The 288,358-nt window shown below is 38.7% G+C and overlaps 7 protein-coding genes and 1 long non-coding RNA gene across 12 annotated transcripts in view; 4 read left to right on the top strand and 4 right to left on the bottom strand.

The window, feature by feature from the left end:
* Positions 1-5,761, bottom strand: part of LOC108714358 (extended synaptotagmin-1) — a 6,926-nt gene extending 1,165 nt beyond the window's left edge. The window contains exons 1-14 of the mRNA XM_041590527.1: positions 3,752-5,761; positions 2,874-2,915; positions 2,583-2,717; positions 2,415-2,488; positions 2,257-2,329; positions 2,078-2,167; positions 1,893-1,948; positions 1,565-1,685; positions 1,015-1,176; positions 826-923; positions 647-695; positions 466-555; positions 272-376; positions 116-187 (exon numbers count right to left, since the gene is read on the bottom strand). Of these exons, the coding sequence (XP_041446461.1) occupies positions 116-187; positions 272-376; positions 466-555; positions 647-695; positions 826-923; positions 1,015-1,176; positions 1,565-1,685; positions 1,893-1,948; positions 2,078-2,167; positions 2,257-2,329; positions 2,415-2,488; positions 2,583-2,717; positions 2,874-2,915; positions 3,752-3,988 (1,404 nt within the window). The 5' untranslated portion in view covers positions 3,989-5,761. The remainder of the gene's footprint in view (positions 1-115; positions 188-271; positions 377-465; positions 556-646; positions 696-825; positions 924-1,014; positions 1,177-1,564; positions 1,686-1,892; positions 1,949-2,077; positions 2,168-2,256; positions 2,330-2,414; positions 2,489-2,582; positions 2,718-2,873; positions 2,916-3,751) is intronic.
* Positions 5,762-5,863: 102 nt separating this feature from the next.
* Positions 5,864-11,762, bottom strand: LOC121403068 (extended synaptotagmin-1-like). The gene is made up of 17 exons (XM_041590525.1): positions 11,277-11,762; positions 10,399-10,440; positions 10,114-10,248; positions 9,946-10,019; positions 9,788-9,860; positions 9,609-9,698; positions 9,424-9,479; positions 9,096-9,216; positions 8,546-8,707; positions 8,357-8,454; positions 8,178-8,226; positions 7,997-8,086; positions 7,803-7,907; positions 7,647-7,718; positions 7,382-7,468; positions 7,131-7,277; positions 5,864-6,835 (listed from the first exon to the last, which is right to left on the bottom strand). The coding sequence occupies exons 1-17, from the start codon at positions 11,511-11,513 to the stop codon at positions 6,716-6,718; spliced, it is 1,758 nt and encodes a 585-aa protein (XP_041446459.1). The 5' UTR covers positions 11,514-11,762; the 3' UTR covers positions 5,864-6,715.
* Positions 11,763-56,916: 45,154 nt separating this feature from the next.
* cnn3.L (calponin 3, acidic L homeolog) lies at positions 56,917-78,237 on the top strand. Its single transcript, NM_001087013.1, is given in 7 exon segments — positions 56,917-57,070; positions 71,295-71,416; positions 72,283-72,349; positions 74,343-74,480; positions 76,344-76,460; positions 76,890-77,036; positions 77,659-78,237. Coding segments are annotated over 7 exon segments (996 nt in total). The 5' UTR covers positions 56,917-57,013; the 3' UTR covers positions 78,007-78,237.
* Positions 78,238-84,870: 6,633 nt separating this feature from the next.
* Positions 84,871-131,176, bottom strand: slc44a3.L (solute carrier family 44 member 3 L homeolog). The gene is made up of 15 exons (XM_018258536.2): positions 130,583-131,176; positions 115,113-115,214; positions 114,029-114,171; positions 113,081-113,217; positions 111,411-111,504; positions 107,497-107,666; positions 105,326-105,415; positions 98,735-98,859; positions 97,480-97,666; positions 96,112-96,277; positions 95,413-95,569; positions 92,772-92,855; positions 87,655-87,792; positions 87,330-87,566; positions 84,871-85,613 (listed from the first exon to the last, which is right to left on the bottom strand). The coding sequence occupies exons 1-15, from the start codon at positions 130,604-130,606 to the stop codon at positions 85,509-85,511; spliced, it is 1,959 nt and encodes a 652-aa protein (XP_018114025.1). The 5' UTR covers positions 130,607-131,176; the 3' UTR covers positions 84,871-85,508.
* Positions 131,177-173,338: 42,162 nt separating this feature from the next.
* palmd.L (palmdelphin L homeolog) lies at positions 173,339-198,781 on the top strand. Its single transcript, NM_001087189.1, is given in 8 exon segments — positions 173,339-173,476; positions 183,871-183,951; positions 185,062-185,192; positions 191,933-192,047; positions 192,440-192,464; positions 192,553-192,666; positions 194,166-195,212; positions 196,702-198,781. Coding segments are annotated over 8 exon segments (1,602 nt in total). The 5' UTR covers positions 173,339-173,431; the 3' UTR covers positions 196,746-198,781.
* Positions 198,782-202,663: 3,882 nt separating this feature from the next.
* frrs1.L (ferric-chelate reductase 1 L homeolog) lies at positions 202,664-233,895 on the bottom strand. 3 transcript variants are annotated; one of them, XM_018256658.2, is made up of 17 exons: positions 233,781-233,895; positions 229,365-229,557; positions 228,865-229,001; positions 228,139-228,233; positions 223,972-224,119; positions 217,460-217,642; positions 215,716-215,814; positions 214,210-214,357; positions 213,603-213,716; positions 212,370-212,485; positions 210,866-210,952; positions 210,604-210,701; positions 209,138-209,196; positions 207,969-208,112; positions 207,457-207,582; positions 206,503-206,561; positions 202,670-203,409 (listed from the first exon to the last, which is right to left on the bottom strand). In XM_018256658.2, exons 2-17 carry the CDS (start codon positions 229,555-229,557, stop codon positions 203,317-203,319), a joined length of 1,899 nt encoding a protein of 632 aa, XP_018112147.1. In that variant the 5' UTR covers positions 233,781-233,895; the 3' UTR covers positions 202,670-203,316.
* A 707-nt stretch (positions 233,896-234,602) lies between these two features.
* Positions 234,603-242,983, top strand: LOC108713660. Its single transcript, XR_001935197.2, has 3 exons — positions 234,603-234,854; positions 235,037-235,101; positions 241,438-242,983. It is a non-coding gene; the product is annotated as an uncharacterized LOC108713660 (long non-coding RNA).
* Positions 242,984-250,851: 7,868 nt separating this feature from the next.
* Positions 250,852-278,661, top strand: soat1.L (sterol O-acyltransferase 1 L homeolog). Of its 3 annotated transcripts, none has more exons than XM_018258533.2 (16): positions 250,852-251,030; positions 257,112-257,249; positions 262,675-262,733; positions 263,342-263,490; positions 264,642-264,701; positions 265,990-266,097; positions 266,719-267,001; positions 267,081-267,159; positions 267,911-267,992; positions 272,146-272,191; positions 272,315-272,444; positions 272,546-272,643; positions 272,944-273,042; positions 274,527-274,662; positions 276,184-276,329; positions 276,744-278,661. In XM_018258533.2, the coding sequence occupies exons 2-16, from the start codon at positions 257,123-257,125 to the stop codon at positions 276,801-276,803; spliced, it is 1,662 nt and encodes a 553-aa protein (XP_018114022.1). In that variant the 5' UTR covers positions 250,852-251,030; positions 257,112-257,122; the 3' UTR covers positions 276,804-278,661. The 3 variants fall into 3 exon arrangements, with proteins under 3 accessions (XP_018114022.1, XP_041446458.1, XP_018114024.1); XM_041590524.1 differs by lacking the exon at positions 250,852-251,030 and adding an exon at positions 256,606-256,683; XM_018258535.2 differs by lacking the exon at positions 250,852-251,030 and having other exon boundaries at positions 262,647-262,733.
* Positions 278,662-288,358: the final 9,697 nt, after the last annotated feature.

The raw sequence follows: 288,358 nt of genomic DNA, 5'->3' as shown, positions 1-288,358 counted from the left end.
TATGTTTACAGGTTACAGAAATACTAATCTGCTATTAATGCCCCCCAGTTGCCCCAATCACGTCAGGAAAAGGAGTAAACATATTTCAAATTTGAACAGTTATTTTCGTACTTACTCCAGTTTTCTTTACAGAATCTCCAACAGAAGCGTGCACCACGGCTAATGGTTTCAGTTTGTCTTTCCTAACCTATTAGACAAAAACAGATCTCTGTGAAAAACTGTGTATTATAGCAAAAGAGAGAGCTTAAGGTATCTCGATCTTCTCACTCACCTGTATCATAGGTAGACCCCTTGCTTTTTCAATAACAGCATATAGAACAGCTGTAGAAATTTCCTTATTCCACTCCAACTGGGTTTGCATATTTTCTTTTAGCACCTGCAAAACAACAAACATCTTAGATCTATCCAACAGTAAAAGATTCCAATTATTCCCCAAAGCAGCCAGGAAAAAGAAACCAACTTTACCTCTTCTAGCTTGGTTGGGTCTGATAGAAGCTTTAGGCGTTCCATCTTGATATGGAGCTGTCCAGACTTTGCACTCTCCAATTGTATCCACTGAAGGGATGAAAGAAGCAAATATATTGTCTCAGATATCTCGGAAAGTCTTGTATTATTATTTTGCATCCCTATCACTAGCTATGCTTACCTTGTCTAGGCATTTTGTCTCTGAGACTTCGTCAGTACTGATTGTACACCTACATATCAGAGGAAAGGAAAAAGATTTCAATTTAAAGAAAAGAAAAAAGAATGGCATTTAATTTAGCCATTTAATTCCATAATGCTTGCCAGATATGGAAAAAGGGCCCTAGTTGAAAACATACTCACTTGCCCAAAGACTGATCTATCTCCCTATGATGTATCGCCCTATTTTTGTGAAAGAGATGAAATTCGATCTCTTGTCCTGGAAGGTCAGAATATAATATCTAAGGATAAAACAAGAGATAAGGTTACAATACCTAAAGAGATATCTCTTATATCATGTACTGTACAGATAAATATCTGGGCGTGCAATACCTCAAATGGCTCATTCCACTGTGGGTTCAAGTTCTTATGTATAATCCTCGTTTTTTCTATCGTTTTTCCTCCGTGTATGACAACATACGGGTCCGACGACTTCATCAAAATGTCTTTGGCGATAAGGTTTTTGGCTTCTATCACATGGACACGAAGTACGTTCTAAAATAACAAGAATATTCATATTTAAAATAAAACGCATAGAGCTAAAGGTGGCCGATTCTTGGACTTTCTAATCCCAGCTCTCTAAATGCAACTTTCACTCGTCGACTCTCTACAGCAGTGATCCCCAACCATTGGCTTGTGGGCACGTTTTGGAGGCATAAACTGCCACACAGACCCACCTGTAGGCTGCCAGTCCACATAGGGGTTACTAAATAACCAACTACAGCCCTTATTGCCCCCCAGGAACTTGCTTTCATGCTTTGGTTACTCCCCAACTTTTTTTTTTTATTTAAATGTGGCTCATGGGTAAAAAAAAGTTTGGGGACCCCTGCTCTACAGGGAAGCAGAAGGGGACACCGGCTGTAAAATAAAAGCTAGGCCTTACCTTGGGCTCTATGAAGTGCAGCTCATTCACATCAAATTTGGATGTTAAAGGCTGGGACAAGTGATTCGGTGAAACCAAGAAGTGCGCAATTTTATCAACAATCTTTTTGTCTGACATTGTACTGGAGGAGAGGAAGAAGAAAATATGAATGTTATCCCACTGTTCCAAAAAGTGAGATAGAACAGGTAGAGAGATAAGAGAGGGATAAAAGGTACTAACTTTTAGACATTTACAAATGCATGGGGTAGTATAAGGTTAAGAGCAATAGCTAGAAAGGGAAGGGCAGAGGGTGAATAGATACAAATAAAGTCAAGGGGGCGCAACGTACTGAAGTCCAGGAATGTTAAGCAGGTGGGAGAGTCCTGTCCAACGTAGTTCCAATACCTGCCATGAAAATACAGTCACATTATGAAATTAGAAGAAAGAGATGGTCACAAAATATCAACGCTTTCCTAATTATATAAGTAGTTTCCCTTTAGCTGCACTAAACAGCTCCATTATTAATTGACTTACCGGTCGATGAGGGAAATAGAAGGTAAGGGATCCAACTAAGGGCACTTCTTCCATTAATGGTGCGAGAATAATTCTCAAGGTTCCCTCCAGCTGCAAAAGAAAAAGTTATATTTATTTATCATGTATGCAAGGGAAATGGGTGACTCGTGCAAGGATATAAGATTGTTTGGCTCACTTACTTTGACAGATTTCACTCCAGCTATGGCGGTTCCTTCAGTAAATCCGATATCCACCTTCACTTCTGTATTATAACTGAAAAAGTTGCAAAAGACAATTGTGTAAGAAAGCAATAGTTCACAGTTTGCAATGGAAATTTAAAAAGCTATTTAAAATGTACCTTATTTCCAGATCCAACATGATCTGCTTCTTCTCTGGGTCCGCGTGGGCTCTCAAAGCAGTGACCTGTGGGGCCTGAGTATAACATTGGGGTGTTATAATTTGTTGTTCAGAAATCTCTTTATGATATGAGGAGGGAGATAATCTAAATATAGAGAGGGATCATTACCTTCTTTCCAAAATCAACATTTATGAAGCGGAAAGAGGAGAGATATTTGCTGACGCAGCGGATTTTCGGCTGAATCTTCTGTCTAAGCGTATTTTCCAAAACTGTGGTAACATAAGGCCACATACTCTCCACAATCTGCCAGGTGAATAAAAGAAAATAAGTTTAATAGGCCATGAAGCCAGGAATAAAAGATTTAGACATATAGACGTACCCAGACATAGCCATATCACCCATGTACAATCATCCATTGACACAGTACATTTTATATATATATATATATATATCACTTACCACATTCAGGGACTTGTTTCTCTCAAAGTGTTCACGTATGGGCTGCAAAGTTAAAGAGAGGCATCATTTAGAAAGCTCCGTTATTGCACCTATAAAGTCACATTCTTAGCAACTTTTTATAATCATTTTTTAATAAAAATGTATTTCTTTTCTGCCTCTTCCAGATTTAAGGTGGGTGTCATTGACCCCAGAAGCCAAACAAATTGTTGCTCTGTGAGGCTATAATTATATTGTTATTCATCAAACAAATCGTTTCAGCAGCACTCCAAATAGGTGAAAAGAAGTCATTTATTTGCGCCATAAATCAGACATAAATCACACCTATTTAAGGCTGAAAACATGCAGGGATAAATTGGACCACAGCAACCAGATAACTACTTAAATTCTAAATACAAGAGCTACTAAAAATTTAAAATAATTAGACCAGTTGTAAAACCTCTTAAAATATCTCGTTTCCATCATACACAAATGTGAAGGTAAACTACACGTTTAAATAAAAAGTTTCAATTTATTCTTTAAAATGAGGTATGACTACCCATTGCCTATACAAGTGTGAATGACTTCCTTGATATAGACAGTGATATTCTAATTAACAACTGATCTTAATTTTTTATTGTTGAACTTTTTCTTCAGCAGCTCTTTAGTTTGGTCTAATTTACCCTATTAACCATGCAGTAGTTTGAAAGAGAGATTTAAAGATAAATAGAAAACTACAAAAAATAAAGACCAACTGAAAAGTTGTTAAGCACACTCTATATAGGGTATTCTATTACTAGATGTAACTTTAATGTCAATTACTCCATTAAGCCGAAAGCACATTTACTGCAAATGGTTTCCAGGTTAGTTAGTAGAATTTAGCACTTATTGGGAAGCCTTACTTTTTGTGGAGTTTGTTTCTGGTCCTTGGGATTATCCTCTGTTTTCATTCCAGAAGGGCACCTGCTTGTCTTCCAATACCTATAGCGCTTCCATATCAGGATTCCTATGATAACATATCCTATTTTAAAGTGAATAGATCCTAAAAAATAGCCCAATAACAGGAACAGGATATAATTTTCAGATATAAATTGGGACATAGATTGTAATCTAAATGAAGATTGATTGTGTTCAGGCATGATTGGTTAAAAAAAAGAAAGAAAAAGTTGGTTGAAAAAAAGAAAAAAAAGAAGTTTTAAAAAAATCAAGTTTTGCAGCAAGAGTATTGGGAGCAAGCTCCTTCCACCTCGGCTGCTAGACTCAAAATGACTTGAAAGCAGTGTGTAAACAACTACAGCTGGGAAAGGTTGTCATGGTGATGACATCACAATGGTAAAGGCGGCCATGGTGATGACATCACAATGGTAAAGGCGGCCATGGTGATGACATCACAATGGTAACGGTTGTCATGGTGATGACATCACAATGGTTAACGGTTGTCATGGTGATGACATCACCATGGTAACGGTTGTCATGGTGATGACATTAATATTGGTGTTACTGTTTATTTAACTGATAAAAACTCTGTATAAAATGTATTTTGTATAACACATTAAAGACCAGCAGACCTGTTAGTAACTCAGCAACTGGTATCTACACTTACTGGCTGACCAGGCATACACAAATAAAACCTATTTGTATAGCATTTTTGTAATATTTATACAAACTGACTGCAGGCAAGCAAAACACAAGGCAATACAAAGGTTCCTCGTTCATATCAACTGCATTATTAGAGGAAGAAACTATCACAAGAGGGGGCAAATCATGTAGAACATTACCCAGGGTCTTGGCCAAACGGGTTACCAGAAAGATTTGGGTGGGCCCTGGTCCAGTTAGCCCTAGGCTCATTTGTCTATTGTGTTTGCCTCATCAGTCTTTTTTTTCTTTACATAATCTAATCTATCCTATCTATTTCTCTACTTTGTTCCCATACAGAAATAGGTAATTACTATAAAACAGGCCGAATGCTTGGGAGGCTCCATTCAAAAAGTAGTTCACCATTAATTTAACTTTTAGTATGTTATAGAATGGGCAATTCCAAGCAACTGTTTAATTGGCCTTTCCATTTTTTTTTTATAGTTTTTGAATTATTTGCCGCCTTCTTCTCTTTCCAGCTTTCAAATGGGGATCACTGAAAACAAATGCTCTGTAAGGCTGCACATTTCTTGTTATTGCTGCACATGTCTATGTAACACATGTCCATTCTCGTGCCAAAATGCTCTGTCTGCACTGCAGTGCTCATCAGTGCAGAGATATACATGGGTGGAGGGGCATTTATTCGGCCTGCAATTATACAGATGCCAAGACACAGCCCAGTGTGACACTAACCAAACTAATTTATTTCGCTGCACTTTAACTCAATTATTTTGTGTTTTTTTTTTTTTTTTAGGAAACCAATAAACATAATATTGCATAATATGCATACTTGCATAAGTATTTAGTCCCCCTTTAGGTTAGTAAGATGATGACTGGGCACCCCACAAAAAGTGACCGATTTTCAATTCATATTTTCAGATTTTTCTCATTGAATTCAGATCAATACTTTGCAAGACATTACTGTTTTATTCTTAAAGCATTGCAGTGTTATCTTGGCTTGTGTTTGGATTTCTTTATACTGCTATAATATGAACTTTTGCCTTAAAGGAGAACTAAAGCATGAACTAAAGCATGACTAAAGATGTAGGCTAGAAATGTTGTACAATATGTTTTGGCAGGGTCGGACTGAGGAGCCCGGGGCCCACCGGGGCTGCTGTCTCAGGGCTTGCCTCCGACCCTCACCCATACCACAAAGCCCACTCTGGGGCCCCGGACACATGTGCGCAACCCCCCAACTCCCCCCCCCGCTCTCTCACCTGCTCCTGCGCACACCCCCTGCATGCGCTTACTCTCGTGCACACCCCCTGCGTACGCTCGCTCTTTCCTTTCAACTTTTTCCTCCAGGTACATGGCAGCGGTGACCGGGATCTGGCCCGGGCGGCCCACAAGAACAGGACCCACCAGGTTTTTTCCCAGTGTCCCGTTGGCCCAGTCCGACCCTGATCCTATCTCCTACATATTATTAGGTACAAAGGTAAAACACACTAAATATGAACACCAGGAGTCCTCTGAACCGTTTGATGAAGACACCCCACATGAGCCATTAGTTGTGCAATTCCTGCAAAATCAACACATTTACAGCATTTTATATGGAGTAAAGCTACAAAAAAAGTACTCGCCCCACAGAGCCATATATTTTTTCGTAAATACAAGAAAAACCTTAGTAAATAACCCCCTAATGCAAGACGGTGTGTGTATATAATCATATAAATATAGCCGTAAGAGGCAGTTGTCTTGCTATTTGAATGCAGAGCAGTGAAAATGTATGCACCATGTTTGCCTTATACAGGGTACAGCACATAGGAGAAGTCGTATCATGTGTTACGCAATTAGCATCACAATTATGGCCTATTTCTCAAGCAAGCTCTTATCCTCAGAATGTCAAAATCACACACAGTATTTCCCAGCTCCTCTCCTTTTGTTCTTTTTAGCACCTTGTTTGTTACATAGTTATATAGTTAAATCGGGTTGAAACAAGACAAAGTCCATCAAGTTCAACCCCTCCAAATGAAAATCCAGCATCCACACACACACCCCTCTCTACTTTAACATAAATGATATAAACCCATAGCTATACTAACTAGTTTACTATCACAATAGCCTTTGATGTTTGCGCCATATTTACCATGAGACAAGTTGAGAACCTTTCCTTAGGTCACACTTTACCAAGAAAAAAACAATCAACTACCTCAGTTCTAATGACAAGCTCAATTGGTTTATTCATTTATTTATTCAGTCAAAGAGATTCATCAACCCGTGGTTATAAATATTCACTGCTTGTTGACTTTGGTCCGGGATTTGCGCTTTCGGGACAATGAAGCCTTCGTTTTTTTCTGGGTGATAGGGGTGCTTTCTTGTTGCTCTGGCTTCATAGAGTAAGGGGTCAAAATCTGAGGTGAATAAAACAAACAGCCATAGATTAGTGTAGGTAAATATCTTAACTATGGATTTATATAATATAATGCAACCTTATGCTAACACCTTCGAATGCCTTCTTTGGTGCAGTTTCAATTAACACAGTCCCAATTAGTATTTGGTACAGTAGTTTTTCTCTACAATACCACAGATCCAAGGTAGAATGTATTAGCCGATTCCTTTTATGAAGGTGTAATTTAAAGCTATAGGCTTATTGGAAATATTCGACCATATTTAATAAATCAACACAATTAAGAGTCTTTCACTTACCCGTAGTTGAAGTTTTACCCGGATGTCACAATTCTGTTCTGTTAATTCCAGGGGCAGCCAGTCTTCCATGGTCATGTCCATAGCTGCCACTAGACGGGATAAGGGTACGGTAACACATCCAAGGGGTGCGCCGCTCTCATTTAGTACCTATAAAAATAGCGGTGATAAGTGCAAGAAGGCAGAAATACATAGCACCAGTACATGAGGCACAAAGGCAGCCACCTTTTATACTCACACACATTTATACTCACCTTAAGCTTCAGTTCCTCACTAAGTGGGTTCCTTATTAAGAATTGGAACCTCTTTTTCCACTCTGCTTCTCCATTATTCACTTTGCTCTGGAAACAGAAAAATCAGATCGATTCAGAATAAAGACTGGTATGGTCACTTAGGTTAACAGATATGTTTACAGGTTACAGAAATACTAATCTGCTATTAATGCCCCCCAGTTGCCCCAATCACGTCAGGAAAAGGAGTAAACATATTTCAAATTTGAACAGTTATTTTCGTACTTACTCCAGTTTTCTTTACAGAATCTCCAACAGAAGCGTGCACCACGGCTAATGGTTTCAGTTTGTCTTTCCTAACCTATTAGACAAAAACAGATCTCTGTGAAAAACTGTGTATTATAGCAAAAGAGAGAGCTTAAGGTATCTCGATCTTCTCACTCACCTGTATCATAGGTAGACCCCTTGCTTTTTCAATAACAGCATATAGAACAGCTGTAGAAATTTCCTTATTCCACTCCAACTGGGTTTGCATATTTTCTTTTAGCACCTGCAAAACAACAAACATCTTAGATCTATCCAACAGTAAAAGATTCCAATTATTCCCCAAAGCAGCCAGGAAAAAGAAACCAACTTTACCTCTTCTAGCTTGGTTGGGTCTGATAGAAGCTTTAGGCGTTCCATCTTGATATGGAGCTGTCCAGACTTTGCACTCTCCAATTGTATCCACTGAAGGGATGAAAGAAGCAAATATATTGTCTCAGATATCTCGGAAAGTCTTGTATTATTATTTTGCATCCCTATCACTAGCTATGCTTACCTTGTCTAGGCATTTTGTCTCTGAGACTTCGTCAGTACTGATTGTACACCTACATATCAGAGGAAAGGAAAAAGATTTCAATTTAAAGAAAAGAAAAAAGAATGGCATTTAATTTAGCCATTTAATTCCATAATGCTTGCCAGATATAGAAAAAGGGCCCTAGTTGAAAACATACTCACTTGCCCAAAGACTGATCTATCTCCCTATGATGTATCGCCCTATTTTTGTGAAAGAGATGAAATTCGATCTCTTGTCCTGGAAGGTCAGAATATAATATCTAAGGATAAAACAAGAGATAAGGTTACAATACCTAAAGAGATATCTCTTATATCATGTACTGTACAGATAAATATCTGGGCGTGCAATACCTCAAATGGCTCATTCCACTGTGGGTTCAAGTTCTTATGTATAATCCTCGTTTTTTCTATCGTTTTTCCTCCGTGTATGACAACATACGGGTCCGACGACTTCATCAAAATGTCTTTGGCGATAAGGTTTTTGGCTTCTATCACATGGACACGAAGTACGTTCTAAAATAACAAGAATATTCATATTTAAAATAAAACGCATAGAGCTAAAGGTGGCCGATTCTTGGACTTTCTAATCCCAGCTCTCTAAATGCAACTTTCACTCGTCGACTCTCTACAGCAGTGATCCCCAACCATTGGCTTGTGGGCACGTTTTGGAGGCATAAACTGCCACACAGACCCACCTGTAGGCTGCCAGTCCACATAGGGGTTACTAAATAACCAACTACAGCCCTTATTGCCCCCCAGGAACTTGCTTTCATGCTTTGGTTACTCCCCAACTTTTTTTTTTTATTTAAATGTGGCTCATGGGTAAAAAAAAGTTTGGGGACCCCTGCTCTACAGGGAAGCAGAAGGGGACACCGGCTGTAAAATAAAAGCTAGGCCTTACCTTGGGCTCTATGAAGTGCAGCTCATTCACATCAAATTTGGATGTTAAAGGCTGGGACAAGTGATTCGGTGAAACCAAGAAGTGCGCAATTTTATCAACAATCTTTTTGTCTGACATTGTACTGGAGGAGAGGAAGAAGAAAATATGAATGTTATCCCACTGTTCCAAAAAGTGAGATAGAACAGGTAGAGAGATAAGAGAGGGATAAAAGGTACTAACTTTTAGACATTTACAAATGCATGGGGTAGTATAAGGTTAAGAGCAATAGCTAGAAAGGGAAGGGCAGAGGGTGAATAGATACAAATAAAGTCAAGGGGGCGCAACGTACTGAAGTCCAGGAATGTTAAGCAGGTGGGAGAGTCCTGTCCAACGTAGTTCCAATACCTGCCATGAAAATACAGTCACATTATGAAATTAGAAGAAAGAGATGGTCACAAAATATCAACGCTTTCCTAATTATATAAGTAGTTTCCCTTTAGCTGCACTAAACAGCTCCATTATTAATTGACTTACCGGTCGATGAGGGAAATAGAAGGTAAGGGATCCAACTAAGGGCACTTCTTCCATTAATGGTGCGAGAATAATTCTCAAGGTTCCCTCCAGCTGCAAAAGAAAAAGTTATATTTATTTATCATGTATGCAAGGGAAATGGGTGACTCGTGCAAGGATATAAGATTGTTTGGCTCACTTACTTTGACAGATTTCACTCCAGCTATGGCGGTTCCTTCAGTAAATCCGATATCCACCTTCACTTCTGTATTATAACTGAAAAAGTTGCAAAAGACAATTGTGTAAGAAAGCAATAGTTCACAGTTTGCAATGGAAATTTAAAAAGCTATTTAAAATGTACCTTATTTCCAGATCCAACATGATCTGCTTCTTCTCTGGGTCCGCGTGGGCTCTCAAAGCAGTGACCTGTGGGGCCTGAGTATAACATTGGGGTGTTATAATTTGTTGTTCAGAAATCTCTTTATGATATGAGGAGGGAGATAATCTAAATATAGAGAGGGATCATTACCTTCTTTCCAAAATCAACATTTATGAAGCGGAAAGAGGAGAGATATTTGCTGACGCAGCGGATTTTCGGCTGAATCTTCTGTCTAAGCGTATTTTCCAAAACTGTGGTAACATAAGGCCACATACTCTCCACAATCTGCCAGGTGAATAAAAGAAAATAAGTTTAATAGGCCATGAAGCCAGGAATAAAAGATTTAGACATATAGACGTACCCAGACATAGCCATATCACCCATGTACAATCATCCATTGACACAGTATATTTTATATATATATATATCACTTACCACATTCAGGGACTTGTTTCTCTCAAAGTGTTCACGTATGGGCTGCAAAGTTAAAGAGAGGCATCATTTAGAAAGCTCCGTTATTGCACCTATAAAGTCACATTCTTAGCAACTTTTTATAATCATTTTTTAATAAAAATGTATTTCTTTTCTGCCTCTTCCAGATTTAAGGTGGGTGTCATTGACCCCAGAAGCCAAACAAATTGTTGCTCTGTGAGGCTATAATTATATTGTTATTCATCAAACAAATCGTTTCAGCAGCACTCCAAATAGGTGAAAAGAAGTCGTTTATTTGCGCCATAAATCAGACATAAATCACACCTATTTAAGGCTGAAAACATGCAGGGATAAATTGGACCACAGCAACCAGATAACTACTTAAATTCTAAATACAAGAGCTACTAAAAATTTAAAATAATTAGACCAGTTGTAAAACCTCTTAAAATATCTCGTTTCCATCATACACAAATGTGAAGGTAAACTACACGTTTAAATAAAAAGTTTCAATTTATTCTTTAAAATGAGGTATGACTACCCATTGCCTATACAAGTGTGAATGACTTCCTTGATATAGACAGTGATATTCTAATTAACAACTGATCTTAATTTTTTATTGTTGAACTTTTTCTTCAGCAGCTCTTTAGTTTGGTCTAATTTACCCTATTAACCATGCAGTAGTTTGAAAGAGAGATTTAAAGATAAATAGAAAACTACAAAAAATAAAGACCAACTGAAAAGTTGTTAAGCACACTCTATATAGGGTATTCTAATACTAGATGTAACTTTAATGTCAATTACTCCATTAAGTCGAAAGCACATTTACTACAAATGGTTTCCAGGTTAGTTAGTAGAATTTAGCACTTATTGGGAAGCCTTACTTTTTGTGGAGTTTGTTTCTGGTCCTTGGGATTATCCTCTGTTTTCATTCCAGAAGGGCACCTGCTTGTCTTCCAATACCTATAGCGCTTCCATATCAGGATTCCTATGATAACATATCCTATTTTAAAGTGAATAGATCCTAAAAAATAGCCCAATAACAGGAACAGGATATAATTTTCAGATATAAATTGGGACATAGATTGTAATCTAAATGAAGATTGATTGTGTTCAGGCATGATTGGTTAAAAAAAAGAAAGAAAAAGTTGGTTGAAAAAAAGAAAAAAAAGAAGTTTAAAAAAAATCAAGTTTTGCAGCAAGAGTATTGGGAGCAAGCTCCTTCCACTTCGGCTGCTAGACTCAAAATGACTTGAAAGCAGTGTGTAAACAACTACAGCTGGTAAAGGTTGTCATGGTGATGACATCACAATGGTAAAAGCGGCCATGTTGATGACATCACAATGGTAAAGGCGGCCATGCTGATGACATCACAATGGTAAAGGCGGCCATGCTGATGACATCACAATGGTAACGGTTGTCATGGTGATGACATCACAATGGTAACGGTTGTCATGGTGATGACATCACAATGGTTAATGGTTGTCATGGTGATGACATCACAATGGTAACGGTTGTCATGGTGATGCCATTAATATTGGTGTTACTGTTTATTTAACTGATAAAAACGCTGTATAAAATGTATTTTGTATAACACATTAAAGACCAGCAGACCTGTTAGTAACTCAGCAACTGGTATCTACACTTACTGGCTGACCAGGCATACACAAATAAAACCTATTTGTATAGCATTTTTGTAATATTTATACAAACTGACTGCAGGCAAGCAAAACACAAGGCAATACAAAGGTTCCTCGTTCATATCAACTGCATTATTAGAGGAAGAAACTATCACAAGAGGGGGCAAATCATGTAGAACATTACCCAGGGTCTTGGCCAAACGGGTTACCAGAAAGATTTGGGTGGGCCCTGGTCCAGTTAGCCCTAGGCTCATTTGTCTATTGTGTTTGCCTCATCAGTCTTTTTTTCTTTACATAATCTAATCTATCCTATCTATTTCTCTACTTTGTTCCCATACAGAAATAGGTAATTACTATAAAACAGGCCGAATGCTTGGGAGGCTCCATTCAAAAAGTAGTTCACCATTAATTTAACTTTTAGTATGTTATAGAATGGGCAATTCCAAGGAACTGTTTAATTGGCCTTTCCATTTTTTTTGTATAGTTTTTGAATTATTTGCCTTCTTCTTCTCTTTCCAGCTTTCAAATGGGAATCACTGAAAACAAATGCTCTGTAAGGCTGCACATTTCTTGTTATTGTTATTTTTTTTTTTTTACTCATCTCTCAATTCAGTCCCTCTCATATTGAAATTCCAGTCTCTTCTATATATCAATGTATGGCTGCTAGAGTATGCAAACCCTAGCAACCTCAAAATGTGTGTAATTTTTGAAAAATGAACTTAAACCTTCCAGTCTACAGCATCATATTTTCCACAGATAACCAATAGGTAACCAAATTAAACACATTAAATATGAATGCCTGGGGTCAGCTGAGTAGTTTTATGCCCAATATGAATAGGTTTACCTCAGTATGTGGCATATAGGGGCCCAAAAATGAAGACACCCCATTAGGAGCTATCAGTTCTGTAATTCCAGATATTGCAAAATAAACACATTTACAACATTTTATGAAGGACAATGGTACAAAAATGTATTTTCACCCCAGAAAACCATATATTTTTGGAAAATACACATTCCCCCAAATCCAAATTGGGTATGAATATCTTCCTAAGTGGCAAGTCGCAAAGCTTTCCTTAATTTAGTGGTTGCAGTGACATTGCCTAAAATCCCCAAAAAATTCTATTGTGAATCATTTTATCCAGGGTTGGACTGGGGAGCCAGGGGGCCCACTGGGGCTTCTGTCTCAGGGCCCCCTCTGAACCGTGTCCATACCACAAAGCCCACTCTAGGGCCCCTGCCATGCTTGCACCCCCCTCCGCTCACTCACTTGCACGCCCCCTGTGTGCGCTCACTCTTACCTTACAACTTTTTCCTCCAGGTTCATGGCAGCGGTGACAGGGATCAGGGCTTTTTTGGGTTTTTTTCCGGTGACCCGCCAGCCCAGTCTGACCCTGATCTTATGTCCTGCATATTATTAGGTATCAAGGTAGAACACCAGGGGGCAGATTTATCAAAGGTCGAGGTGAATTTTCTAATTAAAAAAATTCAAATTTCAAGCTATTTTTGTGTATTTCGACTAAGGAATAGTACAAATTTGATTTGAAAAAAATTCTAAAGTTCGAATATCAAAGTTTATCACTTTAAAAATTTAATTTCGACCATTCGCCATCTAAAACCTGCCGAATTGCTGTTTTAGCCTATGGGGGACCTCCTAGAACCTAGGAATCAATTGGTGGACTTTGAAAAATCTACAGGTTTTTTTAGGGGGAAAACTTTGGATCGAATTTGATCGAATGCACTATTACTTCAATTCTTACGATTCAAATTTGGCCTAATACACCAATTATGTTCTAAATAATTAAGATTAAAATGGCCTCAACCACAACTGATAACAAGCATCAAGGAAAGGCATGACGAGTGTAGACATCACTTCTCACTCACCTGTATCATAGGTAGACCCCTTGCTTTTTCAATAACAGCATATAGAACAGCTGTAGAAATTTCCTTATTCCATTCCAAATGGGTTTGCATATTTTCTTTTAGCACCTGCAAAACAACAAACATCTTAGATCTATCCAACAGTAAAAGATTCCAATTATTCCCCAAAGCAGCCAGGAAAAAGAAACCAACTTTACCTCTTCTAGCTTGGTTGGGTCTGATAGAAGCTTTAGGCGTTCCATCTTGATATGGAGCTGTCCAGACTTTGCACTCTCCAATTGTATCCACTGAAGGGATAAAAGAAGCAAGTATATAGTAGCTGTAGAAGTAATTATACAGCTATAATTGGATGATAAAAAACATTAGGAGGACAAAGGAAAAGCAGCACCGGTAACTACAGCTTCTCAACTGCTTACTTTTTATATTATAGAGCCGTGTATGGAAAAAGCAGGCCCAGAATTTGTGGAAAGGCCATCTAGGCCCGGGCCTAGGGAGGCAGGATTTTAGGGGGTACCCACATTGGTTCAAAAACCCTGGGGATGCGCTGGAGATAAAATAATTTTTTTACATTTCCTCTGCACCAATCCCCATTGCTCCTGTCACCCTGGAGGGGACAGGGGCGACGAACGGTAGTGGGCCTAGGGGTGCCCACTATGTAAATCCGGCCCTGGGAAAAAGGGCCCTAGTTGAAAACATACTCACTTGCCCAAAGACTGATCTATCTCCCTATGATGTATCGCCCTATTTTTGTGAAACAGATGAAATTCTATTTCTTGCCCTGGAAGGTCAGAATATAATATCTAAGAATAAAAGAAATAAGGTTACAATACCTAAAGAGATATTTCTTATATCATGTTGCTCATTCCACTGTGGGTTCAAGTTCTTATGTATAACCCTCGTTTTTTTCTGTCGTTTTTCCTCCGTGTTTGACAACATACGGGTCTGACGACTTCATCAAAATGTCTTTGGCGAGTTTGGCTTCTATCACATGGACACGAAGTACGTTCTGAAATAACAAGAATATTCATATTTAAAATAAAAGCATCGAGCTAAAGTTGGCCGCTTCTTGGACTTTCTAATCCCAGCTCTCTAAATGCAATTTCACTCTTCACCAATTACAGCCCTTATTGCCCTGCCTATGAACTTTTGTTCATGCTTGTGTTGCTCCCCAACTTGTTTTTTTATTTAAATGTGGCTCATGGGTAAAAAAGTTTGGGGACCCCTGCTCTATAGGGAAGCAGAAGGGGCAGGGTTTGACTGGACAATTGGGGGGGCCCACTGGGTTCCAAACCTCCGGAGCCCTACAGCGTGTGACGTGCATGCATGAACATGCTCTGTGCTACTGTCACTTACTGAGCTTAGGGACCCACTCACAATATACAATACACATAGAATAGAAATGTCACAATATAAGGCTGATTAGTAATGAATACAGATAATTACTACATGGCAACATAGAAACCAGTGCAATTAGCATGAGAATCTAATAATCAGCCTTATAGCATCATCTTATATTACAGACCCCTAAGCTTAGCTTCTTAACAGCTGCTCAGAGCCCACTGAGCATGTGAGTGTTGCAGACACTTTACAAGATGGTGACCCCCTGTGATAAGACTGAAGTTCTGGATCATTGCTGCTATTGACAAGCTTAAACTTTAGGCTGGTGCAATAAGTGATGTATATAAAATAGGACATTTTTAGCCCTATTCATTTTTAGGGTTTACTTCTCCTTTAACATTCAGGGGGTTATTTATCATAGGTCGAAAATGTTTGCTTATTTATGAAAAATTTATGAAAAAGCCTGAATGTAAAAAACCCTAATGCAATTGGGGGGAAAACTGAAATACCTTGAAAGTTTTTGTCCAAAAAAAAAAAAAAGCTTTAGTTTTTTCCTTTACTGAACTACTCTTGAAACTCTTCGGGGAAAACCCCAACTCGACCTTTGATATATAACCCTGTCATTGTCCAGCAGATAAATGAGGGCTCACACAGTGAGCAAAGTGTGATCTTAAGCGCAATCAACATTTTTGTTTTGCCCACAATTCAGTTTTTATTGCTAGGATTCCGGCATTATTGCTGATGCAGACAGGCAATTCTCTTGACACAATGGCTCTGTGCTTCATCATAAATTCATCACAAGTTGCGCCTGATTCTTAGGGGTATGTGCGCTGCACCTATTGATGCAGGGTGCAAAGCGAACCCTTGAGCTACCACCTGCTCAGGACTGATCAGCATTGTGCGCAACTACAGGTATAGGATCCCTTATCCGGAAACCCGATATCCAGAAAGCTCCGAATTAAGGAATGGCTGTCTCCCATAGACTCCATTTTATCCAAATAATCCAAATTTTTAAAAATGATTTCCTTTTTCTCTGTAATAATAAAACAGTAGCTTGTACTTGATCCCAACTAAGATATAATTAATCCTTATTGGAAGCAAAATTAGCCTATTTAATGTTTAAATGAATTTCTAGTAGACTTAAGGCATGAAGACACAAATTTCGGAAAGATCTGTTATCCGGAAACCCCCGGTCCAGAGCATTCTGGATAACAGGTCCCATACCTGTATAAGGAAGTGCGAGGAGTGGATTTTGTCTCAAATACCTTTAATGCAAATGTGTTGTGTCATTGTGGGGAAACGCAAGTTACCCTCTGGACTTGCAGAGACCCTGCTATCTTGCAGTATTTTGCACTTTACGTTTTCCTTCACTTCACTTAGATCAGTTCACTTATATCTGCTTAGAGGATTATTATGAGACACAGAGAGAAAACGAAAATATATCAGCCGTGAGCATAAACGGAAATCATGTTTCTGCCAGACTTTTTGGAATTTGCTTAAAATTAAAAAAACAAATTATGAACAAACATTAGGGGGGTTATTTATCTAAGTTTGAATTTATCTCAATATTTTCTGCTACAAACTCTGATCAAATCCGCTCGGGTTTTTTTACGCTTGTTTATTACATTTTCACGAAAATTTGCTTTGCGGGAAAAAAAAAATCAGATTTTCACATTTTTTTTATCAGATTTGTTTGGATTTTTCATCCAAAAACTCAGATTTCTTGTGCTTTTTGCCCAGAAGACTTTGGGGTATTGGACAAAACCCAGCAAGCATCAAAAAATCATTGGGACTTCTCCCACTGACCTATATGCAACCTTGACAGGTCTGAGATGCCGGATTTTCAGATTCAGACTTTTCCATCCTCGGGGTTTAATAAATTCCGAAAAATGCTTGATTTTTTTAAAGGTCCAGAATCCGGAAAAAAAAATATCCAGAATTTGTTGTGATTTTTGCATTCGGAGTTTAGTAAATAATCACCTAAGACCAAAGGCACCCTCGGTTCCCCCCAAAAAAACTGCTGCAGTCAAAATTTTTAAGGGTTTTAAAAAAATTTAGGGTTTCAAATGAAATGAAATGCCTTTCTGCATTCATAATCTACATAGACCTACAGCTTATTGTTTCACATGCTTAAAACTGTTTTTATATGGACAGTGGTTTTATATTAATGTAAGAAATACTATAACATAATCTACCCTATATAAGCAGCCTGAATTCTACTGATGCTTCCACTTTTTGAAGTGTTTCACTGGTTAATTTAGTTACATTTGAGTTATGTAATAAAGGAATATTGTCTTCTCTCTTTGCTTTCTCATGTTAATAATAGTGCAGCCCAAGAAGAAATCCTGCCAACCCTGAATTGTTTATATAGCTTTACAACCTTAATACAATAAATGTTGAAAGGATACACAATACCTGATGATTCTTATTGAATTCCTTCTCCTGTAGACTGGGGGTCATTTATCAACACTGGGCAAATTTGCCCATGGGCAGTAACCCATGGCAACCAATCAGATTGCTGCATACATTGTTCTACTTGCAGCTGGCTTTAAAAAGCTAATCACTGATTGGTTGCTATAGGTAACTGCCCATGGGCAAATTTGCCCAGTGTTGATAAATGAGCCCAGTGAATGAAAAGAGAGATCATCTTCTGAAGTTTTGGAACGTTGACTTGAAAAAGAAGCAATAGAGATGAATCTTTTATTGTAAGTGCTTATAAAATTGGGAATTTATTGCCTAAAGACAGAGACCTCGGCAGACATCATTGCAGTTGTTACAGTCCATTGTTCAAGGACATGTGTGTTTGTATTTTTTTTTCTACCTTGCAGAAAGTCTACCTTCTAAGCAGGAGAATAAAAGCAGTGTTTATATGTGTAGCTCTAGACTGCTAATGATTGAAAGGTAATCCTTAGATTTTAACTAAGGTATAGAAATTGTTCAAGGCTGGAGTTTACTTTCCAAAGCACTTGTCTATTTACTCTTGGGCCCTTAATATAACATAGATTCCAGTGTTTCCTTGCAAGGCAACTACAGAGCAGGGTTCTGTTGTGATGAAGTGGATTTCTACCCCTACCTCTGTATTAGGTCCCTGTACTGAGTATGAGATAGAATCTCTCTATCAAGAGAGTATTTCTCTAGGGTACAAGAGTGTGCGTACTAAGCCTGTGGTACTCTCCACCAGCAGAGATACACCCATGCAGCCTGTCTGTTAAATTGAATGGAAACTGAATCTGCAGACGATGGTAGCTAGATTTTGGCAGAAAATACACAAATGTGTGTTGCATTTAACTAGCTGGCAGTTTGCATGGGTGTATTTTTTAACTTATAAGTCTCTTAGAGATCACTCAACCCATAAGTACATCAGCAGGGCCTATCCCCAAAATTTTTGCTGCCCCTCCCACTGAGCTGGAAATCACCCAATGCGCCATTACCCTGAGACTTGCTGGAACCATAGTGTGAGTAATTTAATATAAAGCTGTTGGGTTTGTATTAAATTGACTGCTCTCTATCTTGCCTAGTAAATTGGTACAAGTTGTTAATAATCAATAGATCACGTTTCTGTGATTTAGCAACACATTTGATGGTGTACACCATTCCTGAATACATGCAACAGCTCACCTTTGTGTGAGGAGTCAGCAGTGTGACCTGAGATCTTTCTCAAGCCACTTTGGGTCTGCACTCCTGATCAGCTGCTAGTTGCTCAGCCTTCTGGATATTTCTAGTGATGGGCGAATTTATTCGCCAGGCACGAATTTGCAGCGAATTTGCGCATTTCGCCGCCAGCGAATAAATTCGCGAAACGGCCCCGAAAATTCGCGGCAAAAATTCGCCGGCGTCAAAAAAAAAATTTTCCGGAAAAACGGACGCCCAAAAACGGGCGCCGGCGTCAAAAAAACCGGCGCCGGCGTCAAAAACAAGACGCCAGCGCCATTTCGCGAATTTTTCGCCATTTCGCGAAATTCGCAAATTCGGCGAAGCGAAATGGCGCAAATTCGCCCATCACTAATTGTTTCAGCATTGCAGGAATAATGTACTGGGAATGAACTGTTTAACAAACTCAACTACATTCCTAAGCAGATGGGGAATGATAGGTTGCTGTTAAGTTTTTAAGTATTTCGCAGAATATTGGTCGGGTTCTGTTGAAGTGCTGTCGTGAAACAATGGGCTCGTTGTTTCATTAGCAGAGCAGCAGTTTCACAGAGTTGGCAGCGCTTCTGGTTGACTTGGTGTCTCTTTTGGTTACACCCCCCCCCCACCCTTCGTTTTTTCCAAATGCAGAGCTGAAAAAAATTGGCTCAGCTCTCCTGAAGCAGATCAGATGCTTCAAAATGCCAACATTCTGTGACTGTGAAAGCTTGCTGAATTGTTTAGCTCACGTATAATTGTGGTAACAGTTATTGGGAACACTATGGAGGGCTATTTATCAAAGTTTGGATTTTTTTTGTGTGTGGCTCCCCCATGAAAGTCTGCCTGCTGTATCTGCTTACCTTGTGTACATTACAGTATGAACTATTCATCTTACAGTGGTCCTGATAGGTTTCCCTCCTGCTGTTTTCTGCCTGCCCTATGCTCCCTGTGTGTGCCATACTCTGCCTGCCCTATGCTCCATGTGTGTGTGCCATACACTGTCTGCCCTATGCTCCATGTGTGTGCCATTTTTTGCCTGCCTTATGCTCCATGTGTGCCATAATCTCTCTGCCCTATGCTCCATGTGTGTGTGACATACTCTGCCTTGCCCAGTTGCTTATGAGTGTTGGAACATTAATATATCAGGAGGATGAGATTAAAAGAATAAAGGATGTTACAAATATCATTGTTCTATTCTATAAGGAATTACCAAGCCAGTACACAGTGTCGGACTGGGACACCAGGGCCCACCGAAAACCCTTAGACCAGGGGCCCACCCAAAAACCTTTTGACCAGGAGCCCACTCTAAGTATTATTTTCTTCCTCTCCTCACTCAACCTCTATTCTCCTATTCTCTTTTCTTTACATACTATAATCTATTATTCCATCTATTAAGCCTCTTTATTCTCATAGAAACAGGTTATGACCATGAAATAGGCCAAATGTTTAGAATCAGGAGGGCTCACTGACACCTGGGCCCACCGGGAGTTTTCCTGGTATCCCGGTGGGCCAGTCTGACACTGGCAGTACACTTGTTTCCGCATTGTTTCTAAGCATTTTAGCATATATCATTTTTAGGCATTAACCTGAACTTGCTGAATGCCTTTAAACTAAAAATATTCAGCTTTTGTCTTAAGTAAAATAAACACTGGAGCAAACTGCCACAGAGTACAATGATGTTCATTTCCTTTATTCTGGGTTAAATTCTTTTTTTGTGTTCAAGAAACAGATCTGTCAACAAACAATACAGAATAGCTGCATTGTTCCTGTGTCCGCAAAAAACAATAGGAAGTCCCACAGAAACTGAACAAGGTGTTGTAGAAATCTTCAGTCCTAGATCTGCCTTCTCTCCATAAAGAACCCACAGCTCTATGTTTAGTGCGGTTTTCATTGTCCAAGTATTATTGCCTGTGTTTGACTATTCTGCTTTCAAGGATCAATCAACAATCTGTTCTACAATAATTTTCAGTCCTCTCTCTATATAGGCGATTTCTATATAATGTACCAGGGCAATTTCAGATAATAGTAATGACCCAAAGCCTTCTTAACCAATGAGAAGCAACCTGTGCCGATGATTATGATTGCTACTGAATCATAATAGTTAAAAAGCTTCATATCCAGAGCCGTGTAGCAGGGGTAGGTGACTTATGCCTAGTTTATAAACATTTATTCGTAGAACAACTTTGGCTGTCTGTGATATAGAGAGAGGTGAAGTACAATATCTTGGTGCCTCCATTTGCTCATGCCTGCCCCACAAGTCCCTAATTAGCACCAGCATTGCCAAAACCTTATTCCAAATATCGGCATATCTTCTATTGCTTGAGGTAGGGTAGAACTCCAGGTGATAGATCAGCTGTAAAACTTAAGTTGGCCATAGATGCACAGAGAAAATGGACGAAACAAAGTTTCATTCAATATTCGGTGCATGTATGTCGGGAGACAAGCCAACAGATATCACCATAAGCCTTTGATATCGGTGGATCAGGCAGGCTTGAACATCGGCCACTGCTAAATCAGTGGCGTAACTATAGAGGAAGCTGACCCCACAGTTGCAGGAGGGTCTGGACTGCAGGGTCTGCTTCTTCTATAGCTAACAAGAAACCCCCCTCCCCAGCCACTCTCTTACCTGCGGCGGGGAAGGGGGGCTCAAAACGGCATGGGGCAGGGAGTGGGCGGAGGCAGGGCAGAGTGGGTGAGGCAGGGAGTGGGCGGGAGGATGGAGATCAGAGTACACTGACTGGGTCCCTCTGAAGATTTTTTTGCAGGGGGCAAGCGCACCGAATCATCTTTCCTGTGACAAAGTTACGTCTATGGCCACCTTTATAACTCTAGCAAATATGCACAGAGATGGAAACCAGAAAATCCTGTCATACTGAGATTTTCTTTTTCTGGACTGCAACATGGCATGAGGCAACAAAAGGGGTTGACTTTGCCCACTGCCATGTGGAGGTACAGGAAACAGAATTATACTGGGTGTTATCTATAAACACTGGGCAAATTTGCTCCTGGGCAGTAAACAATGGCAACCAATCAGATGATTGATTTCAGTGTTCAACCTGAAAAAAGCTAACCACCGATTGGTTGTTATTGATTACTGCCCAGGTGAAAAGTTGTGCCGTGTTTATAAAAGAGCCCCAGTGAGTCCATGTCCTGTATAACATATTATATAAATTTTGTGTCCTCCAATACAGGAAGATTAAGTAACTTTTATTAAGTCATAAATTGTTGACATGGGGGACTAGTGATATGTGGGCTGGCCCGAAACCTGCGGGCCAACTCCTGCACAAAATTTTCGCGACCTAGCAGTTCAGGTTTCCGGTGCCAGGATTTATAGACTTCCGTCCGCCACTTTTGTGACATCACTGTGGGGCGGGTCTATAAATAGAGGGCAGCAGCGGGCTCGGACTGGGTGCGGTTTTGGAGGAGCAGGTTAGGGTCGAGTGCGGGTTGAGAAGTTCTCGACCCGCACCTCACTAACGGGGACCATTATAAAGAGCCAACTCTTGGATCAAATCAGTGTTGTACCTTTTTACCTAGGTGCAAGTGTTTTTGACTACTTATATACATTTGGGGGCAGTTAATACCATTTACATTTCTGCTCTGGCCTTCTGTACACATTTTAGCAACAGTTTGCAGTACATAGGATGTAATGTGTCCTGTAAAATAAAATCACACACAATGATCAGGTTCATCAGAAGCCCGTTAATGTGTGGTTTGGAGCTGTAGGAAGAACCTCCTGCAAACATGGGAAGACTATACCTGATTAATTTATGTAGTGCCCTGAACCAAGAATCCAAGACAATTAATTTTAAACATCCACTAGAAGAGGGTGCAGGGATTGAATCTGTTAGGATTAATCCCATTTAGGATTTTAATTATTTAACAATCCCACATAACAACTGCTATAAATAATGCATATAATATTTATACATATATACAGAAGAATATATGTTTTAAAGGGGTAGTTCACCTTAAGTTAACTTAGTATTTTACATAATGTCCTAATCTTAGCAGCATTTTAATTGGTCTTTTTTTTAAAAAAAAAACTTTTGAACTATTTGTCTTCTTATTCTTCTGCCTCTTTTCCACTTTCAAGTGGGGATCACTGACCACAGCAGTCAAAAATTATTGCCCTCTGAGGCTACAATTATACTGTTTTTTTAATTGCTTATATTAAATGTATAATTTTATTTTTACTTATCTTTCTAATAAAGACTGTTTGCAGATTGTCTCGGATTATCACTATCTGCATCTTACTAAAAGTTAATTAAGAGGTGAACCACCTGTAATGTAAGGTATGCTAAACCCAGAACTTACTCCAAGGTTCCCGATCATGGCCCATGCTTCTGCCTCTGCTACTCAGATGCCGGCAGGCCTTAGTGTGGGAGAACCAGGGAAAGAGTTCTGGGCAAGCACAGGAACCAAACGTAGGTGTATAGGACGTGGGAGCAGTCAGCGTGGCTTGAACAGGCAGGGTCAAAACCAGACGGGCAATGCGGTACCAAATCAGATTGGGGGGAGGCAAAAGCCAGGACGGGGCTATTGAGGTCACAAGTGGGGCCTTTCACATTGCAGCCCAGTTGGGCCCAGCACACCCAAGTCCAATGCTGAGTTTAAGAAAGTGGGTGGTACAGAAATTGAGGATCTCGATATGGGGTTATCTATAGGCTGATGCAACCTATTTAATTTCAAACCACTTTATGATATTGAATCCATCCAAAGAACTAGTGATGGATCATGTTTTGTTACAGAAAGAAAGGTATTTTTCCCCTTTGAAGCAAATTGTAGAGACTTCAAATTGGGTTTTTTGCCTTCCTCTTGATCAACTAGCAGTTAGGCAGGATATATGAATATCCTGTAAATGATATCCTTATAAATGGCGACAAGTGATGTCATCAGTTATAAACGGTGAGTAGTGATGTAATATTGTCACATGACTCTTGTGTATTATATTGTGTATTATAATAAAGTACACCTAGTTGGAAAATATGAGGATATTAGAAGTAACCACTAGCTCCATGACCTGTACAAGGTCATGGCACTCCTCTGTGACTTATAATAGCCTTATATTTTGCAATAGGGGTACTTTATTCACTATATATATATATATATATATATATATATATATATATATATATATATATATATATATATATATATATATATATATATATATATATATATATATATACTTAAAAGTTTGCACTTGGTGAACGTGTGTCTTTTTCTATGTAGAACATGCCTGAGTATTTTCTTATGTATCCCCTTGATAAATGGTTCTACCCCAGGAAAGCCATTAGCTTTTGGGGGTTATGTAATAAAAGGCACTAAGCAGTAACCCATAGCAACCAATCAGTGGGTAGAATTTATTGGTCAGATGTTTAATAGCAAGCGTCTTATTGGTTGCTATGGGATACTGCCCTTGGGCAAACTTAGTGCCATTTATTACATATAGGAGTATATATGATAATTTAAGACATGCAAACTCCAGGCCACCACACTGCATGCTCTGTACAACAGTTGTGTATAAAATGGCCATGATTGTATATACCTATAAGCCTATATGCACCAATTCACATAAATCTCTCCTGCACAATACAAGCTAGAAGTCAACTCGTTCCTAGCTAGAATTGTCCCTTTCAGGCTGGGCAGCTGCAATGTGTCTTCTGTATCACATATCTTTATTATAATTATCCAGGTCTCAAACAGTATTTAACGTCCAACGTCTGAACATTTGTTCTGGTTTACTGGACAAACTAGTAATTGCTTATATCAATGCTGCAGAGCACTGAGAGCAAAATGAACAATATTAAGGACCATATGTCCCTTTTTATCCTCAAACTACGAAAGGACAACAGATGTCAGTTTAGAAAAAAAAATATAAGAAAAAATGTTTGTCAAGAAAAAGAACTGACAATCCCTGGAGAGCTCTGAGGGTGGTTCCTGACTGATCTCTGTTAGAATCCACATTTCATGCTGTTTATTTAGTAAAATTTATGAGTTTGTGCATGTTACATGTGGTTCTACAAGCTCAGCAGTAAGTGGGATCTTTAGGTACTTCACACAGACTACTGAAAAAGAATATCATGTCTTTGGAATCCATCATAAATCAACATGAAGAGACTAGCACTTTACAGCTTGTTGTTACTTTGTTATAGTCTAGTCTTTTTAGTAACAGCTGGCGGATTTAAAAGGATTCTCTACCCAAAACTGTATTTAAAAAAAACAAAAAAACTTTCAAAATAACTTTCCAATATACATTCATTAGAAAATGTCAATGGCTTTAATGTTATTTGTAAATTTAATTCCAACGGAAAGCAGTAATTGTGTATCCCTTTCTGTTCTCTGTGTTGGACTCTTCAAACAATGTAGAAGTAACTTATATTTTAGACCAGGCATCCCCAACATTTTTTAACTGTGAGCCACACTTAAATATAAAAAAAAGTTGGGGGGGCTACACATGCATGAAAAAAAGTTCCTGGGGGTGCCCATTAAGGGCTGTAATTGGTTATTTGGGAGCCAATGGACTGGCAGACTACAGGTGGGTCTGTTTGGCAGTACACAAAGTCTTTATGCCTCCAAGTCAGAAATCCAAAAATGAGCATCTGCTTTGACGCCAATGGGAGCAACTTCAAAAGGCTTGGTGAGCAACATGTTTCAGGAGTCATAGCTAGAAGTGTGAAGAATGTAAGCAGCCAGAGAAATAGAGCTTTTAATAGTAACCATGGCTGTTCACAGAAAACTTTCCAGGGTGTGGGCAAGATTCTCTGTGAATGAAATATGGCATGCTTGATATACTGATATAGAACTCCACAAGCTACAGATGTGTAGTCTCCTAGAGGATAAACTCAAAACCTGAGCATGTCTTTAGCTCTCCTCCAACAACTGGACCTCCAAAACCACCACCCACTTGTCCACCCGTTGTGGTCTATGTACAACATGCAGTGTGTAGTGTTGTCTACTCAAAACTATTGCAACAAAAAGCAACCCAGCAAGTTCTTTCCTCCTAACTTAACTTAACATGTGCTTCCTTTTGTGCATTTAGTTAGCTACCTACGCCATTGCTTGGCTACTCCATCCATCCATGTATTTAAACTAAAGTTCCCCCTTATAAGTGCATGTAGAAGCTGCTCAGGCCTCTTATTATGTCCATGTGCAGTTGCCTACTCCATGCATGTAGCTGGCTGTCAGGTCTCCGTGGCAGCCACTTATATAGAGTAGGCTCTAGTAGGCAGCTATATTGGGGACTGAATATAAGGCAATGTGTGACTTGGGTGAGTTATGTCATGATGACATGATGACTGAGGCAAGGCAGCTGTGCTGTCTACAAATATGTTCTTGGATGCGCAATAGGAGGAGCTGAGCAAGTAAGGACAGGCAGCCATCTATATACATGGAGCAGTTAAGCTCAGGTGCATTTGTGTTTTGCATTTTGGTATTTTGACGATATATCCCCCCGAGACCCCTGATGGTAATAAGAAACACTTACATAAGCATTAAAAGCACTGGTGATTTTGCATTAATATATTGGAAATTTGCTTAGAATTATATTTCCTTTCATTATGACAAATTATCTTTGGGCAGAAGAACCAGTGAGAGCAGTATCATTACAGTTCCCACCTCAGCAATCATAAAGGCCAAAGGCAGATGGAGCATTGGCGCCACTGCTCTCAGACTGCGTTTTTTTCCAGCTGAGAGAAGCAGATCTGCTCCATGCCCCATCTACATTCATGATTGGGGGTGGGGTCAATTATATCTTTATAAAATATTTAGGCTAATGGCTAATAAAGGCACAGTAAGGCAGAAAAGGATCAATTAAGCTGGCCATAAAGCTAAAGATCTGCTTGTTTGGTGAGGTCACCAAAAGAGCGGAAGTTCACCTGAAAATAGATATTTTGCCAATTTTCAGACAGATATCCTAGCGGGCCCATACAGGAGCAGATAAGCTGCTGACTTGGTCTGAAGGGCTGAATTGGCAGCTTATATCTGCACGTGTATGGCATGCTTTACAATGGCAATATGTACCTAAATTTCCAAGTAGCAAACCAAACCTAGTCAAAGGCAAGAGAAAGACACAACTGCACACAATTACACAGCTGAAACAGAGGAGGCTGCATTTACAGACAGTAGCCATGCATATAGATATATATATATATATATATATATATATATATATATATATATATATAGATATACACAGTCCAAAATTTCTTGACGCACACCGTAATACATTAATCTTGGCCAATACCTGGGTGCTATCTTTACTGGCAAAATTATCCAAATAACAAAAAGGAAAAAGATGCACACCAGGATTTGTATACAAAAAGTTGAAATTCCATATTTATTAATTTACATAAAAAATTTGGCCGAATTTTTAATGTAAATTAATAAATATGGAATTTTAACTTTTTGTATACAAATCCTGGTGTGCATCTTTTTCCTTTTTGTTATATATATATATATATATATATATATATATATATTCCACCAAAAAAGGTGCACACCGGGATTTTCTTGTTTATTAAATAGATTAAAAAAGGAAGTTTTAATTGAAAAATCCTGGTGTGCACCTTTTTTTGTGGAATATGGATAATGCAGCTTTTTTAAGGTAGCAGCCAGGTGAAGTTACTAATGGATGGTGTGCGCTAGGACTTTGAATATATATATATATATATATATATATATATATATATATATATATATATATATACTGTATATATATATATATATATATATATATATATATATATATATACACACACACACACACACATACATACATATATACAGTATGTTGCCTTATGCATAGGGGAGAAAACAGTGGATGCCGCAAGTTTTGTTGCTGGTTATTTATAGTATAGTTATAGAGAAACAGTGCTGACAGAATAAGTGACATCTATGTCATTTTTATGATATAGTTACATAGTTAAATCGGATTGAAAAAAGACAAAGTCCATCAAGTTCATACCCATAGTTATACTAACTATAGAGTTTAGTATCACAATAGCCAGATATTATGTCCAGATATTCTGTCTGTCCAAGAAATCATCCAAGCCATTCTTAAAAGCATTAACAGAATCAGCCATCACATCATCACCCGGCAGTGCATTCCACAACCTCACTGTCCCTACGTTGCTTCAAGTGAAAGTTCTTTTCTTCTAGTCTAAAGGGGTGGCCTCTGGTACGGTGATCCACTTTATGGGTAAAAAGGTCCCCTGCTATTTGTCTATAATGTCCTCTAATGTACTTGTAAAAATGATCTATATTGTATTGCATGTTATCTTATGTCATTTATAGCTGAGTTCCAGTTGACTTGTATGTTTTTCTTACAGCAAAACAATTACATTTGCCTGAAGAAGTAATAGACATATATATAGCCATCTATATTGGTATCCAGCCTACTAGTTACTGATATTTACATGAAACATGGTCTGCGAGACCACACCCAGGTAAAGACTACATACCCTTATAAATGTAATTTCACCATGAGCCTCATCAAATTTCTGAAATGTTTGAAAGTATTAAGAACAGCATTAGCAATATAATTGTGGCAGCCCCTTGGGCCTAATACAATTTTATGCCACCTTCTTCAGATTTTCCAAATGCCGAAGGAAATTACATCCGATCTGCAGCTGTTATGTCTTGCCCACACGCCTCATTTTTGTATTTGCATTCCAAATTTAGCCCATTAACTTACTACTAAGGCCTGGTACATGTCTCCAATTTATAAACCAGTGCAGTCAAAGTGACTTACAGGGCACATCCATATCTTACAGGGCAGACTGGGGGCACGCCACTTTCACAACAACAAATGTGCAACATACCACAATCAAGCACAGCCATAATTGCATCTGGTTTTGATATAAATCAATGAAAGTGGTTTATGAGTGCCTTGTAAGTCCACAGTGACTGCACTTGGATATAAATCAGAGATGTGCCCACACCAAACGTATTTTTTGAATTATGTAGCTTTTTGGTCAGCGGCTCTCCAGTATGAAATTCTAGAAACACTCACTGCTAGGGTCCAATTTACCTATGCAGCCATGGACTGGTTTGACTGAAAGACTCAACGATAAATAGTCAAGGTCCTTGAACAGAAAGATATTGAAAGCTGTAGCCTCAAAGAACAATAGATTTGTGGTTGCAGGTGTCACTGACCCCCATTTCAAAGCTAAAAAGAGGCAAAAGAGGAAGGTCAGCAGATACCGCAGGTGTGAGGTTTAATAGCGGAAGCCATGTATTGTGTAACAAGGTCATTTAATGATAGCAATGATAAATAAACAGCAATGCAAAACAAGATCTAATGGAAGAATCAAGCCCAGTATAAAAGTTGGGGACAGGCTGAGGTCAGAAACTGCATTGGGGTTAAAATAAATTTGCATTTTGCACACTGCATCTAGTGGGTCTTCATTGTATTCATGTAGGAAGGGTTTTAGTGTTGATTCACACATGCACTTTACAATTCATTAGGCACAATTAACACACAGTTAATTGCTTTGTTGTTGAAATGTCACAACAGACATTCATCAACAAGTTACACCAGATCTTTGTCTGAGATGAAACACTCTTGGGTGCCCCATCTCTATCCGTGAGCCATGCATTTTAGTCCCTATGCTGGTGAAGATGTCTAGGCTACTAACCCTTCTGCTCACCTTGCTGAGCTTCTGGCTGCTCTGCCAAATATCTTAATCCTTCTACTACAGTAACTCAATTAAGCTAGCCCTCATTCACTGGCTCAGTCACTGAATAGTGTCCTTACCTCAGGATATAACCAGACAAATAGTTGTTAGCTGAGACATTAACACCTGCATGCTACTGCTAGCATATTATTACTCATACTAGTCTGTAGTTGCATCCCTAACCTGCAGGGCTTACTAAAGCTTCAGACTGGTTAGGTGGGTGATAGATTTCAAATTCTTCTTGTAGCCTTTCAGCAGTTACAACCTGGCCTGGACTGGCAGTCTGGAAACTGGCAAATGCTTTTAAGAAGAAAAGAATCCGTATTGCTGAGAATTTATTTAAACAGAGTGTTTCACTACTGGGAATATATTGGGTAAAACACACTTTATTTATTCCAAATTTAAAATACACATACATACATATTAAAAAATCTGGCAGCAATGTGTTAGGTGTGGCATCAATTCATTTGTTTCACTAAAGGTAAAGATAATAACACATTTAATTGAGTACTTGGTACTGTTAGGGATTCAAAAAAGATTCCCATACAAATAATGCTAGTAGGTGATAAGTATTGTTCAAGCAGAAATGAATGCCCAATGCCCTAGTTGCCCACCGGCATAAGCAAAAAGAAATCATTTCACAAAATTGAGAGCCTACAATGAAGGCAACCACTTGGCACTGCACAATCTTTAGTCCTCACCGTAAAGGGGAACTCTGTCTTCCAAACCAAAATTTGATAAAGAGGCCGGCATAACACAGAAATATATCCATAACAGTTACCTGTTTCTTCAAAAAGTATGAATAAATGCCGTTTTCTATGCTGCAGTCGAGCTGTTCTTTTCTATCTGCATCATTTGAAATCCTGGCAGGGAAGGAGGGACTAAACACTGATGTTACAAATTGTAACTACTCCACAGCTTACAGACAGCATGCAGGAACTACATAACCCACAATGCATTGCACTGTGATGTTCCATTCCTTGTTGAAATCATGTGTGCAGGGAATTGTGGGGTTTGGAGGCTGCAGGCCGAGGACAGCTGGCTGTTGATACAAAGGGCAAAAATCCATCAGTGACAGCATCACTTATTTACTAAAATGCGAAGTTTCGTCCCGGGCAACGGACGCTGGCGAATTTTTGCTATCATTACTTCGCCAATGCGAGCAAATCAAAGCAAAGATGCCCTCGTGTTCAATTCTGCCTAGTGCAAATTCTTTAGAGATCTTGCGCTCAGGCCAATTTGCATACAGCTATTACATGTTGCATCCAATACATTACATTTACACTGATAAGTAGACATGTCCAGGGAAACTTAATAAAGTCAATAGGGTTGTTTTAATGCCCTACACATGAGCCCACTGTAAAATAATGTTCTATATGTTAGAAAATGTATGGGGGAAAAGTTACACAGAAAAAAAATTTTTAGAACTTTGACAGCCTATCAGCCTGAAAAAAGGAAAAGACGACAGTGTTTTTGGAGTGGAAGTTTTTCCACTTACAAAATATGATGTAAATAACTGAAGATTGAGGACTTGTATTTACTCTATTGCACTTCGCCTGGTCTGAGCTGGTGAAGGCAAGTCTGGCGAAAGAGGTTGTGTTCAGTAAAATCTGCATTTTAGTGAATTTGCGGAGTAATGTCCATTCGCCAGAGCAAAAAGTCGCATGGCGATAGAGTGTAAATCCCCACTAGCGAAGTGACACCTGTGACTGTTAGTAAATCGATGAAGTCTCTGCAGGAGGTAACGCTGGCGTATTGTCGCCAGCGTTTGCCACTTCGCCCTTAAGTAAATCTGCCCCATAGTAACCGTAGTCAGCCAACTCAGTCAGAGAGATCAGCAGGAGAGCAGGGGACTAGGCTTAGGGAACTAGGCTTAGGGAACTGTCAGAAACCATCAAAAATCATAAAAAGTCTGCATATTTTTTAATTGGGGTATATTGCAAAGTTGTTTGAATTTAGTTTATTTTTCAAAAAGCTTGTTATGTTTTTGTGGTGTTCCCCTTTAAAAATAGCAGTAACTATATAAATGTTGCACCTCTAGCTGCAGCTTTGGGATATTTCTTTCTTAACATTGGCAAATGCCCTGTGTAAAAATGATCTGATTGAATGTTCCCTCTGACCCAACTGACATGCCTAGCTTTTACTTGTATGTCGCTTTATCACACTGGGTCACTAAATTCACTTTTACACATACTATACATCTGCAAATGTTACTAATTATATTTTCATATTAAAAGAAAGCAATAATCTGTTAATAATAATCATTCTATCTGTATAACCAATAAAAATAATTAAGAGTAAACCTCTTGTCCTTCTTTAAAGGCTCGTTTAACTTGAATTTCATGAATAGCGTTTGTGTTGAACAAACTTTTTTGTTTTGATTAAGCAATATCTTATTTTTATTTGCCTATGGCAGGAAGGTGGGTAGGGTTTAACTTGGGGCAAACTCCACTGACCCCCCAATCAATTAAAAAACACTTCAGTTAAATTTTACTGCTCACAATAAACTGACTGACTTGTTAGCAAATTCATTAATTATTTTTATTATCTATATGAACTATTACTGACTAGTTATTGGGCCCACAGCAAAATCAAACTTTGAGAACATGTTCCATGAACATATATTGTAGCTGCTTATCATGCCCACTGGGCCCCTTATAGTTTCTGGGCCCCCAGCAAGTTCAACCTTTTGTCCTAGCAAAATCTTTCTGCTTGTTGGTCATTTGATCTCGATACACAAAAGGGGTGGCCAAAAATGTTGGTACTGTGTGCATGGGGGCCCCCACATAAATAACGTGTACAGGGTCCCAAGGTTTTTGATGGTGGCCTTGCTTTTAAAGTAGATAATTAGATTACTGGTATACAACCCTGGTGAAAGATTGACAACCCACTACTTATTTAATGGTTTCCTCTTTCATCCTATTAACTTCTTATTGTTTGCGTTAAGCCAGATAGGGTAGAGTCCTGCGAGGGTCCATTTTTTGGAACCCGTACCCGCATTCTTACTCGCTTGGATCCACTACCCGACCCACAAGTACATTATACGCAACCCAGACCTGCGACCTGCTGATCATCAAGAATCAGGAAGTGCTGTCCTTGTAAACTGGAAGTGACATCATCACCCGACCCGCTGCAGGACTCTAACATAGGGTGGTCCTTAATGCTCTAACGCTTCTTAAGGAATACATTTAGAACAATAATAATATAAAATATAGTATAATATTAAAATACAACCATTTTTGTTCTGTGTTTGTACGCTGAAAACCTTGTGTTCCAATTTACCTGTTCCTAAGGTGCTAAAGTTTGCTTTCCTGCTTTGTTGGCCCAGCGTATATTTGTTTTTGCAACAAACATTAAATGAGATATTACAGTGACTATTACATATTAGTTGGAGGGAGGTGATGCCCAAACAAATTCTAAAAATTATGAAATCCAGCCTGACTTCTCATTTAACCTGTTGTTAATAAAAATATCTGGAAAAATATAAGAAAGAAAAGTCAAATGCACAGTATGGTTTAAAGAAAATTTATGTAATACAAGATATCACAGGAGTATGTAAGAGTGTACTGTTTGCCTAATGAAACGTGTTTGATAATATCAGTCAACAGAAAGGATTTTCTATTATTTCCTCCAGGACAGGAGGTGAATAGAGTCAATGACTAGAGAGCTTAGCAGTTGTAGAAATTCTCTTTGACCATTCCTAATAGAAGCCTTCCATCTTCACCTTCTTTTTTTCCACCTTTATTGGACACTGTGTTTGTTTAGTTTATTACTGGGACAATGATGACACAGGTATCATAAGAAACTGTCAGAATAGATCTTACATAAGGCTTCTGGATGCAGCAGGTGCAAAACTATATTTAATGCATTAGGCTATATCGTGACTGCTGCATTGTCCTGTCATTATGATTGGAAGAGCTCACCTGGTACAGCCCTAGTTATTTGATTTTATCTATATATGTATGTCCTGCACAAACAATGATGTTACCATATCCAAATCATAGGCCAGACCATTATATCTGCTTATACAGTTTAAAAAAAATCAAGTGCAATTCTTATAGTTTAACATGCCAAAATGATTCATATTTAAAGCGTGTTAAATACAAAAAATGTGTCTAATGAAAAAAATTTGTAATTTTAATCAACTTTAAGATGTGTAATATAAATATGCATGCATAATTGGTACAGATAACTATATTTCTTCTCTGCCCTGGTGGGTCTGCCTATTGAAACAATGCAGGAGAAGCCAGCTGATTAAAAGACTTGTGAACAAGCCTGCAAGTCTGACTTCTGCTACACTTTTTTATAAGCCAGAACCATTGGTCCAGAAAGAGGCAGACAATCTCTGCTTTTAGTTGTAGTTACATTTACATATACTTTTTAAGCCACTGAAAATATATGCCTATCTCTTTTTAATGCAGTTTATATTTAATCAGAGTATGCCGTGACTGTGTAGCAGAATTGTTCCTATTGGCTAAGTGAAAGGTGAGTAACAATTACAGAAGGAAATTGTTATATAGCACAATAACATCAGCTATTAAACATATTAGCTAACTGTTTTTTCCAATATATGTTTTCCCTGTTGGTTTAGTCTCCAATAAATTAAACCAATAATATTAAAAGGAAAAAGTGAAATGCATTATATATGTTAATAGATATTATCTATAAATAAGATAATAAGGACGGGGGGCCCATGGGGGTGGGTTCCCTAATGCGGCAGCCTGGTGCACCCAGACCACCCCCGCCCCCAGTCCTAGGCTGTGTAATATCCTCTTATCCTGTCCCTGATCCACCCCAATTTCGGTTTAAGCTCTATTCCTCTGTCCCAACTGTCCTGAATCCAACGCTACCATCCACCCCTTCAAGTCATCACCCCATCCCCTTTACATCATTACCCACCCCCATCTAAAATCACCTTTAAGGGCCATGGGTGACAGGGAGATTTGTCACCCATAATAAATTCGAGCTAATTGAGGGCGACAAAACTCCCGAAAATACTTCTCTGCCAGCAATAATTGAAATCATCAGTGGCAACACCTACACGTCGCAAAGTCATCCGAAGTTTCTTCGTGAGCAGGCCCGGACTGGCAATCTGTGGGTTCTGGCAAGTGCCAGAAGGGCTGCTATAAGGTCCCAAAGAAAGTCAGTATTTAGTGGGCTGGTGGGGGCTGTTTGGGCCTCTATACGGTTTGATTGGGCCTCTGTGTACCTGAAATGCCAGGGCCTATTTTAATTCTCAGTCCGGACCTGCTCGTGAGGCAACTTCGGGTGACTTTGGAAAAACAAATTGGCGCATAGGTTTAACCACAGGAAGATTTGTCGCCAGCAGTAGTACAAATCTATCACGGGCAACAAAACTCCCCTCGCCCATTACCCTTTAAAGCTTTAACCAATAGTTAAACATATACTGGCATCATATGAGTTAAGTGATTATACTTTTTCCTTATCATCCCACTCTATTATATTACCATTTAAATTTCTACACATAATTTGTTTTTGCTAGAGGTTTATACTACTTATATTACATACATAGTTCATAAGTTCAATGCCTCTTTTTGCTTTGACTATGATTTGAGCTATGATTTCTTAGGCGTTTGCAGGGCTGGAAGCAATGTGCAAAAAGATAGGCACAAACATGTACACAATTGCCCTGCCATGCACTTAGCACCAGGGGCAGACTAAAGAGCAAAGACCTGCACTCACATTGAATACATTGCTGCTTAACAGTAGTCATGAGGGACAGGTTCTGAGAGGTATATAGGTATAAGTATGGCCCACATTTTCTTATTCTATAATGACTATAAGTTTTCTTTGTATGAAAGGAAAATGTTTTCTTTTAAGCTTATGCTTTCTTTAGGCTCTGTGTATGTCTTATAAGCTAGTGTTAATCATTTATGCCCTGTAAAATAGCAACATAGTTATTGCTTGTAAACTAGTGTTAATTATTTATCGATTCACTTCTGCCCTCAAACCATTCACTGAAGTTGATAAAAAAACATGTTCTGCAGGTTCAGCCTTTCCCCAGTGCAGTGCCAATGTATAGACAGAAAGCATTTGATACATCCACTTCCATTACAAAATAGTGTTTCTAAGGATATCTATTTATATTACAGGTATGGGAGCTGTTATCCAAAATGCTCGGGACCTGGGGCTTTTCAGATAATGGATCTTTTCTTTTTTTTCAGAACATGGATCTACATACCTTAAGTCTACTAGAAAACCATGTAAACATTAAATAAACCCAATAGGCTGGTTTTGCTTTCAATAAGGATTAATTATATCTTAGTTGGGATCAAGTACAAGGTCTGTTTTATTATCACAGAGAAAAATCTGGATTATTTAAATAAAATGAAGTCTGTAGGAGACTGCCTTTCCATAATTTGGAGCTTTCTGGATAATGGGTTTCCAAACTACGGATTCCATACCTGTTCATGAGTTATACCTGTGAAACTGTCATCCTAGAGTAGGTATAGAAATGCTTTTAGAACAGTGATACTGGCTATTGTACGTAGTGCTTGGGTTGGTCCTGTGCACATTTTTTTGTAAGAAATTGAGACTGCATTATGATTCCCTTGCAGATCCTGATCAAGCAACATTTTTTCTGTCTAGAGCATTTGCCGCCTGAGACACAATATAATTATGCAATAAATTTAAAAATGCCCTTCATATGACGTGTTGACATTTACAAGAAGCCACTCAATTTCTGGGGAAGTAAATTACCCTTGACTAACTTGTGGCTCATTTGTGCAGACATTTCTATCTGTCTCAGGAGCTGAGATTATTCCTCTTCATTAAATGTTGTAAATTGATTACAGCAAATAAGACAAGGTCCACAAAATACTACATAGGTGTTACACTCTGGAATGAATGTTGATGTTTTTTTCAGGCCACTAAATAATGTTCATTTATAATGTTATATATGTATTACTGTGTATCTACATTGTGTGTGTGTGTGTGTGTGTATATATATATATATATATACGTTTGATAAAAAGACATGCAATATATGAGAAATTCTACCAAATGCATAGTAAACGTTGGACAGCATTAATCTATAGGAATGCCTAGAACAGTGTGGGCATATGAGGACTTGCTGTCATAAGAAAACATGCTGTAGCTTCAAACAAAGTTCCTCATATTCTGTATAGTGCATGGGGTTGATCTGCTTCTCTCCACCTTCCTACAATGCAGTGTGCCCTTGGCCTTAAGGAATGGGAACAAGCATGGGAATTAAGGACAGCATCCTTTAACATGATTAAGGGACTAATTCAATCAAGTAACAAGATTATGTTTCCATAATGAATAAACTGCTTGAGCGCTTAGTATATGACCAACCAACATGGCTTGACCATCTACAATTTGGGTTTCAGCCACAGAAACTTGATAACCAATGTCCACTTCTCTTTGTTAATGTTCCTAGATCTCTCAGCAGCTCTTTAAACCACTGATCATCCTCTCCTCCTCCAACCTCTGAAATTCTCTTGACGCTACTCTGTCCTGGTTTTCCTCTTACCTTTCAATTGGCTCTTCCAGCGTCACCTAGAATAAAGTACCATCATCTCATTACATTTCATTCTGGTAGGGTTTCTCAAGGCTCTATCCTAGGCCCCAATTTATTACATTGGTTTATTCTTCCTCCCTTGGCCAACTAATCAATTCATATGGATTTGATACCACCTATATACTGCCAATACTAAAATGTATCTTTCCTCTTCAACTCTCAACTAAGAACTCCTCCATCCAGTCAAGTAAAGCATGTCACTTTTCACCAAAGTATTATTTCTAAAAGATGACCGTACATCACACAATTTTCTACCAAGATTGTAATTCACTCTCATTATGTCACATATTGACTACTGCAGCTTTCTAGTGATTGGCCTTCCCCTTCAGGGACTGTCACTGTCTTACCTCACCAACCATTCTTCCCCTGACATGGCACTCTAATGTCCCTAACATTCAAAGTAGTTGACAACTCTGCTCAAGCCAACATCTCTGAACTTCTAGCACTCACCAAACCACTTGTAATGTTCTTTTACTGATGCCTAGCATTCCTTTAATATAAACTGTGTACTACTACCACCTGCAAATTGCATTTCTCAATGACATCTCTCACTTTGCTGACTTGTCTCCCCACACCTAGGGGCAAATTCACTAACCTGCGGAGTTGCGCTAGCGCAGGCTTCGCCACACTTCGCCAGGCGAAGTTTCACCAGGGCGCCGCTAATTCACTAAAATCCTACTAAAACGTTGCGCTCAGGGAGGCGAACGGTAGCGAAGTTGCTCTAGCATTAATTCGTCAAGCAAAGCGAAGTTACGCTAGTGATGCCTAATTTGCATACGGCGCCAAGTTAAAGTACAATGGACTTATATGTAGCAGCAAATACATTACACTACACAAGCCTGGGAAAGCTTCATAAGATAAAATAGAGTTGCTATTTTGCCCTATACATGTGCCCACTGTATAGTTTAGGTGCCACATGTTAGGAAATGTAGGGGGGAAGGAGGGTACCCCCAAAAAAATGTATGATCTTTTTCAGCCTATCACCCTTAAAAAAGGAAAAGACGCCAGCGTTTTTTGGGACTTAGAAAAACTTTTTTTGAAGCAATCCCTATCTACTCTATTGCACTTCGCCTGGTCTGAGGTGGCGAAGGCAAGTCTGGCGCAAGAGGTAATGTTCAGTAAAATGCGCAACTTAGTGAATTACCGTAGTTACGTCCCATTCACCATAGCGCAACTTCGCCTGGCGTAAGGGTGTGAAGTAGCGCTAGAGTAGGTCCACTTCGCTAGCGAATTTACGCCAAGCGCCCGTTAGTAAATCGGCAAAGTAACGAAAAACAGCACACTGCGCTAGCGTTAGCCACTTCGCACTTTAGTGAATTTGCCCCCTAATGTCTTATACCCCCTTCTCGGTTTAGATTGTAAGCTCTGTTGAGCAGGGACCTCTTTACCCCATGCACTGATCAGTATTTATATGTAATTGTTATGTTTGATGTATACACCTGTCTATTGTACAGCACTGTGGAGTGTGTTACTGATTTATAAATAATATTTAAGTAATAAAAAAGGAAATGTTACTCCATGCACAAGAAGTGTCCCTTTGGGTTTCAAATATGTGTAATCTCTTTGCTAGCTATTTTAGGCACAAAACACATGAAGCCTGTGTGTCTGATATGTCTTCCATCTGCTAAATATGTTTCATGTAAAACTGAGGAGATTTAATTATAGCCTTTCCATTACAGAAGAGGGAGAGGGGAAAAAGACGGGGGTGTCCAGTGGTCAGTGCTTATCTTGCTGGGAAATATTAAGCACACAGACAGGAACTGTGGGACTGTGAATCCCTTATGTTCCCTTGAGATTTCTTCTGGGTTTCAGTGAATCCAGCAAAGCCAGATGTTCTATAACAAATCACCAGAAAATGACACATGTCCCAAACAGTGTGTAGTATTGCCAGGACTGGGTATGTGGTATGTATGGAAAATTACTCACATCAGACCTGCGGATATTCAGAACCTGTTTTTTTTTTTGACTATGTGAAGAATGTAAACATAAGTAATGATATATTTACCATTGTGTGATTTGTTGATCCTTTTGCTGAGTGAGAACGTTTCCATCACTAAGAGGTTTAATGTACAATAACCCTGAAAATAACATTTAGTCTTACATTCAGTGTCACGTATGCTTTGTTTAGGTGAATAAATCAGTTGTAGGTGCCAGGGTTTATTACTTTTAGGACTGTCTTGTCCTTTTCCCTGTTTTTCCCTGTCTTACAGAGAAGAAAACCTAGTTATTAAATTGCTGAAGCCATATAACAGCACATTGATATCCTAACCCTGCTATCACTATGGGCTAGGCTACATGGGACAGAACAACATGATGTCATATGGCAGAGCGATGTCATGCATCATGACTAGAAAAAAAAATGAATGTTTCACACACACTAATGTTTCTTTTCTCTGTTTCTTTTCTGCATTATGACTTGAATCAGTATCCAGAGGAATATTAGTAGACTCATCCTGATGAGACCTTTGGTTGACCTGCTGGAAAGTTGGGTTTCCCCCGGAAGTGTAAAACGTCAAGCAGCTTGCACATATTGTGCTCTTGGTCCCATGCCATGATATCCTGGACTCCAGGTTTCACTGAATCAACAATACAGTTCTTGGATGGCAGCATAGTTCAAGAGGAATATAGGAATGGTGAAAAACCAGGGAGGCTGGAGCTGCAACACATTTTGCACCCAGGCCACTAGGGCTTTAGGTAAGTTACTGAAAAAAACACATGATGTGATGTATCAATATTTAATTTATTTGTCCAAGGAGGGCATGTTTCTCCCAAACACACAAGGCTGCCTGGCATTTACTGCTTGGTGTCGCAAATAGCTAGAAATTTGCAAATATATCACAAAAATATTTTGAAAGAATATTTTAGTTGGAAAGATACAACATTATTATTTAGCCAAATAACGCAAGAAAACAATTGCACAAGTTTTAATGAACATGAAAATAGAATTGAGATTGAAAAATGTTTTAAGATAACGAGAAATCAAATTTGGGCTTTAATAAAGCTGGCTATATGTATCTCAAGTAAAATATATTATACAACATTTAAAGGACCTAGTCAGACATTCTATGATTTTGCAACTGTAGTAAAAAAATGAAATAAAACTGCTACATTGTAGAGTGATAGGAACCTCAACTGTGTTTCTCACTCCATTGGGTTTTAATAATTTCGGCAGCAATGTTTCTCCTGCTCTCACACTAATCTCCCCTTCCCTCTCTAAACACAGTTGTTGTTTCTAAAGAAGATATGGCGCCAACATCTGGTGAAATGCTTCTGTTCTGACATTTCTACACTGTCTGGACACAAGTGTTAAACTTCAAATAGCTGATGAAAGAAATGAACAAATCCTGCACATATATGTACTGTAATGTCTGGTATGCAGCTGGATTATCCAGTTTTGAAATATCTCAGAGGTAACCAGACCTTTACTAGATTTTGCTAAAGAATGTTATGTTGCGTACTAACAAATGGTTTTCACCGTAAGTATCCTGATCCTGTGCCAACCTGTCACTATAGTAGTTGGTGAACACACAGTATATAACAATCAGACCCTAAAAACATTGGGGGTGGGCCCAAAGCATTGGGGGGACCAGAAAGGACTGTAGTCAGTAAATAAAGACAACTTCTGGATATGCCATTGGTTACGTGAGAAAAGCAAAGAATATATCTGTTAATACTTAAGTGAAATGTCTTTATTTACTAAGAACTGCAGTTGACAATAACTCTCCATTTGTATTGATTTTTGGAATACACCCCTCCAAATCTTGTTTTTAAAAAAATATTAACATCCTTTACTGTACATTGTACTAGGAGATAATCTTATAAAACCACACAGACTTCAACCCCTTGTCCTAAATAAGATTTGATGTCAATTAGGACAGGATGTCCTGCTACATCCAACTGGTCATTATAGCAGGGGCGACATCAATTATACTAGTAATTCTACAATTGCAAAAACAGACGGCATAGATGCATTAAGTATTCTATATAAAATATGATGACTGCATTATCTGCAGTCAGGGTATCAAAGGGTATGTTTACATCACCTCAAATTAATTTTTAAAGGTGTCGTATACCCTCTTGTTCAACATGAGTTAAATGAATAGGGCTTGTTCTAACCATATATTTTGACTGTTGTTTTAATGACAAAAACAAAAAATCTATGATTTTTTAAATATCTCTTGAGATCAACAGGGCAAACAGGGAGGATGAAGCTACTCCATATTTGAGGTAGATAATTAGATAACTGAAAAGCAAACCTACTCTTTTTACCCTTTTTATGACTGTTTTGTTAGCAGGTGCACATTATGCAGGGGATTTATTGTGACTAAAACAATAGGCAGAAAGTGGGGCTATTTGCAAAGCTGAACATACTGTGTGAAGTGCAGTAACCTGTGTTTTTCCCTATGTATACAGTTCTGACTCTGTTATTCAATACTGTATTAGTGAAGGGCATGGGATAGGTACATTGGGGTCCTCTCTCATCTTCTACCTGGCAGGAGGCACAGTTTGCAATGGGCCTGTATTTACCACCTGCCCTGTGGTACTAGCACCCCTGGGTGAATGACCCCTGCTATGTTTAGCACAAGCTATTCATTAAACTCTTGTTGAACAAGGGGAATACTGCCCCTTTAATATCTTTAGGACAAAAGGACTCTAAATAACTTAGCTTGATTAATGTTTAATTGTAGAGTTTAGTTGACCTTTCATTAGATACTACAAGCAAAGCTATTAAAGAAAAAAGCTATATAACTGAAATACCACTGTAAATGCTTCCAAAAGCTGCTCCAATGAATTTTTATTATGCAACACATTAAGCACAGACTTCCTGTCATATTAGACTGAGGCCATCTGACAAGAGCATTCAGAAAGCCTGGCTAATCCCTAGAGTATAAATCACCACTGAGAGCAGAAATAAACCGCTTTGTGCAAATCAGATTGAATATGGCTTAGTGTAAGCATTCCTAATTAATACAGTGCTTCACTAATTCCAGCCTACTCACCCAAATGGGTATGAGGAAACTACAACTCACAAAATCAAAGAGAGATATGTGAGGAAGGAAGGAATCTGAACCTTTACTATTTATTCGATTATTAGATACAGAGCAAGCGTTTTGCCACTAAATGTTTCAAGTGTATCTTGCTAGATGTGGTGCCACCAAATCCAGGTTCAAAAAAGCGATGTATTGTATAGTTATATAATGTAGTATTTCCGAACCAGTGGCTCATGAGCAACATGTTGCTCACCAACCCCCCTGGATGTTCCCAGTGGCCTCAAAGCAGGTGCTTATTTTTGGATTCCTGGCTTGGAGGCAAGTTTTGATTGCCTAAAAACCAGGTGTACTGCCAGTCCACAGAGGGGCTACAAAATAGCCAATTACAGCACTTATTTCACCATATTTTTTTTTCACATTTTCCCATAGGCCACGGTGCAACCTGGAAATGTATAATCTAAGTCCCAACTAGGGTTGCCAGCTTTTTTGGAAAAAAATACCAGCCTTCCTATATATTTATCTTTTTTCCCTATTAATAACATTGGAATCCACAGGCCCAGATTTGTGGAAAGGCCACCTAGGCCCAGGCCTAGGGCAGCAGGATTTTAGGGAGGCGGCATGCTTCCCAACCTCACCCACATTGGTTCAAAAACAGTGGGGATGTGCTGGAGATAAAATCATTTTTTAAATTTCCTGTGCACCAATCCCCATTGCTCCAGTCTAGATGATGAAAATTTGCACGAGGGGAGGGGACATGGGTGAAGAAAGGCAGTGGGCCTAGGGGTGCCCACTATGTAAATCCGGCCCTGGGGATCAACCATCAATTTTACCAGTCAGGCCGGTAAAATGCTGGCCAGGTGGCAACCCTAGTCCCAAGGTAGTCAGTGGCAGAGCTTCTACAGTCCATGTCAGGTAAGTATATTAACACACTACAACAGAAGTGCATGTGCTTAGTGCATGGGCTCCAAAAGGTGCCATTTTATCGGGCAAGCAACTGTGCTATTTGGCCTCCCTTGAATATGGCTGAGTCATCCCATGTGTAAGGCAGCTTAATACACATACAGTAGCAATTTTACTACAGCTGCTCTCTCCTGCAGTAAGTGTCAGCCTTTAGTCAACATGTCATTCCCGCTTTCTCCTTACAGCCTGACAGTCACCAGAAAGGAGCAATTGCAAACATCCACACTTTCAAAATGTGTGTACTTTAAAAATAAAACGTGACCACAGTGTGATCCCAATTACCATGGATGTCATTGATGTAGTCAGATAAGAAAACTCTTAAAATACCAGAAGCCAGGATCTGACTTTTAAGGGGTGGTTCACCTTTTAGTATGTTATAGAATGCCCAATTCTAAGCAACATTTCAATTGGTCTTCATTATATTTTTTTTATATTGTTTTAGAATTATTAGCCTTTTTCTTCTGACTCTTTCTAGATTTCAAGTGCGGGTCACTGATCCCATCTAAAAAACAAATGCTCAGTAATGCAACACATGTATTGTTATTGCTACTTTTTTGTCTCATTTTTCTGGTCAGGCCCTCTCCTATTCATATTCCAGTCTTTTATTTAAATCAATGCATGGTTGCTAGGGGAATTTGAACCCTAGCAACCAGATTGCTGAAACTGCAGACTGGAGAGCTGCTGAATAAAAAGCTAAATAACTCCAAAACCACACATAATACAAAATGAAACCAAATGTAAATTGTCTCTGAATATCACCCTTTACATTTTACTAAAAGTCACTTTAAAATTGAACAACTCCTAAGTCAATATTGGAGCATAATGCACCAGTTGGACAGAACTTAGCATGCACCCGTGATTATATTGAAATTCTGAGAAGGCTGTAATCTGTTTAAAAACATTCCAATTTGTGTCCATGAATTGCACTTTGTACTGTGTTCATAAATGAATTTTAAAGTACACTAAAAGAAAAACAACATTCCAGAAAAGACATACACTTAGTTTTTCTGTAGTGAGGTGAAAGTATTATGCATAAGGAGTACATACCTCCCAACTGTCCCTTTTTCGGAGGGACAGTCCCTCTTTTGACAGCTCAACCCGCAGTCCCTCATTTGTACTGGAAAGTCCCTCTTTTCTCTGCACTGAACAGCCAGAAAAAGAAACAAAGTTTCTCACTTTATTGGCTTTTAGCAGAGAGCCCAGAACATCTAACAGGTGCAAATAAGATACTTTGTAACAATTTTGAGACACAAAAACACAGTTTAGATAAGGAGAAATATTTTCAAACTTTCATAACCTGCCAAATTTTGTAAAACAAACATGGTAATTAGGGGGTGTGGCCACAGAAAGGGGTGTGGTCCCAAAAATTGCTGCGCTACGTGCAAAAAAAAATTTTTTGTCCCTCTTTTTACTTCCAAAATGTTGGGAGGTATGGGAGTATCAGACTAGGACTAGATTGAGTATTCAGATAAATATTTTGTGTTTAGTATACGGGGCACATCATTTAAATGAAGCAGGAGTGTTATACATTCATGACGCACATATATGTTTGTCATTGGCTTAAAGAGACTCAAAAGGGTAAGAGGAAATGAAAACATTTCTGCACTTAAACCTCTTCTTCTGTAGCGTTCAAATATCATTACAAGGAAGTCTTTTCAGGCATTAATTATCTATTCCAAAGGCTATATATTAACTATTAAGAAGGATTCTGTATACTTTACCCTCAGCCCCACTCCAATGTCACGGCACTGTTGCAAGGACATGGCACTTGCAGTAAGTTACATTGTGAAAACTTCAGTTTTTTTACTTCTGAGCCAAGCACAGTGCTGTGTCAGTGTAAGAGGGATGCACAGTAGGCACCATGCTTCTGACTGAAGAGCTCTTCTGCATAATACATTAACCCCATGCCCACCAACTGTCCTCACATTTAAGGCCTCTTTTTCTTAAAAGAAATTGCTCATTTGAAAAAAAAAAAAAAAAAAAAGAAATAGCAGATGTGCTCGTGAAAGCCCTTTCTACATATTTACTGCAGTTTTCCTGAGACAAATTTTTCCTGAGACTAAATGGCTCATTTATTAAGGGAGGTAAAATGCAAAAGAAAGGAGGACCAGGAGGTCATGCAAATTGCACAACATTTCAGGGTCTGCAGACCCCATAATTACTTGCATTGCATTAACCTATGTGGGTAGGGTCACCACCTTTTCTAGAAAAAAATACCCTTTCTATATTTTTACCCTTTTTTCCTATTAATAACATTGGCACCAAGCATCATTTTTACCGGCCAGGCCAGTAAAATACCGGCCAGGTGGCAACCCTAGTGGCATGGCAGGAGGAGACTTTATATGGATAGAGAAGAAATTCTGGTTAAGAAACAGAAATTTATGGGGACGGCTTTTGGCTACCCCTGAAGCATAGCTTTCACCTTGCCTCATGGCGGAAACAGCATTGGAAACATTATTTTTCTGAAGAAGAGCAGTTGTGGAGAAAACATGCGTATAACTTTAGTAAAATATGTCTACACAATCTGGAACTACCTGCAGGGCTTTCCCAAGCACCGTGGAGCAGTGGTATGACTTGTTTTACAATAGATTTATCAAAGTATAATGCATTATTCAGACCTGCAGCCACAGGAGGTTAACTGATGATGTATAGTTATATTCCTGCTTACGCTGTGTCTTTCTCATCTCTCCTTCTTTGCTTTGACTGGACCATTCTCTGTCTAGAGAAAAGATGTGCTAGGAAAGACGGCTGAATACAAAGAAATCATATATTTTACACCACTGCACTATTTTACCGAACATAATAAATATTCAGAAGAAACAGCTGTGTAATATTCAGCAGCAGCATCTCCTGATAAAATACAGAATTTATGGAAAAAACTAGTAACTAAACACTTAAATGATGCAATATTTGGTTTGCACTAGCCGTTTGTGGGAACAGTGTTGGAAAAACAAATATGATACATATATATTGTCACCAACAAAGGGAGGTCAGCTCTTTCATCAGTAGGTACAGTATGGTTTTAATAGTCATAACTATTTTTATCCAATAGCTCCCTGAGTGGGAATATTTTTGAGACAACATAGTTGTATAAAATATACACGTATGGGGCTTGTTATCCAGAATGCTCAGGACCTGGGATTTTCCGGATAAGGGATCTTTCTATAATAAGGATTAATGATATCTTAGTTTGGATCAAGTATAAGATACTGTTTTATTATTACAGAGAAATATGTTTTAGAATGGAAACTATGGGAGACGGCCTTTACGTAATTTGAAGCTTTCTAGACAATGGGTTTCTGGATAATGGATTCCATACCTGTACAACTATACAACATGCTTTGATCCTGGCAATGAAAACATGGCAAATATAACAGGCAGTTATGCCACAGCCTCTTTTTAGCATGAAGCGAGGTCACCATCAGAAATATTGCCAACCAAACAGGGCCCTAATATAAAAAATGCGGTTGCCTAAATTCCATGCCTGGCTCCACAGTGGAACTATTGTAATTAACATATAAAGTGCCAATATATTCAACAATGCTGTACAATAGGTGAGTGTTAACATCAAACACACTGATTACATACAAAAATTGATACGAGAGGTAAAGGTCCTGCTCAAAAAAAAAGCTTATCTACTAATAAAAAATATTTTGTGTTTCCCCAAAAGGTTTTGTTTATGAATATAACACATGTAATAAATGCAATGCTTTAGATGAAGGGAGTGATAAGAAATCAGCCCCATGACTCACAAAATACTCTTAATAAAGTACAATAGTGTCATTGCCTAACACTGTGTTAGGAAACAAAGAAAATTCTACATACATATTCATACAGGCTAGAATAATTCAAGAAATATGATTCCACTCCCCAATCTGTTTTCAACATGTTTTATCATTAGATACGCACTCTTAGGACTTGTAGGAACTTGGTGAACTTTAGTCTTTGCATAAAAAAGTTCACCATGTTCAGCTTAGAAAATAGGTTTCAGTTTCTAACGAGTACCAGTTTTTCTTTTTATTTATGCCCTCTGTCTAATGGGACTCTGTATGTCAATATACATTTTAATTAGGAGTAAATTATTTATTATGCATCAATGATGACATAACTAAGTTTGCCTTAAGGAGCCATACACCAAAACATAGTGCTGAGTTTTTTTTTTTTTGTTTTTTTTTTACCATGAACACCATCCTGCCATTTTCGATCCATACTAATCTTTGCTGTGAATTTGCACGGTTTCATTTGCCAGTCATAAATCATTGCAAATGGCTGCCACAGCAATCACTGTGATTAGATATCTAATTGCAGTGATCCAATAACGGTCAAAAACTGAAGCTGTCAGCAAGCTCCTCAGCAATGCTCAATAAGCTTGTTCAGCAGAAAAACAGAATGTACAAAAACGTTTGTAGACTGTAGCAGCGAGCAATATCACGTCCTCCTAAAATTCAGATTCCCAATGTTGAGCTGCTAATTAATGTAGGAATGTTCAAAACACATAGGTAAAGCACTTTTGAAAATCACATCTACCCCATTCCCACACAGTCTGTATTGGTGGCAGGGGTGTAACTACAGAGGAAGCAGACCCTGCGGTTGCTAGGGCACCCAGGAGTTTAGGGGTCCAGTGAGGCCCTAATTAATGAGCAATTTCAATATATCTTATCAATGTTACTGTAAGGCGTCCTCGGCGCGTCCAAGATGGCGGCGCCCAGAAGAGGCCAGGCGGCCGTCAGACGCCAGCGTGACGCTGGCGTTTTCACGCAGCGTATTAACGCTGGCGCATCCTTTAGACGCTGGCGTCCAAAATGTGCAGACGCTGGCGCATATTCTGGCGCACGTCCTGTGACGTCATCTAGCGGGTTTTGTCGCGAAAATCCACCTATTTAAAGTCGCCAGAAGGTTCTCTCAGTGCCCGAGTATAGGTTCTTCTATCCTGAGTTCCTGGGTGCTTACTATTATTGATTCCTTGATCTTTGACCTTTGCCTGAAACCTCGACTTTGATATCTTGCTGCCTGGACCGACCTCTGCCTGAAATATCAACCACGTTATCTTGCTGCCTGGACCGACCTTTGCCTGAACTGACGATTCTTCTGCCTAAACCCTTTGTACCACGAACTGTGTTTGCCTAGTTGCTTCCTCCTTGGTCCGCACTCCAAACTGCGCCTTCGGCCCCTGACAGTTTTGGAGCCCGCAATTGAATTTGCTGTGAGGCCCAGTAACATCTAGTTACGCCACTGAGTGATGGCTCTTCCTCTAGGGTACCAACTGCACTAGCAATCCTTGATGCAGCTTAGGACCTCCACCCTGACTTAAACTGATCCTCGAGTCAGCCTAAACCTAAGGTTGATTTAATATCAAACCACTTCTAGACAGGTGCTACATCACTAATGGGAATATCCTAAACTCTGCCTCCTAAACAGCCATCCTACAGAGAAGTACAACTCCCCTGTACTCACTAGTGGTGTACTTAATAGGGAAGATGCTTTAGTGGGAACTAGTTTGGAGACCAATGGTGTTGGTTTTAAAGATCTCTTCCCTGTATGAAGCTATAGCTGAGCAGGATCAGCCTGTGGCACCAATACATTGGACAGACAATAATATTCTCTAGATAATGCAACCAGGCAGGGAGGTGTGAACCTATTAAAAATAGTTATGTATTTAATTGCACTCTATGGGGTTTACCTTGGTAAACCCCCTACAGTAATTAAACTTGTAATTTAAAAAAATATTTTTGAAAAGGTATGCACTTCCAGAGAATTAATTATAAGAAAAACACTCTCTCTCTATATTATACTTTATTTAGACTCTCCCAAAGCCCTCCTTTTATTGTAGGTTTGGCCTTACTGACTGAACAAAAGTAAGTGATCAGTGGTACTCCACTGACCTAGGGTCAATGTCCCTTTTTAGATCACCCTGAAGACCGTCCTGAGGCTACTTAGCTGGCTCCCAGCAAACTGCCATCATTGTATTCCTGGCCTTTGGACATTATATGAAGGGGTTACAGTGCTATAGCACTCTCTCCCTCTATATATATATATATATATATATATATATATATATAAATATATATGTAACGCTAATCTGAGCTATCCAGACCACAGATAGTTAATGTACAGCTAAAGGTAATGAGCATGGGTTACACTGGAAGTCTCCCAAATAGATGTAGTGTAACTATAACACACAGGCTACTGTATAGCAGAAATAGGATTAAAATGGGCGCCAGGAGGTTCTTGCCATATAACAAAATTACTTTTATTTGTCCAAGACAAATGATCCACAGGTTTACTTACAGTGGTACAGAGGCATTGGCTCACACAGAGCTGACAGAGGTAGATGTCAGGGACTTTCCTCCAGAGACAGCACAGTGACCTGGATGCTCACACTGAGAAATCACTAGACCTAATTCCCTATTAGGCTGTGCCCCTATACTACAGGCCAGTCTTGCCTGAGAGGAGAGCTACCTCCTTGCTATCCCTCCTAATTGGAGCCAAGCTGCAATTAAAAAAAAATAAAAAGGGCACAGACACAATGTAATAATAAAGAAATTGGCTTTTACAACAGGGAGTGCTGGTCTCAGAATAATTGGCGTATACATAATTACCGCGCACCCCTCCCTTTGCTGAAACTATTTGCCTTGGAGTGCGGATACTCACTTGGAAGGATATATATATACATATATATATATTCCGTGTGTGGCACTACTCGTATAGCAGGTGTACAGTGCCTGGGTGCTAACAGCAAAAAAAGAATAAGTATCCACAGAAGGCGAGCACTCACAGGTCTTAAAGATGAAAAAAAGTGAAACAGAAGTAACTTTTTATATATATATATTTATTTATATTCTGTGTATGTATATATATATATATATATATATATATATATATATATATATATATATATATATATAAACACATATACACTAGATATAAACTTATGCTACGCTTCTTTGAAAAATGTTAGATTAACCTTTCCCAAATAAACACTTCCAATTATAAATGGAATGAATCTCTTGAGAATCTTAATTCTGAGAACTGAGTGGTTTATGTAAGCATGTGATTTTATTTGCAGTCAACAAGAGATTTGGCCGGTTGTTTGCATTGCTGAGAGGATCTGACCCTCAAACAAGCCAGAGAGTCTCCATGAACTTGTATTAAGCATGCAACACATCACAACCCTGCTCTTAAATCATTTTGAATTGTAGGGATCTGTCTTTTAAAAATATGAATTTGTGTGAATGGAATAGGGTCGCTTGGGCAGGGACTGTTGTAAATGATGAACATATACAAAAGGCACTACTAATTATATAGTAGTACAGGAAGTTCACCTCATCCTTATACATCTTGCAAATGCTCAAATGTACAGCTGAATATACTATTGTGCCGGGGCTGCTTTAAAAGGGAATTGTATGTGTAAAACATTAGGGTAAGGCCACACTGGGCATTTTTGGGAGATTTAGTCGCCTAGCGACTAATTGCCTCGTCTTTGCGGCGACCAATCTCCCCAAATGCCTTCTCTCACTCTGTACTGGCTAAAATGAAAAATCGCCGGCGCTAATCACACGCGGCGATTCGTTTTCCGAAGTCGCCTCGTTAGGAAACTTCGGGCGACTTTGGAAAACGAATCGCCGCAAAGACGAGGCGATTAGTCGCCAGGCGACTAAATCTCCCCAAAACACCCATTGTGGCCTTACCCTTAAACTGACTTTCTCATAGACTTGTGTACAGATATATTTAATCTTATAATAGTGAGCTCCATTATCCTAATACTTTTTTTTTCCTGCTGCAAACAAATTAAGGTGGCCATACATGGATAGATCCGCTCGTTTGGCGATGTCGCCAAACGAGCGGATCTCCCTCCGATATGCCCACCTTGAGGTGGGCAATATCGGGCAGATCCGATCGTGGGCCCTAGGGCCCAACGATCGGATCCTAGCATTCGCAAACGGGCGGTCGGATCGCGGGACCGCATCAGCGAACAGATGCGCCCGCGATCCGACAGGATTTTTAATCCCATCCAATCGAGATCTGGCCGACTTTCGGCCAGATCTCGATCAGGGAAGCCCGTCGGGGGCCCCCATACACGGGCCAATAAGCTGCCGACTTGGTCTGTCGGCAGCTTTTATCGGCCCGTGTATGGCCACCTTTAGTTGTGAGTCCCAGATCGACAACATGGGTAATGACTGTACCGGCTAAAAATGCATATCCACAAAAATGTAATCCTACCTAGATCTAGAGAATCTGAAGTCATCTTTAATATGCCTCAGAAGCCACCCCACTATCTACCCCACTACCTATCTTTGCCTGATCTTAAGTTAAGCAACTAAATCTGAGTGCCTGTTTTTTTTATATAATAAATAATTGTTTTATTCTTCTCCCCAGAATACAGAGAGATAGAAATGAAAAGACTTGAAATGCATTTCAATAACCTATAAAAGATGATATATACTCAGTAATTCGCTTTGTCATTTTCCACTTCACATATGATTGATTGCTGTTAAACATCACTTCCCTTCTTAAGCTGGCTAGACAGATCACAAGCAAATAATGTGAAGATAAAAAGTTTGCCGGGTTTTCGACAGCAAGGTATGGTGGTGTAAGGGGGACAATTTATTTTTTCTTAAAAATAAAATAATTTTTTATATAGGCATCCAAGGGCACCCCTTTAAAAATACCTCCCTAGGCTCAGGCCCTCCGTTGCCTGTATATAAATACAGCCCTGTCTCAAACAGCAATCGTTTTTTGGCTGTCTGTGTCAGTGACTCCCATCTGAAAGATGAAAATAGGCACAATAAATAAAAAAAACTATAAAAAAAATAGATCCATTGAAAAGTTTCTAAGAATAAGGCATATTCTATAACATTACTGTGTCCGAACGGAATGTGAGGGTCTCCAAAAATACGAAAACAAATGTAAAAAAGTAGAAAATTTATTAGGACATGATACAAACTTATGTATATTCTATAACATACTACGGCAAACTACCCCTTTAAATCTTGCATTAGAGGGGCTGGATATGGATATGTAACTCATATGTAGCTCATGTAACATTACTTAAGAATCAGTAAGGTTTAGCAGAAAAATAAAAAGAATATATTTTTATAGTTAATTATTAACCTGCATAGCCAGCTAATGTAGTTCAGACACACTAAAAAGCATATTGGCAAATAAATGTATCAGTCTGACCATAAGTGAAAGTGCACAGCTCACCTACTAATGTGCCCATGAATCTTGCTTTTGAAATTCAGTAATCGAACTACACACGTAGCTGGCTTATACCTAACAAATGGCATGCTGATGCTTCTTCTGGAAGCCCAGGCTTGTGCTGATGCTTCTTCTGGAAGCCCAGGCATTAGTAAGCCAGAATTACCACCATTCCAATCCACAATGTCTAAGTATAAATGGCACAGCAACTTGCTAGTAAGATCTTTGTAACTCACACACAAGTTGTAGGAAGGCGTTCAATTGGGGGTAAAAACCAAGGCAAGTAGACAATCTCTTTGCATTTAGAACTTGGCACTTGTTTGAAAGGGGTTGTTCACCTTTAAATCATCTTTTAGTATGATGATAGAGAGTTATATTCTGAGACAATTTGCAATTGGTTTTCATTTTCTATTATTTGTGGTTTTTGAGTTATTTAGCTTTTTATCCAGCAGCTCTCCGGTTTGCAATGTTAGCAATCTGGTTGCTAGGGTCCAAATTACCCTAGCAACCATGTACTGATTTTAATAAGAGACTGGAATATGAATAGGAGAAGGCCTGAATAGAAAGACCAGTCATAACAAGTATCAATAACAATACATTTATAGCCTTACAGAATTTGTTTTTTTTTCAATGGGGTCACTGGTTGCTAGGGTCCAAATTACCTTAGCATCCATGTGCTGATTTTAAAAAGAGATTGGAATATGAATAGGAGAAGGCCTGAATATAAAGACCAGTCATAAAAAGTATCAATAACAATACATTTATACCTTACAGAGCATTTGTTTTTTTAGATGGGGTCACTGGTTGCTAGGGTCCAAATTACCCTAGCAACCATTTACAGGTTTTAATAAGAGACTGGAATATGTATAGGAGAAGGCCTGAATAGAAAGACCAGTCATAAAAAGTATCAATAACAATACATTTATAGCCTAACAGAGCATTTGTTTTTTTAGATGGGTCACTGGTTGCCAGGGTCCAAATTACCCTAGCAACCATGTACTGATTTTAATAAGAGACTGGAATATAAATAGGAGAAGGCCTTAATAGAAAGACCAGTCATAAAAAGTATCAATAACAATACATTTATAGCCTAACAGAGCATTTGTTTTTTTAGATGGGGACACTGACCCCCATTTGAAAGCTGGAAAGAGGGATAAGAAAAAGGCAAATAATTTAAAAACTATAAAAAATAAATAATGAAGACCAACTGAAAAATTGGACTTAGAATTGGCCATTTTATAGTATACTAAATGTAAACGCAATCCCAATTATCTCTAAATGATTGTGAAAAACTGTAGAATGCTAGTTCGGCTCTAACTGATGCAACAATGTTCTACTGAAAAAGACATGTGAAACATTTAATGTATACTAGAACTAGATGGGGAGGAGGAGGGGCTGTTTGTTACCTGGAGATCTTACTATGTAACATTAAGAACATGTGATGTACAGAAACTATGAGAAAACGTTAGTCAGTATTTCCACTGAAAGTATATTATTTGACTAAGGTATGAATTACTAAATAAATGCCAGCATCAAAGAGGAGCACACTGGGTGATTTAAATTAGCTAAACCAACATTATCCTCCACCCCTCCCCAACCCTGCTCAGTTGCACACAAACTAGTACCATATGTTGGGTTGTATCTTACTCCAGTGCCCCTCTATGCTCAAGACTGGATCATTCCCCTAGTCTCGAGTCCACAGGTGCCTATATATAAGTTCAGCCCTGGCAATAGGACAGGCGCCTGTCAATAGCAATAGAAAGAGAAGAAGTGATGGAAAGCCCTAAAGAAGTGATGGAAAGCTTTAGATTAAAGGGGTTGTTCACCTTTAAATTAACTTTTAGTATGGAGTGTGATATTCGCAGACACTTTGCAATTCATTTTTTATTATTTGTGGTTTTCAAGTTATTTAGCTTTTTAATCAGCAACTCTGCTGTTTGCAAGTTCACCATTCTAAAAACAAATGCCCGGTAAGGCTACATATTGTTATTGCTACTTTTTATTACTCATCTTTCTTTTCGGGCCCTCTCCTATTCATATTGCAGTCTCCTTTTAATTCAGTGCATGGTTGCTAGAGTAATTCAGACCCTAAAAAGTAGCAATAACAATAGGTAACCTTTGTAGCCTTACCGGGCATTTGTTTTTAGATGGGGTCAGTGACCCCATTTGAAAGCTGGAAAAGGCAGAAAAAGAAGGCAAATAATTAAAAATCTATAAAAAAAATGAAGGCCAGTGGAAAAGCAAGAAGCAAGAAAGGTAATTATATCCCATACACAGCTAGATGATCTGCCAGTTAATTCAAGAAACACCAAATTGGCAGCCAGCATCTGTCCTTGGAACCTCGTTGGACTGCCTGGCACAGGCACATGACCACTAAGTCTTTGATCAGTCATCTTTCCGGTTCTAATTTGTGAAATTCTGTAATCAACTTATGCTGCCAAATATAATATCCAATGGCAGCATAAAGGTCATTTATGCTTAAGATCCGGCCAATCAATTTACAGGGGCTGATAGTGACTTGGCTAATCTTGATTGAGTTGGCAGTGTATAGGCCCATATGTGGCTGAGCTTCAAATACTGATTTAGCTAGCTGGAAAATCTTTAATGAATGAGATTATTTGTACATCAGACTGCAAAACACTTGAGTAAAAGTATACGCACTTAGCAGTTGTAAATGGCCCATTTTAGGGCTCTTACACATGGGCTTTTTTAGTAGTTTGATGCTTGTTTGAGACGCAGGTTTGAGCATGCCTAAATGCATTAGCTAATTGATTCCATTATATTTTGTGTGGTTGTACTCACAACACAATATTCTGATTTGCATTGCATTCATAATTTTAAAAAAATGTTGTTCACTCCCATGTGCCATAAGCATGATTCCCATAGGGAACAATGGGAAGTATCTTTAAGTGGTTCCAAATACTTATATATTTTCTCTGATTCTTAGATGTAACAGAGGGTGTGTAGCAATTGGTCCCAGGTAGTAAAAAGGTAGTACAGCAGGCTTAATGAAGGAGTTCTTATCTATAAAGCCTCTGGTAACCTCCTTGTTGTTACACTAGAGCAGGGATCCACAGAGCACCTTGCTCTGAAACTAAATACTAAGGATTTGGTGACTCCAAACTAATATGGGCTGAAGTTTGGCAAAATCACAAACAGAATTCTGGATCTGGTGTATCCCTAATAATATAACTCAGTTCTAGCTCATGTGCATGCTGCCTTAGGGCAATGACACTCAGGGTGAAAATAGGCATTTGCATGCTGCCTTTGTAGACACTTGCTAGAGTCGACTCAAGAGTTTCAACTACTGCTAGCACTTTCAAGTCATTCCAATAGAGGACTTTCAGGTAATGATTATTTTGGGTGGTTTAGCCCAGTGTGTTTGGGCCACTAAAAAAAAATTCTTCAGGCAAAATGGCCAGAATATTTGCATGTGCCATTAAAGGAATGATTTAGTAACTTACTGTACGACAGCTAGCTGATAACTCCGGCTGTACCAACGCCTCTCCTTACTGACATGTTATGAATAGGCAATATATTATAGTGAGAGATCTGGGGAGTAGTTGTTTATGTATGACAGTGGCTAGTGGTTTACCTGATTGCTAATTAAATGGCTACTGCTATGGCATAATTATCTCCTTTTTATTATTACATTTATTTGTGTACAAATATTTAGTAGTGCTATTTTCTGACATGTTAAAGGTCAGATTTGATTTTTTATGTCTTTTAAAAGGTCATTGGATTATCTGTTCCACTTCAAGTCAGAGCTCTCATCTCCTCCACTGTTTTATAGTTAAATTAAACTAAAGACCACCCTAGACAGCAGTGTAGTAAATCTAAATCGAAGAGTCTTTCAAATAAAGCAATTTAGATAGTAATCCAGGGTGTAAAGCTAAAAAAATACCAGCCTTCCTATATTCTTGCCATTTTTTTCCTATTAATAACATTGGAATGAAGCATAAATTTTAGCAGCCAGGTGGCAACCCTAGGCCTAGGGGCGGCTGAAACAGAAATCCGGCCCTGACAGCTAATATTTTACAGGTGCTGCTGAAAAATGGATCAACTAATGTAGAAAAGTGTAACAGTTCAGAATCTGCTCCTGGATTACTCAGCTGCCAGGAAAAAAAAATGGAAAGCAATTGAAAAAAAGTCTATTTCTGGCAAACACAAAAACAAATTTCTGGCACTTTTTGCTCCGTCCATGACAGACTTATAAAGCAAATCGTTGATATGAGTGACGTCAGTCTGTCCTGCAGCAGAGGTCACACACGCTGAAGGGCATTGACTTCACTGAAGTGATATTTGTACCTCACACAAACAGCGCGTGATACTCAGGGCGCAAGTACATTATATGCGCAGTTCTATAAGCGAGGCTATTAAATACCGAGCAAAAGCTGCTCCTGACTAACAATCTCAGTGCACGGCTGGGGTTAACGGAAACGAAAAAACTATCCCATTCCCTCAAATCGGCGATTCATGCGTGGCCGGGCGAGCCACTTAGCGGGGCGGGGGCTGGCAGTCAACTGGAGGGACAATTTTCCCATTCCCGCCTCTAGCAGTTTCACCCAAAGTGCAACATTGCGCACGTCACCCTTTCGTCGCCGCCCATTATTTCCATAGGGACACGCCCACTGTATTCCTTTGTGGAGAGCGGGTACTAGAAGCTTCTGTTAACGCCGGGCTGGTGGAGTGCGGGATTGGGCATTGACTGGCTTTGCGTGTTTCGGGTGGAAAGACATCCGTGTGATAATGGCAAACTTCAACAAGGGACCAGCCTACGGCCTCTCCGCTGAGGTGAAAAACAAGGTGAGTGGTCGCGTCGCACATATCTCGTGTTACTTTGTATGGAATGTACCACTCCTCCATACCCCCTCCCCATCTTCGGGTACCCGGGGATCTAGACAGCAGCCTCTCCCATCTGGTTCTGTTAGCGGGGCGCCCAGTGTGTGGCGGCGCAGATGCTAAAGTATAATTTCCTGAAGCTCCCGGGATTCTCAAGTCCACTAACTTAGAAAAAGTTGGTGCGTGAGGGGATTTTCTGTATGTAAATGTCTCCCCATTGCGCTCGCACTGTGCAGGGAGGAGTGGGGGCTCTGCTGGAGACAATAAGGAGCTGCTGGTGCAGTATCCCAGTCGGAGCAATCTGCAGAGGCTCATTCAATAAACTCATACGGATTGTTCATGCTGCATTAAAGGGGTACAGAAATACTGTAAACCAATTCAGGAAGCTCCTATGAGCACTCTTACAGTTTAATTTTTTTTTGCATTTTCAGTAATTTCTGAAATATTTGTATAACAAAGAAATCCATTTCTCAAAAGAGCAAACAGATTTTTTTCTGAGTTTCCCAGCTGCCCCAGTCATGTGACTTGTGCCTGCACTTTAAGATGGAACTACTTTTTGGCAGGCTGTTATTTCTCCTACTTAATGTAACTGAATCAGTCTCAGTGCGACTTGGCTTTTAGTATTAAGTGCTGTTCTTAGATCTACCAGGGAGCTGTTATCTGGTTACCTTCCCATTGTTCTGTTGTTTGGCTGCTGGGGGGGGGGGGGAAGGGGGTGATATCACTCCAACTTGCAGTACAGCAGTAAAGAGTTATTGAAGTTTATCAGAGCACAAGTCACATGACTGGGGGCAGCTGGGAAATTGACAAAATGTCTAGCCCCATGTCCAATATCAAAATTGAATATAAAAAAAATCTGTTTGCTCTTTTGAGAAATGGATTTCAATGCAGAAATCTGCTGGAGCAGCACTATTAACTGATTCATTTTGAAAAAAACACGTTTTCCCATGACAGTATCCCTTTAATGTTAGTTGCAAAACTGCTCAGTGGAGCAGCGGGGACAGGTGTATCTTGGTTTTCTATTTTACTGTATATACCCTTTAAAGCCCCCACTCCATGGACAGCTTTTATTTCCTTATGAAAAGAATCATCAACGAATTCCATTAGAGAACCTTTTGTGTTGCCTTAGGCATTGTATCTGTTCCAGTTTTGCTTTGAGAAATGCAGTGAGAGGAGAGAGCCAAGTGAAACTATATAAAACTGTGTTGGATTAAGCAAAGAAAGAAATAATAAATCTGTGTAGTTGCAGGGACAATAAATCCTTATGCCATAAATATCCTTATTGTACTGTGTACTAATACTCACTGGGCTGTAAATCTAATAGCCATATGCCAGGGGCACTCAACACCATTGGATTGTCTTATATTTACCTCTTGCTTTTAAACATGAACAGAAACACGCTTATAATGTAGATATGATTTTAATGTAGGAGGCTTTGCTCTCCAACGATTATCTTATATTCCCAGCTGCTTAGCAAAGCAGTTCCCTAAAACCTCCCTTACACTGTCTGTTACCCCACAATTGCCTGATTTATGGCTAGCATGGTGGGCATCAGGGCTAGTGAGGGATGCGCTGCACTGCTGAGGGCATTCGTGGTGGTTTCTTTGAAAAAATGAAAGTATGTGGTAACAGTTAAATACTATAAGGCTCTTTGTGCCTATGGCCATTAGTGGTTGGATTATCTATAGCAGTGATGCCAACCAGTAGCTTGTGAGCAACATTTTGCTCTCCATCCCCTTGGATGTTGCTCCCAGTATCCTCAAATAGATGCTTATTTTTGAATTCCAGTCTTGGAAACAAGTTTTAATTGTATAAAAGTATAGTGCCAAGAAGAGCCTCCTGTAGGCTGCCAGTCCACATAGGGGCTATCAAATCGCAGCAGTTACTTGTTACCTCAAGGGACTTTTTCATGCTTGTATTGCTCCCCAAATCTTTTTACATTTGAATGTGGCTCATGGGTAAAAAAAGGTTGGGGAACCCTGGTCTATAGGAAGACCGTATTGCGTTAGCAACATTCTCGGAAAGACACATGCTTATTGGATAAGGGCCAAAATATAATCCTCCTGTTTTCTAAGAACCTTGACTGTTTGTAGTGGTTTTACCACCATAACCTGCCTTGCTAGATGCCTATAACAATCAAGCTTTATAATTGACACAGTCCCATTGTTAATAATAGTATATAGGTACCTCACATATGCTTTTTCCACTTATCTAATTCATCAAAACAATTTATAGCATTTTTTTCTTCTTTCATGCTTTTTGTGTCAATGTATGGTTTTCAAAGAACCTGCTTTCCATCACACACCTACATCGATGCATCTGTTGTCCTGGAACAAATTTGCTTTCTCTGTTTGACTAGGTATGCTAGTTCCTATAGCCTTGTTACAGGGTAAGTTACCTAACTGTTGGTGCTGTTCTACATGCTGCCATCCAGATGGGTGAAGAGGGAAAAGACGATGCAGAGAGCTTTAGTTCACCGTCAGGTGGATGGGGTGTTAGTTGGGCATTCCTTTTAAACTGTCATGTTGCTACTTTGAAAAGGATTCAGCTGTTAATCAAGTGGCGTAACATAGTGTTGGGGTTGTTTTTGTGCAACTAGCCTATGAATAAGTGCCCACCTCAGGCATGAAACGCGTCAGGCCTACACATGTCCTAATAAAGATTTTTTTACTTTTATAAAAATACCTTGGCTACTGCTTTACTACTGGATGGACTCTCACTACATCTGAATGCTTTGTTTTTGTGCATATCAACAATTATTATTTTTTTGTAATAAAACTCTTAACGCTTGATGAGTTGAGCCCATACCATGGAATTATAGGACGTAAGTACATAGTGTGTAAGTGAGATGGGAACAACTATAGAATGATAAGTAACATAAGAACTATTTTTTTCCTTTTCACCATTCTTGTTGCAGTCCTACATTTATTAGCTGAGTCCTTCCAGACCGGCAACTAGAGTTCTTATAAATAGACCTAAATTCCTACCTCAGAGACTGTGCAGAGGAAGCCATTTCCTGGCTAATCCAATACAAGTAATAGTGTTACAAGAGAAAGGCTTTGCATTATCAGCTATTAGCATCTTCAAAGGGACTTTAACCTTCTGGTGGTCAGTGCCTAAAAGAAATATAATGCTTTATATATAAAAGTAGATGGAAAAAGTAAAGCTAAATATGCCAGTTGTATGTTATAGTTAATATACATTTCAGCTATTGTTAGAGGTCCATGCTTTGACATAATGTAACTTTTATTGTACAGGAAATGTTGCCAGGGGCAGTCAGGTGACTTCCTTGTATTTTTAAATACAGGAAGAAACGATTTGCGAGTGCCAGGATGGGCTGCCTCTATTGCTGCTGCCATTTTGCAAATACACAAGTTACTAACAGACATCAACATTGTCATTTTTATAGCAGCAATAGCTTAAACTGTTTTTACAATAATACTAGTATTTATATCGCATTCACATATTAAACAGATTGTTCCTCATCCGTGTCAGTCGCTGCCACACTGAAGTTTCCAGTGTACAGTCCCTATCACATTCTTACTACACATTAGGGCCAGCTTCTTCGGGAAGTGTGGATAGAATGAGATGTTCAGACTCCTTGTTGATCGAGCTCAAGCTGGAATCTGTCATGACCCAGTGCTGCAAAGTGGTTAACAAAGTCATTAACATGAAGCTTCAGTTGGCCACACACACACACACACGCAATTGTGCAAAACAAATGGGTGTGGAAGCCCAAAATTCCATCCTGACTGATATCCATGTACTATCAATATCTGTTGTTTTGAGATTGTTCCTGCCAAAGCACCATATTGGCTAGCGTGCGTTGCATCGACAGATGAGGAAATGAAGAGAAGTCACAGCTCCACTTCACTTCCTACTTTAGGATCTGTCTGTCCAAACAGTGGGAAGGTAGCCACTCCATGTATGGCCCATCCTACCGTATACATCCATACAGCAAGACTTGCAGAGTTAAACACCCTCATAGCAAGAACATACCAACTGAAGGACTATTCTGTATATTATTATTATACATTTGTTGACAATTAAGCTGGCCATAGACGCAAAGATCCGATAGTATAAATCAATGTACGATCGGACTTTCCCATCTCCCGACCCTCCACTATCCATTCAGATCAAAGTCTTACCATTCCGATCAAATAAAGTAGTAAAAGAACAGATAAGCCAATGTTCTACCTGTGACGGCAATCGTAGGATAGTTATGTCTGACAAAGCTAGTCACAGTCTCCCACTGAAAATCGTACGATCGGCAATACACGCATAGATATTATTGGCAGGCGACAGAAATTGTCTAACCTGTCCGATAGACCAAACGACCGATCTCCGCCGGACGAAAAATGACGGGACTCTCCACACACGGTCCATAAATCGGACGAATCCTCGATTGCGTCTATGGCCAGCTTTAGACGGTGACAGGATGACCAACTTTAGTCTTCCTTTTAACGCTATGTAGACACATGGGTGTTCTAGGGCACTTGCTTTAAGGCTGTGCTGCACTTCAGCAGCTTCTGTACTTAGGATAGATCTCAGGATTATTGTAGAAGCAGTCAAAAATTGCTTGTATTGTGCAACATTTAAATGCGTTTTAATCATGTGAAGTATTTTGCATGCGTCTAAAATGCCCCCACCCCACTATAATTATAGTCTGAAATGTAGTACACCTCAAATGCATTTTCCAAGTACACTTAATGTGCACATAGTGTCAGTGTTCTTTTTATGAACAGAAGTTTTGAATGTATTAAAAGAAGGAACCAGGGGCACTTCTGGAGGATACAGTGTTGGCATTTTTTGCTTACAGAGATATGCTGGTGCCTTTCACTAGCCTCTGCCACTGCACTGGGGGTTGTCGACTCTAAATGAAAGTTTCAGGTTGAACTTTGCTCCATGTGAACTAATATTACTACTGGCAGTGGATGTGATGTGTGTGCCATTAGTTTTAAAGGGGCAGTGTACCCTCCTTTTTGACATTGGTTACATGAATAGTGCTTCTGCTGACTGTATCTGGCGGAAGGGAAAGGTTTGTGTTTTCTCATTGGATTTGTTTTTACCTTGTTCAGCAGGACATTCAGTTTCAGATTTTGCCTTCTTTAGTGCAAGAAATAACAAAAATCATGCATATTCCTTATTAAAACAATAGGCAAAAGGCACAAACCCTGTGCTGCTTATTGTGCTCACAAGCAATGATTCCTAGTGTTGTCTGGCCATGTGTCCTCTGCAAGATAGAGTGTAGAGGCATGCAATACTTGCGCCATTCCCTTACTTGTCATTTTAGGATGATTTGATAAGATGTAAAAGCTCTTCTTTCCCCAATGTTGCAATCTGCAAATCTCTCACACCTTTTACTTCCGCCTTGCACTTAAAGTCTGCAAAGGAAACTGAAGAGGATGAAGGAGTTGTCTGTCTGCTCAATGTTAATTAGCCTCTCCTTCAAAGTCTGGGAAAATTCAGGGGAAAAAAGTCAACTCATCCTACTCCCACCCCTTCCCCCATCACATTCCTGGGGCATTACCTCACAGTTTATGGGCAGAGGAAGCATCCAATAGTGTAGGCTCTGCATACAGAATACTCATTGTCTGCTACCAGGGGCTGCAGCCAAGCAGCAGAGCACAAAGGCTTGCTGCTGTTTTTCCCATTTCAATAACCCCTTCAGCACTGTATTTCTTCTTCTCACCTAGTGTTGTGCTTGGGCATTGTCATTCTAATTCTTTCCTGCTTTTAGAAGTGTTTTGTTTGTACGGCACTACCAGCCTTCTGTTCTGTGTTGGTTTTAAAAGGAACTAAAGCGGTTATTGATATCTAACCGGCTATTTGACCAGATATGCCTTTTGCTATTGCAGCAGGAGCAGCGCTGTATCTGTCTGTACAGGGTGACCAGCACTTGTAGAAAAACAAGTGAACACATACACGGCTTCAATAAATGACTTGACCGCACACTGTGGTTTTTGATGCAAAATGAATTCTGTTAGTCTGCAGCTGAGTGTAGGCCTCTAGAGCAAAACAAATGGAAAAGCTGTTCCAAAGTAATGTTGCAGCTCCTTCATTATCACTAATTGCTCTGTACAGGACTAATGGAAGGAAATTCAATTATTAGTTTTGTTTTTTATTTTATTTTTAATTCTTTTTATTTTAATAAAGAAACAAGTTGCAAAATACAGGAAAAAGCGGTTACTGGACATCCCAGTCCGCAATGCATATTCAGTTGTAAATAAACAAGTATTCCTGAGTATAACATGAAATCCGGAAAAGATTTCTTTCCATTGCAGCCAAACACATTGACAATTAGTTTTGTTTTTTTTATGGGTGTACACATCTAATATCTAGATTATTTTATATATTAATACAAACACTGAGCAGTACTTAAAGATGTCCATTCTCATTAGGAACATCTGGTTAGGAACTTGCATTTTAATAGGAGAATTGGGGGTGAAAGAATGAATGTCTTATGATAGTGGGAATAGTAGATCTTAAAATGAATGTGCAGCAGCTGTGCTAGTAGGCAACGTGGTTTAATTGTAGTGTTTCATTCTTGTATTTGCTTCTGGCCACATGCAGTGACTAGGTAATTTATTTATTTTAGGATTAAATCATATGCTCTTTGGTCAGTGTATGGAGCTTTAAAAGAAGCATTTTTACTAATAGCATCAGAGTGGATTTGCAATAGCCTGGCCCCACAATAATATACTATGGAGATCAGTTGGCTTGGGATTCATTCAGGCAGGTTTAAATACCCCATGTGGGGATGGAAAACATTGGCCAGTGCACTTAGATCAGGAAGTGAAGAGGAGCCGCTGCTCTTTATACAAACTATTGTACTGTGGGAAGGCAGCCACACTGGGTGGCCTATGTATGGCCCACTTCAGCCCTGAGTACTCTCAGCAAAGCCCCCCTCCCCTCCACCTAACTCCATCCCATGCAGGATTTCTGGTTAATGCATTCCTCTGCATAAGGAATGTTGCAGAGTGTTAGTGCTGACTCACCGCCTGCTTTTCAGGTGTTTCCAAGCATTTACACTATGCTTTGAATCCTTGCATAGGAAGCAGGCCCCTAAATATAAATCGACAGATCACATCCTACAAGTCAGATGAAGTTGCATGGGTCAAAATATAATTAAACTGATACAAAAATCTGATGACAAACGACATGCCATCCGATGCGACAAGCCTGTCAGAAGGGAACGCTCAGTGTCGGACTGGGACACCAGGGGCCCACCAAAAACCCTTAGACCAGGGGCCCACCCAAAAACCTATTATTCCATCTATTTAGCCTCTTTATTCTAATAGAAATAGGCAATGACCATGAAATAGGCCAAATGTTTAGAAGCAGGAGGGCCCACCGGGAGTTTTCCTGGTATCCCAGTGGGCCAGTCCGACACTTGGAATGCTGCGTCTTCATCCGACCAGATAGAATCTGATGGCGTCTGCCTGGCTTTTTTGTCATTGAAATACATCGAATGTCGAACGTAGATGCTTAGACAAAATACACCATATGACTTTATTTGATCCGACTTAACATGACAGCTATGGGGATCAAGTTTTGTAGAATGCTACAAAATCCTGTGCTGTTGCATGACAAGATTCAGCTAAAATCAAACCCACAAAATCTGATTTATTTCTCCACTGTAGTAAATGCTATATTGAGAGCAATTCTGAAACCATATTGTTAGATGTACTGATTGGGTAAAAATAAATATACGCAAATTTCGCATGACTGATCCTCTTTAAGCACATGAATATGACTTTATTGGTCAGCTATAAAGAAGAATTCTAGTTTATGTCATAGTCATATAAATCGGGGTTGTTCCTGTGCCATAGCCATAAAGATTGTATTCCACTTGACATGTCCTTTAGGGAAATCATAAATATTAATTAAACGGTTAGTCTAAATAAATAATTTAGCTAGACATTTCTTCCGTCCCTATCATCTTACTCCTCTTACAATCCTACAACTTGCACTTCTGATCTCCTCCAGAATTGTCTAGGCTGTTGTTTTGGCAGGTACATTTCCATTCTTTACTGGCACCCTCCAGTGTGGCTCAAGGAACAGTCAATTTTCTAGCTATCTACTAGAAGGATTAAACCGGATTGTCGGTAACAGTGATATTGCAATATCCATGCTGAAAATGAATCATTTTACTTTTGACAGCTAATTAATGAATACGATTATTGGAATAGTTGCAATTTCACCTTTACAATGTCCATGAGCAGTTGTTTTCTTCAGTTCTGTATAATTTCCCTTGTTTTCTTCCCATCAGATAACATTCAAATTGCCAGTGGTGAAACAGATGCAGTCTTTCCGAAGGCGACTTAAGTTTTCTTGTAAGGAAACTTCGGGCAACTTTGTGCCATTTATGTTTCACCACCAGCTATTTAAATGTTAGCCAATGGGAAGAAATGAATGGACGTTTTGTTGCCCACTGCAGAGAAAAGTTATTGCGGACAACAAAACGTCCCGTGCACCTTTACCTTAAGTGTGGATACCCATGGTCATTTAAACATGCATTCTACCTTATGACATAGTTACATAGTTAAATTGGGTTGAAAAAAGACAAAGTCCATCAAGTTCAACCCCTCCAAATGAAAACCCAGCATCCATACACACACCCCTCCCTACTTTTAATTAAATTCTATATACCCATACCTATACTAACTATAGAGCTTAGTATCACAATAGCCTTTGACAACACTAAAAAGACTTTTAATTTAGAACTAAGCAGAAGATAACCATGCTCACAAGTGCTGATTCTGGTTGACTTTATGTCTTACCTGAGAAGTTTTACCATAGTCAATGAATGGTTCTGTGTGCCGTCATTCTTTTAAGGCACTGAGCTAAGCACAGAAAGCAAGTGAGATGCTTATTGAAGCCCATTCTTTTCAGTTGTCAATGTACCCACAGTACCATGCTGAACTGCAAAACACAGGAATGAGACTACAGGAATGATTTCAAGTTTAGAACTTCTGTTAATCGCTTTGAGATTCATTAGATGACAGACTTCAAGTCGTTGCATACACTCGTTTCACATTTTTTTCCCTGCCACTCCCTTTATTATTTTCTTCCCCACTGCACACCACTATTCTTTTCATCTGTATGTATCACATTTCTTTTTCTAGACATTTACTTTAGCCAGCATTCCATAGCAATCATCTACCAACATATAATTTTACTTATCCATGTGCAGTTTGGCTCCATCTGCTGGCTAGTCTAGGTGTGTACCATATACAGTATTTATACAGTGTCATATCATTGCATACATTAGATGCCTGATTTATTAAAGCACAATGAAAACAAGAATACCTGGCCAATATTACATAAAAATATATATAACAAAAAAACATTCATAGCAAGGATTTCTTTAAAGATACAATAAGGATGAAACTTCTTGCTGTAATTGGATTAGTAACCAACTTCCATCAAAATCACAGTGGTGGAGCTTCTGCCTATAGGGTATTTTATAAAAATGAATATTTTAGGAGCAAAACTCTGTCTTCTTGCTTCTGTTTTGCATACAAATGAGGAAATGGTGTCCTCGCTCCAATAGTGATGAAAGTGACAGTAACACTTTTAATGAAAGCCTGGAAACCCCAAGGCTTTATGGTCAGCCAGTAAAGATACCACCACATTTGCCAATCACACTGGTCACCATAATGAATGTCTATGGCATGTATCGATATTTGCCAGATTGCTAGTCTAGACATGCATTAGTTGATACATTTCTCAGAAACAGCTTTAACTTCAGCCCCAACTGATGTAACTGCTGCTCAGATCAGCAACCCAGATTATAGAGTTTATAAGAAACTAATTGGTCTATAAAAATCGACATTTTCTAACAGAAAACATTTGAAAAAATATAATTATTTCTGGTATTAGAAAATGTATTGTTTTGTAAAGTTTTACTCACCATTCAAGTGTACATGCTCGCCAGTGCAAATAATGGGCAGTTATTTGTGCATTACTTACTGCACCAAAGAGCATTGTGCAGCTGTTTCCTCTGTGGAGCACATTGCTTAAAGGAAAACTATACCCCCCAAACAATGTGGTTCTCTATAAAAAGATATTGCATAAAACAGCTCATATGTAAAACTCTGCTTCATGTAAATAAACCATTTTCATAATAATATACTTTTCTAGTAGTATGTGCCATTGGGTAATCATAAATAGAAAACTGCCATTAAAAAATAAAAAAGGGCCGCCCCCTGGGATCGTATGATTGTGCACTCAAACAAACTACTTCTTAGGTCACATGAGCCAATTAACAGACAGAGTTGTGTCTTTTGCTTCCACACTTGTTACAGTTAGTTGTATTTCTGGTCAGGGGATCTCTGAGGCAGCACACAGACCATCACAAAATGGTGGCTCAAGGCAAGAGATGTAAAAGGGATGTAAAATGTACTTAAATATATACCAGTTTGATAAGATTCTTTTAATATGTCACTTATTATGATACAATCTGTTGATGTTTCAATTTAGGGGTATAGTTTTCCCTTAAAGGTGTAAAGTCAGATCTGTTTAACCCTGTAATTTATGCCTGTCATATGGAAGGGACGAGCCCTATCTATGCACAGTTTGGTAGCCTGATTAGCCCACAGTTTGCTTAAAGGGATACTGTCATGGGAAAAAAAAAATTTTTTCAAAATGAATCAGTTAATAGTGCTGATCCAGCAGAATTCTGCACTGAAATCCATTTCTCAAAAGAGCAAACAGATTTTTTTATATTCAATTTTGAAATCTGACATGGGGCTAGACATATTGTCAATTTCCCAGCTGCCCCAAGTCATGTGACTTGTGCTCTGATAAACTTCAATCACTCTTTACTGCTGTACTGCAAGTTGGACTGATATCACCCCCCTCCCTTTCCCCCCCAGCAGCGAAACAAAAGAACAATGGGAAGGTAACCAGATAGCAGCTCCCTAACACAAGATAACAGCTGCCTGGTAGGTCTAAGAACAACACTCAATAGTAAAAACCCATGTCCCACTGAGACACATTCAGTTACATTGAGAAGGAAAAACAGCAGCCTGCCAGAAAGCATTTCTCTCCTAAAGTGTAGGCACAAGTCAGATTTCATTGAATTGAATATAAAAAAATCTGTTTGCTCTTTTGAGAAATGGCTTTCAGTGCAGAATTCTGCTGGAACAGCACTATTAACTGATTCATTTTGAAAAAAAAATTTTTCCCATGACAGTATCCCTTTAATATGCCCACATTATGTGCTAGTTTGAAGGGACATAAAATGTATTTTCAAAAAGGTCAAATTGCTCTCTGAACCTTTTCGCTATTCAGTTGTTATTTTTTTCACACCTTTTTCGTCCCTCCAGGGCTTACCCCTACTAGGCTGCCCCGGCTAGCTATTTTGATATTTTCCCCCCCTTTTTAACTTGGTACATAGAGCAATGAAAGTGCTATTGTATGCCATGTTTGCACACTGCAGGGATGCTATTCTGGATATTTCACCATACGTTTTTTTCAAGTAGATTCTGATTCCAGCAATTTGTTTTAAAATTCTAAAGGCATTGTTTGTCGAGCTTGCCGCTTTTGCAAGAATTCTCTCATGCTGGCAGGCCAACCTTCACCACTAACTCACATATCATATTCTGTTGTGCTCCCAACTGATAGCCAGAGGCACCTGCAACCCCCACAGGGACAGCAAATGAGTTATTGCCTGTACAGAGAGCTGCCATATAGTTTATACACTGTGCTGAGCAAAAAATACAAGCAAATTGTTTAGTGCTCCTTTAAAAGGGAATGTCAACCCAAAAAATACTTTTTGCCTAATAAAAGAAAACATAATTCTAAGCAACTTTGCATTTTATATTCATTACACATTTTCTATGGTTTTTTAAGTTATTTGTATATGTATTGTTATTGAAAGCAGTGATTATCAGACCTGTCTTTGCTCCTTTTACTAGTGAAATAAAAGCTTAACATTTGATGCACATGGTGCAAAAAAAATCCCCAGAATATTATCAGATAAATAAAATAAATGTATAAGAAAGGCTTTTAACGTCTGCTGTTTTGGGACTAGGAATGCCTTCAAATGGACATGGAGACAATATGTATCTGTCACATCCTTTTAAGGAAAACTTCCAAAATTCCCACTCATGGCTTCAAGCAGAAAAAGTTTATAGCATTTGTCAGAAAGCCAGGGCTTGTGGGGAAATTTGAAACAGATTTTTCACTTGTTAGGTCATGTGAAACTTTTTTTTGCTGCAATGCAGAAACTTAAAAGATAAATATTATAGTTAACGAACTGGGGAAGAACTCTGCTTTTGTCTTGTATGTTTTATAGTTGCAGTAATCCATCCCTCATTTATTTAAAAATATGGCATAACGAAAAAAAAATTGGTAATTGATCCTGCATATTAAATAACATATAAAGCATAACATTATAAGATTTATTAAGAGGGCCATACACAGGCTGTTCTTTGCTGTAAGCCACTTTTGTGCCTCTGATGTCTGACAAGGGTTAAGCTATTAATTGGGAAGGCTGGTAAATGGCATCTTATCATGACGGCATTAGGCTGTAAATGGGACCTTCTCCTGGCATTAGTCGCCCAGTGAGAAATCTTCTCTTCTTCGGGCGACTAATCTCCCCAAAATGCCTTCCTGCCAGCAAGAATATGAATTGCTAGCGGGATGGCATATGAATCGCTTCGGATTTCCGAAGTTTGCTCTTGAGGCGACTTCGGGAAATGTATGCCATCCCACCGGCGATTTGTGTTCTTGCCGGTGGGAAGGCATTTGGGGAGGTTAGTAGCCTGAAGTAGAGCAGATTTGTCACTGGGTGACTAATCTCCCTTCTGCCTCCACCCAAAAAGCATTTCATGCAGACTGATCGTTAGCCATGGGCAGTATCATAGCCTGCTTGGGCCTAATATTTGCAAACATTTCCTTGGGGTCCCTAAAAAATGAGCAGTGCTGTATGACTCACTTTACTCATAAAGGTGGCCATAGACGCACAGAGAATATTGTAATATTGTACGAAACAAATTTTCCTACAATATTTGGTGTGTGTATGGTGGGAAAAGAGCCGACTGATATTGGCAGAAGACTTGAATATCGGTCAGCTAGTAGATCGGACTGGACGGAAAATTTTGATCAGGTGCCTTTGAAGGTACCCATACATCGGCCATTGTTAGTTCTGAATCATTAGATACAGGTAGAATTCTATTGTTTCTACCTGTATGTCTGACGATTCAGCTCTACACGTGTGTATTGAAACGAACGATCTTTCTTGGAAAGATCTTTTCAAAGAAAGATCGTAATTGTTACGTCTATGGCCACCTTTACATATGGTTTGGTGCAATGATAATTGCATAGAGGAGAGAGGAAAAAAAGGCATTGTATTGAAAAAGGTGTCCATCTCTGGTCCCCTCCCAAATCACAGTAACAATAGCCCCAATAACTGCCCTGCTCCATTGTAGCAATGGAGAAAATGCAGACTTCAGCGGGATTGACTACTGCCATAACTGCTTGACTTCTACTTCTTTCTGTATGGTGGCCATCAAGCATGATCACTCACTGTCAAATATGTCGCTGGCTGGCAACTGCTCCAGAAATTCATTGTAGCCACCCACCTACCCCACTGCTTAACTCACTCACTACTCATCGGGGGGTGTCTTACCTGGAGGAAGATGGAAGGAGCAAGTGCTTATTATATGATTGTCCCTTGGAAGTGTGGCAGTTTGTTTCCAAGTGACCTAAAATGTTCTACAAGTGGTTTTCAAGTGATTGCTATATCAGACAATGAAAATCATTTCTTTGTATGCCAATGAGAAGTTTTCTGTTTTTCACTCCCTAACTCCGCTTTTGTGAGTAATAAACTCCTGACTGCACTGTGGTGTCACAGGGATTGTTTCTTTATGCTCTTTCTTCTTCCACACAATGTGGCACAGCACAGAATAATCCACAATCTGTGCAATTGGCATACTGGTACTGTTGGAAGCATATAGTTTACTATACCTGGTACATCTGTGCTGTACTGCTCTAGTTACACCACCTCCTGTCTCCTCTGTATTTATTTTCTGCTGCTCTGAAAACAATTCTATGTCGCTGTTGTCCTTTGATACTTTGGGCTCTTCACCGAATGTCTTTTTGCTTTATGGCTACTTGACATGTTAAAAGGTAAGAACTGATGTGGTGTATGAACTTTTTTTTTTCATTTTAATTACAGATTGCACAGAAATATGACCCTCAAGTGGAAGAGGATCTGCGTCTTTGGATAGAAGAAGTGACTGGCATGATAATTGGCGAAAACTTCCAACAAGGTTTGCGGGATGGCGTCATTCTCTGCAAGTAAGGATTTGTTCTGAACTCCTGTTTTGCACAATGTAACAAAGAATGTAGCGTTTAAAGGAAATATAAAATGCACAGCTCTGGTTAAGACTTGTGTTTTCCTAGACTTCCCATTCAGTTACACCTATGTATTGTCTTCCGTAGTGTAGATCTGACTAACAGCCATAACTTTTAATGTAGTATTTGTAGAGTCTTCCTGCTATGTGGGAGGGGACAAAATGCTAGATCATTCCCCCCCCCCCCATTCAATCATTGGGAACCACCACAAGACTTGTCTAGTAGAGAGGGAATTTCCAAGTGTTTTCCCACCTGCATGCTGGGCTGGAAATCATGTGGGATTACAGATATTTTTGCCACCCAAGTGCCATTGCCGTTACAGCTGACAGCTGTAGCCCCTTCGGGAAGAACCATTACTGTCAAAATTCATCTGTAATGTGCTTCCCATTTATTAGACTATGGCAGGCAATAGATCTGTCTTCCTGGAAGCAGCTGCTGTGAGGGATTACATCAGTAGAACACTCTGTAAACTATAGCTCTAGAGCAGAGGTCCCCAACCTTTTTTACCTGTGAGCCACATTCAAATGTAAAAAGAGTTGGGGAGCAACAGGAGCATGAAAACATCCCTTGGGGTAACAAATAAGAGCTGTGATTGGCTATTTGGTAGCCCCTATGTGGACTGGAGGCTCTACTTGGCACTATACTTAGTTTTTATGAAATTAAAACTTGCTTCCAAGCCTAGAATTAAAAAATAAGCACCTGCTTTGCGGATGTGAGAGCAACATCCAATTGTTTAGTATCATTAAAACTAGGCAAATTGCATTTTTTTTTGTCAAATATCTGACTTAGCATCTTTTTTTATATTCTAGTCTCATAAATAAACTGCAGCCTGGATCAATCAGGAAGATAAATGAAGCAAAATTAAACTGGCATAAGGTAAGTACTGTAAGATAAGTTGTGTTCCTGGCTCCCCCTTTTTTACTTGTTTTGTTTGAGACCAAATGACAAATTGTATGTACATAACATTTTATACTTTATACTTTTAATATTTAATGGACCATATCCACTTTTTAACAAGCATTTGTTCACATATACAGTCTAATATTATTTCTTAATACAATAACATTTTTATTCATATCAGTGTTAGGTGCTCTATGGCTTGCATTGGCTCAATTATTCTCATTGGCACGCTGTACAAGAACAGCTCCATTTTTAAAGGAGAACTAAACCCTAAAAATTAATAGGGCTAAAAATGCAATGTTTTATATACTGAACTTGCACCAGCCTAAAGTTTCAGCTTCTAAATAGCAGCAATGATCCGGGACTTCAAACTTGTCACAGGGGGTCACCATCTTGGAAAGTGTCTGCGACACTCACATGCTCAGTGGGCTCTGAGCAGCTGTTGAGAAGCTAAGCTTAGGGGTTGTTGCAAATTATCAAGCAGAAAATGAGGTTGGTCTGTAACATAAGCTGATGCTATGAGGCTGATTATTAAATTCTGATGATAGTTGCCTTGGTTTTTGTGCTGCCATGTACCAATAATCTGTATTAATTACTAATCCGCCTTGTATTGTGAAATTTATATTGCATGTGTACTGTACAGTATATTGTGAGTGGGTCCCTAAACTCAGTAAGTGACAGCAGCACAGAGCATGTGCAGTGAATCAGTATAAAACAAGATGGGGAGCTACTGGGGCATCTTTGCAGGCACAGATCTTAACTGTTAAAGGGCTGTGGTTGCCCTGGGCTGGTACAGAAGCTTAAAACATAATGTACAACATTTCTAGCTACTTCTTTAGTTTAACTTTCCTTGTCCTTTAAAAACCATGAGGAGTGCTGTTATTATTATTATTAACATGTATTTTTAGAGAACCAACATATTATGCAGCGCTGATCTGGTCATTCCTTAATAATTATTATCAAGCACCAAAGTTTTCTGTAGCTCTGTACAATAAATAGAATATGCAGTTCCTAACTGTATAGACAAAAGTCTGTGCATCTTTGTTCTATTATTAAAGTTTTAAACAAAACATGGCAATCAGACACTTTTAAAGGAGTCATCTGCCCAAAAATGTGAGCAACTCTCCAGTGTACACTAATTAAATTTGCAAGGGACATGTAGGTTACTTTAGTTTTGTAGAGAGTTCATGTGAAGCAAGCCGACAGCACTTCTTTTCTCCTGCTCAGGCAATAAAACAAGAATGGCTGATTACAATCAAGTTTTTGCTGACATCTAAGAAACTGCTGGCACTGTACAATGACACAAACAGACATGGAGGCTACTGATTTATTCCTTGAGCAGGAGAGCAGAGAAATGCCGGCAGCTTTAGGCACTGCATAATATTCATTTAAGTCAGATAATGATTTTGGTACAAATTTGGTTATAATGTTCTATGGAAAAGTTGTTTCATTTTAACTTTAGAAGCTAATATAGATAAAATAGAGCTGCAAATCCCGTTAAAGAAATTGCAATTGAAAGCAGCGTTGTCTTTTTACGTTCTCTGCACTCCTAGCTCTGACTGCTGAAAAAATGCTGCAAGCCAGCTGATTAACTGATTGTAAATAACTGAATTGCTATATCAAATGTTTAATTAGTCTTTAAAGGGGTTGTTCACCTTCCAAACACTTTTTTATTTTTTCAGATCAGGTGTTTTAGATAATTCCCCAGAAATAGAGTTTTTTCAATTACTTTCCATAATTTATTCTTTACTGTTTTTCCAAAATCTAAGTTTAAAGTTGAATATTTGTGTCTGTGGTGTTTGTCTGGCAGCTCAGTAAACGGTCACACACAGAAAATGGAAAGTAATTGCAAAAAGTCGTTATTTCTGGTGATCTATCCAAAAACAATTGGTTTTATAAAGGTGAACAAACCCCTTTTGTGTTTTATACTGGAAATGTAAATGACTAATTATATGTATGGTTTCTATAGCTGGAGAACATTGGAAACTTCATTAAGTCAATGCAAGAGTATGGTATGAAGCCTCATGATATTTTTGAAGCCAATGACCTGTTTGAGAATGGAAACATGACCCAAGTTCAGACCTCTTTGGTGTCTTTGGCTGGTTTGGTAAGCACTTGAATTGTTATTCCTGAACCAAGTCTAATACATATTATAGGCGATGTATAGTTTCATGAAAATAAAATTGCCATTATGTTATACACCATTAAACATTCCATTAAAGGAGTTTAGTAAGATTCGAGTTGTGTTTTCCACAAAAGTTTGAGTTTTCGAGTTTGTTAAAAAAAAAAACAACTAATTTTTCGAGATTTATTATACCCAAAAAATACACCATCTAAAACCTGTCAAGATCATGTACGAGTCAATGGCAGAAGTCCCATGAACCATTTGTTAGCAGCCTGCATGATGTTTGCAGGGTTTCGCCAAAAACTTCATTCGAATTTTCGGGTTTCGCAACTCAAACTCGCAGAATCTAATTATTTCCATTCAAGTGTTTTCTTAAATAAGATACCATTCAAGTTGTGAGTTCATTTGAAGTTTGAGCCCTGGGCATTAAATGTAAGAAATGTGCAGTATAAAGAGGCCAGTGTGCAGTTTAGTGTGTATGGATGAGGAGCATATGGGCCGCTTCTCTCTGTCTGCGTTTTTTATGCGGGGGGGGGGGGGGGGGGAGAAGTGGATCTGCTCCTGTCTGTAGCTGTACTGAGATATTGGCACAAAAAGGCATACTTTTCCCTATAGCAGCAGATCCATGTGCCCTTTGCCTTTGCGGAAAAGAGGGAGTAAGAATTGGTTGGTCACTGGTGTTGTTGGAGTTGGGAGTAGCAAGTCGGGGCAGGGGGGTTTAAAGCAAAAGACAGGATTTAGCAGCAAAGTCTATGGGGGGAGCACAAAACCAAATAATCAAAGATCTTTTTATTGCAATGTGCCACAGTAGCATAGGGAAAACCTAGTGTAAAAGTGTTCTTTATACTGGGTACTATTACAAGAACATTAGTCTAGCTTTCTTTTATTTGTAATTCTGCTTTAAAGGGGACCCGTCACCCAAAAAAATTATTCAAAATCCTATTTTATCACATTATTTAAGCAAAATGAACTTTAATTACACTATATAAATTATTTGAATCTTGTTTCCTTCGCTCTGGGAATTCATAATTATAGCAAGCAGGCAGGAGCCATTTTGTGGACACTGTTATAAAGACAAGTCTTGCATCATCTCAAAATCTTGTTTGTGCACCAGAACGGGGGACCAGATGTCCATTCCCATGCACTGGCTATACAATTAAATGGTGAAGAGAACTGGAGAATGAGGGGGGCAGTGACCTCTAGGAAGTGCTGAATAGAAAGTGAAAGTATTTTCTGCCCCGCCTCTGTGCCTAAGGCTTACAATATTTGATTGACAGCTGAGATTTTGTAAATTAGTTTACAACAGCTATGAATGCTTTAATAAAAAATAGAAATTGGGTTTCATGTTTAATTTGAAAATAACTTTTATTATACAGATTTTTTTGTCTGGGTGACAGGTCCACTTTAAACTGAGCTGCTGGTTTCTCTAATCATATTATGCACTCAAGATCGAGGCTCTCCTATACCATATTCATTTATTTTTCTCCTTTCAATATAGCGTAAAAAGCTAAAAAGCCCATTCAGACTAATTTGGCTATTGTAACGGATAAAGAGCTAATTGGTTAACTGGTATATCCTCTCCAATGTTGAGGGTAGCTGATATAGTATCTATAGAACAACAACTGCATTGGCCTGTTCATTTGATCATTGCTTGCTGGATCTCTGTTAACCCATTATATAATCCAGTGGTTAAATCAGATCAGTTTGCCAGTCTGTAAGAGGTGGGCTATGCCCCATGGATTAATCTGCCACTTTGCTTCTATAGCATTTCCAAAACATCTGGCTTGATGAGTCATTAATCTAATGTCAATTCCAGGGAGAATAAAATGTTCTTTCACACACTAGGCAAAGACAAAAGGATTTCATACATCAGTGGACATTGGGGTCAAATATGCTGAAAAGCAGAGAAGACAGTTTGGAGACGAAAAGATGAAAGCTGGCCAAAGTGTCATAGGCCTACAGGTAACATGATTATTGTTAGATATTTCTTTCCCAGTGTTCTTGCTCTCTCATCTGTATTCATTTTTTATTGGCTAAATAGAAGGACATGTACCAATATAACCAACAAAGAACGGCACTCGGGTTAAAAGGCAGGTTTATTGCAGAATCCTTTGTTGGTTCTGTGACACATATTGGCAGTGGGGACGCTGGGAACAGTTTGGGGTGGTGGGTTGGAGCGGTCCCTTCTGTGTGAGTGGCATGTACCAATATAGTTAAATGAATGCACGCCATGAAGTAATTAATGCAATCAAGGAAACATTATGTAACTTCTGGGTAGGACATGAACTGTTGAAATTCCAACCTAAAATGTTGGTGGGAGGGGGGAATAACCTTTTCTGTGGGGTAAAAGTTTAAACATGTAGTTAACTGTCCGTTAATTGTTATTTCTAGATGGGAACAAACAAATGTGCAAGTCAAGCTGGTATGACGGCCTATGGGACCCGAAGGCACCTTTATGACCCTAAAATGCGAACAGATAAGCCATTTGACCAGACTACAATAAGCCTACAGATGGGAACAAACAAAGGAGCCAGCCAGGTAAGCCTTTTGTAAGCCCGACACCAGTAGGCACGTGGTATAATGTTTAAGTTTAGGAATATTTTTTCTTTAACCCATGCATTTCATTAAACTGTGACACTGATTGCCATCTTGCAGTCAGAAAGCAAATTGGAGAGGCTTTAAATGGGGTTTTTGCCTTCCTCTGGATCAACTAGCAGTTAGGCAGTACATATATATTTACTTACTTAAAGGTTTGAACTTGATGGTTGTGTGGCTTTTTCAACCTAACTTACTATATTAATAGTATAGTGAATAAAGTACCCCCTATTGTAAAATATAAGGATATTACAAGTTACCACGGAGTTCCATGACCATATAAAAGCATGAGGCCGAAGGTCATGGAACTCCGAGGTGACTTCTATTATCCTCATATTTTGCAACAGGTGGTACTTTATTTATTATAATACACAAGTTTCAGTGAGTCGTGATCGAAATTACATTACTAAGCTCCAATTATGACATCCAATGACATCAGAACTCACCGTTTATAAAGATATAATTTACAGGATATTCATGGCTCTTGTGTATTATAAAGGAAATGAATGACTTCACATTTGGTAAACCTCAATGAAGACTTTTTTGAACCTTTTTTATCTTTCAGGCTGGCATGCCTGCTCCAGGAACAAGAAGAGATATTTACGATCAGAAAGCAGTATCACAACCAGCGGACAACTCTACTATTTCACTGCAAATGGGAACCAATAAAGTCGCCTCCCAGAAAGGAATGAGCGTCTATGGCCTTGGGCGGCAAGTGTATGATCCAAAGTATTGCGCTGCCCCCACAGAACCCATCATTCACAATGGAAGCCAAGGAACCGGAACGAATGGATCTGAAATCAGTGATAGTGATTACCAGGCTGAGTATCCCGATGAATATCAGGGAGAATACCCCGATGACTATCCTAGGGATTACCACGGCCAGTACAGTGACCAGGGAATAGATTATTAGATGTATACAATGTATTCAGTATTAGTTCCTTTTATTTTATTCAATGAAAGCCAAGCTAGCCTTGTGTAATTTACTTGTCTTCCTTAAACACTACTATGCTTTAATAATGAAACAATTTGCCTTATTTACATTCCTTTTCCACCTTTTATCTCTAGTTGCCTTTTAGTGCTGAGACGGATCTTAATCTACAGCATTACCAGTAATTTCATATGAAGTAAAAAAAAAAAAAAAGGAATACTGTGAATAATGAAGGGAGCGTGTGTGTACAGTCAGTTCTTCTTTTCCAGGACGGTGCATCTATGCTATACATATCATGCAGTGCATAATAGGACCACAGCTGATTCATTGCCCCTGTTTTTATAATGTGCATCAATAGTAACTGATAATAACGGTATAGCAATAGAACTTGTAGCTGTGTAAGGCTTTGATTCCATCTTTTACATCTTCATTTGTGATTTAGATCTGTCTGCAGAATGACTTGCAACAAGCAGGACTAAGATCTAGATGTCTAGGAAATAGTTTGTTGGTATTGGATATTGACATCCTTTAACCCACCTTTGGCAGAACTGGGACAATAAATCTTTGCTTCTCTTAAAGGGCACCTATCACAGATTTCCCTATCTTGTCCCCTGCTGGTGATGTGATTATGCAAATGAAGGGCACGCACTAAGGGCAGAGGCACATTCGGGAAGAATTAGTCGCCTGGCGACTAATTGCCTCTTCTGCGGGGCGACAATCTCCCCAAACTGCCTTCCGCCTGCTATAACTAGAAAACAGCAGCACAATGGCACTCACGGCGCTTCGATTTCTGAAGTTGCCTCACAAGGAAACTTGGGGCGACCTCGGAAATCGAAGTGCCGCGAGTGCATTGGCGCAGGTGATTTTTCATTTTAGCAGTTGGAAGGCAGTTCAGGGAGATTGTCACCCTGAAGAAGAGTCGATTAGTCGCCAGGCGACTAAATCTTCCCAAATCTGCCCGTGTGTCCCTGCCCTTACTTCCAGACAGGTGGCAGCACTACTGAACAGCAGCTAACACAGAGGTTTGCTGATTTGAAAATAGCTTAGAAGGGTTGCTAAGCAACCAAGGAATTTCAACTGAGCATGTGCGAGATTTCAGAGCTGCAGTTGGCTGAGAAGATATGGGTAGGAGGAGCAAGTGAAATCCAAGATGGCTGCCTCAGTTAGAACTGCAGTGGAGATAGGGGAGATCTTGCAGAAGGAATAGTGAGCTGATCATTTACATTATACAAACAATTCTAACTGTTTTAAAAATCAGTTTTCTTGAACTTTCACATAGTGTATTTACTTAGTTAATGATTCAGTTATGATTGGTGCCCTTTAACCCTTACCCCTTCTCTTAACCCTTACCCCACACAACTGGAAATTGTTTTAGCAACCAAAACATTTCCCAGTAGTTTTTTTTTTTTTGGTGACCAGATATAGATTGAGATAGAGGAGCCTAATCGACATCATTAACTCTTAGATTGAAATAAATTGAAAGCAGGTACAAAGGGCGCTGGTTGCTGTCCATCTCATTGTGGCATCATTTGTAATTGTGAGTTCTTTTATCATAAGGAGAATGAGGCCATTTCCATCACCTCTATAACAAAACTCTAGTCCTTTTATGCCTAAACTTGAAGTGACTCCAGACAGTTTTAAAGGGTGACTACAATAACTTTCCCAGTTTAGTCTTAATGTACTTCTGACTTTACCATAGTGATAACCTTCATAATATGGAACGGTTAATTTGGGTCAGATTATAGATTTTACTTCTTCCCTTCACGTGTTGCTGCCGGAAAGGGATTATTAGAACACAAATGTGCTCCGAATGCGAATATTACGTTAAAGGGACCACATAGATGTCTTAACTTGTGCTATCATTGGGATTGAAACATTATGTTGCAGCTTCAACAGGATTTGTTTTTTTTTAAAGGATATCGCATTTACATTTTTATTGTCTTGTGCCATATTGTACCCACGTAGATGTGCTTCCGTTCTTTTTATGTGTATTTATTGCCACATTCTCAGCATAAACTGATCCCAGTGTATTTTTTTATAAATAAATTGTGATATTTTGTTTTCTTGACAGCTGCACATTTGTCCTAGTGCTTTTCTTTATGAGCAATTCTTTCATATAATGGCACGAAAGCAGAGCACAAGAGTTGGGCGAGACTGTGTGGTGTACATGAGAACTACAGCACAAATACAAGCAGATTTTCATATACTAAGGAATTGGTTTTTGTTTTGTTTTAAAGTCAGCACATGCTCAGGAAAGTGTTTGTGCATGCAACTGTCACATAGGACATACATATATATATACACACACACACACACACACACACACACACACACACACACACACACACACACACCCCCCCCCCCCCAGGACAACCCCTCCCAAAGCATTCCCCTCAGATGCCTATATAAAAAAAATATGGGCCTGATTAGAAGGTGCAGGAAATATTCTTGTATTAGAAGATTTCCCTGTCATGTAGTGTGTACGTCTCTTTGCATGAAATTGGTGAAAAGGGGTGGTTCACCTTTTTTAACTTTTAGTATGTTATAGAATTACTAATTCTAAGCAACTTTTCAATTTAATCTATTTTGTTTATAGTTTTTGAATTGTTTGACTTTTTCTTCTGACTTTTTCCAGCTTTCGAATGGGGTTCAGTGACCCCCATGAAAAACAAATACTCTGTAAGGCTACACATTTGTTATTTCTACTTTTTATTACTCCTCTTTCTATCCAGTCGCTCTCCTATTCATATGAGAAGACTTCAAAAGGGTCTCCATAGAGTAGAAATATTACACCAGGTGCACTGCCCTGAGCCCTCAGCATAGGGAGCGAAAAACCATAAATAAGTGTGGAGCAGGCACTCAAATGAAGGCAATCTTCCATCAAACAGTTAAAGCAAAGTAAAAAGATTTATTTTCTCCTTGGCCTTACGCGTTTTGTGTTACAAACACTTAATCATAGGCCTATCACAGCCTATGATTAAGGGGCATACTTATCAAGGGTCGAATTGAAAAAAACTTCGAAATTCGCAAAGACCAACCAAAATTAAGTCAAAGATTAATTTTTTTTGGGCGAATAGGTCAGTTTTCGATTCAATAGGTCTGTATTCGGATTGTACGAATCGAATAATAGTGCATTCAATCGAATTCGATTCAACATTTTTCCCAGAAAAAACTTTGATTTTTCAAAGTCCACCAATGGACTCTAAATAGTTTCTAGGAGGTGCCACATAGGCTAAAACAGGAATTCGGCAGGTTTTAGATGGCGAATGGTCAAAGAGACAGTAGAGGGCAGATTTATCAAAGGTCAAGGTTAGGGATTGGCGAATTTGACCCGTTTCGTTTCTCCCAATAAAGTCTATGGGCGTCAAAAAAAATTTGTTGCGCAGCAACAAATTTCTTTTTTTTACGCACGCCACCATACAAGTCTATGGGCGTCATTTTTGCGGCAAAACAAGGCGAAAAAATTCGCCCATCCCTAGTTGAAGTGAATTTTCGAATGAAATTTTTTTTAATCTCAAGCTATTTTGGATTTGAAAAAAAATCAAAAATTCATAAAAAAAATCTAAGAAAAACTTCAAATCAAATTCGATCAAATACGCTATTTCTTCGATTCATACGATTCAAATTCAGCCAAATACGGACCTATTCGATTGAAATCGGACCTATACGACCCCCAAAAAAAAACACTTTTAGACTTAATTTGAGTCACTCTTTTTGAATTCGAATTTCTGAGTTTTTTTCAATTTGATAAAACTTGATAAATATGCCCCTAAGTGTTTGTAACGCGAAACGCGTAACGCTGAGGACACAATCAGTCTTTTTACTTTGCTTCAACTATTTGATGGAAGATTGCCTGCTCCACACTTATTTTCAGTTTTCCGCTCTCCTATTCATATCCCAGTCTATTATTCAAAACAATGCATGGTTGCTAGGGTAATTGGACCCTAACAGCCAGATCACCGACATTGCAACCTAGAGAGCTGCCAAGTAAAAAGTTAACTAACTAAAACCAGAAATAATCGGAAATGAAAACCAACTGCAAATTGCCTCAGAATATGACTGTACATCGTACTAAAAGTTGATTTAAAGGTGACTACCCCTGCAATGGCTTTCCTGCTGTAAATCCTTCTAGCATGCCCACAAATAAATGTTTCACTAGTGAAATGAAATGTAATCCTGAACCATATCCAACATGCATTCATTTTGAATTTGTAGTGTTTTCAAGGTACTTGAAAATGTATTTGCTAATAAAAGCAGTGTTTGTTTTATCCATTTCTATTCTCTGCTCTGGTGGTTCTGCCTTTGCCAACAATGAAGATTTTATTGTCAGTCTGAAAGCTGGAGTGCAGGAATGCTACTGTTATATGACCAGTCAAGTATTAATCATGTATGGACTGTGCAGTAGAAGCAACAAAGAAACCCTGTACTCTTTGACTTGGCTGACAAAAATGAAAGCAGAAAGAGTCCCTATTTGCTATTTCTTGCACTAAATAGGCCTGAAACTGGATCATGCAGACGTCCTGCTCTTACAAGCTGGTTAAAACAAATGAGCAGCCCACTGAGACGGCCTCTGTACAATGATAAGCAAAAAACATTATTCCCCTACTACAATGTCCTCTCGCTATTGCCCTGCTTGCTTGGACTGTTTATGTTGCAGTGTGATGTACAGCTCCCATGAATCTGCTCATGAAGAATGTTCACTCACTTTCATGAATCCCTATTCCCATTAGAGAGTGCACAGAATATGCTAGTGATGAAGAATGCTCTGTTGCCTGGACTCAAGCTATGAATCTGTATGGCTGGCTGTGCAACTTTTGAACTTCTATGGAATTCTTTGTCTTATCTGCAGTCACATTTCGAAACACGTTAACGGGCAGATTTATCAAGGCTCCAATTAGAATTTTGTTATGGTCAAAACTGCCAATTTCAACTAGGTTCAACCAGATTCGATTCGAGATTTCAATTTTCGAGATTTATCATACTCTGGCCCTTAAAGGGGTGGTTCACCTATCAGGTAACTTTTAGTATGTTATAAAATGGCTAATCCCAAGCAACTTTTCAATTGGATTTCATTTTTTTAATTTTGATAGTTATTGAATTATTTGCTTTCTTTTGTTTCTTTCCAGCTTTCAATTGGGGGTCACTGACCCCATATAAAAATCAAATGCTCAGTAAGGCTACAAATGTATTGTTATTGCTACTTTTTATTACTCATCTTTCTATTCAGGCCTCTCCTATTCATATTCCAGTCTCTTATTCAAATCAATGCATGGCTGCTAGGGGAATGCAAACTGAAGAGCTGCTGAATAAAAAGCTAAATAACTCCAAAGCCACAAATGATATAAAAATAAAACCAATTGCAAACTATCTCTATCACTCTCTACATCATAGAACCCCTTTAAGAACTTGAATTTGACTATTCTCCACCTAAAACCTGCCAAATTGCTGTTTAAGTCAATGGGAGACGTCCAGGGATCAGTTTGAAGTTGTCTGCAGCCTTCCTAACGTCAATTTTTTTCGGAGAGAAAACTTGAATCAAATTCAATTCAAGTTTCGTGTCGATTTAATTCCCCCAAGTTTAAAAAATTCTAATTTTTTAATAAATCTTGATTGGTTGAAGTTATGGGAGTTTAGGGGCGTTTTTAAAAACTTTTTTACATTGCATTTTCTTTTCTGTTTTTACATTTCGTGTAACTGAGCATAAGGCTGTGTTATCTATGGGTTTGGCAGCTGGTGCTGCTGAAGTTGCAGGTGACACTTGGGTGCAGGTCTGGATTTTGAGGATGACATTTTCTAACCTGCCTGAAACAGCCAATCTGTATGGAGCATGAATATCTGTTTGGCAGCCCCCATACTATATTATTGGTATGTGTATGGCCAGCTGAAGCCTGTGCTGGGTCAGAGCAGAAAGTGACAAGCTACAAGGGTCATATTCAGCATGATGCTTTTACATTGGAAAATCCAGTGCTGAGCCAAGTGGGCCTGTCTATTTGATATCTGATCGAAAGTGGCTCAAATATCTTTTGTACACAATTAAAGACCCTGTTTGACATGGAAGACAACAGAAAAAAGATCCTCATCTAACAATTCTTTGTAGTCCCACAGTATGATCTGGCCATGGGCCTCCTGGCTAACAATAGCATTAGCCCCATATCCCAGTTTGAGCCAGTGTGTGTAGGTGGCCACATTAGGTAGAGAGCTTACCTTGCCAAACTAGCAGATGTGTAAGCAGGACTGTATTTAGGTTCCCTGGACATCAGACCTCCACCAATCAGTTCTCCGCCATCAGATTTGCCTGCATGAGTCCACTACCCCCTTAGGGTCCAGCCACACGTGGGAGATTAGTAGCCAGGTGACAAATCTCCTCTTCTTTGCGGCGACTAATCTTCCAGATCTGCCTTCTGCCGGCTAAAATGAAAATTGCATGGGGGCGGGCACTCGGAGAGCTTCGTAATTGCCTCATGAGGAAACTTTGGGCGACTTCGGAAAAGAAGTGTTCCAAGTGCCATCTGGCCGGTTCTAGATTGTAGCTGGCGGGAGGCAGTTTGGGGAGATTAGTCGCGCGAAGAAGAAGAGATTTGACTCCTGGCGACTAATCTCCCTGAATCTGCACGTGTGCCCCGACCCTAAAACTGCCACCCTAAGCACTGACCCTTAGCTGCCTAAAGAAAATCTGTCCCTGGGTATGAGGCCAGCTTAGTCCTTCTTACTAAGGGAACATAGAGGATGCAAGGATTCTGGAAAACCTTGACAGAAATTACAAGAAATCATTTCACAATCTGTTGCTGTGTTTTTGAAAAAGAAAGGGTTAAATTAGCAGTGTGGATTATCACTCGCCAGACTATATAAAATATGTATTTTTAATCTATTCAATTCGTATACTCGTTCATCTGAAAGTATGTTCGCAGTGAATGAATGGGTTACAGTTCCAGACAAAAGCTAGCAAATATTCCTTTCACTCAGCCTCATTTAGATAAACTGAATAAATATACAATTTCCCTGGCCGTGTAAAACACCATGCACATATAACACATTACTGTACTCAATGGGAACCTTGTAGAAATACTACTTGAGGGCCAGCAAACAACAATAGTAAAAAGCACTCACAGGGATCAGCTTTGAGATAGAAAGGGTTAAACTTGCTGGATGTGTGTCTTTTTTCCCCCCAACATCTGCTATGTCACAACAACATAGAGTTTTACTGTTTTTGTCACACAGGTGAAATTCCTCAGGAGAAATCAAACCAGTCCAAGCGAAAGGTCATATTATGTGATGCACATGTTGTACTTATAGACCACATACACTGCGGACTATTTGGGCAGCTTTCAAGGTGGATTTATCCCAGTTGCAATAGCTCGCAGGTCTTGCTCTAAAGAATCAAACGTTGGCCAATCAATCTCAGCAGCCGATGCCTTTGGGCATATCCTCTTCACTTGTAGGACAGCAGTAAATATGTAAAAGTACAAGTTTCCAGTAAAAGCAAGTTAGTCTGCCCTTGATAAGGCCTGTAGTTCAATCCCATCGTCCCCATTCTGTTGTGACCTGTTCTTCAGTTTGTCTGCTTCTGTGTTGGTCTGATGAATTAATGCCTGCAAAGACACAGTAGTTACTGGACATTTCCATATAAGCAGTCTGAGACATGGGGAAGGATGCAGAATGTGGCAGCTGAAAAGATGAACATTCAGGGTATGGTTACCAGCGACCTGTTTATAAAGGTATAGTATCCATTATACAGTACAGTTGCCAGTTGAGTATAAAAATGTAAAAAAACAACAGAACAAGTGCATTGCTTATTAATAATGAAAGTAGGGATGCACCAAATCCAGGATTCGGTTCGGGATTTGGCCTTTTTCAGCAGGATTTGGATCTGGCCGAATCCGAATTTACATATGCAAATTAGGGTGGGGAGGGAAATCACATGACTTCTTGTCACAAAACAAGGAAGTAAACAAAGTTTTCCCTTTCCCACCACTAATTTGCATATGCAAATTAGGATTCGGGTTTAGTATTAGGCTGAATATTTCACAAAGGATTCGGGGGTTCGGCCAAATCCAAAATAGTGGATTGAGTGCATCCATAAATGAAAGGATGAAGCTGGAATAAAATTGTCTAGGCCAATGCCGTCCAATGGTGAGTGCAGCTCTTCATCTCTGTATTGGCACTATAAATGACACAATCCTATCACAATACAATTCTGCTCCATTTGAACCAATACATGGAAGACGTTGAACAGCACTGGCACAATAATTCCCTGCATTGATATTAGTGCCAGCAAACAACAGAAATATTCATACCTTAGCTAACCTGGCCATACACCTCAAGATCCAAATCAATGGATATCTGTCCAATTCATCCACCCACACATGGGGCCAGATCAGGCTGATGCAATTGCTGGCCGGAGGGTCGGTAGACGGATCCTATTACAAACCTACAGACACTTCTCTATCAACGTGCCAATGACATCCTTGCCCAATGGATAGTATAAATCTGCCCAATAGATATTATACAGTCACCTTTACATAAGGTGAAAGAAGGGTGAATATTGACCTGCAAGCTACTGTAGTTTATTTCTTGATGTCATCAATTTCACAGTTGTAAAAACCAACACACTACACCCTATCACAAGAACTGGACTTCTGGCACCATATATTTACAATATACAATTTCTTGTATATCTTCTTTTCCTAGCAGATGTATTAGACCTCACTCAAATAACTGATTCCAGTACAAACAAAATCTAACAAAATAACTGCACAAAATCTGCATGTAGAGATACAGGATGTCTCGTGCTTTTAATAGAGTGAGCTCTAATACATCTTCTAAGCAGAAAGAGTCCCCCTACAAGATCATTTATTTGACACCCGACTGCTGAATGAAAACAGAATGAAGAGAAACAGATGCTGAGAGAGGGATAGTGAAGATAAATTGATTATTTCAGAAACAGTACAGCATTTTTAATTGATTGTATTTAGAAAGTTTCTTATTTCAGTATGCTGAAGCTAATATTACAATTTAATTTTTGCAATAGTTCCCCATTAAAGGCTCTGGCAAGCAAGGGGTTAAAACACCCTGCCACATCTATTCATCTTTGCAAACACACCATTGGATGCAAATTAATAACATCCGCTCCTCCGTCTCTTGAGCTGTCACTTAGGTGTAACCCCCAGGGAAGACTTGATGGGCCCTTGGAGAGACAAATAAGGGAAGTATGGGTAGCCGGAAGTGGCCAATATTAATGTTCATGTGGGTGGGTGACATTTACAGAGCATATCATAGAACAGATAGAACAAGCTTACTGTACATACCATTAGGTCCTGTTCCATAAAATAGGGCTTTTCTGAAGACCCATCATTTGTCTCAATGTCCACAGCATAACAAAGGAACAAACTGTGTATTACGGTTTCAAATAGAGACAAAAAGCAATGGGCAACCAAATAAGCGAAGAAAGCAACCAACAGCAAAGGGATGGCCCAAACATGAAGCTCCCGATGGTAGTTAAATGCCATTAGTCCTCCAAATACTGTAAAGCAAACAACGAATACCTGCAAAACAACAGCAAAAAAAATGAAACACAGTTTTAGTAGCATTTTCTAGTAAACATTCAGACCCTTCCCCAAAGCAGGTCCTTACCTTGCCCAACAACATAAGGAAAACACCGGAGAAGTTCAGAGATGAGACACGAGGAGGATTTTTTGCCATGATACTATAGGCATCACTTGCTGATGTACAGAACGGAGTTCCATTTATTATTGATGCGGTGTAGGCATTCTACATATGGGCAAATAATTAGACATTTCATTAGCTGAATACAGGTAGGGGACCTGTTATTCAAAATGCTTGGGACCTGGAGTTTTCTGTAATTTGGATCTCTGCTAAAACATCATTTAAACATGAATTAAACCCAATAGAATTGTTTTGGCTCCAATAAGGATTAATCGTATCTTACATGGGATCAAGTACTATGTACTGTCTTCTTATTATGGTAATATTTTTTTAAAAATTAGAATTATTAGATTAAAACGGAGGCTATGGGAGATGGCCTTCCCGTAATTCGGAGCTTTCTGAATAACGGGTTTCCGGATAACAGATCCTTGACCTGTATTATTAAAATAGCCAATAATCAATGCCAGAGATAGAAAACACAAGCAGCATGGCATAAGCATTGTTTGGTTTTGTTTGCCATAAAGCAATTTATTCTTGTCACAAATGTCGGAGGAATATTTCCTAAAGTTCTGGATATTTTACAGGCTGCTCCCAGTACAAAGTATGTTTTTTTCCAGCTTTCAAATGGGGGTCACTGACCCCATCTAAAAAAATACTCTGTAAAGCTACAAATGTATTGTTATTGCTACTTTTTATTACTCATCCTTCTATTCAGGTACTCTCCTGTTCATATTCTAGCCTCTAGAATTCAATGCATGGTTTCTAGGGTAATTTGGACCCTAGCAACCTGATTGCTAAATTTGCAAACTGGAGAGCTGCTAAATAAAAAGCTAAATAACTCAAAAACCATAAATAATAAAAAATGAAAACCAACTGCAAATGGTCTCAGAAAATCACACTCGACATCATACTAAAAGTTAACTCAAAGGTGAACAACCCCTTTAAGTAGAAAACTAGAAACAGGCTTCTATGGAGAAGATAGTTTAAAAGTAAAAGTAGTTTAAAAGTAAAAGTTGGATCTGTCCCATATTTTAAGAAATTATAATATTGGGTTTCACCCTATATGAGGAGAGAAAGTTTAGACCATAATAAATTCCACCTTTTAAAGAACCACCTTTTAAAGAATTTCAATCCACATTGGAGCCTCATAACCTTTATGTCAATCTGCTAATTGTCTTAAATGTGCTGCTATGAATTCATGTTGTAAATTAAGTATGACAAGACCACCTGTATCTCTGATTCCTGGAAGCTGTAGAAAAATTGAGATGGGTTTCTTACCATTCCACACTAATTTGTTACAGGCTTTTTGTAAATGTTTTGGTGGGGTAAAAGGGAGAAACATAAATAAGTATAATAAACTGGAGATAGCAGACACTTACTTAAAGCATTAACAATGCCCAAGCAAGATAAATAGATTGTACTCCATCATGTCACTCAAGTGCTTCTGGGATATACTTTTTTGCCTTGTGCTAAAGCACTATAATCAGGGCATTTCAAGGTATTGAATACTTTTACATTGCCATTTAAAGTGGACGTTAATTTCCAACAATTTCACAGTATGTGCAGGGAGATTAATGTTAAAAAACTCAATTTGGATTAACCTTCAGGCAAAATCAGTACCATCTGCTTACAATGTGCAGCGGTAATCAGAGGACCAGTGATCGTGTCATGATTGTATGGCAATGGCAAGTGGTTCTATGGCAAGGGTAAACAGCAGCTGTGACAATGGACATCCATGCTGTGCGCCCCAGCCTACAGAAAAGTCTGACGATACAAAACTCATGTGGTGTACCTGCTCCCTAGGAGATTCATACAGAGCCAATATAAGGAATGGGGAAGAATAGCCATATTTTTATAGAGCCCCTAAGAAATACTTTCATGGTATTGTTTCAAAAGCTTTTTCTAGATTAAATAAAACATGAAGCTATTTACTGTTGTGACTTTCCTTCTTCAGAGACATTAAAAAATACAATAAAGACATTATAAAAGACAACAATAGGACAAAGTTAGGATACTAGGAGAAAGCCAAAAGTATATATACAAACAGAAGGAGAGCATGAGAGAGAGAGAAAAAGAAGATCTATGAAATATTTTTATAAGACACAGGGCAGAAGTTCATTTGCTGCTTGAAAGTCTCATTTTGTGTGTCCCCCCCCCCCGAGTCACTAAGTCTGCTGCATAATGTTTCCCTAGGAATAAAGGGTACAACACAGAAAAGAATAAATAAGAAAGTGATAGCAAATGCAAAGTGAATATATATAGGAAAAAGTAGACAGGAATAGTAGCGATGATAGTAACACTGAAATGGAAAAGTGACAGGAAATAATGATGGGTATAAAAACCATAAAGAACCATGAAGCCGAGATTATGAAAACAAAAACAACAAAACCATTTCACAAACTGTCACATTTGTGTGAATTATCATATGAAAAGGTGTATGCAAAACCAATCATATCTAACATCCCGACAATTATTGTGCTCTCCTTCATCTAATTTTCTCAATGTCTATTTTCTACTAACTACCATCATTTTCTTTTGTTCATCTCTCAATGATTTTTCCTGCTTTCACGTGATCCCTTCCCTCCAGTTCCTGCGGCAAAAATACTGCCCAATAGAATGCCAATCTGAAATATTCAGGAGTCTGATAGCATGCCCATAAGAGCTTTCAATCTAAAGGGTAAATTCCATCAATTTCTTAGTTCAATAGTAAGTTAAAGCTATGAATGCGGTCACACTTGTGGAACTGCCTCACAACTGTCCAGTTCAGGTACAGTGTCATCTGAAACTTTAGGAGAAAAATAGTGTATTGCTGAGATTCAGTTTTTTACAGTCCAAACCATGAGTATTTTTCAGGATGCCCTATAAAAAACCCTCCATGCACCTGTTATAGGTTAGCTCCTTGTTGAACACTAAACTGTGCCTTATGTAGTTTAAATATGAAATGGAATTATAAAAAAGTGGGGTAATTATGTAACGGAATTGCTCTTCAAAAAATGTACAGACTTTCTTTCCCAAATCATTTAACACATGCCCTTCAGTTCTCCACCAGTTTGACCCTTGGTATTTAATCACTGATCCCATAATTATAAAATGTAGCAACCTGATGCTTTTTTTTAACACCTTTCTCTGTTCTAACGTAGCCAAGAGTTTGTTGGGGTGGCTATCCCTGTGTAAAATACAAATAGCTCTACATGTATTTATCATTGTGGGGGAAATGAAAAAAAAACATTCCAGAGGTCTATAAAGGCCTTCTCACAGTAAGCTTAGAATATATGTCGGGCTTTAGGGATATGCTTAAGTCCCAGAGGCAATAAGCCAAATCGTTCCGAGTGGAGCTTTTTTTGTTTTTAGGACAAGCTTGCTGGCCCACAATAATGACTGCTTTGTGCAACAGCTGAATTCACCCCTCAGTTTAGGGATCCACTGTAACAATATGACTCACATGAAAGTGATAACCATAGCAACGCAGACTTGCTAACCAACCCATGGCTTTTCTGGGATTGAGACTTTGCTGCTGGAGGAGCCTCTTGCCATGAAGTGCCAGCCCACAGTCTTTAACCCTCTTGTATTAATGAAAACTCTTCCAGCAAAAAAGAAAAAAACATATAACTGCAAAGAGATCTTAAACCATTAAAAAAACCCAGTGGATTCAGAAAGGTTCTTATGTAAGAGAACTAGTAGCACCAGAATAATCTGAATTTTGCAGGCTCAAATCCACAGGGCAGTACATGGTGAGCCATGGACAAATATACACTATACTTCCAGCTTTGTTTTCTTTTCTCCTGGGTTTGGAACATTTTTTTAATCAAATTTTTAATTGATACATTAAGAGGCACATTTATCAAAGGTTCCTCGAAAAAAACTCAAGGAAGGCTGCAAACCTCCCTCCCATTGACTTACAGTAAACACCAATTCGGCAGGTTTTAGGTGGCGAATAGTCGAATCTGTTCTTAAAGGGCCAGAGTATGATAAATCTTTTGAAAACGAATTACAATTTTTTAAATAACTCGAATAGAATTTGAATAACTCCCTAGTCGAATTTGAGAGTTTTAACCATAAAAAAAAAAATCGAAAATTTGAATTCGAATTTTCAATTCGACCCTTGATAAATCTGCCCCTTAGAAAAATCATCCTAGCACCTGCAAATGGAAGGCCAGAAATATAACCCGTTTTAACACAAGGGGGGGTTATTTATCAAGGTCCGAATATCCGAACCTCGAATAATTTGTGGTTTTCGGAGGAAAATCCGAAACCCCGACATCTAAAAGCTCTCAAGGTCCTGTATAAGTCAATGGGGAAGGTCCCAGTGTCTGCGCTGATGTCCATACAGATATCTGATGAGTTTGTGGTTTCTGCGCAAAAAACTCTGCTCTACGATAGTTTTGTATCTACTATACACACACACCATAGACTTCTCAGCTATATCAAACTGGTCTGGTATCAGCAGAGCAACTGCATGAGAGACTTATGTAGACTGATCTGTACTATCCACCCACTGGAAGAGCTGATGGAATACAATGTTAAATAGCAGGCCAATGAAAATCTTGATTGGCAGATGTCCCCACAAACATACAGTACTTAACATGGTTATCACTCAGAGAGAACCTTGCCTCAGGGGTGGCAAAAAGCAGTGCCTGGTAGCTTTAAGTGATTAATTTCCAGTTCTTAAATGTATTTCTTCTAGTGCAGAGACTGTAACTGTGATGCACCCCCAGACCTCCTCCAGCACTGGAAAGGGGTAAGTGTGGGGGGTGAGATGGGGCAGCATTGAAGAAGCCACCACAGTGCAGTATGCCCCCTGTATAACACCCATATTTTACAGTGAGGGTGCATTATTCACTATATAACTTTATATATTTTGCAAGGACTTGTCTCCAGAAAGTTTATATTTTAGTCTACTAAATGTGCCCTTAACATATGAATTCCTTCGTTTTCACAAACACCACTGACTTTATATATGCCTATACATTTACCATACATTGGCCCATAGGTCCAGTAGTCTGAAAAAAAAGTCTGTGCATGTTTCCTCATCATTAAATAATAAGGAACGCCCCTTTATTCACAATGAAGTCTCACAACTATACCTGATCTAAGTATTTCAAAAACTTCTCAAAGCAGAAGGAACAGCTGGCACAGCACTTGAGACTCCATCTGGTACACACATTGTCCTGTAAAAAAAATACATATTTTAAACAGGATTTGTTTTAATACAAATACAATACACATACTGCTAGTAAGGACAGACCATTTTAATCACACACTTTCCTGTGATAGTAGGTTTGCTACTACACAAAGATTGATGAACAGAATGTCTTTTCCCACAAGAGAAAATATGTTGCTCTGGAATAAAACCAACTTGTTTACCAGCTGCAAGAATCTGCAGAGCAATAACCTCAGTTACACTGCCAAACAGGAAACCACATTAGCAGTGACATTTATGAACCGACACAAAAGAAAATTAAATTTTTATACAAAAACAAATCACTGACAAATCCCCAATGTCATGCTGAGAATAACACAGCATAGTTTCACTGCAGTTTAGTGCATGTCGTAACAGAGGCAAAGACTGACATGTCTAGTAACCCATGGCAACCAATTACGGGTCTATAACTGCTTGGATATTGAAAGCAAACATCTGCTCCCTGTGGATTATTAACCCCTCCTCAAACTGTGACCCTGTAACTTTATAACCCCCTATTAGAGAGAAGAGATAATAATGAATAAAGGTAAAACTCCATGTGAAACATCAAGGACAAATCAAACATAAAATAACTTGCCTAAATACCTAATCATCACTGTCTAATTGAGACTTTTCATGGGTCAACTTCCTATGATACGCCCAGAAGTGAAAGTACTTTCTCCTGGGTGATTCCCATAGGTGATGGGGGTTGTCAAAACGATCTGAAACTATTCAATTTACAGCCAACTTAAAGATGAAATTAACCTTATTCATTATATAATCATATAGATTTATGATGTTCTTACACTGTTTATTATTATTATAATGTTGTTTTTTTAAAAAACTTGTATATTTACACCAGTAATGCCCTATCATTCCTGATCTTAATACAACTGAGAATATGCGGCACTATTAGAAATCAAAGGTGCACAAGCATCTAAATAACTGGAAGCAAATCTGCCTGTAAGAATTGGTCAAAATCACCCCCGAACAGTGTGAAATGGTGGTATATATTTAGCACAATATGTACTAAAACAAAACATGTATTATTGCTGCAGTAGAGACTGCATACTTATGCAAACAGAATTTTATTTTCTTATTTTGTTCCAACTTAGAATAATGTCTCAGTGGACAGTGTTACTAATGTTTCAGTATTTTGAAATAAATTTATCATAAAATTCAAGTAAGAAAACTGAGGGGTGCTGTGTTTGTCACTAAACACTGGATATTTTATCTGGTGCTTATTGCAGAGTACAGGGGGAGCAAGAGCCTTACTGGATGAGTACTAAGGGGAATACTTTTGTGCCCCTTAATGATCTTGCACTTGCGTTCCCAGGGTCATACATTTCTAGATAACTTATTTAAATGCTACAATATTTTTTCAATTGAGAACATATATTTTTGTTTGCTTAAAGAGGATGTCCAGTTTTTAGCAAAATAAAATATCTTCCAAAGTAAAACCAAAAACAGCTTGTTTTTAAGTTATTAACAATGCAGGTATGCTCTTACCCTCATCATCAGAGGAGAGAAAGACTCACACAGAGGACAGCGGATTCCAGTTCTACTGCACATTCCCTTGCTGTCCACATTCATTTGCACTTCATTAATCCTTCTGGATTGAAATACCAATGAATGAACAGCAGTGCTGAATGTGCTACTTAACCTGCCCTCTTTCAATCTCTGGATCTGAGTAGTGGAAGGGATGCTTGGCAAACCCCTGCTTCAATGGGGAGAGTCAAAAGGACGAAATGGTATTTGATTTCAATATTATTATCTTATAAAGGAACCATTTTTGGGATGCCCCATTGGGAAAATGTTTATTTTGCAAACTTTGGTAGGACTCTGCAAAAAATGAGCATCCCTTTTAAGTATTACATATCAAACTAGTCACCTTCACCAAACTAGTTATAGCAACCCTACCATATGAATAGAAATTCTCTAGACATAAAGTTAGCAATACATATTAAAGTATTCATGGTCCTGCAGCAAACATACCTGTAGTGCAGTGATCCCCACCCAATGGCTAGCAAGCAACATGTTGCTCACCAGTGCCTTTGATGTTGCTCCTAGTGGCCTAAAAACAGGAGCTTATTTTGGAATTCCAGGATTGGAGGCAAGCTTAGTTGCATAAAAAACCAAGTATACTGCCAAACAAAACCTCCTGTAGGCTGTCAGTCCACACAGGGGCTACAAAATAGCCAATCACAGCCCTTATATGGCACCTCCAGGATCTTTAGTCATGCTTGTGTTGCTCCCAAACTCTTTTTACATTTGAATATGGCTCATATAAAATGTTGGGGACCCCCCACTGTAGTACATAGACTGCTTGGACATCTGTTCATCTGGTTCATAGGCCAAAGGAAAATGCTTCTGCTAGGGACTCAACAAACATGCTAACTGCTGTCCTCAAACACCATACCCTGTTTATTATTACCAGTTGCTTTGGCCATATACTACCAAAAGGCAGACCAGCTTTACAAATTTTAATATCTGACTTCTCTCTTATACTGTATTGCCATGTGGAATTCTATAAATGATAGACTTACTTGCTTGTTGCTTAGCAGTTGAAAAGTGTAGAGTAAAACCATTCTTGGGATTCTCAGTAGTGTTATTAGAAAGGATCCAATAATTGCTGTCCCAAGATGATACCAAAACACAAGTGATAATGAAGACAAGATTGGGTGCCGAATTTTGTTCTTATCTCTGAAAAAAACATTGCATTTTACATAAAAAAAAACACAAGATTTCTGGAATTTGCACGAGTTGGACCAGCCAAATTCCTTACCCAAAGTAAGCCTTCAGGATTTCATATTTTATCATATTGCCATTTTTTTTGTGCTAAATTCTGCTGCTAGATGGTGCTAGAGTGCAATTCTTTCAGTACATTGCTACAAGGTTATTGCACTCTAGCATTGTGAGTTAAAAACAGGGTGGCATATTTGCACTTTTCCTTTTTGTTAATAAATAAGCCCTATAGTATCCGGTAAACCTTTTCCTGCCAGAGACACAGGCTTTTAAAAGGTGCTTTGTAAAAACCGTGTTGCTAGACAACACACCTTTCCCGTAGTGCCACATTAAACCCAAAAATTGTGGTGCTACTTGTTGGCAGGCTGTCACCATGCTTGCATTGATATCATTGGCAGGCAAAGGGTTAAATATCTATTCAGTGGGAAAACAAATGGACAATATACTGATCTCAGTGCAATTTCCTTTATTATTAGAAAGCAGGACTGCTGTAAACATACCTATGTAAATACCAAGACACTGTTGCTCCTGAAATAATCATTTGCTGGCACGCAAGAAAAAACTCGCTAGTCCAAATAAATCCAATTAAATGATACCACCACATGTAGCGGATCCCAGCAAGTGGTTTATATTCTACTTGTCCCTCTGAGGAGACTTGTGCATTACCTAAATTAAAAGTAAATCATAAAGAGATTGTCATCAATGTTGAATATTATGCAGAAAATAAACTATAATCAAAAGATAAACATGCACAAAAAAGTCCAACTCCTACCAACCAACCACTACTAATTGTATATCAACCATTAACAATGAAACATTTGGCAATAAGAATGTAGGATGTTCCCAAATGCCCCACTCAAGACTATGTGTGTTTGTATCCATTTTGTAATAAAACAAAATGTTTGCCTCCCTGAAAGTGAACATTGCACCTGCAGTTCCATCCTAAAATTCTGGTTCTTTCTGAAAGCACATGACCAGGCAAAATGACCTGAGATGGCTGCCTACACACCTATATTACAACTAAAAAAAATATACTTGCTGGTTCAGGAATTAAATTTTATGTTGTACAGTGAATTATTTGCAGTGTAAACAGTGTCATTTAGAAATAAAAACTACATCATAAAAATCATGACAGAATCCCTTTAAGACTAAATCAACTCAGTGGGTTAGTATGTCAGGGTTGACATCTGAAATGCATGACACATTGGATAATCCTATCACAGTAACTACACAGAATCAACACCTCTGTGAATTTCAGATGTCACCTCTCTGAAGAGGTACAATGTGCCGTTGTGATTGGACTAGTGGAAGAGTTTATATGCTGAGAACTTCCCACACCAGACAGTTGAACTGAAGAAGCTGCTCGGATGAGTAGTGAAACGTCTTCAATAATTACTCAGCAAGTTCAGTTGTTTTTTTAATTACTTATATTAGATATTAAGCATAAGGTATTTTCCCATGAAGAAATAGATAATGACCATGAAATATGCCAAATGGTTAGAAGCAAGAGGTCCCACTGACACCTGGGCCCACCGGGAGTATACCTGGTATCCCACTTGGCCAGTCTGACACTGTGTGTATTGATTGTATAATTAGCCTATGATTAAGTGTCTGTAGAGATATGAAACACATGACTTGGGGCAGCTGGGAAATTGACAATATGTCTAGCCCCATGTCAGATTTCAAAATTCAATATAAACAAATCTGTTTGCTCTTTTGAGAAATGGATTTCAGTGCAGAATTCTGCTGGATCAGTACTATTAACTGATTCATTTTGGGAAAAAATAAATTTCCCATGACGGTATCCCTTTAACAAAAGGTCATTTTTATTTTATAGCAGAGAATGAAAATGTAACTTTTTAGCATACCTGATGTGCCTAAACTAAGAAGCACAGCCACCCATAGCACCCAGTAGAAAATAAGAAGTATAAATGTCCAAACTGGTTGCAGCAGTAACAAAGGCATACATCTGATAAACTTGCTGGTAACTAGAAAGAGCTGAATGGTCATCTGGATACTTTTTCTCAGTACAAAAATTAATGTCAAAAGGACAATCTGTAAAAGAGAACATTGTTAAATATAAACCTTGGTGGTACAATGTACTGCAGGTTTATTTAACTAGTAAGTAGCATCAACAAATGGACACTGCATATATTACAGGTATGGGACCTGTTATCCAGAATACTTGGGACCTGGGGTTTTCCAGATAACAAATCTTTCCATAATTTGGATCCTCATACTTTAATTCTACTAGAAAACCATCTAAACATTAAATAAACCCAATAGGATGTTTTTGCTTCAAATAAGGATTAATTATATCTTAGTTTGAATCAAGTAAAAGGTACTATTTTTTTTATTACATAGAAAAAGAAAATAACTTTTAATCATTTGGATTATTTGGATAAAATGGAGTCAATGGGAGAAGGCCCCTTCTGTAAATTCTGAGCTTTCTGGATAACGGGTTTCTGGTTAATGGATCCCATACCTGTTTCTGCAATCTGCTTGAAAAAGGAAATGCTTATAATCTTAGTTAAACCATGAAGGTGTCACCTTTACATTAATGTTGTCATTTTCATATTTTACTATACCTTGTTTATGCACACAAACACATAAAAGTACAGATACTATCATTCAAGTCTATCAAGGAATTTCTTTATAAAAATCCACACTTCTAAATCAGTCTGGCCCTGACATTATATTGCCTTCTTCATATATCAGTTGGAATGACATGCACACACAAACACCCGACAAGTCTTACAATGAAAACACAGTGGCTTGACAATAGGCCATTAATATAAATGGACCAGTATGGGATCTAACTCATCCACAATCTTAAAATTAATATTTCTGTATCATGAAGCATTGCCCAGTGCCCACTGATTTCTAGTTATGCAACTGTAGAGATACACCTACTGCAACTGTAGATGGAATATGTAGTCCCTTCAGAATGCACCATAAAGATTTAGCAATAAGCATTTTTAGATGCTTGCCAACGGAGCTTCTCAATGCTCAAGAGATAAAACAACCAGAATAGCTTCATGTGCCATTGTGCAGTAAGTACAATACTAGATTGTTATTTGGTAATATGCATCTAGAATTATAACGAAAACATTCAATACTTACAGTCACTAATGTTGCAATTATAGCAAATCCAAGTAAAAATTTAGCATTTTCCTTTTCAGTTTCCAATTCATAACTTGGATCATTGACATGATCATAATACAGCCACCACAGCACTCCCGAGACAACTAAAACAACAGATAATCATGTTAAACACATGCCGTCCAATTTTATTGCCAGCAACACCTGGACCCACTCTAGTTCAATAAAGTCCCATATCCAGTGCTTAAACGAACATTATTGAACTAGAGTGGGTCCAGAGAAGGGAAACTAAGCTGCTAAAAGGAATGAAAAATATGAGGAAAAATTGGCCAAGTTGTGGTTGTTCACGCTGGAGAAGAGGAGCTTAATGGGGTTGTTCACCTTTGAGTTAACTTTTAGTATGATGTAGAGAGTGATATTCTGAGACAATTTGCAATTATTTTTCATTTTGTATTATTTGTGGTTTTTGAGTTATTTATGTTCTTATTCAGCAGCACTCCGGTTTGCAGTTACAGCTATCTGGTTGCTAGAATACAAATTACCTTAGCAACCATGCATTGTTTTGAATAAGAGACTGTAATATGAATAGGAGAGGCCTGAATAGAAAGACGAGTAATAAAAAGTAGCAATAACAATATACAGTATTTGTAGCCGTACAGAGCATTTGTTTTTAGATAGGATCACTGAAGAAGAAGGCAAATCATTCAAAAACTATAAAAAATAAATAATTAAGACCAATTGAAAAGTTGTTTAGAACTGGAAATTCTAAAACATACTAAAAGTTAACTGAAAGGTGAACCACCCCTTTAAGGGGTAATAAGTAAATTTATACTTACCGTAATTTACTTTTCCCTTAGTCCCTTAGGCAGCACCATGAGATTTATTTTGCTTTCCCTTACATGTAGGACAAGTGAGAAAAAAAGAGTTAATTCTCCCCACCCATAAATACCAGCTACTCAAAACCCCCTCTAGTGTTTTTTTTTTTTTTTTAATAAGACACACAGACCGATGCTTAAGTATTTTATTAGGGCGGGTAATTTATTGCTGCCTAAGGGACTAAGGGAAAAGTAAATTACGGTAAGTATAAATTTACTTATTCCCTTACGTCCCCTACGGCAGCACCATGAGAGTTAACGAGTAACAAGGGAGGGTATCTTCATATCGCCTTCTGTAGTATGCTACTGCCATAGGAAGCTTCCTGTGAAGCCGAGATGTCTACCCTGTAGTGCTGGATGAAAGTATTTGGATTACTCCAGGTTGCCGCTCTACATATCTGATCCAAGGATACATTGGCTGCCTCTGCCCATGAAGCAGAAATTTTCCTAGTAGAGTGTGCCTTGACAGGAAATGGAGGATTGAGATTATCCTTAATGTAGGCCGTCTGGATAGTCTCTCTAATCCAACGTGCTAATGACGGTTTCGAGCTCTTTAGCCCCTTATTTCTTCCGCAAAAACTGATGAATAGACTTTCAGATAATCTAAATTCTTCTGTACTCCTTAGGTAGGCTTTCAGAATTCTGCCTACATCCAAAAGGACTAGTTGAGAGCTGTGGCCTTGGGCTTCCTGAACGTTTGGTAGAACAATCTCCTGATTGATATTATATGTATTGACAACCTTAGGTCTGAAATTAGGAAGGGTTCTCAAGACAACACGGTCTGGAAGGAATGTCAAGTAAGGCTCCTTTATTGATAAAGCCTGGATTTCGCCAACTCTTCTAGCTGAAGTAATGGCTACTAAAAATAAAGTCTTGAAAGATAGACACTTAATGGAGATATTTTCCAGAGGTTCATAAGGTGCTTCACATAATTTCTTCAACACCCGAGGTAGGTCCCAAGTAGGAGAGGATTGAATGAGTCTAGGCCTGATCTTTGAAATAGCCTTGACAAATCTTTTAAGAAGCGGTAGAGTGGACAAAGATCTATTTTGGAGAGCAGATAAAGCCGAGATCTGCGCTTTGATAGTATTTACCGATAACCCTTTATCAAAACCTTCTTGAAGAAATTTTAACAACACCGGCACAGAAGGTTGAGTCTCTGAAATCTGTTTCCTCTTGCACCAGTCTCTGAATCTTTTCCAGACTCTAGAATAGGACTTGATAGTAGAAGCTTTTCTGGATTGAATCAGTATGTCTACTACTTCTTTAGAGACTCCCTCCGACTCTAAAATGGACCTGTCAGTCTCCAAGCTGTCATCTTCAATCTCGCAAGATGCTGATATGCCAGAGGCCCCTGGGTCAATAGCTTCGGAAAGTGCGGGAGAATCCAATACTGTCCTCTGGACATTCTCATTAACAGAGAGAACCAACTCCTCCGAGGCCAAAATGGGGTTAAGAGAATTGTCTGCACTCTCTCCAATCTGATCTTCTGTAAAACCTTGGGAATCATAGGTATTGGGGGAAAGATGTAAACTAGTTGGAATTTCCACCTGATTGACATGGCGTCTATATAATCCGGACGATCTAGTCTGTTTAAGGAGCAAAACCTCTGTGTTTTGCGATTCTTCCTGTTGGCCATGAGATCTATCTCTGGCATTCCCCATCGATCTGTAATTCTCCAGAATATGTGTTGATCTAGGGACCATTCCCCTGGAGCAATCTTTTTCCGGCTGAGATGATCCGCTATGAAATTCTCCTTTCCTTTTATATGCACCGCCATCAGACGAGGACTGTGTCTCTCTGACCAATTCAAGATCTTGAATAGCTCCTGATTCAACAAGGGAACTCTGGTCCCCCCCTGCTTGTTCAAGTAAGCCACTGTGGTGGAATTGTCTGAAAGAATCTTTATGCTTTTGCCTTTTAGTTGTCTTTGGAAACTCATAATGGCTTTGTAGACCGCTCTCAATTCCCTGAAATTTGAGGACATGGAGCTTTCCATTGGATCCCAAATGCCCTGTGCCGTTAGATGGCTCAGATGGGCTCCCCATCCCCATTGAGAGGCATCCGTAGTTAGCACTATCCATTCCGGCTGTTGAAAAGATAGACCCTGTACTAGGTGATTCTCCTGAAGCCACCATTCCAACCTGGATCGTGTCTCTGCGCTGAGACATATCTTCATATCTATGGAGGAAACTTTCCGATTCCAACTCATAAGTATCTCTGTTTGTAAAGGTCTCATGTGTAACTTCGCCCAAGCGACAGCCTCTATTGATGCCGTCATGAGACCTAGGACTCTCATTAAGCCTCTGATTGTCGAAAGAGGGTTTCTGATTATCTCTTGAACAGCTTCCCTCAAACTGTAAATCTTGTCCTGGGGAAGATATAACTTCATTTCCGCAGATTTGATGATGAGTCCCAAAAATTTTATTGCTCTGGATGGTTCTAGGGTTGATTTGTCCCAATTTATTATCCATCCTAGATACTGAAGCAGCTCGATGGTTCTGTTTAAATGTTTCTTTAACAGCGCTGCTGACACTGCTGTAATCAGCCAGTCGTCTAGATAAGGTATAAGAGTTATCCCTTCTTCTCTTAGAACCGCTGCTATCGAGGTCACAACCTTGGTGAACACCCGAGGTGCCGTTGTTATCCCAAAAGGAAGAACTCTGAACTGATAATGGTGCAGAACTCCTTTGATGAACACAGCAATCCGAAGAAATTTCTTGTGAGCATGAAAAATTGGAATATGCAGATAAGCATCTTTGAGATCCAAAGAAGCCATATAGTCGCCTCTGTCTAGTATGTTTATCACCGACCTGATGGTTTCCATACGAAAAGTCTTCTTGTGGATGAACTGATTTACTTGTCTTAAGTCTACAATCGTTCTGAAAGTCCCATTTGGCTTGGGGACTAAAAAGACCTTTGAATAGGTTCCTCGATGAATCTCCAGTGGAGGCACTGGTTCGAGAACTCTGGCTGAAACAAATTCTGTGATGGCCTGCTCGAGAGCCAGCTGTTTGTTTGGAGAATTTAAGGGAGTAAGAATAAACCTCTGAGGAGGTAGACTCAGAAATTCTATTCTGTAGCCTTCTGCAATTAATTGGAGTATCCATGCGTCTGCAATGGTTTCTTTCCATTCTGGAAAGAAAAAAATTAATCTGCCCCCTACCGGCAGTAAACTTCTGGCGTCAGAAGGATGGCCTTTTCTTTGGTGGGAAGGTTTTCCCAAATCCTCTCTCACCTCTGGAAGAATTGAATGCTCTATTGGGCCGAAAGGAATTTGTATCGTTCCTTCTTCTGTCTCTTTGAAAGTAGTTATCTCTTTTAGGTGATGTTCTTCTATTCCGGAAAAAGGAATTTTTGCTCCTATTTGATTGGTTTTCCTGAGGAAGACGCTTATTCTTAGAGCCTGACAAAGATTCCAAAAGTTTATCCAGCTCTGATCCAAAGAGACGACCTGGTTCAAATGCCATGGCACATAAGCTGTTTTTGGATACTGAATCAGCTGACCAGGTTCTTAGCCATAAAGCTCTTCTGGATGCTGTAGATAAAGCCATAGTTTTCGCAGCTAGCTTAATACTTTCAATGGATGAGTCACACAAGAACTCAACTGCCATATTGACCTTTTCCAGGGATTCCAGAAGCTCCACACGGGATATGTTGTTGTTGATATCCTCCGTGAATTGTTTGAGACAATGCCTGGTTGATCTAGCCACTGCCGAGGCAGCCAAGGCTGGCTTACAAATAGCTGTACCCGTATTATAAACTCTTTTAAGTAAGGACTCCATCTTGCGATCCATAGGATCCTTTAATCCTGAACCATCTTCCACAGGAATGAGTGTTTTATTAGACAGTCTGGCAATGGCTACATCTACTTTCGGAGGAGTCCCCCAGGACTGTATCTCCTCTTCCTGAATGGGAAACAAAAGCTTTTGTCTTTTTGTTATAGACGGAGGCTTTTCAGGATTTTTCCACTCTCTAGTCATTAAATCTTTCATGACTGGGTGAACCGGAAAATTTTTAGATTTCTTAGCTACCTGAGAAGTGGTTGCCTGCGAATCCTCGCTTTCCAGAGATTCCATCGTTAACCTTACTCTCCTGATCAATTTCGCAGTGCTTTCCACCGGAAACAAGGCTAAGATTTCTTCCTCATCCGAGGATGAATCCTGAGTTGATCCGTCTAAAGATATAGGATTAACTATTGTAGGAGAATTCACAATATCATCCGCAATAGGGACTGGGCCAGGTTGCAACTGGTTAAACATATCCTTCATAGTTGATTTTATAAACTCCTTAATCCACGAAGAAGAAGCTTCAGGAAGTGCTTCAACATCCTTGTGAGCCAGATAGGACAGACAGTCCTTACAAAACCTTTTCCCATAGTCATCTGGGAGAAGTGTGTCACATGCTCTACACTGCAGATGCTTTGACTTCCTGTGTCTTTTGACAGGTGGTGGCTCTAGGGTAGACATCTTAGTGCTGAATAAGGAGGCTGCAACCCAGGCAGCAACGTCTAAGCAGCAGGCTGATCACACTCCTATACAAGGGGAGCGTCTGAACACAGCGTGATTAGCTTTAAAGATCCTCTGGTGCGAACTTCAGCACACCTGATCCGCATCATCAGTGTAAACATCTCTTAACCAATCACGTCAACTCTAAGTTGCGTGTCATAGGTTATCGTCGCCATCTTGTTTATGGGCAACCCTCGGCTGCACAGTCTATTGCGGCGACGGCAAAACCTAAGAGGCCACTCGCACCTCCGACTGAAAGACCCCTTGGGTAATGCAGTCTGCGGTCTTCAAGTCCCCTAGGGACCTGGCATCTTTAATCTAGGAAAAAACCAGAAAGAACGTTAATATGGCATCCACCTTTACGCGGATAATACACTCACCTGCCTACGAAGGTAGGACAAAAAAACACTAGAGGGGGTTTTGAGTAGCTGGTATTTATGGGTGGGGAGAATTAACTCTTTTTTTCTCACTTGTCCTACATGTAAGGGAAAGCAAAATAAATCTCATGGTGCTGCCGTAGGGGACGTAAGGGAATATGATAACTATGTATAAATATATAAGGGGATCGTATAATAATCTCTCTAATGCGTTATTTACCAGTAGGTCTTTCCAGCTGACGCAAGGTCACCCATTCTGATTTTTTTACAGTGAGAGCTGTGAGATGTGGAATTCTCTCCCTGAATCAGTTGTACAGGCTGATACATTAGATAGCTTTAAGAAGGGGTTGGACGGCTGTTTAGCCAGTGAGGGAATACAGGGCTATGGAAGATAGCTCAAGTTGATCCAGGGACTGCCATCTGGAATCAGTAGTTAGGCAGGTTATATATATATAAAAAGGTTGAACTTGATGGACTTGTGTCTTTTTTCAACCTAACTTACTATGTTTATTGTTATAAGCACCTCTTCTTTGCTTATATCTAGCATTGAATATTCCCATTTATCAGAAATAAACAAGTACATATAACGTGAAATGAATTATATTGCCTGTTTTATTGTGGTTCCTTGTAGATTCTAAAGAAAATATTGTTACATCAATAAATTACATGATAAATAGTGGACAGTGATGTAACAATACCAATCATTTAACTGCTTCAACCAAAATTACAGTATATATAACTTCAAGAGCTATTGGTCCCATCTGTTTAAGAATATGTCTTCGTCATAGCAAAATGAGGTTCATTATTGTTTCAGTTTTTTCTTAACATCCAACTCAAAATTCATATACTTACACAGCAAGCCGAAAATAAGAAGGGTTAGGAAAATGTGAACCAGAAGCGTGCTGATGAATAGGAATGTTATGACCATGATTACTGACAAACCTGTTGAAAGAAGGAAAAAGACAGTGTATTTGTTCCTTAAAAGTATGTATTATTTAAAGGAGAACTACTGGTATGATAACTGAGGGGTTTCACAATGTTAAGCACCGCCCAGTGATTATAATCGCTGATACCCTCAGTGCTCCTGTTTGCTAAAAACTGCACCGGCCCAGGGTACGTCTGTAGAAGCTCATTGCCTCCATCTTGTTCGGCTTCTCCCATCTTCTCATTGGTTCACACACATGCACAGAAGATTGAAGAGCTAAACTCACGCATGTGCCTGAGTTTCATACAACACATGGTCAATTTTCAATTGGCAGCTTGTTCGAGCAGATAGCCTGAATAATCAGAACATGAGGAAGTAAAGAGGAGCTGCATCTCCTCTTCTGATGCGCCATACATGATTTTCCTATATCTCCAATCACCAAACCGACTTATACCCAGAGTACATGAAAATAAATTGGGATTGGTGGGACACAATACCCATACCAAATATTATACAAATATCAGTTTATTGTTTGCAGCTAGCAAATAATGCTAAGTTGAGCATCTCGTATAACCCAAGCTAGTTTTCCCTTCATTTATAGGAATAGGGAATTGAGAATGAAAGTAAGAGCTTTCTGTGTAGTGTGTTCTGTTCATTCTTCAACAGCAAATACCTCTCCATGCCCATGTGGCACATTAAACGATTCTTGTCTTCATATTAGTATGTTCAGCTCCAACACTTAAAACTAAGCATTTCCTAGATACCAGTCTCTGAACATGTATATTATTCACAATAATATATTCTTGGGCTGGTGTACAAAGGAGATATTTTCTGAAATAATATACTATATATAGTTACTTGTTTACCCTCTTAAACCCTGCTTTGAGTAAAATGCACAATATTTATTACAGAATCCAGGCAGCTGGTCTAAACAAGTTCATAGATGAATAATACAGGGAGTTGGTAGATGCAAAGGTAAGGGAGTCCAACAGTCCAACAGTCACTCAACATAAAGTCCAGAACTTTAGACTGGGCAATTTGTGACACTACTGCCCCATAAGGGCAACCTCTGATGCATCCTAAAGTCTGTAGGCAAAAGACTTTCTACAATATTAATCGTTTTAAAACTTGCAACAAATAAGTAATTGCAACTTGGCCTACTATTTCGGTAGAGGTGAAACAATAGGTGCCGGAGCAGGTGAGACATATCTCTACGGAGTGTGTGTGTGGTCAGACCACAATTGCTGCACACACAAGTTTTTTTCCTAGTGGTCATGCCCTGTTAACTATTACTTGGTGTTACAGTAATCCAAGTGGTTAGATTCAATCTAAACATTGGTAGATACACTGGTTTAGGATTATGAAGACGGGGTACAGAATAGTGCACAGGAAAAAAATCAATGGATAATAAATGGAATAACATATCTTCCATGCTGTTGTAGTTGTGCATATTTCCTAGTGCTGCTAAAGTTTCTAGGGGAAATAAACATTCACAGATGTCTTAGCATGAGATTTTGGTAGCTGTTGGACCATAGGTTACAGTATATAAGAAGAATATCACCATTAGGATAAAGGTTATTATATTCACAGATCACTCCAGTCACCAGAGATCTAAGTAATGAACGTGACAATTTAGGGGTCTGTTCCATTATATATATTTTTGTAAACAACTTCTTCCATTTCAAAGTGCCTCTAGTTTTCTGTTATATCCTGTTTTTAAAAAAATATGTGTTTTAAAACTGCTGTGGAGCAATTTCAAAAACCCTACAGTAATGCAAACATTGGTTTACAGAATGGATCTCAGACCACCATGGCCTTAACACTTTGTGAGAGAAAGATAGACTTAAACATTTCATGACACTTCATTATACGTTACTAAACATTGGTTTCTGGAAGAAATACAAACTTCTGACTACAGTGCCCCTTTTGGAGCTGAATTAATAATTTTCTTCCTTTTTTATTTGATCTGCCTGGCAGTAAAGAATGCCTTTAAAATAATGTTTAAGTGAAGTGAGTGATTCAATTTTACTTAATATTTAATATAGCAGATAAGTACTTTTCATATGAGTATTAGTATTAATAAGCATTATTTTCTTACCTACAGCAAGAATGCTCAGTCCTATTACATTGTCTCTACCAGCCATGATTCCACTTAGAATACGATGAAAAAAGTCAACCTCGTTGACAACATTTATGAGAACAGATGCAAAACGAGAGTAACAATCAGGGTTCTCAGGAACACACCGATTGAACAGCGGAAATGACTTGCTATGAAACAAAAAAAAAAGGAAATGCACATTATACGTGCTTTTTACATTTTCATTGCTTCATAATACTCTCAGTTTATAATAAAAAATAATCTTTACTAGTCACATGATTATAATTGTTACTCTGTATTGAGGTGCAACTGGAAACTATTGCAGTTAATTGCAGTGAGACATCATTCATTTAAAGGGGTCGTTTACCTTCAAACAACTAGTTGTTTTCCGATAGATCATAGAAATAATAAAAATAACTTTTTCCAATTACTTTCTATTTTCTACGTGTCACCGTTTTTCTAATATTTTTGTTTTTTCAATTTGCAGGTTTATTGTGCAATAAAGGTATATATAACATTAATACGTTGCTTTTAAGGAGCTTACAAAAAAAACCCCACATATCAACATCGTAAGTTATACAGATTGAGGTAACTCAAGAAAAATAAAAGATAAGAGTAGCAAAACCAAAGTAAAAAAAAAAAGAAAAAGAATACACGGCAGTACATGGCAAAAACTCAACTATGCATGAAATCACAATAGGACAGGGTTTTTATCAGATCATGGGAAGCCCTAGAAACAGAGTCATTCAGATACAATGTTTCAATCAGCTGTGATGGGGTGCCACGGATCCCATATCTGAGCACATTTAAGCTTATCCTCTATGGATCCTGCTGCCAAGCGTTCCATAACTTCCCTTGAGTCCAGTTGTTGCATTAAACAGGATATGGTAGGGGTCACATTAAGCTTCCAAGTCCTCGCAATCAGAGTGACCGCAGTATTGAACACTTGAAATAGCAACTTTGGGTTATCATAAGAACAGTTATCAGGATAAATCTGCAATAATCCTATTTGGGGTTGGAAAGGAAGGTCGCATTTCAGTCTATCCTTAATCAATGCAAACACACCAGTCCAGAACGGTTGAACCGTGGGACACAGCCACCACATGTGCAAAAGGGAGCCAATCTCACCACAGTTTCTCCAGCAGAACGGAGAATGGTGGGGTGCTATTTTAGCTATTCGTTGTGGAGTGAGGTACCAACGGTGTGTTACTTTCGTATGCGTTTCCACGTGATTAGTGCAACATGAGGCACCCTTCGAAGCTGTGAGGCATTGTTGCCATTGATGTGACGTAAATTGGGTCTGCAAATCCTCCTCCCATTTTAGCATATAAGGGAATTTGAAGTCCTCTGGCAAGTGAAGTTGTTGCTGGTAGCAGTCCGAGATAATCGCTCTACCATTCCATGCTACGTTACAAAGATATTCAATTCTGGTACGAGGTCTCATGGTTTTAACATTGGGAATGTGAGATTGCAGCAGATGAATAATTTGAAGATATGCATAATATTGATTTTGAGGAAGCTGATATTTGTTAACAAGATCATCAAAACTCAACAAAGAGGAAGCAAAATATAACTGGCCAATAGTGGAGACACCCTTAGAATCCCAAAGATGCAAGTTAACATTCGCAATAAAGTATTTCAATGCTACTATAGGGGTCAGCGGGGATGGAAAGGTGGTGAGCCCCCAATTTTTATTTAAGACATCCCAAATATGTAGGAGAACTTTGGTCGTTGGCAATAACCCTACGTTGGGGGGTCTAGACCGTTGGGGAAGCCAGAACAGCTGTGTCAACCTGCCATCTTCAGCACAGTCAGCCTCCAGATCAACCCAATCCCGTAAAGCAGGTGGGGCCGTTTTTCTAATATTGAAGTGTAAAGTGTTATTTTTCACCTTATAAAGTAGCTCTGGAAGGGGGGGTCGCCGACCCTGTAAACTGTTCTAAATTGATACATTTAGTTGATACATTTCTTATCTTTGTCCCTGCTGAGTAGAATCTCTGGGTATCATTACAGGCAGCTGTTAGAATTGATACAATAGTTGCTAATTCTCCAGAGATGCTGCTGAGAAATGTATCAACTAAATGTTGCAAAATTGTAACAGTTCAGAATCTGCACCTGAAATACTGAGCTGCCAGACTCAAACACCAAAGACACAAACATTCAACTTTAAACTTAGATTTTGGGAAAAACGGTAAAAAACAAATAATGGAAAGTAATAGAAAAAAGTCTTTATTTCTGGGTAACAATATGAAAACAACTGAACTGAAGAAAGTGTTTGGAAGGTGAACACCCCTTTTAAGGAAAGGAAAAATTAATTCATATAATCACCACTAGGTGTCTCCAATTAGTGCTGTAGTAACTAAAGGCAGAACACTTATATATACAGAATATTAAAACAGTTATGGGAAAAATACCCTGAATAATAAGAGTGATTTAAAAAAAAAAAAAAAAAGCCTAAGGGACTTAAGGTAAAAGCCAAAGGGACTTAAGAGCAGTGGTATACTTTTGTAGGAAGCAGTGATGTATTTACACCATCAAGATATCATACATGAATCACATATTTAACAGCATTTATTACATAAAACTAATGAACTTGCTTCTGCAGCTTTCAGATACTGGTAAAGAGAAACAAAAAAAAGGATTCCTAGTCACTAAATACTGTAAATGCAGCACAATGTACAAAGTGCAATATTCACACAAACCATTCTGCACCAGAAATTAGCATCATTTTTTGTAAATATCATGCAAGTTGTAGGGCACACTTTTCCTGTTGCACTGGTGTTGGGATGGTGTCACTTCTGCACATTAGTAAAGGAGAAGGAAAGGCTAAGACTAAGTAAGCTTTATCAGAAAGGTCTGTATAAATACACCAGTAAACCCTCAAAGTAATGCTGCTCTGAGTCCTCTGTCAAAAGAAACACAGCATTACTTTCCTTCTATTGTGTACACATGGGCTTCTGTATCAGACCTCCTGTTTTCAGCTTAAACCTCCAGGGCTTGGCATGAGCATGCTCAGTTTAATCCTCTCCTTCCTCCCCTCCCTTAAGTAATCTGAGCTCAGAGTTATGAGTGAGCAGGGAGTGACTCGGGCAGGACGTAATGTCACAACAAGCTCATATGGCAGCTGCTATCCTAAACAAACAGAATGAGTTTCTAGAGCTGTTTACTCAGGTATGGTAAAGCATTCTACAGGATAAATATAGCGTTCTAGCTTGCATTATTGCGGCTAAACTATTGGTAATAATCTGCCTCAGCAGCTTTCCTTCTTCTTTAATGTAATTACTAATTTGATGCAAGTCAGTTGCAGTAACTAATACAACTGCTAAGGAAACCCAGGAATTAGAAGGTCCTGGTTGCTGGTAATTCTAGGTTCCCTTGAATCAACGTGCACACTTGCGTGTATTTCATCACAGTAAGCTGAAGGTGCACTGGCCTTCAATGCAAGTTGCAAAGGAGCATGTATAGACACAAGTTACTTTACAAATAGTGTGACTATGCACTCAATTTTGCATTCAAACTAGCACTTGCACTTGCATTCATAAATGAGGCTTAATACCCTCTGACATGTCTCCTTCACATTATTAGGCACAGTGTCTCTTCCACCATATTGTGTACCCAAACTTTTGTTTTGAAACAAAAAACAGGGTGTGCATGCAATTCTGGAGTTATACTTGCTTCTCCTAGACCACTAGATAATTATCTCAATGGGCATCATATTGTACTGCAAGACATCTTCTACTTGATTTTATATGACCCAATTTGCAACTGCTATTCACCTATAACATCAGTAACTTCAATAAAGTCCTCCATTTTTGTACGTAGGGATTAAGCATAGTGTTCTTCATCATTAGCTACATCAAGGATGCACACATCCTGTAACTGGAACATTAATGCTATATTTTGTTAATCCATACCTTGAAGGGACTGGGAGAACAGGACACCACTCCAAAGCGTTTGTCTGTGTTGTATATTCGGTGTAGTTCAATGTATACACACATAGATATGAACCTGCATAATAATATACATCTCTCTGAGTAGGGTTTAAAAGGTTTTTTTAAAGGAAAATGTTGCTAACAGTTATATGCCTCATCTATTTGGCATTGTAAAATGAATCACACATGTAGTATATAGCAATATACATTATTAAACTAATATTTAATGCAGTTTGAGTCATTCTCAAGAACAGGGGAGACCCTTGGCAAACAATCAAACGGTAAAATGCATTAAGACTAATGAATGCAGTATTCTGACTAATAGCGATGGGTTACAATTCTGAAAGAATTCTAAAAGAATCGCCTGACCCCTGTTCAGTGTGACCAAAGCAAGAGTGGCTACTGCCTTCTGTCCCAATCATCTAATAGACAACCACAGCTTTTATTTTGCATCCTCAATGAAATATTTTCATTGTATAAAGTACTGGTTCCAAGTATGCCTTATTCGTACCTAAGGCTCTGCGTTTGTCCATACAAGGCTGAAGCATCAAAGTATAAAGTAGTAGAGCCAGGCACTAGCCGGATAACTGCAAAACATTTATTGACATAAAATGTTTTGGCCCAAGCCCTTTTTCAAGTGATAACACTTGAAAAAGGGCTTTGCCCGAAACATGTCGTGTCAATAAATGTTTTGCAGTTAATCTGCTAGTGCCTGGCTCTACTACTTTATACTTTGAAGGATTTTCATTCTTATGTGGCTTGCCAACACTTTTTACATCTCAGTACAACTCTAGAAAAAAAATGTTGAGACCCCTGATCTAACAAGTACCTCTGAGCTGAGGCAGCTTCAGAGGAACTTTTCTAGGTAAAAAATTTACTGCATGTTGTTTTCTAGCAATGCTGATACGTAACTATGGATTTTAAGAAGCTCTACTATTTTTTATACTATAAACTCTGATATATGATTCAAACATAATATTTAGATCATATTTAGAATGAGGAAACTCTTTGCTGTTCCTTGAAATATACAGTGGACTTTGGTCACTCAAAAGGGGTTGTGTTTTCCCAAAAAATTCGAGTTTTTCTAGGGTAGTTTCAGTAAAAACTCAAATTTTTCAGGGTTAAAAAAAACCTCTAACTTTTCGAGATTTATTATGCCCGAAGCTGCAAATCTAAAAATACTCCCGCTAAAATCAGTCAAGGTTATGTAGAAGTCAATGGCAGAGTCCCCTTGAACCATTTGAAGAAGTTTTAGCCTTTATGATTTTCTGGGTTTTTTTTTGGTAATTTGCGTTTGAGTTTTTTACATTCTGTTTTATTCATAAATAAGCAACCATTCAAGTTGTGAGTTTATACAAGGTAGAAAATTTGATAAATAACCCCCAAAGTGTTGTTCTGTTAAAGTGGACTGTAAAACAGTACTACAGGTATACAGGTGTGTGTGTGTGTGTTCTAAGCAGTGGAACATAGTGGAACTTCAGAAGCATATTGGTGAGATTAATCGGCATTTTAATTACGTTTTTGTTTAGTGTTATTGCAAAGACAGACATGTAAGTAGCACCTTTACTAATTTGGCATGGGGCTGCAACCTGATGCCTCAGCATGCACATTTAACTGTTTTGCGCAACTCAAGAAAACTGCATGTAACTCACCATTGTTCTTAGCAAATAACTGCACATCATGTAGCGTGTTTAGCTGTTCCTGAGGACAATTTGACACACACAATGCAACTGAATTGATCTTTAAGTTTCTGATCTCCAAATTGCAAGAATCCAAAAAGAAAACGTGTCTGTCAGAAATAATAATCATCCTTTTAATATTCATATTTACTAGAGTAAGTACTGCTGAAAGAATTAAAATACCTCAGAACATATTTTGGCTGCTGAAAGAATTAAAATGTCTAAAACATATTCTGACAATCTGATGTCCTACTTGTATACGTCTAAAATTTGGGACATTTTATGCACAGATCACTTATGTTTTTGCATAGTGACATATTTTTTCTTACTGTCCCTCTAACATTGGAGAACATTTATAATATTACTCTATTTATTCTAAAACAAGATTTTATTTTAGAGATTGAACAACAATAGTTCTTCATGGTTTATTAGAAACATTCAACATTGTGCTCATTTTAAAGTAGAAGGAAAGGGTGCCAAATGATATTCACACATCAGTGATTTTAATAGTTTACCTGATACCCCAGATTGGAGCTCCTGTTAGCAGGAAACTGCACCAACCTGGTGCACTTATGTGTGAGCACCACTGAGCGATCGTCTTCTTCCACTTCTTTCTTCTGTTGCCCCTAGCCATTGCACATGCAGTAGAGTGAAAGAGTTGTGTTTTTGCTAATAATTTGGCTCTTCACACTATTGTACATGCACACCCAGCATGAAGAAAGAAGCAGCAGAAGATCTCTCCATGGTGGTCTCACAAAAGTACCCCAGGCTTGTGCAATGTTCTGCTAACAGAAGACCTGGCCTGGGGTATCAGGTAATTGATTTTAATCACTGGGGGGGAGGCCCTTGTTCTTTAATATGGAAGGAGAAAAAGCATATCAAATAAATTATTTTACAGATTATTTTGACAAATGCACTTACTTCCGGTATGTCATGTCTTGTCCAGAAAAGGGGGCATTTTGAATAGGAGTGTTTCTTCTCCCACAGACGTTTCCATAGCTATCATAGCCAAACACAAGTCTCTCTGCAGCTCCAGCCACCAAAGCATATCCTGCTATGAACACCTGTACAAACAGAACTCAATCCTGTAAAGCAGCCCAAGTGTGGAAGGGCTCAAGAAATAAATAACTTAAGGAAGTATGGTGAGTAAGGTCTACTATATGAAAAGCAGAGTACAAGAAAAGAGAAGAATGTTCAGTTTTATGGTCCAGAGAGGCAGTTATTGGGGATTACATTGGGCAAATTGTCCCTAGTACATGGCAACCAATATGATTTTTTTGCTATGGGTTACTCCTTAAAACACAGTTACTCCTTTAAACACATCAGTTGTATGTATGTATGTATGTATATTTTTATTTGTAAAGCGCTCCTGGAGGGCAAAGCACTATACAACAGAAAGTGTCAGAGTTGTACAGAAAGTAGAGTCAGTACAAGCAGTAATCATTATTGACACAAAACTAGGTCAAGCAGCCTGGTTTATACAGTAAAAAAAAACAAAAAACATCTGTTATATTTAAGCAGCCATAGGACAAAGCAAAGTAATCCCGTTTTTTGTTTTTTTTTGGAGCATTTAAACTAAGATGTGCTGTTTTTACACAGAAACATGTTTTTTTTAATTTGCCAAGAAATCATAGCGATTTCTTAAAAAAAATCGAAATTTTCATTGAAATGAAATTAGCACAAGCAAAAGATGCCTGCATGTTACAGGGTTAAGGGGATACAGAGCTTTATGTTAAATTTTACACAAGTATGTTGAATTTACATTTCCTAGCTATTTCTCATCATTAAGTGAAATGTGAACTACTTGACAACAATCTGTCATGAAAGCCAGTAGTTCATTGGCCAGCAATGTTATAGTCTGCTCACACTAAATTCATGTTCAGTTAGAATTTAATGAAACATTGCTTAACAATGTATCGTGTTGTTTTAAACTTTTATATTCAGTTTGGTACAGAATAATACAAAAAGTAAAACATGGATTTTAAACTATAAACATGATACTTACCAAACCAGACCAGAAAACAAAAAATAGAACCAACCATGGGATATCTGTACATTTCCGATAAATCAAAGGCCTCCATTGTCTCTGTCTGGAAACTTCAGACACCTGAAAGAAGGATTTTCCATTTTTAGTCATTTTATATAAACTTTTACCATTGCATTGTTATCTAAAGTGGAAAAAATATGTTGTCTGATTTCAGTTTGAGTATTTCAGTACTGAGAAAAGTCTAGGTTTCCTATATAATATAACATTTACCAGGCCACATATTCTTATGCCTCATTTGAGCTTAAAGGACAAGGAAAGTTAAACTAAAGAAGTAGCTAAAAATATTGTACATTATGTTTTGTTCTTCTGTACCAGCCCAAGGCAACCACAGCCCTTTAGCAGTTAAGATCTGTGTCTCCAAAGATGCCCCAGTAGCTCTCCATCTTCTTCTACATAGAATAGAAATGTCACAATATAAAGCTGATTAGTAATTAATACAGATAATTACTACATGGCAGTACAGAAACCAGTGCAATTAGCATCAGAATTTAATAATCAACCCTGTAGCATCATCTTTTTCTGCTGGATAATTAGTGACGACCCCTAAGCTTAGATTCTCAACAGCTGCTCAGAGCCCACTGAGCATGTGAGTGTCACAGACACTTTTCAAGATGGTGACCCCCTGTGACTAGGGTTGCCACCTTTTCTGGAAAAAAATACCGGCCTTCCTTTATATTTATCTATTTTCCTAATTAATAACATTGGGATCAACCATCATTTTTAACGGCCAGGCCAGTAAAATGCCGGCCAGGTGACAACCCTACCTGTGACAAGTTTGAAGTCATGGATCATTGCTGCTATTGAGATGCTGAAACTTTAGGCTGGTGCAATAAGTGCAGTATATAAAGCATGTCATTTTTAGCCCTATTCATTTTTAGGGTTTAGTTCTCCTTTAAGGTTAATGGCACACCAGGCTGTTTCTTTGTCTGTGTAGAAACATCCTAATCTGCTCCCATAATCTCTTTGCTGTAAATCCACTAAAAGACACAGAATTAGCCTGTATGCACACGCACACACAAAGGGGATTTCAACACTAAAATCCATACTTTTGCATTTCTGCGCTAAAATACACTACGGGGCACATTTACAAAGCTCGAGTGAAGGATTCGAATAAAAAAAACGTCGAATTTCGAAGTGTTTTTTGGCTACTTCGACCATCGAATGGGCTAGTTCGACCTTCGACTACTACTTCGACTTCGAATCGAACGATTCGAACTAAAAATCGTTCGACTATTCGACCATCGAAGTACTGTCTCTTTAAGAAAAACTTCGACCCCCTAGTTCGGCAGCTAAAAGCTACCGAACTCAATGTTAGCCTATGGGGAAGGTCCCCATAGGCTTGCCTATGTTTTTTTGATCGAAGGATATTCCTTCGATCGTTGGATTAAAATCCTTCGAATCGTTCGATTCGAAGGATTTAATCGTTCGATCGAACGAATAATCCTTCGAATCGAACGATCGAAGTATTAGTGCTAAATCGTTCGACTTCGATATTCGAAGTCGAACGATTTTACTTCGATGGTCGAATATCGAGGGTTAATTAACCCTCGATATTCGACCCTTAGTAAATGTGCCCCTACATGTGTATTCACACACAGTGTCGGACTGGCCCACCGGGATACCAGTATAACTCCCGGTGGGCCCAGGTGTCAATGGGCCATCATACTGCTAAACATTTAGCCTATTTCATGCCCATTCCCTATTTCTATGAGAACAAAGAGGCCAAATAGACAGAATAATAGATTATAGTATGTAAAGAAAAGATACTAGGAGAATAGAGGTTGAGTGAGGAGAGGAAGAATAATAGATTTTGACCAGTTCTGGTGCAGGCCAAGCAGTAATATATTTGAATTAAATATTGAGCCATGCAGCATGTAGGTTTTATAAGCAGAGTAAGGATGAAAAAAGCCATTTAAACATATAAAAACCACAAAGCCACATATAAAAACATGTTTTTTAAATTGGCCCCACCCATCGTCTGTCTATAAATGCTCTGTAAGCCTACAAATGTATTTTGTTTTACTTGTCTTTATATTTAGACCCTCTCCTATTCATAGTCCAGTCTTTTATTCAAACGGGAGAGCTGCTGAAAAAAGCTAAATAACTGAAAAAACACAAATAATAATCAATTGCAAATTGTCTCAGAATATCACTTTCTACATCATACTAAAAGTTAACTCAAAGGTTAACCCTTTAATCAGTGGTCCCAATGGTCCCGTTCCCTTGCAACAAATAAACAACAATGTTGCAAGACGGCTCATGAACTGGCCTCGAAAAGACCCCACTCCTGTTACAATGTTTTGAGTCAGACCCAGACAACAAAAAAAGACATACAAATAATGCTTATTGCTTTCAATTACTTGACATTCAGGATTGACTTCCTATTGGACAGCTCATCTTATATTGTTCTATGATCACATGTTGTGATTTATCAATGCACATTCCCTGGCACCTTATTTTATTAATAATTTAGTCTGTGCAAATGCATACATTTTCCAAAACACAGGTTTTTTGTTACAACTGTATGATACAATTGTCAAGTCAATTGTCATTCAGTTCAGTTTTGGGCTATAAATGAGCTGAAGAGAGTGCAGAGACTAAGTGCAACTAAACTGGTTAGAGGGATGGAAGACTTAAATTATGAGGGTAGACTGTCAAGGTTGGGGTTGTTTTCTCTGGTAAAAAGGCACTTGCGAGGGGACATGATTACACTTTACAAATACATTAGAGGACATTATAGACTAATGGCAGGGGACCTTTTTACCCATAAAGAGATCACCGTACCAGAGGCCACCCCTTCAGACTAGAAGAAAAGAACTTTCATTTGAAGCAACGTAGGAGGTTCTTCACAGTCAGGACAGTGAGGTTGTGGAATGCACTGCCGGGTGATGTTGTGATGGCTGATTCTGTTAATGCCTTTAAGAATGGCTTGGATGATTTATTGGACAGACATGATATCAAAGGCTACTGTGATACTAAACTCTATTGTTAGCATAGGTATGGGTATATAGAATTTATGTGATGGATGCTGGGTTTTCATTTGGAGGGGTTGAACTTGATGGACTTTGTCTTTTTTCAACCTGATTTAACTATGTAACTATGTAAGCCATTATACCACATCAAGTCACACCCCATATAGTTGTTTTAATTAATCTACCTCTGGTCACATTTTTCATAGGCTGACACCTCCCTGCATGGTTGCAATTCTTGGGAAAAGTGCATATAAACTTTATAATTTTGCTGGATTTAATGGTGCTTATTTAGGGCCATAGTGTGGTTACACAAGCAAAGTTGCCAATAGAAACCAATTAGAAATTAGTTTTTAACAGTCTACTACACTTTGGAAAGTGAAAGTAAAAGACCTGATTGGTTGCTATTGGCAACTGCACTTGAGCAGTTATACAAAGCTGTAATTTACCTATACAAAAAGCCTGTGTCTGCTTTGTTGCATACGTGCATGTTGCAAGGTACAAGGTGCATGGATTCAAGGGATCCTTGGGATTAACCTCTGCCTTTGAGGAGGTTTCAATTCACAATGAGGAAATTAAAAAACTTGTACAAAACTTAGTGCTGGTAATATGCACGCATGCAAATTACATTGCACCCTACTTTTCTGGTGTCGCAATAACACTGGAATTCTGATAAATCCTGCACAGTGTGTAAAGAAAGCAGACTGCATATAAACTTTGCACAACACAGACTAAATCAAATAATGTCAGCATGTTCGATAGTCCTACAATGTATTCCATATTAAACAATATGTCAGAATGTTTCTTTAACGCAGAACACTTGGCAGTCTGTCGAGAGCAGATTAACAAATTGTTTGCTTGCCAAAACTAAATACATTTGAGCCAAAATGATGTTTGGCCTGTGCTGGTTCTGTCCTTGTTGACAGATTAGAAGCATACACAAAAAGATATGTGGCCTCCCTGTAACACCAATATTTATTTGCAGCACACATAATAAAAATGATGTAGCTGGTCTATATGGTTTATCTGTAAATATATACATTATTTGTTCCCATTTGCAAATTCCTTGCTGCACTCACATTTAGAAACTTTTAGAACTGGCTTTATTCCTAAGAAATAATTGACATATTTGTATAACAGTGGGTTGCTGGCTCTGCAAAGGGTCCCATTTGAATACTTTAGCTTGACTTGTGTAGAGATGTATATTCCCTCTAATTTTCTAATGTACTATGTGTTTGCATTGCCAGGGCCATTGATAGCTCTGCTCCTTTTCCTTCTGCTGTGTAAATAAATCTCTGCTATGTACCGACCAATAATAAATATCTTAAGTAACCCTTGTGCTCAGTTATACAAAAATCAGTCCACTAATATCTCCCAAACGTCAACATTTGACTAGCAAGAGACTGTGGAATCTTTTCTCTCATTAGTCATCCGCATCAGAGGTTGACATGTCTTTTATAAAACTGAAAGTCTCTCTACTGCACTTTCAACTGAATGTACCAGGTTTACTCTACTTTAAAAAAAAAAAACAGCTATTAATTTAAAGGGTTGGTTCACCTTTAAGTTAAAGGGGTTGTTCGCCTTGGGGTTAACTTTTAATATGATGTAGAGAGTGATATTCTGAGACAATTCGCAATTCGTTCTCATTTTTTATTATTTGTGGTTTTTGAGTTATTTAGCTTTTTATTCAGCAGCTCTCCAGTTTGCAGTTTTAGCAATCTGGTCGCTAGGGTCCAAATAAACATAGCAACTATGCATTGATTTGAATAAGAGACTAGAATAATAATAAGAGGGCTTTATCAGAAAGGTGAGCAATAAAAAGTAGCAATAACAATACATAGGTAGCCTTATAGAGCATTTGTTTTTAGATGGAGTCAGTGACCCCCATTTGAAAAGCTGCAAAGAGTCAGCAGAAAAAGGCAAATAATTAAAAAGCTATACAAAATAAATAATTAAGACCAAAAGAAAAGTAGCTAACAATGGGCTATTCTATAACTAAAAGGTAACATAAAGGTGAACCACACCTTTAACTTTTAGTTATAGAATGGCCAATTCTTAGCAACTTTTCAATAGGTCCTGATTTTTTATTTGTCATGGTTTTTAAGCTATATGCCTTCTTCTTCTAACTCTTTCCAGCTTTCAAACCAGGGTCGCTGATCCTAGCAGCTTAACCCTTTAAGTGCCAGCAGAATTTCACATTTTGGTTACACAAAATGCCAGCCGTTTTTGAAACATTTTGTTCTCTCTCACTTTAGGGGCATTTTCTGAGGGGAAACCTATAGTTTACCTAGGAAAACTATACATTGTTTTTTTCGGTAGAAACTGAGCTTTCTAAATCTGCCTGAGTTTTCATGTATTTCCACCTGTGCAAAAAAATTTATAGTGCTAAATACCAAAAAAAAATGAAAAATTACCATTTTTCATCGTATATCAATTTATACCAGAAAAATATTTCATTTTACGGATGAAAATCCAACTGATTTGGAAAGCCTTATGTCTCTCGAACGTGCCAATACCAGATATGTATAGTTTTAGGGAGATTTAGGACTTCTGTATCTCAAAAACTCCCGGCAGTATATTACCGAATTTTGAAAGCACTAAGGCAGAAAACGGCATGCTTTAGATTCCAAGGCAAAAACTCCTGAAACCGTAGGTTTACCCCAGAAAACCATACATTTTTGAAAAGTACACATTCTGCCGATTACAAAATGGGTAACTATGTCTCTCTACTCCCAACTACCAAACATAAAAGCTTGTCTGAACATAGCGGTTTTTCAAAAAAAAATTCAAAATTCTGAAAAATCATTTCAAAGGTTTTATTTTGCTGCTCCGCATATCCCAAATTATATTAGGTACCAAGAAAAAGCCCCTGAAATATGATTGCCAGGGGTCCACTGAACAGTTTGATACCCATTATGCATAGGTTTACCAAAGTATCTGGCATTTAGAGACACCAATATGAAGTTAGCACATCCAAATTGATCAGGACTTTACTTCAGCTACTGAGAAATCAACACATTGACTGCATTTTTTGTGGGGTAAAAACACAGAAATATATGTTTACCCCCCAAACCCATATATTTTTGGAAAGTACACATTCTACAGAATCTAAAATGGGTACCCATGCCTTTCTGCTCCAAACTACTGAGTCGCAAGGCTTTCCCACAATTGTCGGTTTTGGTGAAATATGTGAAAATTGCCTCAAACCTTCAACTTCTCAGCACCATATCACCCATGTATCGTTACGCACCAAGAAAAAGCACCCTAAATATGATTGCCAGGGTTCCTCCAAACAGTTTGGTGGCCATTGTTCATAGGTTTACCAAAGTATCTGGCATTTAGAGGCCCCAAAATGAAGTTAGCGCATACAAACAGTCCCGGGGTAACTTCAGCTAATGAAAAATCAACACATTGACTGCATTTTTGTGGGGTAAAAACACAGAAATATATGTTTACCCCCAAAACCCATATATTTTTGGAAAGTACACATTCTACCGAATCTAAAATGGGTACCCATGCCTTTCTGCTCCAAACTACTGAGTCGCAAGGCTTTCCCACAATTGTCGGTTTTGGTGAAATATCTGAAAATTGCCTCAAAGCTTCAACTTCTCAGCACCATATCACCCATGCATCGTTACGCACCAAGAAAAAGCACCCTAAATATGATTGCCAGGGTTCCTCCAAACAGTTTGGTGGCCATTGTTCATAGGTTTACCAAAGTATCTGGCATTTAGAGGCCCCAAAATGAAGTTAGCGCATACAAACAGTTCCGTGGGTAACTTCAGCTTATGAAAAATCAACACATTGACTGCATTTTTGTGGGGTAAAAACACAGAAATATATGTTTACCCCCCAAACCCATATATTTTTGGAAAGTACACATTCTACAGAATCTAAAATGGGTACCCATGCCTTATTGCTCCAAACTACTGAGTCGCAAGGCTTTCCCAAAGTTGTCGGTTTTGGTGAAATATCTGAAAATTGCCTCAATGCTTCAACTATCCAGCATCATATCGCCCATGTATCAATACGTATCACAAAAAAGCACCCAAATTGTGATTGCCAGGGGTCCTCCAAACAGTTTGGTGCCCACTGTGCATAGGTTTACCAAAGTATATGGCATTTAGAGGCCCCAAAATGAAGTTAGCACATACAAATTGTCCTGTGGGTAACTTCAGCTAATGAAAAATCAGCACATTGTCTGCATTTTTGTGGGGTAAAAACACAGAAATATATGTTTACCCCCCAAACCCATACATTTTTGGAAAGTACACATTCTACAGAATCTAAAATGGGTACCCATGCCTTTCTGCTCCAAACTACTGAGTCGCAAGGCTTTGCCAAATTTGGCGGTTTTGGTGAAATATCTGAAAATTGCCTCAAAGCTTCAACTTTCCAGCATCGTATTGTCCATGTATCATTACCAGCATAAAGCATCCTAAATATAAACATAGGGGTCTACTAAATAGTTTGATGCCCAATGTGCATAGATATACCAAACTATGTGGCGCACAGAGACCCCCAAATGACAATATGTATAGACATTTTCACGGCTGACGCGCTGGCTGCTGCAACATAACCACCCGGTGTGTGTATTATGCGACATTAGACCACCTAACAGTACAGAGACCCCAGAAAACCATATATTTTCAGAAAGTACACATTCTGACGAATCCAATATGGGTAAATAAGTGTTTCTACTACAAACTGCCAAACTGTAAAGCAATGCTGAACATAACGTTTTTTATCAAATTTCTGAAAATCGTCACAAAGCTTGAATTTTACCCCATTATATGCCCCACATTTCGTAACTTATCAGCATAAAACATCCTAAATATGAACGCCAGGGGTCTACTGAACACTTTGATGCCCAATATGCATAGATATACCAAACTATGTGGCGCACAGAGACCCCCAAATGACAATATGTATAGACATTTTCACGGCTGACGCGCTGGCTGCTGCAACATAACCACCCGGTGTGTGTATTATGCGACATTAGACCACCTAACAGTACAGAGACCCCAGAAAACCATATATTTTCAGAAAGTACACATTCTGACGAATCCAATATGGGTAAATAAGTGTTTCTACTACAAACTGCCAAACTGCAAAGCAATGCTGAACATAACGTTTTTTATCAAATTTCTGAAAATCGTCACAAAGCTTGAATTTTACCCCATTATATGCTCCACGTTTCGTAACGTATCAGCATAAAACATCCTAAATATGAACGCCAGGGGTTTACTGAACACTTTGATGCCCAATATGCATAGATATACCAAACTATGTGGCGCACAGAGACCCCCAAATGACAATAGTGTATATACATTTTCACGGCTGACGCGCTGGCTGCTGCAATATAAGCGCCTGGTGTGTGTATTATGCGACATTAGACCCCCCTAACAGTACAGAGACCCCAGAAAACCAGATATTTTCAGAAAGTACACATTCTGATGAATCCAATATGGGTAAATAAGTGTTTCTACTACAAACTGCCAAACTGCAAAGCAATGCTGAACATAACGGTTTTTATCAAATTTCTGAAAATCGTCACAAAGCTTGAATTTTACCCCATTATATGCTCCACGTTTCGTAACGTATCAGCATAAAACATCCTAAATATGAACGCCAGGGGTCTACTGAACACTTTGATGCCCAATATGCATAGATATACCAAACTATGTGGCGCACAGAGACCCCCAAATGACAATATGTATAGACATTTTCACGGCTGACGCGCTGGCTGCTGCAACATAACCACCCGGTGTGTGTATTATGCGACATTAGACCACCTAACAGTACAGAGACCCCAGAAAACCATATATTTTCAGAAAGTACACATTCTGACGAATCCAATATGGGTAAATAAGTGTTTCTACTACAAACTGCCAAACTGCAAAGCAATGCTGAACATAACGTTTTTTTATCAAATTTCTGAAAATCGTCACAAAGCTTGAATTTTACCCCATTATATGCCCCACATTTCGTAACGTATCAGCATAAAACATCCTAAATATGAACGCCAGGGGTCTACTGAACACTTTGATGCTCAATATGCATAGATATACCAAACTATGTGGCGCACAGAGACCCCCAAATGGATATATAGTAGATAAAATTTACAAGGCAAAACAAAATAAGGCAGTAAAGAGTGAAATGAAAAAAAATCCAATAAAACCACAAAAATCAATGTTTTTTTTCCAGAATAGTGTTATCGGCCGTCAGAATCACAGTTTGAATATTTTAGCTGGGCCAAACAGGTTATACGGCTAGAAACAAGTGAACATAACATATGCAGAGCTGAAAATGCAATAAAATGGCTAAAAATTCAATAAAATGGCTAAAAATGCACCAAAATACCCAAAATTGCAATATAATCACCGAAATAACATACAAAAGATATTGCACAGTACGGTTAGCGAATACGCTATTCGTAATGGCAATAAAACATTTTTTTCAGCCAAAAAAAGAGACGATGCGATAAGAAAAAAAAAAAAAAGCCACAATGCCATGTATGTGCGTGTGCGTGTGTACAAATGGTAAATTACATGTTATGTGCGCGTGTGCGTGTGCACATGTGTGTAAGTGCAGTGAGTGTAAGTGACCCCCCCAATCCCCAAAAATGTATGTGTAAGTGTGTGTAAGTGTGAATTTAAGTGTGTATTACTGTAATAAGTGTGTGTTGGTGTGTTTGTGTGTGTAATTGTTGCACTAACCTGAAAAAGTCGCTGAAGACTGTTGCACACGATGTGGAGGGGTCCCAGGAAGAAATCTGCGATGATCTGCGTGTTCCTGTGCTGTGGGGGCGGAGATCAACGGCGCAGTGCAGGCTGCAGCAGCAGGACACGTAAGTAACACGTGCCTGCTGCTGCTTTTGGGCCCCTGGGCGATCGCGCCCACTCGATCCCCTGCTCTGCTCGTTGCCTAGGGGCAGGGGATCGAAGCGGAACGGAGCGAGCGGCTCTAACAGCCGCTCCTCCGCTCCACAACCCGGAAGTGCTGCAGAACGTAGAATCTACGTTCTGTGGCATTTCAAGTTACTTTTCCACAGAACGTAGATTCTACGTTCTGTGGCACTTAAAGGGTTAAATCTATTCTGTGAGACTATAATGTTATTGTTATTGTAACTTTTTATTACTTATCTTTCTATTCAGGCCTCTCCTATTCATCTTCCAGTCTCTCATTCATGCCACTGCCTGGTTGCTAGGGCAATTTGGACATTAGCAATCAGATAGCTGCTGAAATTCCAAATTGGAGAGCTGACGAACAACAACAAATACTATAAAATGAAAAAAAATTGCAAATTGTTTAGAATAACTCTACACTATACTAACATTTAATTTTAAGATGAACAACCCCTTCAAACATGAGAAGCATAAAATATGAGATTCCACTTCAGCATATAAATGGTTAAATGGTTAAATGATTTTTACTTTACCTAAGGAGGCAATTTCACATGGAGCAAATTTCCAAACTTCATACCCTATCCTACTTCTCAAATGTTCTGTTTTTCGCGGGACAGTCCAGATTTTGACAGCTCAACCCGCAGTCCCGGATTGTTACTGAAATGCCCCAACTTTATCTCTTTGATCTCCTGCACTGAACAGCCAGAAAGAGATACAATTGTTTCTAAAATGTAATTAAATAAGAGGCTTTTGGCATAGAGCCCAGAATACTCGGCAGCTGCACTTAGATACATTTGTAACAATTTCAGATGAGCAAAGATACAATTGTAACTGTTTAAGATAAGCAGGAATCTTGGGGAAACTGTGACTTGCAAAGAGCAAATCACTTTCACTAGTAAAACTGTAAAAACACATAAACCCCAGAAATGTGTTCAAACTTTCCATAACCAGCCAAATTTTGTAAAATGGGTGTGGTATTTAGGGAGTATGACCATAAAATGGGTGTGGTCAAACAAAAATTGCAGATCTTTTTGTCCCTCTTTCTATTTTTCAAATGTTGGGAGGTATGCACCCTATTAAATACATATTAAAGGTGTTCTAAAGACAAAAAACTCATAATGATACATAAGTAAAAAGTGTTCATATTCCACATCTCCTGCAAAACCTACTGCCTTCTGCTCTGCATGCATCCCCACTAATTTTAAGTGACTGTCTCTGTTTCCAGACAGTGCTGGATACTAAAGGAATTATCCATAAGAGAAAACTTGCTAAAATAATTCAATTTTATATGATGTATCATTTCCTTGGTGAATTATTTTAGCAGGTTTTATCTGAACTTCAAAGACACTTTGCCTTGACAGCAACACAATCACATGATTACTGCTTTATTATTACTACAGATATTAGAGTTATCCAGACATATCCCAGCCCTATCAGCTTCCCACAACTAATGGAGGTATATGTCTGTGGAACATATAGATATGGGTGCTCATAACCAGGTTTTCTATGCAATGAGTAGCTTTAGCGTTCCCTGTCTGATAGCCTGGCTCTGAATGCTTGGAACAGAAACCTGCCTGGGGTCTATTTGGATGGACCTGCAATCCCCCATGCCCCCCACTGCCACCATAAAACTGGAAATTGCTTCATCCTAAACCCAGACATGATATCATGCAAGGGCTGGGGGCTGGCAGCAGGCAGACTTTAACTGGGGGTTCACTTCTAATGGTTGATGGCATACACAAACTATGTGATATAATTTTACTGTATGTAAAGATTACAATTTTTGAGTTTGGTGCCAGCAGACTATTTGTATAAACACTCAGACAAAGCTGATCCACAAGGTAATTTGTGCACAATTTGCTTTAAGGGATTCTGCATTTCCCCAGAATGCATCAGTTAATAGCGCTGCTCAAAAAGAATTCTGCACTGAAATCCATTTTTCAAAAGAGCAAACATGTTTTTCTTTTTTTTCAATTCAGTTTTGCTTTTATTGAAAAATATATGCACAAAGTATACACATAAAATCATAAACAACAATAAGAATAGGTAAAAGAATAAAAAAGAAAATAAATAATAATAAGGTAATAAGGTACAAGGTTACCGTGAAATCACCAATATTTACCGGCTAGAACCAGAGATAGCAAACATGTTTTTCTATATTTAATTATGAAATCTGACATGGGGCTAGACATGTTTTTAGTTTCTCAGCCATGTAACTTGTGCTCTGATAAACTTTAGCCACTCTTTACTCCTGTGCTGCAAGTTGGAGTGGTATCACTACCTCCCTTCCCCGTCCAGCAGCCCATCTGCAGAACAATGGGAAGGTAACAGAATAACAGCTCCCTGGTTGATATGAGAATAGCAGTCAAAAGTAAAAATCCAACTCTACAAGTAGGAAAAGCAATAGCTTAGCTGAAAGCAGTTCCATTGTAAAGTGCTAGCGCTTTCTGTGAGTACAAAATCAGGCACAATGACCTGAGGCGACTGCTTACACACCAATAAGTTTTGTATGGTAGAGTGAATTATTTGTAATGCAAACAGTGTAATTTAGAAATAAAAACTGCACAGTAAAAAATCATGACAGAATCCATTTTAGTAGTCCGCATGCACATGTGGGAGTATTTAAAGAGCACCTTACATTGTTTTGTATCTCTACAATAAAGGAAGAGTGCCTTTAAAAGTTAAGAATTGGCACTGGTTTTATTAAGCAATACCCCAAAAACATTAATAGCATCACCCACCTATCCATTCCACTTTATTCCATTTGCAGATGCTCAGGAGAGCCAATGGCATCCTTGTGGGATACCGGTCAGTCTTCTCACAGGATCAAGATGCCTGGCAGACCTGACTGGTGTATACAATAGAGTATATATATATATCTTATCTATGTGTACATGCTCCAACTAGCTTACTACATAGAGCTCCCTTTTTTTATTAAAAAACATAAAAAACAGCCTTCCTAAATTTCTCACTTTCTGATTAATAACATTGGCATCAAACAGCACTGTTACTAGCCAGGGGGCAACCCAATATCCATCTCCTACTGTGCTTCAAAATAATGAGAGTTAGGACTGCCCAACACCTGCACCTTACCTGCTAATCTAATCAAGATTCTAGGTTATAGATATCTAAATTATAAAATATCTAGATTACAAGAGGACTCAGTGCCAACAAAAGTCCACTGCTAAAGGACAAACTAGTTATGCAGCATTGTGATTTTGAAGGCTTACTGTTCATAATTAAAGGCATAATCTGGAGATATTATTTTTTTTACCCTTAAAGGAGAAGGAAACCCCCAGGGCGCTAAACCCCTCCCCCCCTCCCCTGTGCTGCCCCCCCTCCCTCCTCCCCCCTGGCCTACCTGTCCCCCTGGGGAAATGCCCCTAACTTTTTACTCACCCCTCTGCGCAGGTCCTGTCCACGGAGTACGCAGTCGCCATCTTCTCCCACGCGCGTCTTCTTCCTGCTCTGATCGGCGTTTTCTGGCGCATGCGCAGTAGGAACAGGTACCGGTACGGCTCTACTGCGCATGCGCCGAATGTCACGAAGTGAAATCGGAAAACTTCGTGACATTCGGCGCATGCGCAGTAGAGCCGTACCGGTACCTGTTCCTACTGCGCATGCGCCAGAAAACGCCGATCAGAGCAGGAAGAAGACGCGCGTGGGAGAAGATGGCGACTGCGTACTCCGTGGACAGGACCTGCGCAGAGGGGTGAGTAAAAAGTTAGGGGCATTTGCCCAGGGGACAGGTAGGCCAGGGGGGAGGAGGGAGGGGGGGCAGCACAGGGGAGGGGGGGAGGGGTTTAGCGCCCTGGGGGTTTCCTTCTCCTTTAAAGGAGAAGAAAAGTCGTTTAGCACTTGGGTTGCCAAATGTTAGGCACCCCCATGTGAATGTATTTACTTACCTGAAACCCTGGGCCGTTGCTCCTATCAGCAGAAAACTGCACCGGCCTGGGGTTATTACAGAAGTGAACACCACGGAGCGCTTCTCTTCCGGCTTCTTCTTCCCAGGCCGGGGCAGTTTTCTGCTGATAGGAGCACCGGCCCAGGGTTTCAGGTAAGAGAATACATTCACTTGGGGATGTCTAACATTTGGCACCCAAGTGCTAAACGACTTTCCTTCTCCTTTAAGACCCTGGCCCTTATGATCGGTTGGGGTTAGGGATCAGTTAAAGCAGGGGTCCCCATCCTATTGGTATTATATCAGTTTTTTTATTTCAAAAAAACTTGTCTCCAAGTCAGGAATTCAAATGTATGTGCCTGCTTTGAGGTCACTCAGAGCAACATCCAAGGGATGTTTCTCATGAGCCACAGGTTAGGGATCATTGAGTTAAAGGATGCTGGCACACTGATATAAATAGCATACCCAGGATATGGCTAATGTAAGACCAAGTGTTTTCTCTGCCAACATCTGGCAAATAGAATTGGCCTGTCACTGCACACACTGGTGGATTTCAGCCATTAGCCTAGAAAACTCTTCATGCAGCCTTTATGCTACACACCATATAGTAAATGGTAAAGTTCATTCCTATGGCTCTGTACAGACAAGGCAGATGAAAAAAGCTGAAATAAACTGAAATGAGAAAATATATATTCATATTCAGGGTTTGTTACTGTTCCTACGGGAATAAGTCGGTACCTTTATTGTGCAGGGTGCCAAGCTAAGTACCCACCGATGTTAAGGAGTGGCACAAGCCTGTGGTGTAGTTGTGTGGTGTTGTAGTGAGGTGTAATAGTGTGGTGTAGTAGTGTGGTGTAGTAGTGTGGTGTAATAGTGTGGTGTAGTAGTGTGGTGTAATAGTGTGGTGTAATAGTGTGGTGTAATAGTGTGATGTAGTAGTGTGGTGTAATAGTGTGGTGTAATAGTGTGGTGTAGTAGTGTGGTGTAGAAGTGTGGTGTAATAGTTTGGTGTAATAGTGTGGTGTAATAGTGTGGTGTAGTAGTGTGGTGTAAGTGTGGTGTAGTAGTGTGGTGTAATAGTGTAGTGTAATAGTGTGCTGTTGTAGAGTGGTGTAGTAGTGTGGTGTAAGTGTGGTGTAGTAGTGTGGTGTAATAGTGTGGTGTAATAGTGTAGTGTAATAGTGTGGTGTAGTAGAGTGGTGTAGCAGTGTGGTGTAGCAGTGTGGTGTAGTATAAGTGTGGTGTAGTAGTGTGGTGTAATAGTGTAGTGTAGTAGAGTGGTGTAGTAGTGTGGTGTAAGTGTGGTGTAGTAGTGTGCAGACTCTCTTGCCACGATTATTTGGTTAACCATTTCTCTAAAGCTGAATGTTTCTCTAATGTTTACTGCACGTGAGTAGAGAGCCATATAAAGCAGCCACACACACTGCTATGCCCCAGGGCAAAAGCTTCGCGCCCACATTATGTTCAGCCCCGGGTACAGACAAACTTTCATTCTCCAGGCGCAAACTTCAGCGCCTGACGAGAAAACGCTGCCATTGTAGTTCTGCAACTACAGAAGAGGCCGTTAAAGAAGACACCAACTTTAGTCCATGAATTATCTGTGGGCAATAGAGAGACAATGTGCATGTGTTACAGTTACTGTGCCATTACCTGGTACTCCCCGCAGCAGCGCATCGTCAGTCAGGCCTCTGGAATTGTCTCAGACGGTGGCTCCAGCCCACAGGTACAACATGTTCGTGCGCAACACGGCGGTATATTCCCAGGAGTCAGAATATTCCCAGGAGTCAGAATATTCCCACAGCGAAGTGGCCGCGCTGCCAGTTAATGAGTAACTCGAGGCCAATGGAAAAGTGATGGGAGTGTGTTTGTGATTTCCTGTATCGCCCGAGTGACTCCAACAGCACCTCGCCCGGCGCGCCCACACACAGGTACCAGAGCGGCTGTAGGCGCCTCTTTAGTTCTATTACCCCTCCGGGCTGTTGCTACTGACAGGCGTGAAGTACATTTATGCTCCAAGCGGAAAAGCAACAAGTCCCGGTGTGATAGTGACGAGCGAATCTCTGTCCCGCCAGGTGAATAGTTCCTGCCCGGACTCTGAGTTCGGCCAAGGCGCGTGCCCGTCTCCCCCACCCTATGACTGGCTGCTGGGCCTCACACTCAGCCACATGGGAGGCGCGACCTCCTGGCACACAGGCACACAAGCTCACAGGCACACCGAGCAGCAATTGCTAAATATACACTCGCACTGAGGTAGTGTCACAGCCCGGCCACAAGCCTCTAATAATATACAGGGGCTCCTCACAGGATTGTCTTACTGATGTACTGCAACTAACCAATAGTGACACCAACTCACACACAACTTACAAACGGTCTCAAATCATTCAATGCAAGACTTGTTTTCCCACAGAAAATAGATATTTCCATATTTATCTTGATTTGCAAATGTACACTCAGGTCCGGTTTGTTTGCCAAATATTTGTTTTCAGATTTATTACTGGAAACAGCAAGTTGGTGTGTTACACTGGCCAATGGATTGTTCACCACAACCTGAGGAAAACTGCACATTTTCTGTTCATTTGTATAGAACTTTGGGCTTTTCGTTCTGCCAAAAATGTGGGAAAACCTCTGCCCCCCCCCTTCATAAATGTGTGTGTGTGTAATTGTATATATGTGTGTGTGTGTGTGTATATGTGTGTGTATATGTGTGTGTGTGTGTGTGTATGTGTGTGTATATGTGTAAAGTGTGACCTTGACACATGTTGGAAATAGAGCATCAATAAGTATTTTGCTATCTTTATATATTGAAAAAAGTGCATTTTAAAACATACCTTTCGTTATATGTTACACACATGTTTATACCTGTGTTTGCACATGATTATTCACTGCTTTAATAACAGTTAGGATTTGACCCTACTGTATGTATTATGAGGATATTTATTCCACACCTTATAACCCTATTCTATACACAAGAAAGCCCAGGACAAATTTACCAAAAGTGCCTCCTCCCCACATAATTAAACCCCTGAACCTTCTTTAACATACATATGAGCACATCAGTTCAAGGCAATGTTAGAAGAAGCCAAACCTTAGGTCTGTCTGATTCAAAGCACTTTGAAGTATCATTTCTGCTTCACTTTGTTAGGGAGTTTACTATGAGGAGCACCAGTCTGGAAAAAATTAAGATTTATTCAGAAGGGGTATATAACATATAGAAACCTGCCCACCGGTAACTTATCATTTCCTTTAGGGATGCACCGAATACCGAACCGAATCCGAACCCTAATTTGCATATGCAAATTAGGGTTGGGACGGGGAAAAATGTTTTACTTCTTTGTTTTGTGACAAAAAGTCACGCGATTTCCCTCCCCACGATTTGGATTCGGTTCAGCCAGGCAGAAGGATTCGGCCGAATCCGAATCCTGCTCGAATGCCGACCGAATCCTGGATTTGGTGCATCCCCTAATTTCCTTGTCTTTAAGCCTGATGGAATAATATAGAATGTGGTTGACCCACATTTGTGAGACAACATCATTGGCATCTGATTCACTAGATGGAAGTCTGGTCTGCCTGCTGTGGAAATCCTGGAGTTACCATCAGGTGCAGGGTGGTGGGTAGCTTCATGATCCCTAGCATCAATAGGCACAGTTGCATTTAACATCCATATTGGAGCACCCACACTTGTGGGGGTGTTCATAGATGACACCTAAAGGCTGAAGCTGGGTGAAGGGAGGGGGTTGTTTATTCAGAGGGCTTCACATTTGACTGGCTATTGGTTTTGGTTGTACTCAAAAAAAGGAAGAGTAATGTGACATTATTTCACTAACGGTAGACCACAGATCAGTAAACTCTTTTCACTCCCAATTCAAGGCAGCTATGAATTTTTATAGTTCATTGCTATGCCCAAAGTCAAAGTTTGTAAAAGAAACCAGCTTAGGCATGTTAATGCTTATAGATTTCTGCCTGTTGCATGGACATATGGAACCATCCTCCTCCTGGATTTCTTCATAGCAAGGCAATGTATAGCCTATGTATTGTAATACAGAAGTTTATGGCAGAGACCTCCACCCAATGGGCTTTTTATTTGTTATAATATTCCCATGCCCCAATCACACACCCCAATCTATTCAATGCTTTTAATTGTACAGTTTAAATGAATTAGAATGAAAATTTATATCAAGTGGGAGACTGGGCTGATGTTGGAGGAAACTGGGTGTGGGGTAGATTCCTGTGCAGAACCAATTTGTTAAACCAAAGTTCGACCCGGGACCCGTAATCCAGACCTGCATTCTTACCTGCTTGAACCCGCTACCCGACCCGCAAGTACCCGATCCATGACCCGTTGACCATCAAGAATCAGGAAGTGCTGTCATTGTAAACTGAAAGTGACATCATCAAAAGTAGGCGAGATCAGTAAAAAGGAGTAAAACTCGCTATTGAGAAGACCAGCGGCCCGACCCGCAGAACCGCGTCTATACCCGCACATGAAACTTCTATCCGCAACCAGCAGGTTGCCCGCTTTTTTGCGTGCGACCTGCGGGTACCAGACCCGCTGCAGGACTCTAGTGTGGGGTCAAAACAGGTGGACAATTGAAAAATTTGACAGGTCTGTTTTTTGATGAATTTACAACAACCAACCAAGCATGTCTTTATGCATAGCTACTATTACTACTCAGTAAGAGATAATTAATTCTGTATCCTAGGGAAAAACCTCCAATTACACCAGCACACAGGCTGGTATGACACTGGATAAAGCAGCTTTGGAAAGCATTTGTGCTGGTACAGCTACATAATTGCTATTTACATTATTTCCATTTTTGTACCAGTCACTGCAGATTGTCAGTAGGATATGCTTTTGCCTCACTGATCCTATCCATTCTTTAGTTGTGACGGTTAACTAGCTGTTGTTATTTTTCTTAAATAACTCTTGCTATTTTCATTTATTGGCAGGATGACAAAGATAATACTAAGCAAGAACACAATAGTGTCTGGAATGTGCAATATAAGCTTCTTCTATAGTTCTTCTTCAACTACATAGCATGGATACTAAGTGGGTGGGTACTGTAGGAATGGTTTGGGTGCAGTGCATAACCTATCCTTGTGGCTGTTGACCTTGTAATAATGTAAGAGATAAGGATCAAAGATCACATTATAATTCACATACTTATGTACACGTAACCTCCCCTTGACAATAGATGGAGTGTGACATGTCCCAAATCTTATGAAGGATGATAGGAGAAATTGCAAGAGTCTCAGGTTGAATATTTCAGACATAAAGATTCTATATAATATGGCTCATCCACTGTAAGGATTACTTTTTTATTTTACATAATGTAAGAATAGAGTTCAACTATTTCCAACTTTTTTCAATATGCAGGCGTATGTCAAGCAGCAGTGTACTGCATACAAGAGCCTATATTGTGAATGCAACTGTTGCCAATGTGTAAATGCACAGAAATTAAGGATGCACTGAATCTGCTATTGGAAATTTGGCCGAATTGATTCAGAGAAATGGGGAACCGAATATGAATCCTAATTTGCATATGTGAGTTAGGGACGGAGAGGGAAAATGTCGAAAAAAATTTTTACTTCCTTGTTTTGTGACAAAAAGCTTTGTGATTTCCCTTCCTGCCCCTAATTTGCATATGTAAATTAGGATTTGAATTTGGTTCAGCCAGGCATAAGGATTTGGCCGAATACTAATCCTGTTGAAAAAGTCCAAATCCTGTCCGAATCTTGAGCTGAATCTTGAATTCGGTGCATACCTAACAGTACCTAATAGGGCCTATTTTAGCTCCCAGTCCAGACCTGGCTCCGAATTACAGAATGCCCATCTCCCATAGACTCCTTTTTTATTCAAATAATCCAAATTTTTAAAAATGATTTCCTTTTTCTCTGTACTTGATCCCAGCTAAGATATAATTAATTCTTATTGAAAGCAAAACCAGCTTATTGGATTTATTTAATGTTTACATGATTTTATAGTAGACTTTAGATATGAAGATCCAATTACAGCAAAATCCCTTATCCAGCAAACCCCCGGTCCCAAGCATTCTGGATAACAGGTCACATACCTGTACAACAATCTGCCTCCCCACATTTTTTTTTTTGAGGACATTTTCATAGAACAATAGCATAAATGTGACCTTGAAAGGAATATGCCTTCTATTCTTTCTAGAAATGCTTGAAGGGGTTATTCACTCCCAAACACTTTTTTCAGTCCAGTTATTTTCAGATTGTTCACCAGAAATAAACACTTTTTACTTTTTTTATTTTTTTTACTATTTTTCCAAAATTGAAGTTTGATGTTCCTGTCTCTGGTGTTTCAATCTGGCAGCTCAGTAATTCAGGTGCAGCATCTGAACTGTTATAATTTGCTACATTAGTTGATACATGTATCAGCAGCATCTTTGGAATATTAGCAACTATTGTTTCAATTATAACAGCTGCCTTTCATGAAACTCAGGTATTTTGCTCAGCAGGGCAATGAGAAGAATGTATCAACCAATGTATCAATTTAGAATAGTTTTAAGGGTTGGTGACCCCCTTTCTCCTGGAGCTGCCTTCGAAAGACATAACAGCAGTGGTACCTAACCAGTTTCTGGCGAGCAACATGTTGCTCACCAACCCCTTGGATGTTGCCCCCAGTGGCTTATTTGTGAATTCCTGGCTTAGAAGCAAGTTTTGGTTGCATAAAAACCAGTACTGCCAAACAGAGCCTCCTGTAAACTGCTAGTCCACAAAGGGGCAGCCAATAGCCAATCACAGCCCATAATTGGCACCCCAGGAACTTTTTGGGGATCCCTGACGTAGAGAGTGATATTCTGAGACAATTTGCAATTGGAGGGAAAAGTAGTAACCTCCTCTGTTAGCTGGCAAACATGGAGTCAGGTAAAATGAGAGAGCTAGAGTTAATTGCATGAGCTAAAAACTTTGATATAATTGGTCTTACTGAGACCTGGTGGGATGAAACCTGTGACTGGGCTGTCAATTTAAATGGCTACACCCTTTTTAAGATGGACAGAGGGGTTAAAAAGGGTGGAGGACTTTGTCTTCATGTAAAACCTGAATTAAAGTGGTGCTCTAAAGAAATAACTATGGATGACACTGGAGAGGGTGTGGAATCCCTTGGGTTGAGATTTCAACTGGGCAAAAAACTATGAAGAAAATTTCCATTGGTGTATGCTAAAAACCACCTAATAAGTGAAGAGATTGAGTCTCAACTACTATTACAAATGGGGGCTGCTTCACAACTAGGTTAAGTTATTATTATGGGTGGCTTCAATTATCCAGACATTGGCTGGGGTAATGGGGTTGCCAAGTCGGAAAAAGCTAATAGGTTTGTAAATATGCTGAATGACAAGAGAGCCTGGGACGCAATGGTGCAGCTCACTAAGGCTAACGCCACACTATCTCCAGATGCACCTTTATGGGGTAACAGTAATTACTCACACTTAGCTGCATTCTTAGAAGTGGGAATTTGGACTAAGTTAGGGCTAAAGAGGTTGTCCCAAGTATACACTGATTGGAGTCTTCACACACTGGCTACATTTCGTCAGACCCTCTCTCTGCCTGATTTATCCGAGAGATACAACCAAATCAGCCATCTTTGCTCAACACAATTTCCAACTCCTCCTCTGCAACTACAATACACGGGGTTAGAAGAATTAGTTTCTCAGCCCACCAAGACGAAACTCCTCTCCAATACCTACAAACACTTAATTTCCAATAGATATGATCCCCGACCCAGAGTGAAATATAAGTGGGAGAGCAGCGGGGTTATTGTGGACCCAGATGATTGGGAAGAAATCATAGACAATCTTTATATTCCTTTGGTGAGTGTTAGAGACAAACTTATACAATTCCGGATCATACACCAAACATACCTCACTCCGCAGAAACTGTATACTATGGGGAGGGTGGCTTCACCCGGCTGTCCAAGATGTGGTGCTTCTGTTGCCAATTTTATGCATTTAATGTGGGAGTGTCCAGTGATACTCAGATATTGGAGGGCAATTGTGAGCTTTATGGCTACGGAACTGGAACTTCCCCAAATACTTAGCCCTGCTACCTGTCTTCTGGGTCTCCTGGACTCCGTGATACCCAGAGTAAATAATAGATGTCTGATGAGGCTGCTCCTCTTCTACGCAAAAAAAGTGGTTGTCCTGCACTGGATGGGCCGAATGCCACCGACATTGAGTAGATGGATTGGACTAATCAATTGGAACTGTACAAACTCACGTATTTAGCCCGAGGATGCCCAAAGAAATTTGAAAGTATATGGAAACCTTGGCTCGAGTCGCCAGCCACATCAACTAACCAATGAACATCAATTTACAGCCATACTTCCCCCCCTTCCCCCTTCTTTTCCTTTTCTATCTAGCTTCTCTTCCCTCTATCTTCTTTAAGTTGTAAAATTCAATAAAAATTAATCTTTAAAAAAAAAGAAAATATGCTGAATGACAACTTTTTATTTCAGCTAGATCAAGAACCTACTAGGAATGACTCTCTTTTGGACCTAATAACTAATAATACTGAACTCATCTCTAGCATTTGTGTGGATGAGCATTTAGGGAATAGTGATCATAACGTGGTCTCCTTTGAGATTAAGTTGCAAAAACAACTCTATAAGCGGGAAACTAAAACACTAAACTTTAGGCGGCCAAACTTTGCCTGCAACATATTAACTGGGAAAGGCTTTTCACAGGGTTAAATACAGAAGAAAAATGGAATGTCTTTAAATGCTTCTTAATAAATGCTTCTTGTAAGCAAGGAATGTTGTTGCAAAGCAAAACCATTGTGGTTTGAAATAATTGTTGGTGTCGAGGTTGGTAAGAAAACGTGCTTTTAAAGCTTTCAAGTTAGCCAAGACAGCTGAAACAGTTGTCAGGAATAAGGAGACAAGTTAAAATTGATATGGAAAGCGGCATTGCAGCAAGGGTAAAATTAACCTAAAATTATTTTTTAAGTATGTAAATAATAAAAAAATTAAGCAGGAGGGGGTGGGATCATTGTTGTCATTGTTAAAAAACGATACAAAGTAAATAATGTAGACAAATTTAAAAGTTGCTTAGAATTGCCCATTCTATAACATACTAAACGTTAACTTCAAGGCGGACCACCCCTATAAACGTTAGTATTAGAAAAACAGTCACAAATAGGAAATGGAAAGTAGTTGAAAAAAGTCTTTATTTTTAGTGAACTAACTGAAAACAACTGAAGTGAAAAAAGTTTTGGAAGACCCATTTAACAACCCCTTTACTAAATGTAATAGCTATTGAAAGCCGTATTTATGTATCTCTTTCTGTCCTCTGGATAAAACAATGTAACAGGAGTCAGGCTTTCAACATTGTTTTAGGAGTCACAGCTAGAAGTGCACTGAATCTAAAATAGTCAGTTACCACTTTTTAATAGCGACTACATTTTCAAATCTTTAAAACCAATGGAATTGTATAGTGAATGATTATTTGCTTAGAATTTTGTTTTTAATCACTGTGGGAAAAAGTAATTTTTGGTGGAGAACCCCTTTAAAAACCTTTTCGGTGCTAAAATATGAATATCTCAAAAAATTTGAGATTTTCAGACAATTACTAATGAAAAAAAATCTGAAAACCTCTCAAAGACTAAAAGAAGTCCAATAATATCAGCCCAGCATCCATTGACTTCTATGGGACCTTGACAGCTTTTACTTAGCACAGTTTTGTATTAGTGTTTTTGGTGGTTTATACACTAAATCTGAAAACCTCTTAAAGTCTTAAAGACCAAAAGAAGTCCAATAGTATCAGCGCAGCATCCATTGACTTCTATGGGACCTCAACAGGTTTTACTTGGCACAGTTTTGTATTAGAGTTTTTTCGTGGTTTATACACTTGATAAATCTTGAATTTTTAATGTTTTAGAGAAATTAAAAAAACACATTTTTAGAGAAAAAATAAAATTTGTGAAATAAATAGAAATCAGAATGTTTCTAAATAGCCTCCCCAGTGTATACCAGTAAACTATTTCATTAACTAATTAGTCAACCTATAAGGAGAAGAGAGTAAATAAGGTTATGGCTACTAATGCTGTATTTTATATACAGAACTTCCTGTACCAGCCCAGAAATGCAGCAGCCCCATAATAATAGTATAATTTTATCTGGATAGGCCATTTTTTGCAAGTCAGTGGCTCAACCTCATTGTTCCTTGAGATACTACTGAGAAACTTATGTCAAAACTTATGAAGAATTAAGAAAACATCAGCATTAAAGTTAGTTTATATCATGTCATAGAAGCTTATTAATCAATTCTGATGCTGAATACACTGGTTTATAAGCTGCCATACAATTTTAATTGAAATTAATTACTAAACAGGTGTATATCTTGACTTTTACATTATATTTATACAGTCTATTGTAAGTCGATCCCCAGGCCTGGATTTGTGGCAATGCATAGACCTAGGGCTGTACAAATTAAAGGATGGCATGCCTGAAGGTTGCTTACATCTGGAGCACTGGGGACTTGGCAGGTAGCAGATTTGCCAGTGTCTGTGCTTCCTTGTTCTCCAGATGGATGCGCATGATCGTGAGTAGGGATGCACCGAATCCAGGATTTGGTTCGGGATTCTGCCTTTTTCAGTAGGATTCGGATTCCGCCGATTCCTTCTGCCCGGCTGAACCGAATCCGAATCCTAATTTGCATATGCAAATTAGGGGTGGGGAGGGAAACCGCATGACTTTTGGTCACAAAACAAGGAAGTACATTTTTTCCCCCTTCCCTGCAAATTAGGGAGTTTGGATTCTTTCACAAAGGATTCAGGGGTTCGGCCAAATCCAAAATAGTGGATTCAGTGCATTCTTAATCGTGAGGGAGGAGGGGAGCAATAGGGAATGCTGGCCTCTGGGTGCCTACACTAGAAATCCCTAAGCTCAGGTAACTAAAAGCAGCCTACAGCATATGCTGTCAATCAGCAGAAAAAGATGGGGAGCTACTGGGGGGGCATTTGTGGAGGCACAGATCTTCCATGCTAAAGAAGTGTAGAGGCCTTGAGCTGGTACAAAAGCCAAAAACATATCAGGCCTCATTTGGGAACATAAATAGACGCATGCCTCTGTTCACCATTTTAAGTTACTTGAAAATGCCCTCCCAAAACACAGGGATTGTTTGTCCATATATTACAATTTATTCAAGCTGGCCAACTAAGTCAAAGTCATCCCTGGTCTGTCCAGTCCTACACTCACTTTCATCTGACCACTGATTATTAACCACAAAAGATTATGAAAAAAGTACATGCAGATGCATGTAGGTGCAGAGTTGTGCAGCAGTTGTCGTTCTTCCCGGGAGTCTTCCCTGAGCTGAAGCATACACAGTGGAAACCAATTTGCTTTTTTTGCACTTTGCCCTCTGCTTAGGGCATTGTGCAAATATCCACAGATCCATTTCAGATAGCAGACCTTTGTTAGGCAGTGTTCCATTCAAGAGTGGCGGGCAGGGTGGACACGAAGGCATCACCCCTCCTGCTCCCTACCCACCTTTAACTTGCACAGAGGAGCACAACAGAGCATTCATATTTATGTTGGTATCCAATGACAAGTGTGAGATACAACCCTGTAAAATAGAAGCTTAAGGGTACAACTACATGGGCAATTTCCCCGCCGATTGTGCTGGATCCGACGCTCTGCACCAAAACGCAGGCGTCAAATCGGATGCGACGGAAAACAAGGTAGGAAATACAAATGTCGGATGGTGTTGCAGAGTTCATCCAATGCGACACGAATTTTGGATGCAGACGTGGCATGCAGCGTCTGCATCCGACAGTCGTGTCACGTCAGATGAACTCTGCGACACCATCCGTCATTTGTATTTCCTACCTTGTTTTCCATCGCATCCGACTTGACTCCTGCGTTTTGGTGCAGACCGTCGGATCCAGCACAATCGCGGAGAAATTGCCCATATAGTTGTACCCTTACAGTGATTTTTTATAACTGTCAGGTACACTTTTTTACAAACAATTTTAGATTTATGAATAGCCGTGCACTCACCCGCTTCAACATAATTTCACCCTTGCTGGTAAAAAAACGGCAGTGCGTGAGATAACTTTAGACACTAGAATAATTTAATTGTAAAGTATCTCCAATCGCACTCAATGGATTGAATTGTTCCAATAAATATCTATAAATTATGAGCTTCCAAATTAATTCAACCAATTAATATAAACCAGCATTTTATTACATCATTTTTAAAAAATCAATTTATGTAACACATCAAATAAATCAATCAATTTGTATAACACATTAAATAATTCATTAATTATACACAAAAAAATCATCCATTTAGTGGCCAGCTCATGTTAGATCCTATGTTGCTTTGTAAGAAAAAACTTGATGAAGTTTAAAGTGTACGAGTGCTGTTAAAAAAAATTCATTATAAGCAAAAGAGCGAGAGGGTGCGCATATAATTAGCATGTAAGTTCCTCAATTCCATGTATTGACACTCTAAAACGCCCATAAAAATTCATTAGCTTATAAGTGTAAAAGTGAAAGGGAGGGTAAGTGTAGCCATCTAGTGGTCAATATAGTAGTCAGTATTAAAAAGATAGAAAATGATGTCTTTAATGGTTTCCAGAACCCCCACAGTCTGAGAGACATTTTGTATCCACCAGAAATTGTACCCCCTAATCAAGCACAAATACTTTTGTGTGCTCTAGTAATATCACCCACGGGTAGTGTTTTAGCCTCCAACCCTGGTTGCAGAAATGGCAGACATCCACTTATCACTGTACACACAGGCAGATTGTGTCCAGAAAAACCCACACTGGAGCTGGTAGAAAAAACACCATGTAGCACATAACCCTAAATGTTTGCTCGCAAGGGCATTGTTTTACACTTGACAAAGAGAACCAAGGCATGACACATTTAGTAGTGTGTGTGCAAATAAGGCAAGGTGCTTGCATATAGTTTTGCCAATGCCTCTTTTCTTATAACCTTTTGTTGTATATTGTAAAATATAATTACCTTGAACTTCGGTGCTGGTGCACATAATAATAGAAGTGGCACAGCAATAAATTGCTTAATGTTTGGTTACCAACTTAACCCATGTCTATTACCATTTAAAGGGATACTGTCATGGGAAAACATGATTTTTTCAAAATGCATCAGTTAATAGTGCTGCTCCAGCAGAATTCTGCACTGAAATCCATTTCACAAAAGAGCAAACAGATTTTTTTATATTTAAAATCTGATATGGGGCTAGACATATCGTCAGTTTCCAAGCTGACCTCAGTCATATGACTTGTGCTCTGATAAACTTTAGTCACTCTTTACTGCTGTACTGCAAATTGGAGTGATATCCCACCTCCCTTTCCCCCCAGCAGCTTAACAACAGAACAATGGGAAGGTAACCAGATAGCAGTTCCCTAACACAAGATAACAGCTGCCTGGTAGATCTAAGAACAGCAATCAATAGTAAAAAGCCAAGTCCCACTGAGACTCATTCAGTTACATTGAGTAGGAGAAACAACAGCCTGCCAGAAAGCAGTTCCGTCCTAAAGTGCTGGCTCTTTCTGAAAGCACACGACCAGGCAAAATGACCTTAGATGGCTGCCTACACACCAATATTACAACCATAATAAAAATACACTTGCTGGTTCAGGAATGAAATTTTATATTGTAGAGTGAATTATTTGCAGTGTAAACAGTGTAATTTAGAAATAAAAACTACACCATAAAAATCATTACAGAATCCCTTTAAGTACTAACCCATTGTATTCTAAAGGGGGAATATAATAAAAGTTAAAAAAGAATAAAAAATCATATTTAAGTTGTTTCTCCATTAGACAGTTATATTGTAAAATGAACAAGACATTTTTCTGAGCATGAATAATGTCTTTCTCTTTCTGGCAGAGGAAAAATTGCTTTACTGACTTTTAGGATATTGTCACCATAAATATACTTTCTATTTCCTTTTTAGGTTTTTTTTTCTATTTTCGTTTTTTTTTTTTTTACATTTTTGACCAGATGGTGCATAATCCTTTTCTTGCCACTAGATGGGGATAAGAGCTTAATTTCATGTTCCCCATAATTGCACTGCTCTTCAGATTTATCCCAGAATGACAGAATATGATGAATGTAATGTAGTATAGACTAAACCTAGTAATTCCTAAGAAACTAAACATCTGTGAATTGATTTGACTTCCGATCAGAAAAAATGTACCATGAAAGTCTGTTGAATAAAACCTTGCCTGGATTTTTGTTTTATGGAAGAAACAAAACCAATTTTCGTAAAAGGGAAAGTAAACTGACTCTGCGAATATTTTGTTTTAGCTCAAGAACACTGGCCCCCTCTCAACTGCATTGCACCCACTTCCTTTGCCCCTGTAGCTTCTCCTCAACTGCAGAGCAGCCTCTAAGCTTCAGACCTCACTCACAGTTTTTGGAATCGATTACCTTTGCCTGCTGCTGACCAGATATTGAAAGAAAAAAAATGTTTTCACGAGTTTGAGAAAAATAAAAAAAAATTAGGCAGATTTGATGTCAAGAACTCAAGAATCCTCCAGCGATTTATATAAATGATTGCTCAAGGAGGCTCGAGCAATAGTAACAGTGCCCCTTAGTATGTTATAGAATATCATATTTTAAAGAATATTTCAGTTAGTCTTTTTTTTTATAATTTTCTAATTATTTTCACTCTTCTGCCTCCATTGACCCTGGCAGCCAAAAGCTGACTGCCATGTGAGGCTATACATTCAATCTATTATGGTTGCTATGGAAAATTGAATAGCTGCTGAAAATCCAAATTCGAGAGCTGCTAAACAAAAAGCTAAATGTCTAAAAACAAAAAATCAGTTGGCCTTATCTTAGAATATCCCTGTCCACGATATACTAAAAATGAATTTAAATTAATTTAAAGGTGAACTACCTTTTAAGTGGTTGCTGTTAGTCTTGGATTGGCTCCTGTGACAACTCCTTGCAGCAATGGGCAAAGAATCAGGAATCAAAAGCAACTGATATAATTCTGGCATGTGTATGTGGTGCAAGATTTCTGCCCTGAGCATTTTATATTTACCTTTACAGTTTTGTTTACATCAATGGTGTGCAGGCTAACAGGTAAACTGAAAAAGGGCAGCCGTTTTTTTTTCTGAGACAGATACGTTACTAAATATCTTTATGCTATTGTGCAAAGGAATTATTGTTTGCATTGCAACAATTGTTTCCATGAATTACATTTTTACTTCCCTCATTAATTTCCCTGTATAAAAGCATAGGCATTCGGTGATGACTGTTGGGTCATGTAAAAGCTAAGAGGATCATAGTTTGCAAGATCTGATATTTTTCTTTCATAAACGATCCTATTTGCCGTTTTCTTCATTTGCAATATGTAGTTACATATAGGTTGATAGCAAACCAAGATGCATGTCTGGTAAAACAATATTGTGCATAAAAAGCAGAGATCCAGTGAATGCAAACCATAACAGGGGCAATAGGGTTTAGATGTTCAACCAGGCCTGGACTGGCAATATATGGGTTCTGGCAAATGCCAAATGCCTGCTGTAAGATGCCATAGAAAGTCACTATATAGTGGACTTGTGGGGGCTGTTTGGGCCTCTGTGTAATGCCAGGGCTTATTTTGACCTGTGTTTAGTGCAACATACAAGCATCATTTATTCACATTATTACAACATACTAGTATAATTTATACACATTAAGCCATGTTTTTCAACATATTAGTGTTTATTAATAATAAGTAATTAAAAGGATTGCTCTGAGGGAAAGCTAATCCACCCACACATATGAAAAAGTTCCCCTGAAGGGCTCAAATTATCAGGAAAACATTGTGTTCTTGTTTGGAGTTACCAAGCAAAACTTTTGAACAAAGTATCTGTTAGACTTAGGAGTGTCATTGTTTCACCTAACAAGGACATACTTGAAAAACATATAATGCCCCTTTAGAACATCAAAGGATGATATCTACCATCATAATTGTAGGACTGGTACTACATAGGTACAACTATGAGGGAACATGTAGCAGTGTATTTGTCCAATTACATATATTAGGACAATTAGGCTACACATCACTGGTCAGATTACATCAATCCAACCTGCAGACTAACAATGAAGTCACTTAGTGGAAGTGCTGGGCTGTGTACTTATGAGTACTTATGAGTACACACTTACCATAAATTATACAGTTTGATCAGAAATCAAACTGTATGAAAAAAATCAATGTGTGTCAATCAAACATGAACTAGTAAATCATGTGTCCACCAGATATAATGTCTTACTGGAGCTGGTGATTGATAATGTCAGAACCTGCTTGGAGATAAAGGAAAATAGTGGAGCAGGTGACTTTTTATTTCTCACCAAGAGAGCCCTTTGCTGCCTCTGAAACAGGGTGGGTCAGAAGCACTGCAGAAGGTCAAGTAGTCTAATCTTGCAATAGCACAGTATTTTAAGTGGCTGAATGTAAACTTCTCAATATGTGTAGACTTTAGGTACAAAGATAAGCAGGGTGTTTAGTAATAGTATCACCTCCCTTTAAAATGTTATTATCCATTTGTATTTGTCTTGTTGAAATATAAAAAGGTGAATGGGTAATTGTTTTCCTTCTTTCATTTTCCTCTGATTCAGACATAATATTATTCAGTCTGTTTCAAATGTTTGTTGCAATTACAGCAGGTCATGAGCTATGTCCTGTGTTTTCTATTGAAGTATTGCAGCAGTGAACAGTGGTTACTTAGACTGTAAGCTCTACGGGGCAGGGACCTCCTTCCTACTATGTCATTTACCACATAGCTCTGTGTCCTTATATGAGCTCTGTATACTGTGTATTTATGGTATTTATTGTCCAACTTGTCCTCCCTGTGTGTACTTTTACTTTTATTTATATTGTACTTTTATGAATTGTATGGCACTGTGGCTCCTCAACAGCACTTTTCAAATAAAGTAGTAGAATAAGTAGATAAGCATAGCTATTTTTAAGCTCAATAAAAATGTCAGCCTTAGGGTATATTTATAATTTTTAGAGAAATTGATTCATTGATTGATGCCCCTAAAAATCCCATACAAGTGAATAGAGAAGCTGCGGCTTTTCAGCCTCTGGTGAACTGTGGAAAACTCTATTATTACCCTTTGATAAACTATCTTTGGACACCAGAGCTGGATGAAATTTCAATGGTGTTTATATAATGGACTTCTTAGTTACTGTGCAAATAAAAAAACAAGAGTTTGTGTTTTGTAATGACCTTAAGTCCTTGACTCTAAGTACACTGAATTGTTTTAACAATACTTCCTCTAAAACTAGTTAACCATTACCAAATGCATTTTACATGATTAACTCTGGGGAAAGAATTGTGGAAGTCATTTGCAGGCAGAGACTCCAGCATCTTGTCTTTGCATGGAAATAGAAGGATAAATAGGGTACAAATGGCTTTCATACCCTAAATGCCTGTCTGTTTCAAGCACTAATCTTCGGCTTTAAGCTTAGACCACCCTTCTGCTACTCTGTTGACTTTAAGCTACAAATACATAAGAATCCCAACAAGCTGACAGTAGTACCAAACTCAAAGTTTAAACAAAGCTGGTATAAAAAAAAGCCAGACAGTGTCAGAAACCTGTTTGAGAATAAGGCTTACGGCAAAACTCCAAAAAAAACCTGGTGGCCCCAGCCCTTGTGGGCCCCACTGACTTGCTCCCTGCCTGACACTATAGGCGCCCCCCTCTGATCCTGGATGCAAGGGAAAAGTACAAGATACATGCAGGGGGTGTAGGGGGGTTGTGGCTTTGACATGTGCCGACCCTCATGACAGGTAGGGGACACTGCAGGAGGTGGCAGCCCTGGAAGACCCCAGACCCCCCAGTCAGACACTGTTTAAACCTTATATTTAGTGATATTTCCTGGTACAAAGAAATGACCAACACAACTAAATTTGAAATATGAAAAAAAGATTAAAAAAGGCAGAAAAATCAGTAAAGAAAGAAAAGGAAGGGGGTCAGTTAATGTGTCAAGTCTCAACCGTGATATATGGAACCTTCATGATTCCATTTCTTCTTTTTAGAATAAGAGGGCTGGAACACACAGAAACCCTATGTCTCTAAATTTGTCCTGAAAGCCTTGTGATATGGCAGTGCGTTATTTACTGACTCTTTCCATTCCTCAGATGTAGGTGGATTGGGCCTATTTGATTTAATGGTTACATTATTATTTTTCATAGCACAGTAGTAACTGAAGTAAAGTTCTGCTGCCTTTGGCTGAGTATGGTTCTATTGGAAGCACCATGATTTTATGAAAAATTGGGTCCAGTTGTGATTTGTCCAAGCAGTCCTTAACCTGGGACACTTTTTGGTCTCTACTAAATTCATGTACTTCCAAGTTTTAAGGCAATCTTTATATGAATGGAAGAAATAGAGTAATTTGGCACATGCTTGCAGTGGATATTACAACTGCCATGCTTACCCATATAATACCATATCCCACCACAGTGTCTGGGACAAAACACAACACATTAACCCACCGAGCCTGGATGTCCAGTGTTGTTGAAATTTGATTTATTTTACCAGATACAAATAACTAATTTAATCTCTCCAAGCAATGGAAACATTTTATTTTATGACCTCAATCTGTGTTAAATTCCATTACATTATATACTTCAGCCATACTTATATTCTGGTGGGTGCATACTTAAATGCAATTATACATACTGTAGGTTCTGCAGGATTCCTACATATCTTTCTTGCAATAACCATATGTATTGCTGTAAGACTCACTGTGAATAAAAACATATCTGTTATACTGGCAGCAATGATTTTGTAATGTGACACACTGCAGAATTCTCTTACTATAGACATGCTCTTGTAAGAATGAATTAAATCTATATCTGGCTTGTATCTGGCTCATGCAGTGAGAGGTCGTGTGTGCAAGGGCAGCCTGGCTGTAGCAGCAGTCAATGATTTCCATATATATCCATTGTATGGAATGTCTGGCATTCCTTGCTCCTATCAGTAACTGGCCACAACCTTCTATTAGTGTATTTAGTTTTACTGATATGCTAAGGTAAAGATTAAAACAAAGTGTCTTTGATGCTAAACTGATAATAGTTTTGCCTTGTCAATACAATGGTATTTTACAAGGCTGGAATAAGAGAAGAGTCAACCGTGGGACAATACAGAACAGCTGTTACTCCAACGTATATAAATAATTCAAACAATTAACCAGGACTGTCTAAACTTTGGCCTCTTTTTCTCAACTACAACTCCTAACAATCAATATAGTCAAAGGCAATTGTGATGGAATTCATGGAGTTAGTTAGGCCTATGGTATACAGGACATATTCTCTGGTGGTGTAATCAATAATTCAAAAGTAAAAAAGGGAAAAGGCCAATTTAATTGCATGATTTCCTGGGGGGGTCGATTGTTCAGATAAACCCAATTTGGTCAGCAATGTTGATTGCTGAACTGCTACTGGGAAACAAAGACAGGGGCAAAATAATCATTTATGGGGGACTATCGGAAAATGATTTGTGAAGGAATGTGAACTGTCCCTTTAAGTTATCTACATGTAAGCAAATGAGGGCTTCTATTTAACCAACCAGATTGTGGGGGAAAATTGAGCTGATTCAATCATTCTTCCTTGAGGCAATGATCAAATCTCATAGAAGACTTGTGCAGGGCAATCATTCACAGACAGCTTTTATAATTATGGGTTCATACGGGTTTCAAAAGGATGACTACTAGGGTTGCCACCTGGCTGGTAAAAATGTTGCTTGATGTCAATGTTATTTATAGAGAAAAACCATGAAAATATAAGAAGGCTGGTATTTATTTCCAGAAAAGGTGGCAACCCTAGTGACTACTCAAGGGAACTCAGGTTGGCAGTAAATGTTTTTTCATTAATGTAGGGGACAAGGGGAATCCTTCCCCTGTTTTTCTGCCTGTGACATCATCCAGCCCAGTTACAGGCTGGAGAGCGATCTGATTGGCTGGGCACCCCAGTGTATCCTTGGGAGAGAGAGTGTGCCTGACTTTGGAGCCAAATGTACGGGGTCTCCCAGAGAGCTGAACAGAGCCATCACGAGTTGCTGTAAGGTTACTATCTGTCAAGTACAGAGAAGCTGTGGAATCTGTAGAGGTACAGATTGAGCCCAGCCTGTCCCCTGCCAAGCTGCTAGAAACTCAGAAGGAGAAAGATGCCACTGTTGAGATTGATCCTGTTGCAGAGCTGCCTATAGTCTCCAGTGTGATTGCCTCTGAGAGCACCCCGGTGAGGGCCCCAAAGTGAAGACAAGTCTTGTGTATTTACCTGCCATGTGGGAGCTGCTGCTAAATTCCAAAGGGAGAGGTACTTTTGGGAAATGGTAGTGCTACCTGGGAAATAAGAGCTCTGGGGAAGGGACATTTCATTTGAACTGTGTGGCTAATAACCCCTTTCCGAGAATTGGGACTTTGATATTAAAAAGCACTGTTTTGGAGTGATTTAGGTAGTGTCCCATGTGTCCCCAGTGTAGGAGTGCATGGTGTATTCGTTTGCCCAAGTTTTACTGCAGTTTATATAAAGTTTATATTTGTTTCATTTGCAAACTGTGTGTGTTTTATTATTCCTAGTGGAATCCCCCTGAGGTGTGTTTCTCAGTGTTCCCTAGGTGGAGGCACTGCGCTGTAATTCCCAGTTCCCGGTACTTTTCATACTCAAAAGGGACTCAGGGCACCTGGATTGCCAAGGTAAGTTGCTATTTAAAGAGACAGTAACCACATTAGGGTTATATTAGCTTTATTCATTGAATGAAATGACTGTGCCAAACTCCAAACTGTGCCCTTATTTGTCACAAATAATCCAGAAAATAAATTCTACATTATTTTAAAAGCAATTTGTACTTTCTCTCATATGTTATTGTTTGTAAACCTCAAACACAAAAATGTATATATTTTTCCATTTCAGAAAGCTTTGAGGATATAGCTTAACTGCATAACATACAGTATTTTCACAGGTGCCCAGCATTTGTCTGCTACGCCAGGAACTTGGCTCGTTGCTTTGTATTTTATCATGTAAGTGATATGTGCAGTAATTATCCATCTGCCCAGTCGTCAGGGTACTTTGTATCTCTTTTAGTTATACTTGTTTTAGCTTGTGCATGTTGAGTAGCAGCATAAATGGATTGGCATGCTGACAGCCAGTTCTTCTACTGCCGTGAAGTATGAATAATAGGAAATATTTTGGGCAGATCGTAGCTTAGCATCTAATTGCTCAGCCTTTCTAAACTTGTTTGCTTTGATTGTTTGTTTGATTGCTTGGTTGGTGGTGGTGTTGTGGGAATTAGTAGTAGTTAAGCCATATTTATAGAACACAGATCCCTTGCTTTGTTTTATGAAAACTTTTTTTTCAGGTATTTCTTGTTAACAGAGTAGAAGGATGATATTTCTTATTGGGAAGGCTACCATTAGATAGCTTACACTATAAACTCTTGTACAAATGTTATGGGTATGTGTAGACTAGACTATAAGATTCAGTCGATACACATATCAGTGCAGTGTAATAAGCCTTCTGGCTTTCATTAGGAGAGCTACACACCCTGTTCTTATAGGGGTTCTCTGTAATAGTTACTGCACTCCTATTTACTGCTAAAGCAAATGCCAGAAATTGGTTTGAGACTCTGTGCTCTTTTTTTTATGAGCTGGTAGTGGCAGTGGTACGTGGTGGAGGTAACTGAACTGATTAAGAACTGTTAGTAAGGAAAATTGATTTTTACAATTGTCAGATGATTATGGTAGAGGCCAGATTTTAAGATGGTTATTAGTCTGTTATTTTGGTTCTGCTACCCTTTCAGCTCATTGTAATTCATGAACCTACAAAATATTTTATAAATTAAAATGGCATTTAGATCAAATCTTTGTGTAATCTCCTTTAAACCAGTTTGATATAACATACAACTTAGCGCACAGAATTCCTACATTGTGTGACCATAAATTCAGTTGTGAAATAAACAACGACCCATGAACCTGCTCAAATATAGCCCCTAGCATGGAAAATTCATATAGCTTGCAGAAATGTTTATACATTTCTGCGTCATGCACTTTGCCTAATATTTCATTTGTGGATTATGAACAGGTACATTGGGGTATAAAAATGTGTGCTATGTCACTGCACATCAAACGATTATTGCAGAAACAAAAGTACTTGCAGTTCTGTTCTGTCACACTGACAAAGTAGCAGAAATAGCAGAGCCCGTATTTGCTCTCTAAAGAGAACATAATGTTTGAAAGGAGAATTTGGCTGTGGAACTGTGGGAGGGTGTACATTCTCAGCAGACATAGAAAGTTGTTGATCCTTCCTGCTCTTTCAGCCTACTGACATATTTGCAATATTCCACGCATTGACTTCCTCCTCCAGCTGTATGACCAAAAATGACACATTCTGAGTGCCTACAGAGCTCTCAAAACTTAAAGGGGAACTGACACTTATATAAAAAAAGAACAACATTGTTGTATTGGATGCTGAATATTTTTCCCCCAATGGGCTTAATTATTTTTTTCCTTTAGTCTTGAGACAAATAATTTATCAGCATGCTTCCTCAACCCAACTGCCTTATCTGCTGAAAACCACTCAACCGTTCTGTTTGTCTGTAATATTATACACACTTCTGACTTATGCTGGAATCAGCCAGTTGGAGTAGGTGATATATCTGTTAGTGACTCTGCATCAATATCTTGGTTGAAACTGCAAAAAAAGAAAAAGTTTGAGGAACCCAGAAATAGATAATTAAATTAAAAAATAAAAACAACCATAAGAAAAAAAAATAAAATAATTTTTTGAGACAGGTGTATTAAATATTCATTATAATTTTTTGCATTTCTGTAATAAGGACAATTACCTTTTAATGTTACATGCACTTTTTTGGAGAGCATATATACTTCTTCTGAGGGTATAATTTGCCACTCCTGCAGGAGGACTCTCAGTGGTTTTCACCACCTCTCACCTCAAGCCCCCTATGTTTCATAGAGTTGTGAAGGTCACTGTAGGATGCACTTTAAAGGTCACTACAAGAGCTACAGTTTTTATTTGTCAGATAGGGACTTTTCTAACTGTTGTTGTGTATGAATCTTTTCACCCCAAAAATGCATTTATTTTGCATTATGAAAAGCAACTTTCCATTATAAATTAAATAACAATGTTTGGTGGGTGGGTTTAAACATATTTATAAATGTTGTTTCAGGTGAAAGCAATGTTTGTTTATACCTTTCTGTTAGTTGGGTCTGATTCTTTAAACAATATAACAAGAGTCAGGTCCCCTCCAGGCCTGTTAATCAACTGGCTTGCAACATTGTTTCAGGAGTCAGAGCTTTCATTTGCAATAACATTTAGGTCAAAGTCATACCTGGCGTATTATCTGCCTCTCGCCTCCTGTGTTTTGTAGGCAGACGTAAAGAAGTGCATCCCCTCTCATTTGCAGCTCTATGTAGCTGTACTGACAGACAGAGTTTTGGCCTGGGTGCAGCTACACAGAGGTGAGCTGGAATTGCTATGAAAATGCCTGCTTTTACATTTTTTAGGCTTAAGGTGGCCAAAGACACACAGATCCTATCGTACGAATCAAGGATTCGTACGATTTTCGGATCGTGTGTGGCGTGTTTCGAAATCTTTTGTCCGGCGGAGATCGGTTATTTGGTCGATCAATCAGGGTTGATTTTGACCCGACCGATCCCGCCGGAGCCCATTGCGCATCGTAATCAGATCGTTCGGCCATACGGCTGAACAATCAGATTACCCCCGATATAGCCATGCTCGTTAATGGCATATCGGGGAAAGATCCGCTTGTTTGGCGATGTTGCCAAACGAGCGGATCTTTGCATCTATGGCCACCTTTACATTTTTCATGTAATTGCATTCCGGTTGAAGCTGAGTCTGTAGGTACATGGAGCTGCAGATGTGAGTAGATCTGCTTCTCTACATCTGCCTACAAAACGCTTAGAAATAACTTTCAAACCACTGACATTGTTTAATGAATGTATGTTGGGAAATTGTTTAGAATGATCATTTCTTTCATTATGCAAAAGTCTGTTACATTGTGGAAGACAAAAAATGCCCTCCTCAAGCTGAACTGAGTTGGTCCCAGTAACAGTTAATTACCGCAGGGTGTTCAGATATTTCACAAATTTGCTTTGAGAAAATGCATTAAAGATTTGAAGTGTCAACAAAAGTTAAAGATATTGGGGACAGATGGCAATTTGGTAAGCACTCCCAAGTGACCAAATTCACATAAATCTTTTATTTTGCTGGGGAGCATGGAAGCCCCATTCTTCTCTGCTTGCAGGTTTCTCTTGTGGTTATAATGTAAGAATCAAACATGTATGCACAGTCTCATAGACAGACTATGAACTCTATGACATATGAATAGGCTCAGAGTCACTGCCTGATCCCCACCAATACCAGATATGCCATTTACCACTGGTGAGTCAGCTCTGGACTATTGTGGGTCAGTTTTAGACTTTCAGAGCAGTAAAGTGAACCTAGGCTTGATCTTAATGTGATAATTTAATGCAGAATTGTATCCTGGTTTGTATATATTTTGATTATACCTTTCACCTAAGAAGAGTGGAAGAACAAAATCAGACACCAATATTCATGGCCCAGACTTGGACTAAAACTTAGCTCTAGCAAGCAAACAAGCCTTTCTATTTTTGGTACCATTTAATTATTTTCCTTTGCGCTCTATCTTTCTCCAACCTAGAAAATGCTTTGAGAGCCACAGAAAAGAATTAAACAAAATTCACATGAAATATATTCCCTTTGAGCAATATGAAAGGAGCGCTATGACTTTTTCAAAATAAACATAAATCAATATTTTTTTGCATTAATTCACTAAACATTAAACATTGTTTTCAGGTATACATGAAACCGTTTTTTTATGATATTGTCATTTATGGTGGTTGTAAAATCGAAAACTCTGCAGAGTGTATTTTTTACTTAGCCCATTCCTGGAGATGTATGGCTATTAGCTTCTTACATTCCCTTTGCATGACAAATTCTACCCACAGATACTACTTACAGCCTAATGAAAAATATGTGAGCCAGGGGCTGATATTAATCAGTAGTAGAAATGTCCTCCAGAGAAAAGAAGGACCATGCTATAGTGTAATGTCATTAGACTTTTGTTACCATACTGTATATTTACAAAGAAGAATATCGTAGAAGTATTCTTCATTATAAAGCCAGATTAGGACCTATAAAAATACTTTGCAGGGTGCGTGAAGCTTACGACCTCCAATTGGCCAGACGTATGGTCGTAGAATTGTCAAGGAAGAAAGTGTGGTTTTTAATCTATTGATTGCAAAAATCATTATTTCAATGCGCAGGTAATATATTGTTATTGTTTTCCCACTTTGTTCCAAAAATTACAGCATGCATTCTTGTCATGACAGGGAATCAGCCAGTCATCACCATGCTATTTTATCTCACAGGTGCCACATTTTATAGCTAGGTGACATATGACTATATAAAGCATACAACAATATGAAGTGAGGGGATGACTTCACTTCTGAGCAATTTGCTTCTTAAAAAGCCTTGCAGAAAGGCTATAGTATTTTCAGCTGAGAATTAAAGTCCATACATTTGGCAGCTTCCAACTTGATTTAAAAACTAAGCAAAATATGTGACTTTTAACTTATTTTTCTGTAGCAAATACAGTTACCAAATTTTGTAAAAAGGAAATCTACACCATTGTATGACATGTTATTTCTTGAATATGTGACAGATATTTTAACCCCCTGTGTAGTCAGCATGAGTGTTCACAGAAATTCTCTCATTTTTTTATTGCTTACGTAAGAGAAAAGCTTTCAGAGCTTGTACTGTTGTACTGTGCAGTTTACTGTGGAAGTATAATCTCTTCTGTGTTGGTTATGGAGCTCCAATGGGAGTCCTTATTTCCTTATATTTTACAGTAAGCACAATAATTCTTATAATACACAAATTTCAGTTGACACAGTGATATCACTGAGCACCAATTATAAAAGCTTACTAAGCAGAGTTTATAAATCTCCTGTACGATTGGTAAAGGAGTTATGTGAGTGTGGTTATATGAAGGAACAAGGAGACAGGACCAATGATATTCTACAGGTCATGGAACACCATGATGACTTCTGATATCTCATTGTTTACAGTGGGGGCTATGAGTAATATGCAAGTGGCAGTGGATCATAGTTACATAGTTAAATCGGGTTGAAAAAAGACAAAGTTTATCAAGTTCAACCCCTCCACATGAAACCAGCTGTGAAGAACCACCTACTTTTCTTATAGTCTGAAGGGGTGGCCTCTGGTACGGTGATCCACTTTATGGGAAGAAGGTCCCCTGCTATTTGTCTATAATGTCCTCTAATGTACTTGCAAGGTGTAATCATGTCCCCTCGCAAGCACCTTTTTTCCAGAGAAAACAACCCCAACCTGATCACCCCTGACAACTACATAGGCTTAGTTATAGATCTATAGATTTAGATTTGAACAGTATCCTCATTCATGTTGGCAGTAACAGGCTTGGATGGTCAATAAGGTAGTGCATCAGCTTACTAGCCGGTAGTTCTTTCATTTGTTCCCAAAAGCAGACACCATCTTCATATAGCTTTTAACTTTGCAGTTTTGAAATGCCATTTATGTTGTTTTCAACATGGAAAATACATTAGTATATTAAAAACAGGGTCAGAGTTCGAGTTTGAGGTACCATAAACTGAGGAGTCAAAGGATTTATGTACTGACTCCATAACCCAGTTTATAACCCCTACACCTTCCTTAAATCAGAAGTAAATCCCATATTAAAAAAACCCCTACCCTACATAGACCCCCCTTCCCGGGCAAATGCTCCTAACTTTTTACTTAGCCCTCAGTGCAGATCTTCTTCTTCTTCTTTGGTCTCCATCAGGTCTTCTTCTGGCGCTTTGGCAATTTTCGTGACTTTCGGCGCATGTGCAGTTGACAAAAACCTGAAGACTGCTCCAACTGCACATGCGCCAATACGGAATTTACTTCCCAATGAAGACCGAAGAGAAGAAGATGCCCCAAGGGCTAAGTAAAAAGTTAGGGGCATTTGATGGGGGTAGCAGCTAGGCTGGTGGGGAGGAGGGAGGGGGTCTATGTAGGGTAGGGGGTTGGGTTTTTTCTTAATAAGGGGTTTACTACTCCTTTAAGGGCAGTGTATGTCCTACCTGATGGGGGGATTATGATGCTGAAATTGCGCTCTTTGCTCACACAGAGACATCTTACTTATACATAAAACAGAGACTAGGGAGAGGGAAGGACAATTAATTCATTTTGTATGGGGGATAGATTGAACATTTAGTGGAGAGGGAGAATTGATAGGAACTGTGTGGGGGAAAAAAATAGTATTTGAAACAGGGGAAGAAGAATTTTTAAAGTTTTAAGTTTGTCCTTTTTAGGGATTAGAGGAACACCTCAAATTGTTTGATTTCGAACAAGCTACAGAGCAAAACATATCTGGGAACAAGGCATCTAGAATTAACAGAGACTAGCACGTATATGAATTTGCTTGTATGGAGTAGTGAGCACAGCATAGGAGGACAAGCAAACCAAAGGAGCTCAGGCCTGAAAGGCTCTATCACTAGGTCAGATGCAATGTTAATAGGCATGAATGTTATTGTATATATGTGAATACAGCTACATGTATATCTTACATGCCAGGATTTTATAACAGGGAGGTGACTGTAAACTGCAGAGGAAATAACAAATTATAAGGGCTCATTTACCAATTCTAAATGCGCAAATGCTGGAATATTGTGTTTCCCCTAGAATTTACATTTTCTGGAAAAGATGCATTCTATATGAGCAGTCGATGATTTGCTCATTGTCTGTTTTTTCATTAGGTTTGCAGTCAAGCCCTGGGAAAGTTGATCTTTTGTGCTCCACCTGTAAGATAACTACAGGTCATGACTTGCCTAGCTTGATAAACGTCCTTATTTCTGGTGTCTGAAAAACTCAACTGAAAAATGTTTTTGGAAGGTAAAAAAACCCTTAAACGGTCTAGCCACACGGGCAGATTCGGGGAGATTATTTGCCGGGCGACAAATCTCCTCTTCTTCACGGCGACTAATCTCCCCGATATGCCTTCTCCTGCCTTCCGCCAGCTAAAATGAAAATCGCCAGGGGGCAAAGGCAGATCGGGGAAATTAGTCACCGCGAAGAAGAGGAAATTTGTCGCCCGGTGACTAATCTCCCCGAATCTGCCCGTGTGGCCAGACCCTAAAATGAAATGTTTTGAAAGTGACAGTGCCCAGAGAACATAAAACACATCTGTTACATAAGGTCAGACTGTCTGAGATCAGGCATTTAGCCCTGTGCTGCACTGAGCCTTCCAGCTTATTAGTAATATAATGCCACTTTCACATTAACTTCTCAGTAGAAGTATAGCACTACTCCTTGGGGCAAATTCTCTAAGCGGCGCAAATTCGCTAGCGACCGATTCAGGAATTTGCAACACTTCGCCAGGTGTAAATTCGCCAGGACAGCGCAAATTCCATAAAATTCAAAGTCCCGTCCAGGGTGCCAAATGCTGGCAAAGTTGCGCTAGTGTTACTTCGCCAAGCAATGCGAGGTTGTGCTAGCGTTAGCTAATTTGTAAAGTTGAATGGACGTATATATTGCAGCAAATACATTACATTACACAAGTCCAGGGAACCTTTATAAAATAAACAAGAGTTGTTAGAATGCCCTACACATGAGCCCAGTGTATAGTTTGTGTGCCATATGTTAGGAAATGTAGGGGGGAACCTGGGTACCCAAAAAATATTTTACGATCTTTTGCAGCTTATCACCCTGAAAAAAGGAGAAAGACACCAGCATGTTTTGGGACTTAGAGAAGTTTTCAACAAAAAATTGAGGAAGTCTTATCCACTCCATTGCACTTTGCCTGGTCTGAGGTGGCGAAGGCAAGTTTGGTGCAAGAGGTTCAGTAAAATCTGCATCTTACTGAATTTGCAGAGTTACGTCCGTTCGCCAGAGTGAAAATTCGCCTGACGTTAGAGTGCGAAGCAACGCTAGTGTCAATCTCCTTCGCAAGCGAAGAGACACCTGTGCCTGTTAGGGAATCAGTGTAGTTACAAAATGACGTCATGCTGGCGAATATTCACTAGCATTAGTCACTTTGCCCTTTAGGGAATCTGCCCAAATATTTCCCAGTAACTGTATCTAACACTTTTTAAATGGTTTTAAAAGCCCTTGGTAAAAATACTGCTTACAGCCTAGAACCCCATTCTATCCCTATAGTATTATACCAACTCCACATCATTCCCTGTAAACTATGTCTACTCATCCCTGAAAGCCAGAATCATTTGTTTTTAAAGCTACTCCTCCAATACTGCCAGTGATGCTTAACAACAACACTCCACAACCCACCCCTGTGCCCTCACAAACATTTTTACTGCCACTCCCCTGACACGGCTGTTATTATAGCTGGTAGATCATTGGAACATGTAAGATTACCTAATTGTACATATTTGTATTATTGCCAGCAATTAGTTTGTGATTTCACCTGGATCAGCTAAAAGAATGAATAATAAGCAAGCTTGTAGGTGAAGGTGGGAAGCTGGAACATAGCCAGCGATGTTTTGTATTATAATGTGCCATAGAGAGAGAGAATGGCATGTAATTTCAGCCCACACACACTCTGACAGCTGCATATTCAGGGGGTGGGAACACGTGTACGACTAAGGCACATGTAATGATTATGGCTTCTTAGAGGAGGATTGGGAAGGCAATGTTCTGTCTCTCGTTAGGTCTATTGTGCCCTATACACATGTTTCTAGAGTTTATAACAATGACTGTGGTTTCCATTTGCTCTGGCTCATAAAATGGCATTTCTAAGCCAAGAACTTGATTCCCAGAGGGATTATTTGTGTACCAAAACAATACTAATTAGTGGAAAAATTTATTGGGCTAACTCAGAAACTGTTGATGTAAAGACAATGAAAATTCAGGGAAAACTGTATAGCAAATAAGGTATCATGGCAAGAGTCTCCTGGGCTGTGTGAAACTTTCCAGAGGCAAACCCTAAAAATACTTTGGGTACAGTAGCAGGAAAAAACATTGAATTTGACACTTATCTGAATTTGTTCAAATTACAAAAAGCCTTAGATCAAACATTTTCTGTTTCTCAAATATACGTTTTACTTAGTGACATTGAAGCAGAAGGCAATATACAGGAAGAAACTGTTCCTTCTGCTTCCTGAAAAATAACACAGACAATGCAGTATCTTAATAAAGCTGATGCCCTGGGCACAGTCTCCAAAAACACTAACCTGAAAACAGTGTGAAAGGATGTTGTTGCAGATGGGAGACACCCAGAGAGTAAAGAAAAGGGGTAGGACCCTTAATAAAGGCAAAGTAAGTTTTATTTCTATGCTTGCATAGAGCGTTATGTAGAAAATCACAGCTAGGATAGGCAATCTTTGGTTCTCCAGAAACTATGTTATGGTCTGATGTTGTAGATCTGCTAGAGCTGCGGAGTAGATAAATGTGTGCTGGGATTAAAAGATTTTTTTACATATTTTGCAGAGATGTATACAGGGGTACTGGACAACAATAGCCATACAGGCAAACTAAGACAAGAGTTAAAAGGACCAAACCCATAACCAATACAATAGCTGAAGAGGGTCCTGCCCAAAAGAACTTACGATCTAGAAATTGTAACATATAGCCAAGTTCCCAGAAAGAGAAGATTGTGAGCTGTTGGGTTGCCTAACTGGATTGTGCTAAACTAATTGGATGTGAATCCCATTATTGATGCTACATGCATTGGCATGCTAGAAGTAACTGCACCCACCATGAAGCAACTTCCACCTGTATTGGTGCATCATGCATAAATTGGGGTTATGCTGGAATTTTGGGAGGCAAGCTCTGCATTATGAATAACAACATGGTGGTTTTTGTCCGATTAGTGCAACAGTTTGCTAAAATGTTTGTCTTGTTGCATTATCAACTACATTTATTGACAAGCCATTCTACATTATTGCTATATAGGTAGTATTGCACTAAAGACTGGATATGAATATCTCAAAACGTTGTGGTCCAAAATCATACAGCTCTCTTTGTGCTGCATTGTTATTAAGATGGTTGACCACACCTGCGACCATCGCCTATAATATGGCAAAGTAGTCTACCCTGAGAGCTGATCATACATTCATATTGGTATACAGGGATACAGACCTTCACAGAATACTCAGGCATGACAAAGTCATACAACCAAAGACCATACAATGATTTATATATATTTACAATGCAGTTTTGGATATGAATCCATAAACTATAATGTTAAACTATGAGTTGAGATGGGCTCAGTAAGGCAATAAACTCTTACAAATTGACATTTTTATATTGTACTATCATAACTGCAGGATTTTGTGCCATGACTATAAACTGCTATGTGTAGATGTTACTGTATCTTGCAGAAATGTACAGTATGTTGCTGATCACTATATACATTATTTCAATTGGCCGAGTTTGCATATTTGTTCCCCTTAATGAAGAGACCACCAATAGTGCTCTTGGCATAAGTGGTCTTAGCTATTAAACATTAGATTTATGTATTTATTTGTATTCATGTAGAAGTTCTGTGGTTCAGCAACAATTTTGTTTCCACATAATGTAGAAATAGATCCAAAAATTAGTTAATTGTCATTAATTTTAGGAAGCCCTCTATGGTTTATTAACCCATTGTCTGACAGGGGCCCCTGGAGTATAGGCTATGCCAACTAAATATAAAGTTGCTCCGACAAATATCAAAACTCGTCGACAGCCACTGGCACTCTATATAAAAGCCAAAAATACCCCAAGCCCTCCCATTTCCATTAATGTTACATGAAACTTTTATGCCATCCTTTTTATCAATTGTTCTTTCTATGCAGTAGATCCCTGATTTATTTGCCCATGGCTTTAAATTTTTCTGGAACTGATGCCATTTTTTCCTGGTTCCACAAAAGCAAACTGCAACTTTCTAAAGAATTTTATTAACCCTTTGCAAACCTAAAATTGGGGGATTTCTATTTTTTTAACAGTTTTGATTTATCGTTTCATTGGGGAGGGGGTACAGAAATAAAGGGGGAGGGGATAATTCGATACAACAGAACAGCATTATCGGTATTATCTAGTGCAGAGTTAATTAGTCAATACAGTCAATCAACAATACAAGGTTACATGGAACATGCCATAAGGGAAAACCATTTCACATCAGTCCCCCTTGTGGTCCTACAGATATTCTACTTAGGAGATAGCCGAGTTCCAATTCTCCCAAATGTATTATTTATCAGGGCAGCCCCATGCCATATAAGTTAGTTGTATCAGTGGCTGGTTCTTGTGGACAACAGCTAGCCAGTATTTTGTAGAGGGGGGGGGTTGAGCATTCAGCCATTTAATAAGGAGTGCTTTCCTCACATAGAACAACATTGATTGCCAAAGGTCACACTTGGCATTTTATGGTACAAGATCATCTATTACATTACACATAAGAGACAAACTGCTGGGTTCATTATTTTTGAAAAGGTAGCTTTGTCATGTATATAGGACATTTCAAATTCCAGTATAAATTTGTGACCATCTTTTTGGGAGTCAGGTTGTACAGAGTCTCAACAAAGGCCGGTTGAACAAATTTTATTTGGGTGCTGAGAATTGCAACACAAAAGCATCCCCCTTCTTCAATTGGGGCCTTCAGCTTGGTCCTCTTGAATCTGGGGGACTTCTTCCCCCATTTAAATAACCTTGAATCTGCTCAATTTGTGTAAACATTATTTTTGGTATGTGGATAGTAGAGTTGTGCAATACAGTATATACAGGTACTTGGGCAGAAAGATCATCTTTAGGTGGTTAATCCTGCCCCAAACTGTCAGGGGGAGCATTTTCCAGGTTTTCAGCTTCTGTGACATAGTGATTGGCCTAAGATTCAAGTCGATATATCTTTCTTTATATCTTTCTTTATTCCTGTCTACCATGATCTCTAGATATTTTAATGCCTCTTCCCAAGCAAGCGGCGTGGGAGGGAAGTGTTGGGGGCTCATACCAGTATCTAAAGGGAAGATGCTAGATTTTTTTCCCAGTTGCCTGTGAGCCCTGAGTATATTCTGAAACTTTCGACTCGTGTAAGTACTGTCTGCAGTGATGGGCCTGGGTCATTTAGATACAATAGTACATCATCCGCATACAGAGATATTTGTTCTTCTACATTCCCCAATCACAGACCTTTGAGACTGGAGGAGATGTGGATTAGAATGACAGGAGTTTCTATCGCCAGTGCAAAGAGGAATGGCTGTGGAAGCTGTGTGAGAAGGTGTCGTTGACGTGTAGACGGGCTGCTGGAGATTGGTACAGAAGTTGTATCCTCTTATTAAAGTTAAGGATTATCATATGTCAGTAAATATTCTGATCTGCATTTCTCTCCCAATGTAAGTTGCAGAGAAGTGCACATTGGATGAAAAATATCCCCTTTCTTTCAACAATAATAAGAGTCCTTAGAACTTGGAAGCTGATTTGTCAATAATGGCAAATGTAAAAATGAAAATACAGTTGTTTAGAATTAAAATTTCTTTCATTATGCATAAAACTATTTTTGAACAGAGGAACTCTTTAAGAACACTTTTAACATTTTAAATCTGAAAAAAACAAAGCAACATTTGAGTAGTAGTTCTCTGAAGTCCATGTTCTTGTGTGTTGTGGTTAATGTACAGAGTCTGAGCAGAGATACAGAATAGTCTGGGGTCCATGAAAGGCTTTGGGAATAGAGTTTATGTGTGACTTGCACATTGTCATAAATCTTTCTATAAAGAAAAACCTTTTACCCTTTGCATAACTTTGCCATCAGTAATCATTTAGACACACCGTTTCATGTAAAGCTCAATGCATTAAATGTGCAAATATTTGGGTTCCACACTAGTTCAGCTTCATAAATGTTTTATTGTCTGCAAAACAAAAGGCCAAGCATCTGTTTTAACCACAACCTGCTAGACTGCAGCTGCATGTCAGAAAGCCTTTAATCCATTTTACTTACTACACATTCCTTATGTAGCAATATAATATGCTTTGGCACACCAATAACTTGTAGTTACCAGTCTCAATATAACATTGCTATAAGCACATCTAACTAGAGGAGATTGGCTTATTGATTTACATTATTTGGTGTTTCTATAGGAGAGATGGACAGACTTGGCCCTCGGTCTATGCCAAGGTGTATAATGAAAGTTCTTGATCTCTGGAGCCCTTCCTTTAGAACTGTGCCCACATGATCTGAATGTTTACAGTGAGAAAGGCACCATGGGAGGGTGTCCTAATGCTACACCCCCTTAAAGGGTGCTAAGGCCGCATTCCTGGAATTAAAGTGTTCTTTTCGGTAAATGATCTTGGTGGCAAGGTATAAAAAGCCTACATAATATATTGATTCCAATTAGAATACTTAATCTAGTTCCATTTCTATAGACAGCATAAGAAAGAATGAGCAGATTCTACTGCAAATGAATGTAAAAATATGTTCCCTAGCTGATGTAAACTAGGCATGCAAGTGTTAAAATGGTAAGCATAGTCCAGATGCCTCTCTAAAAAGAAGCATGCCGACTGTTAGCAGCAATGTAACCTGTTAGCCAGAACAATAGTTCAGTGAAAAGGAAACTGATGCAATCATAAACTATTTTTGTACTAAAAGAATGAAAGGATATGAACAGGGGTGGGGTGAAGAGAGACCATGCCAACACTGGATGTTTTCTGAACCTTAATCCAGTCCCAGACTACTAATATATTTCATGTTGTATTTGTTTATAAGCATGTATTGTTTATAAGGCTAGCACAAATGTAATTTTAATGGAGATATATATACCTATTTTCTAGATGGAGTAGATCTCATCTTCCATGTGCTTCACTCTAAATGGGGCATCATAAGCAAAATAAATATTTGTGGCTTTCAGTGTTTCTTGATTTTTAATAAAAAAAAGCAAATGTATTATGACAGCCTGTTAGGATTTAGTTGTGGTGTAACTAAAGTCCCATGGGCCCGGGTTCCGGATTTGCACCCATGTCCCTGGAACCCCTGCCCCTAACATGCATGCCCGCACATGTGAAGATCAGTGTTAGATGTTTAAGCCATTTATGTTTCTGGTGGACCCCATGGTGGTGCAGGACTGGGTGCAATCTCACTGCCGGTATTTACTCCACTGACTGACATTCAAAGGCTTTTAGAGGGTGCTTAGAGATGTAGCCAGGCCTGGACTGGCAAATTATGGGTTCTGGCAAATGCAAGAGGGGCTACCATAGACAGTGACTATTTATTGGGCTGGTGGGGGCTTTTTGGGTTCCTGTGTACTTGAAATGCCAGGGCCTATTTTGAATCCAAGTCCAGACCTGGATGTAGCTGAACAATCTCTGGGGGATATACTTTCCCCATCCTTTAATTAAATTCCCCCTCATATAATGGAAAGATTGTTAGGGTATCCACCTGAACTGTATTTTCTCATATTTTCTGGCTGTGAGATAATGACCATTAGCCCCAGGCCCGGATTTGCAGCAAGGCCGCAAAGGCCCAGACCTAAGGCACCAAAAATGAAGGTGCTAAATTGGAGTAATATTATAATGTAGCACAGATCTTGTAGAAATTCTTTAGGAACCCTTAGGATGATAGAAATGTGCACTCTCTCAAGTGACAATGACCCTGAAAAAAATCTTCCCGTTGTGCAGCATGTAAAACACTTCACATGCTGCAGCATCCTGACATTGTCAGGTGAAAATGTATAAGGAGCCATTTTGAAGCACTCACTTGGGTATAAAAAGTGCATATGTGCAAAAGAGCAGCTTTATGTAACTGTCAGGATGTATCCGTGATGTACTAATCCATCTCAGTCCAGACAATGCAATGAGCTCACCCAGACAAGTGCTGAGATGGTATTTAAGAGGAATTCTTTCTGTAAGAGTGCACTTCACCTACTTCTCACTGTTTTTCTATTCAGTAGGAAGAGAAGTGAAAATTGTTCCAAGCTAATATTGGTCAAGACACTGGTGCCCCGATTGTGCCATGGTTAATTCAGCAGTCACAAAGCATCAACACTTTTCTGGCAGGTGGAATAACAAAAGTATTCATAATCAAAAAGCTAAAATATTTCACTTTGGTTGCATCCCAATTTTTTTTAACGATTACAGCCAAGAAGTAAAACTTTAAGCACGAATCAATACTATTATGATTTAGATTTTGAGAATTGGAAGAGATACAGTAAGAAACATCAGCTGAGGCAGAACAAACACATCACTGACGTTTTACATAAAGGTTTTCAGTTTAGATCTCTACCCTGATTGAACAAAATGCAGCACTATGTGTAAAAATGAAATGGAATCTATTAAAAGGTGTAGCTTTTATATTTTACCTTTTATATCTCATCAACATACACTAGAATCAACATTGTCCTGGTTGTGTTTGGTTTAAAAGGGACCTGTCATCCAGACAGAAAAAGCCTTTTCATGTCCTTTTTAAATTAAACATGAAACCCAAATTCTTTTTTTTGTTAAAGCATCCATATATATTTGCCTTCCCTTCCCGTGTAGCCTGTGCATGGGCATCAGGTCCCTGTTTTTGTCCTATATTTGAGATTTTGGGATGATGCAAAACTTGGCTTGATAACAGTTTACACAAAATAGCATATACCGCTTGCAGTGATTGTGGATTCCAAAATTATGGAAACAAGATTTCAACAATTTATATGGTGTAAGTAAATTTCAGTTTGCTAGACTCACACAATAAAATAGAATTTGCAATTATTTCTTAGGATGACAGGTCCCCTTTAAAGCTGGACATAATAATATGGTCCAAAAGTTTGATGAATTTGTCTCTCTAGATTATACAGTTTTGTTTCAAGTTGCAATTGAGATTCTCCCCGTAAGTTCCGAATTTTACGTGCTAAAGAAATAAGTTCTCCCCGAAGAACCGCCTTATGAGCTAGCCACACTACTTGCGGTCCTATTTCGCCATTGGTATTAAAAGAGAAGTACTGGAGGATGACCTGTTCAATCAAAAGCTTATTGTCTTCTCGTAGGAGCAAACTATCGTTTAATCTCCATGGCAACTTGTCACATAGGGAATTGCTATCTGGGAGTTCAAGTCCTACAGGAGCATGGTCAGACCACGTCCTAAACCCTATCCACGCTTTTGTAACCTGAGCAGTGGTCTGAGGGTCTGAAAAGTATGTATCTATTCTGGTATGGGTGTGGAAGCGAGGGGAAAAATAGGTATACTCCCTAGCCATCTGGTTTTTCGCTCGCCATACATCAATCATCCCATGAGAATGCATTAGGTCCCTAAATCGGCTAATATGTTGTCTTTGTGGACTAGCCACTGAGCCCCCCGTACCCTTTAGAATATCCACATCTGGATCCGAAATCATATTGAAGTCCCCAACCAATATTGTTTTACCAGTTTTATATTGTAGTAGCTTAGGGAGAACTTTTCCAAAAAAAACGATTCTGATGTTCATTAGGAGCATAAACATTAATAAGAGAATATGTCACATTACCAAGCGAGCATACCAACATTAAGTATCTACCGGCAGGGTCAACGTGCACACCCTTAAACTGAAATGGAAGTCTAGAAGAGATAAGGATCGATACACCTTTGGATTTATTTATACTATAGGAATGGTAGTGGTGTGGAAATTTTCTATTAAAAATTTTTTGGGGGGGCCGATTTGCAAAAATGAGTTTCTTGGCAGAACAATATATCGACTTTAGCTTTATATGCGTCATTAAGTACCTGATTGCGCTTATTCGGGGAGTTGAGACCCCTACAATTTATCGAGTAAAACCGTACCATTGTGATAAAAGGTGTGCACGCTCACCCTAGCCATAGAAACAAAGACATGTACAACCTGAAATAAACAGTGCCATGTACTACCGTGTAAAATAAACATCATAACTAAATTATCAACATGAAAATCAACCCTGTATTGCATAGTAAAACAAGGTAAGAATTGTGGTTATCTGCTGGAAACCACCAATCGGCTCAACTGTAGATCTCGTGGAGCCTCGGGGGGAGGAGAAAGATCGACCGTGGACTGTCGGTCAAGGAGAACTAAATAGCAAATATACTTAGCCATCATAGGAGGGAAGTAGAATATGTAGAAATAGAGAAGAGGTATCAAACTTTCTGCCACTCTTTTTGTATTTTCTTAGGCGAATGCGAGGGAGAGTGCCTTTGCAGCAACTCATCGTTGGCTGGAAGTGAGGGTATATCCCATCTTGCCAGAACTTTTTTAGCTTCCGTCACTGTGGACAGAGTCGTAGGTGTCCCATTTCGTAGGACAATCAACTTGACTGGAAATCCCCAGCGATACGGGATATTGTTGTTCCGTTTTAGTAACGTCGGCGAAGGCTTTCCTTTTGCGTAAGGTAGCTGGAGCCAAGTCCATATAAACCTCAATCTGCTGGAATTGTTGCGGCCATTTATCTTTTTTCCGGGCCAGAGACAAGAGTTTATCTTTAGTTTGATAAAAAACAAATCTTGCAAGGACATCTCTGGGGACATTGTCTGGGGCCGTCCTGGGTTTCGGGACCCGATGTATGCGGTCAATTGCCAGTTCGAGAGCATGCAAATCCGGCAATATTATTTTGAGCAAGTCAGTGAGATAGTTTTCCAGATCTTTAGGCAGAATAGACTCAGGGATTCCCCGAAAACGTAGGTTGTTCCTACGAGATCTGTCTTCTAAGTCTATGACATTACTTGATAGACGATCAAGTTCAGTTTGATGTTTATTTTGGCAGTCAGTTAGATCATTATGGGCCTCAGCCAACTCACCCAGCTTTTCTTCCAGATGCGCCGTGCGGTCTCCCAGGTCAGCGATGTCTTTTTTAAGATCATCAGAAAGCTGTTTAAGGTCCTCACGGATTGCCTGCTTTACATCGAGAAGCATCTCTCTGATTTCGGCTGCCGTAGCAGGAGTTTGGGCCGCTGAACTAGCTTCCATCATGAGCGGAGCAGCGTTAAGTGAACTGCGCAACGGCTCCAAGATGGCCGCCGCAGTAGTACTGGTTGGCGGCGAAGAAGTCTTGGCCGGGTTAAAGAAGGCTGTGACCCTTTTCTGTTGCTTCGATTGCGTCCTCTTGCTTCTCCTCATTTACGCGAATCAAGGCTGTAAATTGTTTGCAGCTAGAGGAGCAAGAACGCACCTACTTCCCTCAAAGCATACTCCTCACAGATGGAGCGCAGCGTTCACGCGTCCATCTTGGATAGCCAGCAAGCCCCGCCCCCCATATGGTTCAAAAGTTTCATACAATTATTGGTATGTGGATAGTGATCTGCAAACCACTACAGATTTCCATATCAGTCAATTTGGAATTGAGCAGGTTAGAACATTTTATTTGCCAATGCCCCATGTTGTCTAGTTCATTTGCACATGAGGTGATTTTTGTGCAGTTCTGCTTAATCATGTCATTTGCATGAACAATTAGAACAATAGTAGGAGCCCATATAGTGTGCTGCCCTTCAATGAAGCAATCAGTCAGAGAGTGCCCCCAATCAAGACTTTTGGGACACCTAAATCAGAGACCATTACAGAAACCACCAACTACAGCTATAGCTTGTACCCTGTTGTTGCTGGTCATTGAAAACAAAATGAGATAGCTCCCAGTATACAGAAAATGAATGCTGATACAAAAATCAGGCACATTTCATCACTTGGACAACAGTTATTATCTCAGCGCATCATCAGAATAATTTTACAACACAGTACACATAATTCTGCTGTATATTCAACTATATATTAACTGTACTCTCCTCTTATCTTTTCATGTGATGAACTTTCATCTGATGATCATGTTACAGAAAAAAATTATAAAGATCAGGAGTAGACAAGTAGAGTTGGGTGTCATCAGCATAAAGGTGAACTGAAGTCCAATCGACTGAATACGTTTTCCTAGCGAAGTTGTATAAACCAAGAACAGCAGAGGGCCTAGAACAGAGCCTTGAGGAACTCCGACAGAGAGATGGAACATAGTAGAAGTAGAGTTAGAGAAGGCAACTTTAAAGGAACGGTCAGACAGATAAGATATAAACCATGAAAGAGCAGTGTCACAAATGCCAGCACTTGTTTATGGTATGCTAGAATATAATAGGGAAATGTACTTTATTGTTGCTGTTGGCATGGATCCCATCAGAAATCCCAGGCAATTAAATGGCTGGGGACCCACTGTGCCCTAGATATCAAGTCAATGGGTCCTATTTTAATCTCCACATGGACCATATATTGCTTTGCCTGGAAGTGGCAAGAGGCTGGAGGGGCCCTGCTAAGAAACAAAAAGCATTTCTCCTTACTTAAAATTTAATGGAACACCGTCCCAGCTGGTCATGGGGAGATTTTACTTCAGTTTCTTTAAAGCTAATCCTTAAAATAGTTGTAAGAAGTAAAACTCAGTGAAGCGCCCCGTGAGCTACAAAGAAATAATATGAAAGTTAGTGAGAAAATTTGAAAGCAATAGTACATCGTGGGCTTATAGTAAATGATCTTATCCTCTATACCACCAGAGGCAGCTGAGTCTCATCTCCCACTGGGCCCCAGAACTTGCACCTTATAACCCTGTCACACCTTTCTTCAATATTCCAGTTGATCATTGGGCAAGTTGTACGTACTCTCTTAGTTTCAAAAACCTCCTGTATGAAGTACATGTGATTTCTTCTCAGGTGGGGCTTTTGTCACATGGTGAGAGCTTCATACCTCAAAGCTGAAACAGCCCTGTAAATGAAGGACTCTACCTCCTGCTACCTACACTTGCAGTGCAAAAAAAAAAAAAAAACAGCTGTGAAAGTAAAAACTGTGGCATATCATTTAAAATGAATAAACTAAGAGCCTAAAATTAGTCTACTTTTAGCTCTCCATAAAGAAACAATCCAAAGCTTCAGCAGCTAATTACACAGCAGATCAACAGCTCTACAGTAAATGAACTGTTTGTTACTGTAATGATCAATAAACCCAGGGCCAACCATTGGGCACATTTAGTACTCTGTTCTACTTCTACACTATGATTATCTACATATAATTGTGAGCTGGTTAGGAGCTATTTTTCCAATCTGTAGAGCACAATTGCTTCTGGTCCTTCCAGACACACAGCTAGCAGCTGTTAGGAGTCTGACATGTGAGTTTGAACTCTATGTATGATCTAACTTTCTGCTTTGTCATTGGCAGGACAGCATTAAGGGCAGACTGAATGACAGCTGGTCCATTTCTTTCCCGATTACGTAAACCTAATTCATAAAGGGATTAACATATCTTCTACAGAGCCCTGTGGGACTGTGCCATGAATCTCGTTCCGTAACGCATTACGTTACACTGTGAATATGCATTGAAAAATTGAAACACATGGATAAATGAAATAAATGTTTTATATTAGAAAATGTATGCTGTACTGATTATAACAGAACCATGAATTCCATGATAGCAGTAATTGCATTGTTTGCTTCCAGTTACGAGTGACGACAGTTAAATCATTTTGTAGAAGGACATATGAGAATTTTGACCTGCACCAGCCTCCATCGCTGCTTTATAATGGACCACATAAAGATGACATATTCCCTGAACCAGCATCCCACCAACAGCACACAATTCACCCATTCAACCAATTGAGGATCCAGTCTCCCCTAAAATTAGCACAACCACTATTTCATGACGTTTGCATCCTGTATTGAGTTGTTAAATCTTTTGGGGAGCTGAACTATGTTCTAGAACAAAATCAGTGTCATTTTCTCAAATAGAAAATATATCAGGGTGTATTTTACCCTAATTAAGAAGTAAAGAGTTTATACCCCTCCATAAAACAATGGTGAAATGTATCAGAATGTGTCACAAAATGGTGTATATGCAAATAGCATGGTTTGATATAAGGATATCATCAAAAATCTCAGGACCAGCTACTAAGAGTTGTTTTTACAGCACAAGCATTTCCATTCACTCCAAAAGATTGGGGGATGTTATAGACCAGTGATTTCCAACCAGTATCTTGCGAGCAACATGTTGCTCTCCAACCCCTTGGATGTTGCTCTCAGAGTCCTCAAAGAAGGTGCTTATTTTTGAATTCCAAGCTTGAAAGCAAGTTTTAATTGAATAAAAACCCAAGTATAGTGCCAAGTAATGTCAGTCCACATAGGGGCTATCAAATAGTCAATCACAGCCCTTATTTGGCACCTCAATGGACTTTTTCGTGTTTGTGTTGCTCCCCAACTCTTTCTACATTAGTATGTGGCTCACAGGTAAAAAAAAAGGATGGGGATCCCTGTTATAGACTATCCTGAAGGGCCAGTAATTCTCTCAACCACATTAGTATTTATAGGTGCATGGTCAGCTTATGAGTATAATTCTCTGTATTCTCAACCCAAATGTATGTGCACATATGCATGAGCTTTACACACTATTTTAACAAAATATACCCCAAAATATTAGGCCCACTTGAAACATTCTTGGAAAGAGAGGAAATGAGAGTGAATCTCTGTTTGGCATTATCATTATGCAGGGGATAGCGCCTGCCAATCGTATCCTGTTACTAGTCTTGTAAAGTCCTGTTAATAATCATCCTTCTCTCAAACTGACTCGTTCAAGGGATAGCAGTCTAAATATTACCATCACATGTCCCTGGCCGAGTTACGTTATTCATTTGGCACCTGCTATGTACACAACATGTGTGACTTTCAGCTCTTGCATAACCTTTACAAATAAAAAGTATATAGGCATTATAGAGTTTTTTTTTATTTTGTTTTCAATCCTTCTTGGTGTAGCTTTTTTACAATAGGGTAACAGACAACTAAGTCTACAGGGTAGGACTGTGGTGGCAAGCGGTGACAAGCTGAGAATTATCTCTCATGCAGAGGCAGAAATTTCATCCTTGTAATTACCCCTTATTATAATGCTTGGCATTAAAGGTTTGTTGATCTGAGACATGGTTGACTAGGTGAAGAAGGCATAAGAGAGACCTATACTGTAGTTCTGTTTCCTGATATCACTGAGATAAGAGCCAATGCAATTGGGTGTGCAAGAAACATTTACGCAAGGAGCTAATCGGTATGTGAGCCGTGAAAGCTGAGGTAATGTAAAAAGTAGTCATGCCAAATTTCTACAGGTGCTGCTTTAACTGATTGATAGCTTAGTCGCTTGAACTTTAAGATATCTCTATTTCTACAAGCGTTTACCAAGCAATCTCCGTGGTTCGGGTGCCACTGCCTGGGGAGAATACTTCACTTCGCAAATCTGCCTTTAGCACGCACTCCAGCAACTCCTCAGACGCAGTGTAAGATCAAAAAGAAGTCTTTATCTGACAACAGGTAACACCTTACGCATTTCATGTGTCTCCACACGTAGTCATAGGTAAAAACATTTTGTAACCACCCCCTTTAAAAAGAAGTCCAATGTAAAAGGTAGTGAAACAACAATGTTGCTGGGGTGTCAGGTGGCCCCAGAAGCTTTTGGATAAATCTATCCACATACAATGTAGGTCACATTCTGACCATGAGATTCTGTTGATATTTACGAATACATTCTGCCATGACTTCAGTACCCTACCCCCTCCTATTTCTAAGGTCACCCTGGCACAGTATTAAATGTACATCAATGTGCTGGACAAAACCAATATCAGGATGGCCCTTGTCATCCAGCTCACTAAATGGAATGAACACTATGCCCTGCTTTGAAGATGCAGTTATTGCTCTGTCTTCTGATGTCTCTTGCACTAAGCTCTGTAACCTCAAACCATACACAGTATAAAGCCATTGTCACCCCTGTTTCATTTTCTAAATATGATTCCCCTCCAATGTCCCCTCACCCCACCACACTCCATTCACTCTGCCTCTCTCATTTAGGACTGCTGAGCTGACACTCTATACCAAAATCATTTACTGTATCTCCCCTCCCCTCAAACAAAAACGGGAAAAGGAGGTGGCCGTGTTAAAGAAACAAAAATAATTACCATTAATGATGCCGGATTCAACAAATCACCTTTAATGTTCTTGCCCTTTGTGCACTCTGCAATTTCTGCTTTTTTTCACTAAGAACAGTAATACATATGTAACAGTGGTAACTAGCACTATGAAGGGGGTTCTTTGGTTTCTGGTTAATCCTTTTGTTTATTCTGATGTGCAAATATTTATTTTTCAAATCCTCTGCTGTATTCATGAAACAATCAGCGTTGTGCTAAGAGAAATGTGCATAGATTAGGGAAGGTTTATGGCTATTTCTATGAGGGATTGCATTGGTAATGTGATACCTGTGTACTTTAACAGCACAGTGCTGGCAGCCTGCTAACATATAGAAGCCTGTCAGATGCCAGCATTCTGAGTTTCTGCCTCTAGAGCACACCCTTATTACTGTACATGTGCCTGCCTGGGCTGATCCATTAGAGTTGCTTCAGCCCATTAAGAAACTCTCCACTCCTCTCTACATTAGTTTGGGATCTGTCCCAGAACCTGCAGCAACATTCCTGCCCTCCTCTGTACAGCGATTTCTCATCTCCTGTTTAACCCTGAATGCTTTAATTTAACCCTGTAACATGGAAGAAGCTGAGCTGCTGAAGGAGAGACTCCAGGCTATAACTGTAAGTGTTTTTGTTTTTTTCTAATTCGCTTATTCATTTCAGATATTTATAGGCTACAGGCACACATACAAATATATATATATTCTTTTTGTAAATTATATTGTGTCGATTTTGTTAATTGCTTTAAAGATATAAAGGAGTGCAGATGTGGGAATAAAGAGCTCATAGGAACTGAGTACATGCAGTAGAATCCAGCGCATGGTTGTCAGTCTATAGAGAGGTGATTAGGCTTCCCAAGCTGCCGGATAAATCCAGGAATACACCAGCTCACATGAAGCTCTGGGAGAGCCATACAACAGAAAATATAGATATGTTAAAGGTTCAATGTGTCAATTTAAAGGGCACAAGGTCATTCTCTGCTTAAGTGCCAAAGTGCAGAGTTCTGTTCACCTATAGAAACAAACAAAAAACAAGAGTAACAAATAAAAAAGGCATTTTCTGCCAAAAAGTTTTCTTCCCTAGTCCGAGCATTTTATCCTTTTTCTGTTGTTATAATTTTAAAAGCAACACGATTGTGTTATTGAATTACAAAGTATTGCTAGATTTATTAGAGTTGGGTACATTAGTACTGTTATATACTATTATATGCACAGATACAGTCCAGGTGTTACTTTGGACTCTGAAGTACGGAATGTGATGCAAAAGCAGAGATTAATGAGCTGCTGGGGGATGCTGGGAGTTGTATTTCTGAAGCAGCTGAAGTGTCAAAGTCTGCCTTAGTTATATTGTTAGTTATATTGTTAGAACAATAAATCTTCAGTTATGGATGTGACATTTATCACGTGTGTGTGTCATTAGTGCTTGTTAGTAACAGCAGGCCTGTGAATGGGGCTATTTTGTTTTGTATAAAATAATTTAGAATTGTGCCCATGCTACTGGGCAAATAACAGCTGGGCACAAAGACTTATGTGGGATGTGACAGGACGGAGATGCTCAAAAGGGCCCTTTATATACTTCAGCAATGGACTTCAGCAATGGCCTCCTAGCTAACACACACATTGCAGCAGCAACTGCTCTGTATTTGCTGGGTTCTGCTGAATTTTGTTGGAAAGTTATTAGAGCAGTGAGCCCCAACCGGTGGATTGTGGGCAAAATGATGCTCACTGACCCCTTGGATGTTACTCCCAGTGGCTTCAAAGCAGGTCCTTATTTTTTAATTCCTGTCTTGGAGGCAAGTTTTAGTTGCCTAAAAACAAGGTGTACAGCCAAACAGAGCCTCCTGAAGTCCACATTGTTGCTACCAAATGGCTAATCACAGCCCTTATTTTGATTTTTGATTTTTCATGCTTGTGTTGCTCCCCAACAAATGTGGCTCTCGGGTGGGGACCCCTGCATTAGAGGCTTTGCCGCCAAAACATATAGGGATCATATAGGGATCCAAAACACAGAATAAGGATGTGGGGGCATAAAGTGCTAAACTGATGTTTATTTGAAATAACCATGTTTTTACCTAAGGGTGTTATACAAATGTTGGCTTCATTCAAAACCTGCAGAAGCTTGCTAAAAATTACTATAAGTAACATATATATATATATATATATATATATATATATATATATATATATATATATATATATATATATATATATATAAACCTAGATGTAAAAGCTTCTGTGTCTTTAAAGAACTTAAGCACTTAAGCTATATGTTGTTCACAACAGGCTTGGATTATATCCCTTTGGCAAGTTTCATTTGCAGACTTGACTTGCTTGTCAGAAGACTGTAATCTTCTTGGCAGACAGGCAGTGACATAACCGGGTTAAATAGGTTCTTCCTCTTAGTCTGTTCCTTAACCAGGTACCTTTATTTAAATAGTCTTTTGTAGACTTAAACAGAGACTCCTATTTTTGGGACAACTATTTAAAAACTTTAGATATTTTGCAACAGAAATCAAAAGTGGTGCTGTTATTCAGATGTCGCTAATCGGGAATGTTTGCCTTCTGGCAAAACAGGTGAGAAAAAGGAAGTGCAGGGGACACATTGATTAGTGCTATTATATAGCTTTTCCCACAAATTTCATGTTTTAATGAGCTGGAAGAGCTCCAAAACATGTCTTTGTGTGTTGGGCCTATAATGCTGCTGAAGAACTTTTTTTCCTGCAGAAAACAGTAACAATCAAAATGCCTATTATTCACATATGCTAATGTTACTTAATGAAAAGAGTACAACTCAACAAAATCCAATGGCACACAGGACTAAAGGAATTCTTCCAAATTTTATTTCAAAGCAGAATGCGAATGCAACGTTTCGGGGAATAAAACCCCTTTGTCAAGCATCTGTCGTTCTACAGGGTGTGCGAGGTCCTGCACTGCTTTGAAACTTAATTAAAAGAGCCATGGGTGAGCCCAAGCACCCAGAGGAACTCCACCCAAAATATGATGGCTTGAGTGTTTCTTAGCTGAGGGTTGTCACTGTTTCATGTACTCAACACACAGTTATTTGTCAGTAGCAAATTGCAATAGCAGCGGTGATAGGTGGACATTGGCTATTGATGGCTACTGTTCTCTGTCGGAGGGCAGCATTGGCCCAAAAGCCTGTGTGCAGCAGACATTATCATTGGGTGCATAAATACCCCTCCACCGCTGATATCATTTGCTTACTCTTCCTAGTGGAACAATAAAACACTTCTGGAGTTTCCATTCATTACACATTAACTTAGATTCCTAACTTTGTATTGTAGCAGATTTCAAATAGCTAAAATCTTGGCTGCTGGATTTAAGATTTATTTAAACAGTCTCACATGGACATTAGGCCCTCCACAGATGAAAAGTTCACAAATATGAGCTCATGGTTACATGGGATATTGTTTTTTACTAGCAGTTATGGCACCTAAAACAGTCAACATAGTCATTATTTAAATAATGATCCACTTCTATATGAATATGATCAAAGGAGTGATATTCATACCTGGGAAATTTAAATAGGACATTCACCTTTACATTAGAGGGGCGGGAACTCCTACATGCTTTCAATGAACAGAGCTTGTGTTTTTGTTAAATAAATAACTGTTTTTTTTTTTGTTATTTCTTGCACTAAACAGAGCAAAATTGGAAAACGTTGAAACAAAAGTCACATTCTGCTTCCTGGTTCATATGAGCACAATCAAAACAAATGACTTGAATGAATTTAGAAGCCACTGTATAATAAGCTGCTCTATATCTCACAGTCTAACAGGTTGCAGCTGGGGGAATGGGTGTATTTATACTTCAGGAAGTAGAATTTAACTTTACTTTCTATTTGAGCTTTTGCCCTGTCTAGTGCAATAAATAACAAAAAACATACACATTTTATAGCTAAAATAATAGCCAAAAAGTGTGTTCTGCACAAGCCCTATTCATTTAATTAATGTTGAAATAAGAGGTATCCTGCCACTTTGACTCTGCCATTGATTGACCTGTTCTAAGCTATATTTTAACTGGTCTTCCTTATTTACTTTTTGTTTTAACATTTTTGTTTTGCATATTTTCGCTTGTGCCATCATTGCAAATGAGCCCTCTGGATTAGAATAAATGACTGTGCACTGCATAAATCTGTCTTCATGGGACATCTGGTTTATACAGATTTTAAGTAGTTATGCCTCAGTTGTTTGGGTGGTTCTGATGAGTATATAATTTAACCTGCACAACCTATACTCACTTTCTTGTCCACCGTGTGAAAAATACCAGGGTCAGACTGGGACAGCAGAACACTGGGAAAAAACCTGGTGGGTACTGCATGGACCCCAGAGACCCAGACCTAATCCCCAGCTGCCCTCTGCTGTCGCTGTCAGTATGTGAGTGGATGGGGCCCCTGAGGGGGTGTGGGAGGTCCTGGGGAAGGGGTGGCCTTGCACACCACAGTCTGACCCTGGGGATGTGTGTCACCCACATGGTAATCTGAGTGTTTTTTCCATTTACAGAAGGGTCTCAAAATGATACATTGCGGTCTCTATAAGCAGATCTAATTGTTACAGAAGCTTCTCATATATAAACGAGCTATTAGTCGAGCATCAAGTTGAGGCCTCATGCCAAGAATCCATGAGGGCAAGTTCACTCCTATCCACCTACTGAAAGTGGCTTTTGCACTTACATGTTCCCTTTTGTAATTTACAGGGGAAAAAGTGTTTTTTCTTTTTTTCTGTAAATTAAAAAGAGAACACGTAAGTGCAAAAGCCACGTTCAGCATTCAAGTGTTCATTATTCAGTCACTACATGTAGAAAGCATTGCTTTATCTGCCTCCTAGAGATAATCACGCACCAAATGTAGGTGGTTAATAATAGGTTTTCTAAGAACATGCCCACCTTCATTATATAAAGAGTGTGCTTATTAAAAAGACAGCAATACTGAAATGGATGTTTCCTATTCCTTATAGACATGTTTAGAGCATTTTGCTCAATGTGTGAAGACTTAAAGATGTGAAGACACTTGATGCTGCGTAAAATTCTTTTCTTGTAGATAGTTTTACTTTGTATTGCCATGGCTGGTAACAGGCTACTGACAAGGAAGTGTGTGTGTGGGGGGGAGTAGGAAGTGCATTTTCACTCATTTCCTCACTAAAGTACACTTAAGGGCGAATTTTTACCTGCAAAGACTTTGTCAGACGCAAATTCGCTACCACTACGCTAATTCACTAAAAAGTTAAGTTGCATTTCTACAGCCGAATGCTGGTGAATTCGTAACTTTGTTAATTAGGTTAATTTGAATAGGGCGGGTACATATAGGTTATATAGGATTTTTATTAGAGATGTTGGAGAAATTGCTTGAAGTGGCCACTTATTTTTAAAAATGTTCAAGGAAACAAAGTACTGTAAAGGCAAAAGAGATCCTCTAATGCCCATCCTAAAACAAATGTGGCATGCTCTTCAAATGGCTAAAAACATGGAAAAACGCCACCGTTATTTATCGTTTTTATAACTTTTTGGCATACAGGATATGATGTCACTGACATAAGATTGAGAAGGAGGATGTAGCTTCATCTTATCAGTTCGCCAGGTCTGAGCTGTCAAAGGAAACTCTGGCGAAAGAGGTAACATAATGGAAAATTTAGTGAATTTAGGGAGTAACGATCGTTGGCCTGAGCGAAAATGTGCCTGGTGATAGCACGCAAAACTGTCTGTTTTGCTAGCGAATTGTCCTCTACGCCAGTAAATTGCCGATGTCCCTGCGGATTGAATTTCTGGCTAATTTTCGCTAGCGACAGCCACTTCGCCCTTTAGTAGCTCTGCTCTATTGAGTACAGACACAAGACCGGGCAGAGGCCAGTGGATCGTCTGATTCTCAACCTGCACATATACTGTACTGTATGCAGGCCAAGAATCAGCATGTGTGGCACTAGCCAAAGAAGTGGGGAGCTTACAGTGTCTGCATCAATTAAAGATTGTTTAGGGAGCTAGCACACGGGCAGATTTGGGGAGATTCTGCGACAGGGCGACAATCTCCCCTAACTGCCTTCCCCCTGCTATAATGAGAAAACGCCAGCGCCAATGCACTCACGGCACTTCGATTTCCGAAGTCACCCAACGTTGCCTCACGAGGAAACTTCGGGCGACTTCGGAAATCGAAGCACCGCGAGTGCATTGGCGCTGGCGTTTTCTCATTATAGCAGGCAGAAGGCAGGGGGCAGGCAGTTCGGGGAGATTGTCGTCCCCGCAGAAGAGACGATTAGTCGACAGGCGGCTAAATCTCCGCGAATCTGCCGTGTGATTGAACCCTTAAGGCTGGTGCCCAATCAGGCCACCTTCTTGCACGGTACTGTTATGTATATGTGCTGGTTTATATTTACATTAATTGTTAAAGTAATTGGTCAAGCTGTAGAGTCCTTGGTTAAAGAGGCGCAGATGAAGTGGCTTGAAAAGTATCTTTCCATTATAACTTATTATATCATTTCTGAGTTGATTATATAATTAAGTATCAGATCCACCAGAGGTTTGTATGCCCACAAGTGATCTTATTAATGGGATCTAAACTAAATACATTTATTGATGCAAGCTTATTTCAAGTGGTCCTTTGTCCAACTGAGATATTAGCAGTTTTAGACACTTTTATACTGCTTGGTAGGGTTCATCTCAAAAGCTCTCTTTGAAGGCCACACGTATCAATGCACTACTTGGATTCACTTAACGCTTGTGTTTCTGATTCTCAATTAAGCCAAAAGCCTGCTATTAGCAGTGTAAAACTGCAAATATTTCAGAAACTGCTTAAAATAGAAAAGTAACTACTGAATAAAATCCCTCTGCTACTGTTTATATGCCAATGTAGGTGAAACATCATATGATTACTGAAGTAGATAAAAAATATCAGTCCAGCAGTTTAAAGATCCTACAAATATTAACTATAAATTACCATCTGACTGTTATTTTTTTTTACATTTAATAGAGAAGTCCTTAAAAATGTACATTTTGAAAGATTTGGATGCCAGCAATAAAAGGGCAACTTTTCATTGACCCAAACACTTGTGGGTGCTCACTAATTGTTTTTTTCTAATAGGTTTTATTATATATTTTTTTTACAGGTATTGATAGTTAAATTGTTTTTTTATCATGGTCTCTGAACCCGACATTCATTTTACTCAACCATACTGCTGCATTGTAAATTGCTGACTCATGCTGGATATGCTGGAATCAGCCAATTAGAGAAGGTAAAATCTGTCATTGACTCATAGCACCATTGTGTTGCTCCTAGTAAGAAAATAATGTTAGGTTGAGCATCTCACAACTAAATTGTGGAAAATATGAAGAAAACAAAATGAATAAGTGTGAAACAGATTACTCATCCACCACAGTGTGTTTATATATATTATAATAGTGACATTTTCAATTTAAATTACCTTAACCTTCTTCAGAGAAATTTGCAAGTAAACACTTTTATTCTCCCAAGTCCCCAACTGTACTTTGTAGTTAAAAAACCTATATGTACGTAAAGCCTTTCAGCAGTGGCTTACTCACAAAGGAAAGGAGCCTTTAGATGAGGTTTAATTCCTTGATCTTGCAGGATTAATACAATAAATTATAATTCAAAGGATATTTTTGACGGGTAAACACAGAATAAGCATACACCCTAGGCTAAACAAAGTGGAACGCAGCCCACCATTAGCTGGAATGCAAAAGTCCCACTTATACAAGGGTCACATGGGTGATTAGTCATCAGTGACATCAGTCTGCTGTCAGCTTAACAAGTAAACATGTTGCACTAAAGAAATACAACACAAGACAATTGTCAAGTAAGAAAAACCCAATCAGTGATTAGAATATAAATGATTACATCTAAAAGACTATACATGCCCATTGGGCCACCACAACTCTTGGGCTTTGGTCAAATGCACAGATCATTATGGGCAGCCTTTTTGGTTGGTCATTGAGTACACATGTCAGTGCAGTCATTGGCTAAGCAGATTGACAGACATGTCAAAACTTGAATCTTGTTGATTCCGAGCGGGCTGTTCCTGCACATGGGCAGGTGTTGGCGCAGTTTGCTTTCATTGAAACCCAGTCTGGGTGACATTAACTAACCGTGTGTGCAGCTTTAGAGTATTTACATGAGAGTTGAATATGCATATTGTAAATCCAGAAATAGCAACAATTGAGCATGGAAAGCATTTGTACCAGATGGAAAGAATTAGATTCCCAGCATCTGTAAAATAATCCCATCCATTTTCCATCAACCTTTCACACCATGTTGTTCCAGTCATTTCTCACCCTAACAAACCATATGATTTCCATTCCTATGCTGGAATTGGCTGGTTATCCCAAGGAAAGGACATCACACCTCCTACACCTCACCTAATATGTTTCCCCACAGGCTTTTAGGATGGTTCCAGTGGTTTTTTTGTTAGTGATAATTATGTGTTAGATTTTAGGTTTCTGTATTTTGGGTTAGTGAGTTTTGTTTAATAACTGGCATGGTGTAAGAGCAGTGCCCAGGGCAATAGTAACTCTAATAATTTGTCTTTGTCATCTTAGTCTTTTAACATTTTTGCTTTTCTGTGTTTTTTTTTTTTTTTGCAAACCTGCCACTGAAACTATTTGTTAGGGTCAGTAGACTTATTAATGAGAAGGAAATGATGTTTGATCTGATTGTTTTCTATAGAGTTGTTATAGGAGGTTTTATATAGTTCCTGCTTCCTGTTTTTCTCCTGTTCTCCCATTCATCTCTTTAATATGTAAAAGAATATCTAATATCTAGGCCTTGTAGGTATGTAATGAATTATCACAAATGCCTTACATGCAGCTGCTGCCTTGAAAGCAGATAAGGCATATGGTATTAGCATATAGAAATATTCCGTGTCTTCAGGCAGCTGCTGTCTGGGAAGTATACTGTGTGCCCCTTTCTACCTCAGTTGGCATATGCTGATGGAATTCATGTAGTAGGTGTAAATATGCTGCATTCTAGTTTATGATCTGTTAACTACTCCTACAAATTCTTAACTCACTGAAAATCTATGACATTCCTTGTCCTGAATAAAAGCTAAAACATGAATATTCTTTATTGTTTGTCTCTCTGACAGCTGCTGGTGTAGCCCCAAAGACTTCAAATCCTTCTTTACTCTAAGTTAGGGAACACTGTTGTAGAGAGTGATGTTCTGAAACAATTTTCAGTTGCTTTTCATTTTGTATTATATGTGGTTTTTGAGTTATTTAGCTTTTTATTCAGCAGCTCCCCCAAATTTGTAACAATTTGGTTGCTATGGGCCAAATTACCTTAGCAACTAGGCACTGATTTGAATAAGAGACTGAAATATGAATAGGAGGGGCTATGAATAGAAAGAGGAGTAATAAAAAGTAGCAATAACAATAAATGTATAGCCTTACAGAGCATTTTTTTTTTAGACCGGGATGATGACCCCTTTTTGAAAGCTGGAAAGATTCAGGAGAAAAAAAGCAATTCATTCTAAAACTATACAAAATAAATAGTGTAGACCAACTGAAAAGTTGCTTAGAATTGGCCATTCAATAACATACAAGAAGATAACTAAATGGTGAACCACTCCTTTAAAAGCCAACTGAGACCACCATATTTAATTTACTTTCATTTACTAAGGGAGACTGTGTTGGGATTCACTTGTAGTTTGTTTGGAGGGTGTTAGGCTAATATATTATACCTATTTTGTTGTTTGTAACTGAGGAATGGAGGTTTTATCCTCCCTAAAAGCAGTAAATTAAATCCGTAAAGCTTTATGTAAGAATTCAATGATTTTTTTTATTAAATACATCAACAACAAAAAAATCTAGGTTATTTATATTAGAACTGTAACGAGAAAGGAAATAAAATGAGAATTCAGAGAGGGTACAACATATCTCTGCATCTGTGCGTACTTGAAATGTGGTTGCCATGGTTTTATGTACTGTTCTCATGAAGCAGGTTACAGAACAGCATTCTCCACTTACATCATATGGGTTTATAGATGAGGCACTGGAAAATTGACTTGTTGGCCTTGGCATTGCTCAGAACAGCTGTTACCAGTATTAACTTGACTACCAGTTGCTTAATATCCAATGTTAAGTCAGATTTTTTCTACTTTATTTAATGCTTTGCTGGGCAGTATAATTCCTTTGATGGAAAGGCACCAGTTTCCCGCTCTACACAACATTGTGGCCTGAGTTTCTGCTCTGCTGAAAACAATGACTTCCACCTTAAATGTTTAATGGTGAAATATATCAAAAAAAGCTTGTCTTTGGAATGGGGCCACACTTAGTACTGGGAACCCATATACTCTGAAGCCATAAAGCTACGGAAAGCACTCCAGGCAATGGCATAATTACATTTGACAACTGAACACATTTTATTTGTTGCTAAATCATAGACTCACAAATATGACTGATACCGCCTCATCCGCCAATTAATCCAGCTTTTGCTGACTACTTCACTTTACAACAATCACTGAATGAATAGATATGCAGGGATTATGACTAAGCCCAGATTCCTGCTAATTTCATGTTAATTGTTACACACACAAAAAAACTGATTTATAGGAACAGTGTGACAAATGTGTGCTCAAGCAATTACTATATAATACCTACATGCAATGTTCCCTTTAATTCCTTCTCAGCTATGTGCATAAAAAAATCTTTTGTATGCATATTTTAAACTTACGGTACTGTTTGTGCGTATTTTTAAAGACTTTGTGCACAGGTCAAAGGAAATGCTAAATGTTGTGTTTTCACACAAACTTCTTCCCACATATTATTGTGTGCACTGGCCATAACATTTGTTTTCACAAGCTCATGGCTTAGAGGGAACATTGCCTACATGGCCGGAGCATTCTGTTGTGGCCACTTATGGATGTGGCACTAGAATTTGAATGTAGGTTAAAGAAAAATAAAGTCTTGAAGAAAGTATTCTACCAAATTGCTGCAGTGCAGGCGAATGCTCACCCTCAAATTCACTCTAAATGAATATCTGCATTTTCTGTTTTCCAGAATAAAAGAAAAATACAAGAAGATATTGCACAGAGGAGGATACAAATTGAGGAAGAGAAATTAAAGCTACATCATTTAAAGGTAACTGAGCACTGGCCAGTGGCCAGGGATACACAATATGTCCCAAATCCCAATTATCTACTGTAGGGGGAGAAAACTTGATTAGTGTACACCAGGGATCCCCAACATTTTTTACCTGAGTTCCAAATAGGGCTGTGATTGGCTATTTGTTAGCCCCTATTTGAACTGGCAGCCTACAGGAGGCTCTGTGCAACCTAAACTTGCCTCCAAGCCAGGAATTCAAAAATAAGCCCCTGCTTTGATGCCAATGGGAGCAACATCCAAAAGGTTTGTGAGCAACATGTTGCACATGAGCCACTGGTTGGGGATCACTGGTGTACACAGTAGGAGTGGGGTTTCCTTGTGTGATCTGGTACAGAAAAAAGGGGAGTGGCCTTATACTTCCTGTATTCCATTTGTATTTGTCTCGATTTGGGCTGAATTTACTATGGTATCCAGAGTGGAATTATGTACACTAGCATACCACCCTATGATCCACATTATTAAGCAAGACAGTCCTGAATCTACATCCCTAGTTCATAATCGTGGCAGTCAGGGGTGTAACTACAGAGGAAGGCTGCAGGGGGCCACAGGAGGTATAGGGGCACCATGAGGCCCCAAAAAAGAGCAATTTCAACATATATTGTTAAAACAGATCAACCTCTGGATATGTTGGGGGCCCTAAAATGAATTTGCTGTGGGGTCCAGTAACATCTAGTTACACCACTGACGCAGTCTTGTAACCTGAATCAACTCTAAGATATCTGATGTCTGTACCAAAGTTGGTGCATCCTGTTACTTTTGCTCAGCTTTCTTTGGTCTGGCTACATGAATGAAAATACTACTGTCATTCACGTGAGGGGGTCATGTCCACAAACAGAGGTGTATATAAATATATAGAAGATATATACTTCATCCCACATAAAACCTCTTCAAATCTACCAAAAGTTAAGTAACAGAATCACAGAAACAAAGCAGAATTCTAGTTGTGCCAAAAATGCTTTTCATGGGCACAATAAAACTCCATAATATATATATATACTCAAATGGATTTGTTTACCATCCGTGGCATTTGGAAAAGTACTTTGGGTAATGCTTCTTTTATTATTAATATGGCTTTCTATCCTTTAGAAAAAAGCTCTTAGGGAAAAATGGCTCTTAGATGGATTAAGTACCCTGTCGTCAGAGGAACAAGAAGATATGCTAAGACAGACTCAAGCAGATCAGCAACAAATCAAACACCTCGAGAGCAGCACTGACAGGTAAAATCCTCTAAAAGGATTAGAAGAGGCTCCTGCACCATCACTGAACCCTTGTAGCAAATCTTTCTATTGCACCTGTGACAAAAATAAGCACAACAAAACTTACTAGGGCTGATATACTTACCCAGGTACTAGGGGGCAAATTCACTAACCTCCGAAAATTCGCCAGCGACGGCTTCGCTCACATCGCAACACTTCACCAGGCGTAGATTCGCCAGGACAACGCTAATCCACTAAAATCCAAAAGTTGCGTCCAGGGCGCCGAACGCTGGTGAAGTAGCGCTATCGTTACTGCGGCAGTGAAGCAAAGTTGCACTAGCGTTGACTAATTTGCATACGGCGGGAAGTTAAAGTTGAATAGACGTATATGTTGCAGCCAATACATTACACTACACAAGCCGAGGAAACCTTAATAAAATAAAATAGAGTTGTTATATTTCCCTACACATGAGCCCAGTGTATAGTTTATGTGCCATATGTTAGGAAATGTAGGGGGGAAGCCAGGTACCCCAGAAAAAAATTACGATCTTTTGTAGCCTATCACCATGAAAAATGAAAAGTCGCCAGCGTTTGTTGGGACTTAGAAAAAAATTTTAACTATTTTTTGAGGAAGTCCTATCTACTCTATTGCACTTCGCTTGGTCTGAGGTGGCGAAGTCTGGCGCATGAGGTTCAGTAAAATTCGCATATTAGCGAATTTGCATAGTGCAACTTGGCCAGGCGTAAGGGAGCGAATTACCGCTAGAGTCTATCTCCTTCACTAGCGGTTACGCCAGCGACGGTTAGTAATGAAATGACGTCACACTGTCGAATTTTCGCTTACGTTAGTCACTTCGCCCTTTAGTAAATCTGCCCCTAGGTTCTATTATTATTAGAACCCTAGTAGTAGACTGTTATACTGTGTTTGCCATGTTTCAGAAAAAAAATGTTGTGGTAACATGATGCTGTTTATTGGCTCATTATAAAAAAGTACGGGTGCAATCTCATGAGAAAAAATAGAAAATTAAAAACTACTTCTCTTCATCCTAGCCTTATAGTGTTGGATCTGACTAAATTCAGACTAAATTGAAAAAAGCATGGAAACTAAGTTGTACACACAAAAACAAAGTGTGTAGTGTGACAATGGAACATTGTGTTTATTAATGCAGATGCTCAAAGGGAAACTTGGGGTGATTCTGTATCCCACATTTCACGAATATCCCGATAACTGGTCATATGAAACTACAATTTAGCAATTTCCACCCATCTTTCCAGCCTGCTAGGGTGGCCTAAACAATGAAACAACAATCTCACTGTAACTAGGCTGGAAGAATCACTTACACAGGAAAATGTGAATCTTTTCTGTTTTTAGTTCTATAAGAGTGACTCATGTGGCTTTGTGTATTAAAGCATTAATTACCATATTATTTGATATACACAAAGAACGCTCATTTAGCTCTGTTTTGTTTGTGGGCATGTTCTGTTGCTAGAAAAATAATACACCTTAGATGGCAGAAAGACTTGTCAGAGCCTGCAGGAAAGAGAAAGATTTTTTATTTCTCAGTGAGGAGTGAGTAGCCTTGTATTCCATCAAGCCAGCAGTCTGCGGAATAGGGGTTCATTATTTAGGGACAGATTTTTTATTCTCATCCCAGAATGAGTTTGATTCAAAACATTAGTTGTGGACACAGGGAGGCCCATTTATCAAAGGTTTAATTTCGAATTCATGTGATTTTTTTTAATTCAAATATACTCACAATTCAACTGGGATTTTATTTAAGAAAACATAATGTAATGTCTAATATTTGAGCGAATGGTTCCAAGCTGAAAATTCGAATCATATTTGTTTCGTATTTGATTCGTACGAATCGCGATTTTCTCCCGAAAAGGCTATTGACATTTCCAAATGGCTCAATGGACCTCTGCCATTGTCTTGTACATGAACTCGGCATGTTTTAGGTGGCGAATATCTGAATTAGGACGTGTGATAAATCTTACATTCAAATTTGGCACTCGAAAATTCAAATTCTAATTCAAATTTACTATTCGACCCTTTATAAATCGGCCCATTAAAGTGCAGGAGGGTAAAATATTATGTTTAGGCATGCCACCAATAGAAAGCATTCTAGTGGATAATTTATAATTGTACATAGACTGTAGAGAACAGAATCCTATGTAAATACTGCCACTAACCCACTGATCTCAGCTGCTAGGTAAAGCATCCCCATGTACCAACCACATGCTCAATGTGCAAACTGTACTGTTAATGAACCACCACAACGTTGTGTCGGTTTGCATTATCAACATCCTTAGAATAATAATAAAGATTGAGTTATACCATTAAATATGGGTAAACCAACTACATTTCCCAAACAGGGACCCTGGGCCTCCTGTACGGGACAGAAACATTGACTCTTTTGAAAAATAATTTCCTTGAGTGTCCCACTGGATTTATGTGGTTTCACGTGAATTTGTAGCTACGGGAAGTGCTCTGCTTCTCATTCTCTGATGTATTTTTGTTTGAGTCATATTTGATTGATAATGAACGAGCCCGGTGCCTTAATACTGCTACTGTTTATTCAAACTATTACTTTCTGTCAGGACTGGATGCCAGTGTGCAGGCCCTCAGCAGGGCTTGATATAAATTATCCAGTGATAATTCTAAACAGCCACTAAAATCTGCCCTTTTCGTTCTGTGTTTTTGCACCAGCAAAGGTCACCTTTATTATGCGCTATCCTTGTTGATGAATTGTCTGATAGAGAATTTGTTACGTAAAGTTATCATTCTTGGCTACTGTACCAAAAGGATTTTCACTTGTTCAAATTTCTGTTGATGTGGGATTTATTAGATTAAAGCTGAGGAAAGTAGACGTCTGCGTTAAAAACAAATAACAATATCTGTATAATTGTAAGATAAAGTTCAATTATTTTCCATGTTGTTAACTATGCCCTTTATTATTCCATTCTATACAACTACATCTTTCCACTGACTGAGCAATGCACCAACCCCTGCCAGCCACAGCCAAGCCCTTTGGCCTTTATTATACAAACTACAAATGGCAAAGCAGGTTGTCACAGGGTAAAGTGTACAGTTAAGATGTTTTCATTGGTTCCCGAGATAAACTCATTTTAACCATGGCATAGGAAGTATTATTATCTTTTTAACGTTTAGAAACCTGGTCTATCTGTATTCTTTTTTAATACTTTATGTACATAGATATTTTATAAGGAAGGTGCTGTTTACTTTGCTGCATACTGGATGCATTAATTCTAAAGGATCAAATTGTAGCCATTTAGAAAGATTTCCATCTGGCTTAGTGAGTTGTATCTGAGAAACAAAAGATGGAAAGATTTTTTAAAAATACAAAATAAAAAACAGGAAAAAATGTCATACCTTCTGATGTCCTGTTTAAAAATGTTATTTATTTTAAAGGTGAACTACCCTTATAACTGGTGTGCAATAGTGATATCTTCCAGCCGAATAATAATCAGTGGTCTTAAAATGCTCCATTTAAAGGTTTTTGATAATACAGTTGCCAAGTGCCAACTGTCTCATGTATTCTGTGGGTGTCCCAGATTTATGCACTGGATTTGGCAAAGCAGGAGGCATGGATAAGTCATGTCTGGGTGTAATGGGGATATGGCCACATTCTGCCAGAGGTTGAAGTCTACTAGAAAATCATATAAAACATTAAACATTCATATATCATTAAAAATATCATATAAACATTAAATGTGCAGATGAAAGGGCTGATGTTATTAGAGGCTTTGATATAATGGCGCCTCTGCCTGGCGTGTTTAATAATGGTTTTATCATGAAGGCTTTCCCATCTAAAAGCAAGGATGTCCAGATAGACAACATGAGAAGAACTCACAAAAGGAAATCATTTCAATTGTGACAAATTCTACATCTCCTTTGGGCCGCACACCCAGGCCACAACCCCCCTTCACCTCTGGGCCCACAAGCTGCAAACCTCCCATCCACCTCTGGACCCTCTGCCCCAGAAGCAACCGCCACTCCCCCGTGCACCTTATTTTATCTTGTTGTGGTCACAAGCAGCCATTGTGGAGGTACTGTAAGTGTGCAGTGCTCGGGAGGATTCACCAAGTTTTTTCCTGGTGTCCCACCAGCACAGTGCAACCCTGCATTGGCAGACCGAAAAGTGACCAACCACTTACCTTGGAAAAGGCACTTACCCAAAGTAAGTGACTGAGCTTATTGGGTCCATGTCAGATCAGTGAAAAACCCCAAGCTATAGTGAGTAGTGCACTAGGCTTGGACTGGGCCAGCAGGACACTGTGAGAAACCTTAGCCATATATATATGTTTTCCTAATTAGAGTGAAAATTGTGTTACATAGTTTAAGACCTGCCCAGTAACACTCGCTTTAGACCTACACAATGTGGGGTGTTTAAAGACTAGAACTGAATACACATGTGGAGTAGGCAGCACATATTATTGTTTGTTCCTTTTTCTATACCTTTATATTAGGACAGATCCTTTGTTGACTCTGAGATGTTCTTTTTCCAGAGCAAACTGGTTGAAACTTTGTTATTTAAGACACGCTGGGACAGAAAAATTGTGTGTTATGGGCAAGAAAAACCTGACGTCTTCTGTTATTAGTGCTTAAGGAAGATAATAATTTGTGCTATATTTAATAAATGAATTAGCCGCAGGCAATCGACATTGTTGTCTCAACTATAACAACATAATTGTGGTTGTCTCATGAAATGGATAGTAGGCTTTATGAAAAACCTAGTCATGCTATGTCTGGTCTTGTCTGCAGATTACAATCCTTCTTCCCAAAAGCATAATATTTTCATACTAAAGTTAGAATATATTGCTTTACAAAAGCTTCGGATTTCCGCTGTTATCTGATATCAAAGCAGCAGACGCAATGTAGTAGAAAAGTCTGGATCTTCTGAATTATTGAGGCAATGTAATATGATTGATGATTGTATTGTGGACACCTCACTGTATCAGCATGGTAAAAATGATAAACTTGGCTGGAAATATTATAAGTCCATTGGCCACTTACAGAACCCAGGTTATTGTCTTTTCACCTCTTCATGGTCTTGTTGCATAGGAGTTTAGTATTTACATGCAGTACATCATCTTTGTGCTGTGAAATGCATTAAGTATTAATAGAAAGGTTTAGAATGCTTGATATAAATGGAAAATGCAACTGGGAACCACTCAATGTTGAAGCGATAATAACAAAACAGCATAAATTTCTAACTACAGACCCAATTGCTCATGGAGCACCGAAAGTTGCTATTGTTCCCTACAGTAGAGTTCATAAACCTAACTAATTTCCAGTAATTTTGAGAACAGTAAGCATATCCAGGAGTTATCACTTTGAACAGTGGTCCCCAACCAGTGGCTTGTGAGCAACATGTTCACCAACCCCTTGGATGTTGTCCTCCAAGCCGGTTTTTATTTTTGAAATCCTGGTTTTGGGCAAGTTTTGGTTGTATAAAAACAAAAACATATGTATAGCCAAACAGAGCCTCCTGAAAGATGCCTGTCCACATTGAAGTTACCAATAGTCAATCAGAGCCCATAATTGGCATCCCCAGGAACTTTTTTCATGCTTATATTGCTCTCCAACTTTTTTTACATTTTAATGTGGCTCACAGGTTAAAACATTTGAGGATCCCAGACTTTGAGGCGTAAAACAAACTTTATTTCAGAGGAACATAAAGGGCCAGATACAAAGAATGTATCCATTCTCTTTTAATTAGAAAATGTGTTTTTTTTTCATAAAAGGACTTATTATGGTTTCATTTTTACCCCTACTACTCCTCCCCACCTGAGCAGTGTTAGATGAAAATAATGAAAACTATAAAAATGCCCCTTCCCTTTTTGCTTGTATTTCAAGCTTAGCAAAAGTTCACTTTTGAATAGGTTTATCTGCAAAGAATACAATAAATCCATTTCCTTATCGCTTCATTTTTCTGTGTAATGAAGAAGTTTCATTGTTCTGCATTTAATAACATTGGGTGGTGATGTGCTACAAAACAAAATTGCAACAACATTCCTTCCAGTACATGTAATTGGCCACGTTCAGAGAGAGATCAATGTTTTACTTTATCATAGGCGGTATCATAAAGTGAAGTGAGTTGATAAGTCTATAACCTTGGAATTAGCACTGCTCAAATTCTGTATATTGTGGCAATTAACGGGTCTAATACCGTACAGAACTATTTCTGCTGTACAGATCTTTTTTACTCTAGGTATGTATTGATTATATTTCCATGACAAAGAACTAGAGGAGAGGTGACATTCCAGAGATTTTCAGTCCGATAATAATCCCTTCGTTATGTCTTTCCTTTGAACAACTAACTGAAATACAGTGTATTATATGTAGTCTAACCATTTTATATATTTACTCATGCTGGAAGATTTAATTTTGTGGAGGTTGGTTGGAGTGATGAAAAATCACTGCATCTTACTGTAGTTCTCATTTTTACATCAACTTTATCAATCCAAAGAGCAGATGTCAGGGTATGCAAAGCCACCTTATGGTGTGACAACCACTGGAAACTGAAAAAGTTATGATTAACACTGAGTGGTGGTTGTGTTGTATCCACCAGTTTAGTGATAAAGATAGTGACCTTTAATTTCACTGAAGATATCAACAATCATCTTGATTGCTAAAATTAATTTACCTCTTTTAAACAAAGAAAGGACCTTCCAGAAGCACAAGTGCAAGGACCCCAGATAACATATTGGTGGCATAATGCATTTTTTCTTTGCAGACTTGAGCAAGAGATTGATGGTCTGGAAAAAGAAGAACTTCAGGTATCTACCAAAGAAGTGTGTGTGCTTCAGAGGCTGAAGTCTGTTGAAAGAACTACAGAGGATATCATAAAGGTACCCCCTTGCTTATTGCAAATCATTATTCCAGTGAATCTCCTCATCCCTTTGCTTTGAAGGACTATATATGGGCTACACAAGTGCAAATACAGTTAACTAGTGTACAAGAATTTGCTATGAATATAATTGAACATTGAGATATATCAGAAGTATCACAGCGAAAAACCATGGGGGGACCCGTGAAACTTTATGGGTTACAATAAAGGTCACATAAGCCCTGGTCTATATTGGAGATTGTTGCATGTAAAGCATATTTTAAGGTCGTTCAGACTATATTTGAGATTTGCTAAAATTTTAACAGGTAATTGGTTGCAAAGAGTTCGAGGGTTGGGAAAGTGGCAGTAGAACTACATTGCTTCCTTAAACATTTCCCATTTTTCTTTTACCAGGCGGTGAAAGCAGAAGTCCGTGAAGGTTTGTGCACTTTATGTTATACTTTAATTTTAGTAAGAGATAAGATTGTTGTATACAAAATTATATTTATTGACTTTTCCTATTTCAGAGCCAGTACATGATATTTATGCTGGGATACCTGACCTACCAGCATCTTATAAACCATTCTTTGTAAAGCGAATGGAAAGTGCAACACAAGAAGATGGTGAAGAGCCCAGAAAAGGTACAGTATATAAAGAACACAAGCTTGACTCTGATCTTCAACCCTGAGCACACATCAGTTGTATAAATCAGGCACTTCTAAAGACAACCATATATATTAACACACATGCAATGCCATAAACCAAGGACTTCAAACCTATGACTCTTAGGGCTGGCAAAATGTAGGCAGCCATAGTTTACAGTTGGGGGTTGTCACAGCTCGTCCTTAATATAAGCAGCATATATATAGTTCATGATCCCATCTAAATTCCATCACTTTTTGTTTTGGAATCACAATTTGGTGTTAATGATTTGTTTAGAGTAAAAGCGAAATCCAGTTTTTCAGTTACTACAGTGACTACAGAGAATTGGAAGGAGGTTTGCTGCTTATTATGCATTGCAAGAGCTCAACAACCTGTCTATAGTGTATCTAATCACACGAGTTTTTCTAATGTAGTCCCAAATATATTGTACTTTGGAAAACGTACCATTCCTTCAACCCCCTGATTTCACCTGGGAGTGAAACCTTGTCATTTTCACTATGGCTAAAGACACTTTGTTGTCATATCCGTTAAAGGTTGGACACAATTATTATTTAAATAATTAGTTAACCTTTACGTTAACTTTTAGTATGTTATAGAATGGTTAATTCTAAGCAACTTTTCATTTGGTCTCTTTCCAGCTTTCAAATGGCCCCATCCAACAACAAATGCTCTGTAAGGTTACAAATGTATTGTTGTTGCTGCTTCTTATTACTCATCTTTCTATTCAGGCCCTCTGCTTTCCAGTCTCTCATTAAATGCATGGTTGCTAGGAGAATTTGGTCCCTAGAAACCAGATTGCTGAAATTGCTAACTGAAGGGCTGCCAAATAAAAAGCTAAATAACTCAAAAACCACAAGAGTGAAAACCTGTTGCAAATTTCTACATCATACTAAAAGATAATTTAAACGACAAGGAAATCCTACTTCACTGGGGGGGGGGGGAAATATGTCCAGTCAACCTTAGACTTGAGCCTGTGCAGTAGTGCAAGAGTCTGGCCACACGGCAGATTTGGGGAGATTAGTTGCCAGGCGACAAATCCCCTCTTCTTCACAGCGACTAATCTCCCCGATCTGCTTTCGCCTGCCTTCCGCCGGCTAAAATGTAAATCTGCCCGTGTGGCCAGACCCTAAATAGTGCGTTTTCTAACATTATAGTTATGATATTAGGCTACATACAGATAATCCATTTGGGGTACATCTTTTGTGCATGCTGTCAGGTATACTTACTGGCATGTCTCCATGTCAAATGGTAGACTTGGGGGTTTACTTTATATTGTGGACTGACTGGCATTGAATTTTGAAGGGGCAAATTATTTCTCAGGCCCCCAAAATGTCTAGAGGTTGACGTGTACAAGCTCCCAGGCAGACTTTTTTTTTTTTTTTTTTTTTGAGTGCTCCTCCTTTGGCAGTAGTGATATTAATACTTATAACAATGTATATTTTCAAACACATCATGAAACTCTTTCTTCCCCTCAAAGCATTGTTTGCCATGGAAATAAAGGTTGAAAAAGACATGAAGTCTGGAAAGAGCACAGTGTTATCCACCATACCAGTTCCATCAAGTGAGTTTGAAGACGCCGGGGTGAAAGTTTATGATGATGGCCGTAAGTCTATATATGCATTGAAGTCTGAGGGAAGAGGAACACAGAATGGAGTTGACACACTTGCTCCAGTTGAAGTAGAGGACCTCTTAAGAAAAGCAACGGAAAAACGCTCGGAGTCTCCTACTGAATATCATGAACCTGTCTTTTCTAATGCATACGGTTCTACACAAAAGGGCTATATTTCCCCAAGAATGAATGGCCACAATTCACCTCATTCTGAAAACGGTGTTACTCAAAATGGCATTGTAAATAAGGAAGCTCTACCCTGTCCTACAGTGCCTAGAGAAGTCTCCCGGATTAAAGGACCATTCCCTGAGGAGTCAAACATTTCTCACAACCAACCAAGTATGGAAACACAAGCAGAAGAACCAATGGCAGATCATACTGAACATCAGCCAACAGTACAGAGGAACCACTACAAGGAAATTCCCAACAATTTGGGAGATTACAACCCTGATTTCTCATCCCTAAATCTGGAGGAGGATATGCACTACAATGTTGTTCATGCCACACCTTGCTGTACTGATGACTCTGAACCAGTAACTATGATTTTTATGGGATATAAGCATGCAGATGATGGGGATGTCAAACCAATTTCGGATTATGAAGGGATTATTCGTGCTGAACTAGTTGTAATTGATGATGATGATGATGATGATGAAGAAGCTGATAAAAAGGGAGAAGAAAATACAAAGGAAAGTGTCTCTGTTTCTCCAATAATTCGAAACCAAGTGATTACATCCTCTAAAATACAAGAGTCTATAAAGAAACCAACAAATCAAAACATAACTTTGAACAACCAGTTACCCTATAAGAACTCCATGTCCTTACAAGAACAAGAGGCTAGCTTAGGCTATAATAGCTTTCCCATTCCAAACAAACAGATAGTTGAAGATGGTACAGAAGATCCCTCACTGACAGGTAAGAAAAGTTTAAAGAGTTTCCAGTGTTGTTCTCTATTGTAGCATCTAACATTTACATATAATTAGTCTGAATGAAAACTGTAGAAATAAAGCAATAATCAGTGAGAATGTAAACAAACATGGTGGTAGTTTGTAAAATAAAATATTGCATTAAGACACCGGGTGGCAGCAGAGTAGATTTTTTCTCCATTGAGTATAACTAGTCTGAGAACTGCTTTCAGCAGTTGTAGAAATATTTTCAGTATTGTGTTTCAACTTGGGGTGCTACAAATCTCTAACTAGATGTAAATCTTTGGTTTTGCTACCGGAAATAACCGAGGTATGTTGTACACGTGTTTGGTAGACTAGAGCTGAATTGAGCTTGACCTGAATTCTTAAGTTACATAGTTACATAGTTAAATTGGGTTGAAAAAAGACAAAGTCCATCAAGTTCTACCCCTCCAAATGAAAACCCAGCATCCATACACACACCCCTCCCTACTTTTAATTCAATTCTATATACCCATACCTATACTAACTATAGAGCTTAGTATCACAATAGCCTTTGATATTATGTCTGTCCAAAAAATCATCCAAGCCATTCTTAAAGGCATTAACTGAATCAGCCATCACAACATCACCCGGCAGTGCATTCCACAACCTCACTGACCTGACTGTGAAGAACCCCCTAACGTTGCTTCAAATGAAAGTTCTTTTCTTCTAGTCTAAAGGGGTGGCCTCTGGTACGGTGATCCACTTTATGGGTAAAAAGGTCCCCTGCCATTTGTCTATAATGTCCTCTAATGTACTTGTAAAGTGTAATCATGTCCCCTCGCAAGCGCCTTTTTTCCAGAGAAAACAACCCCAACCTTGACAGTGTACCCTCATAATTTAAGTCTTCCATCCCCCTAACCAATTAAGTTGCACGGCTCTGCACTCTCTCCAGCTCATTTATATCCCTCTTAAGGACTGGAGTCCAAAACTGAACTGCATACTCCAGATGAGGCCTTACCAGGGACCTATAAAGAGGCATAATTATGTTTTCATCCCTTGAGTTATTGCCCTTTTTTATGCAAGACAGAACTTTATTTGCTTTAGTAGCCACAGAATGACACTGCCCAGAATTAGAAAACGTGTTATCTACAAAGACCCCTAGATCCTTCTCATTTAAGGAAACTCCCAACACACTGCCATTTAGTGTATAACTTGCATTTATATTATTTTTGCCAAAGTGCATAACCTTGCATTTATCAACATTGAACCTCATTTTCCAGTTTGCTGCCCAGTTTTCCAGTTTAGACAAATCACTCTGCAAAGTGGCAGCATCCTGCATGGAACCTATAGTTCTGCACAATTTAGTATCATCTGTAAAAATAGAAACAGTACTTTCAATGCCCACCTCCAGGTCATTAATAAACAAGTTGAAAAGTGAGGGACCTATTACAGAGCCCTGCGGTACTCCACTAACAACACTAAGTTATATAATATTTTTTTTCATGTCTTTACAGCACTAAGAATACGCATGGCCAAGCTGGGAAGGAAAGTCATTTGAGACCAGCATTTGTAAACAGAATTTATTTTGAAATGGCTGAAGAAAGATTGAGAAGAACCCTTTATAAGTCTTTACATGTGTACTTTTGTGTACTCCTTTTTGTTTAGGTGACAAACATGCTATGCAAGTAAATGTGGCCTTTGTACTTGATACATCACAAAACACAGTCAGACTCTGCCTTTCTGTATAAATGAATACATTGCATCTTGCAATGTACTTGCAATCCCCAGTAGTTTCTGAACTACCACTGCCTCTCTCCTCATAGTTCAATAAGTATAAGGCCACAACTTTGATATCCAAATTCAGAATAGATATGGGAAACCTTTGGCCCTATAGATGCTGCTGAACTCTAATGCTGCCATCCCACAGCAGACTAAAGGTGGCCATACAAGAGCGGATCCGCTTGCTTGGTGAGATTGCCAAACGAGCGGATCTTGCACCGATATGCCATTTTGAGTGGGCAATACCTGGCTGATCCTATCATGGCCCAATAATCGGTTCACAAGGCCAGGAATGCAGGAGGTGGGATCAAGGACCACATCAACAAACCATCGCAGTACTTGATCTGATGGAAATTTTAAGCCACTCCAATTGATGTATGGCTGATTTTCGGCCAGTCTCGGGACATGTATGGCCACCTTAAGGCTGTTTTAGAGCAAGATTTGCAAGGTGCAAGGTGCCGAGCCCAGATTTAGAAGGTAAAAGATGGATACATACATACATGTAAATGAACGTTCTGTCTCGAACATAAAAAGCTGTGGTTTTGGGTCTTTTACAGCTCAAGTCCAACTTGGGGGTGCAATCATTGGTCACTTCTCCCCTTATCTAATAACAAGATTACAAATATAGGATGCATCAGTCATGCAGCCTTAGTCCCATGAATATGTAGGACATCAAATACGATTGAGGTGTATCTAGGAGAGCAAATACGCTTTCTGCCAAATATAACCCTAAATGGCCTTCAGACAAAGTCCTGCCACCAATATTAGTCTTTACCCATATAACTGGCATTTTTTTCTCTAAAATTAAACATCAGTTATGTTGTATTGTTTGATAGCAAACTAAGACTAAGTTATGTCCTTTGCAATTTCCTCTGACCTTTGCTTTATACAGTGACCTATCAATGTGAGATGAGCTCAGTGACTGTATCCTGCGTTACCTGTGAGTGGCGCTCTTCCCTTGTATTGTTACTGCCACAGGGATTTAAGGGGCTCTGTATAACCTTGTTCTAAATTAGCCCAATCTGTATGGTTTATGTTAATAATGGACTCCATCTATTGTTTTAATTAAAATAAAAATCTGCAGTTTTTGGTTATTTTTGTATGAAATTTGGCACATTTAAAATGCGTATTAACTGAATAAGTTGTAGTTATATTTCCCTTCTGAAATACACATTTGTGATATCAGAATATCCGTAAGAAAACTGGTAGCATGGGGTGTACTTTATTAAATAAATGCCTTAAGCTGTGCTTATATTTCTGCTCATTATCCTGGTAGAATATACTTATATAGTAGGGATTTATACTATTAGACTCATAAGAGGGACAATAAACTATAAACACTTTTTCTGTTCTCATCCATTTGTAAATAATTTATGCCAGTTCTGGAGCCCTCCAGCTTTGGCAGAGTTGCAGTTTAGCAGCTGGGAGGCTGAGATCTCAGCTAGATTTCATGTCATGCAGAATGTTGGAAAGGATCTACAATATGTCTTCCTATAAGCAGCTTATTAAAGGGTGAAGTGACCCATTACTAGGCAGATAAAGGTGAAATCTTGAGATTTATTGTACAGGAGCCAAGGTATTTTACCTATCAGTACCTTTTTAGCAGAAACATTTATGCCTGTGCTTTGCAGCTGCCTCCATGGTGGGCTTTAGTAAGAAAGTTCTAACCCCAGCATGCTTTGTGTTTATACTGGTAGCTCTCTCTGTGCCTTATGTTGTCTCAGTCTGTTCCTTTCATGTCTTCTTTCTTTTATTCTCTTATTTATTTGTTTTTGCCTGTAAAATGATTCACAGATAATAAAGATAAAATGCAAAGTTTTTGCAGAACATGCCTCTTTATTTCCAAGAACAGGTTCTCTCTTAAAACTGCTTCCCAGCCTTATCCCCTAATTTCCCAATAGCTGCCTTTTGATATATCCAGGTCCCCTAAAACTATTCTTTTAAAAATGGAATATGTAATTATGAAGAATGTGGCTTTATGTGATAAACAAAACAATTCCTGAAATACTCGCTGCCTGTACCCCTACAGGCACATGTACCATTAGCGGAGACAATAGGTCTTTTGGAGCAGTAACACCAAAAAATAAATAGAAACTGTTACTTCAGCTTTTTGCCATTAGCCTATTGTGGTATAGGGTAGCATAAAGAAATGTATCCAGACATTTGTTATTCAACATTTTTTAGACACAATTGAACATTTGACTCCATTTTAACACTTTTGTTAAGCGCTTATTGAGAGTTTAAGATAGAGAACAACTGAAGGCCCAGAGGTGACGAGTACTAAGCAATGTACTACAACAACCCAGGTATCTGGTATTAAACACACAATCAAGAGATTGGGAAACTGGGAAGATTTACAGATTGCCTACAGTTGGATTATGCAAGAATTTCCATTTATCATTGGCACCAATTTAAGATTATGCTGCCAACACTGGACTGCCAAATTAAGGTAAGTAGTGTAAATGTTAAAGGTAACCCTGATTTAGCAACTTGAACAGCATGTAAATCTTCCTTGCATTAAAGTATCAGCTACTTGGAAGCATATAATGGAAATGAAATGGCAACCACATGGGGTATACAATCCCTTTAATTCTATTAATAAGTAGGGTTCACAATCACCTTATTTTCATATATATTTGCATAAGTTAAAAAATAAAATGTAATTACGCCTCTCATTTTATAGGACAAGAAAAGTCAAACATGGTGTACCATGTCATTAGGCACCCTCTGGTGACCACAGTTACTAACCAGTTGTTCCCTGGTAGTGTTCCGCTTCTGTAACAATCTGCCTAGCCAGCTATTTTTTCTTCCATAAACGTACAAAGTTTATATTGTAGTTAGAGTTAGCTTGGCCTAAACCTAAATATTTTGGCGCCATCTATATTTAATTGCTGTGGGAGGGGAGCAGGTTGCAAGAATCTCTTATGGTGTCTACAAAATCCAGTTTATTTGTATTATAGAGCCATAATGTGTTAACCTGTTGTTCCATTACACTGGTAAAGTTTGTAGATAAACTACAAATTATCCCAATCCTTTTGGACACAGACAATTGACTTTCTAGCCAGTAACCTGGAGTTTCCCAGGATAAGATCACTCACTACCTGCCTCTTTGGGGTTCTAGACGCAGTGATACCAAGAGCACATGCAAGGCAACGATACTGCATACTATTTATCTACGCAAATAATACAATAGCTACCGACTGGATGGGAGTGCACCTCACCTCCATCAATGCCTGGCTGAAGATGGTAAACGGCACAGTTCCATTCCACAAACTCACATACAAGAGCAGAGATTCTCCTCATAAATTTGAAAAGGTATGGAGTCCTTGGTGTGACATACTCCTAGAGGCCCTTCAACCACTAGAGCCTGGAAATTGCTCATTCCACACCCCTAGAGAAACCATCAAGATCAAGGAGGAAATGAGTGCCCCTAAACCTTCAAATAATAAAAATGGACTCTGTATGCTTGAATGTTAATTAGAAATTAAGTAGTAGCTTATGTAGAAAAACAAAAATGTTTGGAACCTACTGACTGTTGGTAAATTACAACTCCTGTCATCAGTACAAGGAAAGCCACAAAAAATTTGGAGCGCTCACCTCTCAATCGAACACCATTGAGGTGCCAGGTGCTGAACTACAAGGCCCGATCCTGTCCTCGGGTCACATCAATCCATAGACAAAAAATAGCAGCACACTGTTGAATTGCAAAAAGTGCTCAAGTGCATAATTTTTATTTTAGCCCACAGCATACAAAGGCAACGTTTCGAGCCAACCTGGCCCTTTATCAAGCCCTGATAAAGGGCCAGGTTGGCTCGAAACGTTGCCTTTGTATGCTGTGGGCTAAAATAAAAATTATGCACTTGAGCACTTTTTGCAATTCAACAGTGTGCTGCTATTTTTTGTCTACAGTACAAGGAAAGCGACATAACAGACCTTGCAAGATTACAAGCTCTCTAAACAAAGTTGCAAGGGGATATGGTAGCATACGAATAATTTGGTAACACCGCTCTCCTTTTGTGGGTATTTTACCTTACAACACAGACCATACAGCTGGATATGTGTAGAGCTTGCACAGCTGCCTTGGACTAATAAGGTACTGGCTTCATCCATTCCTACCATAGCATTCCTATTGGATTAACAGTGACATACATTGTATTTACAAAGTCCCATCTTCTCTGCCTTAATTTATAGTTCCCGTGCCACTCAAGACTGCACATTCCCATGTCGTTATTTTACTAACCATTGTTTTTTGCAATGTAAAAATGAAATTACAGATTTCTGATTCAAGAAATCCAGGCAATGAGCCAGTAATCTGTTCCATAAGCAAAGTGCGTCTCCCCCTCAAAGCACATCAACTACCAGCAGTATCCAGTGGCCTCAAAAATGCCAGCACATTGCAAATGTTCTTTAGAGACCAAATACTTCAGGTACCACAGGGATGCTAGACATACATCTGTTTTCTTGGATCCAATGGATTAAAAAAATCTATATTACATGAATTTTCAATTTCCTTATCCTTTATTTTCAGGAAGGTAAACAGCTGTATAAATGCATCAACATAGTATTTATAATATACTAAATATTTTTAGACATCTATGGAGCATGATTCAGAGAAAGGTTGAAGTCTTTAAATTAACAGTCATGGGAGCAGTGAGGCCCCAAGAAAAGTCCTGGCCTACAGGCTGTACAAAAGTGAAGAAGTGAGTAACATAAGAAATGTAATTGTAACTATGAATTGTATTAGGCCCTCAAAATGCAATTAAAATTGCTGAACCAAGAACAAAAACCATTAGCACCGTCACATGGAAATGCACTAATGGAATGTTATATAAAGGTTACCTAGATACTGTTGTGACTTTTTCTATTCATCGCTTCTTTGTTAGTTAGTAGTCTTTATATAAAAAGCAGAAATAAAAAGAAAATGGCTATTTGTTTATGCAACAACAGTGCAATCATCAGGCAGTCATATAGCGATCCTTTGTAATTACCAAAAGTTTTTACATATTGATTTCCATTGCCCGTTCACTTAAACCATTCCTGTCCACCCCATAGCTAAATGGAGTAAAACACATACAGAAGCAACTGCTCATCTCTAAAAGAAGATTTATGATCTCAAAATGTAGAATGACGGGGGAATTTTTACATCTTTTAAATGTCTCTCTTTCTCAAACAACCCAGATAGGCAACCAAAGAAACCATAAAGTGATCAGGAGTAGCCTAGTACCGAGTTTATTTAAATCTTATGGCATTTGGATAATCTTTGGGGCTGATTTATTAAGGGTTGAATTGAAAAATCGAATTCCAATTTTTACATTTTTTTTATGGTCAAAACTCTCAAATTCTAGTTGTGAATTATCGAAACGCGATTCGAATTTTAATTTTGATATTTATCACTTTGGCCCTTTAAAAATACAAATATTCTTCACCTAAAACCTGCCTAGTTCATGTAGAAGTCAATGGGAGAGGACCAGGGACCAATTTAGACATGGTACTAGCCTTCCTAACATTCGAGGTTTTTTCGGAGAAAAAACTCTAATCGAGTTTAGTCTAATAATTCGATTTGAGTTTTCGAGTCGGTAAAATCTGTGCGAATTGTAGATATTCAATTTTTTTTATTAAATAACCCCCAATCTAATTTTAAGTATATTTGAATTTATTATACGTACAGTATAAAAAAAAATACAGAACAAAAAAATGTTTTGCAAAGGAGAACCTTTAATAAAAGGCAACATTTTAAGTTCTGTTTAAATAGCTCAATAGACAATTCATATTTAAATGTTATAAATATATAAGAAGGAAAAAAAAACATTTTAGGCACCTCCGTAAGAACAAGAAATATATTTTTGACACTGTTGTGGCAATTGGTCCAGTGTTTATACTCTCAGCATAACAAATATTCTCTGATGTATTCTAAGCAGTCAACTCACAAAGCTGAGTTCAGCTGCCGAATGGACAGAATAAAAAAAATACCTCTATAATTAATTAACATGTTGGGCCTATTTATCAAACAGAGGAGAAAAACATCACTGGTGGTCTTACCCATAGCAACCAATCAGATCTTTGCTTTTGCTTCCTAACATGTAGGCGAGTGTTAAAATCCAATTGCTATTTGGTTGCTATGGGTAACATCACCTGTGAGGTTTACGCGGCATGATAAATAGGCCCCCTAGGTCTTCTTTTATCTGAACAATCAGATCCTACCAAGGCACATGGTGTTATTTCAGGGTAGTGGTTACCAGTCTATAGCAGCAGGAGAAGCAGTCGTTGCAAGAATGAATTAAACGGAGATTCAAAGCGGTCACTTCTTGCCAAGTCAAAGCAGCAATACAGGGCAGAGTCCTACATGGACTTCAAAGTTGGTTGATTGCAGCTAGGAAGGTTATGAGAAATGCAAGGTTTCCACATATATAGACCGTCATCACAATCTTCTTAAAGGTATGGCCCTGAAATTATAGGCATAATAATAAAAAAAAAAAAGTTAAAACCACCATTATTATTTACAATAAGGGACAGGGCACACAGGCAGATTCGGGGGGGATTGGTTGCCCGGCAACAAATCTCTTCTTCGGGGCGACAAACTGCCTTCCCGCCGGCTAAAATGTAAATCGTTGGCGGGTTGGCACTTGGAGCAATTATTTTTCACCGGGCAACTAATCTCCCCGAATCTGCCTGTGTGCCCTGAAGTATTGTAACCTGGTAGTTTTACGTGTTTATGTGAATATTAAATGGGTTTGCAGTCCCTTTCCACCATCATTTCATGTGTAACTGGCTCACTAGCATTACTATTACACCACACAATATACATGATGTAATAATATACATTCATTACAAAATGTTCTGTCCTGGTGACTATTCTACAATTTAGCAAAAACCTGATTAACAGACCTGTCTTTACTGGAGACTAGCTGATTTATGCAACATTGTTGTCAGGCCACCTGTAGAGAAATGTGTAATGAATGTATATTGGAAAGTTGCTTAGATTATTTTTATCATGCAAGTTATTTTTGGGTTTACATCCCCCTTTATGCTTTTAACACCAGGCTTGAAGTAAATTCCACCAATTAATACAAACATGTATTTATATTAAAGAGGTTGTTCACCTTTAAATTAACTTTTAGTATGATGTAGAGTGATATTCTGAGAATTTATAATTGGTTTTAATTTTTTCTTTAATTTGTGGTTTTTGAGTTATTTAGCTTTTTATTCAGCAGCTCTCCAGTTTGCACTTTCTGCAATCTGGCTGCTAGGGACCCTAGCAACCATGCGTTGATTTGAATGACAGGCTGTAATATGAATAGGAGAGGGCCTGAATAGTAATATGAGTAATACAAGTAACAATAAATGTGCAGCCTTACAGAGCATATGGTTTTTAGATGGGAGTCAGTGACCCTCATTTGAAAGCTGGAAACAGTTAGAAGAAGGCAAATAATTTAAAAACTATAAAAAAAATGAATAATGACAATCAATTGAAAAGTTGCTTAGAATTGGTCATTCTATAAAATACTGAATACACCCCTTTATTAATAAGGAACAAGGAAATGCTCATTTACTGGTGGTGCCAAATGTTGGGAAACTCCCAGAGAATTAATTAGCTAAGTTCCCCCAGGCTGGGGCTTGTCTTTGAAAAAAATGGCATCATTCTGGGGAAAAACTAACAGTGCTGATCCGACATCTTTCTCTATTCACAGACTTCCCTGACTTAGGCATGCACAACAAATTAAACATGTCCAATTTGACACTAATGTACATTACTAGGATAAATCAGTGCTAGGGGCACCTGAGAAAAATAAGTAAAATGGCTGCAAAAAATGACTACAAAAAAGGGGTGGTTCACATTTAAGTTGACTTTTGTATGTAATACAATGAACCATTCTAAGCAACTCCTCCGTATTTGTTTTGAAGATACAAATGTATTGTTATGGCTCCTTTTTATTACTCGTTTCTCTTTTCAAGCCCTCTCCTACTAATATTCTAGTCTCTTATTCAAAACATTGCATGGTTGCTAGGGTCATTTGGACCCTAGCAAACAGATTGCTGCAATTGCAAAGTGGAGAGCTGCTGAATAAAAAGCAAAATAACTCAAAAACCACAAGACAAAAAATTGTCTCAAAATATCACTCTACATCATCCTCAAGATAAATCCAAGGTGAACAACCGCTTTAAAACATTTATCCTTAAAGGAATAGTAAAACCAAAAAATGAAAGTGTTTTAAAGTAATAAAAATATCATGTAGGGGCCGATTCACCAAAGGTCGAATATCGAGGGTTAATTAACCCTCAATATTCGACTGGGAATTAAAATCCTTCGACGTCGAAGGATTTTTGCGCAAATAGTTTGATCGTTCGATCGAAGGAATAATCCTTCGATCGAACTATTAAATCCTTCGAATCGAACGATTCGAAGGATTTTAATCCAATGATCGAAGGATTATCCTTCGACCAAAAAAATTTAGGCAAGCCTATGGGGACCTTCCGTCGTAGTCGAAGGTCGAAGTAGCCCATTCGATGGTCGAAGTAGCCCAAAAAACACTTCGAAATTCGAAGTTTTTTTACTTCGAATCCTTCACTCGAAGTTAGTGAAACGGCCCCGTAGTGTTGCCCTGAACTGGTAAAAATGCTGTGCTCTCTTCAGAGACACTACTATAGTTATATAAACAAGCTGCTGTTTAGCAATGGCGGAAATTAAAAAAAGGCTATATTGTACAGGATAAATAGTGGATTACAGATACTACCATTATGTTCTACAGAGCTTATCTGCCATCTGATGTGTAACTTGAGTGTTTTCTCCTTTGAATGGCTGCCCACGTTGCTACACAGCAGCTTATTTAAATAAACAATAGTAGTGTTTCTGAAGCAAACAGCAGTTTTACCAGTACATTATATTTTTATTACTTTAAAACACTTGTTCTTTTGATGTTACTGTTCCATCAACATATTTGTATTGGGTTTTAAATTATAATTAAATAGGTTCACACAATATATATACTGAAGAAAACTATTAAATGTGCCAAAAATAGTAGATATGAATACAGTCAAAACCCTAATTAGTCCCACATTTCTTTTTATAATTTAACAAGCCCATGTGTTCTAATTGGAACCACTTAGCTAAGAAAACTCCTGCCTGTGTTTCAATGTACTGCACCTTTTTACTGGGTGAGGTACTTTTTACTGGGTGGCACAAGGTCACATGCTCAATCACCATACATGTGGAATTTGTCACAACTGCAACCTTAGAACTCTGAAATCAAATTCCAGACAGATTTACCAATAGACTCTTTCAATGTTTAACATTCCTGTTCCATTCCTAGCCTGCAAGGCCATACCTACCTCAAGCTTTGACTGGCAAGCAACTGTGTCACCATAAGGGAGCATATGGCAAACACAATCAATTAAATTCAAATACTTCTCATCAACATTTGCAATAAAATGCCATTTATTTAGCCTGCTTAAACATCATTATGTACCAGGTTAGACTATTTGAGCAGTTTCATCTAGCACATTAGGACTAGGAGACTGCATGCAGATGGCCGACTTACCTCTGCTTCATCGGGGGACGAGTTCAAAATTCCTATTTGATCCTCTTCCATTGTTTTAGCTGTTACAAGTAACCAGACATATTATTACATAATAAATAGACCATGATGATGTCAGTTAGGCATGAATGTAAATAATAATGGAAATAGGACAAAACACATTCAATCATGAAGGCATTTTCATTGAAATCATAGGGATCTGTAAAGAATAGAGTAGAAATAGCTTTACACAGTTTTGGGTAGAACCTTGTGGTGCTATAAATCTTAAAATACGACAGAGGGAATCATTGGCTGATTATACAGTTACTGGGTTATAGTTAACCCTTTTTATAATGTGATTCACATATTTTAAATGTTACCAGTTTCATGGTTTTCACAACATGGACTTTCCCACTCATTTAGGGGCTGCTTAACAAAAAAAATTTAAACAAAAAGCTATAAATTATTTGTAATGTTAGGCTTTCATTTTGTGGAACCAATTAAGAAAGGCTGCTATATTGTCTACTTGTTTGAAACATAGAATTTTGTAGATGGTTATGAACTGCATGAGATAAAATCATTCAAACCAAAAACACACAAATATACTACAAAATGGCCCAAAACAATGGCTAAAGTAGATTCATTTTGCCAAAGTGTCTTGGTTGGTAGGTTACAGGAGGCTGTTAAGCCCAAGTAAATACAACATGCATCTTATTGCTGCTTCTATCATGCAAAATGATCTTAAATATGATAAAAATGCTATCACAATAAAAGGCAGAAAGTTAAAATTGATGAGCCATGTTGCAGGTACAGTCTTCTTTAATCATCCAACCCTGAACCTCATAAGAGTTTCTGAAGTTATACCACCAGTGCAGTGTGTGCTATTTACAGCTAACATGTAGTAAACATGTAGAAATTGTGCACCGTTGTTCATGTATTCCAATCCATTCACCGTGACATATGAAGCCATAGTGATACCTGAATATCTTGCTTGTCCCTCCAGTACAGAGGGGACCAAAACAACCATGATGCTTTGAGGATCTGACCATTTAGATCCACCAATAAAAAGTCCATACTGGTGACAAAGCAGCCTTGAAATATACTCTGTCGGTACAATAAGATCAATGCAAGTTGTTTCAGTATGATGTTTGTAAAAAAAAAGGTTATTGAATAAAATGCCCTGCTACTGTGAAACTCTGCTCTAATCCATAAGAATCACACCCAGTGAGGGTTTCTGAACAGATTATTTATGATTTAAGATGGTCTATATGTGAACGGCAACACTGGCCCATCTGTCCAAACTGGACTGTATGGTATCACACACTTAGAAAAATTGATCCCAATGGTAAAAGTTTTCCGTCAAACTCGATCAAATAAATGTCTACATTGATTTTGCTAATCTCTACCCGGTTATCCTCTCACATTAAAATATTTTGTTTCCTATGCAAGATATTTTCTTTCTGTATCTTTGGCACCATAAAACCACTGACCTTTCTTTAAGAGACAGAACCCATGAGCCTCAAGCAGGAGATCTACAAAAACGTGCCATAGTACAAAGCCAATCATGGTGTAGGTGTCCCATGGATCAGGAAGGTCCAATGCTTGTAAATCCATCCCAAGAAACATTGCAGCCACTGTAAAGCAGTGCATGATTACTAATTACTTTATTTCAGTGTAATTTCTGATGGAAAAAAATAAAGTTTTCTATATTGATGGAAGTGACATAAAAAAAGCAACCCCATTTATGGATTATTACTTCTTTATGTACTCCAACATAGTAAGCAAAGGGAATTTGCTTCCATGACATTGCTCAAAATCAGCTACAGGTATAGGACCTATTATCCAGAATGCTCTGGATCTGGGGGTTTCTGGATAATGGATCTTTCCATAATTTGGATCTTCATACATTAGGGGGCAGATTTACTAAGCTCGAGTGAATAGTTCAAATGAAAAAATATTCTTATTTCGAAGTAATTTTTTGGGTACTTTGACCATCGAATTGGTCAAATTCTTTCGACTCAAATGATTCGAAGTAAAAACCGTTCGACCATTAATCGAAGTACTGTCTCTTTAAAAAAAACTTTGACTTCATACTTCGCCAAATTAAAGCTACTGAAGTCCAATGTTAGCCTATGGGGAATTTTCCCAACACTTTTCTAATTTTTTTTTGGTCTAATTTGATCGATCGCTTAAAATCGTTCGATTTAATCGTTTGATCGAACTATTTTTATTTGAACATTGATCAAAGCTTTTGCGCTAAAATCCTTGGAATTCGATATTCGAAGGCTTTTACTTCGAGGGTCGAATTAAGAGGGTTTTTTATCCCTCGAAATTTGACCCTTGATAAATCTGCCCCTTAGTCTACTAGAAAATCATGTAAACATTAAATAAACCCAATAGGCTGGTTTTGCTTCCAATAAGGATTACTTATATCTTAGTTTTGATCAAGTACAAGGTACTGTTGTATTTTTACAGATAAAAAGGAAATCATTTTAAAAAATTTGGATAATTTTGATAACACGGAGTCTATGGGAGACGACCTTTCCATAATTCAGAGCTTTCAGGATAATGGGTTTCCGGATAACTGATCCCATACCGGTTTCTTGAGGTACAGTGGTACGTGCATTGAAAAATTGTGTTTATGTTAAATAGCACATACCTGCTATAATCCTGGCAGCAGTACCAGTAGCCCAATGAGTCCAGTTAAATATCCCTCTCCTATATAGTGAGCATGGAAAAAAATAAATTATTACTTTAATTCAGTTAGGAGCATGAAAAACCCTAGAATGTCATACTTCCCACTATTCTAAGTTATAGAGAGCAAGGGGGGTTCAAAATACACATTATCATAGTTATATAGTTCTCAAAAGGAATCTTCCTGAATAAAGGAACACATTTGAACTTCTGGAGACATCCTTTATGCCTAGACAACAGAAGATTTATTACTGCTTGTGGCAAGACATCATTAAAACATTTACATTTTTATGTACCATGTGTGTATAAAACCACTGTATACAAGTTCTGTGCAAGTCAAGTATTGCCCCTATGAAGATCAATTCACATATGAATAGACTTCCATCTTTACCCCAGTGTGTGCGACACTGCCACCAACAAACAAAGCAGACTTCTTGGATTCTAGAGCTGTAAGTACAAGGTATGGGATCAGTTATCCAGAAAGCTCTGAATTATGGGAAGCCCATCTCCCATAGACTTCATTTTGATCAAATAATTCAAAATTTAAAAAATGATTTCCCTTTTCCCTGTAATAATAAAACAATACCTTGTACTTGTTCCCAACTAACATATCATTAATACATATTGAAGACAAAACAGTCCTATTGGGTTTAATTGATTTTTAAATGATGTTTTAGAAGACTTAAGGTATGGAGATGCAAATTACAAAAAGATCCATTATTCAGAACACCCCTGGTACCGAGCATTCTGAATAACAGGTCCCATAACTGTAAAACACTGGAGGAGCAATACTTGCTTTGAAGAGGAAGAAAATGTATCTACTGGATATGTCAGGACTTCTGGTACAATTTCTGGAAGACTATCAAAGCCTCTGCAAAAAACCTTGTTTGATACCAAACAGATCTGAACCCCGTGGAAGCACCAGTTTTAGAAAGATCCAAAAAACGTCCGTCAAGTGCAACCCTTCCAAATTACCCCTAGTGTGTGTGTGTACATATATAGTGAATAAAGTACCCCTATTGTAAAATATAAGGATATTATAAGTTACAGAGGAGTTCCATGAGTATAAAAAAGCACAAGGCCAAAGTCCAAATGTTTTTATACAGGTCATGGAACTCCAAGGCGACTTCTAAAATCCTCATATTTCGCAACAGGAAGTATATTATTATAATACACAACCATCAGTGAGTCATGTGACAAATAACATCACTAAGCTCCGATTATAACCGATGGCATCACTAAGCTCCATTTATAAGGATATACTTTACAGGATATTTGTGGCTCTTGTGTATTAAATTGATTTAAAACCACATGAAGACTCTGGGACTCAATAAAATTGATGAATCCAAAAAATCTAGCTATGTCTCAGTCCCACTAGGAGGACTTTTCTCCCCCAAAGTTATTCAATATTCAATACATTGGATTATTTACCTATGTGTTTGAGGTGGAGGTCTGAAAACTGCCAAAACAGGTTGAAGAACTGTCAAAATCATCACAGTGACCCCCAGATGGGGATGATAACCTGCACGCTGAAAGACAAATGGAAAAGCAAAGTCTAATTAAACAAAGATATGCAAATCCAGCACTAGCTCATAAACTAATACTATCATTCTATTTACTACACATCTGTTTTCCAGATGGATCATCACATATCTCATTTTTATCAGATCAAATCACCGTTGAGACTACTTACTTTACTAAAGTATCCTCTGTATATAAAAGGCAATACAAAAGCAACAACTGTTAGAAACACTGTAGTGATCATAAGGCAGCGGTGAATCTGTTGAAAAGTAGAATGAAAAGGCATGTTACATAAAGTATTGTTTAAAAGACGTTAAATTTCAATTTACTGCTTAATAAACTAAGCAAGCAATACATAGCAATAAATAAGGTTCTCCGTGCAGAATCTCTCAGTCCCACTGTACATAAGCGCACTGGCACATGTCAAAAATCTCCTGCAAATGATTTCCCATCGGCAATATGTACATGCACACTTCACTTCCTATTTCCCGAAAATCTCAACACAACTTTGGGCTACTTTGGGAAACTGAAGTAACCGGTATATTTTCCCACTGGCAATTTACATTATTTCAGAGTAAGTAATTCCACCAGCACACAGGTCTTAGTTGCAAGCATGACAAAGGGAATCACCCTGAAACGTTGCAACACGCAAATAAAATATAGGGTTGTCCCTGCTTGCAACTAAGATCTGTGTGCCGGTGGAATTACTTACTCTGAAGTTTTTGGGTTTCCGAAGCCTTTTCGGCCGGGCACCGGCCAATATACGATTTGGAGAGCCAGGGTGTGCAAGCTGGTAACTATACCTGTTTCAATTTACATTATTTGCCAATGGGAAAGCACTTGCATGAGATTAGTTGCAAATGTATTGCTGGAGACTAATCTCCACATGTGCCAGTACCCTAAAGTATAAAGGAGAGTGTAGGGCAAATAAGCCTCCAGCACTATACTATACTATTAAAGGAACAGTAACACTAAAAAAAATCAATGTGTTTTGAAGTAAAGTATTATGTACTGTTACAACTGATTTGTTTTCTTCAGAAACACTACTATTGTTTATATAAACAAGCTGTTGTATAGCAATTGAAATAGGGCTTAATAGCACAAGTTAAATAGCCGATAACAGAAGGTCTGTAGAACTACATTATATTGTACAGAGTCTATCTGCTATGTAGCCATTTCTTATTTGAATGGCTGCTCCACAGAAGCTATATAGCAGCTTATGTATGGTACATTTGCCTAATTCTCCATTTTTGGTTTAGGTTGGTTAGTAGTTTCTTCTGGAGGCTGTACTATTTATATGCTACTATATAGTGTTTCTGAAGCAAACACACTAGTTTTAATTATTTTAAAAATCTTTAATTTTTTGGGGTTAATGTTCCTTTGAGCAATGCTATTCAACCTATGGGAGCCATTTATTGGAGTGTTGGGGAGTAATTACCCTTCAAAATAAGGCTGTGTTCTGGCTATTAACTTTTGTTCATTACAGTTACCCTTCCACAGAAGTGGATAGTGCATTTTACAGTAACCTGTAATACACAAAAACATACACTAGCTCTATACAAGAAACAGATATAATCAGTGTTTTTCAGGGGGAAAAAATAAGACAGATTATAAAGACAAATTTGTGACTAATTCCCTTTAAAGGGGCATTCAGTGAATTTCTGCATGTTTCACACCTGGAACCAAATTTTTTCACCAAACAAAGACGAAGTAGGCCAGACTGGTTTGAAGAATCGGGCAATAATGACCCCAATGCTCACAGTAGTCATCCACGCAATAAACATCATAGCACCTGTGAGAAGAAAATGATGCGTGTTCAAAGTGAGTTTGAAATAAATTAACCAAAAGTTGCTGCTAAAATGCGTTAAAATGGCCATACACAAAGATTTGCTTGAGTAGCTTAAGTTGGGCCAAGGTCACCAAATGAGAAGATATTTGAGGGATCCATTTCATACATTGGTTGCAAGAATGTAATAAAACAGATTTAAGCAGTGGGTGGAAGTTTACATCAAAATGAAATATGTAAATGTTATGCAATAACCATAAATTGAAGTATACCATTATTTAAATATACGGTGCAATGTATATATCAATTCTGGCTAAGCCTGTGGGAGTAATGTATGAGTTGGTCTTAAAGCATGTCCAGGCTATACCTATAATGTAGAAAGAAAGCTTTTGCAGACTCGCCATCCTAAAGGGTTGAATGAGGAATATAATTTATCATGTTTTCTATAAAGAAGGATTAAATGTAACAGTGTCATTATGTTTTATTTTCTACTTTTCTACGTAATTTATTATCAGGGTCAGCTATCCTAGACTCCTGTTTTCTGCACATAGGGTAAGCGTTTTTTAATAGTAACTTTTGAATTAATGGTAATCTGTTTTATTCGCAGATTTGTATTAACTTTTTTTCTTTATCAAAGGCTATGTGGACTTCGGCTGGACCAGCCCTATTTTCATTAACATATTAAGGACTTTTTTTGGAATATGTTCACTGATTTATTTCACGCATTGGTCTAGTACAAGGAGTTTGGTTTTTACTTGCATTTTTAATCACTGCTGAGATTTTAGATCACCACTGATTGGTTAATTAACCAAGTCAGCTGTATGTAATTATTTATCACCTATTTATATGCATATGCGAGTTGTAATCCGTATGCTTGACAAAGGGGGTGACCCCGAAACGTTGCTGTGCACTCCGCTTCAATAAATCACTGAAAACTTCATGCAGACCTGTGTGCCGTGAGGTTCTTTCTACATTACTGCTTTGGGGGGTTGCCGAGCCTCCACCCACGTGCACCAGGCATATCTTTGCTGACCTAGAAGGTGGGTGTGCTAATCCACACTACATTGCTTGGAATTGCAGGCTATACCTATAACATACATTTATTATGAAATTGGGAACATACCGTGTAACTTTATTATAAGTGGGGATCGCGATCCCCCCACATCTTCAGGAAAGTCAGTGATACAATACTTTCGGTTTGTCATTAGAGGTTGCCTGTGGTGTCGGTAAAGGAGACCTTTTAGGAGAAATAAAAACCATAACACAAATCATTACATAAATTAAGTCTAAAAAAGTAGCGTGTAAACATTAATACACTGGTGTTAAGGCTGAATAAAATAGATGCTTTTTGAATATTGGCTGTGTGAGGTTGTTTTTTAAAGCTTTAAAATACTGTTTTATTTGTTCACACATATATATGGGACATATTCCATTGTTACACTTGGTGATCCGCAGGCCAGTCCATTACGTGTGCCCATACACTCACTCAGTTTTCATTTCTCTTTTCTGGCTGATTAGTGCCGGTAATTTCATATTAAAGTAATAAGAACCGGCCAGATCACATTTTAGAGGGGTCCACATATGAGCTGATCGTAGAGTTTAATAGCAGATGGCAAAATAACATGTGGCAAATTATCTGGGGTGTTGTGCCAGAATTACTATAATTGTTTACAGAATTATATCAGCATTCCTTCCTATAGTCTGTGGTAACACAACCTTACAAAGCTTACCATCCTTTGCATCACCATCAGCAAGAAAAATGAAGTAACTCCGACCCAGGTCAAATCGTTCTTTAGGGATAGGAATTTGGAGGTTTCTTCTAAAAGAACACTGAATTACACCATCTTCCAGCCGCCATGCAACATCCCTAAGAACATCCTGGTTCCAAAAAAACAAAATAAACTGTTAAGTTTACTTAAAAGGCTAATGCCATTGAACCTATTCCCCAATAATTATCTTTAAAACGTAATATGTATTTAAAAAATATGTTTCAAGATCGCCTGGTACTACCTACTTCCATAAGTATGAGGCACACTCTACCACTTATTTGCTGGGCCCTGGAAGGTTCTAGACGTCACTACCATACCTAGCACAGAAACAATGTCCTTTCACACTTCTAGCAGCTCAACTTTGCTGTCTTTTGGCCTAACCATACGAGACTAAAGTGTAACTTTTGCAGTTCTATTCTTTATACATCAGTCAGTGTATGGAGAAAATAAAAACAATGTGTGGTGCCATGGAGCTCCAACAACACTATATTCATGCTCATGAAAGTTTTGTTTGCTATCTCAAGTGTTAATATAGCAATGATATATTACACAATTACACTAGTGCCCATGGCAAGTCCTTACATATATGCAGGGCCATTTGAGCTAAAGAAGAGAATGCATATGCCTTGGACCCAAAGTCTCAAAATGTACATTTTTGGCCACAAAATAACCTTGGTAAAAGTGCACTTGATTTGTTAGGGTGAAAACACAGAGCTACTAGTAGCAGCTACTTGTCAAGGCTCCAAAACAGACTACAGTGATAAATGGCTTTGCAAAGACAATACAGGGCAGATTTATCAAAATGTGAGTGAGTTTAGAGCTTAACAGATACTCACCCACGTTCTATTCATTCCTATGGGATTTTTTAGAATTCTATTTATCAAATGGTGAGCTCTAACTGTTCTATTCATTCCATAGGAATGAATAGAGCATGGTTGAAATTTTATTTATTAAGCGCTAAACTCACATTTTGATAAATATGCCCCTAAATGTGTTTTAGCAGAGGCACTTCTCACTATTATCTATGGCAGGGTATTTTGTAGCTACAACAAGTAGCTGCTACTGCCATAGACAATACAGAGAATTTCCTCTGCTAAAACATATGCAGTTGGGGTTATGTAATAAAAGGCACTACGTTTGCCCAGGTGCAGTAACCCATAGCAACCAACCAGCAAGCAGCATTTACTGGTCACCTGTTTTGCTCCTGGGCAAACGTAGTGCCTTTTATTACACATGGGGGATAGTGTTTTAGCAAAGCCAATTTTCACTATTATCTATTTTGTAGCCATGACAAGTAGCTGCTACTAGTAGCTCTGTGTGTCTTTACCCTTACGATTATTTCATGTATGTATAATTTGGCATGTTCTGCCTATACCCCTCCAGCAGCTTGAGTGATACAGGTTAAATTTCTTTAATTTACACATTTTGTTTTCATGAGTAATTCCCTTTAAGTAATTATACAGATACCATAGATGACACTTCAGGGTGAGATCGTCCCCTGATGTAGGCTGGATTTATCTGAACACCATCGTCTTCTTTGACACACAAGTAGGCATCATCATCCCCCTAAATCAGAAAGATATATTTACAACATGTAACACTTCCAAACATGTAAAGTGGACATTTATTAACTATTTTTAAAGGGGAAGTAAAGTCTAAAATAGAATAAGGCTAGAAATGCTGTATTTTGTATACTAATTAAACAAATGATTTAGGATTTCAAAGTTGGCCCCATGGGGTCACCATCTTGTAACTTTGTTAAACATCTTTGCAAGACCAAGACTCAGTGTGGTCTGGGATACTTAGGGATCGTCATGAATGATCAAAACAGCACAAGTCAAAGAATATCTGCCAGAAGCAGATACAGCAAGACTGATTAATAATCAGAATAGGCAGACTGCACTGGGTCCTGTGTGATCATATAATCTAATGTGGATTTTACAGTTTTTGTATTGTTTAAGAAAAACTTTCCCCAACTCTGCAGAACCAGTGGCTGCAGCAAAATAACCCTTCAAATAGAATCCCAGTTTATGGTTTAAATCTGGCTCCATGATCTTTGTCCCTGCAGCTGGAGTTGGAAACAGTTAAGGGGCTGTAAATGCAAAAATAAAATCCAGTACAAATCTCTACAGTCCCAGACTGTTCTACAGGGAAAAAAACAAAGCTGCTTGAGTTCTGCATTGTGGGGAAGTAAGGTGGGGGCTCCCCCTGCTGTTCATAAGTATGATTGCTTCCCTGCAGAGCAGTTAGGGATCGTCTGACAATTCCTATCCACAGCAGTAAATGAAGGGAGAATTTCACTGCATACAGTCAGGTTTCTTATAAAAATGGTGCACACTTTTTAATTAAAGTATATTGGAGATAGGTTTCTTTTTCATTAAAGAAAGTAAAAATGGGATTTTAGATTTTTGCCTTTACATGCGCTTTAGATTTTATGGAAGCGCACTACCCATAAATGTAATGAATATCATTTTAGTATCATAAACCAATATTCCTTTTGTACTATACGTTAGAACAATGTTAGTTTGTTAAAGTTAAAAGGGATGTTGGGATATCGCAATTATTAAACTGACATATGTTTCAGAGATCCTTCTTTCACAGGCCCAGATTTGTGGAAGGACACAAAGGTCTGAGCCTAGGACAGCATGAATTTAGGGGTGGCAGGTGCATTTGAAGCAAGGCACACAGGAGATATGACAGTTGTTTCAAATCTCCCACACCAAGTCCCTGGTTCTCTGGCAAATGAAAAGCACAATTGGTGGAAGTTGGGATGTGGAAGACTGCTGGCCTTGGGGGTCTGGAGCGGCGTCGTACTGGGGGCTTTCACATCAGGGGCCCCTATACACCCCCCACTCCAGCTGCACCCCCCCCCCCAGTGTCCCATACCTTCTCTCCTTGTGGCTGCGATAGGGGCCAGGGGAGAGGTCAGTAGAGGCGTGTATACTAAAGCAAGGTTGATTGCTTCAAGCCAACTGTAAATTTTTATGTTCCAAGATCTGGTACTACCTGCTGCCATTAATACAAGTATAAATGCTTTGATTAAAAAAAAAGTTGGGGACATTTTTAATTTAAAATTTACTTTTATTATACAGCTTTTTATGTCTTGGTGACAGGTGGGGGGGACCTGTCACCAAGATATAAAAAGCCTGTATAATAAAAGTCCTTTTTAAGTGGATTTATTGGCAAAATATAAAAATTAAAGAAGACGCACCATCCACTGATCATGTGATAAGGCAAAAGAAATATAGCCTTGTCCTGGTCCACTCATCTCAACTAGTACAGATTGGCCATCTTTTCTGAAGGACAGGAAGAAGCACTCAGGATTATGCTCTGGGTCACAGGAGACTGGATTTCGGATGCAGAACTTACTGCTGCCACAGCCTGCTGAATTAAACTAAAAAGACAGAATGAAAGGTTAAAAACATGGTTTTTAAAGCTCACAGCATCCCTCTACCAACTTAAACAACTGTACCATGCAAATAACACTATACGGCTTATGGAAAGATTTACTTACTACTACTTTTTCATTATTATCTTTTATTAATATAGCAAAATGTTTATGCAGGGTGCACTTGCACCTGTAAGTAATAGTAACCGCAGTGCCAATGCTAGGCTCTACCTGTGAGCAGCACACAAATGTAAAAACTGTTGAGGAGCCACACAAGCATGGAGAGCTTCTCGGGGAAGACAAATATAGGCTGTGATAGTGTAATTGGTAGCTGTGTCAAGTTTCCTAGCATTGCTAGGGTAGAGAAAAAGAATAGTACAACACAGAAAACTGTTCCTCATGAGGCAACTTCTCAAAGCAAATGCAACTCGTAAGTTTTCCCACCAGTGATTCACTTTATTGCCAGTGGAAAGCATTTGGAGGAGGTTAGTTGCCCCCACGCTAAAGGAAATTAGTTGTGGGGTGACTAAGCTCCTCATATGTCAGCAGCCTTAGGCTATGGGCACACGAACTAAAGGAGTCCGTTGCTCTAAGCCTGCGTATTTTTGAAGGCTAAGAGTGGAACTGCTCTGTTTCTCTGCTAAATTGATTTCAATCTGATTCATCTGCACACATGAAGAGGAGGTCAGCCTGGTGATGCCTCCTTTTATGTATTAGGGCTAACATCCACTTCCATTGTGCTGCTTGTGTGCACACGCAGACAGATCAGATTCAAATAAATTGAGCAGGGACACAGAGAACATCCACTTCAGGCCGAGAGCAGCGGAGCCCTTCATGTGCCCACAGCCTTAGGGACTCCTGCTTATCTGTAAACCAACAGTGACAACAAAGGTGAAAGAAAGGGGTTGTATAAAGGTAATTAATTATCCACCTCTAAGGGTAAGGACACACTGGACGATTTGTCGCCAACGTTTTTAAAAAGCAAATCGCGGCGACATATCGCTCGTTTTGTCTCTGAGCAAAACCAAATTAAAGACGCCAGCTCCTGTGCCCACAGCGCGTTTGTGAATCGCCTGTAGCTCCAAAACGCACTGAGACCCTTTTCCGAACGATTTATCAGAAATAGCATGTACTTAGAAAAGCACTGACATCTCCTAGACACGCGCACACATACAGATAAGTAGCAGCAATTGTATTCAAATTACAATGCGAACGCAATGACGCAAGAACGTAAAGACGCCAGGTTACAGCGGGAAGCACAAACCGTTTCCGGTTTGGGTGGAGCACGTACCGCACAGAGTAATGGGATACAAATCGCTCTGTGCCAATAGTCGCTGTGAATCGTCTGTTCAAAAAAGACAATCGTCTTGTCGCCGCGATTTACTTTTTTAAAATGTTGGCGACAAATCGTCCAGTGTGTCCTTACCCTCAAGAGCCATACAAAGAGTAGCTTTAGGGCAGAGACAGATGAGAAGATTCTGGGAGATTTAGTCGCCCGAACTGCCTCCCTGCCGGGTAAAATCTAAATCGAAGGCAGGATGGCACTCTGTCTGAGCTGTTCATTTTCTGAAGTCACCTGAAGTTGACAACTTCGGAAAACTAAGTGCTCCGAGTGCCATCCTGCCGGCAATTTCGATTCTAGCCAACGGGGAGGCAGTTAAGGGAGATTAGTCGTCCAAAGAAAGGAGATTTGTCGCCGGGCAACTAAATCTCCCCAAATCTTCTCGCCTGTCTCTGCCCTTAAGGGTAAGGCCACACGAGGAGATTCAGGGAGATTTTGTCGCCTGGCTACTAATCGCCTCGTCTTTTGAGCAACTATCTCCCTGAACTGCCTCAGCATTTTTCCCCCATAGGCTACAATGAAAAGTCGCCTGCGCTAATGCACACACGGCGATGCGTTTTCAATAGTTGCCTGAAATTGCCTCACTGAGGCAACTTTGGGCAACTATTGAAAACGCATCGCTGCGTGTGCATTAGCGCAGGCGACTTTTCAATGTAGCCTATGGGGAAAAACGCTGAGGCAGTTCAGGGAGATAGTTGCTCAAAAGACTGGGCGATTAGTAGCCAGGCGACAAAATCTCCCTGAATCTCCTCGTGTGGACTAGCCCTAAGTCTTTTTTTCTTTTGTGATGAAAACAATAGGAAAAAAATTAGTCGGCCAAACCCTATTCCCTGAATTGGAGGTATAATGCTCTTTAAAGGCAATCTGAACCCAAAAGGTCCAAATTACCCTAGCAACTATGCACTGATTTGAATAAGAGACTGGAATATGAATAGGGGAGGCCTGAATAGAAAGTAAAAAAAGTAGCAACAATAATACATTTGTAGCCTAACATTTGTTATTAGATGGGATCAGGGGCTCCCATTTGAAAGAGTGAGATGAAAGGCATGTAATTAACTATAAAAAAAAAAGAAAATGAAGGATAGTTGAAAAGTGGCTTTGAATAAGCCTTAATAAAAGTTAACTTAACCACCCTTTAAGTAATTAGATTTAAAAAACCTAAAAAAAGGAGCAAAAAATTGCTGACATGAAAAATGTATGATGATATGATGCAGTGTCTCCTTTCCTGTGGGCAAATCACATAATAAAAAGCAAGGAAAGTTCTAAAAGGACATCTAAATCAAGAATTGCAATAAATAATAAAGCAACTTCAAATACTGAACCACATCACACAGGGAACAATATCTGTAATAGGGTATCAGGTTATCAAGGTGAATAGAAGAACGTGAACAAGAAGAATGAGAAAAAACTGAGCACTTAATCTGTATGTAATTATATTTTATGTATTGTAATTAGATTTTATATTTATGTGAATTGTATTCCTAATAATGCACATATTGTTACTTATTAATGTAGTGACCCCTTGTTTGTTACGACTAATTTATTGTTTTGCTGTACAGTGCTTTGCCCTCAAGGAGCGCTGTACAAATAAAAATATACATACATACAGCAGTACCAATCCTAGCCAAAGACGGGACATACAAGTTCATAAAACATTGTGATAATAACCTGAAACCCCCACCAGAGGGAGACATACAAGTTGCCCATTGAAAAACAGAGAAACCATACACCAACTGTAAAAGACTCACTCCAACTACTTACAAGGAGTCATACAATTTGTGTACACAGAGAAAGACAGATTATACACAGATATTAAAGGTTTGCATATAAGAGATCATTCACATGTTTTATTTTGTTTTCCTCATTTATCTGCTCCCATTGCTGTTTGTTTAGGGCAGTGCCCCTGGACCCCAATTCTACTTTGGTAAACACAGACCATCTTTTTATTGCCTGCCTTATTATATTCTAGATTACTATTTCAAATTTACTGGGACAGCTGCAGGGAGCCCACCAACTTAATATTTGCCCTGGGCCTGCTGGCAAATTGTATCGGCCCTGCACAGCTGCACTGCTCAACCACACTCTATTCAGTTGTTGCTTTACTACAAAATCCCAGCATACTTTAACACAGTGCTGTCCAGCTTCTGTGGTGCTGAGGGACGGAATTTTTATGGTGGAGGGGCAGATAATGGAAGTCAGTGCTGACCCCTCCCCCTTTAAAACCACACCCACTTGAAACCACACCCATATCACACAAAAAAGAAAATACCCACATTAATGGTTGCAGCACACAAAAAACTAATGGTTGGTGCTCACTGCAAGGATACCACTCATCACTTATATGTAAAAAATGTTTATGTCAAACCCTTAAATCCATATGTCTCATTCTCCCCTGTGGATAGCACAGCAACACTCAGCACATGATTAAACACATTGGGTAGTACTTCCAAATGCTAACAAACCCCCACCAGGTTCACCTACTATAGCCAGACAATGGCGCACACACACACACACACAGAGAACAGGGAGAGTATGGCACAAACAGGCAGCATACACACAAAGTAGGGCAAGCAGAATATGGAACACACAGGCTGAATAGGACAGACTGACAGACCAAGTCGGCAGCTTATAGGAGAGTATATGGGGCCCTCAGACAGGTTTCTGAGATCTGGCCGAAAACTGTCCAGAGGTCAATCCGATAGTCTTAAAACTCCCATTGGTTCATGGACTGCATTGTTTGATTGATGTTGTCCTCAATCCCACCTCCTGCATTTCTGGCCTTGTGATCCGATCGTTGGAACCTTAATTGCCAACTCAACGTGGGCATATCGGTGCAAGATCTGCTTGTTTGGCAACCTCTGCAGATGAGCAGATCTGTCTATGTATGGCCATCTTAAGGTTTTTGTCAATTGCTACACACGAATAAGGTGTACAGTGAGACAGCTTTATGGTTTGGATTAGTATACCTATAATACCTTAAAAGGGGTGGTTCACCTTTAAGTTAACTTTTAGTATGTTCTAGAACGGGCAATTCTAGGCAACTTTTCAATTAGCCATCATTATTTATTTTTTATAGTTTTTTAATTATTTGCCTACTTGTTCTGACTCTTTCCAGTTTTCAAATGGGGGTCATTGACCCCATCTAAAAAACAAATGCTCTGTAAGGCTACAAATGTATTGTTATTGCTACTTTTTATTATTCATCTTTCTATTCAGGGTCTTTCCTATTCGAGTCTTTTATTCAAATCGGTGCATGGTTGCTAGGTTAATTTAGACTCTAGCCAGTGTCGGACTGTGATGCCAGGGGCCCACCAAAAAATCTTAGGATGAGGGCCCACTTTCCAACCTATTATACCTCCTCTCCTCACTCAACCTCTTTATTCTCCTAGGCTTTTTTCTCTACATACTATTCTCTATTCTTCGTTGCCGAAAAAATATAGAGAATGACCATGAAATAGGACAAATGGTTAGCAGCAAGAGGCCCACTGACACCTGGACGCCCACCGGGAGTTTTCCTGGTATCCCGGTGGGCCAGTCCGACACTGACCCTAGCAACCAGATTGCTGAAATTGCAAACTGGAGAGCTGCTGAATAAAAAGCTAAATAACTCAAAAACAACAAATAAAAAATGAAAACCAATTGCAAATTGTCTCAGCTAAAAGGTAATTTAAAGATGAACAACCCCTTTAACAGAAGCTCCTGGAGCTTCACTGTTTGCTACTAAGATAGAAAGAGGTCGGGGAACTTCATCATAACCTTCAGATGAGAGATAAATAGACAGGAATGATTACCCTCAGCTAATTTTACACATAGGAGGCATCACAACCGCATCCCCAAAAGCAAACTAAATAACTGGTTTCAATATTTCCTTATATAACACCTGCAAAGCCCATACCTTTCCTTCAAGTCTGGAAAAGACCTGTAAAGGAGAGAACAGTCTCTAATGCCTAAAACCAAGATAAAGATATAGCCCATAATTTGTCAGAGATGGTAAAGCTAAGCCCCAAGTTAAATAGCCCTAACTACTGGATAACTAACTGCAACCTCCATGACCTATACTTGCAACCATACTCTTGACTGGTGCAGGAGGGAGAAGCCAACTCAGTAAGTATGGAAGCCCTGCAATTGTCCAGGGATAATTATTTTTCTCCAGAAATGTCATACACAATTTAAAGTACATTCACTCAGGGCAGCCATCAGGGGGGGACAGTTGTAGGGGGCCCGAGGGTAAGGGGGGCCCTGCCACGCCACACTTGATTAGCCGGGCCCCCCATCTTTCTGAGAGCTGCTGACTTCAGGAAGGCATGAACGTTTAAGGGGCCATGGCCACCAATTTTCTCATAATGTGGGGGGGGGCCCTGGCCAGCAATTTTGGCCACCAATTTTTTTCCTCATGTGGGGTCCTAGCCACCAATATTTTTTAATGGGGGGGCCCTGGCCACAAATGTTTTTTATGGGGGGCCCTGACCACCAATATCTTTTCATTTTTTATTAACATGTGGGAACCCTAGCCACCAATATTTTTTTTGTTTTTTTACTGTGTAGTGGGGGCGGACCTGTGGGGCTGGGGAAGGCCGACCTGTAGGTGGGGCTTGCGGTGGGTGCAGCCCAGGGGGCCCAGGAAATTTTGTTGTATGGGGCCCTGCGATTTCTGATGGAGGTCCTGCATTCACTAGTTGTATCTCTCTCGCCATTTGCCCAGCAAGTAGCATCAACCCCTCTTTTACTGCTTCTCTATCTTTCACTGAAAATCTCCATTCCAAACAACCACTTATGAATGAAATAGCAATATTTTATACATCTTTGAAACCTTTAATACAAATTTATGAACAGGAATGTCAAGCAGCTGGATGGAATTTTAATGAGCATACTATAGTGGGCCCAAAGTTAGTAACAGTCGATCATATGAAAGGTATACCAAGTAAAGCATTTTAATGGTTAATTCAGTAAGAGTAGAAATGAAACATTTTTTGGCAAAAATTTTCATACTCACACGTTTATGAAGTGATAAAGATGGTGGCGGTACCACTGGTATCGTGCTACTGGGAATCTTAGGTGCAATTGATGGTGCGTTGGGCTGTGATATAATAGGGCCGGGAATCTTCACCCAATAGATTTTATATTTTTCAACTACTGTAGCTCTAAAAGCAAGGCGAGGGGAAGAAAGAATTATTTTTTTGCAAGGGAAACAAGAAAATAGTGATTTAAAATGTTTCCTTGTCAATAATTTGCTGATAAATGCCACAGTTATCCTCATACACATTAGAAATTAACCCACGCATAATTAAAATGCAAGCATTCTGACTCTACTTTGACCTCCAAATGTACCCTTATCTAGAATAGCAATATTCATCTGTGTCCTGAAATTATTAAGGGTTGGTTCATGTTTAGTATGTTATTAATTGGCTAATTCTAAGCTATTGCCCTTTTTTAAAATAGTTTTTGAATTATTTGCCTTCTTCTTCTTCAGACAGTTTCCAAATGTGGGGAGGTCACTGACCCCATCTATAAACAAATGCTTCTCTAAGGCTACAAATTTATAGTTATGGCTAAGTTTTATTACACTTCTTTCTATTTAGGCCCCTTCTATTCACATTTCATGTGTGGTTGCTAAGGTAATTTGGATACTAGCAACTGGATTGCTGAAGTTTCAAATTGCTGCATAAAAAGCACAAATAATACAAAATGAAAATCAATTGCAAATTGTCTCAGAATAGCACTCTCTACCACACTAAGGGCAGAGACACACACGAAGATTCGGGGAGATTTAGTCGCCCAGCGACAAATTGCCTCATCTTTAGGCGACTAATCTCCCCAAACTGCCTTCCTGCCGGCTAGAAACTAAATCGCCAGTGGGGTTGCACTCCGAGCACTTCGTTTTTCGAAGTTGCCCGAAGTTTCCTCGCATGTGTCTCTGCACTAAAAGTTTGTTTAAAGGTCCTTTAAAAGAATACTAAACAAACATTTTGGGTTTGCAGGGTCAATGCATTTACTCTTACCCACCCGACTATTTGTATTACCCTTCTGGCTGCCAAAAAAAAACAACCCAACCCATCGCGTATTATGGCAGTTATTCCAGATACATGCTCAGGTTCTGAGCCAGAGTTTCAAAGTACAAAACAGAATCAAAATACTTGTTATCTGAAAGACTTTTTATCTTTTACTACCCTGCTGTTTAAAATGTCTTCTGTCCTGCTGCTTGAAATGTGAGTTAAAAAGATAAGAGCTTTGCTGCAAATGGATGTACTATGTAAAGTCATGATATACCTGTACTTTATTCACTAGTGACAAGTCTAAAGCAACTGAATATACTATATGAGGCATACCAGAGACTGTTGGCATGTTGATGTTTTTCATTAAAGGGGTTGTTCACCTTCCAAACACTTTTTTCAGTTCAGTTGTTCCCCAGAAATAAATATTTTTTCAATTGCTTTCCATCATTTATTTTTTACTGTTTTTCCAAAACTAAACCCTTAAAATTAATATGTCTAAAAATGCCATATTTTATATAATGAATTTATTGCACCAGCCTAAAGTTTCAGCTTCTCAATAGAAGCAATGATCCAGCACTTCAAACTTGTCACAGAGGGGTCACCATCTTGGAAAGTGTTTGTCACACTTACATGTTCAGTGGGCTCTGAGCAGCTAAGCTTAGGGGTCACCACAAATGAGGTTGGACTGTAGTATAAGCCAATACTGTGAGGCTGATTATTAAATTCTGATGCTAATTGCATTGGTTTCTGAGCTGCCATGTAGTAATTATCTGTATTCATTACTAACCAGCCGTATATTTAGTTTTAGCCGACATTTATATTCTATGTGTACTGTATATTTTGAGTTGGTCCCTAATCTCAGTAATGGACAGCAGCACACAGCATGTGCAGTGAATCAGCAGAAAAGAAGATATGTGGGGTAGGGATGCACCAAATCCACTATTTTGAATTCGGCCGAACCCCCGAATCCTTTGTGAAAGATTCGGCCGAATACCGAACCCTAATTTGCATATGCAAATTAGGGATGGGAAAACATTTTTTACTTTTGTTTTCTGACAAAAAGTCACGTGATTCCCCTCCCCTAATTTGCATATGCAAATTAGGGTTTGGATTCGGTTCGGCCGGGCAGAAGGATTCGGCCGAATCCTGCTGAAAAAGGCTGAATCCCGAACCGAATCCTGGATTCGGTGCATCCCTAATTTGGAGGCACATATATTCACTGCTAAAGGGCTGTGGTTGTCTTGGGCTGGTACAGAAGCCCAAAACATAACGTAACATAACATTATTAGCCTACTTCTTTAGTTAAGCTTTAGTTCTCCTTTAAAGTTGAATGTTCCTGTCTCTGGTGTTTCAGCCTGGCAGCTCAGTAATTGCTCCAAGAGGTGCATAACTTATAGGAAAGTCAGTGGTATTTGGGGTGCAGCCTTCTATGTTGTGTGTTTTTTTTTAATGTACATGTGTGATTAATGTAATTACAATAAAAGGGGTTATGTATCAACAATATTCCTTTAGCTATCTAAGCAAAAAAAACACAGCACCTGTAAAATAATTGAATTGTTATTCTGTGATGTTTACAAGTATGTTAGAGGGATTGTCCCTCTTCCAACACTTTCTTTTCAGTTCAGTTGTTTTCAGATATTTCACCAGAAATAAATACTTTTTTCAATTAATTTATTTTTTCTATTTGTGACTGTTTTTCTAATATTGAAGTTTAAAGTTTTATTTTTTTCACCTTATTATGAATTTGTAAAGCAGCTCGAGGGGAGGGGGGGAAGTCACCAATACTGTAACTGTTCTAAATGATACATCAGATGATATATTTCTTATCTTCAGCCCTGCTGAGAAGAATCCTTGAGTTTTCATTAAAGGCACCTGTTAGATTTGATACAATAGTTGCTAATATTCTACAGACACTGCTGAGAAAATATATCAAGTAATGTAACAAATTGTAACTGTTCATATTCCACACATTGGTTACTAAGCTCTCAGACAAACACCAGAGAGAGGGACATTAAATTTAAATGTTGAAAAAAAAAATGTAAATAAAAAATGGGAATTAGTTTGTAAAGTTAACAACCTCTTTAAAGGAACAGCAAAAAATGAAAGTGTTTAAAAATAATTCAGATAAACTGTAATGTGCTGCTGCCCAGCACTGGTTAAAGACTATTATAGATTATTAAACTAGCTCCTGTGCTGTCATGGAAGCAGCCATTCAAACTGAAAAAGGAAAAAAGGCACAGGTTACTTAGTCGATAACAGATAAGCTCAGCAATAGGATACAAAGGTATTCTGCAAAGTGCATCTGTTATCTGCTATGTAACCTGTGTCTTAAATGGCTGTCCCCATGGCTACAGAGCAGCTTGTTTATATAAATTATAGTAGTGTTTCTGAAGCAAACACCAGTGCAGGGAAAAACTGCATTATATTTTACTTTAAAACATTTTCATTTGTTGGTGTTCTTGTTCTTTTAAACATTATATACACATGTGAACCAAATTATACAAAGCAGTACAGTCTGCAGCACACACCTACATTTATGGCTAATTAGTCATAATGCATGTGGGCTTTTTAATAGATCTTGGATTATGCACACATGGTAGCATCCCCCAATAAGTAAAGGTACATTTTGTTATTAATACATAGAAATTAAATCTTGCATTGGGCACATTTCTTTCCTGCATTGGGCAAATTTCTTTCTTACACTAGACACAAGTCTCATATTTATGTCAAGATCATGTAATTCTCTGGGGAACAAAAAAGTTAAAATGTATTATAAATGGTACAATGCTCGCAAAGCAATATAAAATCATATTTTAGATTCTCCCAAAATATTACCATATACTTGGATTTTCCATATACCAGCAAAGTGTTTCTGCTCCTTTAAAATACGGGAAATCCAAAGGTGTTCCTTCCTAAACTTTGCTCTTCCTTTACGGTCCCTTGTAACTTCCACTAGACTTTCCTGTTCCATCACAGGAATATTCTACTCACTGTTAAAATAAAGCTCTAACCATGTGTACGCAGACATTAGAAAGCCAAGGACCATGGAATTAGAAGAGGGCTGCATCCATATCTAATATCCATAAACAACAGTTCCTTTCTTCCATCTTTTTCAAATACATTTTTGACTTTGTCATCAGTTGTCAATGCTTATGATTATTACTTACAGAAACTGAATATGCTTTGGGCTGTTGGCAGGAGCAATCCAAAATAACTCAACTTGAAGCTTTCTCTCCTTGCTGGTGTGACTGACAGCTGAATTCTGCAATAAAAAAAAATATATAATTTAATTATGAAATTGCAAAATTCCACAACCAATGGACTGAACCGCTCTTTCTTTAGTAATCAAATAAATGCATCTGCACTACCAAAGCTAGCAGCACCGTGTTTTTTCCACTGGTCCATCCTACCACCTGTTCAGGCATCATTCACATAAAGGTAACAGCCTGTGGATGTATTTTGCCCTGAACATATACACAGATGCCACAGACACGTTTGGTTTGAACTTCATCTCTTTATTTTAGGCAGGCGAGTCCTTACGCTATTCGGTAATATCAATATTGCTAGTAACTTCAAAGGCATCCTCCAGTCACTGTGCACAAGCCATGGATTTTAGTCAGAAAATACAAAGTACTGGGCAGGAGGAGATAACGCCAAGTCTGACATTAGCCTTAAAGCAGCCATACACTGGATAAACCTGTATGGTATGCAACAGAGTACTAGGAGCCTTACAAGATTTAGCCATGTAGGTTTGGTTTCATTCATTTGGAGACAAAGTTCTGCTGATGCTACTTTATCTAACACAATAAAAATGCAATTCTGACATTGTTTGAATGCTTTCAAAATTATGCAGTTCATTTATGCATATATATACAGATGTTTAAACATCATACCTGGATGCCATCACAAGTCAAAAGCTGGGAAATCCTCTCATCAGTTAAAGAAAATGATCCCACAGCACTGCCTTCCAAGTTCTCTGCATCACGAGCTTGAACCAGAAATCCATCAAAGCGAGATCCAGACAAGGTGACTGAAAATGTAATTAGATACAAGAAAGCTGCAGCTAATAACTCAAATCATGTTGCACAACCAATAAAATGCAGTTGAAGTCCATTTTATTGTCCAAATTTTTGATTTTAAACCATTTAACACCCCCCCCAGCAAAAATATGTTTCAAAAGCCTAAGCATGAAAAATTATCTTTGCATGGCCAAATAGAAAAATAAGTTGACAAATAATAATAACCGAACTCTGCACAAATTATGAAACAGTGACAGTAGCAGAAATGAACACGCACAATGATATAATCATTTAGATCAGTAAAGGCCTGTGGGAGGCCAGACAATTTAAATACTTCTTTTACAGATACTCAACACTTTACATGTCCCCTTTACCTTTAATGCGATCTCCTGGTTTAAAAATAGTTTTTTCTACATTAATGCTGTGAATGGGCTCAGATTGTGGAGCATGGCCATGGTCAGGGCGCATAGATCTGCAGGCAGAAGTCACTTTACCATTGGGATAACCAGACACTGGGGTCAGTGCACAAGTGTAAAGGTAAATGAGAAAAAGGCCCAACGGATTCATCTACAGAAATAAAAGATAGACAATGATTACTTTCCATTACCTTACAAAACAAATTTACAGGGTTGTTAAGGGTTAAAAAAAGTGTTTGGCAGAAGTTTAAAATTACACAGTAACTGCACTTCAGGCAGACATATATCTTCACTGTAACTAGCAAGTGGCTAAGATCTGCATTCTAAAGGACAACATACATTTCTTACAGGCATGTGTAAAGCAAAGGCACAGCCAGTCATGAGATTTGTAGCTTTCTTTGGAAAACCCTCTGGCACCAGAGGGTGCAAGTTCCCAATTAAACCTCACTAGGAGGTGACCACCTACATGCCCCTCGGTAAAGATCAGTCCATCAAATCACACCAAGCTCTTTCATGGCAGAATAATTTGGTAATTTTGAGATCACCTTGTGATGATGAACTGTGTGTCCACTGCCACAGAAGCAGATGCTTTGGAAGGGCAGGGTGCATTTTGCAGCGCCTACAAAACACCAGCAAAAAATACCTTGCCATAAGGGATACTGAGAAAGCCTGGAATTTGCCAGTCCATTATACTGTTTTAAATACAGAATGTACTTTAAAAAGTTGCATTTCAGCCGTTAATTTCTCCAAAAACCCAACTAGTCAAATCCATCCATTCCCCATCCTGCCAACTCCTTATTGCATTATAGTACAGAAACTAATTAGCAGTTAGCTTGATATATAAGGATACTGAAGCCTGTCTTCACGTGTGTTAAAGGAACAGTGACATCAAAAATTTGTCTTTTAAAGTAATAAAAATATAATGCAGTGTTGCCCTGCACTGGTAAAACTGCGGTGTTTGCTTCAGTAAGGGTCTGGCCACACGAGGAAACTTCGGGCAACTTCGGAAAACTAAGCGGCATGTGTTGCTTCCCCCAGGTGATTTTCATTTTAGCCAGCGGAGGGCAGGCAGTTCGGGGAGGGGTTTGTCTACATGAAGAAGAGGAGATTTGTTGCTGGAGCGACTAAAGGTGGCCATACACGGGCCGATAAAAGCTGCCGACAGACCGTGTCGGCAGCTTATTGGCCCGTGTATGGGGCCCCCCGACGGGCTTCTCCGATCGTGATCTGGCTGAAAGTCGGCCAGATCTTGATCGGATGGGACGAAAAATCCCGTCGGATCGCGGCCGCATCTGTTCGTTGATGCGGTCCCGCGATACGACCCCCGTTTCCCATGCGTTAGGATCCGATCGTTGGGCCCTAGAGCGGATCTCTCAGTGTATGGCCACCTTAACCTTCCAGAATCTGCTTGTGTGGCCAGACCCCAACACTACTATTGTTTATATAAATAAGCTGCTGTGTAGAAATGGGGGCAGCCATTCAAAGGAGAAAAGGCTCAGGTTACACAGTAGATAAGCTATGTAGAACATAATGATGTTACTGTTCCTTTAATGCATGGCTCTCCTACTGTGCTTGTGCCAGGGACCATTAGAACACACCCACCCCTAATTTGAAAAACTGACAGGTACAGTAACAGCTCTATGGGGGGTTCCAATAAAGGGTCATTTTTAAAGTTAATGATCATTTTTAGTTAAGAGTGAACATTGAAACTTATATTACTCATCATTGCCTACAAGATTAGGGAGATTGCAATTTTGAGCAATTGTGCTATTTAAACTTTTAGCAGAGTCAGTTCCTCGTATATTTTTTGGCATTTACTGCCATTCTGTAGCCAACAAGGGTGGCATTTTAGTGACTTTTGGAGTACAAAGTTAAAATTATAACCTACATGCACATCTACTGAACAAAATACAAAATACTAAAAATCACATGTGCTTGCCAAAGGGCAAGTTGGAGATCAAATATGATTCTGCAGCTTCCAGTGATATTCATTCCTATCTGCAGTAAATTGTATGCATGACAAGAGACAAGTGTCTTCTTAACTGTCCTTTTAGCTGGATATTATTTCAAATGAAAAATAATTAGTCCAACAGTCATTAGGCTAAAGAAGCTTAGGAAGAATTACATTTATTAAGATTTACTTTTTTGTGAAACTATATTCACCCATGGTATGAAAACTGTTTTTTTATATTGAACTGAATACAAAGATTAACATAGTAATTTAGTTTTGGAACAGGTTATTTCAATATTGAAAAGCTCACTTTACTACATGCATATGAAAGTCCTTGTTTCCTCGCGAGGCAATTTCGGGCGACTTCGGAAAACCGAAGCAATACAAATGCCATCCTGACGGCGATTCACTTTCTTGCCCAGGCATTTCAGGGAGATTAGTTGCCTGCAGTAGAGAAGATTTGTTGCTTGGCGACTAATCTCCCAGTGTCACCACCCTTAAGTTAACTTTTAGTATGTTATAGAATGGCTAATCATAAGCAACTTATCAATTCGTCAATTTTCTTTTTTATAGTTTTTGAATTATATGCCGTATTCTTTTGACTGCTTCCAGCTTTCAATGGGGGTCACTCACCCCTCTCTAAAAACAAATGCTCAGTAATGCTATACATTTATTGTTAATGCTACTTTTTATTACTCATCTTTCTATCCAGGACTTCTATTCATATTCCAGTTTCTCATTCAAATCAGTACATGCTAGGGTAAATTTGGCCCTAGTAATGCAATTGCTGAAATTTAATACTGGAGAGCAGCTGAATAAAAAGCTAAATAACTTAAAAATCACAAATCATAAAAAGTGAAGACCAATTACAAATTGTCTAAGAATATCACTCACATGATACAAAAGGTGAACAACCCCTTTAAATCTATGCATGGAGAGACTTAAGGTGGCCATAGACGCAAAGATCCTATCGTACGAATCGAGGATTCGTACGGTTTTCTGACCGTGTGTGTTGAGTCCCGTCATTTTTCATCCGGCGGAGATCGGTCGATCGGACAGGTTTGATTTAGTCCCGCCGGAGCCCATTGCACTCTCAACGTAATCTGATCGTTCGGCCATAGGGCCGAACGTTCAGATTACCCCCGATATAGCTGTGCCTGTTAGTGGCATATCGGGGAAAGATCGGCTCGTTTGGTGATGTCGCCAAACGAGCAGATCTTTGCGTCTATGGCCACCTTTATGCGTCCCAGCAATCATTAATGGAGTAGTAGCCTGGCACAGTTCCACCCAGGTCCAGACTGGCAATCTGTAGATTCGGACAAATGCCAGAGGTGCTGTTAGATGCCACAGACAGTGGGGCACATTTATCAACACAGGGCAAATTTGCCCATGGGCAGTTACCTATAGCAACCAATCGGTGATTAGCTTTTTAAAGCCAACTGCAAGTAGAACAAAGAATGCAACAATTTGATTGGTTGCCATGGGTAACTGCCCATGGGCAATTTTGCCCAGTGTTGATAAATGACCCCCAGTCACTGTATATTTGGAAAGAATTCCACAGCAGTTCTGGTGGCTGTTGAGATCCGCTCTTTTGGCGACCCCATATGCCCACATTGAAGTGAGCGATATTGGGCTAATCCGATTGTGGGCCCTAGGGCCCAACGATCGGATCATAATGCATCTGATACGGGCTGTCGGATCACGGATCAAATACACGCGTAGATGATGCAGCGATCTGATACGTTTTTATTAACCTGCCCGATCGAGATGGCCAGATATTGATCGGGGAAGCCCATCGGATGGCCCCACACAGGGGCCAATAAGCTGCGGACTCGGCCTTACATAATTAGATAACAGTGCTCTAGAACAGGGCCACAAAAAAGGTGTCCAAAGTGTTAAGTCATAGTATTTCTTTAATTCCTTACTAATAAAAGTCACGTGGGTGGTATTAAAAGCAGAAAAGTTGTTCCTGTTCAGAAGAGTTTGCACATAACCCTTGTAACAGACAGGTGCAGAGAAACCATTAGCAGACGACGGGGGTCGGTGCAATGGAGTCGCACGCGATTTCCTAGTAGCAGCGCACATGGGAAATTCAGCAAGTTATCACTGCCAGGGAATGGGGCATGAACCGAGGGAACGTTATTATATAATTCTAGGTGTGCTGCACAGACAATGGCAGAAATAACGAGCGACCCCACCCACACCTACATTATCAGGAAGCTGTCACTCCTGTTTCACCAGTATAAGCCAGTTCTGCTACTTACTAAACCCCAGCAATTTTCTTCTATATTTTTCTGAAGCAACAACAAAAGCCGTGTTAGTAAATGTTCCCCAATTCGTCACCGTTTCGTACAACCTACAGCACATACCGTACTTGCTCGTATGGAGATCTAAAACAGCGACTTCACCTCCGCACCGCTCACCTCATTCCCCAGCGCCTCTTCAGTGCCAGGCAAACTAATTACAGGGAACTAGAGCCAAAGTCATTCGCTCTCCGTTGATTGGCCCTGCACACTGGGGGCGTGGCTAGCAAGCACAAACGTGGGTTGGGTTTTGTTTAGTTATGGTAGAGTAGCAACTCAGGTGTCGTGCTATTATTTTCTTTACCTCAGACCGTGGACATTACACCCTCTTATCTGCCAGGCCTTCAGAGAAAGGAGCTAATGTCCTTTCCTAGTTGAAATTTTATAACTGTTCATAAAACGATGGGGGTTGGTCCACATTGTGTCTGTTATGAAATGCTTAGGGCCTCGCTGTGCTTGTCTAGAAACGCTGAGAGCCAAACTGCCTGTTGTGAAGTGCTGGGAGGGGGGCACACTCAGATCATACCTCCAACATTTAAATAATTATAAAGATGTACAAAAAATTCTGAGGGTTTTAGGATAATGTTTTATGTGTTATGACAGCAGTGTTGCTAATAAAGGTGAAATTGCCATTTTAGTTGCAAGTCTCCGTCCTCCAAAATACTTGCTTATCTTAAAGGAAAGGTTAAAACTAAGTAAGCCTTATCAGAAAGGTCCATCTAAATATACTAGTAAACCCCCAAAGTAATGCTGCTCTGAGTCTTCTGTCAAAAGAAACAGAGCATTTCTTTCCTTCTATTGTGTACACATGGGCTTCTGTATCAGACTTCCTGCCTTCATCTTAAACCTCATTGCCCTGGGCAAGAGCATGCTCAGTTTGCTCCTCTCCCCCCCCCTTCTCTGCTGTAATCTGAGCCCAGAGCAGGGAGAGATTCAGGCAGGAAGTGATGTCACACCCAGTGGCGTAACTACCAGGGGAACAGGGGGTGCGAATGGGCCCACACCCCCTCAGGGCCCCCCCGGCAGCTCGAGCGCCACTGCACACACAAAGAAAACAGCGTACGGAGGGGCGGGGGGCCAGCAGCACGTCCCGCGCCAGGGCTGCCCCCCTCTAGTTACGTTACTGGTCACACCAAGTTAATACTGTAGCTCCTATCCTAAACAAACAGAGAGTTTCTAGAGCTTTTTACTCAGGTATGGTAAAAGAATCTACAAAATAAATATAGCATTCTAGCTTGCTTTATTGCAGCTAATCTATTGGCAATAAAATGCCTCCATAACTTTCCTTCTCCTTTAATTAGTTACATTTGTATCTTAAGCTGGCCATAGACACAAAGATTTGATCTGATGAATCTCCCGTTTCGCACAATTTTCAGGCCGTGTGTGGAGAGTCCCGACATTTTTCATGCCATGGCGATTGGTCGTTCAGACGGCCGGAAAGGTAAGACAATTCTGTCAGCTACCGATAACATCTCTGCATGTATTGCCGATCTGACGCTATCAGTGGGAGACTGTCACCAGCTTTTGTCGGACATAACTTTCATACGATTGCTGTTAGGGTCAGAACATCGGCTGATCTGTTCTTTTACTACTTTATTTGATCTGAATGGTTAGTGGCAAGGTCGGGAGATGGCACAGAACGATCTTTTATCCGATATGAAGGTAAATCTGCACGTCTATGGCCAGCTTAAAGGAGAAACCAAACCCTTATTAATAAAAATCCTCCTCAACCCAGCCTATCTGCTACCCAGGGCAAATGTCATAACATTTTACTTACCCCTTGGTGCAGATTCAGGGATTGGAGTTTACGGCAGCCAACTTCCGAGTCTTCATGTCTTCTTCCACTCCACCGGTCTCATTCTACGATTTCTGAAGACCCTGAAGATGGCTGCCGTGAATTCCGATCCCTGAATATGCACGAGGGATAAGTAAAAAAGTTAGGGGCATTTGCCCGGGGTAGCAGCTCCGCTGGGGGTGAGGGGGGTCTATGTGGGGTGGGGGGTAGGTTTTTTTTAATAAGTGGTTTGTTTCTCCTTTAAGTGCAGGCGTTGACTGTTCTGGGCTCCCTGTCCCTCCTTGCTCATTTAGTTTGTGAAACTTAACTTTTTCTGGCTTTTCAGTAAAGATTGGAGATCAAAGAGCAGCAGGGGGCATTTCAATAAGGATACGGGACAGCTGACTGAGCTGTCTAATTCGGGACTGTCCCACGAAAATCGGGACAGTTGGGAGATATGCACTATCTATGCCTGTCGTGAAATGCTTAGGGCCACACTGAGCCTGTCATTAAATGTTATGGGTGGGGCATACTGTGCATGCCATTAAATAATGGTGGACCACATCATGCCTGTCGTGAAATGCTTAGGGCCACATTGTGGCTGTCATGAAACATTGTGGAGGCCATGCTGTGCCTTTCATGAAATACTGTGGGGGCACACTGTGGTTGTCATGGAGAGCTGAATTGCCACTCTTAAAGAAAGGTGGGCCTCTCAGCTCCTGTTTAGATCTATTTAATGTCATAAGTACATAAAAGTGCAATATTATAAGTGCCTCATTTAAAGGGAATGTCAACCCAAAAAAATCATTGCTTTTGCCTAATAAAAGAAAACATAATTCTAAGCAACTTTGCATATACATTAATTACAAAGTTTCTATGGTTTTTAAGTTATTTGTTTGTGTTATGCAGTGTTTGTCTGGCCTGGTGGCTCAGAGTGTTGATTCAATGTAAGACATGCTAGCTGATTCACAGACCAATACTTTTGCAACATTGTTTAAAAAGTTACAACCAGAAGTTAAGCAAATTGTGCTTTCAATATCAAATGATTTTACAAATAACTTTAAATGCACTGAAGATTATTTTATAGATGTATATTGGGAAGTTGCTTGGAATAATTATTTTCTGTTATTAGGCCCTTTTTTATTTTTGGGTTGACTTGCCCTTTAAAGCCCCATTTACTGCCATTTTCTGCCTTACTGTCCAAACCTTTCTAAACTAAAAATGTTGCGATTCCTTCCTTCTGTATATCAAAACAAGGTCAACTACAATGTGAGCAAGGCATGTTCCAGTTCTGTGGATAGACCCTTTGTCCACATGTTCAAGGTGCTGGTGCTTGCATGCATGAAAACACGACACATTTCAAACTGCTTTTCAAAACAGCAGTGGGTATATAGTTATGGTGTTCATACATGAATCAATATGGTCAGATTGTTTGTTAAATTGGGTTTTACTCCCCATCCATGGAAATCTAGGGACAGACTATTTGGTGAGACTGACCTGCAATCCCATCTCATGAAAGGATTTAATCCTGCCAATGCCCCTTCTCTGCACACAAGCATATCTGTAAATTAAAAGTGGGACATTTGCCAAATAATTGGTCTGCTGAATAATAAGCCCTATAGCCCATGCATGGCCACCTTAAAGGTCTTTTGTCTTTCTATAGCAGCTCTGGGGGGGAGGGGGTCGCAGACTCTGTAGACCAGGGATCCCCAACCATTTTTACCTGTGAGCAACATTCAGATGTAAAAGGAGTTGGGGAGCAACACAAGCATGCCAAATGTTCCTAGGGTGCCAAATAAGGGTTGTGATTGGCTGGTAGTCTCAATGTGGACTGTCAACCTACAGGAAGCTCATTTTGGTATTCCCTCATTTTTATGCACCAAGCTAGTAATTCATAAATAAGCACCTGCTTTGAGGCCACTGGGAGCAACATCCAAGGGGCCAGGGAGCAACAACCAAGGGGTCGGAGAGCAACATATTGCTCATAAGCCACTGGTTGGGGATCACTGCTGTAGACTGTTCTAAATCGATACATTTGTTATCTTTGTCCCTGCTGAGCAGAATCCCTGAGTTTCATTAAGGGTGTTAGCACAAGGAGAGATTATTCTCCTGTGACAAATCTTCATTACTGCGGGCAACTAATCTCCCCAAAATGCCTTCCCACTGGCAAGAATGTGAATCGCCAGCAAGATGGCATACATGTCGCTTCAGGTTTTGCCTCACAAGGAAAATTCGGGTGACTTCAGGAGATTAGTCGCCGCAGTAAGGAAGATTTGTCACAGGAGACTAATCTTCCCATCTGCCAACACCCTAAGAGCAGAGACACGCGCAGATTTGGGAAGATTAGTCGCCCGTCCACAAATCTCCTCTTCTTTGGGGCGACTAATCTCCCCAAACTGCCTTCCCGCCAGCTAAAATGAAAATCGCCGGCTGGATGGAACTCGGATCGCTTCATAGTTTCCGAAGTTGCCCGAAGATTCCTTGTGAGGCAGAGGAGATTTGTCACTGGGCAGCTTATCTCCCCGAATCTGCCCGTGTGTCACCCTAAAGGCAGCTGTTAGAATTGAAACATTGGTTTCATAGCTGCTAATACGGAAGAGAAGATGCTGAGAAATGTATTAACTTGCAAAATTGTACCCATTCTGCACCTGGATTTTGGAGCTACCAGACTGAAACACCAGAGATAGGAACATTAACCTTTGATTTTGGAAAAACAGTAAAAAATGGAAAGCAATTGAAAAGTCTTCATTTCTGGTGAACAATCTGAAAACAACCAAACTGAAAAATGTATTGGAAGGTACACACCCCTTTAAGTTAGCATACCAGTACTTTTGGTAACGCACAACAGATAGTAGCAGCATTCTGTATGATGAAAATTAGCAAGGAATCATTTTCACAAGCCAATATAATTGATCTCCCCATTGGTAAAAACAAGTGTACGTGTGTTATCAGCTCTTTGTTACCAAACTATTTGTCTGTTCTCTCAGTTTGTGCAGCTCAGCTTTCCTGATACCACAAATGTAATATGTTTTTGCTGATAAGTGCTTCTCTTCTACGCATGGAAACAGAGATAGGGCACATTGGTTTCATACTGAACATAGGTTTAAATTCTAGAATCCACTTTCAGCCTCACAGATGTGTATATTCTTGTGTTTTTCCAAATTACATTTCTTTAACTGTAAATATTTTCATCAAAATAACATTATTTTTTATTGTCATTATTGTAAACAGTTTATTAACTGCTAGTGTATAATGATGTTTGTGTGAGAGATTAAATACACACAGGTCTGATTGTTGAAAGTCATTTATTGTGAGATATGGAGTGCTATTCTGCAATGCCTATAGCCTTGTTATGAATTAAATGTGAGGGGAGGGGGTTGAACACATTTTGAACCTCAAAGGTGTATTTAAACCAAAAATGTCAGAAATACACTGTTATTCATATATACTATGTATACAACTCCACCAAAGTATAGAGTCTAATATAAGAGGTTGATGTATTATGCTGTGAGGTTCAGGATCCCCCCCATTACCAAATCAAAACAACAACAACAAAAATAAAGCTGAAAACTGGCAAACCACTTAAATTTTTAAAAAAAATCACAATTGTGGAGAAAAATGCATTTGTTTTACATCTTATAACCCACCTGAACCACACATCATAATAAATAACAAATACATACAGTATAACCCATATCAATATTTGCATGAATGTTTGTTGCATGATTGAAAAGTGCTAACAATAACATATTGTTATTGGAATTGGGACATAATGTTCTACAGATTTCTGGTCTGAGCCTGAGGTTTTTGCTCCCCCCCATTGATCAGCAAAATTAGGTTGTTGGCCAAGTTTTGAGCTAGTTGACTACTTGCCAATTTTTTAATATATCAATACAGACCAAAGCTTTCTGTTGATAATGGTTTAGGCCAGGGATCCTCAACTATTTGAATCCGTGAGCAACATTCATAAGTAAAAGGAGTTGGGGAGCAACACTAGCATGGAAAATGTTCCTGGGATGCCATATAAGGGCTGTAATTTGCCATTTAGTAGCCCTTATGTGGATTGTCAAGCTACATTGAGTCTCTGTTTGGCAGTGCACCTGGTTTTTATGCAACCAAAACTTGCCTCCAAGCCTGGAATTCAAAAATAAGCTCCTGCTTTGAGGCCACTGGGAGCAACATCAAAGGGGTTGGAGTGCAACATGTTGCTCATGAGCTACTGGTTGGGGATCACTGGTTTAGGCAGATACTGTATCCCTTTGCTGTTAATCTCACAGGAGTCAGAGCATTTACTGGCCAATGCCTGGAACACACACTTATTATCTAATCACTGCTGAAATGAATAGGCAAGGAACACAGAGAAACCTTTTAGCAGTGACTGAATTAAAGGTAACTATAAGGTTTATGTAATCTTTAAAACAGTCACCTCAGCTGGCTGAATAGCAGGAATCTGTGGAATATAGGTAAAACACACAGCTTTTGTTACTGATGCCATTTCAACATTATTCTAAGATGTATGTGTGTTTTGTTACTAGTTATACCACATATTACCAGGAAAATTGGTATCAACTGGAATAATACATTGAACATTTAAATGCTTCTTTAAATGTTACAGAGATATAAGTGGTTATTAACAAACACACCCTTAATGGAATTGCTCAGTATAAAAATAAAAACTGGCTAAATAGATGTGCAAAATAAAAAATGTTTTCAATAAAGTTAGTCAGGCAAAAAAAGGCTAGAGTGACTTTATGTCTAATTTGACAGAACAGAACACAACTTCCTTCCTATAATTACCAAGCAAGTCCAGATCTTTTTTGAATTACTTATATTAGATATTCCTGCTTTGCAGCTCTCTTAGTTTCCACTGATTGGTTACCAGACAGTAACAAATCAGTGACTTGAGGGGGACCACATGGGTCATGACTGTTTGCTTTTGAATCTAACCTGAATGCTGAGGATCAATTGCAAACTCACTGAACAGTTATGTCCCAAATGCCCTCCCTTCAAGTCAATGGGGGTCATTTATTAATACTGGGCAAATTTGCCCATGGGCAGTAACCCATGGTAACCAATTAAAATGCTGCATTCATTGTTCTACTTCCAGCTGGCTTTAAAAAGCTAATCACTGATTGGTTGCTATAGGTAACTGCCCATGGGCAAATTTGCCCAGTGTTGATAAATGAGCCCCACTGACTAACTCAGAGTTAGAGCTGAAAAGCTGTGTTCTATTCTAATAGACATCCAGTCACTCCAGCCTTTATACATTACATTTTTGGCTAACTAACTATATTAGAATTTTTTTTTATCTGTTTAGCCAGTTTTATCTTTATTCTTATTCTTATGCTTATGATTAAGGGCGCTTCTGCCCGAAACGCGTCAAGCAGTGTGCACAACGTGTAAGGTATTTGAGTGCTTCTGTACTTCGCGGTGGTTGCCGTTTCATCCATCATTGTGCCTTTTATTCTGAATAATGTACAACTGCGCCTAATGATGCTGGCGAATCCTGGAGAAACCATCACCCTGCACCAGAAATGATGCAACACCTACTCACTCACCTTCAACTGAGTCTGTTTTGTATCACTGGATGCAATAGCAGTTTATGCAACTCAGAGTGTGGCTGCAATTGCATTACAATTATGGGAATTAACACTTCAATATGGGTAAAAAACATGGCTATTTGCATCAGAAATTGCACATTGCACTTGTAAATTACCTGTATTAGCTCTCAATAGATGACACATGGGGAACAATGCACAAGTGCAGTTACCCATAGCAATCGATATATAATTAGTTTTGATTAATTTGCTACAAGTAAGAAAATGAATGTTATGCTGTTCATTTGAATTGTAGCAACTTTGTAAATAAATAAGCCCCACTGATACTAAGGGGTAGATAATAGTGATGTGCGGGTCGAGCTTTTTTGACTGCACCTGAGCTTACCATGCACCCATCTTCTCCCCACTATTTAGAAGTCCCACTACTTCTTCCCTCTATTTATAGGGCCTGCCGATGACATCACAAAAGGGGCCGGACAGGGAGAGCGCACCTATAAAAATGGATTCCGGAAGCCATCAGTGTATGGGCGCAGGGAGAGCAGGCAGAAAAGATCAATCCTAACTCGCCGACCCACAAATGGAGTGTTGGGTTGGCCCCAGGCCAGACCGCACATCACTAGTATATACTATAGTATGTAACAGAGTATGACCACCACATTTTAGGTGCTGTTCAGGAATGGGCATCATGTTACCAAGAGGGAAGGAAGACAACAGATAACGCTGGACCTGTAAGATATGTGTATGGGAGATCATAGTCCTATGCAACTTAATAAACCTAAGATACTGTACATGGAGAATAGCATAATACAATGAATACAACTATACCCATAAATGTTTTTTAATTGTGGCTTTACATTCCCTGAATGTGATTGTTTGTGCATTTTTTTTTTTGTGTCTGCTCATTAGTATAAATCCAAAGATGTTTTATTAAACTGCTTATATTCTTACAGCTTTAAAATGGGGTTCACTACTTTTTGTTTTTTTTTACTTAACTTTCTTTCAGGCCATCTCCTATTTATTTTGCAGTCCATCATTCCAAGTGCTGCCTGGTTGTTAGGGTAAATTGGAACAATAGCAACCGTTCCAATTAGCTGCTGAACGAAAACCTTAATTTAAAAAAAAAAAAACCCAAAGTATATTACCCTTTTTTAGGAGATCACCATTGGTTTTATAGCAGATCAGCATTGGTTTGTCAAATTGCAAACTGTTCACCAATAATTCACTTCTGTAAATTTCTTTTTATTACTGCACTTGAAAAAAATTCCCCTAAATGTTAAAATACAGCATACAGCAGCAGCCTAAAATACCGTTACACAGGTAAGATTCCTACTCGTAGCTTCATAAATAAAGAATTGTTGAATGATAAGAATAAACATCGAGTTGTCTAAAGTGTAATATGTAATTGCTACTGAAACTGGTTATTGTCTGTATTTTACAATTCTTTTCCCTCATACCAACGTATGCCATTACAACATTGTATTGGAATTCAGCTCTCCTCCAGTAATTTCCCGCAATAATTTGCATGACCTATGATTAACAGGTGGGAGAAGGGGAGTAATAGAAATATGCATGTTTTTGTGGGTATTGGAGTCTTGTAATGATACAATATTGCAATTATGTAGTCTGGCAAACTGAGATGGCAATAGCAAAGGCTAGACAGAAACTGCTTTCAATTGTTATTTCATTTACAAATAACTTAAATCACTGAATGTTTTATTTTTGGAAAGACATGTTTGCATTTTTCAGGACTGTACACACTGACTGTATGTTTTCTTTATGTTTTTAAAATATGCTGTATTTGTGTACGTCCAAATTAAATCTGTTGGCAGGCAGTCCAAAACTTAAACGAAAGGTGGGGGCTTGCCTGGGTGGAGCTTGGTATATTAGGGTTGGAGCTGTAGAGTAGGTGTTGCTATGGCTTAATGGTCATGATTTTCCCACTGGAGATGTTAGATGGTATGTATTTTGCTTAATATGTTGTTTTTCACTAAACAGCCTGACAGTTTGGTGATTGGTTGAATGGCTGTATCTGTCATGTGTGGATGAATTAAGGATATTTTGGGGTGTGTTTTATAGGGTAGTCGGAAGTACCTATATGCCAGAAAACCAGAAGATTAAAAATAGTACAATTAGCAAAACGACTACAGTACCACTCTTTTCCAGAAGAGGGCAGAAAATTACTGTTCAATTCTGTATTCCTTGACGGGCGGAAAGAGGAATTGCAACAGCAACACATCAAACATCATCACATTTAATAACATGGGGGTAAATAAAACATTATTAAACGAAATAGAAACAAAACTTTGAAAAATATTTCCTGGAACTTCAACAAAAAAGATAAAAAAAGGCTACCTGTCAGAATAGGCCCGCGCATAAACATTATTGGGCGTCAAAATTATTCGGACGAAAATGTATCTTTTTACCCTTTTTGTTTTCACTCCGAGAGAGAACCAAAACGCATTGATGTGGGGTAGTCTGTAAAACTCCAATAAAACTTCTATTTCACGATACCTGTGAGTGCTCCTAATTACATTTATATATATATATATATATATATATATATATACTATCCAGCACATTTTCTGGTATATACTAGTAGTGGAATATATGAAAAAAAAAAAAATATATATATATATATATATACCAATGTTTCATAGACCAGCACTCCCTTTGATGTAAAACAAATAATCTTTTATTGCATCTTTATCCAACGTTTTGGTCCCTGTTGTGACCTTTTTCAAGGATGATCCTTGAAAAAGGCCCCAACAGGGACCGCAACGTTGGATAAAGATGCAATAAAAGATTATTTGTTTTACATCAAAGGGAGTGCTGGTCTATGAAACATTGGTGTATACAAGACTTACCGTGCACCCCTGCCTTTATCAAGATTGATTTTGGAGTGCGGATACTCACCTGGAAGATATATATATATATATATATATATATATATATATATATATATATATATATATATATATATATACACATACATACAGTCCAAAGCTGGTGCACCGATCACTATAATACACAAAAGCTATGAATATCTTGTAAATTATATCCTTATAAACGGTGAGTTCTGATGTCATCAGTTATAAACGGTGAGTTCTGATGTAATTTCTGTTACTTGACTCACTGAAATTTGTGTATTATAATAAATAAAGTACCCCCAGTTGCAAAATATGAGGATATTAGAAGTTACCTCGGAGTTCCATGACCTGTATAAAAACACTCGACCTTCGGCCTCGTGTTTTTATATGGTCATGAAACTCCTCGGTAACTTATAATATCCTTATATTTTACAAGAGGGGGTACTTTATTCACTATCTATCTATCTATCTATATATATATATATATATATATATATATATATATATATATATATATATTTATATAGACAAATATAAGAGGTCCTCTGCACTCAACCCATTGGGAGCTTTACTTTGAAAGCAGCTAGTAAGTTGCAGGTAAAACTTAGTCCCTTTGTAAAATGTATAATTAAGCAATTGAATTCTTAATGAATCAGATGAAAATTAAGCGTAGGACTGGCCAGATATGGGATGACTTTGACGTAGTTGGCCAGCTTAAATATATTGCAATATATGGACAAACAATCCCTGTGTTATTTAAAGGGAAAGGCATTTTTTAGTAGCAGTATGCACAAAATGTCGCTGTCTTAAATATATTGATAATGGGTTGAGTGCAGAGGACCTCTTGTATTTGTCTATATGTATTTTGTGGTCACACCCTCATTGCACCCCCGCCTAATGGTTTTAAAAAATAGTGCTGAGCACAACTTTCCCTTGTTTGTTATATATATATATATATATATATATATATATATATATATATATATATATATATATATATATATCTATATACTGTATATATCTTATGCAGCAGCACATTTTCTGGTTGCACGGTTTCTTTAAAACCCAGATCCCAAAACATGTCACCATGCTGTGTTTAGTACTGCTCTCCCTTCATAAATCAACTGACCATAGGTTGTAGGTGCTTGAGCTTGATGTTGTCCACAATGATGTTGGCGTCCATTACAAGATTATCAAAAATACCTGCAACGTAATTTTGGTGAGTTTGCTCCCACTGGCCACAACAACTGGAACTTGCTGGTAACTACTGCATAATTGTAGATTTTAATTACCCTTCTCCTTAAAATGCTGTACTTTTCTTCTTTATCGGAGCGCTGGTCGCTGCACATCCTGGAACCGGGCCCACAGGTAACTAGTTACGCCACTGCAACAGCTAGCTATCTTCTTACAAATTGATATACTATTGTTCTGGGAACCATAAATGTAAAGACCTATAAGATTTTTAACATCTACACAGCACCAACTCATTATAGGGTTCATTTACAAATAGTCCCAAGCAACCAGCTCCACCCTAAAGCCCACATTCCCAGTTTTTTGTGCTGCAGAAAAAGAGTACAAGAACCTGTTCTTTACTGATGAGTGTTCTATTCAAGAGGAGCAGTATACACTCCCTAACTTGCACGTCATTTGCAGTAAGAACAGGGCTGCCTTGTGCCTGTCATGATTGTTGGGGAGAACAAGCATAATAATAAGAATAGAACCTAACAGGGGTAGATGAACTAAAGCAAAATAACCCATCGGCATTGCCTTAAAATTCCAAGTGAATATAAGCCCTCGTGCTTGTAACCAACCAACAACAAAAAACAATATACTTTGCAAGGATCATTGCTTGAAGTGCATGTTGTAATTCATTCAATAAACCTTGCTGTCATGTTTGGTATCCCAAAACCCAGAACAGACACTGAGGTTCCTGTCATGGCTCACTCTTCCGCCTATAACAGGAGGAGCCCTGCTCTACTCCGATGCCACCAGGTCTTAAAGTGAGAGAACCAATCAGTCAGCGCAGTACAGAGTCAGGATCCGGAAGAATAGTCAGTAACAGGTAAAGGTCAGTTCAGGCAGCAAACAGCGGTGGTCATGGACATGCCAATCAGAGAACAGAGAAAACAGACTAGAAATGCACTCAGGAACTATGTACAATAGACAAATGGGAAGTAGGGTGTGGTACCTTTAAGGGTCATGGCACACGCTAAGATTCTGGGGAGATTAGCCGCCCAGTGACAAATCTCCTCTTCTTCGGACGACTAATGGCTGGCACTCGGTTCGCTTCCTTTTCAGAAGTCGGCATTGGAAAGCCGTAGTGATCTGAGTGCCAACCCACCGGCGATTCACATTCTTGCCTGGTGGGAAGGCATTTCAGGGAGATTAGTCGTACGAAGAAGAGGAGATTTGCCGCTGGGCAGCTAATCTCCCTGGAATCTTAGCATGTGCCACCACCCTAAATATTTGAATTTCACACCAAGTGCGATGAAGTGGCCCGAGTGCTGAGAAGAAAAGATGCGCTCCTCAAACTCAACACTGATTTGCACCAATGAAGGATGAATGTGGGCGTCCCTGCCACCTTCCAGATACTCTTACATTTCAAAGGTTTTGCAAGCATTCTTTGCCTTGTGTGCTGTTTTTTTTTTCTGGAGGGGTGGATTAATGTCAGCTGTGGGACGTGCCTCAACTCTCACCTGACCAGCTGCAACTCCTCTGCGTCTATAAATATACAGTAGAACCCCAATTTTACGTTTTCAGGGGACCAAACAAATGGTGTAAAATCTAGGAAAATAAAATCAGGGAAATGTATTATGCATAATATATAGGGGGGACCACACAAAAACTATGTAAAATGAGGGAAAATGTAAAATCAGGGGATGTAAAATTGAGGTTCCACTATAGTAGCAAAGGTAGTACCCACTGGGCAACCTAATTTGCAGGGCCATTTATTTATATGTTTAAATTGACAACAAACAAAATCCATGATTGTTCGTTGGGCTTTACCTTTATTACATAGTAAATACCTATATCACAAGTGGCCAACAGTTATCCTGTTAATGTATCTGGATAACTTTCATCATGACCTATTCTTTTTTATAAAGAGACTGCTTTGTTTTAGCGTTGTGTCTACCTCCCAAAATGTAAATATTCGGAAGAGGCACATAACTGCCATACATAGCACAGTGGCGGAAGTTTGGCCATGACCACTTAGCACTCAATTTTCAGTTGGATATGGGATGAAGGAAGGAAGGGAGCATATAGACAAATACAAGACGTCCTCTACTCTCAACCCATTATCAGTATATTTAAGACCAGTGGCCATCTCCATGTTGTAGCTACCACCCTTCCCAGCTATAGTCAGGTGATCCCACTGGTGGCTAATAAAAGGGCAACCAAGTTTGGGAGTTTTACTTAGCAGCAAGTAAGTTGCAGGTACAACTTAGTCCCTGTGTAAAATGTATAATGAAGCAATGGAATTCTTAATGAATCAGATGAAAATTGAGAGTAGGACTGGCCAGATATGGGATGACTAATTGTAGGTTTAATGCAGCAAAGAGATCCATTCCAAGTATAGCAGTACCCTTATTCACAATGTAAAAGTCACATTTTGAAGTATTTGATTCAAATTGTACAGTCACTGGCAAGCAACCAAGCACAGGAATTGGATCCTTTAAGTAACTGACCAGTTTCAGGGCAGGTGCAACAAGCGGATCTTTTGCAAAGTATTTGAAGAAAATATCCTTTGGTAGTATAGAAACAGCTGAACCTGTATCAAGCATCAGGTTTATGTGTCCCTTGTCAGCAGAAGCAGTACTGACACTGACAGTGCATATAAACTTGTTTGGAATAAATGTACCAGCTTTATCCATACTTAATACTGTAACATTTGTAGTAGTGACTTCATGAACATCTTTAGCAGAACTACGGCAGTTCTTAGCAAAATGTCCTACCTTTTTGCGTTTGCGGCACTGTAAAGCTTTTACAGGACATGTAACATGATTTGCAGTGTGTTGTGTTGAACCACAGCTAAAGCAGTATTTTCTATTTGTATTTGCTGTTTAGTTTTGCAGTGTAGCTGAATCCCTTTCCTTAGCACTGTATTTTGCTTGTGACTGTGCATTATTATGCCACAGTGTTGAATTCACAATCTGTACATTCCCAGCAGTTCCTCTTTAAGGTGGCCATACACGGGCAGATAAAGCTGCTGATATCGGTCGTTTGGACCGATTTGACAGCTTATCTGCCCGTGTATGGGGGCTTCCGACGGGTCTTCCCGATCGATATCTGGCCACGATATCGATCGGGAAGGTTGGATTTTTACCCGACCGACCCGTCGGAGCCGCTTGGCGCATCGTAATTCGATCTTTCGGCCATACGGCCGAACGTTCGAATTACCCCCAATATAGCCACGCAGTTTAGTGGCATATCGGGGAAAGATCCGCTCGTTTGGCGATGTCGCCAAACGAGCGGATCTTGGAGTCTATGGCCACCTTTAGCCTCTGCCACTGCTGTTTCAATCTGGCTAGCAACTATAATAGCCTTTGCAAGGGTTAAATCCTGCTCTAGGAGCAGTCTCTCTCTAATACGAGGTGAGGTTTTTTTTTCCACTATTTTGTCTCTTAGCATTTCATCTGTTAGATTCACAAACTCACAGGTAACAACCAGCTCTCTCAAAGCTACAAATTGTTCTGCGGATTCACCACATTTACTCTTGGCATGAAAAAGTTCTCTAAAGCAGTAAGAGCAGTTTCATATGTATCATCAGGTAATGGTAATGTATAGAATATACGTTGTCCAGGGCCGGAACTAGGGGTAGGCAGAATAGGCACGTGCCTAGGGCGCAAAGCTGGGGGGCGCCAGGCACGTACCTGCTGTCCGGCCTACCCCATGTCCGGTCCTGTCTCTCCCCGACTGCGCCTGGAATTTTTTGCGCAAATGCGCTTCTGCGGATGCGCGCACACCGTTTCACGCATGCGTGCTCAATCTCAGTTTCGCGCATGTGCACTTGAGAGCATTTTAGCACATGCGCAATCAAGAGCGCACTCAGCCGGCGCCGTGGCTGGCCAGGTTGCCTAGGGCGCCTAGCCGGGTTGGCCCGGGTCTGACGCTGTCCCTCTGCTCCCAGGCAGTGAATAAGTAAAGCACGCTTTCTAGCAGCAGAAATCTCCCCTTGGTCAGCAGCAATAATGTAATTTTCAAACATACGGATCCAAGCAGTAAAGGGTATGGTAGGCTCACCAGGGTTTGGGAGAAAAGGTGTAGGCTGCTGCAGAGGTAGAAGAGCCATTCTTGTCGCCATTTTTTATGTTTTGGGTAGCCGAGGATGAGTAGAGTATAACAGTGCTTTATTAGCAGAGTCATGCAGGCATTACACAACAGTAAGCTTTCACTTTCAAGTTGTTCAGAAAGTCCTGTGTATGCACAATCTTGTGCACCAGTGGCGTAACTACCAGGGGAGCAGGGGGTGCAATTGGGCCAGGGTCCGTACCCCCTCAGGGCCCCCCGGCAGCTCGCGCGGCATGAATTCTGTGCAGTTCTGGCAGGCCCGGATTTAGGGAAAGGCCCCCTAGGCCCGGGCCTAGGGCGTCAAGATGTTAGGGGCAGCAAGAAGGCTCCCCCTAAAATTCTCTATAACCCACAGTAATTGTAAAACGGTTACGGACTGCTGGTCAATCCCAATTCCAAAACAGTCTGAACAGACTGAAACTCAGTCTCTAACAGTTGGTAGGTTAAAACGTTTATTTAATTTAATTAATTATATAAATAATAAAAAATACTGCTGTGATGTCTGCTGAGAAATAGGAACTACAAAGATTATGCTGCTGCAAAGATTTGACTTTTTTATTTTATAATAAATATTTAACTGATACTGCGGCTGCCCGCTGGAGCACAATTGACAAACTTATCAAAACAAGGGACACATCTCTCTCTGCATCTATGTATAAAAAGGTGTCTAGATATAGAGAATATATATATAGATATATATCAAACAAGCCTAACTGCTAGTTGATCCATCTGATCCACTTTTGCATAAATGTCCTGATTGGAAAAAGATTCACATCCAGAAAATGCGCGCGGGGGGGGGGGGCGGCACAGTAGCTGGGCCTAGGGGGGCAAGGAGGGTAAATCCGGCCCTGAGTTCTGGGCTGATTCCCGAGCGGTTCCGGGTGTACGGAGGGGGCGGGGGGCCCTGCTGCGCGTCCTGCGCCAGGGCCTGCCCCCCACTAGTTACGTTACTGCTGTGCACAGAGACACCCGCAGGCCATTTGTATAAAGACCACACCATTCATATAAAATAGGTGTTTAAAAATTAGTTGGTGAGCACAACTTTCCCTTGTTGTTGGAGGAAGGGAGCATATTAGGCACATTGTGATTAGAAATGGATATATGTAATTCTCTGGAGAAGAGAATGGTACATATACTGAGAGACCACCTGTGCCTGTCTGATTACACACTGCATTATCCACATATTGTCTCTCATGAAATTCTTTAGTTGTGATTCTCTCATGCCATTCATATAAAATGGGTGTTCATTAAATTACAGGGGTTTGCCTTTCTGTCACTATTTAATATAAATTCCACGTGACAATGACGTCAATGGAGCCGGGAACTAGCACCAACTCAATGAAAGTGTTACATTGGAGCAGTGATCCCCAACCAGTAGCTCGCGAGCAACATGTTGCTCTCCAACCCTTTGGATGTTGCTCTCAGTGGCATCAAAGCAGGTGCTTATATTTGAATTCCAGGCTTGAAAGCAAGTTTTAATTGCTTAATAGCTTCGTATAGGGCCAAGTGGAGTCTCCTGTAGGCTGCCTGTCCACATAAGGGCTACCAAATGGCCAATCACAGCCCTTATTTGGCAGCGCAAGGGACTTTTCCATGTTTGTGTTGCTCCCCAAATCTTTTTATATTTGAATGTGGCTCACGCATTAAAAAGGTTGGGGACCACTGCATTGGAGCATGCGCAAAACCTCTCGCACATCTCTTTTTACTAACCTAGGCACCATAGAGAGGAAAAAGATGTAGAGAGGCGCTCTGAGTGCATTACGTTGGTTTCATTGAAAGGAGCAGGAAGGGGTGCATCATCAATGAGTCAAAATATTGGAGTCTCTATTAACCCTAGGACGAAACCGGTGTCGGCTACCTAAAGCGCTCGTCTCTGAAACAGGTAAACGGGATTTATTATGCCCTCTTTATATTGAAGGCTTTCTTCAGTTAAACCTTAGGACAAGTACGATTATATTGAATGGAATTACAGTATACATCGTTTTCAGAGAGCGCAGTAATAGCTGGAGAAAAGCATTGCCCTGAACTCTTTTCCTTAATTGTGGCTTTTTTTTTTTTTGTAGTCTCATTTTCTTTTTAACCTGTGCTGCTAATTTCTAGATTGTCCTGCAGGCACAGTATCAGTGTTACAGATATACCTGTTACAAATAACACATGAGCCATATCTGGGATCTCAGTGGATACATAATGTATATATTGACAATATAATAATAATATCCTTAGAAAAGGAAAGTGACCAGAGATCAAGTGGATCTCTAGCTGTGAAAGTGGCTGTTTGTAACTATGGGGGTCGCTGGGAGATGCATGGCAATAACAAAAGTAGTTGGGGTACCAGCTCATATGAAAAAAATGATATGCATTGCTAATAAATGTCTGGTTCTGGCTTTCAATGTACACCCTCCAGGTCAACAGTCATTGCCAGGGAGCCTGGGAACCAAATGTGATGCTGCCAACGACACATCCCAATACACACTTAAAATATAATAAATATAGTTACATAATTAAATTGGGGTGAAAAAAGACAAAGTCCATCAAGTTCAACCCCTCTTAATGAAACCAAGCATCTGTACACACACCCTCACATAAATTCTATATACTCATATCTATACTAACTATAGAGTTTAGTATCACAACAGCCTTTGATATTATGTCAGTTCAAGAAATCACCTAAGCCAACATGCCCTGCACAGTTAAAATGGAAGTTTTTGTGTCAGAAACTCTACTTTACTTAGATAAGCTGTGATATAGCTGTGACGGCAGGCATTCAAAGAGAAAGGCTTGTGTTACATAGCAGATACGTTCTGTAGAACACCATTATATTCTACAGAGCTTATCTGCTATGTAACCTGTGCCATTTAGCCCTATTAATCTTGCCTCCATTGCTACACAGCAGCTTGTTTGCATATAGTTACATAGTTACATAGTTAAATTGGGTTGAAAAAAGACAAAGTCCATCAAGTTCAACCCCTCCAAATGAAAACCCAGCATCCCTACACACACCCCTCCCTACTTTTAATTAAAATTCTATATACCCATACCTATATTAACTATAGAGTTTAGTATCACAATAGCCTTTAATATTATGTCTGTCCAAAAAATCATCCAAGCCATTCTTAAAGGCATTAACTGAATCAGCCATCACAACATCACCCGGCAGTGCATTCCACAACCTCACTGTCCTGACTGTGAAGAACCCTCTACGTTGCTTCAAATGAAAGTTCTTTTCTTCTAGTCTAAAGGGGTGGCCTCTGGTACGGTGATCCACTTTATGGGTAAAAAGGTCCCCTGCCATTTGTCTATAATGTCCTCTAATGTACTTGTAAAGTGTAATCATGTCCCCTCGCAAGCGCCTTTTTTCCAGAGAAAACAACCCCAACCTTGACAGTCTACCCTCATAATTTAAGTCTTCCGTCCCTCTAACCAATTTAGTTGCACGTCTCTGCACTCTCTCCAGCTCATTTATATCCCTCTTAAGGACTGGAGTCCAAAACTGAACTGCATACTCCAGATGAGGCCTTACCAGGGACCTATAAAGAGGCATAATTATGTTTTCATCCCTTGAGTTAATGCCCTTTTTTATGCAAGACAGAACTTTATTTGCTTTAGTAGCCACAGAATGACACTGCCCAGAATTAGACAACGTGTTATCTACAAAGACCCCTAGATCCTTTTCATTTAAGGAAACTCCCAACACATTGCCATTTAGTGTATAACTTGCATTTATATTATTTTTGCCAAAGTGCATAACCTTGCATTTATCAACATTGAACCTCATTTTCCAGTTTGCTGCCCAGTTTTCCAGTTTAGACAGATCACTTTGCAAAGTGGCAGCATCCTGCATGGAACCTATAGTTCTGCACAATTTAGTATCATCTGCAAAAATAGAAACAGTACTTTCAATGCCCACCTCCAGGTCATTAATAAACAAGTTGAAAAGCAAGGGACCTAGTACAGAGCCCTGCGGTACTCCACTAACAACACTGGTCCAATTAGAAAATGTTCCATTTACCACCACTCTTTGTAGTCTATCTTTTAGCCAGTTCGCTATCCAGGTACAAATACTATGTTCCAGGCCAACATTCCTTAATTTAACCAGTAACCTTTTGTGTGGCACTGTATCAAATGCTTTAGCAAAGTCTAAGTAAATCACATCCACTGCCATCCCAGAATCGAGGTCTCTACTTACATTCTCGTAAAAAGAAATTAAGTTAGTCTGGCAAGATCTATTACGCATAAAACCATGCTGGCACAAACTCATAGTATTATGATTTGCTATGAAGTCCAGTATCTTATCCTTTATTAACCCTTCGAAAAGCTTTCCTAATACTGACGTCAGACTAACTGGCCTATAGTTTTGAGGCTGAGAACGGGATCCTTTTTTGAATAGAGGCACCACATTAGCAATTCGCCAGTCTCTTGGTACAATACCAGATCTCAATGAATCCTGAAAAATTAAGTAAAGAGGTTTGGCAATCACAGAGCTAAGCTCGCTAATTACCCTGGGATGAATACCATCTGGCCCTGGACCTTTGTTAATCTTAACCTGTTCAAGTCTCTTTTGAATTTCTTCTTGTGTGAACCATGCATCATTAGTTGTATTACTAGAATTGGGAGTGTTAAGAAGGAAACCTTCACTTACTGGTTCTTCATTTGTGTAAACAGATGAAAAATACGAGTTCAGAATCTGCGCTTTTATTTTGTTTTCATCAACCAGCTGATCCCCCTCTGATAGTAAGGGTCCCACCCCTTCCTGCTTCATTTTTTTACTATTGACATATTTATATACAGTAGTAGTAGTGTTTATAAAGAAAAATCTTATGTTTTACCAGTACAGGACAACACTGCATTATATTTTGATTACTTTAAAACAAGTGGATATTTGGTTGTTACTGTTCCTTTGAGGTTTAATTTAGACCAAATGAAATATAACAAAACATATACCCCTTGTGTAGTGAACTGTATACTATTATTCACCATCCATTCTTTCTTCTATTTTTAAAAAGATGCCCAAGATTGTTAAAACAGGCCTGTCCAAACATGCTTTCACATTGCTCTTTTTTAAGTAATAGTTTATTTTGTGCCACCCTCCTTTACATGCCATTGTTATGCCAAGCTTGTTTACCCATGCCTTCAGTAAATAATATTAGTGATAGTAGTTGTAGAGTAATGCTCTGGGGCTGCTCACAGAGCCGGAACTAAGGGTTAGCAAGAGAAGTAGCTGCCTAGGGAGCAACATGGGGTGGGTGCGATTCTGGAAAATAAGAAATAATTGCTTAATGCATTCCAAGGGGATAAGGGTGGCGAGTTGGGGGGTAGGGGAAGTGATCAGAAGGGGCTGTGCTTGTGGCAGGTGGGTGATTGGTGTCAGACGAGTGGGAGAGGTACTTGCCTTGGGTGCTAGTTCATCCTCAGTGCCCTGGGACCTAGTGAAAATAGAAGGAAGGAAGGTGAAAAATACAATTAAAGGGGTTGTTCACCTTCAAACAACTAGTTGGTTTCAGATAGTTCACCAGAAATAACGACTTTTTCCAATTACTTTCTATTTTCTATGTGTCACCGCTTTTCTAATATTGAAGTGTAAAGTGTAATTTTCTGCTCTGGCAGGGGGGTCGTCGACCCTGTAAACTGTTCTAAATTGATTCATTTCTTGTCTTTGTCCCTGCTGAGCAGAATCCCGAAGTTTCATTAAAGGCAGCTGTTAGAGTTGATACAATAGTTGCTAATACTCCAGAGATGTTGCTGAGAAATGTATCCACTAAATGTTGCAAAATTGTAACAGTTTGGAGTGCACCTGAATTACTGAGCTGTCAGACTCAAACACCAGAGACAGGAACATTAAACTTTATACATACAAGTCTTTATTTCTGTGGAACAATCTGAAAATAACTGAACTGAAAAAAGTTTGGAAGGTGAGCAACCCCTTTAAGAATACTGCAAGAGAACTTGCTCAATTCTGCTGGAAAAACAAGTATTGGCAATTACAAGGATGGAGTAATACTGTAGTGGCTGAAGATTATTGGTGAATGTCCTAAAATAGGCAAGTCAAAGCCCTGATTGCACTTAGGAATCTGGGTCACTATTAACAATTTAGGTGTCATCCAACTAACCTCAACTTCCTGGAGTATATCTGCCCAGGAGGATGGATCAAAATCAATCCTGGCTAGTGTGCAAAGCTGTTCTGTACTTGACCCGGGGAGGTAAATAGTTATGCAACCACCAAATGTATGCTTTTTTTTTGGTTTCATTATCTTTTGTGTTGCAATAGCAAATATTTTGAACATTGAGATGGTGAAAGGGTTAGTTCACCTTAATAAAAATCATTTGCTAATAGTAAAGAAACAAAAAGAAATATATGATGTCTTTCTAAAATACACTTTTTAAAAATGAATCTATCTTTTCCTCACTCACATATAGGTCATATAAGCTAGATCACCTGCTAATCTTTTAAAATTGCATATATTACTTGATACATTTCTTAGCAGTAACAGAGAAATTCCAGCAACTACTGCAGTGATGTACCAAAAAAAAGATCTGCGGTGGGGCCTGGTGTGATGTACTCAACCTTCTTTTCTCAGCAAACCAGTGAGCAGGTAGCAAGTTTGAAGTGGCTGGGGATGGGTTACTACCAATCAGCTGACCACTTAATCTGGCCTCCTTTGTCCCTTCCCCACCCCATTAGAGGATGACGCTATCACTGCTGTTAAGAAATGTATCAACTATTGTATCAAGATTTAATCATTCAGAAAGTCAGCCATCTGTTTTACTAAGCTGCTACGAGAAATGTGAGAGGGGGGGGGGCAAACTAAACTGAAATTTTGCAACTTGCCGTTCAGAGAAAAGAGTAAATAAGCAAGTGAATAGAAATAATTGTCATGTACAATCGGAATTTATGAAGACGAACTGTCCTTGTGTAACTCCTATCCTTGTTGAAATCCATGTTAATTGCAGGATGTAACACAACCAAATGTAGAAACGCCCAGGACAGAGTGTGAATAATTATGCAAAGCACTGTAGATAGGAGCTGGGGGAAGGGAGATGCTCATGTTACAGATTCTAATGTGGCTACATTTGGTTGCAGTAATTTGTACTGCATCTATCCAGATTCTGCTCACAACACTGACCCAAAAACAGTTAAAGTTGGCCGAGTGTATTTGCAGGAGTCCCTGTAGGAATTTCAATCAGGCTTTTCAGATATATAAGTTTATCTGGCAGGGCTTTCAGAGCTGTTTGTACCATTACAATAGAATAGGTGCTGCTTGGTTTAGACAACAGATATGAGATGGCTAACACAGCAAAAGTGATACAATCATGTTGCAGTAAAGACCAATCAGCTGATCTGTTCACACTGTTCTTTTTTAAGTGCACACAATTGGTTGCCATTGAAATCAATAGGGAGCTTTGTCACCCGTAAAACTATTAAATTCTCAGCAACAATTTCCTGGAAATGGGCAGTGGGGTACTGCTCTAAAGAAATTATTTTTTTGTTTGCATCTACAAATAATAAATAGCGTGTGTGTGGGGTTGAATTAATCATGGTAATTTTTAGTATTACTTGCCCTTTAAAATTACCTATTATGGATTTTGTTTTTCTGTCTGAAGAAAGTACTTGTGTTTGGCTGGTATTCCAAACTGGAGATCTGCCAGAGAACAGTAACCTTAGTTTTACCTCTGTGTTTGTACGGAACTGCAAATAATGACATCCTGTATTAAATAGCAAACAAACAATTATTTTACCTGCTACTGTCTGCTTTCCAAACCTCACTACTACCGACTTTCACTGTTATTGGGTTATCGGTTATTTGTGTCCTTCCATTGTTTTTGCTTTTATACCATGCCTTATTGGCTTTCATGCTTACTATATGTGACTTCCTCTTGACAAGGCTCCACAAAAAAAAAATCAGTTCTACTTTTGGGAAGCTGATCTCAGTTATCCATGCAATTCTGCCCTTTTTTTTTAATACAGAAGGTTAAAGAATGTCTGATGAAGAGGACCGCGTGCTGCGGAGTCGACGTTTAGTCTCCAAACAGTGTGTGTATTCTGAGCAGGGCGATGTCGCAAGAAGAACTGAAGGAGACAGAGTGTTCAGGACAGTGCGTAATGGTAAGAATCACTTTTAACCGTTTAACCTCAATTATATCTCTCTCTCTCCATGCAAGTTCATAGCCACTCACATTATATATGTCTGTTTGGACCAGTCGATGGGTGAACATTAAGGGGCCCATTTATTAAACCTTGAATTTTTCTGGTCGAGTTTTTAAAGGGGAAAACTCTAGGGGGTTTTATACAGGTATGGGATCCATTATCCGGAAACCCATTATCCAGAAAGCTCTAAATTATGGAAAGTCCGTCTCCCATAGACTCCATTAAAATCAAATATTTCACATTTTTCAAAATGATTTCCTTTTTTTCTGTAACAAAACAATACCTTGTACTTGACCCAAACTAATATATAATTAATCCTTATTGTATGCAACACCAACCTATTGGGTTTATTTAATGTTTAGATGATTTTCTTGTAGACTTTAGGTATGAAGATCCAAATACAGAAAGATCCCTTATCCGGAAAACTCCAGGTCCCAAGCATTCGGGATAACAGGTCCCTTACCTGTACTCCATATTTACTAAAAATCTGAATCAGAAAATCAGCGCTGGTTTTCGTCCAAAAATACGAGTTTCTGTGGCGACAAGGTTTCGGAACGTCAATCTTGCGGTTTGAATTGACGCATTAATCTGTTGCGGGGTTTTTTCGAGAAGAATTATTCATAAATGAGTTAACTTCATGGATGGGAGTTAGGTCATCTTTGTTTTAATAATAAAAAAATTGGATAAACTCGGGGTTTAATAAATAACCCCCAAAATGTTGTTTAAAACAAGAAAAAAACACTTTTTGTTATTTCTTGAGCTAAACAAGGCAAAAGGGAAAACTGAAGCTACTCTATGTTTAGTCAATGCAAGATGGATAATTAGATTACCAGTTTTTTTCTGGGGGTTATTTATCAAAAGTAGAATGTTAGAGTTTTTATACCTCGAATGAACTCACAACTGAAGTGATTTCTTATTTTAAAAAAAAAATGGATTCTGCGAGTTCAAGTTGTGAAACTCGAAAACTCGAATTGATTCAATTTTTCTCTGGGGAAAAAACTTGAATCTCTTGAATCTTTCGAGTTTTCAGGAAAAACCTTGAACATTATGCAGGCTATTAACCTCTTCAAATGGTTCAAGGGACCTCTGAAATTGACTTCTAGATGACCTCGACAGGTTTTAGATGGTGTATTCAAGCTATTTCCAGGTCGGGGTATAATAAATCTCGATGAAATTTGAACACAACCTTAATAAATCTGCCCTTAAAATGATTTTTAGCATAAAGTATGGTAATGCAATTTACAGAAAGATCCCTTATCAGGAAAACCCCTGGTCCTGCACACCACATGGGTCCCCTGGTGAGTTATTCTTTAGCGTTGACCGCTCTGCCTGCGCCTTCTAGAACAATCATTTTTAAGACTGGAATAAATTTGCTTTATAAATAGCATATTGCATGTAATTAATCATATATCCTAAACTTAGGCTGTGTTTTATATAAAGGTATGGAATCTCTTATCCAATATGCTCAGGATCTAGAGTTTTCTGGATAAGGGATCTTTCCATAATTTGCTTAAAAAATTAATTTCAACATGAAATAAACCCAATAAAATTAATTATATTTTATTAGGGGTTAAGCACAAGGTACTGTTTTATTGTTAGAGAAAAAGGAAATATTTTTTTAAACATTTTTACTATTTGATTAAAATGGAGTATATGGTAGAGGTCGTTCCCAATATTCAGAACTTTCTGGATAACAGGTTTCCTGATATTGGATCCTATACCTGTATTTGTATGCCCCTTAATGTTTAAATTTGTTTCTCAACTAATACCTTTTAAATGTACTCATAGAACATGCAAAATTGATTGTTGAGGGTGCATTATTTAATAGGAGCTTTTTGCTTCCTGCCAGTATTCACGTGATTGTAGTGACTGTTGTGTGTGTAATCATGACTAATATAAAATGAGAACATCTAATTTTTAAAAAAAAAAAAAAAATGCCTCTTAACTGTTCCAGATCAATTAAACAAGACAAAACATAAAGCTTTTGTTCAGACATCAATTATAGCAAATCATATCTACATGGAAAAAGAAAATATCAGCACTTGGGGGAAAAAAAGACATATCCCCAGTTTTTCGTGGCGCCTTTTTGTTATTAGTTTATTCATTGTTTCAAATGTATTGTGAGTGTATTTGTGTTTGTTCCACATCTGCTCTCCACTCTGCATTGCTTGGCTGTTAATCATCACATACTGTACGCAACAGAGTGAAAATAGTTATTATTACGTGTAAATTGACTCGTTTGGGATTCTTCAAGCACATGAAAACAAGCAAAAGTGATAAAAAATAATAGTTCCCTACTGACTTTGGTACACTTGTGACTCTTTATTAGTAAACACCTACACGAAGGAGGTTCCTTAACCAAACTGTCAGTTTATTTTTTTTTTAGTTAACGATTAAAGGTGTCTACTCCAAGTCCTGTGTGTTTGTTTTTGTATTAATCTTGAAAGAAATGTTAATGAATGACTACAGTTTGTGAATGTTTTTTATTTCCTACTGTCGTGCTCATTTGGCAGCAGAAAAACAGTTTTCACCTACTGAAAATGGAACTTCCGGTTATTACACAATTTGACTGGTTTAAAATAGCCAGTTCCTGTGGTCTACAATACAAAGCTGTTTTTGGGCATTTTATTGCAAGAAAGGAGTGCCAGTTAGTGTTTGCGACTAAACACCCTGTTTGTCATTGGCTTAAAGGTTGCTATACATGGACTAACCAGGCACATTATCTGTCTGAACATATGCCATAAGAGTGAATTGTGCGTGTATGGCACCTTTCTAATGTTCCATTACTTTAGGATGAAAACACTACTATAATTTATATAAACAAGCTGCTGTATAGCAATGGCGGAAATTGAAAAAAAGCTATATAGCACAGGTTAAATAGGGGATAAAATATAACACCATTATGTTCAACAGAGATTATCTGCTATCTGTTGTGTAACCTGAGCCTTTCCTCCTTTGAATGGCTGCCCCCATTGTATAAACTATAGTAGTGTTTCTGAAGCAAACACAGCAGTTTTATCAGTGCAGGGCAACAATGCATTATATTTTTATTACTTCAAAACACTTACATTTTTTGATGTTACTGTTCCTGATAAACTTTAATCCTTCAGGACTGCAGGAGTATTGGTCCAAGTGCCACCCCCTGCCCGGCATGGCTATACATGCCTTGATGGTTGGGCAGCATAGTCGAACTGTCAAATAGAAGTGACTGCTCCAGACTCACCCCGCACAATATTATATTCTCCATCAATTCCATAAAGATTTATAACCACTCCAGTATAGATCAGGATGGACTCCGGATTGAAAAGAGTCTTTATTGTAAAAAGTCAAGGACCTGCATTGCCTGAAGCATTTCCAGAGAAAACCCCCTTAATCATAAGCCTATAATTAAGGGGGTTTTCTCCCAAAACTGCAGGCACTTGACTTGTTACAATAAAGACTCTCTTTTCCATCTGGAGTGCCGCCTGATCTATATTGGAGTAGCAACCAGATCAGTTGATTAGATGTGTTTGATGTTTGGAATTCTAATTTGAGACATTCCCAAACAAGTGTTGCTTTCAAAAATAAAGAAACCGTTGTAATGATGCAGTTGCAAATAACAAACTCTACCTATTCCACAGTACTACTTATCTACAAGAAGAAACCAATGTCTTCAGTTCTATTGCTTTGACAGGACTAGTAACATATGACAGACAATGGAGGAATTTTCTCTGTCTGCTTTTTTTTTAATTGATAGCTTTTCAGAAGCAGACCTTTAAATTCATTTTTCCCTCTGTACCTGTGTTTACTAATACATTTATTTTCTTTTTTTCTTTCTTGCTACTTTTAGAAGTAGTGTTTACCATCACTTAAGAAGTAGTTCACCTTTGATACAATTGTTTCAAACAATTGTTCACCAGAAACTTCTTTCTATGCTATGTTTGACAGTCATTCTAATATAAAGCTTTAATTTTTCACCTTCAGGTTTTTTTAAAGCAGCTGTGAGGGTGGCTGGCCAATTTTGTAAACTAGTCTAATTTGATACATTCGTTAATAAATCTCTTAAACTGAACCCTACAAATTAATATGGCTAAAACTGCCATGTTTTATATACTGAACTTGTTGCACCAGCCTAAAGTTTTAGCTTGTCAATAGCAGCAATAATGTAGGACTTCAAACTTGTCACAGGGGGTCACCATCTTGGAAAGTTTCTGTGACACTCAGATGCTCAGTGGGCTCTGAGCAGCTGCTGATTATGTTGGAAATTTGTTTGTTTATATAGTGAATAAAGTACCCCCTCTTGTAAAATATAAGGATATTATTAGTTACCGAGGAGTTTCATGACCATATAAAAACACGAGGCCGAAGGCCGAGTGTTTTTATACAGGTCATGGAACTCCGAGGTAACTTCTAATATCCTCATATTTTACAACTGGGGGTACTTTATTTATTATAATACACAAATTTTAGTGAGTCATGTGACAGAAATGACATCACTACTCACCGTTTATAACTGATGACATCACTACTCACCGTTTATAAGGATATAATTTACAGGATATTCATGGCTTTTGTGTATTATATATGTATACAAGCCATAAATATATTATTATACAATAAATGGTTCCAGGACCTATATGAAAGTTTTAGGACAGCAGCCACATGTTTTTTATCCAGTGACTTATAAAGTCCATAGCCAGGGTGTGTGTTTGTGTGAACTAAGAGTTAATTCTTTAAAGGGGTCCCGCCACCCAAACAAATTATTTAAAATCCTATTTTATCACATATAGTCAATTAAAATGAACTTTAATTACACTATATAAATTATTTGAATCTTGTTTCTTTCGGTCTGGGAACTCATAATTATAGCAAGCAGGCAGGAGCCATTTTGTGGACACTGTTATTAAGGCAAGCCTTGCATCATCTCAAAATCTTGTTTATGCACCAGAATGGGGAACTGATGTCCATCCCTAAGCACTGTTTAAACAATTAAATTATGAAGAGAACGGGGGGATGTGGGGAGAGCAGTGACATCTAGGAAGTGCTGAATGAAAGTGAAAGTAATTGTCTGCCCCACCTCTATGCCTAAGGCATAGAGGAGGGGCAGACTATTTGATAGACAGCTGAGATTTTTGAATGAGGTTACAACAGCTGTGGATGCTTTAATAAAAAATAGAAATTGGATTTCATATTTAATTTGAAAAGGACTTTTATTAAACAGATTTTTGTGTCTGGGTGACAGGTCCACTTTAATACTTGATCAAGGTTTCCTCCTGTTTACAACACTTGAGCTTAGCTGGCCAGATATTGCATATTCAGCAAATGTCCTTGTTCCTTGTTAACTTGATTTTATTTTTCATTGTTTATGGTGCACAGTGACCCGACTTTGTTATTTTGCTGGCAGGACTTGTGGATCTAGAGCATGTGATCAACAAGAAAATGGAAATGAGGAAAAAAGCAGAGGTAAAATTCACTTTCTAATCACAGTACAACCTACATATTGATTCTTGTATTTCTTTGGTAGTTCTGACACTTTAAACTGTAGATTATGTGCAATACATTTGAAGGAACAGTTCAGTGTAAAAATAAAAACTGGCTAAATAGTATGTGCAAAATAAATACTCTACTAATATAATTAGTTAGCCAAAAATGTAATCAATAAGGGCTGGAGTTACTGGATATCTTAACAGAACACAACTTCCTGGTTTGTAGCTCTCTAACTCTGAGTTAGTCAGTGAATTTAAGGGGGGCCACATGGGACGTAACTGTTCAGCGAGTTTGCAATTGATCCTCAGCATTCAGCTCAGATTCAACTAACTATATTGAAAAAATTTTTATTTTGCACAGCCAATCTATTTTCCGTACCCAGTTTTTATTTTTATACTGAACTATTCGTTTACAAAAAAAATGACAAGTCACAAAAAACCTTTGTGTGTATATATTTGATTTTTTATATTACACATTCAGAAAGACTGATGGGTATGTCATGCTCATGCAGAATGTACTTCATTGCAATGTCAGTTATGCTTAATGTTGGTATACATTATTACCTGTCTTATATATTATTGCAGCACCTGAAGAATGAGCTAATGAAGGAGGTGGATGGCCACTTGAATGAGTTTGTAAACAACTTGATGGAAGAATCTACAGTCTTGGAGAGTATGTCTGTTGCACCATCTTTCTACCCTGGAAATGTAGAGAAAGATGGCCACAAACTCAGGTAAAATAAATCTTTTTTTTTTTTTACTAATGCACAGGCAGGGAGAGGGTAAGGTGGTAGACAATGCCAGGCAGTTAAAGGGTTTTTTTTTTGGTATGGGGGTTAGTTATCCTTTAAAATATAAAAGTCAGCTTCCCTCCATTTTCCATAATGCCTTTTATGCTTCTTCACTGCTCTGTTCAGTTAGTTTCAGATGCCTTGTTTCAATAGAACCAAGACTGTACAGAGCAGCAAGGGATAGAGAGGTACTGCTCACAAACAATTACATTTATAAACAGCTTTAACTCCATAGAAATTGTAATCAATTTGAAAGTTCTTTAGAAATGCATTTTGTTTTATTGGGGAAATTATCTCTGCATTTATAAACCAACCCATTTACATTGGCAGTAAAGTAAGTTACCGTAACAGTTAAATATTTTCATTGTTTCTGGAAATGATGCTTACTTTGGCAGATACTTTTACCTTACAGGTAGACTGTTTTGCAGTGTCCACTTTATAGAAAATAAATATTCTACAATGACAAAAAGCCATACTCTCCTACATTAAAGTATTGTATGTTCTGTCCAAAAATACATTTCTGTAAGTATAAATGCATAGAATAAATGTATTCTGTTTTCCTTTGCCCTATCATTTGCTATTTTCTCATCTAAAGCTGGCTATGGAAACTTATCTATGAAGATAGTGGGAGTTTTCATAACTGTGCCATTTTTTTTCTTCTAAATACAGCAAGCCACAAAGATAAATCATTTAAAGAGTGAGAAGAAACTGTACATTTGTTTCTACATCATTTTTGTAATGTTTATGATGAGAGTAGCCTCTAAATATAATTTACTATGCGGTAACAGTTTAATGTTACATCAGTCAGTTAACAAAAAACACAAACGGTACTTGAGTGCATTTCTGTTTCAAAAGCACTGATCCAAATGTGTTTTTCTTTCTTTGTAATAAGAACGTGTAATGTCCAGCTATACAGGGGATTTTGGCTTAATCACCTGTTTATGTAAAGCTGTTTTACAGTGTCCATTTGCTGCTCTAGTTATTTTTAGTCTATAAGCTCAAAGTGGCTAAAGAAAATGATGAGACATAATAATGGATGCGGGGGCACCTTTTTTCTTTAGCTAATTGTTTTGTCATCTATGGTTCCATTACAGAGGACCAAGGGCCCTTCTTGAACATGGAAAGCTCTTTGTTTCAAGGCGTTCCCTTTTGGAGTAAGTACATTAATCTTACTTATACTTTGCTGTGCCTTAGATATTGATTACACATAATAATCATATACTTTTCTAGTAGTATGTGCCATTGGGTAATCATAAATAGAAAATTGCCATTTTAAAAAACAAGAGCCTCCCCGTGGGATCATATGATTCACTGCTCACACAAAAATACCAAACAAACCATGTAAGGTCACATGAGCCAAGTAACATAGTTCTGTCTATAGCTTCCACACTTCTTCCTGTTACAGTTACAGTTGCATTATTTTTCGTCAGGTGATCTCTGAGGCAGCACACAGACCATCACAAAATGGTGGCTCAAGGCAAGAGATGTAAAAGGGCAATATTTACTTAAATATATATAGACCAGTTTGGTAAGATTCTTTAATATGCCACTTAATATGAAATATGTTGCTTAAGTGTTCATTTTGGGGTATAGTTTTCCTTTAAATCAGATGCTGTGATAGTGCTCCTAGAGGTTGATTTTAAAAAGGTTAAGGGAGGGTTGATTACAGAGGATTTCAAGGATGGAGCTATAGAGCTTCCTTGTTCTAACAAGAACTAGGAGGCAAAAAGAGGTGGAAAATGTAGTTAATCACATTACACATTAGTGCACAGATAAACCCCATACAAAACTAATGAGACAGACTCAACAAAGGGAAGGGGGTATGGGAGGCAGTTTATACAGAGCTAATTATGCTTCTTCAAACTAACCTCACTAATTAAAGCGAGGGGGCAGATAGTAAGCCAAAAAGCAAAACAGTCTAGTGCTTTCTTTTTCAGTGAGTACACATTAAATAGTTTAATATTTTTTCTATTGATTTTGTTGCTGTTACTAAAAATTGTGTATATGGCCCATTTAATGTAGGATACAGCAGTGGTGTGAAGAGATAGTTGGGCTTATTTATCAAAACTTGAAAATGAAAACCAAAAAACAAATACAAATACTGTGCTCTTTGAACTAGAAGAGACATATTTCTGGTTAAAGAAGCTGAAATTCAGCTCTTAAAGTTACCAGGGGTGTGTTTTTGCTGCCTCTGGTACCTTGTGGGCTGCTGGTTTTTTTTTACCTTGCCTCGTGTCATGAGCGCTCCTGGATTAGTAGTTGCTTCTTATAGCTAGCAGCTACTACTTCTTTAGTGTGACACAATCCATCAGGGTATTCAACCATAGGCAACAAGTAAAGTATCTAAGCAAATTATTGGTCTGCAAGGCTAGAATTCTCTGATAAAAGTGCATCAGTCCTTGTCAGGTGTCTGATAGCTGATACTGTTTTCATTCTCCACAGTGAACTCTTTGAAGTGAATCATATCCGTACCATCTACCACATGTTTATTGCTCTTCTTATACTCTTCATCCTGAGCACTTTGGTTGTGGACTGTATTGATGAGGGCAGGTAATATTCACTACTTTAACTACCCTTCACCTTCTTCTACATATTGACCAGTGCTGCATGGTGTCTCAATACCCAAACTCGTGCAGTTTATGTATTAAGCCTGTGTAAAAGTAATTGTTCATCTAGAGGCAGGGGGATCCCTGCTGTTTGCAGGACCATAAAATGTTGGTCTAAACTGTACAAAAGGCATCCCTGTTGTATCGTTTACTTCAGTGCATTTTGTACAGTAAGGTGACTTGTTTTAGAGCTGGGTCCACTACAACTGTAACTGTGTTAGTGGCCCAGTCAGTCAACCAATTTGAAAATCTGGCCTGTGTTTAATTTACATCAAGTAGAATACACATGGGGTTATGTAATAAAAATCATTGTTTGCCTAGGTTCAGTAACCGATAGCAACCACTGAGCAGGAAGCATTTACTGTTCATTAGCTTAAAAAAACACACTGCACATCTTATTTGTTGCTGTGAGTTACTAATCATGGGCAAACTTATTGCCTTTTATTACATACAGGGGTTACATTGGTAAGTGATACACATAGACCAAAATACACTACAGTATTTTACACTAATGCTGAGAGATGCACATGTATGTTTTGCTTTATTGTTCTATTTTATATTTCAGGTTGGTTTTGGAGTTTGATCTTCTAGTGTATGTTTTTGGGAAATTTCCTATAGTAATCTCCACATGGCTCTGCATGTTCCTGAGCACATTCATCATTCCCTATGGACTCTTTTCTGTGTGGGCCCAGGGTTACCGGGCATCTTCTCATCGCACCATCCGTTCTATTTTCTTTGGGCTTCTCTTCATTATGTTTCAAATGCTGGGCCTTGGATTGATGCCTACATACTTTGTTTTGCACCATGACTTAGCCCCTGCATCTCGGTTTATCATCATTCTGGAACAGGTTAGTTCTTGATCCTGAGATGTTTAAATGAAGTAAATATTAGAGAAGTTTCTGCTTTATTAACTTCATGTTTTTTTAGGTCCGGCTTATTATGAAAGCACATTCGTTTGTAAGGGAGAACGTTCCTCGAATATTTGCCTTTACAAAGGAGAAATCTTGTGAGTATTATATCAGATAGTTGTCTCACATGTAAACTTACAACTAGACCTGCAATATCATTTTAATAAAGGGACAGTATACTACCTTGTTAAACATGAGTTTGGTAGATAGGACTCTGTTAGCCTAAATCAGGGGTCCCCAACCTTTTTTTACTTGTGAGCCACATTTAAATGTAAAAAGGAGTTTGAGAGCAACACAAACATGAAAAAGTCCATGGGGATGTCAAATAAGGCTGTGGTTGACTGTTTGGTAGTCCCTATGTGGTCTTGTAGCCTTCAGGAGTCTCTGTTTGGCAGCTCACCTGGTTTTTATACAACCAAAACTTGCCTCCAAGCCAGGAATTCGAAAATAAGCCCCTGCTTTGAGGCCAATGGGAGCAACATCCAAGGGGTTGGTGAGCAACATGTTGCTCATGAGCTACTGGTTGGGGGTGTTTCTTCTAAGCGTTTTATCTATTTTTAAGCTACCTCAGTTTATTACAGCGGCAGGTAGTAAATAACAAAACAATATGATTTAAAAATAAGTGAAAATATGGATATTTCAAAATTAAACTGCTAGGCAGAATACATTTTCAACAAAAAATCTATTTTGCACATTTTTAAAATAGGTCTATATTGTTGTATAGTTTTCCATTTTCTATTACCTTTTGATTTACCAGTTAATGCAACTTAATTCTCAATATATGTATGGTTTCTTATAATCAGATTATTTTTTTTAGGTTTGTTCCTAATATTTTGGTTTCTGTTCCAGCAATTGTTCCTGTCCCCCAAGTTACACAATACTTGTACTTCCTGTTTGCTCCTACACTTATATATCGAGACAGTTACCCAAGGTAAGAGGTCACTTGTAGACTTGAACGAATTCTATTTCTTACAATTAGCTTTTCAATCTGTAACTTTTTTTTTCTGTGACTCCTCTTAGGGTGGCCATAGACCTAACAGTTACGATCTTTCTTGGAAAAGATCTTTCCAAGAAAGATTGTTTGTTTCAATACACACGTGTAGAGCTGAATCGTCAGATATACAGGTAGAAACAATAGAATTCTACCTGTATCTGACGATTCAGCACTAACAATGGCCGATGTTTAGGTGCCTTCAAAGGCACCCAAAAAAAAATTTCCGTCCATCCCGATCTACTAGCCGACCGATATCCAAGTCTTCTGCCAATAACGATCGGCTCTTTTCTCACCATACACGCACCGAATATCATATCGACAATTTGTTTTGTACGATATCTTTGCGTCTATGACCACCTTCACTCCCAATATGGGCTAATGCTTTACTGCAGTATAATACCTCTTGTTTTTAAATCTCATAACCTTATATAATCTAATCTTACTGTATTGCTCTTTTTCTACTGTATCTTGGAGTGCATGAGTTCAGTGAATAGGTCTTGAGCTGGACATACTTTTCCCTGTTATTTTAATCAATCAGTTTTGGTCCAATTTCAATTTTGGACTAAATGAAGAAAATCGGTGTTGTAATGGGACAAAACTTCGAACTGGCAAAGGGAAACTAAGCATCCCTAAACAAATGAATATACGGTAACATTGCTGAGACTTCTCGTCTAAGCATTTTTGTATTTTACACTAATTAGGGATGCACTGAATCCAGGATTCGGTTTGGGATTCGGCCAGGATTCAGCCTTTTTCAGCAGGATTCGGCCGAATCCTTCTGCCCAGCCAATCCGAATCCTAATTTGCATATGTAAATTAGGGTGGGGAGGTAAATCGTGTGACTTTTTGGCACAAAAGAAGGAAGTAAAAAAAAAGTCCCCTTCCCACCCCTAATTTGCATATGCAAATTAGGATTCGGTTCGGTATTCGGCCGAATCTTTCACGGAGGATTCGGGGGTTCGGCCGAATCCAAAATAGTGGATTCGGTGCATCCCTAACACTAATACTGTAAATTTTATGCTATTTCTTTGCTTAATTCTGCTATTCACTGCTAGCTTAAATGTAAAATACAAAAGTGCTTAGAAGAGTAGTTTTACTTAAATTTGTTTGGGCACGTTTATTTCCCCTCTAAGCTTTCTACTCTAGGTGGCAGGACCGAGACTCTGCAGTATTAGTTTATTTACAAAAATAAAGCTGTTCTGAGCTGTATTTTATATACAGTAGCTGTATCTGTTAGAAAACCATTTGTGCAACAAGGAAAAGAACAGCAGGTAATTTCACTCAGTACAAAATCAGAAGTTAGAAATTGCATGTATCGCTTGCATTTATGTTAAAAGTAAAATAGGTCTATTATATTTATTTAAAAATGATTATGGTTTAAAACAAAGATGCACAAAACATTTTTTCCAATGCTTATAGAAATAACTAAAAGAAAACAAAAAAACTCTTTCAAAATCATTAGACAGTACCAGCATACAATGTTGTACATGTTAACAGATCAGCATTACAGCTCTCGTCTATGTCTGGGCCATGTCGGTTTGTACATAAGTTTGAGACGTTAAAGCTACATTTTGCTGTCAAATCATAGTCTCAATACATGTAATAATAAATATAAATAATATCAATAACAACCCTATAATTGTGATGCATAAAAAATGATGCTGCAGATTTATGTAGAATATCATGTAGGGAAGCTTCATATTGTTTGTAAATTCAGTCGTTTAACCTGTTTCATTAAAGGGATACTGTCATGGGGAAATACAATGTTTTCAAAACGTATCCGTTAATAGTGTTTCTCACACATTATCCTGTACTGAAATCTTTTTTTTTTTTTTTAAAGAGATTTGAATCATTTTAATTCCCTCAATATCGTGAAAATGTGCAGCAAATTTTTACAACTGCACATCATGTCTGTACTCCCCATCAGCTGACAACAGAGCCCTATCTGTTCAGCCTGGCCTCAGACTCATGGACATGTAACAAGATAACAGCTGTCCTTGAGACCTCACTTGATGGATTTGGCTGCCTGGTCTGATAGGCACTGCATGTTTCTTTTTTTTAATTCTTTATTTTGTTTGCTTGCATTCATTACAAATAAAATATGTTCAGATTTATGCATATTACGATATCTTATGTAGTATACTGGGCCGGCAGAACACCGGGGAAAAAACCCGGTGGGCCCCGCCAGCCCAGATACGCTTCTTGGTGTTGCGCAACCCCTCTTTGTCGGGGGTTGCGGCAAAATAAACATTTTGCGCGGGCACATCGACGTGGTGCGCTAGAGCAGCAGTGGGGGCTGGAAGAGGGGGTCCGACCCTGGTAGTATATTATAGTGTAGTCCACTTTACAGTCATGATACATATTTCCTTTAATGAATACAGGTCAATTAAAGGTATATTTTACATACATGTCAAATTTTAAACAAACCTAAAAACAGACAAACACACAATACTGAGCAGTTAGCATTGTTCTTGTTATCAAATGTTCTCTAAGCATAGAAATGATGTTCACCAGGTACCCTAACTTATAGGGAGAAGTGAGTTGAAATTGGGATTTCAATCTAGATTTGGATTTCCATGCCAAATTTGAACGCCAAGGGTCATCAACAGCGAACATAAAGGAAGATTTAGTTATTTGTCTATGCTATCAGGGCCATATATTCTGGGGATTCAACAAATAGTAGCCAGTGGAACCATTTTTGAGTAAATGCCTCTTGTTGTTTTGGTTTGGTAGCATCCATTTTGTACTGTTCAAATTGATATATCTCTTGCACCTTCACTGCCCAGTCTTTAGTTGTGGGGATGGTTTGTGATCTCCAGTAGAGTGATATCAGTGTTTTAGCCACTGTAATTAGAATTGAAATAATTGATTTCTTATATTGTGGTAACGACATATCATTGTGATATAACAAAAAAAGGGAGCTGAATCCTTTATAGCAATATCAGTAAATTTGGGGAGTAGTTGTTTGATTTGAGACCAATAAGGTTGGACCTTTGGGCAGCTCCACCAGATAAGCGTTAGGTTGCCTCCTGATTGTCCACATCTCCAGCAGTTATCAGGTACAGTCGGGAAAATTTTGGATAGTTTACTTGGTACTCTGTACCACTGGGAGAGCACCTTATAATTGTTATCTTGAACTCTAGCAGTAGTTGACTTATATTATTTTTTTTATGACTTATATGATTTTGCTACAAGTAGTTCACATTCTGCCTCTGTAAAATTACATTATAATTCTTTTTCCCACTTTTGTTTGAAATCATTTATAGGTGGATCGGTGCTTCTTGTAAGCATTTTGTAAATTGCCGATATTTCCTGTGAGGTACGCTCTGTTCTTATAAATAGCTATTCAAACGCAGTGTCTTCTGGTTCCGTAGCACCTGCAATCTGTTTAGAGTTTAAAAAATTTTGAATTTGGCATAATCAGAGCCTGTCCTGTCAAGGGGTGTAATAATATCAGTTTGCAGGATATCCTATATCCGTTTGTGTTTTGCCATCTAGTATATGGAGTGGTGCCAGTTTTTAAAGTTGACGGGTCTCAGTCCTGGTGGGAATTCTTTATTGTACAGTATAGGAACTATTCTGGAGCTTTCGCTGAGAAGATTTTTCTTCCGTTTTAACCTGTCCCAGGATATAACCATTTCCCTAATGATCGTGTCATGTTCTTTCGTTGTTGGACAGCATTCTTTGGACAGCCACATGAATATATCTAGTGGGATTATGTATCCTGAAGACTGGAGAAGGTTTTTGCATGCTACATCAAAAATAGCTCTGAAATCATCCTGCTGAAAATGCCTCCACATGCCACCTTGTGAATATATGAGAAGAGCACTCGGCAGGAGTCCTGCTCTGTTGTTTTAGACCAGGAGATAGCCGAGGCAATAGCTTCCTGAAGACTTGCATGATGCTGAATTATTCACATGGCACATAGTGTAAAATAGGATTTAAAATGGCTCAGTTGAAATAATGACAGTATTCCTTTAAATGGGCATATTTTCTCTACTCTTGTAATTGTTAATGATTTAAATGCACTTTTATCAGGATGTTTAACAAACTTCCATCTTAAAACAATGCCACATTTGTTTTTTTATAGGAATCCATCTATTAGGTGGGGTTATGTTGCCACCAAATTTGCTCAGGTAAGAATTAAATCCATTGTCTCTGCTTTGTGTCATAAATATATTATAACTTAAGCATATAAGATATAGTTAGTTGTATTTGGACAGGTTGCTTCTCGTATTGTCTGTGGTGTTTTGTTTCAGGTGCTAGGATGTCTTTTCTACGTCTACTACATTTTTGTTCGTATTTGTATCCCACTTTTTCGTAACATAAGTCAGGAACCATTCAGCCTTCGAGTTCTGGTTCTCAGCATTTTTAACTCCATCCTTCCAGGTAATTGGTACCAGTGCAACTGATTAACTGTATTTTAAGACCTGGTATTTTGTCTATTCCACTCTTGTGCAGAATCTTCACTTGTATCTCTTTTTTTTCAGGTGCCTTGGTTATGTTACTGGCTTTCTTTGCATTCTTGCATTGCTGGCTCAATGCTTTTGCTGAGATGCTGCGCTTCGCAGACAGAATGTTTTATAAGGTAATAATAAAATATGGCTGTTAGTTGTTTCTTACTTCTGTCTCATAATCTTACCCTTTGCTTGGTTTAGCTTTGCTGTAGAAAAGAAAGATTATCTGACAATATAAATATTACGGTACACATATTTATGTCCAGTTTAAAAATTGGAAATTTGGTTATAAAAGTTACCAGTTAATTTGCCGCATATTACCACCTGAGGTAAGGTTTCCCACTTGCCTCACAGATGGAGCGGATCTGAATATAGGTACTACTCACCCTTTACAGCTAAGTCTGGCTAACAGAATAATGCAACTTTTACAGGACTGGTGGAATTCTACATCATTTGCCAATTATTACAGGACCTGGAATGTAGTGGTTCATGACTGGCTGTACTACTATGCATACCGGGACTTTCTTTGGGTGAGAACTGTAGTATTATAGAACTGAAAATGAATTAAAACAAATACTTTTAATTTTTAAGTTCTGTGGTGTTAAGGGCCCTTAATCTTCTTTTATTTAATTTTTATTAAACTAATATAAAAGGTGATGATTAACTTAATATTTAACTTGATTCTGTAGGAAGACTGCTATAGGGCAGCATTGGCTGTGACAATTCATAGGGGGTGCAGAGGATGAGCTGGTTTCAACACCTTGGGGCACATTTACTATGTGTCGAATTTCGAAGTGGTAAAACTTCAAAATTTGACCATCGAATTGTAGAACTTCGATAGTCCAAGTTTTTTGTGTTTTTTTTTGAGTGAATTTAGCCGTTTTCGATCGAATTCAAATCGAACGATTCAAACTATTTAATCGATCGATCGATCAAACGATTTTCCAAAAAAAAAAAAACTTAGCCAAATACTGGCTATAGGTTCTAGGAGGTCCCCATAGGCTAACATAGCAATTTGGCAGGTTTAAGGTGACAAAGTTTTGAAGACAAAGTTTTTTAAAGCGACAATACTTCGATTTTCAAATGGTAGAATATTCAAAGTTTTTTCAATTCAAATCGAATTTTAGCCTATTCGATGGTCAAAGTACCCAAAAATTACTTAGAAATTCAAAGTTTTTGAATTCAAAAATTCACTTTGAATTCACTTCGACCCTTAGTAAATGGGCCCCCTTTTGTTTTGGGCTTCAGTACCAGTCCAAAGTCACAACAGCCCTTTAGCAGTGAAGACCTGTGCCTCCAGAGATGCCTTTAATCAGGGCTGGAACTAGGAGTAGACAAAGGCAGCTACCTAGGGTACAACAATCGAAGGCGCTGCCCCTAGACCTGAGTTACCTAGGGTGGCCTGGCTGGCATGGGGATGTTTCAAGGTATCATTACTGGTGTAAGAATGCTGACCCTCTGGGTTATTACAGTAAATTCATTCTATAAAATACAACATTACTGGTTGCATACTTTTTTTTAGGCTTTAGTTCTTCATTAATTGATTCAACTTCCAGAAAGAAAGCTTCTAAACAATCAGATGTTTTACAAAACATATAAGCTGTTTGTATGTTTCATGTATAGAATACTCTGTAGTAGTACTTTGCAATGCCACAAAAGTTGCAAGTTTGCACCAGGGCGTTATTAGTCAAAAGCATTTGATTGGCTGCCAATCTGACCTGTTGCATACATCAGAACTTTTTATAACTTACTCTTAGATATATACAAATATTAAATATTATCTAACTATTATAACTATCTATGGGTTCTTTGTTAAGTCTTATGCTAATCATGACGGTCAACTTCAGAATTTCATTTATTCTTTTATATGACCCTCTAATATTATTTAAGAAGGTTGTCCCTTATTATTTTGTTTTATTTGTTGAAAAAAAAGGTTAATTTGCAAACCCATGATTACCAGAACTGCAAGGATAACCAAAAGTCATTATTTCTAAATGTATTTCTTTCTCCAAAGTTTTTTGGCAGGCGCTTCAAGGCAGCAGCCATGTTGTGTGTGTTCACGGTCTCTGCTGTGGTTCATGAGTACGCTCTTGCCATTAGTTTTGGATTTTTCTACCCAGTTCTCTTCATCCTCTTTATGTGTTGTGGCAGTAAGTAGAATCCTACTGGGCGGGCATGCAATATACACAGTGCATACAGTAGCATGTAGTAACTAAGCAATGACTGCAGACTAGATATGCAGATATTCATAGTTAGATCAGAGATATCAAAAAAATACCTCCACAGTACCACAATGCAGCACTATCATCATCATCAACAAATGTCTACAAATTGCTTTGTATTATAGAAAAAGTAAATTTGCCGCAAATAGCACATTAAAGCTAGTTTAGGAACATCCAATTGCATAATGAACAGCACATTTTAGTGAAATTAAAAAGCCTTTATTTGCACATGCTCAGACCAAACACAGCAACGTTTCAAGCTGATCCCTGGATTTTTTTCAAGCTAACACACACTGTCACTTGGACTTCCTTTTAAAGCTATTAAAACAGCGCCATCTGTTGAACATGCAAATACAAAGTATCAAAATAGCAATAACCATTTTATTTATATCTATCTATCTATCTATCTATCTATCTATATATAGTGAATAAAGTACCGATATTATAAGTTACCGAAGAGTTTCATGACCATATAAAAACACGAGGCCGAAGGCCGAGTGTTTTTATAAGGTCATGGAACTCCGAGGTAACTTCTAATATCCTCATATTTTAAAACTGGGGGTACTTTATTTATTATAATACACAAGTTTTAGGGAGTCATGTGACAGAAATGACATCAGAACTTTTATAACTGATGACATCAGAACTCACCGTTTATAAGGATATAATTTACAAGATATTCATGGCTTTTGTGTATTTTATATATATATATATATATATATATATATATATATATATATATATATATATATATATATATATATATATATATATATATATATATATATATATATATACACACCAAACCAAAAAGAATGACGGCACTCCATTCAAGGAAAAGGCTGGTTTATTACTGACCCCATAGGGATCTCAAGCCTTTTCCTTGAATGGAGTGGCGTCATTCTTTTTGGTTTGGTGTGTGACAAGCGGTGGGGACGCTGCAGACTGAGCACCCAGCAAGGAATACACGGAGCAGTGCAGGAGGGGGAAGCTGGGAGCGGTCTAATTGGTGTATTCGTTTTTATATATATATATATATATATATATATATATATATATATATATATATATCACACACACAAACATAACAAACTTGTATCCGTTTAGGATGTAAATATGGTCACTTGACAAAGAAACTTATTAACTTTACTTCATTATTTTGCGCTTGTCAGTTTTATCTGTAAAAACATAATTATTAAAATCAGATTAAAAACCGGAACAATTAAAAAATAGTATGTAAATCATACTGTCTGTTCAGGCCATTTGGGACTAGGGTTTCCAGGCGGCGGATCCAAAAGGCATCCTTTTTTAAGAGCCTCTTCGCTTTGTCTCCTCTAGTTCAGTAGCATGACAATTTTGTCCAAATTCATAACCCTGCATATATGAATAACATTGTAGGTAATACTCGTGTTTTTTCTTTAATATATGGGTTTTTAATTTTCATTCCAGTGCTTTTTAATTTCATTCTACATGACCGTCGGAATGGTCCTATTTGGAATGTGATCATGTGGACATCCCTTTTTCTGGGTCAGGGGGTCCTTCTCTGTCTGTATTCACAAGAATGGTATGCGCAGCGCCATTGTCCAATCAACAATGTGAGTATCCAACTAAAATGCATATGAGAGTGAGGTTAGATTTCATAATACAGGTATGATACCGGTTATCCAGAATGCTCGGGACCTGGGGTTTTCTGGATAATGAATCTTTCCTTAATTTGGATCTTCATACCTTAAGCCTTACTATAAAATCAGGTAATCATTAAATAAACCCAATAGGCTGTTTTTGCTCCCAATAAGGATGAATTATATCTTAGTTTGGGTCAAATAGAAAGTACTGTTTTAGTACAGAGAAGAGGAGATTATTTTTAAACATTTGGATTATTTGTATAAAATGGAGTCTATGGGAGAAGGCCTCTCCATAATTCAGAGCTTTCTGGATAACGGGTTTCCGGATAACAGATCCCATACCTGTAATGCAAATTGCTAAATTTAATTTTTTTTTTGTCACAGCCTGCCTTCGTTGATTTCTTGAAACCGCGTTCTTGGACATGTCTCCAGCTTGAAGATTAGTACTAACATAAAGATGCCTCTCATGCTGCCAATGGCCAGTCATTTTCTTTACTCTGGCAGAAAAAATGGCTGCCCTTCTCCACCTGGACTATGTACTGATGTACCTAAAAGGAAGATGTAGCTATTGCTTAAAGTTCTTGTTAATTAAGCCATGGATTAAGCTTGCTTGGTCCTGATTTTGCACCAGTTCCTATGGGCCGGGCAACTAAACTAAATGTTAAGTGAGACTTAACTCCTTCACTATTGGCCTATGAATGTTTAAAAACTGTAAATTCTCTTTTTACCAAAATTTTATGAATGTAAGGGATAAATGGGATGAGAGCCTCATACATAACCATAGTGCACTGTGCCACTATTAATAGATGAAGCAATGCATTTTCAAAGGACTTAAGCCTGAATATGTACTTGCTGCATTAAGAAGCAATGTGTGGGGAAATCCTTACATCCCTCCATAATCGCCAAAGATCACAATGTTTTTGCACAAATCCCTTTTATTTCAAATGTGCACGATAGATATGAAACACATCTAGCATAGTTGTTTTTCTGTTTACAAGTTTGAATAATCACAACATTACTATTACAGACTGCACATTTTAAATAATAGACGGATGAGAACGCACAGGGGTGCCAATTTTTGCTCTATTCAGATTCTATAAACAGAATATTCTGTTTCCAAGTACAGTAATATATATTATGCAGGTTTGGGGGGAAAGGTTTAGATCCAGGCAAACAAGATTGTTACCTGCGTACATTTTCTAATAAGCATTGTATCAGGGTTTACTTTCTGAATCCACAGGGTGGAACTCTGTTCCAGTAAAATCAGTATTGATGACATTTCTTTATTCTTTCTATAATTGTTCATTATATGATAGAGACACTCTGACTGGATTTTGCCAGGAGTTTTCTCCCCCCCCTCCCAAAATAAAAAAACCTTGAAGGATGTGAGTAGCTGGATACTCAATATTGCTAAAAATGCAGAATGTTCATTCTTAGTACTGGTAACTGTTTTAAATTATTTTTGTTTTTTTCTGTAGAACTGTAAAAGATGCTTTTGAAAAAACAGTGATTTATTTTTGTTCTAAAATTTCTATTGGATAATATTCCGTTGCACAATGGTTGACCAAATGAAGAAACTGAAGCCTACAAGAGGTTGACAAGTCACTTTAAAAATATAGGACAAAGTATTATTATTGTTCAATTAATATCTTGCACTGCAATGTACAGACTACTTGGGTGACTATAATAATTGAACTTTGAGCTGCTTCAAATCACTTCACTGTCATCAATGATTTTTTTAAATAATGTTTCAAGAGATTAAGCAACAGCTTCCAGATTTTTAACGCTAGCTTTTATCAGAGCATGTATTTTTCCAAGGTTCCATATTGGTAAATTTGCACCAGCCTGAACAACACAAGCCCTCTCTCTGGATTTTTATAAAGCAGTTGCATATAGAAAACAGCTCACTGAGAAATTCTGTTTTTTGCCTTTGCTAAGTTTACAACGAAACTGGTGTCTGTTGGTTTCCAGTTTTTTAAATATATATATTTTTGTATTCCGTCCTCAAATTGCACTCTGTTCTGGAATAGCAGATTATATATTTAAACATGAAAATGTGGAGTAATCACTGTAAACAACATCTTGAGCCATGTAACTGTGTGAGATTATTAGTTTTTAGTGAGTATTAAACATGGACAACAAGTAAAATTTAAATACCAAATGATTGTGGATATTATGCAGAGTGCCCTGTATCAATCTTATTTTGTTACTGCTGGATCTGTGGAAAGGTGTAACAATCTCATTTTTTTATTTAGTTATTGAAAATTGACCTTTCCAAATAAATGTTTCATTTTTTGTTTCATTGAGTGCTCAAATTACTTTCCGAGAGGGTGGGAAAGAAGAATACGTAGGAAGATGCAGTGGTGTGTGAATGGTAACGTTCTGGATACCCGGTCCCATACCTGTATTTTGTTGCTTTTTTTTTTATTTATTTATTTTTTTGCTTTTTTCTTTTTTAACCAGAAGCTGTGCAGAAAGTGATATTGTGCTCTCTAGATTTACAGTTTGGGACAGCATGGACCACAAAATGCCATTGAGTCTCTTCATAGCTAAATTAGCAGCTACCTTGGTGCCTGAATGCAATGTGTAATGCTGTAAAAATGGGTTTAGTTATGTTCTGACATTTTTTTTATAAATGGATGGAGAAGTTTATTCTGACTATTGCATAAAAGAGGGGTTCCATATTGTTTTGAGGTTAGGATTGTGACAATATTTAGACATTGGTAGTCACAAAAGGGGTTTTTCATCTTTGAGTTAACTTTTTGTATGATGTATGACTAGAGAGTGAAAGTCTGAGACAGTTTGCAATAAGATTCAATTTTTTTATTATTTGTGGTTTTTGAGTTATTTAGCTTTTTATTCAGCAACTTTGTAGTTTGTAATTTCAGGAATCTGGTTGCTAGGGTCCAAATTACTCTTAACAACCATGCATTGTTTTAAATAAGAGACTATAATATTAGTAGGAGAGGTCCTGAATAGAAAGATGAGTAGTAAAAAGGAGCAATAACCATACATTTGTATCTTTACAGAACAATGACCCCCATTTGAAAGCTGGAAAGAATCAGAAGAAAAAAGAAAATAATTAGAAACTGTAAAAAAAAATATTGAAGAGTTGCTTAGATGGGTCATTTATTATGTACAAAAAGTTGACTTAAAGGTGAACCACCAAGTCCAAAAAGAATCGACAAGTTCTAATTTAGGGCAAGGAACGCCAGACTTGCTGGAGGACTGCCAATATGAAGCCATTTTACTTGTTTTTCTCCGATGCCCCAACACTGACTTATCCTAGTGATGTACACTAGTGTAAAATTGGAAATGCTTAATTTGTTGTCAATGCCAAAGCCAGGGATTTCTGGAAATAGAGTAAGAGGTTGGATCAGCACCATGTTAGTTTTTCTCCAGGATTATGCCATTTTTTTTCAAAAAGAATCCCCAGCTTAGGGAACTTAGCTATTTAATTCTCTGTTTTTAGATGGGGTCAGTGACCTTCAAGCTGGAAAGAGAAGAAGGCATATAAAAAAAATATATAAAAAATTGAATAATGAAGACCAATTGAAAGGCCGTTTAGAATCAGCCATTCTATAATATACTAAAAGTTAACCACCACTTTAAGATGAGTGCACAGAAACACTAGAATGCATTATTGCATGTAAATCTGATCTGTGTGCGATGACAGACTTACAGTTTCTCATGCCCATGTGCCATTAATCTTAATAGCAGATTTTGTAGCAGTTTTTTTTTTCTCGGGAATATCCATAAAACCAGTAACCCTAATATGCCTATTTATTATAATAAATTGGTAATTACTGGGCTTATAAAGTATATCCTGGTCTTTAAATGTTGTCTTTACAAAGACGGGTGGGGGATAATGTTTGAGTGCACCATATGCCAACAAATTGCCTTTAACTATAGTGGAGTAGGATTTGAGACCATTTATGGGGTTATGTAATTGACCTATAGCAACCAGTCAGCATATAGCAATTAAGAGACACGTTTTTAAAGGAAACATGGGCTAATCCACTTTGGTAAACTTTGTGCCATTTATTACATATGGCAGATAGAACTAACATCTTCATTGTGTTATTGTTTTTTCAAGTGGGAAACTGTTTCATGTGTTAGCTCCTTGACCTTGCCCAAATTGTATAATCTAGTTATTCTTTTGCCCACCAATAATTTGACTTTATGTAGAATGGGCACCTTTCCATTGTTCTATATCTGACAGGCTTGAAATACACCATATCTGCTAGTGTATATGCTAACAACTAAAACAGCAGAAAGCAGACCCAGATTTCTGGAAAGGCCACAAGGGTCCAGGTGGCACAATTTTTGGGTCAGCATGCCGCCCAGCTGCACCTGCCTAAGGGGGGGCAAAAATACAAATCCAGCTCTGGCAGAAAGTGAATTCACTTTCTTATCTGTTAATGCACTACCAAATAATAGATAACATGTTAAACCTGCCCCATTGACGAACCAATTGATATCCACAGTTCCCAAAAAACTTGGGACACTGTGTAAAATATATAAAAAAGAGAATGCAGTGATTTAAACCCTATATTTAATTGGGAGTAGACAACATATCAAATGTTGAATTTGAAATGTTCTTGTTTACTGAAAAGTATATGCTTATTTTGAATTTGATGCTGGCAAAATATTTTTTTTGCACAGGTGCATGTTTCCCACTGTGTTCCATCACCAACAACATACCTTTTAACTGTCCCTTTTTCGGAGGGACAGTCCAGTCCCTCTTTTGACAGCTCAGCCTGCAGTCCCTCATTTGTACTGGAAAGTCCCTATTTTCTCTGCACTGAACACCCAGAAAAAGAAACTGTTTCTAACTTAATTGGCTTTTGGCAGAGAGCACAGAACAGCTAACAGGTGCAAATAAGATACGTTGTAACAATTTTGAGACACAAAAAAACAGTTTAGATAAGGAGAATTATTTTCAAACTTTCATAAGCTGCCAAATTTTGTAAAATGAACATGGTACTTAGGGGGTGTGGCCACAGAAAGGGGTGTGGTCATAAAATGTCCCTCTTTTTACTTCCAAAATGTTGTGAGGTATGCCAACAATCTGTACAAATAGCTTTTATTGTTTTATTTATAGTTTGTAATTTATAAAATATATATTGGTGTTCTTCCTCAACCCAACATGTTTTCTTAGTGCAGGTAGTTCAGCTGTGCTGTTTATCAGAAGCATGTTGCTTACTGGTCATTTTGGAATTGGCTAGGTAGACAAGATAATATCAGTGATTGACAACATGAGCGTTTGCAGTTGGAAGAAATGCTAGGCTGAATGAGAAAACTAAATGATTAACCCAAACCAAATTTTGCTTATAATAGTGATAATTGACTTATTTAATTGAATTATTTCCAACCTATGTTGTAGGGTTGACCAGCTGCTAGAAGCACCCTTGTGCCAGTGCTTGGTCTAACCCGAATTCTGGAGTTGACCAGCCACTAGAAACTATTAAAATACATTTGTATGCAAACGGAAGGAGAATGATTGCCAGTCAGGCGGCAGCGCCCCACTAGATACCACTGTAGCATATGATTAAACACTTTAAAGGCCCCTACCAACAATTTTCAAATGTTAACAAACCCCCAGAACAAATACCAGGCTTATGTTCCATAGGAATCATAGGTCAGGTAGAGTATGGCAAACACAGGGTGCAAAGAGCAGGCAAAGTATAACGCACACAGGGAGTATAGGGAAGGCAGAACAGAGCAGGAGACAGGGAAAGCTATCATTCTAAAATGTACTACATACAGTGACACAGTGCTGGTGCCCCATTAGCATTTTGTATAAAGTGTGAACAGGTGAACAATGTGGGCAGTTTCAGTCTGGGTCTCAGGTGTGAACAGTACAGGTTTTAGGGTGTGAACAATAGAGGTGTCACAAGTGTGAACAATATAGGGGATTACAGTCTGAATTTGAGGATTAAACAATGCAGGGGGCAGTTAATCTCTGTAGTGATACTTTTTACATTTTACAAATGGTAAACAGACACAGCAGGCAGACTTTGATATGGAGGGCCACATAAGGGGGGTCAGTTGGACAGCCCTGATCTAAAAAGGTATGAGACTCAAAGGGGGTTATTTATCAGAATCCGATTTTCTGAAAACTACTCTGACCAAAATCGCACAGTTTTTTCCCCCTACATTACATTACAATACATTTTTCTGAAAATTTCATGTGTGTAAAAAAGCTCGAAAAAATCATTTTCAGATTTTCCTCCCAAAAACTAAACATTATTGCCTGAAAATCTCAAAATATTCGTATTATTGCACGAAAACCCAGCACTGATCAGGATATCTTCAGGACGTCTCCCAAGAGATGCTGGATTTTCAGATTTAGACTTTTTCCATCCTCGGAGTATAATAAATCCCAAGAAATTCTTGTGGTTTTTTTCCACTAAAAATTCAGATTTTATAATGAAAAAAACTTTAATAAATAACCCCCAAAGTGTGTGTATGGACAATATCAGGAGTCCGCAGAAGAGAGCAGAAAAATTGGGAGAAGAGATGCAGCTCTAGCAAAATCTTATATGTGAGGAGGTATTGAGAAAGGAGCTGGTCAGTAAAGGAGCATAACAATTGTTTTGGTCGGTACTTGGAGACATGTTTAGAGATATTGTGTTGAGCCAGGGCCAGATAGGGTTAGGGAAAAGAGGGGAGCAAGTGCATGGAGAGGCAAGTAGTGTGGCGGCGACAAGCAGAGGTCACAGAGACGTGCACCCTCAACCTTAATAATTTCAATGTGTGGAGCCGAGCTGTGAATTGTTTTAAAATTCAGGCTCAGGTAGTTTGAATTTTATTCTGAAGAAGTGCAGTGACTGGCAGAAGGGTTTGGCAAAGTGGGAGCTGCTGGGGTGTATGAGCCAAGCAGCAACATTTATTATGGACTGAAAAGGTGACACTCTCTGGTGCAAAAAAAAATGTGATATGATGAGAGTGTAAATCATTTGAGTAACCCTGGTGCTGTCCTGCTGTGAGTACTGGGGGTATTACACATGGAATTGCCACTGTGCCATCCTGCTGTGAGTTCTGGGGTATTTATACATGAAATTGCCACTATGTTGTCTTACTATGAGTTCTGGGGGTCTTTATACATGAAATTGCCACTGTGCCATTCTGCTGTGATTTCTGTGAGTATTTGTACATGGAATTACCACTATGCCATCCTGCTATGAGTTCTGGGGACGTTTATACATCGAATTGCCGCTGTGTCATCCTGCTCTGAGTTCTGGGGGTATTTATACATTAAATTGCCACTGTGCCATTCTTCTGTGATGCTGGGGGTATTTGTACATAGAATTATCATTGTGTCATTCTGCTATGAGCTCTGCGGTATTTACACATGAAATTCCAACTGTGCCATTCTACTATGAGTTCTGGGAGTATTCTACATGAAACTGCCACTGAGTCATCCTGCCTTTAGTTCTTGTGTATTATACATTGCAACTGTATTCATTCTGCTAAATGTGTTTTGGGTGTTAGAAAAGAAATTGCATCAGTGGCTTTTTTTTCTCAGAATGTTAAGATGTGTTCTTTAGGATGAGCTAAAAGAAATGCTTTTCTATCTATATATTTAGTGTTTCTCCCAAACTGGGCATGGTCTAAATTCAACAGGAACAGCCCCTAAAATTGCTCATAGCCTGTAAAGAGAGACACCATAAAACTATGGCAACATAGGTATTCCCCTGTACTAAGTACAATTTAGCAGGAACAGCCTACTAAGTTTGCTCATAGCCTGTACAGAGAGATATCATAAAACTAAGGCAGCATAGGTTTTCTCTTGCATTATTTACCATACAACAGGAAGGTTTGAGGGTGTTTTTAAAGAATGCTCTCTATGGTTACATGTACTTTATTTTTATATATAATCTATGGTGCTGCACTCACATTTGTATACTGTGACCAAAAGTTGAACAAAAACACATAGTCTAAAGAAAACTAGAGGGAACACTGTTCCCAACCTGCCCTCAACCCCAACTGACAGCAGTCATAGGCCAATATAACCACTATTTTTATACCTCCCGGACCAGCAATAAGTGGAACAAATCCCATATGACTATGGTTTAAAAGCAGTTGTGTATCTTATGCAACACGTTATTTGACAACTATTTGATAAAGAAAAACTGAAATCTTAATTTAATGTTTAGAAATTTTATTCATATAAAAATATATTTAGAAATTGTATTCATATAAAAATATATTTAGAAATTGTATTCATATAAAATACAGTATATAATATATAATATAATATAATATAATATATAAACATCATTATTAAAGAAATATTCAGCATGGTCAAGCTGAATTGTAATCTTAAAGTCTTATGCTTTGTGCAGGCCCACCACCCACCCTAAACTGCACAAAGACAACATAGTTCTTCACCAACCCACTAGGCTTGGGCTGTCCTGATCTTGGTGTACTGTTTTACTTAGATAATTATATCATTTCTGTTTTTTCATGTTCTCTTCCAAAGATCTGAAGGAAATTCAGTTGCTTTAAATGTTTTCTTTAAGGGTTTGTGGCAAGTACATGTCTGTCCCTTGCAGAATAAACAGGATGGAGGTGGAGGTTTAGGTTTTTCAGAATCCAGTTTCCTCACTGTATCTTTCACTGTGAGATGCTTTTCCAAAATACGCTTGGTTATTGGATGGAGATCAAATCTTTCTTTGCTATGATCTTGCAGTTTTCTGGGTGGCGTTGGTTGCTTATAATCTAGGTTGGCAAGCTTTGGCACACTATAATCTTCTTTTTTTGGTAATACAATATCCTTTGCTTTTATGGACTTGCCTCCACCCTTGATATCATCTAATACTATCTTCCTAGGAAGTATATCCATCTTCTTAGAATTACTAGGAACTTCCAACTTTATCTTTGTTTCTTTATAGGCTACTGAGTCGTCTGGCTTGCTGGAACTTTGGTAGTCATGTTTGATGATCCCAGGAGTATAGCGCTTCTCTAGCAGAGATTTGGCTCCACCCTTGATATCATCTTGTACTATCTTCCTAGGAAGTATATCCATCTTCTTAGAATTACTAGGAACTTCCAACTTTATCTTTGTTTCTTTATAGGCTACTGAGTCGTCTGGCTTGCTGGAACTCTGGCAGTCATATTTGATGACCCCAGGAGTATAGCGCTTCTCTAGCAGAGACTTGCCTCCACCCTTGATATCATCTAGTACTATCTTCCTAGGAAGTATATCCATCTTCTTAGAATTACTAGAAACTTCCAACTTTATCTTTGTTTCTTTAAAGGCTGAGTTTTCTGGCTTGCTGGAACTCTGGCAGTCATGTTTGATGACCCTAGGAGTATAGCGCTTCTCTAGCAGGCACGTTTTTTTAATGGCATCTCCTGCTACTAGCATTTTTTCTTTTGAAATGTTGGGAATCTTAATTGCAGGCTACAATAAAATATGGTAAAATATGGTAAAATAATTAGGACATCAGCAATACTTTTTGTGCTACAAAACTATCATTGTTCTAATGTTAAATGCTCAGTGGTATTGTCAGAGACCCAACAACTCTGTTATGCATCTTCCTGAGATCTTTTGCTCATGCCTTCCCTTTCATTTTCCTAATTTTGATAAGTGCAACATAGTGTTCAGTCAAATCAGTGTGTTTAGAAGACCCTGCACAGCCAACCTCTTCCTCTATCATTGCAAAGTACTATGCACAGCCTAATCTGTGTTTGTGATTTGCCTTATCAGTCAAAGTTTAGTATGTGTATATGTGTTTCATGTAACCATTAAAGGACAAGTAAAGTTAAAATAAAGAAATAGCTAGAAATATTGTACATTATGTTTTGTGCTTCTGTACCAGCCCAAGGCAACCACAGCCCTTTATCTGTGTCTCCAAAGATGCCCCAGTAGCTCCCCATCTTCTTTTCTGCTGATTCACTGCACATGCTCTGTGCTGCTGTCACTTACTGAGTTTAGGGGCCCAGTCACAATATACAGTAAACATAGGATATAAATATCACAATATAAGGCTGATTAGTAATCGATACAGATAATTACTACATTAATAATGTAGAATCAACTTATATTACAGTATAAAATAATTTTTTTTTGGATAATTTGCGAAGCCAACAATCCCTAAGCTTAGCTTCTCAACAGCTGCTCAGAGCCCACTGAGCATGTGAGTATCTTAGACACTTTCCAAGATGGTGACCCCTGTGACAAGTTTGGAGTCCTGGATTATTGCTGCTATTCAGAAGCTGAAACTTTAGGCTGGTGCAATAAGTTCAGGATATAAAACATTGCATTTTTAGCCCTATTCATTTTTTAGGTTTTAGTTCTCCTTTAATCAGTATAAAGGCAAATATTGATTGGTATTTACATACCTGTTTATATAGGAGTTCAAAGTCTCCCACATCACATCTACTGTCTTTTTTTCGGTCAAGGACAACACGTAGGAGGTCTTCCTGAACCTGGGTGCTGAGCTTGCTGCTTACAGAAGTAGATTTTGACAGTGCAGGGCTGGAATTGATCTCTATCAGCCATGGCTTGAAATTCTCACCAAACATAAAATCTGCACCGTATAGCTGAAATGTGTTTTTCCTGTGCAATACTGTATCCTGAGCACTCTTCATTGTATTGATAATTATTTCCTTCATCCCAGGCAACATCACCTCATCCCATGCATCACATGCTCTTGTCATCTGCAGATACTCTTTGAATTGATAGTCATACCACATGTTTTCTGCAGGAAGGTTAGGATGACGCTTCGGGGAGTTTTTACAATACTTCTGTACGGCATTATTACATAGGTGCACAGATCTGCAAAAACATAACAAAATTGTTATATTTAATATGCTTATAGTTTGATATTATACAGAACACAGTGTTTTCTTCCACTGAAGTTTAGAGTTCATCATTATCATCATCATCATTATCTAGTGCCAGCAATTAACACAGCTCTCACTTTAGAATAAATGAAATCTTATACTAATTTAACAACCTAGGCATCCATATTAAGAATACAATTGGAGAGCCCTGCTTAGTACAGTTGTATACAATACCTATAAGTTTCCAGATAAATCAGGAATGCTAGGCCTGCTATGGAACTACAACTGGCAGAATCCTTTTAAAGCCACAATTCTAAAACAGTGAATAAAAAGTGAAAAGGACTTGATATTTCCTTGAGAGGATCAACATGTTCCAGTGGTACATATTGACTTTCACCATGACAAACATATATAAAGGGTTATTTAATTAAACCCTGAACAGAGTGCTGAAAAGCACTCCATAAATGTATTCAAAATTATAGGAACTGCACCTTCCGGATACAAATCTGATGTGCAATAAGTACAGATTAGGGGATGCCTTGGAAGGAGTGCACCTATGTGCCACCCCCCTGGATTGCCTTCATTTGTTGCACTTTGCATAATAAATTAGATCTGTCTTGATAAAAGAAATAATACACCCAACATACAACTTCCAGATCAGCTTAGTACATTAATAGCAGAATTACATCTAGTGGAATCAGGAGATCACATATTCAACCCTCTACTAACCTGCTTAGATTGTCAAGTGAGAAAAGCTGAGATGAAAAGCGTAGATAACACCTCTTGTAGAACCAGATGGTCAGAGGGTTCCAGTCCGTGACCAAAAACCACTGACGCACATCGAATTTAGTTCCATATATTAAGAGTGGCCTTTCTATGTATTTCTGTATCACGCAAAAATCATCTCTGGGAATCAATGGTTCTTTGTCCAGAAGCGACAATATGTCTTCCAAATTCTTCTTGCATATTATACCTGTAAAAATGTGTACAGTCAGAACATCAGCAGCTATAGCTCAGTAGAACAGAGACATCATAACTGTGAATAAACATAAACCTTAGGCCAGGTCTCTTACCTCTTCCTTGGGATTTAGCTCCTGGCTTTATAATCCAGATATTCCTTTCACCTTCAATATCAATCTGAGGGCACATTGACTCAAGAATTTGTAAAAGACGATGGCAGCGAGTAGCATAGAGTGTAGCAT

The sequence above is a fragment of the Xenopus laevis genome, chromosome 4L, assembly GCF_017654675.1.
Source record: "Xenopus laevis strain J_2021 chromosome 4L, Xenopus_laevis_v10.1, whole genome shotgun sequence".
Classification (NCBI taxonomy): Eukaryota; Metazoa; Chordata; class Amphibia; order Anura; family Pipidae; genus Xenopus; species Xenopus laevis.
The sequence above is the reverse complement of the archived record's forward strand: the minus strand, read 5'-3'. Positions and strand labels throughout refer to the sequence as shown.

Excerpts from the sequence above, each read along its gene's own strand:
- LOC121403068 (XM_041590525.1), bottom strand. The coding sequence starts at position 11,513 with ATGCCTGAACACAATCAATCTTCATTTAGATTACAATCTATGTCCCAA. Across the intron at positions 9,699-9,787 it reads CTGGAGTGAAATCTGTCAAA|CTGGAGGGAACCTTGAGAAT; the intron begins GTAAGTGAGCCA and ends TTTCTTTTGCAG. Across the intron at positions 7,719-7,802 it reads GGGGTCTACCTATGATACAG|GTTAGGAAAGACAAACTGAA; the intron begins GTGAGTGAGAAG and ends TTTGTCTAATAG.
- slc44a3.L (XM_018258536.2), bottom strand. The coding sequence starts at position 130,606 with ATGCGCTGCTGCGGGGAGTACCAG. Across the intron at positions 113,218-114,028 it reads CAAGACATGACATACCGGAA|ACACGTTTTCTTTTTGGATT; the intron begins GTAAGTGCATTT and ends TATTTCTGACAG. Across the intron at positions 87,567-87,654 it reads TCCTTATGTTGTTGGGCAAG|GTATTCGTTGTTTGCTTTAC; the intron begins GTAAGGACCTGC and ends GTTGTTTTGCAG.
- soat1.L (XM_018258533.2), top strand. The coding sequence starts at position 257,123 with ATGTCTGATGAAGAGGACCGCGTGCTGCGGAGTCGACGTTTAGTCTCC. Across the intron at positions 266,098-266,718 it reads GACTGTATTGATGAGGGCAG|GTTGGTTTTGGAGTTTGATC; the intron begins GTAATATTCACT and ends TTTATATTTCAG. Across the intron at positions 273,043-274,526 it reads CATACCGGGACTTTCTTTGG|TTTTTTGGCAGGCGCTTCAA; the intron begins GTGAGAACTGTA and ends CTTTCTCCAAAG.
- frrs1.L (XM_018256658.2), bottom strand. The coding sequence starts at position 229,557 with ATGAATCCGTTGGGCCTTTTTCTCATTTACCTTTACACTTGTGCACTG. Across the intron at positions 213,717-214,209 it reads TGATGGTGATGCAAAGGATG|GTCTCCTTTACCGACACCAC; the intron begins GTAAGCTTTGTA and ends TTCTCCTAAAAG. Across the intron at positions 212,486-213,602 it reads ACTTATAATAAAGTTACACG|GTGCTATGATGTTTATTGCG; the intron begins GTATGTTCCCAA and ends TTCTTCTCACAG.